At 42.5% G+C, this 288,358-nt stretch overlaps 5 protein-coding genes across 9 annotated transcripts; 1 reads left to right on the forward strand and 4 right to left on the reverse strand.

The window, feature by feature from the left end:
• Positions 1-55,886: 55,886 nt before the first annotated feature.
• Positions 55,887-90,088, reverse strand: RIBC2 (RIB43A domain with coiled-coils 2). 3 transcript variants are annotated; one of them, XM_030539629.1, is made up of 7 exons: positions 89,860-90,088; positions 85,196-85,277; positions 81,442-81,786; positions 78,463-78,581; positions 64,558-64,785; positions 61,585-61,751; positions 55,887-59,168 (listed from the first exon to the last, which is right to left on the reverse strand). In XM_030539629.1, exons 1-7 carry the CDS (start codon positions 89,974-89,976, stop codon positions 59,087-59,089), a joined length of 1,140 nt encoding a protein of 379 aa, XP_030395489.1. In that variant the 5' UTR covers positions 89,977-90,088; the 3' UTR covers positions 55,887-59,086. The 3 variants fall into 3 exon arrangements, with proteins under 3 accessions (XP_030395489.1, XP_030395502.1, XP_030395496.1); XM_030539642.1 differs by lacking the exon at positions 89,860-90,088 and adding an exon at positions 89,611-89,807; XM_030539636.1 differs by having other exon boundaries at positions 59,090-59,168; positions 61,581-61,751.
• A 122-nt stretch (positions 90,089-90,210) lies between these two features.
• Positions 90,211-155,507, forward strand: SMC1B (structural maintenance of chromosomes 1B). Of its 3 annotated transcripts, XM_030539650.1 has the most exons (24): positions 90,211-90,542; positions 92,470-92,658; positions 95,570-95,682; positions 100,863-101,101; positions 101,543-101,801; positions 103,536-103,676; positions 107,697-107,779; positions 109,059-109,266; positions 110,087-110,272; positions 113,281-113,460; positions 114,658-114,804; positions 115,712-115,849; positions 116,564-116,680; positions 118,518-118,624; positions 120,267-120,408; positions 126,712-126,857; positions 129,959-130,112; positions 131,886-131,984; positions 133,823-133,979; positions 134,839-134,993; positions 147,803-147,954; positions 148,208-148,277; positions 154,928-155,038; positions 155,386-155,507. In XM_030539650.1, exons 1-24 carry the CDS (start codon positions 90,434-90,436, stop codon positions 155,494-155,496), a joined length of 3,513 nt encoding a protein of 1,170 aa, XP_030395510.1. In that variant the 5' UTR covers positions 90,211-90,433; the 3' UTR covers positions 155,497-155,507. The 3 variants fall into 3 exon arrangements, with proteins under 3 accessions (XP_030395510.1, XP_030395515.1, XP_030395518.1); XM_030539655.1 differs by lacking the exon at positions 155,386-155,507 and having other exon boundaries at positions 153,942-155,020; XM_030539658.1 differs by lacking the exons at positions 126,712-126,857; positions 129,959-130,112; positions 131,886-131,984.
• Positions 155,508-158,528: 3,021 nt separating this feature from the next.
• On the reverse strand, positions 158,529-196,831 carry FAM118A (family with sequence similarity 118 member A). The gene is given in 18 exon segments (XM_030539669.1): positions 158,529-158,677; positions 158,954-159,037; positions 168,776-168,808; positions 171,991-172,029; positions 172,032-172,058; positions 172,061-172,081; positions 172,084-172,114; positions 172,116-172,166; positions 172,168-172,278; positions 172,423-172,486; positions 172,488-172,547; positions 173,247-173,330; positions 173,332-173,465; positions 174,800-174,903; positions 174,906-174,939; positions 174,941-175,052; positions 177,355-177,410; positions 196,531-196,831. Coding segments are annotated over 18 exon segments (1,254 nt in total). The 5' UTR covers positions 196,615-196,831; the 3' UTR covers positions 158,529-158,552.
• A 23,043-nt stretch (positions 196,832-219,874) lies between these two features.
• UPK2 (uroplakin 2) lies at positions 219,875-231,006 on the reverse strand. Its single transcript, XM_030553316.1, has 5 exons — positions 230,925-231,006; positions 226,804-226,959; positions 224,829-225,066; positions 221,917-221,996; positions 219,875-220,116 (listed from the first exon to the last, which is right to left on the reverse strand). Exons 1-5 carry the CDS (start codon positions 231,004-231,006, stop codon positions 219,974-219,976), a joined length of 699 nt encoding a protein of 232 aa, XP_030409176.1. The 3' UTR covers positions 219,875-219,973.
• Positions 231,007-250,257: 19,251 nt separating this feature from the next.
• UPK3A (uroplakin 3A) lies at positions 250,258-265,081 on the reverse strand. The gene is made up of 6 exons (XM_030553330.1): positions 265,027-265,081; positions 264,009-264,164; positions 255,712-255,991; positions 254,857-254,939; positions 253,216-253,348; positions 250,258-252,081 (listed from the first exon to the last, which is right to left on the reverse strand). Exons 1-6 carry the CDS (start codon positions 265,079-265,081, stop codon positions 251,979-251,981), a joined length of 810 nt encoding a protein of 269 aa, XP_030409190.1. The 3' UTR covers positions 250,258-251,978.
• Between the last annotated feature and the right edge of the window lie 23,277 nt (positions 265,082-288,358).

Below are 288,358 nucleotides of genomic sequence, written 5' to 3' on the forward strand. Positions count from 1 at the left end.
GGGAAGGGGTTGCCCTCCCACGCTCTTTGGCCCCATGCCTGCAAACACTTAAGCCTGCCCTAACTTTCCTTACATAAATTGTTGAAAGTCTGTGGTCCTGAGATTAGGCCCTGTGAGTGGACCTAGATTCACTCTCCTTATATCACAAAAGAGGTTGGGGGTACGAGTCATTTTATTCTATGTGATTAAAATACAGGTTGTGAACCCCATACGTACCCTAATGAGCACTTAGACAAATACCCACACTGAGTGGGACCATCTGCATTAGTAACTGCTGGCATTCACAATGTAGCCCTTTATTATCTCTCCTCAAAAATGTAGTGACCCTCATGTCCCTGTGGAGAAAGCATTTACGATACCAATGTTTACAAGTATCCAGGTTGTTTCTGCCCTTTTGTTTCTTCCTTCCCTCCTCCTCTTGTCATTGTCTCTCTACCCCTCCTTCTGTGGTTGTGTCTTACAAAAGCTTTGCATTTCTCTTATTTCCCTCATGCCCGTCATCTACCTTTTTATCGTCCCCCATCTTCTTTTTCCCCTGTCTTCCTTCTCTCTTTGTTTCTTCTTTTAGGTCCCAATCCAATTCCCACTGATTTTAATGGCAGTTGGATTGGAAACTTGAAGAGTAGACAAGCAGAAGCCCTTTACATGTTGGAAGGGCTTCAGGGGGCAACTGACTAGGATCATACAAAGCCTTGTCTACACCTTGCAGCAGTTGAATTCAAGCAGTGCAAACCTCCATGTCGGATCTTGTTTTGGTTAAATAGTGGCTTATTTTATTTTACCTTAAATCTTCTCCTAATTGACTTGAACTAAACTGAAATAAACTTGGTATAAATCAAAATAAGTGTGTCCACACAGCCATTTGCACTGGTTTGACTAAGGGCTTGTCTACATGGGACTTACTCCTGATTAACTCTGTGTGTAGATGCTTTTATTCTGGAATAAGAGTGCTGTATTCCAAATTAACTTTCCTGATTAACTTGGATTAAATTAATCTGCTCTAAATTTACACCCTACTTTATTCTAAATTAACTTTCATGTGTAGACAAGCCCTAAATCAGTTTAAAAACTACACATTAATGGCTTGTCTACACATAGAGATCTCTCTGTTTAACTCCATGTGTGGACACTTATTTCACTTCCTGGCTAAGCAGCAATTCTGCAGAAAAGGACCTGAGGATTACAGTGGATGAGAAACTGGATGAGAGTCAACAGTGTGCCCTTGTTGCCAAGAAGGCTAACAGCATATTGGGCTGCATTAATAGGAGCATAACTAGCAGATCGAGGGACATGATTATTCTCCTCTATTTGGCACTGATGAGGCCACATACGGAGTATTGTGTCTAGTTTTGGGCCCCCCACTATAGAAAGGATGTGGACAAATTGGAGACAGTCCAGCAGAGGGCAATGAAAATTATTAGAGGGCTAGGGAAGATGACTTATGAGGAGGGGCTGAGGGAACTGGGTTTATTTAGTCTGCAGAAGAGAAGAGTGAGGAGGGATTCGATAGCAGTTTGAACTACCTGAAGGGGTTCCAAAGAGAATGGAGCTAGGCTATTCTAAATGGTGGCAGATGACAGAACAAGGGCCAATGGTCTCAAGTTGCAGTGGGGGAGGTCTAGGTTGAATATTAGGACAAACTATTTTACTAGTAGGGTGGTGAAGCACTGGAATGGGTTACCAAGAAAGGTGGTGGAATCTCCATCCTTTGAGGTTTTAAAGGCCCGGCTTGACAAAGCCCTGGCTGGGATGATTTAATTGGGGTTGGTTCTACTTTGAGCAGGGGGCTGGAGTAGATGACCTCCTGAGGTCTCTTCCAACCCCAATCTTCTATGATTCTATAAACCTAAGGTAGATAGATACATGGCACTCTTATTCCAGAATAAAAGAGTGTTCACAGATAGTCTTGGTTAACCCTAACTCCATGTGTAGAGAAGCCCACATTTAAACCGGTGCAATTCTGCACATTCACAAGCTTCCAATCTCAGTAATTTCCCATTGTGACTACATGTAAAACATTTCTGCACTGGTGACCTTTGGCCACTGCAACTGGCCAGTTGTCCGCTGCCCAAAACAAGCCCAGGTGGCAAATATTGTGTTGCAGCCCCATCATGTATAAAAACTGGAAGGAACTTTTTGTATTGATAAGTGTGTTCACTTACCTAGTTACAAAATTATTTGACAAATCATTTGGGAAGAGTTCACTACAATACAAACTGGCAAGCGTGCTTTTTATATCTGGAATCTATTATCCTTTCTTCACTTTGTGATGAAGAGAAAAAAACTGTTTCATTAAATTGCAAAGTAATATATTCAATAGTTGCCTGCCCTTCTAAACATATGTGGAAAATATTTTGCTCCCTTCCACTACAATCTGTTTACCAGCAGTGAAGAGAATTAATGTAATAGTTTAAGTAATATTTCTTGAAAACATCGCATCAGGTATGGTCATTTGGAGATCAAAAATAGCTTTCTCCTTTTAGAATGCTCCTAATAATTTTCATAGACATTCCCAGCATAAATTGGCACAGTCACCTACAATCAGATTCAGTGGCCCAAGCACATATGCGTCTAATTATTGACCCCAAGTTTCTTAGTGAACCTGAACTGTGCACTTAGGGCCTGATCCATAGCCCATGGAAACCAATGGAAAGACTTCCATTGACTACAGTGAGCTCTGGATTAGGCTCGTACTAACTATAGGACATAAAGACCTATGAGAGAGAAATGTTTTGAATAACTGTAAAGATTCTTAGGCTCAAAATTTGATTTTTTTTTTGCCTCTGTTTGCAAAGTCCCTGTAATCCTTTGTGTATTTTTAAACTGTTTACAAACAAATGCTTTAATGAGGATATTTTTACTTTAGAACAAAAATAACTTACGGCAGCTCAGCATTACTGAGCAATGTCACTACAACAAGCCATTATACAATCTGATGGAAAAATCTTCCCCATTTTACATTCCCAAGAGACTTATTATGAAAAGATACATAATGATGTGTACTTGAATTACAAACATAAATAATTCAATACATGAAAAAATATCCTAACAAATTCATAGCCATCTAGCAGCATCACATTTGTCATTATCACCTGCACATCATGGCCACGCAGAATTTCATGGGGACAGTAGGGATAGAACTCAGAACATACCTGTTGCAAGGGAATAGGTCCTGACCACCTCAGGTAACACAGAATCTCAGTTTGTAGTATTAGACCTACAATACAAAGCTGAATAGTTCTGAATTTTTCCATCAGCAGCAACTGCATGTGTACACACACACTAGCCCAAATAACTGGGCTTTATGTGGATGAAATGAGAAAAGGTTACAGAGGTTACTCACAACTGCTAAAGGGCAGATCCCTGTGGCAGCTACTCCAGTTTATGAGGCTAGAATATTGGCTACACCCCTACCACACCATTTGCCACAGTGCGCTGTGTGCTAGAAGCACATAGAAGATGCCTTGCCTGCCTGGCCTGTCTGTCGTCCATGGAGCCCGTACTAAGACCCCATCTTACCAAGGGAAGAAAGCTTTAGTGCAGATGCTTCCCTGCTGTCCCTCCTCCCCATTCACACATTGCCTCAAAGTGGGGCTTAAGTGGTTCCGTGCGCGTTGCCTTCACCTTTTGCATCAGAATGAATTTCAGCACCCAAACCAACAGTTATCAAAGTAACGAGGAGTCCTTGTGGCACCTGAGAGACTAAAAAATTTATTTGGGCATAAACTTTCATGGGCTAAAACTCACTTCATCAGATGCATGGAGTGAAAAATACAGTAAGCAATATATATATTATAGCACATGAAAAGATGGGAGTTGCCTTACCAAGTGGTGGTGGGGGGGCAGTGCTAATGAGGCCAATTCAATCAAGGTGGAAGTGGCCAATTCCCAACAGTTGACAAGAAGGGGTGAGTATCAGAGGGAAAATTACTTTTTGTAGTGTTCCAGCCACGCCCAGTCTTTATTCAGGCCTAATTTGATGGTGTCCAGTTTGCAAATTAATTCCAGTTCTGCAGTTTCTCACTGAAGTCTGTTTTTGAATTTTTGAGTAAATTGTTGAAGAATGGCCACTTTAAAGTCTGTTCTTGAGTGTCCAGGGAGACTGAAGTGCTCTCCTACTGGTTTTTTAATATTACAATTCTTGATGTCTGATTTGTGTCCATTTATTCTTTTGGGTAGAGACTGTCTGGTTTGGCCAATGTACCTGGCAGAGGCGCATTGCTGGCATATGATAGCATATATCACATTGGTAGATGTGCAGCTGAATGAGCCCCTGATGGCATGGCTGATGTGTTTAGGTCCTATGATGGCGTCCCTTGAATAGATATGCAGACAGATTTGGTAAAGGGGTTTGTTGTAGGGATTGGTTCCTGGGTTGGTGTTCTTGTTGTGTGGTGTGTAGTTGCCAGTCCTTGCTTACAGCCAGCCAGTCAGTTTGTAAGCCAGTCCTCACTTACAGATAGCCCTCCAACCTGAAGCAAATACTCACCAGCAACTATATTTGATTGTTTTCCTTTCCCCACACCCTTTATATACCAGTTATTTCCATAGATTGTAAGATCTTGGGAGCAGGACCATGCCTTCCTGTATTGCCCCAATTCTACAAACATTATACACAAAAGGGGCTTGTGTTTATACACAAAAGGGGCTTGTGTTTGTGCAACTCCTAGCACAATCCTGACTGGGGCTTCCAGGTACCTCTATAATGCAAATAAATAATAACAATAGATTAATGAGATTTTTAAAATGGAAAATCCAAAAATTAACATACATTCTAGCATAGTTTTACTCAAAATGTCTGTCCTCTGAGATGTACCAGCTGCCAAAGTCTGGTGGCTCTTTGAAAAGCCAGGATGTTCAGAAATACATTTGGGCTGAGGCAGAAGTAAGCAAAAGGAAAAAGATATCAGCCCTGTTTGGTGAACTCATGGAAATTGTTCCTTACCAGCTGCTCCCAGTTCATGGGCATTACAACAGCTGTGTATAGCAAGTTGGGCAGCCATAAGTAAGGAAACTGGTTCACGGTATTTCGGAAAGAACCGTAATAGTTTTGTTTTACAAAAGAAAATTCCTGGGAGTTCTGCATGTGACAGGATGAATGAGCTTAAACACCTTCTCCTCCCATGATCACTGGAAACTGCTAGAGGGCAGGACTCCCGAGCCTTATTGACATTTGACTGTAGGATCAGCATCATCTTCCCTACCCCTCAAAATGGTAAGGATGTTTTTTTAGAGAGAAGAGTGAGTTTTCAACCCAGTGGGGGTCCTGTCTCCTTTTTCCTACTTGATCTCCAGAATCAGGGTCAGCCTTTGGGGTAGGCTTTAAAAAAAAACACCTTTACTCTCTCTTAGCTGACTTCTTTCCACCATGATCATCTAACTATCATTCTTAGGATACTGGATGATTCCAGATGGAAGGCCAAGTCTTTGCCTATGCCAACATTTAATTGATTCATTTTTATATTAAAGAGGGGACGATCAGCAGCGGCTCCAGGCACCAGTGCTTCAAACATGTGCCTGGGGCGGCAAGCCGAGGGCGGCACCCTGCCGGTCCCTGCGAGGGCAGCAGTCAGATAGCCTTCGGCAGCGTGCCTGCGGGAGGTCCACCAGTGCTGCGGATTTGGCGGCAATTAGGCAGCAGGTATAATGAAGCTGCAGGACCGGCGGACCTCCTGCAGGCAAGTCACCGAATCCGCTGGACCAGGGACCTCCCGCAGGCAAGCCACCAAAGGTAGCCTCCCTGCCGTGCTTGGGGCAGCAAAAAAGAGCCTCCCCTGGGGATGATATACAGGCAACCAGCAGCCTCTTCTACTGCAGAAAAAGTGGAACCTAACTCCTTGTGCTCACGTCAGGCATAGTTCCCAATATGTGTAAAAAAGGAATGTTCATATAATTCCTCAGAACCAGTTGCTTAGGGGATAGAGAACTTGACTGAGCCTCAAGAAAGAGGAGTTCTATTCCCAGCTTTGCTATAGGCCTAATGTGTGACTATGGGTAAGTCATATGACTTCTATGCCTCAGTTTCCCCATCTGTTAAATGATATCTCCTTTGCAAAGAACTATGAAATAAAAGGGCCACATTGGAGCTAGTTATAATAAACCAGGTTTCTGGGGCTATTAAGCTCCTCTCTGCCGGGTTGAGAGAAATGTATGCATTTAGGTCTGTTTTGGCTTAATTTCTGTCTTTTTTCTTCAGTTTAAAAATAGAATCCTAGTCATCACCCAAAACAGCAAAATGTAAGTGCTTAAAATAGCCCTCTCATCCCTTTCTCCCAAACTTACAAATATACAGAACATTTGCCAGTGAAACTACATTAAAGCTCCAGCTAAATAGCAGATAAATATATTTGTCTTGATGGCTATTCCATGGTTCATATTTTACTTTTGAAATGTTTTTCCACTTATGCATGGGCCAGTTATAATTAAAATCTAGCTGTTGTGGCTCCAAGCAATAGCTTGAGTGAAAGGTAGAAAATAGGATTCATGCAAGATCTCTGCTTTTAGACTTCTCATTAAATAGACGTCCCTCTCCATCTATTCAGAAACGAAAACAAACTGTGCCTAAACCTTATGAAGCAGACTACACCCTACCAAGCAATAAACTGCATTGAGTTCATTGACTAATGCATTCTGCATATGCTTTCAACAGGGTGGTTAAAGTGACACCAGAAAAAGGAGTTTCTCTATGCACAGCTTTTGCTTTTCTTCCCAATTTTCAGTTTGTGCAATATACTGAATTTAATAGTTCTGCTAATGACAAGTGATATCCTGGCCTCACTGAAGTCATTGGCAAAACTTCCATTGTCTTAAATGGGGCCAGGATTTCACTCAATAGTACCATTAATTCTTCTGTTCACTGATGTACCCGCACTAGTGCTGTTATTCCTGAGATTTGTCAACAACTCTTTAAAACAGAAGTGGAAATAATAAACTGGCCCTAAAATTTTGCTTTGAAATAAAACATGGTTTCTCCACCTGACAGCATTTTATTTACAGTTGTAGCATCCTCAGTTGTGCAGTTGTGCGGACTTAGTAAATATCCCACTGACTTGAATTAGATTCCTGGGTGTATACAGGCCGCAGGATCAGACACTTGGTTTTTTAAAAAACAATAATTTGTCATGCTTCAGGGGTAGAAAAATTACAAACTTATAAGCTTAAGACTCTAGAATGCACTTTAAAGAGTCCACAGCTGGGCTGAAGGTAGATTGTAGGGGCATTTTTATATTTTGATTTGGTGTTCGTTGATTATCATTAACAAAATGTTTCCTTTGATATTGAGAGATTGTTTTTGTTATCTTTGCACTGAGACAAGGTGGGTGAGGTAATATCTTGTTCTGGACCAACTTCTGTTGGTGAGAGAGACAAGCCTTCAGGCTACACAGACCTCTTCTTCAGGTATGGGAAAGGTAGTCCAATGGGGGGAGGAATAGCTCAGGAATTTGAGCATTGGCTTGCTAAACCCAGGGTTGTAAGTTCAATCCTTGAGGGGGCCACTTAGGGTTCTGGGGAAGTCCTACTAGTGAAGGCAGGGGGCTGGACTTGATGACCTTCAAGGTCCCTTCCAGTTGTGGGAGATTAGTATATCTCCAATTATTATTATTTTTTATTTTATTTTTTACTCAGAGAGAATGTCTACACAGCAATTAGACACTCACGGCTGGCCCATGCCAGCTGACTTGAGCTTGCAGGGTTTGGGCTGTGGGGCTGTTCCATTGTAGTGTAGACTTCCAGGCTCAGGCTGGAGACCAGTCTTTAGGACCCTGTGAGTTGGGAAAGTCCCCGAACTTTGGCTGCAGCCCAAACCTGGAAGTCTACACTGAAATTAAACAGTCTTGCAGCCCAAGCCCCGCACGTGCAAATCAACTGGCACAGGCCAGACATAGGCCATGGCTACACTGGAGAGTTGCAGCACTGGTGATGGGCTTACAGTGCTGCAACTCGCTCTGTGTCCACACTTGCAAAGCACAGCCAGCGGTGCAACTCCCTGGCTGCAGCGCTGGCTGTACACCTGGTCTGCCTGGGGTGTAGCGATTCCAGCACTGGTGATGCAGCGCTGGTCATCAAGTGTGGACACCAACAGCGCTTTTATTGGCCTCTGGGGTATTAGGAGGTATCCCAGCATACCTTTTCAGCCACTCTGCTCATCGTTTCACACTCCACTGCCCTGGGCTCAGGTGACCCGCCCTTTAAATGCCCCGGGGAATTTTAAAAATCCCCTTCCTGTTTGCTCAGCCAGGTGTGGAGTGCAATCAATCAATCAATCAATCAATCAGTGACCATGCCTCCACGCCCCAAACGAGCCCCAGCATGGAACACTTCCGAGCTGCAGGATCTCATCAGTGTTTGGGGTGAGGAAGCTGTGCAAGCACAGCTGCGCTCCAGCTGTAGAAATTATGATACCTATGGGCAGATATCAAAGGCCTTGCTGCTAATGGGCCATGAACGGGACGCGTTGCAGTGCAGGGTAAAAGTAAAGGAGCTGCGCAGTGCCTATTGCAAAGCCCATGAGGGAAACCGCCTCTCAGGAGCTGCCGCACGACCTGCAAGGAGCTGGATGCCATACTTGGGTGCGACCCCACTGCCAATCCGAGAAGCATGATGGAGAGTTCAGAGCAGGGAGAAGTGGGGGAGGGTGTAGAGGAAGCCGAGAATGAGGCTACTAGGGTGGAGGGAGACACCCCGGAGTTCCAGGAGGTATGCAGCCAGGAGCTCTTCTCAAGCCAGGAGGAAGCTAGCCAGTCTCAGCAGCTGGAACTTGTTGGTGAAGAGGAAGCAGAGGAGCGTGTTCCCGGTAAGCAGATTTTATTTTTAGGACGGCAATGTTTTGTGAGAGGAGGGTGGGGGTTATGGCTGCCTGCATGCATGCCTAAATGTGGAATAGCCCATTGATTTGGTCTATCACGTCTCTGTAATTGGCCTCGGTAATCTCTTCAAAAGTTGCAGGCAGAGCGTGGGCAATGTGCTTGCGCAAGTTTATAGGGAGAGCCACCGTGGTCCTTGTCCCGGTCAGGCTAACTTGTCCGCGCTACTGTGCCGCGAGGGGTGGGGGGGACCATTGCTGCACACAGGCAAGCTGCATAGGGACCAGGGCAGAATCCACATTGCTGTAGAAGACCCTCCCTCTCTTCCCAGGTAACACGCAGCAGTGATATATCTGGCAATAGAAAATCCTGTTGAAAATGTAGTGATGATTGTTCAGTGCAGGTCCCCAACTGTCTGCCCTCTGCTTTCCCCACTGCTAGTCCCCAGCTGTCTGCCCTCTGCTTTCCCCAATGCACAGAAACCCCAGCCTTCTGGAAGTTCTCCTTCCCAGGTGAAGTCGCAGCAGAAACACTCACCCCATTGCTCGATATGCCTATGCCTTCGCTGCCGTGGCCTCTCTGTGCTATGTTAGGTATGTGGGAATGATGCTACAAAAAGTCTACAAACTCCTTCACTGTGATAATAAACAATGTAGCCTCTGTATTAAATGTTTCTATTTATGTTTTTTTAAGTGACCTTGAATAATCCAGCCCTATCACCGCCTGCACGAAGGTTACAGAACTTGAGGAAAAATCCTAGAAAATCAAAAGAAGATTTGATCAAAGCAGTTATGAATCAGTACACCAGAGACAGTAAGAGGCTGCAGGACTGGAGAGAGAAAATGCATGAGTGGAGACAAACACAGAGCAGGAGAAAGGAATTGGCTACCAAGAAAAGCACAAAGCAGCTGATAAGCCTCCTGGCTCGCCAAACTGACTGTATGCAGTCTCTCGTAGCCATGCAGGCAGATAAGTACCGTGGTAACCCCCACTCCTCCCAAAGCTCTCTCCCTTGTTCCCAAGTGTTTGCACAAAACACCTTTCTCCAGCAGCCTGGTTCTTACCACCACCAGCTGCCCCCAACACCTGTACGTTCAGCTACCAGCCCTGAGAACTACAACCCTTACCCTATGCACTCAACCCTCATCACCATGCAGCATATTAATCCTGAAGTGCAGCAGGCATTGCACAGCAATCCAAGCAGGACATATTCAAACCTCTGAATGTACAGTCCACTACCCTACCCCCCTGCCCTTTTATGTACTGTATTTTGAATAAATGATTTCTTGGCTTATAAAACATTTTTTATTATTGAAGAAAGTGATAAATACTGTACCCCAAGGGAAAAAAGGGCACAGCAAAGGCATCAAACATTACTGTTGGCTTTCAGCCTCAAATTGCTCCCTTAAGGCATCCCTAATCCTTGAAGCCCTTTGCTGGGCCTCTCTAGTAGCCCTGCTCTCTGGCTGTGCAAATTCAGCCTCCAGGCGTCGAACCTCGGAGGTCCATTCCTCACTGAATCTTTCACCCTTCCCTTCACAAATATTATGGAGGGTACAGCACGCGGATATAACAGCGGAGATCCTGCTTTCCCCCAAATCTAGCTTCCCGTAGAGACACCTCCAGCGCACCTTTAAATGGCCAAAAGCACATTCCACAGTCATTCTGCACCGGCTCTGCCTGTAGTTGAACCAGTCCTTGCTCCTGTCAAGCTTCCCTGTATATGGTTTCATGAGCCATGGCATTAAGGGGTAAGCAGGGTCTCCAAGGATCACAATGGGCATTTCAACGTCACCTACTGTGATCTTGCAGTCTGGGGAAAAAGTCCCGGCCATCAGCTTCCTGAACAGGGCACTGTTCCGAAAGATGCGTGCATCATGCATCTTTCCAGGCCATCCTGAGTAAATGTCAGTGAAACGCCCACGGTGATCCACAAGTGCTTGGAGAACCACAGAGAAATACCCCTTGCGATTAATGGACTCTGATACCAGGTGGGGTGGTGCCAGAATGGGAATATGCGTCCAATCTATTGCCCCTCCACAGTTAGGGAAACCCATTTGTGCAAAGCCATCCACAATGTCCTGCACGTTCCCCAGAGTCACGGTTCTTCTTAGCAGGGTGCGATTAATGGCCATGCAAACTTGCATCAACACTATTCCAACGGTCGACTTTCCCACTCCAAACTGGTTCACCACCGATCGGTAGCTGTCTGGAGTTGCCAGCTTCCAGATTGCAATAGCCACCCGCTTCTCCACTGGCAGGGCAGCTCTCAATCTCGTGTCCCTGCACCGCAGGGTAAGGGCGAGCTCAGCACACAGTCCCATGAAAGTGGCTTTTCTCATCCGAAAGTTCTGCAGCCACTGCTCGTCATCCCAGACTTGCAGGACGATGTGATCCCACCACTCAGTGCTCGTTTCCCGAGCCCAAAGGCAGCGTTCCACGGTGCTGAGCATATCCGTTACTACCACAAGCAATTTATTGTCTTGCGCGTCAGACGAATCAATATCATCGTCTGACTCCTCACTGTCACTTTGGAGCTGAAGGAATAGCTCCACTGCCATGCGTGATGTGCTGGCAACATTCATCAGCAAGGTCCTCAGCAGCTCGGGCTCCATTTGTAACAGGAATCGTGCTGCAGACTCACAATGGCGCCAAACTGCTTGGAATGTGTAGCAAAGCACCACGGGGCGTTGGAACAGGAAGCGGAAAGACCCGCACCCTTCTGTCCCCTTCCCACAAGCCACAGTGCCAAAATGGGACGAGGTGCTCTGTGGGATAGCTGCCCACAATGCACCACTCCCAACAGCGCTGCAAATGCGGCCACACTGCAGCGCTGGTAGCTGTCAGTGTGGCCACACTGCAGCGCTAACCCTACACAGCTGTACGAACACAGCTGTAACTCCCAGCGCTGCACAAATGTAAGTGTAGCCATACCCATAGGTGTCCAATTGCAGTATAGATATACCCAGAGTGTCTCAGCGAAACACAAGATCAAACAGATAGTTCAGCATAAGTAGTTAGCACATATTCTAAAGGACTCTTCAAAGTGAAGTGGCCTGTTAATGTCCCTGTAGTCATAGGACAAAAAAGGGGGGTTAGTGGGTTATAGATTGTTCTAATAAGCCATAAATCCAGTGTCTTTATTAAGATCATGCTTTTTAGTGTCTAGCAAAGTTATGAATTTAAGTTCCCAGGCTTATCCTTTGGAAGTGTTGTGCCAGCCTCCTTCGAGGATGAGATCTGATAGGTTAGATATAGAGTGATCACTTTGTGAAAAGTGTTCATCCACAGGTGATATGGCGTTTATGTCACTTGTCTGGTCTTGAACATGTGCTACTGACATCATACAAGGAGAATTCATAACTTTACATATAATGTTGCTACATACATTTCACCACAATATTACTGACCAACAGGTTACTAGTTTTCACATGATACCTCATAAGGCACATTTTGTATTAAGATTATTACAGTAGTGTGTAGAATGAGAATACAAGTGTGCTTAGGGTCACAAAGGCTATAAAGTGTAATTTTATTTCATTAACTTGCTGCAGAACATAGATGGCAGACCTCTCGTTTAGAACCTGACCTTTGTATTGTGCCTGCCACTGTTCAACTGTACATTGCAATCATGATTGATTTTGTGTGATTGTTTCATGGGGATGCACCAACTATTGTCCTGTTTTTAATCTATCGCCAATAGAATCAATAATTACACAGTGTGTTAGCAAACAAAACAAAAACACTCACACTGAAGATACAGTAAGTATCAGGAAACTGAATAACATTTTCATATTGCTACATAGGCCCTAAAAATTCTATACATAATATTATATAATATTATGTATTGAATATTATGTATGGAATTTTTAGGGCCTATGTAGCAATATGAAAAAGTTATTCAGTTTCCTGATACTTACTGTATCTTCAGTGTGAGTGTTTTTGTTTTGTTTGCTAACACACTGTGTAATTATTGATTCTATTGGAGATAGATTAAAAACAGGACAATATTATATAATATTATGTACGGAATTTTTAGGGCCTATGTAGCAATATGAAAAAGGTATTCAGTTTCCTGATTATCTATATAATATATATAATAAGAAACATAAGCCCAAGATCTTTGGTAAGGAAAACTCTGACACCAAATCATTACTATGAGACTATGGAGAAAGAAGAATATGACCACACATAAAAATGTCCCCCACTTCAGTCAACAGTAAAGCACCATCTTGCAGCATCCTTCTGTACTCCTTATTTATATATTAAAATGTGTAATCCATGAGAGACTTTAGCAATTCTGCACTAAAAAGCAAAGGAAGGAGCCACCCACATTTATCACATAATTCAGAATAGAAGAAAGATTATATAGAAAATAGCTAACAAGAATAATAGACTTATGGGCAAATGGCCACTGCTGAGTTATGCTAATAATATCTGTATTAAACCTTACCTGCCCACTTTTTTTTTCCTGTCTCCTTTAAGCCAATTGCCAAGAATCAAAAGCAAATGTATTCTGCAGAAAAAGCAATACTAAGTTCAAGCCTGATCCTCAACTCCCGTTCAATGGAAGTCATTCCTTTGAACTCAATAGAAGTTGGATTGACCCCTAAGCGAACTGCATGGACTAACACAGAGTTTTACTTTGGTTTTTAGATGCAGCAATCTTCAGCCTGATTTATTACTGGAGAAAAATACTCAGAGCTGACCAATGGCTATATAGTGTGCATACCATATAATACCTCTGTAGAAAATGCTTACACTACTTCTCAAAAGCAATCTTCAAAACAGTCTCTCAGTTCCTCCTGCATGGCTGCCAAAAGACTTACATACCCTGCTTAGATGAGAAATGTGCAGAACTTCTGAAGCTGTATAAAGAATCTGGTGATACAATGGTAGCAAACCACCTTCTTTGCAATCTCAGTGCCTATTGCAGGGAATGTTGGGAAGAAGTTGCATCAAAATATGGACACAACAAGGTCTAGCAGAATTTCTGAAGCTGTATAAAGAATCTGGTGATACAATGGTAGCAAACCACCTTCTTTGCAATCTCAGTGCCTATTGCAGGGAATGTTGGGAAGAAGTTGCATCAAAATATGGACACAACAAGGTCTAGCAGAAAAGCGTGGTCACTCAGAAGGAATCTTGGAGCAGCACGGAAACCACCCCTCAAACGTCAGTGTAAAACGTTACTGAACAATAATTGCTATACATCTACCTAATATGGCAAAGCCAAGAGGGACAAGCCTTTGAAGAGTCAGTAAAGAAGGCTGATACAGACTGGCTGCACCTTGGCACAAGGAAGATGTCTTCCAGCCTTCCTCCACTGTGGCAGGGGAGAGAGCACTGAGCTGCAGGAAAGCAGGAAAAACATGTGACCTTCACAAGACTGCTCTGTGTATGTGTGGGTGAGGCTAAATATGAATCCCAAACATGGCAAATAAGAACGTAAGAATGGACGTACCGGGTCAGACCAAAGGTCCATCTAGCCCAGTATCTATCTACTGACAGTGGCCAATGTCAGGTGCCCCAGAGGGAGTGAAGCTAACAGGCAATGATCAAGTGATCTCTCTCCTGCCATCCGTCTCCATCCTCTGATGAACAGAGGTTAGGGACACCATTCTTTACCCTTCCTGGCTAATAGCCATTAATGGACTTAACCTCTGTGAATTTATCCAGTTCCCTTTTAAACAATGATAGTCCCAGCCTTCACAACCTCTTCAGGTAAGGTGTTCCACAAGTCGACTGTGCGCTGTGTGAAGAACTTCCTTTTATTTGTTTTAAACCTGCTACCTATTAATTGCATTTGTTGACCCCTAGTTCTTGTATTATGGGAATAAGAAAAGAACTTTTCCTTATCCACTTTCTCCACATCACTCATGCTTTTATATACCTCTATCATATCCCTCTTTAGTCTCCTCTTTTCCAAGCTGAAGAGGCCAAGCCTCTTTAATCTTTCCTCGTACGGGACCCTCTCCAAACCCCTAATCATTTTAATTGCCCTTTTCTGAACCTTTTCTAGTGCTAGAATATCTTTTTTGAGGTGAGGAGACCACATCTGTACACAGTATTCGAAATGTGGGCGTACCATGGATTTATATAAGGGCAATAATATATTCTCAGTCTTATTCTCTATCCCCTTTTTAATGATTCCTAACATCCTGTTTGCTTTTTTGACCACCTCTGCACACTGCGTGGACATCTTCAGAGAACTATCCATGATGACGCCAAGATCTTTTTCCTGACTCGTTGTAGCTAAATTAGCCCCCATCATTTTGTATGTATAGTTGGGGTTATTTTTTCCAATGTGTATTACTTTACATTTATCCATGTCATGGTATAATTCCCCACTCTGAACCTTAGCATCCAAAAGATGGGGTACCAGCATCAATTCTTCTAAGCTCAATTACCAGCTTAGTACTTGTAGCGCTGCCACCCACCAGGAATTCCAGTGCCTGGTACACTCTGGTCCCCCCAAAACCTTGCCCGGGGACCCCCAAGACCCAGTCCCTCTGGATCTTAACACAAGGAAAGTAAACCCTTTCCTTCACCGTTGCCTCTCCCAGGCTTCCCCTTCCTGGGTTACCCTGGAAGATTACTGGGATTCAAACTCCTTGAATCTTAAAACAGACAGGAAAATTCACCTTCCCCCCTCCTTCTCTCTCCCCCTCCCAGACTCTCCCTGAGAGAGAAAGTAATCCTAACACAGAGAGAAAATTAACCTCTCTCTCCCCCTTCCCTCCTTTCTCCCCACCAATTCCCTGGTGGATCCAGATCCAGTTCCCTGGGATCTCACCAGAATTAAAAAAAAATCAGATTCTTAAACAAGAAAAAGAAAAAAAATTAAATTTAATTAGAGAAAGAAAAACAATAAAAAATTATCTTTGTAAATTTAAGATGGAATATGTTACAGGGTCTTTTAGCTATAGACACTGGGAATACCCTCCCAGCCTAAGTATTCAAGTACAAATTAAAATCCTTTCAGCAAAATACAAATTTGAACTCCTTCCAGCCAAATACACATTTGCAAATAAAGAAAACAAACATAAGCCTAACTCTCCTTATCACCTAGTACTTACTATTTTGAATCTATAAGAACCTGTATCAGGGAGATTGGAGAGAAACCTGGTTACACGTCTGGTCACTCTCAGAACCCAGAGAGAACAACAACCAAACACTAACAGCACACACAAAAACTTCCCTCCCTCAAGATTTGAAAGTATCCTGTCCCCTGATTGGTCCTCTGGTCAGGTGACAGCCAGGCTCACTGATCTTGTTAACCCTTTACAGGCAAAAGAGATATGAAGTACTTCTGTTCTATTAACTCTTACTTATCTGTTTATGACAATCCACATTAAATTTCATTTGCCATTTTGTTGCCCAGTCACTTAGTTTTGTGAGATCTTTTTGAAGTTCTTCACAATCTGCTTTGGTCTTAACTATCTTGAGTAGTTTAGTATCATCTGCAAACTCTGCCACCTCACTGTTTACCCCTTTCTCCAGATCATTTATGAATAAATTGAATAGGATTGGTCCTAGGACTGACCCTTGGGGAACACCACTAGTTACCCCTCTCCATTCTGAGAATTTACCATTAATTCCTACTCTTTGTTCCCTGTCTTTTAGCCAGTTCTCAATCCATGAAAGGACCTTCCCTTTTATCCCATGACAGCTTAATTTACTTAAGAGCTTAATTAATATCTAGCAGGCTGCTATAGATTTGATGCATTTGGCATTCATATGCCTCAGGGTGTTCTTTTCAATCACCTCATGGCACATGCACAAGACTGTGCTGATAGGAGGCACGCCGTGGTGATTTTGAGTGGGGTGTGGGGTGCTGGATTCACCACCCAAGCCAGAGACTGCAGTTACCACACAGAGCTCTAGCTGCCCTGTCCCAAGTGGGCCAGCAGGGTCTCCACGGGGCAGTTAGAGTGCTGTATATTCACCCAGCCTGTGGCGTGGGCAGTGACTTCAGCACCCCAAACCTATTCATGGCTGATGCTGATAATCTGTACCAGAAGCAGCAGCATAAGCAGTTGCAAAAGCAGCCTAGAGAAGGAGGAGCAGCTGTTCTTCACTGGCTGCACTTCCTTCTCAGGAGGCAAAGTCAGGGCTGACCCTGCAAATAAGCACACTATCCCTAGGGCAGGGCAGCTCTGTCCTGCCCAGGAACCCATGTGTCTTTCCTTCCCAGCCACACCTGCAGCATGCAGTGCTAGACTGGCACTGCTGCTGGCAAAATCTGTACCAGCCTAATATACTCAGGCTGGGCCTGACGACCTGCTTCTGAGGGTGCAATGAGGGACAGCTGGTCAGCATCTCTCCAGTGGGAGGAGAGGAGAGGCAGAGGTCCTGGTTTCTCCAATGGAAGGGGAGAAGGAGGGGTCATGTCAACATGAAGGGGGGAACCCTATACTCGTGCCCCATTTGCCCCAAAGTTCACCAGCTGCCACTGAATTTAGGACTCATTCATGTGAGGTGCCAAACATTGTGACCCCCACCCTCCAATACAGCAAAAAAATTAATCATGTGCTTAATTTTAATAGTTCTATTAACTTCAGGGGGATTATTCACAGACCTAACATTATGCATGTGCTTGGATGCTTGCTGGATTGGGGTTTTAAAGAGTAAAGTGTCCTCAAGAGGATCTCTCACTGGTGCTTTTTGTTTTCTGAGGGATTCTTTGTACGAGGCTCTTAGTCCCGTCACTGTTATTCCTGGATGCATGTTTGAATCTTGTTTTGGAGCTAGTATTATCTCCATTTCAAAACTGCTAGCATCTGCCAGACTCCATAACAGCACAAAAGAATGTTTTCACAAAACCTTTGCCTACTTCTGTGCTATCATGCAGCCCAAACACTTTGAGGTCTTTTTGTCTTCATCTGTTTTTGTAGTCATCTGTTTTGTCTTTCAGAAAAGTCATTAAAAATTTGCTTAAAAGAATCTTACTTCCTGTTTTGCTTAAAAGTGTCCTGCAGTAACAAAAGTCTTGCTTCACCTTGTGTTGTTTTCACTGATACCTTCTCACTGATTCTCTTCAACTCAATACTGGAGATGACTAATAATTTCAGTATTTTGTTATTTTGCTTAAAACCCATGATAAATTTTGAAAAGGTGCCAGCTAAAGTGTCTGCTCCTCCAATCCACTGAGCTTAATGCCACTGGGGAGGAATCAGACAACATTCTCTTTTTTTCAAAGAGCTATTTGAGCCTTTTTTTTTGAACTATTTCACAGAAGAATTTTGGAGCAGAGTCTGTGTTTTGATAGATGGATATAGGTCCAGCTTCCAACACAGCAGTGGGGCCCTGCTCCTAATAGGATATTGCTGTGATATAAATATTAAATGAAAACTATCATGCTGTTTTTACTTGCAGCAGGTGTGAAGAAAAAGTATTTTTTGATCACGTCACAGAACTTTCTCTCCATGTAACTGCTCCCTCTGCAAGCATCATGTGGCTCCTCACTATATATTAAATGTAATGTTTTCCTGGGTGCTGGTTAAATTACTGAATCTTTATTTATTTCAACAGCTGTTAACAGCCTCAGATTATGCTGAGCTGTCTTTGTAGAGATAGTTTATTAGTGGTGAGATCTTGCTTGCTGGAAGCTGGGACAGTTCTAATGAGCTGCATGTGTAGTCCTTAGAAGATGGGGCTTGTCTACTGTGTGAGCCTCCACCATTTGTGCTAGCAAGCAACTGGGCCAGAACTGTGTTGATCATAGGGGGATTTTAATGCCCTGTATGCTGTTCTCAGTGCTGCCCATGCTTTCATTCTTGCAATTTTATCTCAAGTCTTGCAAAATCTAGTGTTATTCTGACAGCCCCAGCACCTGGATTCATGTGATTACCTGAGAACCTCAGCTTTGGTGTGTTTTTTTTTTAAATGAGCAAGTTTCCAGCCCTTGTGGTTATGGAGAAAAGCTTGAAAACATGACTCCTAAAGATTCAGAAAAGAACCCAGCATTTTAAAATATCATGACTTTAGGGACTGACTCATGATTTTTGAACATCTGGGGTTAGCAGTACTGTGTTCTGTATACCTGGATGGTCATAGCTATAGACAGCCATCTACAGAACTTTGTTTTAAGTGCAGCACTGAAGAATGACAACTTGCACAATGTGTTGAGTTTGTACTTTTTCCTGGTACTCAAACATGCTTTCTTGAAGGTGTGTGTCCTATTAACCCTATATGTGCCTTCCTCTGTGGTCCCTGATCCCTGTTGTTGTCATCACAATTTACAATATGTTCCCGTGATCACTATCTGCTTCTGTGACACAGTGACTGATTTTGAACACCTGGTGCCTGATTCATTCACTTTATGGTTCCATGACATGATCACAGGTATATAAAGGGGCCTTGATGTAAATGAGAATCAGGTCCCTGACCTCTGCTATAATATCAGCCTGGCTAAGAAACACACTACAGTGGCCCACAGGCAGTTTTAAGTTACACATCTCTGTGGCCCAACCCCTGCTCAGATTGGGAGCTACAAGATATCTGCAGTAATAAGTTGTGCTCATCGGCTTGTGCGCCCCATAGAACGTTGTTCAGAGTTTATCCCGCGTTGCCCCTACTCCATTTCCAGCGTGACTTTCCCTGGCCTATCACATCTGCAATCTCTACTGCTTCTGGTTTTGGCAGTCCCATTTACCACCAAAGCTGTCTTGCAGTCATAGGCATTTCTATGGTGCTCATCAGCATCGTGGCAGAGGGCCTAAATGTGCTTAAAATGAGTGGCTGCTTTTTCTTTTTCACAGCACAAGGGATTGAAATCTCCTTAGCAATGTGTTGGCTCTGCTGAAGTCACTAAAGCATAGAAAACTTCATTTATGCAGCTTATTAGTTAAGCGCCCTCAGTTATTTTTTTAATAATTGTGTTTATCATAGTAATGTTAAAGGGCTGATAAAAAATGGGGCCCTTCTGTGCATGCCCTGTGCAAAAAAGAAAGCATTGGACAGTCCTTGTGTACACAGACAAGATAGATGCACGATAAGGGAGGGGTAGAACACTCAAGCAGAGAGACCAGTGAGATGGTAGGAAGTATATTCTTTCCTTTTTTGTGGGGGTGATGGGTTTATTTACAAAGAGATCAGTTAAATGGAAATTAAAGAGAATGGGGCAAGGGGCACAGATCAAAGGAGAAGAGAGTAAAAGGAGCATATGTGCAGTGAAACCAAGATGAAGAGACTATAGGGGAGGGCAGGACAGAGTTGAAGCAAACAGCCAATCAGCACATGGCAGAGAAAGACCAGTGAGAACAGGGAACTTTCTACTGTTTGTTCAAAGGTCCCCTTTGCTTTGGCTGCTTCTGTTCCTACCAGCTGGCAATTATCTTTGACTGACTCCTTGCTGCAGCTTTACCCAAAGGACCACAAGGTGGGGTGGGGAAGGGGAGAGAGACATCAGCTATGTTTTAATGGCCCCCAGAATAGGGAGGGGTCTTCGGTCTCACCAGCTGGACCCCATTTTACCCTCTCCCACAAGTGTAGCAGACCCTGCTTTAGCTGTTTCTGCTCCTATCACTTGAGTCTCCAGTTGACTCCTCTCCACCATTAGCGGTAACTCTTTCAAGGATGTGTCGCACATGCCTTCTGAAAAGCATTAACAATTTACCATGTAAATTGCACTACTCTTGTGTCCCACATGTATATGCAAAGTGAGCAGGTGATATTCCTCATGGTTTTTTTTGGTTAGAGGAATTATTTTGCCAGTTACAGAACGCAGTTCATTTCTGGTGAATTAATGTTAGACTTCCTCGTTGTTTTTATCAAACTAGTCTTGGTGCCTATGAGTGGAATAGCCTATAGTTTCAGCACATGCAATATGAATGGTATTTTTAAGTTGATCCCAGTGCTCTTGAATGTCAATGATGTTATCAGGCAAGTTAGAGAGTTTCTCAGTCAGTTGCTGGAATGTCTCGCAGCTGGCTTGGTCTTGAAGTGCTTTGACTTTGTTCCACTATTGCTTAGTCTTTGGGTATGTGATGTTCTGGAGTGAGCTGCAAGTACAGCACATGATTGATCTTACTAACTGATGATCTGTCCAACAGTGATCAGTACCTCTCATAGTTCATGTTATACAGGTGTCAGTACAGTCTCAGCCTCTGGCTATAACATAGTCAAGGAGGTGCCAGTGTTTGGACCAAGGATGTTTCCAGGTAGTCTTAAATGTGTTACTGTCTTTAGACAGAGTATTTCTGATGGAATATCTGGTCACTCTACAAGTAGACAGATGAGCAGGTCATGCTCCACACATTTGCTGAGGAGGAGAATACCATTGGGATTTACATTTCCCACCCCTTCTTTGCCTATTGTGCCATTCCAGAGTTGAGAGTCCTCTCCAACTCTTGTATTGAAATCTGCCAGGAGGATGAGTTTGTCTGCCTTAGGTGTGACTGTGAGGAGTTCTATAAAATTGCTCCTTACTGTCTTCCTCATCGAGTGCGCTTATGACCATGGCATATTGGTTGTAGCTAGGCTTGAGCCAAAGAGTCATGAGATGCTCGTTGATCCCCTCGGGAAGCTCCAAAAGCTGACTGGTGATCTTATTTTTGATGGCAAAGCCAATCCCGTGAATGCATCTCTCTTCAGGTGGCTTTCCTTTCCCAAAGAAAGTGTAGTCACCTCCATCCTCTCTTAATTGGCCCTCATCGGCCCAGTGGATCTCACTAAGAGGTGCAATGTCAATCCTGAGTCTTGCCAGTTCTCTGGTAATTATGACAGTTCTTTCTGGGCATTCACTGTGCTGAGAGTTCATAAGGGTGCAAACATTCCAGGTGGCGAAATTCATTGTCTTTTTGCTCTATGGGTGTGAAATCTGGGTAACCTATATATGACATCTCAAGCAGCTGGAGTAGTTCCAGCAGTGCTGCCTCAGGAGGATTCTCAGGATCAGCTGGGAAGACGGACACATACTAACATCAGCATTCTCTCTGCAGCCAACATCAGCAGTATAGAAGTGCAGGTCATGAAACACCAACTAAGCTGGGCTGATCACTATGCATGTATGCCTGATACTCATCTCCCAAAGCAAGTACTCTTCTCTCAGTTAAGTCAGGGAAGAAGGGCTTACAGAGGGCAGTGGAAGAGCTTCAAAGACATACTGAAAGTACATCTTTAAAAGGGAGGCATTAACCCAACAAACTGGGAGGACTTGGCACGGAACAGAACACAGTGGCACCACACCAAACACCAAGCCACTGCTCACTTTGAGGAGAACAGATTTGCTCATGAAATAGAGAAGCAAAAAGAAGGAAAGAAAGGGCACAACTGTTCAACCAACAACTATGTCTCCTCCAAGATTACACCTGTCACTTCTGTGGGAAAATCTGCAGGACACGAATTGGGTTCCTCAGCCACTTAAAACCCCACCAATCAGGCAGACGACATCCTCACGGAGGGATAGCTGAAGATATGAAAAGTACTTCCAGCTATATATGTAACACACAAAAAGCCTACATTTGGCCAAAATATACTGTTTTTAAAAAAACTGTGAGCTGATTTTCAAAAGCTCTGAGCATCCACAATTCTAGCTGAATTTAATGGGAGCTGGGTGTGCCCAGTGCGTCTCAAAATGAAGCCATTCATGTATGAAATATCATTCCTAAATCTCAACATCTTGGCTATTGTCATCCCCTGGCTTTGGCATGTCAGTAGTTATTTTAAGAGCCAAGTAAATAGGGTGACCAGATAGCAACTGTGAAAAAATGGGACAGGAGTTGGGGGTAATAGGCACCTATATAAGAAAAAGTCCCAAAAAATTGGACTGTCCCTTTAAAAATGGGACATCTGGTCACCCTACAAGTAAACAGATAAATAATCTAAAAAGACCTCCAGGAGAATGCAGGAAAAAAAGAAAAAACAGAGGTGATGTCATTACCAAAAATGCAAACCCAAGGTAATGTATGTCAAGATTCTCAGCAGGTGTAAATTAAAATTGCTCCATTGATATCAACTAAGCTACTCTGATTTGCAAGAGCTGAGAATTTGGCCCATTTTTCCCCTTTGGAAATATAAGATGTAATATTCAGGACAGGAAACAAAAAAATGTTTCTTCATAGATCTTCCAGTTCATCCCTTAAAAAAATTAAACTTAGTTAGTAATCTTAGCCATACTTTGGAAACTTGAATTGGAAAGATACCAACCTCCTTAAAACTGGACTTTTAGCATGTCATGGTACAAAGCAACTACACTTAGCTGGCACACTTTAAAATATTCTAACATTGCTAGTAAAATCAAATATAGCAGTTGGATTTAAAGTTCTTTCTGTCATTACATTTCCAGTCTCTCTCACTCTCTTTTTGAATATCTCTGACAGTTAAAGCTTTTTAAAGCTCTGCTTTAAGTAAAAGAAAAGTTGGTCCCAGATGTCACTAATTGGGAACAGGTTAGAGGAGATGTTTAAAAAGAGATGCCTGAAGTTACAATTCATCATGTGGGATCTGACAACAGCCTATTTCATTAGAATCTTTCATTTCGTTTTCACCATAACAACCTTTAACCAGTACCATGCAGAACATGTTAGAGGATACTTTTAAGAAAGAAAATTATGCAAATGTAGGTCTTTTTAAAAGCTGATAGTGTTTGAAATGTACTATATATAAATTTAATATCTTCTTTTCTATATATAAGATTGGCATGTACTTGCACTGAAACATATTAATCAAGGTCTTTTGTTTCCTGATTTCAATTACTCTGTGGCTTAACTTTTGATGTTTTACTAAACTTTTAAGACTTCGAAGGAGTTAAAAATCTTTCAGTAGATCATCAGTAAAACATTTTAATGCAAAACAATTTTTTAAAAAACAAGATTTGTAGTCATTTAGCCTATGATTTAGGCCGGTTTTCGCTGCTGCTGAAGGCAGCAGGAATTTTGCCATTAAATTCAGTGGAGAAAGGATCATACCTACAATATTACAGCTGCATTAAATGGATCAGCACAAACACTTACTGTCCTCTTGTTATAATGTGTTTACCTAGCAAGGTTAAAATATGGCACACTCAATTCTGATTTTAGACCACTCTTATTTCTGTTAAAACAGCAAAAATCTATATTCAGATAATTAGAGCAGGGGCCAAATCCTTCCTGATTTATTCATGCAGGCCTGCTCCAAAGTCCACTGAAGTCAATGGAAAACTTTCATGGAGGTCAGTGGGTACATCAACACTGCGCGTGCGCACACACACACACACACACACACACACACACACACACACACACCACTCTACCTGTAGCAGCAAATCTCAGACCTTGGGTCAACTTACTTAGGTTCACACTATGGGGTTAAAAATTGCATTGTTGATGTTCCTGGAGCAATGGATCTCAGAGCCTGGGGTTCCAGCCCAAGCAAGAAGATCTACACTGCTATTTTTAGCCCTGTAGCACAAGCCCAGGCTCTGAGACTCACTGTTGTGGGGTTGTTTGTTTTTGTTTTGTTTGTTTTTTGCAGTGTAGACATACCTAGTGAAGTTTGGATCAAGCCCATGAACTGTTTACTATTTGACTGAATAAAGTGATCTGGATTTGTGTCCTGATAAAAATTTTAAGTGAATGTTAACATGGAACGTGTTACTTCTCTACAATGTGATGTAACAACGTTAGTGAATACATAAGCTTTGACATACTTCAGATTGCAGTAGTTCAATGGCCTGGTTCTTCGTTGCCTTGCATCTCATGTAGTGACACCAGAGCAAAGCAAAGAAAATAAATCATTAACAAATCAGAACAGCAGTGTTTTATATTTACTTTGCACTGATGCAAAAATGACTACACAAGGTTCAGGGCAATGGACAATCAGGTCCAGTGACTCCTTTACGCTGCAGATCAGAGTAGGAGGGCAAAGCCAGTGAAATCTGTGGCAAATCTCTTCTGGACTCCAACAAGAGCAGGATCCAGCCCAAGCTGCATGAAACATTTTACATATCTTGGGATGGCCTTAGCCGTATTTTGTCCTCCAAGGGAAACAAAAGTTGTCACCAGTTGGAATGCACCCAGGAATTACTCATCAGCAGTGTGTTTGTTATACTTGGCTGCCATTTAAATGTGTGAAAACTCCTCACTGCTATGAGTATGAACACTTCTATGGTAACATACTGAATACTTCATTTAAGAGGTACAGATTTTAGGAGTATTTTAAATAATAAATCTAATTTTATTCCTTGGAGATTAAGTCCTATGGGCTAGATTCTCTGCTGGTGTTGATTTCAGTACAACTATGCTGATTTACACCAGTGGAGGATCTGACCCTATATTTATAAATACAGCAGATTGGCACAGCAATTAAAATATTTCAAAAAATACCCATAGGGAAGGATTATTTGGGCAAAGGTTCTAAACATCTGCATCATAAACCTAGTACAAAAAGAAACTGGCTGGTTTAAAAATCCTAAAACTATTTCCTTACTTAAATTTCTGATAACATCATAAGTTATATCAAAAGTGAAAGAATTTTCAAAATCTAGTCCACATAAAAATCAAGTGAATTTGTTGCAGGGGGAGGGAGAGAGTTGCCATATTGACAGGCTTGGAGATTGGAGTCCACGACATATCCAACAACTACTGTACGGTCATTTCCCATAGAAAATTCCAACTTTTTGGCAGAAAACTGAAAATTGGAAAATGATTTGGAAATGCCATCATTATGCCTCATGGGGATTCTAGTTAGGGTGCTATTCCAATTCTTCTCTAGGGGCTGGTCTACATGGCCAGACTACCTCTTCTGTGACACACCATGGTCTCCCTTTTCCATCATGGGAGTCACACAGCTATGGTGCATCAAGGAAGATATAGTTCTTGGGAAGCCTGGCCCACAGAGTAGAAGGGGGGCATGGAGCACCCAAACTACAACTCAGATGAGACACCATAGCAGCATTTCTAAATCAAAATTTGGGAGGGGAGGTTACCAGAAGTTTGAGATTCACTTTTCAGGTGTTTGATTTTTTGATAAAAATGATATTTAAATTTTCAGTGGAAAGTATATACTTCATGGAAAATTTCATTTGGATGAAAACTCAATTTTTGATCAAAGAACAATTTTGAAAGACACTTCTGAACCAGCCCTAATGGGAAGTGATAATACGATCTTCCCAATCTGCCCTGCTAACATGCCTAAATCTTGACATGGAGACACCCCTTCTAGTAGAGAGAGGATAACTTTCTATGCCCATTTAATCCTTGGCTTCTTTGCATAGTGTAAATAAGTATGTCAAATGGTGCCCACTCTGGTAGTGTTTTCTGTGATGTAGACAATAGTCCAACAGGAACTGGACTAAGATTATCAACTCAATTGTCGTAGGTTATGAAACAGGCTTGAGAGAGTGGGTGGTTTTAAAGTTGATGTAATTGTTGCCATTTATTTTATTTAGATGAGAGGCTGAGTGCTGTTTTCAAAAGCGCCTGTCTAAGTGACATTTTGGATAGAGACTTAGAAGCCTAAGTCCCTGTGACTTGTAATGAGATAATTTTACACTAAAAGTTGATTGGTTGGCTTCTAGTCAGTTTTATTTTGTAGGTCTCAAGCTCTAGTACAATGCAAGTGAGTTCACAAAGTTGATGGGGAATGTTTAAACCTAAGGGAGCGTGAAAAGAAACTCAACAGCACTCTTTATTTAGGTTGGGTGAAACTGACAAAAATGGCACGAGAAAGTTTTCACCAATTCATTTCATGTGACATTTCATGTCCTCACAATTTCACTTTGGGACATTTCAAGGCCTCAGAATAGCTCTGTGATTGGCTTGCAAAGTTAGCTTTTACTCAGAATTGCATCTCTACAAAAATTTGTGAGGAAAAACAATAGCATCCATCTCTGACAATGGTGGCTTGTAGAGAGAAGATGGAGAAGGAGAAAGGAGCACACGCACATCTATAATATCCTGTACTACTTATACACACAAACACCCAGGTCAGGCTGGGACAAAAGTACCCAGGAACATATGCATTCTGATTCCACCTCATTAAATGGCATGGAGGCCTGTGATTAGCCTTGCTTGCATCCAGGATTCCCTGCCCCATGAAGCCCCAAGACTTCAGTACCACAAAGAGGGGGAAGACTTAGTCAGATTTTTTCTGCTATATTGAAGCAGGCAGTGGCCCAGAATAGGCCAGTCTCCTGTCAGTTTGCAGCTATTTACACCCAATATAACCAAGCACTGGAGGAAAATGAGTGGCTGCTGGATAACTGGGAGATGTGGCTATTTGAAAGGAGGCCCAGGACCAGACCCATCCAGTGGCCAGTGTCCTGCATCTGGTGATGCAGGTAGCTAGGGGCTTCATGAGGACAAAAGCAGATGCTCTAAGTACTTCCTCTACTCTACTACTAGTAGTAAATTTCTATTCTGGATCTACCACTGTTCCTGGCACTTTATGCTCCTCTTCTCCTCCTCCCCCACTAAAGTCCTTAGGGATGCAGCATGTCCCCTAATGAGGAGCCAGATGAAGGAACATGTGACTTTATACTGGAATTTTGGGTAGGTAGAGTGACAGAAGGAGTTTGAGGCTGAGGGCATAATGCTTATTTCTGTAAGAACAGATATAATATTGTTACTATGGTGTGGCAGCAGACCAGCTGATCTGCGTTCTACAGGTTCCCACACTATTCTATCCATTACTTGTGATATGCATTTTATGCTTACTAGGGAAATAAAATCCAAACACTGGCATCACTATGATGATGAGAATCTTTCTTACTTGGTTTTGAAGAGAAAAATCGTAGAAGCCAGAACGAGAAGACCTTCACTCTGGCCTCTCCACTGAGGCTACTGTGGTTTAAATGCCAATAGTGGCAGGAGATTTTGCCCCACTAGCAACAGGACTGAGCTTCTTAGTTCAGTTCTATGGGCTCCACCTCACAGCTTTCTGATCAGTTGGAAGAGTGTTTGCCAGGATCTGTCCAGTCCATGATGGAGCAATGCACAGCAAGAGTTGTGGTGGATTATCCATCACTGGCCATTTTTTAAATCAAGCGTATACGTATTTTTCTAAAGAGACATGTTCTAGTTCAAACAGGAATTAATTCAGGACAGTTCTGTGGCCTGTGCTATGCAGGAGGTCAGACTAAGTCAGGGCTAGGCAACCTATGGCACATGTGCCGAAGGCAGCACATGAGCTGATTTGCAGTGGCACTCACACTGCCCAGGTCCTGGCCACCAGTCCAGGGGGCTCTTCATTTTAATTTAATTTTAAGTGAAGCTTCTTAAACATTTAAAAAACCTTATTTACTTTAATATAAGAATAGTTTAGTTATATATTATAGATTTATAGAAAAAGACTTTCTAAAAACTTTAAAATGTATTACTGGTACGCAAAACCTTAAATTAGAGCTAATAAATGAAGACTCGGCACACCACTTCTGAAAGGTTGCCGACCCCTGGACTAAGTCATCACAGTGGTTCCTTCTGGCCTTTAATTGATGAAAGAGAAGGCAAGAAAACAGAAGTGGTGCAACATCCTGAAGTAATTTAAATGCATCTTCTACATTTGTTTCTCAGTCAAGCTTTCCAAGGAGAGAAGGACACACCCTACTATGCTGGTCGTAAGTGCAATTTCCAGTCATTTCCACAGACTACATTTGGTTCTTATCAAAAGCTATGCACACAGACACAGCATTCAAATTTGCCATAAAAGGATAAAAATAATACCAAGTTAATCCAAAATTGCTGCAACTTTTAAACATGCGCTGCTCCAAAAACATCCATTTGTTCATGGTCTTAAAATATGAATTTCAGATAGATTTCCTAGCCTGTGCCTGCCACTTTATTAATAGCAATTTTACTTAAAATTCTACTAAGCTGACAGAAAGATAAATATAATTGAAAATTTTAGGGTCTCTCTTGCCTTTCATCCATGCACATATCCATCAACAACAAAGAGAATTGTGTGTGCACATTAAGGCAGTGTGTATTCCTTTAAGAAATAAATCCCCCATTCCACAAGGTACTTAAGCAGATGTGTAACTTTAAGCATGTGATTAGTTCCATTAACTTCAGTGAGGCTGTACACATTTAAGTACCTTGCCAAATCAGCACCAAAGTGTACAGAAATTATGTCCCCCTCTTCTTACTTGAGCAAGATGTTTACTCTATGCTGCATTTGTGCAGACTGGACAGTTTTCATAGATTAGAGAACTGGGGGAAAATGGGAAGACCTAAAAGATATTCTTAACCCTTTGTGCTGATCTGGTTGAAATTCTGGCCCCAACACAATAGCAAAATTCTCATTGACTTCAGTAAGGCCCGGATTTCACCTGCTATGTTCTATTTTGTCAAATTTTGACATATTTCAAAACTGCGGAAAAACCTCAACTTGAGGCTTTCACACTTCATTTTGAATTTTTGCTCATTATTATTATTAATCGGATGTGCTGACTAGGAAACAATGTTCCCTGTTATCTGCCTTACCCTTAATCTGCAAAGGCAGGTATGTCTACACTGCAGATGGGAGGGTGCTTCCCAGAACGGATAGACAAACACGTGCTAACACTGCTCATGCTAGCACGCTAAAAATAATGTGGCCATGGTGGCACAGGTGGTAGCTTAATCTAGTCACTTGAATACAATCCCACCTGACTCACTAGGAATGTATTCAGGCCTCAAGCCCAAATCCTTGCCCCTTCCACTACCCCCATCGTAGTTTGAACAGAGTTAGCAAATCTGTCTACTTGTGCTGGGAAACACCCTCCCAACTTCAGTGTACACATGCTTTGTCTGCTTATGTCGAGTGTTTTTTCTTATTAATATAATTCGTGATATGGCACACTGTATGTGATTGTTTTGCAGTGTAGTCTATGAAATGTGCCCCTGAGTAATAAGGAACAAAATGATGTGTCATAGTCATGTCAATAGTTTTAACACCTACTTCATTGTTAGAAGCAAAAACTAGACACCACAGACATACACAGCCCAGGTGTAGGATGGGCAGTGTGTTCTATAGCTCGCAACATTTTCTTCATTCTTTTATGCTTTTGTGTTTTCAGTATCACGATACAGGAGATTTTTATTGACAGACTGTCTAATAAGAACATTATTAAAACCTTACATAGAATATTACTTATCGGCAAACCTGTACCGTACCTACATTTTCTTATCAACTAGCAGCAGTCTTCTTTAGGTGGGACTCAGAGATTAAGGCTACTAAATATAAGTCAAATTCAGGTTTGACCTTACTCAGCAGCCTACGTATGCCAGCTCAGAAACCTGGTGATGGACATTACGTGAAAACCTAGAGGAGACTCCCTGCCCTGTCCCCATCCCCCAGCTTCCCTTCCCTGTCAACTTATCCCCTCCTAAGTAAACTTCCAAAAAGTAAAACTAACATGATATTTGCTGCCATCATATTGTTCATTCTGCTGGTGTATTCTCCTCTTCCTGCACTCTGTCTGTTTATGTAGTACTGACGCATTGTTTCCTTGTACTCCCCTGTCTGTCTCCGTCGGTTGTCTCTTTGCTTATACTTAGACTGTAAGCTCTTTGGGGCAGGGACTGTCTTTTTCTTCTGTGTTTGTACAGCACCTAACACAATGAGGTCCTGGTCCATGACTGCAGACACTAGGCGCTATGATAATACAAATAATAAAACAACAGAACTGGGATAGTGAAAATTCACTAGCCTTCTTTGTTGTACAGTATACTTAATGGCTTGATGTATTGCTCATCAATGTGTTACTCTAGTTTTACACTAATGTAATGACATTGTTTTCAAAGATGCTACACAATCATGAAGCTGAACTCATGAAGTTGAGCAAACAAATGATTAAATTGTTAACATGGCCTACATCTGAAACTCAGACTAAAAAAAACTTTAGAATTCACCATCCTTAAAGCAAGAATTAAAAAAAATGTTATGTGCTTGATCTATGGTGCATGAAATGTTAATCTAATGCATATGTTTAGGGAATGTCCATTTGATCAAAAATTCTGAGATGAAATACATGTATATACTAATATGAGTCTGGACAACAGTATTTCTCTTAGATCTTAAATTGTTTAGAGGATTTTAATAAATGTATGTATTTGAAAGCCATATGAACAATTTCTGTTGAATCTTAGTTGAACAAAACAAAACAAAACAAAAAAACCCCACAACCCTCAATTGATTCCTCCAAAAAACACATTCTAAAGGGTTACACGATAAGAACTGGTACATGGGCCTAAGTGAATTAGCAAATGTAGAGCGTATCATTCCACCTAAGTAAACAGGATACATCTATGTAAACAATCATGTTTCTTGGAAATTTATGATTGTATCAACTTGTTTTTGAAATCTTCATGTTTTATGGTTTTATTCTTACAGAATGAAAGCTTAAACAGAAAAATGATTTTATGCCATATTGAAAGCAGGTACTATATTTGAATAGAATACTCTTCATATATAACAAAGAGGTTGAATCCCTGCTTTAAGTGCAAAGTCCAACTCAACCTTAACTATGGTGCCATGATCACTGCCTCCATAATATTGCTTAAAGAGCTCCCTCATTTCCCTAGGACAGAGGTCATAAGAAGGGGTGGTATTGTAGCAGTATTCCACAATTCCTTCCCTGCAGCCACTTATCTCCAGGAGCAAGTAACTTACTTCTGCATTATACTAGAAATTACTACCCAATGTATGCCACCTCAGCTCTGCTGGCCTGTGCATTCAGAATGCAGGGCCAAAGCCCCATTCTCTACCCAGCTGCTACAATAGGGGAAGAAATAGGCACGCAACGCCCTTTACTCCTGACGAGTCAGGAGCCAAAGTCTGGATAGCCTGCCAGGGGTATAAACATAGAGGGGACTTACTCTCCCTTGTATAGGTGTGCAGCCCAGGTCAGAACCTAGTCCTAAATGTTCACATATGTTTGAGTGAATGGGAAGAGACTTTGTACAGCCATAGCTAATATCCCAAACTGAAGAATTCAGCCTTACTGTTCAGTGAGTGGATTTCTCAAAACAGAAACTTCCATCTTGGTAGTAGCAAAATGCATGGGGCAGCTTGAACTAAAGATGCTAAACTCTTTTCGAGTGGGAGGAATGGGTAAGTCAATATCAATACACTTGACTTAAACCTTAGACTGACAGTGGCATGCTCATTAACACTTAACAGGGAAGAACTGGAATCATTTGGAGCTAATGGAGCCATACTGTTTTACACTAGTGGAAGATCTGCCCTGTTATTACATCCATCTGTGAACAATTGCCCTCTGTCCTTGAGCACCCCCTTGTGGCTGCCCTAACATATGGGTTGCCATCCCCCATATCCTCTCAGGCCCCTAAGGTCTCCATAACAGGCTCTCTGGCCTCAGCTATACCCTTCCTTGGGGCCAATTCATTACAGAAACATAACAAGCCATAGTCCATGTATCATCCCCAGTGTATGTGGTCCTTAAAATCCCAGAATATCTAGTCCATTGATTTAGCACATACCACTGTCACAGAGTCACTGGGTGATGCTCTGGAACTACTCCATACAAAGTCAGTCAGGACTCTGTGGGAGCATGCCTCCTCTCTCTGAGCATATTGTCACCAGGGCAAGAAGCTTACACAGCTTCAACTTTTCTGGATCTGACCTCGGAGCATTCAGCATCTCCTTCCACACCGTGCACTTCCTGCAGTGAGTGTGCCCGGGTGGGGCTCCTGGGGAAGCCAGAGGTCCCTGCACCCCAACTCTGCAATCAGATGCAACTTTCAGCCAGCCAGTATAACTGAAGGTTTATTATTCAACAGGAAGACAGTGTAGAACAAAACTTGCTAGCATAGAAATTAGTGACTTTCAGTCAAGTCCATCTTGGGAAGTCCTGGGCCAGAAGCAGACTGCCCAGCTACTGGCGACCCAACCTCAGTTGCTCCTTCTCTGTGTCTCGCTTCCCAGGCAAAGTGTCACTGGGTTGCATCCCCCTCCTGGGTCTCAGGTTACGAAGGGCACGGGTCATAGCATAAGTGCAGGCAGCTGCCCCAGAGGTCTCAGCCAAAGTCACATACCCCTATTCCCATCACTGAGGTATTGGTGCACCACACGGGGAAAGTGAGCCACACATAGTATTCATGCAAAACAATAAAACTCACATGCAACATAGCAAGGGAAAATCCCCCACTTTGTCATCACCGCACACTGGCATTTTCCGCCACAGCCAGGCTCATCTTCATTCAGTCCTCTCCTGTCCTTCTGCCAGGACAGCCACCTCAGCCCTTCCAGCTGGAATGCAACCTCACTCTTCCCGGAGGGCAATCGCCACAGTGGAGTGACCAGATAGCAAGTGTGAATAATCAGGATAGGGATGGGGGGGGTAATAGGCACCTATATAAGAAAAAAAAAGTCCTGACTATCGGGACATCTGGTCACCCTACCCCACAGCCTCTCTGCTGGGAACTCACCCTTACCAGGGGAGCATTCCTCACAATCCTTTTTCCATTATCATCTCCTCAGACAGGCACTTTCACAGTTGCCTTGGCCCTCAGCCCTTTCTGGCTCCAGCTCGCCAGTATGGAGATGTCAGTGGATAAGCCCATCCTCGGATCCCCTCCCTTCAGCCTTCTCTGGCCCTCAGCTCTCACTGTCTGGCTTGGATGTCAGAAGGCAACTCCCTCTGCTACTATCCTAGCCCTCAGCCCTTTTCAGCCTCCCAGCACTAACTCTCTGCTCAGGAAGGTCAGCAGGCTGGCCCCTTTCCAGCTCTCACCTTACCCCTTTCCTTGCTCTTTTAGTCTGTGCTCTCAGGCAGCTCTTACCTGACCCTTCCTTTTATATGCCTTCCCTTTATATGGCCCAGATGCCTTTTTCCTAACTCGAGCTGGAAGACAGCTAATCAGTCCCATGTGCACTGGACCCTTAACAAAGCCAGTCACTCTGTGACACCATCGTTGTAAAGATTCTGTGGGGTTTTTTCTTCATTGAAGAGTATCATATAGTCAACCCAAAAATCCAGAATGATTTCCCCAGGCTCTGTCATTATGCAGAAGTCAGCTAATTTATTCAGTTCTTCCTTTTTTCTTTCCTTTCTTTTTTTGGTAGCAGGGAGGAGACAGACAGAGGAAACAATAGTGAGACCTTGAAAAACTGCCTGGAGAGCGATATTCAGTGTGTGTGTGTGTGTGCGCGCGCGCACGCGTTTTTAATCAAACCACTCACCCAAAGAAATGTTGAATTAAAATCAATAGGATAATCAAAGGGGGGGAGTGTATTTAAATTTATGTTCATTCTTTCTCTGATGGATTTTAGTCACAAAGAGTTTTTTTTAAATGCCCCTCTTTCCCCCCACCTACCCACTGTATTGTGTGGGCTCAATCCCCAGCACTCCTTCTAATTAAAGGAAAGTACCACAGGTGCCAGGGAGAAGTCTAATCTTCCTGGATCTATCTGTGAAAACTGTACAATCACAAGGAAATATTAAAAGCTGATTGAAAAAACTGATGTCTGTGTTAGAATAACAGTAAGGTAGGGCTGGAAGGGATCTTGAGAGATCATCTAATCCAGCCTCCTGAGCTGATGCAGTTCCAAGGATACCTAGACCATTCTTGACAAGTATTTGTCTAACCTCTTCTTATACCCCTCCTACGATGGGTACTACACAACCTCCCTTGGTAACCTATTCCAGCACTTAATTATTCCTAGAAAGTCTTCTCTAATACAGGGAGTCAGATGCCACTGACAACACTTCTCAATTGACTGCCTGTTTCGCCCCACAATGCTTGTTTCACCCTTACGATGCTCGATTTGCATAAAGTTCACTTGAAATCACTTCCTGGTTACATTATACTGGTTGCACTATACTGGTGTGGAGCTGGAAGGGATCGCTTCTGATTACCTTGCTGCCTCAAAGCCAGCTTGTTGCCAGGTAGGGTTGCTGCTTGGTTTTGATTGTAAATATATTGATATTGCAACAGTCATCTATAATTCATTTACTACAAAAATGTGGGTTATTGTGGTCAGGGCCATCCCTACCTATGGTGGTGCCCTTGCATCCCTACCTATGGTGGTGCCCTGAGCACCTGTATGCCCCACCCCATGGGGGGAGCAGCTGCTCCGCTGGGAGGCCAACCCCTTCGTGGGAGGGGAGTTGCGCTCAAGGGCTGCAGGGTTATGGGGGCAGGAGCTATGGTGGGGTAGCAGCTGGGCAGTGAGGCCCAGGGCAGCGCGGCCCAGGGCAGCACAGGGGATTAGCGGAGGGCCAGCAGCAGAAGTTGGGCTGGCCTCCCCACACTCATCAGTGGCAGCCGGAAGCACAGTGGCGCAGCCCCAGCCCACTCCGCTCCTCCAGCTCCCAGCACTGTCGCTTGGGGAAGAGGTCTTGGAGAAAGGGGTCAGGCCCACCCTTGCACTCACCAGCAGCAGTGGCAGGAAGCAGAGCAATGTGGCTGGGAGCTGGTGGAGTGGAGTGGGCTGGAGCCAGGTCACTCTACTTCCTGCCGCTGGTGAGTGCGGGAGTGGGCCCAACCCCTTTTGCCAGTTCCTGTACCCTGCTAATCCCACAGGCCTTGTCACTTGGTGGAGAGGGCTTGGGGGAAGGGGTCGAATAGGAGTGGAGCAAGGGAGTGGCTGCTGGGGTTAGCGCCGCATATACAGCATGCAGCAGCGTAGGGCACCACAAAATTTAGTGCTCTACACAGCTGCATAGTCTGTGTATGCCTAAGGACAGCCCTGATTGTGGTGAAAATAGTGTATCAAGCCTTGGTTCAGGAACCGATCCCCCCTTCATACTATTGATTTCTATGGGAAAGTGGTTTCGACTTGCAACATTTCGACTTACATGCAATTCTGAGGAACAAACTGTGTTGTAAGTCCGAGGACTCCCTGTATTAATGTAAAACTCCCTTACTGCAGTTTAAGAGGACTACTTCTTGTCTTATCTTCAGTGGATGTGGAGAACAATGGATCACTATCCTCTGTAACAGCCTGTTATCAGATTTTCCCCTCAGTCTTCTTTTCTCATGATGAAACTTGCCCAGTTTTCTTTTTTTTAACCTTTCCTCATAGGTCAGGTTTTCTAAGCCATTTATCATTTGTGTTGCTCTCCTTGGGACTCCCTCCAGTTTGTTCATATCTTTCTTAAAATGTGGCACCCAAAATTAGACACAGTAGTCCACCTGAGGCCTCATCAATGCTGAGAAGCCTGGAACAATTACCTCCTGTGTGTTACATACGATACTCCTGTTAATACACACCAGAATAATATTAGCCTTTGTCACAACTGCACCACCTATTACTGGCTCATGTTCAATTTGTGATCTACTATAGCCCCAGGCCCTTTTGTGCATACTATTGCTTAGCCAGTTATTCCACATTTTGTGATTGTGCATTTGATTTTTCCTTCGTAAGTGTAGTACTTTATTGAATTTCATCTTGTTGATTTTAGACCAAATTCTCCAATTCACCAAGGTAATTTTGAATTCTAACTCTGTTCTCCAAACTGTTTTTATGCCCGCCGCCACACCCCCAGCTTAGCGTCATCTGGAAATTTTATAAGCACACTCTTCACTCCATTATCCAAGTCATTAATGAAAACATTGATGAGTACCATATCCATGATGATCCCCTGTGGGATCCCACTAGAAAAGTTCTCCCAGTTTGACAGCAAGCCATTGATAACTATTCTTTCAGTATTGTTTTTCAACCTTTTGTGCACCCACCTTACAGTAATTTCATCTAGGCCACTTTTCCTTAGTTTGCTTATGAGAATGCCACGTGGGACCCAGTCAAAAACAAACATCACAGTATGTTACATCTACTGCTTCCTCCCATCCACTAGACCAGTAACCCTGTCAAAGAAAGAAATTAGGTTGGTTTGGCATGCGGGCTATTGCTTATCACCTGGTGCTTATATATTGATTTGATAATTTGTTTCAGTATCTTTCCAGTTATAGAAGTTATCCTGACTAGTCTGCAATTCCCTGGGTCCTGTTTATTCCCCCTTTAAAGACAGGTACTATGTTTGCCCTTCTCAGGTCCTCTGGGACTTCACCCATCCTGCATGACATTATGGCATCCCAATGCAGACAATGCATTTTTAATTGTAGTTTGTTTTCACTAAGATAGTGCCTAGAAGCCCGAGTCAGGATTCAGGGCCCCATTACATTTTAGACATTGTAAACCCAAGTGAAACAAAGACAGTCAATGCCCCCTAGAGCTCACAATCCTGAACTATGACAAGATGTCACAGGGGGATAAAACAGACAATAGAGAGAGACAGGGTAACAGTAAACACAACTGTATTTGCATAAATTAGTTGTCTCCTTGGTCACAGTTGGTCAACCAAATAAGATCTTGACGTTTTGACTATAACCAGTGATATGTCATTTAACAAAATCTGCCAAGTAACGATAAAGTGTATTTAACAGACTGTAAGTAAGTCACTGGGTTTTGGGACAATATTGCTGTCTTGGATGTTAGAGGCAGTTTTCCCACTATCACAAAGCAATCAGTTTCAATCTATTTTGCCTGCATGTAGTCTAGTTTATTACATACCCTTAAAAAAAAATGAGCTGATGCAATAGAAAAGGAGTAAAGAATGTGAACTTCTGATGTGTGTTGCTCATGTCTGTGGGATAATAGACAGAGTTCAGGCAGCACAGAAGTGTGGAAACCATATGGTACACGTCACAAACACTCTGAAAATGCTGCTGTGAAAACTACTTGAGACAGCAGGGAGTGTGTGTTACAGTTACAGCATTTTCACCATATGCTTCATCTATAGGGATGGGGGTTGGGGAGAAAGACATGGTAACAAGCTGGAAATCATAATGCTAGGGACTCACACAGAGCCTTGTGAGATGCTGTGGATTTTCAAATTTCTGCCCTTTAATGGGTAGAACAGTAGATGTTAATATTAAATAGAATTATATAAAAAAATAATTACTATGAAAACACAGCATAATGTTACAATTTTAAGACAAGCCAATTAGGGGCTAGATTGGGTACCATGGCACAATGTCTCTATGGTGCCCCAGGATCAGACCAGGGAAGGAACTGTGGTTCAAAGGGCCACAAATGTCATCATTGACCTTGCTCTCATCTATACCAGCAACAAATTATAACTGTCATGCCAGTGCCAGTCCATTCAGAGAGTGTGGGACCAACACTATTTACCACCAGCCAGCTCTGGGAGAAGAGTAAGTGGGTGTACATCATCCCTTACCACTGCACATCTGGACCTAAGCTCTGGGCAGCCTATGCAGGACATAAAATGTGGAAAAGGAAATGGGGGGAAGGGATTACTACCTCTTACACCACTATATGAACACATACTCCAGGCTACATTCTAGCCCTCTGTTAGCAGTTTCAACCAGGCTTTTAACCCCACCCTGTTTGTATTTAAATCAATCCATATGTAGCTATAACTCAGCTGCCCATGTCCTCCTAATTGCGGGATAGTGACCTGTAATTTGGGGAGGAGGGGTGATTTTAAGGCAGTTAAGGTCTTTCCCTCAAGATGGAAGAATCTGCAGTAAGGGATGTTTAAAATCTCCCTTCTGGGTAAGGTTTTTCCACTTATCTTTCCCCAGCCCTCCCTCACTAAAATTTGGGTAACCATATTTGCTGAACATGGGACACCTGGTAAAATTACTCATATTCAAGCAAGTTCAATGGCAATCAGAATTATGCAGCACAAACTTCCAAATTAATCTCAAGTTGAATGAGCCCCTCTTAAAAAGAAATACTGAATAGTTGGATTCTTTTTATTTACCTTCTTATCTTTAAGACTTTAGGGTTCACACAGGGAGAGGTGACACACACATTTCTGTACACATCTCTCACATGGGAGGGGATGACTGGCTGATCCAACCCTCCCTGCCAGGTGCTCTCCACCCTCCACACCTGGATAGGCCCCCAGAACAGACCTGCCTCTCCTGATACCTGGCGCCTCATCTTCTTGAGGCAATACATGGGGGTGGGAGGAAGACACAGGGTCACATGCCCCTTCTCCTCAGATTTCTGCCAGGGTTCACACCAGAATATGGCCAGCAGCAGCCTTTCAGTGCTGTGAGAGAGAAGGGATGGGAGCTGCTTCCAGCTCTGGCAGCGTGGGGGGGGGGGTGAAGGAGGGATGACCTGGCCCTGGAATATTCATCTTCCCCTCCTCTGCCCTACTCCCCTGTGGCTGCCTGCACAGTGTAGAAAGGCAACTAACACCTCCAGACTGCTGCTGGCCATGGACATAACCTAGCTGCCTCCTGTACCCTGGCTACAGGGCAGGCAGAAAGGGGTTAAGCCCTAAGGATGCATTGTGCACCAGGGCCAAGGGAACCTGACTGCAGGGGCTTCAGCAAATGAGCCAGAGAGGTGGCTCAGCAAGGGAGGGTGCCTAGGGGACAGAGCATCCCCGCACTCCCTGGGAGCAGGACCCAGGGCTGGTGTGTGTGAATAGGGTGCTAAGCCCCTGCCTGTGGGGCTGCTGAGGAGCCTGCAGGTTTGAGGTGTGAACAGGCTGGAAATTGCTTCCCCCCCACCACTCCAGAGCTCAGCTGAGGGGAGGAGAGGTTTCCCTGTGACAGTGCTGTGCAGGGCTTTGGCACATGCAGGGTTTGGCTCCTCCTGGCCAGCACCCTGGGCTGCTGGTCAGGCCGTTGGTGAGCTGAGCACTCCAACCAGGGGCTGGTTCTCTGAACAGCACTGGGCATAGGACACACTCCACCGGTGGGAATATGGAGGAGCAAGAGGGCTAGGCTGGTGGGAGAGGGGGGAGGGGCAAAGCAGGGAGAAGACAACGAGAGGGGAAACATGTAAAGGATCGATGGGTGGGCAGCAGAAGTGACATGTAACTGACTGCCACCTGCCCGCACTCACCAACCACCACAACTCACAGCCAGTACCAGTCAGAAACGGGACAGCGGGCAGGGCCCTGCTGGCTGAGACCAGGCACACAGCAGGTGCTATGCTGATAAACCAGCAAAGGGAGCTGCCGGCCCCGCACACTGCATCTTCACTCTGCCACCCCTTGCACACCCACTCCCATTGTCAGCTACTGGACCCCCCCACACACACACTCAACTCTGGTGGGTGTGCGGCAGGTGAGCAGGGATCTGGCCAGCAGCAGAACCCACCAGTACTGATGTGGGGAGGAGAGACAGAAAATACAGGACAATTTGCCTGTTTTTAAGAAAAAGTCAGGACACCTGCTGGAGGGCTTAAATATGGGACTGTCCCTTTAAAAACAGGAAGTTTGGTCACCCTAACTAAAATGATTCCAGCAGCTGGAGAGGAGGAGCCTGTGTGATGGACAAGGCCTAGCACAAGGGAGAGCAGAAATGAGTCATACTGGGGTGGCAGTATTTGCATCCTGACAGACAGTACTAAGGTGGTGTGGGGCGGGAGGAAGAGGAGGCATAGATCAATCTCCTCCTTAAGTCATGCAGATATGTCTGAAGGGCAATTTCTTTGCCTTTGCAGTGTATTACATAGCATGAATGTGTGGATTTCCAAAATAGTTTCCCAAAGAAGAAGAACTCCCCCTGAAATGGTTTTATCCCCCGTCCACCCAGCCCCTGGAACAGTATTTAAGTCAAACACTGTAGCTAACATCATTAGAAAAAAGTCCTTGTACTACTCTAGAGAATATTTTAAAAACTGAACCCATATGTAAGCAATCATGAGTAGCTAACTAAATAATGACAAATGCTTTCTATCTTGAACTGCTGGTCACCCGAACACACTTGGGTCCTGCTACAACTTACAAAGCTGTAGAAAGGTAACAGTAGAAAATAGAATAGGTTTGATGTATTCACTATTTCAACAAATTTGCAGAACATTTTTACCATTGTGTGCACTGCACTCTTTTATTCAGTTTCTCTCCCTTTCACTCCATGTGTCTCTTCAGAGATTACTTACACCAACCACTTCACAGTGGTTGTCATTTGCAGTCAACCTTCCTAATGATTTCCAGTTAGACTAGTCAGACCTTATAATCCAAGCAAAAACATCTCCTTAAAAGGCAAACACCAAAAATCCACTTCCCACTCTTCTCCACAGAAAGAGGGACAGATTGAGACAAAAAAAAATAGAAAAGTGGGAGGGGGGAGAAAGAGAGAGAGGTAATGACATTTGCAACTGAACACGAGACTTGTCCCTTTATCTAAAAGATAGATTCTAAATTAAAGAAAACCCTCAAAACCTCATTGTTAAGAAATTCTTTGACATTCTCCTTCATTTTTCAGATAACTTCACATGTTCCAGTGCTAGAGTGCAAGCCAATAGAAAGGGCTGGTAGAGGGGCATAGCCAAACCTACTTCTAAGATTTTCAGAAATACAGCGCTACACATTTGGGGCTGTTTTACCCCAGACAGAATGCACCATTTCACTTGTCTAATGAATTCTGTCAACTGCATAGATCAGAATGTTCTAAAGTCTTCTAATGAGAGTCAGTTTGGGAATAAATGATTACTGGTAAGAGGTGGTGAATGAGAATGTGCCACTGGTAGATATTCATTATAATAGTGCCCATTATACAAGGTACTTACTACCACTACTGCTAAAAGTAAACACTCAAAACTGGACTCTGCCATGAAGCCTGAGTCAACAAGCTGTGTGCAAAGAACCTACCACAGGCCAAGGAGGAATGGAATCCTCCCCCGCTACCCGGCACCAGGCTCCATGCCCACTTCTACAGTTGTGGGCAAGATTGTGGTCCGAGCACTCTTCCTATGAATGGAATTTGGTCAGAGGAGCCACATAATAGTAGATTCATTCCCCATATCTCCACCCAGCCTACAATATCCCAGACAAACCACTATGGAGAAAGCACTTCTCCACAGTGGCTGAGGGCATGGAATCCCCCCTCTATGACCTTTCCACAACCTGCCTTGCCCACCCAGCAGAACTGCCTCAGTTTCAGTGTATCTGGGGCCTTCTAGAAAGATATTGGTTATGTTGCTCCTGCGAGCAGCAAAAAACTGACATTGTTGTGAGGCTATGGGAAAACCTAACTTCACATACTCACAATGTGCCTTAAGATTGATCCATTACAGAAATGGAATGGTAACTATGCCCACAAACAAAATTGGACAAGTTCCTTAGTCTTTGGAACCCTATTATCTCTGTTATCTGAAGAAATGTCTAATATCAAATTAAGATAAAGCAAAATGTTACTCTATCCAGGTTCTTCCCTCTCTGGTAGAAATTACTTCATCATTGTATGGGTTTTCACTTTACAGTATTCATTTAGCCTGATTTTATTTCATTCATTCTGCTCGAGCTCTTTCCTTTCACTCTTTTTCTCATTTACTTTCTCCTGTCCCCTTCCATCTTCTGAGCTCTGTGTAGCTCAAAAGCTTGTCTCTTTCATCAACACAAGTTGGTCCAATAAAAGATATTTCCTCCCCTTCCCCCCCCCAATATCCTGCTGCCAACATGGCTACAGCAACTCTAAACAAAAGGTCATTTAAGTGTGTCACAGTTCCCGAGGTAACTGCATCTCTGACTCCTTTGTTGCCTCCTTGAGGGCACCCCCAGTCAGATTTCAAGGCTCAATCAATTACCTTACTTGGTGCAGGAACTCATGGTCCTCTCCCACTAGATTGAGAGATTAAGCTGCCACTCCTCCTGCCCTTCGCTGTGGTCATGTTAGCAAGTCTGAAATTACTTCAGCACTTGCGGTCTTGTTATCTCCCAGGACCTATGAAAAGGGTTTATCAGTAACCAGTCAGCTTTTACACAACAAAGCAATTATGTAGAACAAAAGCACTACAGAAAGAATGGCTTGAACACAAATATATGCCTGTTTTACAAGGTGTCAATCATCTTCCATAGAGACCCTGATAGGTGTCAAAGTCCTTCAAACCAAGGGTTTGTCCCATTTGGTTACAATTTCAGGACAGTTCTTGGATCCAGTGAGTGGGACCCCACCTCCATATTACACAGGCCACTTTATATACCCTCAGTTCCTTGTCTGCAGCCCCTTCCCATGAACCTGGTCAAGACCAGAATGCAATTCCCCTCAAGGTGGTACTTCCTTCTGCAAATTTGTTCATCTGTCTAGAGATTTGCAGTAATTACCTCCTTATGATATTAGTTCCTGGTAGTTCATCCTTGCTTTGTGACTTCCCCTTAGTCACTGCATTTCTAGTCTTATTTTAAGAATGGAATTAACGCCTTTCACAACTGGTGAGTAACAATACAAAGTGGAAGGGGAAACTGATTCACACATTCTTTCATAAAAATAAATCAGACATTTCCCAGTTCTCCACAAATTGTTTCCTCATTTAGCCTGAATAGAAAGTGGCTTTTATGCTCACCAGCTTCAACAAGTTGTCTCCCATCCCCAGCATAACAATAACTTTCACAACAGCATTAAAACAGTTACCTAGAGCCTCATCTGCTGAGACACCTTATGTTTGTCATTCTCTAGCAGAGGAGGCAGCCAAAATGTGTGTGTGTCATGCAGTTAATTTTTGAAGCATCTTATTCTCTTGATTTCAATTGTGAATTAGCAAATGTGGAGAAAAAGGCTCAGTCCACTCCAAATGTGTGTTAGATTACACCTTTTGCCCATTCCAAGTGGGTCCTGGCTATGTTACAGGCCATTTCTTTCTCTGTGCATTGTCTTCACAACTGAAATCATACTTGCACCTAGTTTAGTCATTTATACTTGTGCAATATAGGAGTAAAATACTTCTAAATCACAATGGTAGCATTTTACATTCAGTTTGCACAAGTATAAATGACTACACAGTGAACAAGAAAGTGGAAAACAAAGGGTGCTGGGGGAGGGAGGTGTTAACCTCTAGAATTCACTTGTCCTATTGGTCTGATGTAGCATGAATGTGCTAAGCTTAAGGACCTCATCTCCTCATTCAGACTTTTGCTTGAGGGAGATAAACGAGTAGGATGGGGAAAGGGCATGACTGTAGGTGAGTAATATGTAGATGTTTGACATACATCAACTAGTTTCTTAGAACATTTTTGCTTGTATATTGGATGACCTCTGAGAAGTCTGGCAATAGAAACTTTTTATATATAAAAAATACATAGTATGTGATTAATAGGTGAAATGGACTGAGGCATTCCATTAATTGTTAAAGTGTTCTTTAGAAAAAATAAACTTCAAACATTATGTTTAACTTTTCCTCGTTGGAAGGTTACAATGTTATTGATTCAGCCATGTTTAATATCTTCATAAAGATATCTTTTGTATAGTACTGTTCAAAGGTCTTGAGGTTTACACACTGTACAAAGGGAGTAACCATCTTAAGACAGGAAATCTTTGTAGGAATATATAATATGAAAGGAAATTTTTCTTAGTTATGTCCTGCAAAGCCCCATGTAATCTACTGCACTATAGAAATATTTTATAATCAAATTGTATTAACATGTTTATGTCAAAAAAAAAAAGCTGTAACGGTGTGTCCATTTGTGCAAGCAGTAGAAGGTCATGTAAGGTATCCTGATAACGTGTTGCTCATTAATGAAGAAAAGCCTCAGAATTTCAGCTAAGGAATTTCCTCCATCCTTTGGAATCCGCTCTTTCCTTAGTTGTAGAATGAATGCGAGGGATCATTAAAATCTTGTGCGTGTGTATACACACAGCGAGAGAGCAAATACTGACTACTCACTAAGAGAAATATAGATCTTGATCCAATTCCAATGGATTCAATGAAGATACTCTCATTGAATATAATAGGAGTTGGATTGGGCATTTAATCATTTAAATCCAATACTATAAATATTATCTGTGTTCAGATCTCAACTATTTAAGGATTCCAGAAAAGACAGACAGAGGTTTAATTTGATAATTAGATATCTATGTTGTATACAAATATGCAATTAATATATATTTCTTTCTCAGCAGGTTATTGGAGAGTATAGCTTTAATTTAGAAACACAGCCATGCTTAGAGATTGATAGGGATAAAAAAAAAACCTGCCAATGGTATCTAATTTGAGCACAACATATTCAATGCCTTGGGCTTCAGTGTTCAAATTTCTCTCCCCCACACACAATATTAATTCAGCGTACAGCTTGACATTCCCATCAAGCGAGACAATCAGAATTTGGATTTGATTCAGTGCCCTAAAACCTGACATCCTAACATATTAATACTATTATCATGGCTCCATTTTAATGATAAATAACAGTTTCTAGAAACAACACTAGCATTTTGTTTGCATGAACTCCCTTTCTCCTGAATCTGAGCAACATTATAAGACCATACATTCTCTGTTTAATGTGACTTGCCAAGAATGTGAACACCATTTGGGCTACAAGCTTAGTTACATCAGCACTGAGGCATAAAGTGATTTTCCCATTTATTTTAAAAATTTGGAAGTTATATAAGGCTTTAGATTAACTTTAATTGACTGTTTCTAGTTAGTAGGTTTGAGTCTCAATAACTTATATTTCATAATGGATAAATTGGGAAGTCTTCTGCCCCTGGAGATACCAAACTAATTCATATGGAAGATAGTCGCTGACCATACAACAATTTTCCTGTGTGTCCTGGAGAAAGACACTGAAATGTAATGAGGCTAGTGTTGCTGGCCTTTAGAAATGATAGAAACATAGGATCTGCATACTGGATCAACTAATAGTCCATCTACTCTAGTATCCTGTCTCTGACAGTGACATGTGCCAGATGTTTCAGAGGAAGGTACAAGAAACTGCATAGTAGACACTTACGGAATAACTTGCCCATAGTGGAAATTTATTTAATCCCTCAGCCTGTTAGGCCCTGATCCAGCAATGTAGTTAAGCACATGCTGAACTTCACGCTGGAGTGGTTCCATTGTCTTTCTATGAATGACACATTCTGACTTGCTTAAGGGGACTTAGTGATTGACTCGTGCCCTTAAACATGGCTGGTTATATACTTTCTAGTTTTTTAATCCTATCAAATATAACCTTCTCATTAATCATATAAACAGATAACAGGGTAAAAACAAGCTTAAGCTCCTGACCTCATTGCTACAAGGTAGCAATGAGTTCCACAGCTAATTAAATATTGTGTAAAAAAAAAAGCATTTTTAAAAGATGTTTTCCTTAATCATAGCATTAAATCTTGACCCCAACAGATCTCATTAGCCAGCCAATTACATGAAACCAGAAGAGATTTTTACTCCAGTCAGATCTTTACCTAGAAAGTTTCAGTTACAGTTGCTAAAATATTTTGTTGTGACAATTACGTCTAGTGGAGGTAAAATCAGCAATCCAAACATCAAATCCTCCAGAGCAGCTGAAATCTAAACAATCAAACATATTGAATCATATGAATTAACAGTACTCTTGCTGCAATTAAATAAATAGCCAGAGAGGTCTGCTGCACTTTTACATGTTCACTTGAAATTCAGGAACAGACAGTGACCAGTACACAAATAACAATATCAATTGTGATTAATAACCAGCTGCATCAAATGGTAAAATAATAAAAAACAGAAGAACTGGAAATAAGTTATTTGTTATTAGAGAGACAAGGTGGGTGTAGTAATAGCTTTTACTAGACCAACTGCTATTAGTGAAAGAGACAAGCTTTTGAGCTACACAGAGCTCTTCAGGTCATGTTACTCAAGCCTGGTAAATTGCAGGGCCACCCAGAGGATTCCGGGGGACTGGGGAAAAGCAATTTCGGGGGCTCCTTCCATAAGAAAAAGTTGCAATACTATAGAATACTATATTCTCATGGGGGCCCTTGCAGGACCTGGAGCAAATTGCGCCCCCTGGGCAGCCCTGGTAAATTGTCACCCATCTCTAATTTAATTCTAATATATAAAATAAAAGTTTTCACCAAAGTCCATCTTTTATATGATATAGGGAAAAGAAACGGTCTCACTGTGCTTAAAGGACAGATTAAAAGGCCCCATGCTATCTTCTTCTAAAGCCCTGCTGTATTGAGCTTTAGATTAGTAACTACAGGGTATATCTCCACTGTTTGTTTTATTTGACAGAAATAGAAAGAATATTACTTTTGCATAAGTCTTGTTCCCAGAAGGCTTAAAACTGTACTATTTATGAACATTTTTAATTCCTTCTTTATTTCCAATTGAGGTTTTTCCTCATTCACTTGGATTTATTTCCTCGTAAACCTGCTTTATATCATAGCACCGAAGCACAGGCCTAGAGAAATCAAATTAAAAACCAACTTTCTCTTCCAGATTTAATGTAACACATTGCTTTTTTTAATCCCCTATGAGGATGCAGAACCCATTCTTCCTCATGATGCACAAAAATTGCATTTTTAAAATCAAATCAACAACTGTAGGTGGGGGAAAGCAAAACTGTGCATAATGCAAAAAGCTGCTCTGTTCATATGCGTGAAAGGGCCTGATGAGAGTGAGATGAATTATTTGTAATGCATAATTTATTCAAGGCTGAAAGTAAGTTGGAATATATGCCCATGCACGGGGGCATAAACTTCCCCTTACATCCCTAACCAGATTAGCTGGGCTGGACGTTGTGGGTGGTGTCGATAGCAGCCTTGGGGAAGACGAACACCTCAGCATGAGTCTTGACTTGTTCGTGGTCTCCCATGTTTGCAGGGGGAGCTACTCTTGACTAGCCTGGGCAAGGGGCAATTGGTGCCGGGAGGGTCCATTGCCAGCAAGCACTGTGCACGAAGGCTGATGTGCTGGGTGCCAAGTAGGAATGTGGCTCTGATGCAGGGCACAGGGCAGCCTCCGTCAACAGGGCTTTCAATCATATATCCTGGTCTTTGGGAGTGTGTGGTCTGAATCTCTTACAAATCCGGTACCTGTCTTTAACATGCGCCTCTTCCAGACACTTAAGACAGCTCGTGTGTTGGTCACTACCCAGCATGGGTTTTTGGCAGGCAGCACACAGCTTAAACCCCTGGGACTGGGACATGCCGCGTCCCTGGGATTAAGTTCCCAATGAGACCTCAACTAACATTAGAACTAAACACTAGACTAATTGACTATAACTATTTACAGGTAGAACTGTGAGAGTCCAGAACAGAGAACCAAGGGGAGATTGCAAGAGCAAGGATTGTTCAGCAGCCATCACGGGTGATAAGGAGGAACTGAGAGGGTGCAGGGCCAGCAGTGCCTCATATACCAGCTCATGAGCATGGGACTCCAGAGGGTACCAGAGCCAGCCTTACAGATATCGCTAAGGGAAAAATCTCTAGCAGCCATGCATATGACACGGAACCAACATGAGTAAGCACTCGCAAAAGAATCTCCATTCTATAAAAACATGAATTGTCACATTTTTGCTGACACGTTGCAGTTTGTTGGTTATTTGGATCTGTCTTTATATTTTATCTGACAAAAACATGCTAGTCATTTGTATAAAAGAAAATTTAGAAAGGGATAAAGATTTCATATTATTTCTATTATAAACACCTATTTTATCTATCAGTTATTATTTTATAGGACTTAGAGTATGCTACGGCTTTCACAGGAAACAAAGAAAGGCATTGTGTCCGCAATCCTGCAATGGTATTTGTGCCAAAGGATACCGACATTCATAAATATTATCATTCTCCCATTGATGCTGTAATTCTAATTTTATGTCCTAGGTCATAGAACTTCTAGTTTTGAGATCTGGAAAGAATAGGAGTTTAGATCCTATTCTCTGTTTTGTTTTGAAATTTTTTTGCCTACAATGTTTTGTCTAAACCACCTGATTTGGACAATTTTTTCTTCTCACCCTTTACTTTATATAAAGTATACACACTGAAGCCCATATATAAAATATAGGGAGAAACAAAAACAAAACACAAAACAATAGACTGCGTAAAATTCGGGCTCCACTGAAGGCAATGGCAAAACTCCCATTAACATCAATGGGGTCCCACTAGTAGCTGAAATCCCGTGCTGTTGCATGGATTTGGCAGTTGGGCCAAGTAATACACCACCTGTGCAGATTCTCTCATACAAAAAGTGAAACTATTGCATGCAAATTCACTACAGAGTGAAGGTGGGGATTGGCTGTGTTACCTCTGATATCACAATGGTTTTGGACTCTTGGCATGACATAGATACATGCCTTACTGTAGCTGTACACTGCATGGATATAATTCTTAAAAACTTGAACAGTAACAGACCACGAAACCCAGTGATGGTTGAACCTGCTGATATTCTAAACAAAAATTCTCTACAATGCTTGTAGCTGTTTCCATTGCATCACACTAACTCAGACATTCTAGGCTTCAGAGTAACAAATTTGGAACCTTATTACTTAGATTATACACACACACACAGAGCTGGACCTCATTTATTATTAACTATTATTATTTGTATTATCATAGCGCTATGGAGCCTCAGTCACAGATGAGGACCCATTTGTGCTAGGTGCTGTACAAACAGAAAAAGACAATCCATGCGCCAAAGAGCTTACAACCTAAGACAAGAGACAGCAGGTGTGTACAGATAGCCCAACAGGGAGTCCAAGGAAATGATGAGTCAGTATTGGTTAGCAGGATAGGCAGTGGTCTCACCACACCAGCAGCATAGCTACTGGCATAGTTTTTGTAGGAGTCATGGCAAAGGAGAGTTTTAAATCTAAGGACTGGTATGTTCCTAACTAAGATTTGGTTGTTAAGGAGATCTGTGGAACTCTGCATACAAGGGGTTTCATAGCAGAAAGGAGCACTTCTACAACTATACACTAGAGTCTTCCAAGAGCTATTTCTACTTCAGACCTCAAATCTGCCACTGCTTCAGGACTGAATACTAATCACTCTGCAGCAGTGTAGATTTGGGAGGTGGCAGTGGGTGTAGTTCCTTTTACATATAGGAGAAAGAACAGAACACTTCGCTGGAAGATTGGTTTTAAAAGAAAATGGTGTCTGTCTGAAGATGATCAGAAGCTTGGAATGGTGGAACTAGTTCCACTGGAGATTACTTTGCTCAATGGACAAAAAGCAGGTAATCAAAAGTAAATGGCAATTTTCATATGGCTGTGCAGTTTTTCAAATGCATAGCATCACCATCATACAATAACCTGTGATGTCAAATTGTCCACAAATTTGAGGATATTTTCACCCTTCTTTCTTGTTAGGATGGTCATAATCCTGATGCTACAGCAGTGTTGTTGGTTTTTCAGGCATTCTAAACTATCTTTCAGTTGCTGCATAACGTTAAAGTTCTTGAATACCTTATTATTTTAGTTCATACTTTGCCATTTAACCAAATGATATGAAGTAACCTCTAAATCACGTTGATGGAAAATGGTCATAGGAAATTTAATAAAGCACAAACTTTATTAGATTATATCTTTTAAGGCTGGAATATTAATGGATCACACATAACTAGTAATAAATGTCTTCCTTTTCTAACACAGATTTCAGGCACTGCCATAGTTCTTAATAGCTTGTCAGGCAAAACCAGAGCACATATTAGAATAAGTGCTGTTTTGTTGCAAGTATTAACAGAGCAGAACTATCTGGAACCTTGCTAATCTTTTCATCCTTTTGTATCATTGCATAATCACACTAGATCATATATTATTACAACAGAATTATTTAAAAGCAAACCTTATCCATCATTTGTAAGGATAAAAGGCAGATAAAATTTTATGTTGTGTTAAGTAAATTGTGTAATTTTTACTATGACGTCTACCGACTTTTGTTTATTTTTTGTGGTTTCTTCTGCAGACAGGATTTTTGTGGTTTTGTCTATGAAGAATTAGGATTGCTAATAAGAAGCCACAGGAATTAGATTTCTCAAAGTAAGAGTTCATTATAATTTCTACCAAGCAGCATCTTGTTTTGTGATCTAGAGCAGATATGGCAAAGACAGTTCTAACTGTGGCCCCCCTGGTTCCACATGTGAGTTAAGTAACACATGTGCATAAATGACTGTAGGATCAGGGCCAATACTTTTTAGTATGTGTGACAGGGTGCTCTACTTACCGCAGGATAGCACTTCCCCCTGGTGGTTCTGGGAATTAGCTCTGCAAGGCAGGCACCCCTTCCTGCAGTTGCATTCCATCTCTCTGTAGCCCCTTTCTTGCTTCAGGAGCTGCTGTGGCCTCTTCATGACACAGCCCTCTTTCCAGGTCACTCAGCCGTGTCCCCTTCCAGGGTAGTCTTTTAAAGTCTCTTGTCACAAAAAGCATCAGGCAGTGGTTGGTAGGGGAACCCACACTCACCTCTATTCCGAGTTCCAGTTCAGGCCCTGTTGTGAACAGTTAAGGTCTGCATCAACACCACTTTACTACTCTCACACCAGACTCCTTCTGACCGTGTTCTTTTTCCCCTTCCTTTCTCCCGTATCTCAGGGAGGGGGACTACTAGCTTCCTCCTTGCTGTCTTCCTACAGTATGTCCAGACTTCTAGCTTTATAGAAGCTCTGCCTGTTCCCTCACAGGTGAGCTTCCTTTTAATTAGCTTCCTCCAGTCTAGATCTCCCCTCTTTACAGCATAACTGGTTGATTGGGACCACTTGGCCTAATTGAGCTTTTGCAGTGTAGAGAGTATGCCAGTTAATTTTCAGGACTGAACTATTTCTTCCTATGTATAAATCTTTGTGGCTGTATTCAGATTGATTGGCTTTAGGTGGTTATGACTGAGCACAACTTATTACGGCTGTTCTTTGAGAAAAGGAAAAAGAAAACGAGAAAAAGTTGTGGTTACCCTATTTTTTGTGTGCAGGATGAGAAATTCTATTATTTTGTCCAATCAACTCTCTAGTTCAATCAATGATCTATATAGACAATTCTGGAGTTAACTGCATACACTGCATACAACTATTGTGTTTTGGGTAACCAACAGGATACATCTGTTAAGTGCTTGGAAACAGACTCTGCACACTTTTCCTTTTTTTAATTAAGGCAAAAAGATAGTAGTCACTAAAGCTAGACTTTTTTCTATTAGAAAAATAAGACTATGAATCTGCATCAAAAAAGCATGAAAGAACATAAGTAAAGATCAAAGACATCTGCCAATACAGTGCAGTTCCATCTGATATGTCTAGTGATAATCTTAGAAGAGGTGATTGCATCTGTAGGTAAATTTTTGAATTAAGAAAAATTCTCTATGTAAATTCTTTAAAAATTATTAAAGGACTGACATGTCAAACATATACAGAAGAGTTGGTGCCAGCTACAAAAACGTGAGAACAACAAACTGTAAGTGATAATAATGCAGCTAACAAACTTATCTTAATGCATAAACAATAATGGCAACTTAAAAGCTGAATAAAATTAAGCCTACACTAAGGCCTGAACATCCAATAGGCAACCTCCTATTGTAAGTGACCACATAAAGCATTCTTAGGGCTTCCATTATATTTTTCAGTCTTTAACTGAAAAACAACACTACCAGGTAGTCAATTTTTGCTAGTACTTTGTGTTGACACTCTATTTCACTCTATTAATACTTGTATTGTGCCACTGTTGCCGGAAGATTTTAATCCAATTATGCTATACCAATGATGTCATTTTTAATTAAAAACCTTAATTGTTAATTTAGCTAAATCAGTAACTGAGGTTGTGGTCCGACCCTAAAGGAATTGCCAGGGAAGCAAGCTAGCCTTGCTGACCCTTGAAAGGACATGGATACAGCCCGCCAACCAAGAATAGATGAACAAGCAATAAGTCTTCAAAAACAAAAACAGTATTTTATTTAGAAGTGAGTAGTTACAATAAAAGAACAGAAATAGATAACAGAATGGTTACAGTTAAGAAGGGAATGAAGTGGTGCAACAAATGAAAAACACACTAATACAATAACAATATTTGCTAATTCTATAGCATATATCAATATAACAATATCTCAATTAAACATTCAATACTAAATATTTAATACTAAAAAGTAAGTGCTGGCCAGATGGTTACTAGCTGGGTAAGCTCATTCAGACCACAGACACCCAGACAGACACCCAGACAGACACCACAGACACCCAGCTTTATTTACAAACAAAAACACTCCTGGATAGTAAATACAAAGCCTTTCTTAAAATCCCTCTGAAACCGTCTTTAGTCCTTCTGATCTGTCAAAATTAGAGAGTGTTGTCCGCTGTTGCTGATGAAGAGCCGCTGATTGCTGTAGTAGTTACTGCTGGTCACTCCTGAGGTGAGGCAGTCCTTAGGTAGGAGAGACGGAAGCCCATTTAGATACTGTGGTGGCCCCCTTCTGGCTGGGTAGCACAAACAGCTATTGCTCAGGGCAATCCTAAAATCCTTGGGCTGCTGCTGATCAAGCAGCTGTTTTTCAGGCAGCTTCTTCTTTGCAGGGTTCTGCTAATGCTGCTGCTGCTACTTCTTCAGCATCTTCTCATTCTCAGGTGTCTTGCAGATTCTTCCGTCTTCCAGGTCGCCAATCCCACTACAGGGTTTCACCTGTTGGCTGTCGCTCTTATACAGGGATGAAAGTAATTAAAGACTTACCGGTACTGGTGCCTGGCTCTAGGCCTTGGGGGGGAAGGGAGGGGTCTTCGGGGGGAGTGGAGGGGTTAGGGGTCAGCCTCTCCAAACCAGCCCTTCCAAGCTGCCTGGCCTTTGCCGCCTGGGGCTCCAGCCACTGCCACCATAGATCTTTCAGAGATTAGCATATGCTAAATTGGCCCCACCCACTCACGTGTACCTACATGTGACAAGAAGTTCCATATATTCCTATGGGCTACAGTGTAGATCTATGGGATTTTGCTGAGTCATTCCCCACAGGAAGTGGTGCAATACTATGTCTCTATTGCATCACCCGGAAATGATGCAATACTGTCTCCAGATTGCATCATTCCTATGGGTTCCTATGTATTGCTATGGGGTTTTTCAGCTGACCTGTGTGTGATCCTTAGAGCTATCAATCAAAATTCCCTATTGGAAGTGGAATTTTACCACTGCATCATGGGAAGTGTAATTATTACATCATAGGTAATGAACCCCTTTTTTCCTTAAAATGGACTCTTCCCCTGGAAATGGAACTTTCCATTATATTACCAGTAATGGAGTCTTTCATTACATCACCCTATAGCTGTCATTAATGGATTTTCTAATTTAATTTCTATCTAATTAAAGCCTTATTTTTAAAACTAATCACTAGTCTAAGCATCCTAATGGGTTCTGACACTACTACCACGCTTCTTATACCCAATTACACAAACCATAATTTTTCTGATTCTTAAACCCCTCTCCCAAGTTTTTCTGCAAACCTTCATTTAAGGTAGATTTGAAACACTGAGGCAAAATCTCTCACTATACCACAAAGGACATAGAAAATAACAGAAATTAGTTAAATACCATTATGTTGTATATTAATTAAATTGTTACCTAGGGAGTAAATGTTGATGCATACATGGCGAGCTAGAGAAGTGAAGAATGAGCATGGAATGAGAAACAAGATGGCTACTGTTGTTTCTATCACGTTTTCAACTGTTTACCAGAATCTCAGTGAACATTATTATCTTAGCATTAGATACACCGATTAGCTATCATGTTTAAAACATTTTAATAAAAGCTATGGAAAAATGTAATTTTGATCTAACATATCAAAACTAAGAAAATAGATAGATAGATAGATAGATAGATAGATAGATAGATAGATAGATAGATAGGTTGTCCATTCCCGAACTGATTTTTTTCTGATTATACAGAAATCTATATGCATCTCTACCTATAAACAATTTCTTTGTCTTGTTGAATATCATCAACCATATTTCTGGATATTCAGCCTGGCTGTAGAGTGTATCATAAAAAGTTTTGAGGTTAAATATGGTCTATGAATTTAAATACATATTATATACTAATTAGATCAATCTTTTTCTCTACATTACAAATAACATTTAGGGGCTAAAACATCCATAACTGTATTGTACTCATGGTTTGCTTTATCTTTTCTGATTTTAAAATAAGTAATAGAGAACTGGGGCCAAATTGAAGAAGTATTCTAAAAGGATAAATATAAAAAGAGAGTCACTGCTGAGAACGTGACAAGATCTTCATAGGAAAAATGATACATAAAATAGAAATAACTATACATAAAGAGTAGCATTTTTTCCTTCACCCTATAATTAATTTCCACCATATGAACTCACTTATTTCCCTTGTTGTTTATAATAGCAGACATCAGATATCCCTTCAATATTAGTAACAACAGATGGGTCTCTAGTGCTTGCTTATGCTTAACAAAGCCAAATAATTATAGCAGTGGTCCCTAAACTGAGAGGTGCAGTCCCCGAGGGGACACAGAGGAGCATTCCGGGGTGCGGCGGGGCATGGACCAGTCCCCCTAGGGGGAGAAGGAATGCCACCCACCCACAAGCCCAGCTCCATCCCCAGTCACAGCTCTGCTCCACCTCCTGCTCTGTCCCCAGCCCAGCTCTGTCCCGCCCGCATTCCCTCTCTCCCCCAGGTCAGCTCTGTCTTTAGCCTCAGCTCCACCCCAACCCCCAGTTCATCCCCCAACTCCGCCTTCAGTCCAAGCTCCTCTGCTGAGCCAACTGTGCAGTAATGGAGGAGAGGTGCAGACAGATTCCATTACTGTTAAGGGGGAGTGTCAAGGTTCCTCCCCCACTCTGAACTTTAGGGTACAGATATGGGGACCTGCATGGACATTTCTAACCTTAATTACTAGCTTAGATCTGGTAACACTGCCACCATCCAGAAATTTCAGTGTCTGGAACACTTCCTGTCCCCCCAAAACCTTCCCCTCCCTGGGCAGCCTTGAGAGGCTTTTTCACCAAGTTCCTGGTGAACACCGACCCAACCCCTTGGATCTTAACACAAGGAGAATTTAACCATCCCCCCCCTCATTTCCCCCACCAATTCCTGGTCCAAATCCAATCCCCTTGGATCTTAAAACAAAGAAAAATCAATCAGGTTCTTAAAAAGAAAGCCTTTAATTAAAGAAAGAAAGGTAAAAATCATTTCTGTAAAATCAGGATGGAAAATACTTTACAAGGTAATCAGATTCATATAGCCCAGAGGAACCCCCTCTAGCCTTAGGTTCAAAGTTACAGCAAACAGAGGTAAAATCCTCTCAGCAAAAAGGAACATTTACAAGTTGAGAAAACAAAAATAAGACTAACACGCCTTGCCTGGCTGTTACTTACAAGTTTGAAACATGAGAGACTGATTCAGAAAGATTTGGAGAGCCTGGATTGACGTCTGGTCCCTCTTAGTCCCAAGAGCGAACAACCCCCAAAACAAAGAACACAAACAAAAGACTTCCCTCCACCAAGATTTGAAAGTATCTTGCCCCCCTATTGGTCCTCTGGTCAGGTGTCAACCAGGTTTACTGAGCTTCTTAACCCTTTAAAGGTATAAGAGACATTAACCCTTAACTATCTGTTTATGACTGGGGACATAACAGGAAAAGTGTGGGCACCACTGAAATACAGTAATATTTAAGCACTAATTTGGAGAGCTAATCATGAATAACCACAATTGAATTTTTGTTACTTATCTAGAAGTATCTCCTGTACCACACATCAATTTATTAATTTAGTACATTCAAATCTGCTGAATTTACCAGAGAATGGGTTTTGGCATTATCAATCAGACTTTTGTGTTTCACCAGGCAGTTCTCTATTTGCACAGCATCTAACTACTGATGACATAATAAAATGATCTGGTGGTCCCTTCTGGCCTTAAACTCTATGACCCAATCGAATATTGGATTTATTGATGCACAGACATAATGGACCATATTCTGATCAGTTCAAATCAAGGGTCATTCCACTTTAGTCAGTGGAGTTGCACCACCGTAAAATTGGTGAGATCAAAATCAGGCCCCATAATTCTATGACAATGTTATGTTAGGCCCATTTGTTCCCATTGGACTCACATGGTATTTTCAGTGATAATTTGCCATGCTTCTCAGTTCATATTTTCATTTGGTTGGAGCTACACTTTAAACCTCCTTCTGGTATTCACATGAGTACTACTGATGTTAATGGAACTACTCACATGATTAATGTGAGCAAAATCTTTTATAATATATTTTCAAGTTATATTTGGTTGCAGTTCCATTTCAAAGTATTATGGTGAATGAGACTATATGGTGAACATTGCCTACTATGGTTTGGATCAGGTTCTATATGTTTAAAATTTAGCATTACACATTCAGAACTTAATGACTCAGTTACATGTCCCTTTAAAGGAACAAACCAACAGCAGGCTTTTATTTCCTTGAAGTTACAATTAGTTCTGATGAAATTGAGACACTAAACAACTCCTTTAAATTTTGTAACTTTCAAGGATAAAATGATATCATTACAGGTATCTCTTCTCACTTCACATTTTGACCCTTTCATCTAACTAGTGAAATGGCAATTGCAGAAATATGCTTAATTTCATGATCTTTTTGGATTCCCATGCCTAATGCTAATCACTGAAGTGCCAAACATCTTCTAAAAAGCATCTCAGGCTAAAATGCTTGTTATGAAAACAAGAAAATATGACCCCTACTGTTCTGAGAGTGGACAAGCAGGGAAGGAGCTCAAATATATGTGATTTTCAAGACATCATTAGATGCTCAGAGGTCCATGGAATGGAAATACAGAGATGAAGCACATAAGTACTTAGACATATAGAGCAACAGATCACACCTTTGTATATATTTTCATATATGTTGTTAGCCAACTCATATTCACATGAAAGGGAACGTAATTTATACCTCGCCAATTTGCAGAAGGTATTATAGAGGACAAGCTGGTAATTGAAAAGGGTGGTCTATATACAATTTTTGTACCACTTAATTGGCTTGAAACTGGCGTAGTTAAAACAGTACAACTGCCTAATGTGGATACCAATTCAGCTTAAATCTTGTACATTAAAGGAAATAAACTATGCTGGTATCAGGAATCTTTATACTGGTATTACTACATTCATAGTAAAGATTGTACCGATTTAACTATTTTGGTAAAAAAAAAAAACCCCAAAAACAGAAACAACTAGTCAGTACAAAAACTGTATGTAGAGATTAAAGGTCTAAGGTCTGATCCAAAACCCATTGAATTTAGTGAGAATTTTTGTATTGACTAATTAACAATTGCATTGTTTTTTTCTTTTTGTGTTAGAGTGAAGGTATTTCTCTCATTTCCACATTACCTCCATAATAAGCACTAACACCATCATGAGACAGTATTGTCTTAATTTGCATGTACACTTCTACCCTGCTCTAATGCGGTCGTGGGGAGCCAAAAATCCCTACCGTGTTATAGCTGAAACCCCATTATATCGGGGTAGGGGCGGCAGGGCTCCGGCGGTGATTTAAAGAGTTCCGGGCTCCAGCTGCTGAGGGCTCCAGCGGGATTTAACGGGTCTGGGGGCTCCCCGCAGCAGCCGGAGCCCCGGACCCTTTAAAGCACCACCAGAGCCACGCTGCTACCGCGTTATATGTGAACCCGTGTTATATCAGGTCACGTTATAGCAGAGTAGAGGTGTATATTCTATTGGGCACATTCATGCTCTTCTTCACCATCTTTACTCGCCTATCTGTATTCATCTATGGATCTAAACTCCTCTTTGGTTACAAGAATCTTGGCTGAAGGGACATTAAAGACACTAATGTGAGTGAAATTATAATAAAGTACAACTTTTTGAAGGTGATTTGTAGTGTTTGTTATGAACATTAAAAATGTTTGCAAGGTTGAAAATAATAGACAGCTCTCCTCACTATTGGCCTGTCACCTCAATGGCTGAGCAGTGTTTTATTGTTGAAAAACTAACAATGGATATAGTGACTGCACATAACTTTAACTGGGAGTACTAATAAAATTAATTCAATTCTATTTATTTATATATATATAAATTATGGATAAATATTCGGAAATATTTCATTTTCTTCGCTCTCACCAATAGCAGTTACTCTTCCCATACTTTTTCCTGCACTTTAAAATAGAGTATGGTCTCTGAAAAGCATATGAAGATCAGGTTTTGTTATACTTTAAGTTATCTGATAATCATGCTGTAATCTCAATATTTCTGTAACCTGTAAAAGGAAGGTTTCAGTCAAAATATGAACTTCAATGCAGTAAAAATGAGTAGTGAAAGAATCTGAAATACAAATTAAAAAAAATATATCCCACAATGGGCCTAATTCTTCATTGGGATGGAATCATACCAGGAATTGATTTGGTCCAATAACTTCGCTAAATTAGCACTCAAACAATCATTTTCAGTGTTATTTGCGGTTATTTTCCTTTTCCTTCTGAGAAATGTTAATTATAAAATATCCCCCAAACCAAAAACGTAAATCAGCAGCAATCTCTATATTTATCATTAATTACAAGGAATACCAATCATCAGGCTTATGACTTACAAGTATATGCCATAAGGAAAATATGGATTTGTTTTAATGCACAACTATCTTAATTGGAAATCTGGGGAAAAACATAGAGAAGCAGTGAAACTTCATTAAACTTTAATATTTCTATAAACCTTACATACATTTATATTTCAGAGAGTGGATATGCCTCATATGTCACCGGCTAGTTGTATTAAACTGTGTGAAATATTGGCCTGTTGGAAAATTTGAATACACTTCCTCCTGAAGATAAATTTTTCTAGAAATAAATCAAATAGACTCAATTAGTAAATGTTTTAAATTTCTGAACATTTTTAAAATAAAAAAAAAGTGAAATACACAATCCTGTACAAATGTTTTGCACTATATACATTACTATATATTTTAGTTGTATACTAAATCAAAATAAAGAAAGCTCAATTTTCTGAAGTTGACATAAAAATTCTTTCCCCTCCCCCCCCCCAAATCATGTTCCCAAAATGTCACTATGCCGGTGTTGAGAAAACAGTATTAATGTAGCCTCAGAATTCTTTCATATTGTTTTAAGACCAGGAAATTGTCAGATACAGGAAGTTCTTGCACAAAATCTAGGCATGCACTGAAAAATCAAATAGTTAAATACTGGGGTTTTGACACTGGTTTGCAGTGATTTTTTTTAAACATGCTATTTTTAGTTTTTCTTTATCCTCACAGCAAGCATCAGGGGCGACTCTAGGGTTTTTGCTGCCTCAAGCAGGCTGACTTCGGCAGTTTGCCTGTGGAGGGAAGCCTGCCTGCCGCCCTCGCTACGCCAGCAGAGCGCCTCCCCGCGGCTTACCACCCCAAGCACGCACTTGGTGTGCTGGGGCCTGGAGCCGCCCCAGGTAAGCATACATATCTGTCCACTGTTAAGCTAGTTTATGACAATACTTGATGATTTATGACAATACTTAAGCTGAACTCTGCCATTGGGCCTTAGCCTGAGCTGTTGTTGGCATAGCTCTACTGAACTCAATGGAGTCCCATCCTTTTTGATTCCAAGAGAGTGAGCTGAATCATGTAGACATATATAGTATTAAGAATACTTGCATTGTATTTATTACCCTTTTCTGACTATTACAAAAGAGAAGGTTAAGGGGTGACTTGATTACTATGTGAAAGTATTTACATGGGGAAGAAATGTCTAATAATGGGCTCTTCAATCTAGCAGAGAAAGGTTTAACACAGTGGTCTCCAACCTTTTTCGTTTTGCGGGTGCCAGACGATGAGCCACGGGGGACCATGGCAGCGGACGAGCATCTGCCAAAATGACACCGACAAGCAGCGTCACTCAGAGGCATCTCCGCTGAAATATCGCAGAAAATCACGGTATTTCGGTGGTGGCACCTCTGGATGTCGGTGGATGCTTGTCTGCTGGCCACTGCGCGGGCGCACACAGACTACCCGGCGGGCGCCACGGTGCCTGCGGGCACCACGTTCGGGACCCCTGGTTTAACATGATCCAGTGCATAGGTGCTGACTTCTAGTTTTCCCTGGGAGTGTTCCACCCCGAGAGCCAACCTCCACTTAGCCTCTTCTTCCAATGCCCCACCTTCACTTTGTCTTTTCCTGCCCCTGCTCCACCCCCTCCCCGAGGCCGCTACAGCTCGCTGCTTCCACCTTTCTCCAAGCCTCTTCCTGAGCTGCCAAACAGCTGTTTGGCTGCAGCCGTTGATCAACTGTTTGGGAGTGCCCCAGATTAGTTCATTGGAGCATCCACGGGGTTGGCACCTATTATCCAATGGCTGTAACTGAAGCTACACAAATTCAGACTGGAAATAAGGTGTAAATTTTTAATGGTGAGAGCAAATAACCATTGGAACAATTTACCAAGGTTTATGGAGGATTCTCCATCACTGACAATTTTAAAATCAAGATTGTATGCTTTTCTAAAACATATGCTCTAAGACAGGGGTTGGCAATCTTTCAGAAGTGGTGTGCCGAGTCTTCATTTAGTCACTCTAATTTGAGGTTTCGCGTGCCAGTAATACATTTTAACATTTTTAGAATGTCTCTTTCTATAAGTCTATAATATATAATTAAACTGTTGTTATATGTAAAGTAAATAAGTTTTTTTTAAATTTTAAGAAGCTTCATTCAAAATTAAATTAAAATGCAGAGCCCCCCAGACCGGTGGCTAGGACCCGGGCAGTGTGAATGCCAGTGAAAATCAGCTCGCGTGCCACCTTCAGCATGCGTGCCATAGGTTGCCTACGCCTGCTCTAGGAATTATTTTTGGGAAATTCTATGGCTTGTGTTATACAGGAGGTCAGACCAGATGGTCATAATGGTCCCTTCTGGCTTTGGAATCTGAATCTTTTCCCCACTTTTCTATCTTTATTCTGCCATCTATGTACAATGAACATAACGTGACACTTACACAATGACCTCAGCAGAAATTGTCAGTATTTGAGCCATTATTCCAAACGTATAACTTAGGAACAGTAACAGGATATTCTCTTGAGAACAGTTTTAGTTTTTCCTCATACTACAAAATTCAGAAACTCGCTCTAAACTTACAATTTTTTAAAATGCAATCCATGTCAAAACATCTTATGACAAGTACAGCAGGCTTGCTAAGCAATTTTATAAAGCCAAGCTGTTGTGTCAATGGGAAAGAGTTTATCTGATATAGATTAACCCCTCTGTGCACTTACTTTGATTTCTGCTCCTGGGAGAGTTGTGCATTAGTATTATCCAGAGTTCTGCGAAGTTCTCGATTTAGTCGCTGTTGATGCCGCTCAAAAAGAAGTTGTGCTCTGGCAGCCTGTATATGTTGCCTGTCCCACTCTGCATTTCTTTGCCGTTCTTCCTCCTGCAGCCTCTGGAGGAATAAAAGAAATGTTTGCTCTCTCTTCACAGTCACAGATAAAACAATATTTAAATAGCCTTATTAGCAAATTCACTCACGTGATGAACCCATTTGTCTTTAACAGGCTTGATTCATCCCTGCTATGGCAGAAGGATGAACATTGCACCCTCCTCCACCAGCAGTAGCTGATGTGTCCTGGAGGAAATTCAACCCCAGGGGAAGGCAGGCAGTTGTTTCATTATGCCTTCCCCTAGGGGGTTATACTGTAATGCAGTCAGAGCTCTCTATGGGAGACCCACTAAAGGATGGTATCTGAGAAGATTCACTAAACTGGTGCAAATCTGGTCAGACTGGCCATGTTCTCTTCATGGCCAGTGCTATCTACATTTGAGGTCGTGCTGGAAGCTCAGTGTCTCTTTGTAGAAAGGGGGTTGCAGTGTAGTTGTAGTACTGTGCACTTCCTCCTCCAGAAGGATTTCAGAGTAAATCAAGCCCATTATCTGTTGTCTTGGCGTAATTTTTGACTCAGAAACTTCCTTCTCCTCCAATACATCCTATATTTACAGATTTGTCTATCACTACCTCCAATCATATTCCCTTGTGCATCACAGCCTTGATACCACCTTTTAGACCAGTGGTCCCCAACCTTTTTGTGGCCAGTAGCACATTCATGTTTTCAGAAGAGTGTGGCGGGTGCCAAAAATTTTTCAAGGCTTATTTTGTATTTGTACATTAAATAATATGAAAATCATCATATTCAATATTACATAATATATTAATCCAGAGAGAGGAGAGAAGCCGGAGAGAAGCCGCAAGGACAGAGAACACTGGCGCCCATAGCCTGCAACCCCGGAGTTCTCTGTCCCCAGCAGGCGTGGGGCCGCAGCTTGTCTCCCCTGCTGGGCACTAGGCAGGCCCCACGCCTGCTGGGAACAGAGAACACCGTGCCTGCAGTCTGAGTTCTCTGTCCCTGTCAGGCACGGGGCCACGGCCTCTCTCCCCTGCTGGGCACTAGGCAAGCGCACATAAATGCCCTGGCGGGCATTATGGCGCCCACAGGCACCACATTGGGGACCACTGTTTTAGACAGATTCAGAAGAGGCAGCTCTACACTGTGTACATCTGTCAATCAAAATTAAACTGCTTTTGGTGTCTGTGAAAAGACATAACACAGTTGTTCAGGACCAGTGAAACTTAAAAAATTAAGTTAAATTAAAGATGGACAACTTCTTGTCATATCAACTAGCTCCTTTATGATGAACATTAACATGCTGGTATGAAACACAGCTCTTGGAATTTAAAATAATTTATCTATTGACAGATCAGTCTCTAAAAAATTACATGAAGAACTCTATATTAAAAGAACATTATTCAGGTTGCAATGTCAAGCACTCAAAAGTTATGATATGCCAGAACTAAGATTGCTTTTGAACCTTAACTTGCCCCCTTATGTATATGAATTAGGATAGTATGTGATTATGTAATTAAAGATGATTTTTTTTCTGAAGGACCCCTTTTTCATTCAGTGCACAAAATGGATAGTGATCACTTAGTTAGCAGCAATTTCAATATTTTCTCCTCTTTTGTTCACTGTATGCCCACATGCCCCATTTACTGCAAGCTATTTAAACCCTTCTCTGAAAAGAGAATTATTCATTTTCTCATGGGCTTTCCGCTGGCATTCTGGCTTTCCTCTCTACCCTGCCCACAATCCCCATCCGTTTACTGTCCCAGCCTCCTTGTCCAAAATTCCTAGTTTCTCTATATCCCTTCAGCTTCTTATCAGATCCAGTGTTTCCATCCCCTCACCTGGCTATCAGTCCTCTCCACCATTTCCTTCACCAACAACCAATTCCAGCCTCCTCTCCTGCCCCCACTTGTAGTGTCCTTCCTGAGTCTCCCCCGGTTCTCAGTCCCAGCCTCAATTGTCTTGCCCAGATTGTCCCAGTCTTCCACCCTCAGCTCCCAGCCCCTTTTCCAGCCCCCAGTCACAGGTTTACTCTCTCTCACTCTCCAGTCCCAATCTCACCAGGTTTCTTGTTCCAATGTACTAATTTCTCTCCCCTCCAGTCTGGCTCTTGTCCTTTTGCATTCTAATTAGACAGCTTACTACGCCATGCTTCCTTGATGCCAGCAGGACAGTTATTAAAAGCACAGGAGAGTCAGACTCCTTGAATTCAATCTAGTACATGGCCCTACTCTAGCCCAGAACATCTGGGAACAGCAATTCCAAGGAGAGGCCAGCCCCTAGAGCCCTCGGCTGAAACCTGCTCAGTCACAATGTGGCGCTGGTGCATATGCAGTCTGATCAGCACTAGGAGTTGTGAGGGGAGAAAGCATGTTCAGAAAGAATGGAATCTTCACAGATTTTAACTGTTAAAGATTTTTCAAAGGCTTATAACTCGGCCAAATGTGGGTGGATTTTTCACAGGAACAGCAAAAGGAACATCCCTGACACAAAAAATATCCCTGCCAAATTTCAAGTCCCCGCTACACAGCATGGGAGCACTAGAGCTTCTCAAAGAAAATGTTGCCAGAATTTAACATGGCAAAACGTACTTTTCTCTAGCCTTGTTCTCGAAAATGTCTGAACCATTTTGGCTGAACTTTTCCAGACAAATTCATCCTTAAGAAGACGTGTTGCATGGAAAAATTCAGCCCAATCAGTTGAAGTCTGGCTGTTATAAAGCTGTAAGCTACTGAAAACAGGATCTTATAATGGGAAGCGTCAAGCCACTTTAATAATTGGTGGTGCTATCAGCCCTGCCTATAATACTACTCCAGCTAATAATACAGATAAGCAAATGGGTTTGAATACCAGTTTCTCCAGAACTTGTTGCTGTTGAGTGTAACGTATTGCCATCAGCTGATCCTGGTTCATTCCTTTCCATCGATCAGTAATCACACGATGTCGCCCAAAAGAACTGGCTGCTTGTTCTGGGTTTTCAGAAAGCAAGTCTCCTCGAAGGATGTTAGAAATTTCAGCCACATTATCTTCTTCTTCCTGACGCTTTTCTAGCATTTTTCTTTCTGTAAATTCTGCAGCCTTAAAAAAAAGTGGATATGGGACGAGAAAGCTGAGACTATTTTCTTTAAAATGAAAATTTTGATTTAATACTGTGAGAAAGTTAGTGAATCAATCATCCTATCATTGAATTTTCTTTCCAAACTGCATGTGATTGTCAATAACATCGTATAAGTGCACTATGTTCATGTGGATTAAGAATGCTGAAAATCTGAAGGGATGTCCCCTTATTGCTTTCATAGCTTGGACTAAAAGCAGTTTGGAGAACTAGCTGTATGTTGTAAAACAAAAACCAGAATTACGTCAAAATTTATTCTACATTTATTCACAGATAGAACAAACAGTCAAGCATACTAACATGGACTTGTTAGTCAGATGTCAGACATCACATGGAAGAAAACAGACTAAAATTCACAATTCTCAGTTACTAGTTCAAACATCCTAAATACATATTCCAAACAAAAATTATACAGATTTCATGATTAAGCACTCAAAAAAATCAGGAAATGCCAACATTACGTTTGCTGTGCTCCCTGGTGTAAATGCATTACAATACAGTCTTCAAGTACATGAACACATGCTAATACTACAAATATATTCAAATTATATGTCCTATGCAAATCACTCAACTCTGGCTTGGCTACTATCACACTCCTATCACTATTGCTCCTCAAAACTCCTTAGCCACATGCTGACTACAAACATGCTACTCTCAAAATTTGTTTCCTCACTACCGTATCAGCCCACATAATTTCAGACATTAAATATGACTTAATTTTGAAGGAACCGCTCTTAATTGGGGAAGAAAGTAGGATAAGATTTTTTTATGGGAAGGAGATAGCAGGAAGACTAAAGTTAAATGGAGTGACACAGTGGACAGCGTTCGAAGCTCAGTTGGACTTCTTTGTTCTAGGCAGTTCTCTCAGAGGATAAAGGCAAAAAGAAGAAAGGGCAATATAGTAACTTGAGAGAGCTTCCTGTTAATTCAATAATTACCACATCCTAGGCTAATAAAGTCTGAGACTGAACAGAAACAGTTTAGTGATAGGCCTTGAAGTACATATAGGATTGTTATTACCTCAAACAGCAAACAACCTCAAATGATCACTGACATTAAAGCCCATATAGCTCAATGCAGAAGAAATATTTGAAAAGGAAAGCACTGAAAGTGAAATAACAGGAGAATGTGCTCATTCTGTTTTCATAAAATATATAGCTTGTACTTACTTAATTTTTCTTTCCCAGAATATTAATAACAAATAGTTTACATGTACTGTGCAAAGTATACAATATGAAATATCACACAGAATATTTGTAAATGAAGTAATAAAAAAGTATCTGACTCACTCTTATTTTAGAATTAGAATTATAAAACTATTTAACAAATTATACTTTTAACTTAGGTCTGTAAAAACATATTTTTAATCTAAAAATGTAAACTCCTTTGTGATGGGGTGTTTATCCCACACAGGTTGTAAAAGGATTAATATAGGCCTCATAGACCAATTAACCAGCCTGTGTGCACCTGGAGGGTGAGCCAGGACTAATTGGAAATAAAACCCAACTGGGGTAGAGAAGAGTTTTGGACCTATAAAGAACTGGGTGGGCCCTGCTGGGGGAGAACCAGAAAAGAAAAGATAGGAGATGCCCTTGCTCTGGGAAGCAGCCTGCAAAGAAGACTGAGATGGAGAAAGAGCAGATACTCTTCTCCAGGGATGAACTGGAAGCCTGAGTAAGATTGAGACCCTGATGAACTGGAGCCTGTGGGAAACCCTGAGTAAGGAGAGGAGTGTGCCTTGGATTAGGAGACTGACTGAACCATGGAGAAGCAGCAGCAGAGGGACTTCTTCACCAAGGTGATTGCCTGCTGAGTTGGTTATATATATATACAACAACTTTTGCTTCAATTTCCCTCATCTTTCAGAGCCACAATGTCCTTTATCAAAATCCAACTCTCTCTCTCTCTTTATATATATATATATATATAACCAACTCAGCAGGTGATATATATAGATATATATATATATCTATCTCACCTGCTGAGTTGGTTATATATATATATATATATATATATATATATATATATATATATATATATATATATATATATAAAGAGAGAGAGAGAGAGAGTTGGATTTTGATAAAGGACATTGTGGCTCTGAAAGATGAGGGAAATTGAAGCAAAAGTTGTTGTAGTGCCACAGCCAGCCAGGAGGGGACATCATGGTGCAGCAATTTCGCCACATCCGGATAAGACACTATACTCTATTTTAGCTCAAGAAAAGAATTTCCACTTTTAGAGATTAAAATAAATCAAGCAAATCAAATTCAAAATGGCAGCAGAGTTGAACTTTAGACACATCAGCCACTAGCTCTGCCATCTCTATGTGCAGGGATTAAGGGCCAACTCCTAGTCCCGCTGAAGTCAATAGCAATGGAAATTTTGCCACAGGCTTCATTGTGACCAGGATTTTGCCCAAAATCTACTCCCTTGAAGAGTTTTCCCAGAAGTCAGTAGCTTTTTATTTCAGGAATAAAGGATTATACATTTCCAAGAAAACAGAAAAACAAAAAAATTTTCAACCTAATGACCTGTATGAACAATTATCTAAAATATGATTTGTGTACCTGATGGGCATAAGTTCTTTTTAACTAAATAAATAATAGCCTCACTTTAGTGAGCACTTAAAATAAATAATATTTTATAGAAGGGATACTTTGGATGGAGTCTACTTATCACCTGTGATGTCCTGACCCTTTAAATATTTGAGCACTCTCCTCTCCCCATTGCAAAAGCATGTTATTGTTAGTTTCCATTTTGCAGCTAGAACAGTAAAGGGAGCACAGCTTGACAGTTGTGTGTTCATCAGCTTCCTCTATGTCTGTATCTAACTCCTTTGCTGGGTCCAAAAATACAACATTGGCAGCAAGGACCTTCTATCCCAACAAGTGTCCAGTGCTTCCATTGCCTGAATAAAACAACAAGAAGAAAAAGTAAGCAAAGAATAAGAGTTTGAAAAAGGGGACAACATTCACCTAGAGGCACAGGGTGACAGCTTGCTGTTTTTGCTTCTGGGACAGTGTGAATCAGCCAGCTAGAGAGGAGGAATTAGGCAAATAAAGATACAACCCTAGATAAGAGTACTGCAATTACTGCTGGAACTGTTTAGAGCAGTGATAGGGAAGCAGCTATCTTTGTTGATCAGGTGCAAGCAGGCAGAGAGAAATTGCTGAGCCTGCACTGAGAGTCTACAGCCAGCAGCAGAGGGAGCCCAGTCCAGCCAAAGGAAGAATTCTGCATTTTGCAGTATAAGCATACAGCCAACAGAGGGTGATCCAGTGAGGATAGTGCACAGTTAAAAAAAGAGAGAATTTCCCTGTGGAAGAGACTTCCAGGCAGGGCTGGCTCTAGAAATTTCGCTGCCCCAAGCATGGCGGCACGCCACGGGGGGCACTCTGCCGCTCACCGGTCCCGTGGCTCCGGTGGACCTCCCGCAGGCATTCCTGCGGAGGGTCCAATGGTCCCGCGGCTCCGGTGGAGCTGTCGCAAGCGTGTCTGCGGGAGGTCCACCGGAGCTGCGGGACCAGCGGACCATCCGCAGGCACGCCTGCGGCAGGTCCACCAGAGCTGCCTGCCGCCCTCCCAGCAACCGGCAGAGTGCCCCCCGCGGCGTGCCGCCCCAAGCATGTGCTTGGCGCGCTGGGGCCTGGAGCCGGCCCTGCTTCCAGGAGCCATAAAATTCAAAATGAGAGCAGTGAAATGGCACCTTTTGTGGGCAATGTTGATGAATTTGACAACATCCGTGACTCATGGGTCGTGTACCTCGATGTTTTGAGTAATTTGTAACCTGCAGCACCATTCCTGATGGACAGAGAGTTTCAACCTTGCTGACAATAATGGGTACAAAGGCATATGAACTGCTGCATAACCTATTATCTCCAACTGTTCCCAGAACTTCCACATACACTGCAATTACAGCAGCAATGCATAAATATTTTTCTCCTATCCCATCGATTGCAGAACAATATCGATTTCATCAATGAAATCAGAGAAGTGGAGAGTTTGTAGCACACAGTTTACTGTTGCTCTAAGGAACTTGTCAGAGTATTGTCAGTTTGGACAAACATTAAGTGATGCCCTGCGTGACCTTTCGATTATGCAATGACCAGATCCAGGAGAAGTACCGACTGTGTTGTGCTTACATTCAAGAAGGCTGTTGAAGTAGCAGTTGCCACAGAGACCTTAAGGAAGAATTCTTTGGAATTTAGTGTGAACTGGAAAATTACCTCCTACATCAGCAAGACAGAGGATCATGGGAATGTAAGGATTTTCCACGTGCCCATGGTGCATGAACTACTCATGCTGAACAGGATTGCTGGGCACGCCAGGTTATTTGCAGAAAATGCCAGAAGAAAGGACACATTACTGTGACCTACTGCACAGTTCAGCAACAAAGGATAACTGTACATCCAAGAAGATACCTCTGAAGGATGAACCTAAAAAAGGATGGAAGCTGGGAATTCATAATATGGAAAAAGGTACGAGCGCTAATGGCACCGATCAAGAACCAACACTACATGTGTTATTGCAAGCTGGAGTCAGACATGACCTCTGGATCACACTCTCGATTGAAGAAATTCCTACAAGAATGGAGTTTGATACTGGAGCTGCCATCTTACTGATTTCTGCCTCTGTCTTTCACTGGACATTGCTACAAGTTCCTCTGGAAGAAATCTCCAAGGTTCTGAAGACCTATATCAGCAAAAAGTTAGTCCCAAAAGGGGTACTTCAGGTGAAAGTTCGACTGATTGTCTATCTAGCTGTTTTATCCTTGTATGTGATTGAAAGAAAGTATCCACCAATTATTTGGCAGACCTTGGCTTGAGAAGCTCAAGGTGAATTGGACAGAAATTAAGGCAATCACAAAATCACCCCAAAATCGTCAAGAAATACAAGTTTTTATTCAAACAAAATAATAAGTGCTTAGTACCAGATATTATTGCGCTGAGGGTGCTGCCTTATGAATTTGTTGAGAACTTTAACTGCTTCCAACAAAGGGCTAAAAGGAATGCATCAGAGATGTTACTGAAGGCCTTGTGACAGTCTTGCAAAGGACCTAGAGTGACTTGGATAGATTGCTGAGGATATACCAGAATCCAGAATTACTGTTTCCATCTCTGTCACAAATGCAGGTGGGGAAAATCACAAGCCTTGCTTGGAGTCAGTGGCTTTGATAACAGCTATCTGGAGAGCTACTGGTTCCCTCTCAACAACACCTAGCTTGGCTTCTGCAGAGGATATGCGTCATCCAATAAGTCAAAGCTCAGTACTCCTGACTTCAAGCATCAAGCAGCCTTAGGCAAATGTTACAGGAGGCCTGGTCTACACTACGATTTTAGGTCGAATTTAGCAGAGTTACCTTGATTTAAGCCTGGACCCGTCCACACGACAAAGCCCTTTTTTTCAACTTAAAGGGCTCTTTAAATCGATTTCTTTACTCCACCTCTGACGAGGGGATTAGTGCTGAAATCGGCCTTGCCGGGTTGAGTTTGGGGTAGTGTGGATGCAATTTGATGGTAATGGCCTCTGGGAGCTATCCCAGAGTGCTCCATTGTGTCCGCTATGGACAGCGCTCTCAACTCAGATGCATTGGCCAGGTAGACAGGAAAATGCTCGCAAACTTTTGAATTTCATTTCCTGTTTGGACAGCGTGGTGAGCTGATCAGCACAGGTGGCCATGCAAAACTCATGCAGATCTCATCATCATGATGGGCACACTGCCGGTACATTTCTTGTTTTGATCCACTCCATCCATCTTTTACATCTTTGGCTGGCAGCAGACAGTGCAGTATGACTGCTAGCCACCGTCAGCTCCTGGGTGCTTGGCAGAAGATGGGAATGACGTGGCTGAGTCACTCCCATGTCTGCCCAGGTGCCCCTGACCATTCTCACTGAAGAAGGTTAAAAGAGTACCCAGGAATATGACAACGACGGCTACCAATCGTAATGCAACGTCTGCAGCCAAAAGGCAATGAGCTGCTGCTGTGTAGAAATGCGGTCCAACGTCTGCCAGAACCCAGGAGATGTACAGTGACAATGAGCTGAGTGGGCTCCATGTTTGCCGTGGTATGGCATCTGCTCAGGTAACCCAGGAAAAAATGCGCAAAATGATTGTCTGCCATTGCTTTCACAGAGGGAGCGGGGGTGGGGGGGCTGACAACATGTACCCAGAACTACCCACGACACTTTTTGTGCCCCATCAGGCATTGGGATCTCATCAGGTATTGGGATCTCAATCCAGAATCCCTATGGGTGGCAGAGACTGCAGGAACTGTGGGATAGCTACTCACAGCTACCCAGAGTACAACGCTCCGGAAGTTGACGCTAGCCTCGGTACTGTGGAGGCAGTCCGCCGGCTTGATGCACTTAGAGCATTTTCTGTGGGGACACACATAATCGACTGTATAAAAACGATTTCTAAAAAAACACCTTCTATAAATTTGACCTAATTTTGTAGTGTAGACATACCCGGAGTCTCCTTGGAGTGCCTTGAGCAGGACTTAGGCCTTGTCTACATACCAACTTGCACCAGTTTAGTTAAACCAATGCAATCCCCTATGTGGACATTTTATTTTGGTCTATGAGTGATTTATTTTGGTTTAGCTAAAACGTGTTTGTACTAAATACACTAAACCAAAATAAATCTGGCTTAACCAAAATTAGCATGTCCACATAGCATTTTTAACTAAATCAGTTTAAAATAACACCATTAGATAAACTGGTGTAACTCTGTATCTTGACAAGCCGATAGAAGCATTCTCCACTCTTTCTTAGATCCCAGGGTGACATATCGTCCTTAACTTCCCAGTTAACTCCAAAGCAGACAATGCAATGGATTGGTTGTCCATCACAGACCTAGTCTTGCTGGGAGGACATGGTTAGAAGCCACTGAGTGGTTTCCTTCTTCCTTAGGTCCACAAGAGATTGATGTTTTGCAAAGAACATAGCGCAAAACAAAAAAGAAAAGCTGTGAGGTTGAGTTGAAAAGATGGTATATCAGGGTACCAAAGTGAATTGCTGGAGCACCACACAGAGGCACTGAAGCAGGCATTGAAGAATGTATAAAAACTAACACCAAAAGTGCCAAGGTATGTTCCAGAAACATGCAAAACACAAGTACTGAAGTGCCACAAACAGAGGTTCTGGAACACTAAAACAGGCACCAAGTGCCAACAAACATTGGCACCAAAATGCAAGGCAAGCATCAAGCACCCGCAAACTGGCACTGAGCAGACATGAAAGTGTTGCAGACAGAGGCAACAAAGTGCCAAGACAGGTGGTGAAGTACCACAAAGGAGCGTAAGAGCCAAAGTGCTGCAGCTGAGCACTGACCAAAGAGCCTCAGGCAAATGATCTCACAAAACTAAGGTAAAAGACATTTGGACCTGCCTGAAAGACCTGGATGCGGAAAGGATATCTGATGCATTATGAGCATGTCGCTGAGACTGGTAGGAGCTGAAACTGGAGAGATGCAGCTCCTGCATGGAGTTTCTTTGCTGACTGAAATCAAGAAGGAACCGACTGGAAAGTACCAAAGATAATGGCTAAGTTCAGCAGTGGCCTACCCTACTACTGCTGCCTGAGGAACCAAAACTCTTCAAGAGTTTGGGAAGTTCCAAGTGCCTCATGATAACAAGATAAAATCTAGGAGTGAGAATCTTGACAGAGGAGATATCTATATCTGTACAGGCTATTATTTTAAGAAAAGTTTCTCTTATCTTTATTAGCTACCTAACCTGGAGTAGAGAGCTATTATCTGATTATACAGCAATGCAGGTGAGACCAACTTCTTAATAAGGGCAAAGAATAATGAAACAAAGATCATTATTAATTGGGTAAAGAGATTTGCCTGTACAATTATTTAATAACGGTCATTTTTTTAAATTCAGCCCCAGTTTGGGGCTCTTTTAAAGTAAGATCATAAACTAATGATCATAATTATTCCCTTTTAGGGGAAAAAAAGATGGCAGCAGAGAAATAAAGAGAAAGAAGTGTGTTGACAGTGAAAAGAGAACCAAAGGAAAGCCAGACAGCTGCATAAGAGGCTAAGAAAGGAATAAAAGGCTAGAGAAGGAAGAGAGATGAGTTGAGAAAATGGGAGAGGTCTAGGGTTTTGGAAGGGCACCACAAAAAAGATTACCCCAGAGGAAATTTTGATTATTATTCTGATTCTTCCAAAAATGATGACCATATAACCATATCTTGGTTGTTTTGAGTGCAAATTGTTATTTGTTCCATTGCTACCAGGCTCACCAAATCAGAGTACAGTTCTTGGAAGCTGGATGTATTTGGAATGTCCCCTGTTGTAGAATTTAGATGTCTGACCACGAGCAGAGCTCTACGCAACCAAAAATTCAGAGGATTTCCGTTTCCATGACAGATTGATTAGACCTAGCATGGCCTGGCCAGCCTGAAATTCACCTTGATGAGGAAAAAGATATTGGCTCAAATATTTATCTCTGTCCAGAAAAAAATAGATGAAAAGGCAAGTCCCACAGCATGTGGTACAAGTTAGTGCCTGCAGCATTGCAGTACCAGCATTTGTCAGATGGGGCTGCTCCAGACCTGAAAAGTCTGGATGGAATCCAGTGCATCCTCCAAAGGATTTTCTGCTAGATCAATCTTAACCTCAATTCTAGTCAGAAATGCTGCATATTGGAACAAATCTGATTCCACGGAATGTTGGTAATGGAAATTCACAGCATGTTCCCAGTCACTGCTGATTGCCAATTTGCCTGATAGGCAGAAGATATAACTTTTTCAGAAAGCTCCAGAAGCCAGGGAGGTCTGATGCTGCAGAGGCATCTGGCTCAAACTGGTGTTGCAGAGCATAGTTAAATTAAAGGTATTGACATTCCTTCTTTGGGTCCAGTTGAAATTTCCCCGTAAGGCGAGGAAAAAGCAGGAAGTAATTGCTTTCAGATAAGTAGTTTATGCTCATCCCTTTTTTAATCCAATCAGGCTATAGGACGGATTTATAGTCAATTAAAATTTTGGAGTTACCTGAATCTAAATGTGATGATGGATGACATTTAAACTTAGAAGCAACCAGATACCAGGCTTTCCTAATGGTCAAAATTGTGACCATCTTCTCCCTAAGGACACAGCAGAAGTCCAAGTTTAGGGATCACTGTAGTGGTGGGTTTCCTCCTCTGTATACAGCCAGGCTGGAGAAGCCTGGGTGTTGTATAGAGAGCTCGGGGAGGGCGCAGGTCAGCCATTGTGTCACTTGGCTCAAGATTAAGGATACACAGTAACATGTAAGGTTGGGAAGACCAAAGTCTCCTGATGGACAGGCAGCTGCATTTTTCAAAGGATAATTTGGCTTTTGTTCCCTATACCCCACAATAGAGTCTTAAAAATGTTATTAACTCCGGGGAAAAAAACACAGAAGGGGGAATATAAAGTGGCAAGGAGCTTAGATCAAATAGAAGTCTTGAGAGGACACTCATCTTTAATATTTTTAACTCTATCCCAAAGTGATAGAGGAAGGCTTGCCATCTATATAAGTCCAAAGCTATGTGTGTGATTAGACTGAAATTAATTTTGACTACTTATTTCATGTTCCTAGGAAAGAAGACTCCCAAGAACCCAATTTCTGGCTGCTGCCAGAGAAAAGTATTATCTAAAAGGGCAACATTATGCACCCCTCAAGAGGTAATGAGAGCCTGTGACTTGTGCTTGTTAACTTTGTACCCTGAGATTTTCCCAGACAATTCAAGAGTTTATAAATCATCATCATACAAGCATATTTTCATCCCCTTTGACCCTATTTTTATATTCCGGATACCTGGATGTGCTCTAATTTGTATTGCCATTTATAAGGCCACACAGTCCTTTACAATAAGGCTCCTTTACACCACTCTGGCAATGCAAAGGAGACTTAAAATTGTTTACACCTGTTTTATACTCCTGGGGGGTTCACTAAGAACAATGGGAACAATTCACTAAGCAGGCAGGCTGCTCCATTCTGCTTTGTCTAAGTGGACAGAACCTGTCCCATGCCTATCTTCCCAGAAATACCCCAAAGCCCTGCCCCTCTACTCTGAGTGTGCCGCAAAAGTGAGCGAGAGGGACAGAGTGTCTCACTCACATGCACGACTGCCCAGTCCTCCTGTTCCAGTGGTGATGTGTGTCTTTACTGGCTGCACCCAAACCAACCTGCCTGCACTGCTAGGGAGGGGTGTGTGACCGCTCTTGTGGTTTCCCTTTGCTTCCCTTTCAGAAGTCATTTTTTTGCAGGGAAGCCATGAATTCTGTGCATGTGCTGTGATGCAAAAATTCCTCCAGGAGTAATATATATATATTGTTAAAGGTTAATGTAATTGAGCATTTCCTGTCTTTGCGGTATTCTGTTAATTCAGAGATCAAAAGGAAATCTTAACATTTAAATGAACTGCAAATATAGTGATTTCACTATCTCGATTTCTCTTTGAAGTATATAATAAATCACCTTCAAATGGTGGAAAACAGGCAATTGCTTTATGTTAATCCTTGTAGCTAATTACTGGTGATGCTTCAGAAATAGGTCTCCTTCAGAGTCTCGATGATTGCCTATTGTTTGCCTAAGAACTCCAAGGTGTCAAGAGAAGACCTGGACTTGTATAAAAAACCCTTGGGTCATGATCCTTTTTCTCTCAGATCTGCTTGATACTTTATGCATAAAACTGAGATCTCCAGTCCCACCTGGATCACCCTGGAAATGAACATTCGACTGAATCTATGGACTAATTCTAAGAACTCTTTGCAACTCCAGAGCTCACCATCTCAACTATGAAACTAATCTCAGAACTGTACTTATGTCTGTATGTATACTGATCTTTTAATCAATATACTCTTTTCTTTTTAATAAATTTTAGTTCCGTTAATAAGAATCGGCTGTAAGCATCTATTTGGGTAAGATCTGAAATATTCATTAACTTGGGAGGTAATGTGTCCAAGCCTTTGGGATTGGTAGAACTTTTATATGATGAATAAGATTTTCCGTAATCCTCATCATATTTGATTTAAGTGTCTGGGTGGAAGTCCAAGGCTGGGTTACTATAAGGGGACTGTTTGGCTTCTGTGCAACCAGTAAGGTATTGTAGAAGCTGTTTTTTGCTGGCTTGATAGAATACTGAAATATCTACCAGCTTTGGGGATTGTCTGCCCCATTCTTTACAGTTTACCCTAATTGAATAACCTCAGTGTGCCCCCCCACCCCAGGACACTGGTCACAAAGACATTTAGATGGAGAAGAGAAGCTAGAGTGGCTAGAGGTTAAGTAGGTAAGAGAGTTAAGAGGAGGTAGGATGGGGAGTTGTAAAATAAGGCAAAGGTGTGAAAGACCAATGCTCTCAAGTCAGAGTGGGATAAAAGCTCAGGAAGTTAGAGGGGTAATCTGAATGAACACATCCTCTCTGTTCCACATCAAATGCAATATATATGAATATGCCCTGTCCTCCCCCTTGGTGCTTCCCCGCACAAAAGGCAGGAGATAAGGGGGGAAAAGAATGTACATTGCTGAATACATTTTAAATAAGGTTTCTGGGCTAAATGCACGTAACTATGCATCAGAGGCTAGAGTCCTACCAGACATATATCTGCTTATGGATCCACTGGAAAAATGAGGGATGAGAAACAAACTACTTTACCACTTCCTATATACAGGTAGGTCCAAAATCCCAGTGCCTGGCTCTCCAATGGCCAGCTCTTTAAAAACACATAGGAAGTGAAATAATGCCCTCATCCCTGTGCATGTTACCCAATATCAACATCTGCAATTTAAATTGAAAACTTTACCAATATGCTGTTCTTAAAATCATTAAGTAAGGCAACCCTTCCCACACCCCATTCTTCTGCCTTCTGGAAGCACAAAACCAATGGAGAAAAAAGCCCATAACCATTATTACAAATAGAGTCAGGAGATCTGGACTGACAGATGAGCAACTGCAATTCGTATAGTTTGTTAAGCAAAGCAATCAACCTGGTATTTCAAAGAGTGAATATGATATAGTTACTGTCTCCACTGGAGCCAGGTTGGTCTGGATTCTTGCTCAGTGGGATGTGTTGTGCTGATTTGAGTCTATGAATGTCTGATTGTTCCGCCTGGCTTTAAATATGGGTATGATGGAGAATATGAGAGGTACAGAAGTGGGCACTCCTCTGGATCCCTTCACTTCTGACAATAACCACCACCCAGCATCACAAGTGTTGAATAGCAAATCCCATGGCAATGTATTTTTGGTCTATAGAAAAACCATATAATGTAGTTCTCTGCTTCTCCCAGTTTAGAGAAACTAAGTCCCTGGCTATCCACCTTGATCTTAAAAAGAGCTTGGATGGCTATAAAATAGGTCAGTCCTTTCTCCTTGGCCTGCTTCCTTGACGTATTTAATAGGGCTCTTTTTTCAATTACCTCCTAGCCGAAGTAGGGAAATATCACTATTCTATGCCTTTTCCAGCTCATGTTTCCTTTTTCACAGTTTTTTTTTTTTTTTTTTTTTTTTTTTAAGAATGGATTCTTTCACATTGTGTTTTTAGAAAATTTAGTATAAAATGCTTGGGCTTGGAATTAGTCAAGGGTTTGGGGTTTAGGAGAGGTGGGCCCTTTCTATATTCAGCTGTGTCTGGGTATAAGGAAAGAATTTCAAGTAGTGTCTTACACAAAAGTTCTACAGATCTTTTTCCATATCCTCAGCGTATCGAACCACCTTCAAATTATTTCTTCTGGACTGGCCTTACAGGTCAATTCTATCTTTCAGCTTTTGGATCAGACACAGTTGGTCTGCACTGATCATAACAGAGTTCATATTGTCTTCTAAGGTAGACATTCTAATTTCTGCCTCCCTGATCCTCGAGATTATCCCCTGCAAACTGACCTGGTGTGCTGCAGTTATGATTTTAATTTCAGAGATATTCTCTGATACAGTGGTTCTCAAACTTTTGTATTGGTGACCCCTTTCACAGAGCACACGTCTGAGTGTGATCCCCCTTAGAAATTAAAAACACTTTTAAAATATATTTAACACCATTATAAATGCTGGAGGAAAAGCGGGTTTTGGGGTGGAGGCTGACAGTTCATGACCCACTATGTAATAACCTCCCTACCCCCTGAGGGGTCCCAACCTTCAGTCTGAGAACCCCTGCCCTGATATTTTCATAAGCAGGATCTGTTCTTCAGCTATCTGCTTTATCATATTGCAGACTTGCTCCAGGCCGACTGTAGACTTGCTCCTTCTTGAATGGTGCTATGCTGCCCTGCACAGGGCTATCAGAAACACTCTGATTCTTCACAATTTCTGGTGGGTCTGGGGAGTTCAAAACCAGATCCATCTGCTACTATGATGTTAAAAAGCAGGATGAGCCATGCAGACAGACAAAAAACTGTGGTGTTAATACAGTGAATGTTGACAGATTTTAGTGAGACTGAGCAAAAACTCCAGATCTAGGCAGACATTTTCCCCTGGTGGCTCCTGGAAGCTGGCAGAGGATATCTTTAGAGAAGTGCATAAAACATATTTTCTGATTACTAAAATAACATTGGAACTCAATTGCTGACAAATCTTTGCAGCAACATCATTACTCATTGTATTTTGTTATATGTCTTAAAAAAATGTTGCTCAATTCCTTCCTCTTTATAACCAATAGTAATTTACCTGGGTTCTATTAAAATCCTTGGTAGCTGCACAAACAGCTTGTCTGGTTTCTACTTCTTTTCTTTGTAGTTCCATAGCCTTTTGATCTAGGTCTATCCTGTTCTTGTCATGGAGATCCTCTAAATTAGATTAAAACAGAATGTAGTTGATCATCCATGCATATGTAATTGTCATTTTAAAACAGTTGTTAGTTGATGAACTATTCACATAATATTAAACAGAAAGCTACCTCATGTATCCCTTTCCAAATTCCATGGCTAAGGTTTGTCATCACAGAAAGTTTGATGAGTCAGATTAACATATCAAGCAATCCAGGTTAGAAATGTAAAAAAGGAAGCAAACTTTATTTAATACTTGTTTGTTCAAAACTTGTTTGGACATTGTTTTTTAAAAATATTGTAACTATCCCCAGAAAACACTTTTTTTCAGGACAGAAACTAAAAAATAAATCAGAGCTTCATTTTATCTACTGTAACATTAGTATAAAAGCATAACAAGTACCTTGACTTCACTGAATCAAACATTCAAAATACACAAGCTTTTTTTAAACCACTCAGTCTCTCCATTTCAGGTGTATAGGGGAAAAGAAGATTAGAAATTCATGGGATCATCATAAGTTCTCAATACAGATACTTTGGGTAAGTCTACACTACAGGATAATTCCGATTTTACATAAACCGGTTTTATAAAACAGATTGTATAAAGTCGAGTGCACGCACCCACACTAAGCACATTAATTCGGTGGTGTGCGTCCATGGTCCGAGGCTAGCGTCGATTTCCGGAGCGTTGCACTGTGGGTAACTATTCTGTAGATATCCCATAGTTCCCGCAGTCTCCCCCGACCCTTAGAATTCTCGGTTGAGAGCCCAGTGGCTGATGGGGCAAAAATCATTGTCGTGGGTGGTTCTGGGTAAATGTCGTCAGCCATTCCTTCCTCCGGGAAAGCAACAGAAGAGAATCATTTCACGCCCTTTTTCCCTGGATTGTCCTGGCAGACGCCATAGCATGGCAACTATGGAGCCCGTTCAGCTTTGTATTTAAAAAAAAAAAAAGTCACCGTATGTGTACTGGATGCCCGGACACAGCGCTACACAGCAGCATTCATTTGCTTTTGCATGATAGCAGGGATGGTTACCTGTCATTCTGTACTGTCTGCTGCCAGGGTAATTTGGCAATGAGATGATGGTTATCTGTCCTTTTGTGCTGTCTGCTGCTATCATGGGTGCCCTGGCTGAGGTCAGCCGGGGGCGCAAAAGAAAAACTGGGAATGATTCCCCAAGTCAATCCCTCCTTTATGGTTTCTAAAAATAGAGCCAGTCCTGCCTAGAATTTGGGGCAAGTGTACTAGAGAAGCAGTGTATCAGAGAGTACAGCTGCTCCGTGTCAGATCCTGCAGCAATGATGAGCTGCATGCTATTCACGGAGGGTGCCCCTGCAACAACCCCACCCGTTGCTTCCCTCCTCCCCCAAAATTCCTGGGCTACCATGGCAGTGTCCCCCCCATTTGTGTCATGAAGTTATAAAGAATGCAGGAATAAGAAACAGTGACTTGTTAGTGAAATAAAATGAGGGGGAGGCAGCCTCCCAGTGCTATGACAGTCCAGGCAGGACATTAAGCAGTGCGGAGGAGAGGAGCCCAGCATCCCGCTGCTATGATAGTCCAGGCAGTACAGAATCATTTATTTACACAGGAAAGGGAAGGGGCTGATGGGCTCAGCCCCCAGTTGCTATGATGAGGATGGTTACCAGCCATTCTGTCCCATCTACCGGGAATGACCAGGAATCATTCCTATTTTTACACAGGCGCCCCGAGCCGACCTCACCTGAGGCAAGCCAGGAGCACTCACGGGCTGATACTGACAACAGATATCAGTCATATTGTACCGTCTGCCACCAGGGAGGGGAGAGGAGCGGATACTACTCTTCACTGCTGCAGCATCGCATCTACCAGCAGCATTCAGTTGATGTAGGGTGACGTTGAAAGAAGTCAAGAAACGATTTCTTTCCCTTTTCTTTCACGTGGGGGGGAGGGGAGTAAATTCCCTGAACCACGCCAGATAATGTGTTTGAACATACAGGCATTGGGAGCTCAGCCAAGAATGCAAATACTTTTCGGAGACTGCTGTGGACTGTGGGATAGCTGGAGTCCTCAGTACCCCTTCCCTCCCTCCATGAGCGTCCATTTGAGTCTCTGGCTTCCCGTTTGCTTGTCACGCAGCACTGTGTAGCCTGTAGATTTTTTTTCCAAACGCTTTGGCATTTCGTTTTCTGTAACGGAGCTCTGATGGAACAGATTTGTCTCCCCATACAGCGGTCAGATCCAGTATCTCCCGTACGGTCCATGCTGGAGCTCTTTTTGGATTTGGGACTGCATTACCACCCATGCTGATCAGAGCTCCACGCTGGGCAAACAGGAAATGAAAATCAAAATTTCGCGGGGCTTTTCCTGTTTACTTGGCCACTGCATCTGAGCTGAGACTGCTGTCCAGAGTGGTCACAGTGGTGCACTGTGGGATAGCGCCCGGAGGCCAATACCGTCGATTTGCGGCCACACTAACCCTAATCCGATATGGTAATACCGATTTTAGCGATACTCCTCTCATTGGGGAAGAGTACAGAAACCGATATAAAGAGCTCTTTATATCAATATAAAGGGCCTCGTAGTGTGGACGGGTACAGCGTTAAATCGGTTTAACACTGCTAAAATCAGTTTAAACGTGTAGTGTAGACTAGGCCTTTAACTGAAACATTAAAACAAGTTCATTTTTGTCATTCTTTCAGAGGATGTCTATATGAAATTGAAATTTCAACAGCATTTTATGAAATGAGTATTGAATACAAAGAAATTTTCCTATATCACAGACCATCCTAATGCGCTATTCTACAGTTTTGCAAATTATTCAGTTTTGCAAATTGTAAAAAAACAAAACAAAACAAAATAAAAAGCATGAAAATCAAACTTCTACCTTCGTTTGTTACCTGCAAATTTCTGGTCTGCTAATGCATTCTTCCAGTCTCTCTGTTGCTGTAGAGACCATTCTCTTGACTGCTCCTTTTGAAATTTCACCCTCTGATCATGGTTTAAATCTTCTCCTAGAAGCTTCTGCAAGCCAGATACAGTACATCGAGGGTCACTGTCAGAGAGGCGAGCAGGAGTATCCTTCTTCAGGGACTGCGGGTCAGACAAATCAAACTCACGCCGAGTTTCTGGCTTCTGAAAATTCTGTTGAAACTCAGTGAGAGCTTTGTTTAGGTTTTTGATGTCCTGTTTCTGCCGTTCTTCTAACATACAGATGATCTTGTCATTTTGCTTCATTTCACCAGCTACAAAAAGATTATAAAGAAGGTGAAACTGCGAGATTCAAAATGTACAGGGAGTTGTAAAAAATGAAGAATGTGATCTTGAAAAAAGACTAGAAAATAAATTTTTAAACTACTAGACAAGTCATTTAGAAGGTCAAAGCTGGCAAATGATTTTTCTAAACTGATAGTGCTATTCAATTATAAAACTTCTCAATTTTTAAGAATCACCTTTGGCACCAAAAACTTGCTGGAAAATATAATAAAAAAAATACAAAAAATAAAGACAGAAGGTAAGACTACTAATAAAATTAGATAGGTTTATTTTTTCACATTTTGTGTAGCATATCAATACTAGGTACTGTAGAGCAATTCCTCAGCATCTACTACTAATTTGCAGTAGTGACTGAAATACAGTTATTTGCTAGGAACACAAGAAACTATAAAAAAATAACAAACCAAGAGCTCTAAAATGATGTACCACCAATGATATAGCTTGCAAAAATACTAGCAAACATCATAGAGGGGCATTCCAACCATGGTGAGCCACGGTGCAGCCTAGAGATCAGGGGATGTGATAAGCATAATTATATGTGTATGGCCTGACTCAGCAATGGCTCCTACTCACAACTTTGGCTTAGATTATTCATGTTTCTATCAAAAAATAATCTATATACAGATGGCTGTCCATAATGAGCACCTCTAGGAGTAAAGAGTTATTGCACTAATGCGCTTAAGTGGCACAGGTTCTATTAATATTAGCAAAACTGTACAGCCTTCCCCAAGTAAATTGATAAGTACTTTACACCACACCCCCAAATCAGATTAATTAAAATACACTTTCCTAATGGCATGTACATATACGTGATGTAATATAAAAAAAAATCCAAACATAAAGAGTGGGCTAAACCCTGAAGACTTTATTAATAGAAAAACTCCCATGGACTTTAGCGGAAGTTTCACCTAAGTAAGTTCGGCAATATTTACCCAGTGTAGACAAAAAAAAACTTTTCCCCCTCAAGTGAAGACAGATATTGTTTCAAGGGTGATATACAAAAATAAATAGGATAAACTTTCTATGTCTGAATTAAGAGGGAAAAACATAATCAGTAATGTGTTCACATATGGACAAGATTTATGAAATTAATTTATATTTAGAAACTAAATGTGGGATGAAGGAAATACAAATTTGCTCAGATAACTATCATCATTTTAGTGCATATGTCTCTTTATTTGCTAATACAGCGGTAGGCGATTCCTACAGCATAGGTTTTCAAAATGAGTGCCTAACATGAGGATCCTAAGTCTGATCCTTTAAAGAATTATGCATAATTAAGGCTAAAATTTTGTTACACATATTTTTAGTAGAAATCATGGACAGGTCACGGGCAATAAAGAATAATTCACGGACGTCCGTGACCTATCTGTGACTTTTACGAAAAATATGCATGACAAAATGGGAAGCTGCGAGGTCCCCACACTACCCCAGGGGCCTGGCTGGGAGCTGCAGGGCCCCCCTCTACCCTTGACTCTGAGCTGCTGGGCACCCATTGCCCACAGCAACCAGGAACTATGGGGCACACCTGCCGCCCACAGCAGCTGGGAGCTACCGAACACTCCCTTCCATGCCCCCAGTGGCTAGGAGCTCGGGGCCTCGCAGTTCCCAGCCACCAAGGGAAATGGGGGGACCCTGGAGCTCCCAGGCGCTGTGGGCTCAAGTCACGGAGATCTTTAGAAGTCACAGATTCCGTGACTTCCATGACAAAATTGTAGCCCTATGCATAAGCTTAGCTTTACGCACAGGGTTCATTGGGACTACTGATATGTTTTAAGTTAAACTGATTTTCAAAAGGGCTGAAAAGACAACAGTTACCATTGCCTTCTACTCCTGGGGAAATTCTGCATCAAAAAATTAAAAATTCTAAACATAACATTTTAAAATCCTGCAAAATTCTACATATTTTATTTGTCAAAATAACAAAATACAATCACACCAGTTTCAATTATTCTGGTAACTTTTTTCAAAATACCTGTCAGCAAGTATGTCTGTAATAATACCGACAATGAAAAAGATTCACAAAATGTTTTTTGTCAAATAGATTCCTTACTAGGCATATAAATACAAAATGTTGTGTAATTCATTTAAACTACAATACAGAATTGTGCCGCCTTCCCCTTCCCCCCCAAAAAACAAACAGTGCAAAGGCTTGGGGGCGTCAGGGGTAATGGAGGCGCTGAGGGAAAGGGAAGGAGCCTGTGAGTGAACCTGGAGGGTTGCTGGGTGTGGGTGGGATATGGAACAGGTTTTTGGAGGGGGCAGGGAAGAATTGTTAGGGAGCCTCCCCAATTCAGACTCTGGCTGACCCCTGGCCTCTCCCATTCAGTCAGGCACATTTTCCCCTGTCCCCATGTGTCCCTGCACCCTCTCCTCCAACCCCCATGTGCCCCTGCATCCCCTTGTCCCGTGTCTCTGTGTCCCCACTTAGGCACACCCCTTCCCCCATGTGGCCCTGCACTTCTTCCCCCTGTGGCCCCACTCAGCCACCCTCTTCCCCATGTATTCCTGCATTCCCTCCCCCTGTCCCCATGTGGCCCCGCACCCCCTCCCCCATCCCCATGTGGCCCCGTACCCCCACTAAGCCATCCCCATCCCATCTCTATGTGGCACTTCACCCCTTCCCCCTTTCCCTATGTGGCCCTATGCTCTCACTCAGCCACTCCCCTTCCCCCATGTGTTCCTGAATTTCCTTCCCCTGTCCCCATGTGGCCCTGCATCACTTCTGCCCTGTTCCCATGTCTCTGTGCCCCCACTCAGCCACTCTCCTTCTCCCATGTATCCCTGCACCCCTCCCCAGTCCCTATGTAGCTCTGCATCTCCATTCCCATTCAGCCCCTGCCCCAGTGTGTCCTCCCCAAATAGCCCTTATGAACCCCAGTTTGTGACCCTCACAGCAGCCCCATGTGCCCTACGCTGTCTGCCCCCTCAAATCCCCTGTCTCCTGACCTGGCCTCACTGGCACTGTGAAGAAGGCATCTTCTTCCCTTCCCTATCACAGCTAGGGGTTGCTTGGGAGTGGCTGCTCTGTTCTAGTGCCACAGTGGCCCCTGGTAGGCAAAAGGCATAACTGCAGCAACTTTCTGGCAGAAGGAATTGTCTGTGGGGAAAAATGTTATTCGCAGCACATGAATGATGGGCGTGCAGAGCTGCACAGAATTCCCCCAGGAGTAGTCTTCAGGCCACTTACAGAGGTGCCTAACTTTTGGTACCAATTTTTAACATCTTGGCCTACATTTCCATGGCAGCAAATACTCAGGAAAAGACTGGTGGAAACATTTAAAAGGGAGAAAATGGTGAGAAAAGATTGCAAAACAGAGTACAAATGTTTACATATACTAATATAAAATTGTATTATTTATATAGGAATAAATATACCAATTGTATCATGTCGTGCTTTCTCATTTGCCTCTCGAATCTTCTTATCATTGATTTGAGTATCCAAAGCATCCTTATCAACCTATTATAATGAAAAAAAATTAAGCTCTGTAAAAAATTATTTATTCTATTGAAAATATTTACCAGCGTTAGTCCAACCTTGTATATTAAAATGTACACTCGAGCCAGAAATGAATGTATTTGCCTTGCAAAATTATAATTCTAGACAGCTGTGAATTATGTTATTGCCAGTTAAATGGCTTTAATGGTAAATTACAGGCACTTTACTATTTAAAGTATGTGGCTGGAAAAAGAAAATCCAACAATAATATTCCTGTTTGTTCATTTCATTCTAATAGCAACAAGTATATTCTTATTCCAAAACAAAATAACATTACAAGGTTAGGTTGAGCTCCAATACATTAGATGAAATGTTCCTTCCACTGTAGATGGCATTCCTACTTAATTTACTTATCTTTCATCCATTTACATGTATTAAATAGTCGTAAAGGTTTTTGACACTCATATAAGAGTTATAATAGTTTTCAGTTGTAAAACGTTTGTGCACTTCTGTAAAATGTACCAGTTAGCCCAAACATCTGTTGGAGGCGGAGATGTCAGTAAAAGGGAATTTTCAACCTTCACAGTGTGAAGCATGGTGTCTGGTGTTTTCATCATGCAACTGGGGTTCTGTCCCTGACTCTTCCACAGATTTTCTGTGTGACGTTGGCCAAGTGACTTAATCTCTTTTTGTATCTATAAAGGTGGGATAATAATCCTTAATTGTCTTGGTAAAGCACTTTTAGATCCTTGAATGAAAAATGCAAAGTATTAATTACTCTGTATTTGGATTAAGCAAGTGCTCTCAAAACAGATCACAGTAGAAAAGACATATGGTGCCATGCTGCCTAGGATTGATGACTATGCTGATTAGGCGAAGAAACAAAGTCTGATCTTATGATGTATGAAAGCAGCAGCACATAAATAAAGTTCAAAACCATGCAGTACTGGATTCTAAACATAAACTAAGTTATGAGGAAATATTTGGTTAATAAAGTTCTTCACAATGTCAGTAACAAGTTAAAGAAAAATTAAACATGCTTCCTTTGGTAGATTCTACGCATAAAATGGACAGATAAAAGACTAGACAGATTATACAAATCTTGAACTACTGTACAGCTCATCCTGACTCTGCTTACATCTGGAGGTGAATTATGGCAAGTGTGCAAAAGAATTTCAGAGGCGGATTGTGTTTGGGCTAAAATGGCTACTTTCACAGCTGTGGGATCCCCAATTTCTTTGTTATTGGGGCAGGAGGAATAAAGTGGTGTCACCCTGATTAAGTAAATGAGGAACTACAAAACTGTTTTATGATAAAGGGTTTCACTATCAACTAAATAGCACTTGCTAGACAAGGGACATGGATTCCAAAACCCTGCAAATTGAGAGAGGCTGGGAACAAGTATCTGTACCTGGTGGTGCAGGTGCCTTGTGTGAGCCAGAAACACCAGTTCCACCTACTCCTCTCTCCACTGTGGAATATCAGATTTGATTTTTGATTCCCTTAAGAATCTAGATTCAGGTTACTGAGCTGAACTCACTTTGGGCTAATGGTACACTAGCACTGGGGCTCCCCTACTGTGAGCTGAAATCACTAAAGAGCTGGAATTGCTGAGCTGAGATCACTGAGTACTGTGCTAACTGGTGGGGGAGCCTGAAGCTATACTGCGGAGCAGAGCAGCTGGCAGAGTGCAGTGGAGCAGTTTGTGGAGCCATGGAGTGAGTGGAGCCGAGTAGTTTGTGGGGGCAGCTGGAATGGATCATGGGACAGCTGGTGGAGCGGAGCAGCTGGCAGAGCGGAGCAGCTGTGGGACGGGTGGAGCAGACCACGGAGCGAGCGGAGCCGAGCAGTTTGCGGGGACGGCTGGAGCGGATCACGGTACAGCTGGTGGAGCAGAGCAGCTGGTGAAGCAGAGCTGAGCGGAGCAGTTTGTAAGGATGGCTGGAGGAGCAGAGTGGAGTGTCTGGTAGAGCGGAGCAGTTCGTGGAGAAGATGGAAGCAGAACCCCACGGAGAGGGAGGGCAGTTGGCCCCGGACCACGTAAGGTGCCCCTTTCTACCCAGGCTGGGGGGTGACCTCTGCAGATAGACTCTTGAACTCTGGGGCTGCACTGACCCAGGACAGAGACTTTTTGATTGTGGGACTGTGGGTGATCTTTGGGTTGCTGGACTCTAGGGACATTTGGGGTATTGGACTTTGGAGTCTTGGGGTGATTTGGGGGTTGCTGGACTCAAGAGCCCAGGGAAAAGGACACGGCCCAATTTCCTGGGGTGGGTCTTTGCTCACGGTTTGGTCTATGAACTCTAGTTGAGGTGTTTTCCCAATTTAATGCTTGTTGTTTATCTCATGTAATTAAACCTTTTCTGCTACACTGAGACTCTCTGCTTGCGAGAGGGGAAGTATTGCCTCTTCGAGGTGCCCAGGGGTGTGTGTATGATTTTCCCAGGTCACTGGGTGGGGGCTTGAGCTGGTTTTGCATTACATTGTAGAGAAGGGACCCCTATGTATTGAACCCAGCCCTTGCTGCTATCAATTCAGTCTGGCAGAAGGGTTACATATAGAGAGAGAGAGACAAATACTTACCTCACAGAGCTGGAAGGTCATCAAGTCCAGTCCCCTGCCTTCACTAGCAGGACTAAGTGCTGATTTTTGCCCCAGATCCCTAAGGGACCCCCTCAAGGATTGAAATCACAACACTAGGTTTAGCAGGCCAATGCTCAAACCACTGAACTATCCCTCCCAGCTGGGGAGGTACAGGACCATCCCCTGCACAGCTGCTCTGGGGAGGAGGGAGACCAGACCCACCTCCAGGTGCCTCTCCCTGCTGCAGGATACTCTGGGATTGGGTAGCAGCCCCAGAGGTTCCTGCAGCTGGAGGAGACTTGTGGAGTTGGGCCCAATCTTCCCTGTGCTGCTGGGAGTGCCCCAGCAAATGGGGCTCCTGTCTCCAGCTGGGCTGGGGAGAGACAGGACTTGTCTATCGCCTGCACAGCTGTTGAGGCTGAGGTGGGGTGAGGAGGGAGATCAGACCCACCTCCCCCTGTGGGAGCCTACTGCAGCTGCAGGAAGCTCTGTGGGTAGCACAGAAGTGAGGGCATCCCATAGCCCCCTACTACAGCTTTGTAACACCTCCTCGCCTTTTGGGTTAGGATCCTCAGGGTTACAACATTGTGAATTACCAATTTTCAAATCCTGCAGCTGCGAAATTGATCATAATGAACCGTGAATTTGGTAGGAACCTACCTATAGTATATCTGAGGCTCTCAAGGGACTACAAACATAATTTAGCCTCATTGCACCTCTGTAAGTTAGTGAAGTCCCCTCAACAAAAAACAAACTGGAAGATCCACATAATGGGTCTGATTTTCAGTTGTTGATACTGTGTGCAGTTATTTACAGCAGTGCTGCTACTATTCTGATTTTGTAGTGTCTTATACCCACCTTCCAGTTGCTCTGCACTAGTGTAAATGACTACTTAAGGCAGGGGTGGTCAGCCTATCGCTCTTCAGAAGTTAATATGTGGCTCCTTGTATAGACATTGACTCTGGCGCTGGAGTTACAGGCACCAACTTTCCAATGCACCGGAAGGTGAGGGGGGCGCTCGCTGCTCAAGCCCTGGCTCTGCCACAGGCCCTGCCCCCACTCCACCCCCTTCCCTTGGGCCTGCCATGCCCTTGCTCTTCTCTCCCCTCCCAAACCTCCTGCATGCCACAAAACAGCTGATTGGGAGGTGCTGAGAGGGAGTGGGAGGTGCTGATTGGCAAGGCTGCCAGTGGGTGAGAGGTGCTGGGGGGGAGCTGATGGGGGGCTGCTGATGTATTACTATGGCTCCTTGGTAATGTACATTGGTAAATTTTGGTTCCTTCTCAGGCTCAGGTTGGCCACCCCTGATTTATGGTGCAGGGCAATGGGCAATCAAGCCCTATAGACACAAAGGTATGTTCGCAATAGGGAAAGGCTCCAGCAGCTCCTGACTACCTCACTCCTGATGTACAGCCTTTCGCTGATCTGAATAGCTATGCAGCTACACACCGCAGTGCAGACACTACCTGCTTGTCACTGTGGCCTGGAGCTACCTACCCCCTACAAGCCTCCGCAAGTGGTGTGAGTAGTGTAAATGCAACCTAAATATATACCCACACATGGGCCTGATCCGGTTTCCACCAAAGAAAGCTGAAGTTTTGTCCTTGGTTTCAATGGAAGCAGGATGGGCTACACATGTAAGAACTGCAGAGATAATCTTCCAACACTGGAAATACTGAGAGGCTGTCTAAATCGGAGTGCCTTCTAAATATGAGGCCACCCAGCATGCCTCGGTGCTTCCCCGTCTATTAATGGGGGCAAAGGCACTCACCTTTGTAAAGTGCTTTCAGCCCCTAGGACAAGAACCGCACCACTGTCACTCCTGCACTTGTAGCCCCGCCTTTGAGTCCCGATGCACGATCATTAATTTAATCGATCCCCATAGAAGTCGGCACCCAACAGTCTCGTGAGTGGGCGCGGGGGGGGTTTGAGCCAGTCCACCTGCCCCCCCCAGACTGCGCCACGAGGCGGCACCTCCCTGGAAGGCGCATCCAGCTGGCCGTCCCCGCCGCCCGCTTACCCCGATGGTCCTGACTCGGGCGTTGAAGATGCGGCTCTGCCTGTGCAGCTCGTGCTGCCGCCTCTGCTCCAGCGCAGCCGCCTCGGCCAGGTCCCGCTGCAGGCCCAGCTTGCGCATGGTGCCCGCGGGGGGCGAGCTCCCACCAAGGCAGAACCACGAACGATGCTCTCCCGGGGCCCTTATTCGCCGCCCCGGGCTGGCGCCGGGAGATGTCAACACAGCGGGTTGCTAAGGGAACGAGCCCCCTGATTTCCGCGTCGGGTCCCTCCTCGCTTGGCTCCGCCTCCCTGGTCCAGCTCCCCTCAGAAATCTCGCGAGATAAGCCGCCCTTTCCCGCGGGAACTAGCATGAGGCAGCGTCGCCTTGGTGTCTCGCGCTGTGTTCCAGCTTGTGTGAAGCCGCTGGTTGCGTGTGGGAGGCGCGCGGCGCGGAAACTGCGCGTGACACCCGCTCATCCCCTGCGCGCGCACCCCCACAAGCGCACTCACATAACCCAACTGCTAAGGGGAGGGGAGTTTCAGACGTTAGAGGCCGCTGCCCGCTCTGGAGTCCTGGCTCGCCCCTCCCCGCGGGGATGGGTTACCTGAAACTGCTGCTGCTGGAGAACTTCAAGTCATGGCGGGGGCGGCAGAGCATCGGCCCCTTCATGAGATTCAACTGCATTATTGGGCCCAACGGATCAGGTAGGTCAGGGCAGGCCACACCTGAGGGGGTGGTGGCTGCAGCTGCCCTGATCCCACTGGCAAAATGCCAACTGTCCTGCTGGCCCTGGTGTAACCGCAGTGTCGCAAACTCCAGTGTGGACATAGCACTTGGGGTCTGAAGTCAGGGGGGCACTAAAGAGGCCCAGCCCCACTGTCTACCCAGCTGGTTTTAGCGACTGTAGCCTGAGCACCGCAAGCTGAAGTTCATCACACTGGGTTCACGCTTCCTGCCACTTGCTATGTAGACATACGGAAAGCAGGTCTGGTCTGGCTGTGTGGTGGTACCAGGCAGCCCAGGGTGTCTCCCCCTAGCAGAAAGGGCCAAATCAGGGCCTCATCTTCATTGCTGACAGGAGCGTGTTTATCTTGGGGTGACTAATGTGCAAGCTCTCCTGCTGTCAAATCCTAGTGCAGGCAAGGCTTTACCAGCCCCTAGACTAAGTGATGAGGTCAATCTGCTTTTGGGGTGCTGCTCTTGCCCTGATACCTCAGGGCAAACACAACAAGGGTCTTGTCTTCCCTGGGTCTTTTACCACAAGATAATGATTGTGCTTGGTCATCTCTCTGGGGGGAAACAAAACAAAACCTTTCAAAGCAGTGAAGACAAAGCCTAAGGTAGTTATTACTGAACCCAGCTTGAACTCGCCTACTTTTTCTACTCAAAACAAAAAAACGTGCTTACAGTGGTGTAAATTTCCCTATGAATAATAGTAATAACTAATAATAGTGTAGACAGTGCAGTGTAGACACAGCCTTATAAACCCTCTCCAGTTGGCACCGTTGGGAATCACAGCATGGACCAAGCCCTGATGGCTGCATCTGTTCTTGTTTTGGTCACATTTGGAGCAAGTTTTTCTAAAATGACAGTAAAAACGTGTCCAGGCATTATTTTGCATCCCCTACCAAAACTCAACAATGGGAGATTTTTTTTCATAAACTTGTCTAGAAAAAGCAGTAGCTGCTGTAACAAAGCTTATCCAAGAAGGAAGAGAGTTGTCCAGTGGTTACTGCAGGGGCCTAGGATTTTATATTTTTCATTGCTTTAATTTAACTTAATTTTTGACTGTTAGTGGATCACTCCTACCCTGTCTCCCACTGGTTCTAATTTCAAAATATTGAATGAAGTTTTTCAGAAACTCATCCAGTTAAATCAGCATAAGTTACATGAATCAGTAGCCAGAAGAAACTCTGATGCTGTGTAATCCCCAACATTCAGTTTAAGAATGTTCTTATTTTTTTCCCTCTTCTGATATTTTGGGGGTGGGGAGGAGGGCAAGAGAGAGGAAGATACAGTGTAATGTTGAAGTAGTGATTCTGGGAGACCAGAAAAATGAGAGTGCTATCAGGAATGACAGATAAGAGAGGATGAGTGGAGAAAAGTTTTGGTGGAAAGATAATGTACTAATTATTAGAAATATTAGCAGAAAAATTTATTCATAATAGTGTAAGGAAATAAGAAAAAGGTATTCTTTGGAATTCAAGAATCTGTAAGAAAGAGTTCTAAATGCATTATGGAATATTTCAGTACCACTGTCAATGACTAGTATGTAGGAAGCAACTGATATTGTCAAGCAAACTGAAGTAAAGAGGGGAAAATTAGACATGTTTAGATAAAGGGTGTATAGACCTGGATATATCATAAACTAATTATGGAATTCAGTGGTGAAACACTTTTATTATAATTAATCTGTTGCAGGCATTGATACCATCTGTTGGTTGTAAATTACTTTCAAACATATAAACCTCTTCTACAATTTTATTTTAAATAAATGTTTCTTAAATGCATGCATAGGTTCTGGAAGACAACAAAACTGAGACTGAAATAAAAGATTAGAAATAAGTAGTCAGCTAAGTATGTTCATACCTATACAACTCTAAAAAATTAATGTTTTTGCTCATTTTAAAGGAAAATCAAACATAATGGATGCCGTTAGTTTTGTAATGGGTGAAAGAACAGCAAATTTACGAGTGAAAAGTGTTCAAGAACTTATTCATGGAGCACACGTTGGAAAGCCATTTTCCTCTACTGCAAGTGTGAAAATAGTGTATTGTGAAGAGAATGGAGAAGAGAAAACATTTTCAAGAATTATTCGAGGTAAGTAGTAGGTTCCCCCGCCACCCAAATATTTTCTGTGCTTGATATAGAAAACTTCCAGTGGACTATATTTATTTTTAAATCTTAAATATATAATAATCTGATGGTACAACATGGACTAGTGAATCCTTTGGAATTAAGCCAATTTTTATAGTACTGGTCATCATAGCCAGGTGCTGTAATTATAAGGATGAAAACAGTAATAAAGTAGAAGAGTTAATCAGATGCTAAACGAAATACATGTTATGCTCCCCGCCGTAATGATTGCCCAACTGTGGCTCTTGAGAGTTTATCAAAGGAAGTGAGTTCCATGGGGCAGTTCACTGTGAAAGCCATGTGATGGACACGAGCCCAGATTCTCTATGCTATTTAGGCTCTTGACTTCCATTGACATCGATGGGAGTTAGATGCCTAGATACCTTTGCGGATTTGAGCCACGGTTTACAACATTGGAAGCACTCCCAAGGCTAATCCTAATTACTTTTAGGTGAGGTATCGGATTGGTAGCTGTATCTAATGGTCACTGATCATTCCAGTCTTTGAAAGTTAACACCTTGAATTCCACATGGAAAAGAAAAGGAAGCCAGTGCAGAGACCTGAGCAAAGGAGATGCAACTGCCCCACACCACTCAGGAGGAGAGCAGCTGCATTCTGCTCTAGCTCCAATGCCCGGGTGGACTTCAGGGGTAGTCCTGAGTATGTTATGGTAGTCAAGATTGGTATTAACAGGTGTGGCTAATGCTGTAATGTCCACATTAGAGAATAATGGTTGCATTCTGGATATCATAGAATCACAGAAATGTAGGGGTAGAAGGGACCTTGAGAGGTCATCTAGTCCACCCTCCGTTTTGAAGCAGGGTTACCTAGACCATGTCTAAGCTGTTCTTAAAAGCCTTCAATGATGGGGATTCCACAACTTCTCTTGGTAACCTGTTCCAATACTTTGTTAGCCAGATAAGTCTTTCATAATATCTAATGTAAACTTCTTTGCTATAGCTTAAGATAACTACTAGTTGTTCTCCCTTCAATGGGGAGGGATAGCTCAGTGGCTTGAGCATTGGCCTGCTAAACCCAGGATTGTAAGTTCAATCCTTGAGGGGGCTGTTTAGGGATTTGGAGCAAAAATCTGTCTGGGGACTTCACATTGGCTCATATTTACTGTGGCCAACTATAACCCCCTTTCAGTAGTAGTACTACCTAGCCAGTTATTCCCCATTTTGTAAGGTCCATTTAATTTTTTCCTTCCTAAATTAAGTACTTTGCATTTGTCTTTATTGAATTTTATCTTGTTGGTTTCAGACTAATACTCTGATTTGTCATAGTCACTTTAAATTCTTATCCTGTCCTCCAAAGTGCTTTCAATCCTTCCCAACTTGGTGTCATCAGCAAATTTTATAAGCATACTCTTCACACCATTAATCCAAGTAATGAATAAAAATATTGAATATTACCAGAACAGACCCCTGCAGGACTCCATTAGATCCAACCTCCCAGTTTGACAGTGAACCATTGATACTCTTTGAATATGGTTTTACAACCAGTTGTGCATCCATTTTATAGCAATTTCATATAGACCACTTTCTCCTAGTTTGCTTATGAGACTGTCAAGTGGGACAGTGTCAAAAATCAAGATGTATCATGTTTACTGCTTCCTCCCCTCCTATCCACTTGGCTAGTAACTCAAAGATAATCTCTAATGGTTCTGCGATTGCTTCAGCTGGTTCTTCAGGTACCCTAGAGTGAACTTTGTCAGGTCCTAACAACTTGAATACATCTAATTTAGCTAAATCTGTTTTTTTCCCTGTTCTGGCTGGCATTCCTTCCATTTTGTTATTTAATCATATTAAGCATCCAATGACAATTAACCTTCTTAGTGTAGACTGAAGTAAAACAGGCATTAACTACCTGTGTCATGGGGTAGTCAGTCAGTAGCTCTCCTTCCCTGCTGTATCTGTTTACAACTTCTTACTGCCTTTTTATGTGCTTTGCTAGGTGTAAGTCACTTTGTGTTGTAGCCTTTCTAATTTTGTACCTACATGCTGGTACTAGTCTTCTGTACTCATCCATAGCAATTTGTTCATGTTTCCTCCTTTTGGTAGGATTCCTTTTTGATTTTCCAGGTCATTTAAGAGCTCCTGATGCAGCCCATTTGGCCTCTTGTTATTCTTCCTGTCTTTCTTTCCCATTGGGATAGTTTGCTGTTGTGCCTTTAATATTTCTCAAGAAACTGCCAACTCTCCTGAACTCCTCTTCCTCTTATCATTTCTTCCCATGGAACCTTACCTACCAGTTTTCCAAGTTTAACATCTGTTGTTGTTTTTTTTCAGTCTCTTTTCCTTATTTTGCTGCCCTCACTTTTTCCTTTCTTTCAAATCTTGAAATGTATCATTTTATGATTACTGTCAGTCCTCTTCCACTTGTTAGTCAATATCAAGCCTAAAATGGCTGCTGTTCTCCTCTACCCCGGGAAACAAAAGGTTCTACCCCAACACATTCCAAGAACATATTGGACGTTTTGTGTTTTTGTCATATTACTTTTCCACCAGATATCTGGATAGTTAAAATCCACCACTACTAACAGGTCTTATGTTTTGGATATTTCTGTTCTAGAAATATTTATCATAGAAATGCCTCATCCGCCACTCCTCCTGTTTTGGTTGTCAATCGCAGACCCTTACCCTGATATCAACTTTGTTTTTTCCCCTGCCCCTGTCTTTTATCTTCACCCAGAGGCTTTCACATGGTTTGTCACTCACCTCATTCTGGATCTCAGAAGAAGTGTAGACATTCTTGATGCACAAAAGGGGAACAGGTGAACTGATTAGATCAAGTGTCACATGCACAACATAAATTAATAGTTCAAATATTTGGTTACATGATACTTTAATTTTATTGTTTCTTCCTTTATTAGGTAGTTGCTCTGAGTTTCTTTTCAATGATAAAACTGTTAGCCGATCGGTTTACACAGCAGAGCTTGAAAAAATAGGCATAATTGTCAAAGCAAGGAACTGCATGGTTTTTCAGGTAAGCATTTAAGGTACTTGGTAACCTCCCAAAGCTTGAGTGCAGATTGGGAGTGCTGTAAAGGTAACATGCTTGATCCATGGGACTAGACGGTTATTGCTGCTCCCTAGTCAGCCAAACAGGTAATTGGTCCTGCATGAATAATAGCAGTCTTGTCCTAGCCTAAGAAGTTTAGGCCATAAAATGGGAATTGCAAGGTTTCTCTGTGTGTTGGGCAATAGAGGGTGTGGGCAATAGAGGGTGTGGAAGGGAGGTAGGGGGAAGCATTATTCATCATGGGAAACCCAGTAATTTCTGTGCTTCAGTTTATAAGTTGAAAAAGGTCTTCACGTTTTGGATTTAAAAACAAATGAACCTAAAATTGGCTAACCACCTTATTTCTGGAGCCAAAATCATTTTTGTCTCAACTTATAATAAATAATGTGGATGGAAAATCTTGTTAGGACATCTAGTTTCTCTTTGACAAGCATGGTTTTTCCTTAAATGTATTTTCCAAAGTTCTTTGTTTTGCCTAATGTGTATTAATCTTCTTAAAGTGTGAACTTTACTGCTTTTGAAAGGTGCCATTGTGATGCCTTCTGGTTTATTGTCAGGCATCTGGCTACCACCTGTCCTTAAGCAGGAGGAAGCCTTGTCTGTGCCTGCTAGAAGTCAGCGGCCCAACTCTACCAGCCATGAACAATGCAAGCATTCCCCTCTAGGGCTTGCAAGCCCTATTGTTTCTCTGCAGGCTGGCAATAGGCATGATCCAATTCTCAAGCCCTCTGAGCATCTCCCTAGAGTGTCCAGGCCCAGTCCACTGGGCGCTCACACTGTTCACAGGTTTGCTGCTTCTGAAGAAACGGCACTCTCGCTTACCAGTTCTACCTCAGATTTCCACTCCTCTTAACAGACGGCACTTATACTTGACTTCACTATAAATAAATTTAACAAAGCATAGAGATTCCAATAATAACCAGTAGAGATATTGGAAACAAATCATTACATTTATCAACAAAATCAAAACACACTTTCTAGAGCAGTGGTCTTGATCGCGCACCCCATTAGTAAAAATTCTTGAGCACGCACCCCCTGCTGCGCCATTTTTGTCAAAGCACCCAAAAAAAAAATAATAATAATAAAAAAAAAGCCGCTCAGACTCCTGGCTGAACTGCTGAAGCACCAAAATCAAGTGTTCCTCCTGCTGTGCACCCCCAAGGATCCTCTAGCGCACCCCACTTTGGAGACCACTGTTCTAGAGTATAGGCTTAATTATAAGACATGAGAGTTGAGAGTTTCTTCTTAGAGTATTGCTCATGCAAAATCCTTGCAGGGTTTTACAACCAGGGTTAGCTGTGACCCTCCTTTCAAGAGACAGCTGTGCTGTCAGCTTGCCTCCTGGGTAAAGGATCCTATGTGTTTCCTTATATCCCCAGCTATACCCTAACGGTCCTTTGTCTTTAGTAGTAATCAGGCCATCATCATCCTGTGAATTTCCTTTCTGTAGATTTCACAATCACGTCTTTTGCCTGTGGTTCAGTATGCAAAAAGGCATACATTATGAGGCATACAATATAAAAATGGCCAGACTAGAAGACAGGTGTCTGCTGCCTTTTGTCCAGAAGGAACACTTCTGAGGTACATCACCTTCTGATGACTTGCCTTAACTCCAAGACCGTAAGAACATACCGTATATACTTATTCATAAGCCAGTTCATTTATAAGCCTACTCCCCCTCCCCCCCAAGATGGATAAGTAAAAATGGAAAAAATTTTGACCCATTCATAAGCCGGCCCCATAATTCAGGGGTCAGCAAACTTTGGCTCCTGGGCCATCAGAATAAGCCGCTAGTGGACCGAGATGACTTGTTTACCTTGAGCGTCTGCAGGCATGGAGGTAAACCTAAGTAAACAAAGTGTCCCGGTGCGCCAGCTGCTTATCCTGATGGGCCGGGACAGCAATTGGTGGGGATATGTTTTTGGGAGAGGGGAGTTGGGGGGGGGGAGAGGGAAGCTGGGGGGTCAGGGGAGTAACCCCTGTGACCACCCCCAGCATGACCCTGGATCCTCTCCCCATCCCATCCCATCCCTTCCTACCTTATCTGGGGAGGGCCAGGGGAGGATGTCTCTGGCCTGGCTGGAGCTGCTTCGACCCACTGGGCAGCGTGACTGCAGCCTGCACTGGCAGGCCATACCGGGTGGCATGGCTGCAGCATGTTCTAGCAGGCTGGACTAGGTGGTGTGGCCACAGCGTGCTCTGGAGGCCGGGCAGCATGGCCACAGCCTGCTCTGGGGGGCGGGGCCAAGTGGCACGGCAGCAGCCTGCCAGCCCCAGAGCTGCAGCTTCTTTGGAGGCTGGGGGGAGAGCAGCCTGGCCAGAAATGGAGAGAGACTGGCCCCACCTCTTCCCTTCTGGCTCTGCTGGCTGTGCTGCCTCTCCTGGCTCCCTCTGTTGGGGGAGGAGCTATGTCCCACTTCTCCCTCTCTATACCCATTCATAAGCTGACCACCTTCTCTGGTGCTTCCCTTTTTTACTAAAAAAAAAAAAAAATTTGGCTTGTGAATGAGTGTATATTATTTTTAGTATAAAAGCATAACTCCTTAAATATTATCTGTACATACATTTTGCAGTGAGTGTGATAACCAGTGGGCTTCTGGCTCTTGGTAGAGACTCACATGCCATGCTTCAGTGAACTATTATGCATATATCCAACCCAGGGGATCCCTGTAAAACCCTGTGCACTCTGCCAGTTGTCACCAAGAGGTCCCTGGGTCACAGCCACTTATTTGACATCACTAGAGACCAAAATCTTTTATTTATGAAGAAGGTGCCTCACAATGTCACCTTTGCCACACAGTATTTGGGCTCACATCAATGAGCCCAAATACTCCTCTGAAGAACCACTTCCGAGGTCAACATTCATTTTTCTTATCTGTTCAGTTATTGGGCTATCTATTGAGACTACCAGTAAGGATGCTAATGGTGATAGTGTGTTTTTGTGAGTTGGAGGTGTGTATCCGCTGGGAAATAGAGTAAAATCATATAGACTATGGAACCATCTGTGAGTAACCACTCTTGGTAAATAGGGAGCTATGGTGGATTTGAATTAGTGACATGCAGACAAAAGACTATATCCCATTTGTTAATAGTCTGTTATTGAGTCCTCCAATCCATTTAATTTAACCAGATGTTAAATTAACCCCTAAACAATTTTAGAAAAGCATATTATCTTAAAACAACTGAAACTTACTTTGGGATTTGAATTCTTAGTCCTAATCTGCCTCACAAATCTGTTAAAATACTAGCTTCCTGTTTAATTTTTTTGCAAACTGTATTTGGCAGTTAAGTATTTTTAGTTTTATTACTTCTAATTAGATGTCGGGATTAAAAATCTCTTCTAATTTAGCATTCCTTTAAATATCGATAATACATATCAAAAACAGTAATATCACAGTTACAGAATAAATATATACAGTACTTAATTTTCAAGCTTCACTAACTTGTCTGCTTTAAAAAAATTATCAAAATAGGGAAGGAACTGAATCTACATTTCATAAACTCTCATAGAAAATTTTCATTTGAAAAGCTTCCTCCAGTCCCATAACATAATGGGTGTTGGGATAAATATAACACTGTACTTTGTATTAGTGATAACACTTCATGACTGGAGTCTTGGTTTCCCACATTTTAATCTTTAGTATGGAAAAAATTTTGGATGAATTATGTAAATTGTATGTTCTTAATTCATGAGGTTTGTTTTGTAATTTCTGATTGACTTTTTGCTGCCAGTACTACATGATTCCACAACTTTCGCTTTTTCATACATGTTGTCTCAGTGTCCAGTTTAGGTTCAGTGGACTTTCAAGTCTCTGTAATTGGGAGGCTATTGAATCTAGTGAAATATCATTTAAGTGATATCTTGATTTTAAGAAACTGAATAGCACAATATTGCTGGCAATTTCAGATTCACTTTTTGTACAGTACAGTGATCTGCAGTGCTATGATTCTCAGTACTACATCTTTGAAACTCTATTCTAGGGAGCAGTAGAGTCAATTGCAATGAAGAAGCCCAAGGAAAGAACCCAGCTTTTTGAACAGATTAGTAATTCATGGGAGTTTGCTGAGGAATATGAGAAAAAGAAGAAGAAAATGCAACAGGCAGAGGGGGATGCACAGTTTAATTATAACAAGAAAAAACATGTGGCAGTAGAACGCAAGCATGCAAAGTTAGAGAAAGAGGAGGTAATTCCAAAAATAACATAAAGGAGGTTTTCATATTTAAGAAAGCATACAGCATAGTGGTTGATCCTGCAAACTCTATTAATGTAGTGTGAGTTTATAGGATCAGAACCTTAGTAAAAGTACATAGAGCTTGGGTCAAACACTTCTAATACATTTAAAATAAATACATTTTCCTCGTTTTCTGTGGAAAGTGATGGTTCTTCAAAAGTGTTTTTTGGTAAATGCTTTTCCACATAATCTGATTAATTTGTATAATCTGAAATATATAACCAAAAACAAAAATCAACAAGGAAGATACTATGTTTTCCTGTGGAACAGGATTAATAGTTAAGTGTCTTCTGCCAATATACATCAGTAGTATGTCATTTCTGTATTTCTGCCCTTTTTGTACAGTCACTATGTGATGCAGTAATGGTACTTACTGGGCAGAATGTTTAAAAATGGAAGCATAAACTTTGCATCCAAAAATACTTTCTCAGAAGTTCAGTCCTGCAATTTACCAAACAATCATAGTGAGCTTTGTTCCGGAGGTGTGAAACTTATTGAAACGAAGCTAAATCTCTACATTCTTCTATTCTCTGGAGAGTTCAGTGACCCTGTCTTGCGAAGTTTGTTGCCTGAGTGCATACCAGAGAGGGAAAAAAAGCAGTTATGATTTACTATTTGGTGGCATTCGTAATAATCAACAGGAAATGGAGTTGAATATAATAGTTTCTAAGTATACTAGGTTCAGTAGTCATAAATATGTTTTAATGAAATAAATGACAATGTATTCTGCATGAGTTGCAATTCTTACAGTAACTACTGCATTATATGGCTGAGGTTTTTTTTGTGATTGGCACACTTTGCTGGAATCATAGTCACCAGTACATTAGCTCATTTTACTCTGGACCTGAGATTAGACTGCTAGTGATGAAAAATTATTTTTAAAGCCGCAAATAAAAAATTGCTGTTTTTAGGCAGAGCGTTACCAGATGCTGCTTAAAGAGTTGAAAGAAAACAAGATACAGATGCAACTTTTCCGACTTTATCACAATGAGAAAAAAATTGACTTTTTGAACAACAAATTGGATGAAAAGAACATGGATGTGAATACCAAGAAAGACTCTCTTTCTTCTGCTGAAGACACATTTAAAGCTAAGAAAAAAGTGCTTGGAATATTAAATAGAGACCAACAACAAATGGAAAAAGAAATGAAGTAAGTTTTCCTGTGATGAGACTGAACTGAGATTTTGAGAGTTAGTCTGCATTCTAAGTTACTCTTCAAAGTGTATTTCCTGATCAAGAGAGTGGGTGAAATTCTGACCCCATTGAAGTCAGTGGGAGATTTCTAAAATAATAATCACTGTTACAGAATAAATATATAATGCTTAATTTTTCAGCCACTTTATTTGTCACTGTTCTCAGTAAAACATTTTACCTGTTCACTACAACATTGTAGGTGTGGTATAGCATTGTACTTCATGTTTAAACGACTATTTTCAGTTATCAAAATATGACTTTTGGACTGAAGCATCTCATACTTGGTCCCCACCTAAAATGTGATAGTTTTTTTTTTAATCAATCTTGTTCCAGGCTGCATTTCTTGTTTCCCTGAAACATAAAGTTGACAAAAATGCATCTTTTTTTCCCCCTAAAGAACCCTGGAAGCATCATTGAATCAGAAAAGGCCCCAATATATTAAAGCAAAGGAGAACACTTCTCACCAAATCAAGAAAGTAGATATGGCTAAGAAATCCTTAAAAGATAATGAGAAACACCTTGCTAAACAAGAGCAAAACATAAAAGAATTGGACACTGAGCTGACTGATGTTGAGAGAAGTTGGAGAGCATTTGAAAAGAAGGTTGAAGAGGAGATGTTACAGAGAAGAGCAGATGTTGAGTTGGAAGCAAGTCAAGTGAGTTGTGGAGGGGAAGTACTAGACTGAGTGAAATCCTGGCTCTGTTAAAGCTAATGGGAGTTTGCCATTGACTTCAGTGGGGCCATGATTTCACCCATTGTTTTCAAAGAGTGCTTACAAATCCAATTTGACTTAGACTAAATTGCAAGGAAAAGGAGCTATTTGTCCAGTAGGATGAGGCAAAATGGTGATCTTGCCTTTTATTTTTCATCTCTTACAGGTTTATCCTGGAAGCCAACAGACATAAAATCTATGTCAATTTGCACATAAAAATATGTGATACCTGTATTTCTTCTATATGGAGAAATAAATTGTAACGTCCCCCTCGGTTTATTTTTAGCTTACAGTGTGAACTGTTGGAGTTTGCTAAGTGGTCACAGTTAGCCCAGAATATGATTAGCAACACCATGATTGGGCCTCTCCTAGAAGGACAAAATGAGGCTCTACTGACAAGATTTTTCTTTAATGTTCTTGAGACTCCTTGGGCTGCAAGTAAAATAGCTCTGCCAACATGTGCCTGAGCTTAATATAGTTTTTTAACCAGCAAACAGCTGGAATGAATTAAACATTTTTTATTGCACTGATTAAATGATTTAAGGAGGACAGTTCAAGCCTCCCAGAAGTTCTAGAGAGAGAACAGTTTTGAGGAGTAAACTTAAGACAGAGGGGTTTCAAATTTAACCTTTTAAGATGGTTGGAGGTGGTGTATTACTTCTCTCTAATGTGTGAATCATATCCTTTCCAAAGCAATAATCAAAGCCTCTCTTCTAGGCAAGTGAGTGAAGTTCCAGTGCACAATAGTGAGAGGAGGAGTTAGGGGAGCCTAGTCAAGGCATGTGCAGCACCTGTCTGTTTTAAACCCAATCTCCATGGGGTTCCTTGTGACCTAGGTTTTTACTGGGAGCACAAACAGTACATGTGAGGATAGGTTAGTAACAATGGAGCAGCTCTTTTGCTGTCAAGGGGCTATGAGGTGGTGTGAGGAAGGAGATCTTTACCAAAACAACTTCCCAACTGCTACAGATAAGACCAGTTCACAGTTCTGATATAAAGCTCTTTCAGGAAGACATCCCTGCATAATTTTCCAGTTAGTTCACGTCGAGACAACTATTTCTGCAACCATTAGACCTAGAAACTTTTTTTCATTATTTTTTTTATTATGCATTAAATTCTGCATAACCTGATGGGTAAGTTTCCTTCCTATTATCCCTGTAGTTTGAGGTAACCCTGTAAAGTATGCCCCAGAGAAGTGAGTGGAGGAGTTCCAACTCCTCATTACTGTAGACATTTGTCAACCTTAGGCATAATTTAAAGGGTTGCCCCAAACCTAAACCCTTTTGTATACCTCTACAAATTTTCTCCTTGGAGGCTTCCCACATATCAAAATAACTGTTGTTTTTAAGAATAATTCCTTTACTTTTGGGCCACTCAGCATCTGGATGAAGTCTTGATCCTCTCCTTTTTTCAGAAATGTTTATGAAAGCTTTAGTTTGCCTAATTACTTATTTAAAACAAAAGTCTAAACTAGACTGTAGGCAAAAAAACAGGAGAATAAAGTTTGAAGTTGTATCTTTCATGGCATCTGATTGCCAATACTTGACTCCATAACGGGATAGTAATTTACAATCTGTAGTTTGGTAAGGTTGTTAATTTGCTAGTAAAGCACATAATGCAGTGAAAATTTCCCTTTATGTTTAAGGGCAGGAGTAATATTTGAATCTGTTTGTACAGCTGGATCGGTATAAAGAGCTGAAAGAACTAGCGAGAAAGAAAGTAGCTACATTGACCCAGCAACTAGAAAAACTGCAGTGGGAGCAAAAAGCAGATCTAGAAAGGATGACATTTGATGAGAGGAAGCAAAAAGAAATTGAGGTACTGAGATGGAATTTAATTTTATTGGGGAATAGAAACCCTGTCTCTCGTTGTCTGTCTAATACATGTTCTTCTCTGTCATTATAATTTTTTGTATAATTGTACTGAATACGTTCTTTACCGAAAAACACTTCAACAACCTTGATGCAATGCATGTGTTTGAGCTTCTCTTCTGACAGACCTACTGCCACATGTCTGGCTCTTTATCCTTCAAAAATTACTTTACATATCTCTTCTAGGATGTGGCTTAGTGAAAGCCTGCTTACAGTATAAACATCCAGATCTGCAATTATAAGGGTATGTCTGCACTACAAAATTAGGTCGATTTTTATAGAAGTTGATTTTTAGAAATCCATTTTATACAGTCAGTTGCATATGTCCCCTCTAAGTGCCTTCAGTCGGCGGAGTGTGTCCTCACTACTGTGGCTAGCATTGACTTATGGAGCGGTGCGCTGTGGATAGCTATCCCACAGTTCCCACAGTCTCCGCTGCCCATTGGAATTCTGGATTAAGCTCCCAGTGCCTGATGGGGCAAAAACATTGTCATGGGTGGTTTTGGGTACATGTCATCAGTCGCCCCTCCTTCCGTGAAAGCAATGGCAGACAATCATTTCATACCTTTTTTCAGTGCAGACGCCATACCGCGGCAAGCATGGAGCCCACTCAGCTCACTGTCACTGCTGCTGATGTGTCCTGAGTGCTGCTGTCAGCAGATGGTGCACAAGGACTGTTAAGTCATCACCCACTGCAACTCTGTTCTCCTGGTGCTATGAATCCACCTCGCAGGTCCTCTCGTCGTTCTGTATAAATATCTATTCTCATGGTATCCATCATCATCCACCACTTCCGCTGCAACTCTGCTGTCCTGCAGATGCCATACCACGGCAAGCATGGAGCCCACTCAGCTCGCCGCTGCTGTTGTGAGCATTGTAAACACCTTGCGCATTATCCTGCAGAAGCAGGCGAGGAGGTGACGACAGCGTGATCACAATAGCGATACATGGACACAGACTTCTCTCAAAGCATGGGCCCTGGCAATTCGGACATCATGGTGGTAATGGGACAGGTTCCTGCCATGGAACGCTGATCCTGGGCCCGGGAAACAAGCACAGACTGGTGGGATTGCATAGTGTTGTAGGTCTGGGATGATTCCCAGTGTCCAACTTTTGTATGCTTGAGGGCACTTTCATGGAACTTTGTGACTTGCTTTCCCCTGCCCTGGAGCGCAAGAATACCGAGATAAGACTAGCTCTCACAGTTGAGAAGCAAGTGGCGATAGCCCTGTGGAAGCTTGCAGTGCCAGACAGCTGCTGGTCATTCGGGAATCAATTTGGAGTGGGTAAATCTACTGTGTGTGGGGGGTCTGCCGTGATCCAAGTAGCCAGCGCTATCACTGAGCTACTGCTGTCAAGGGTAGTGACTCTGGGAAATGTGCAGGTCATAGTGGATGGCTTTGCTGCAATGGGATTCCCTAACTGGTGGGGCGATAGATGGAACGCATATCCATATCTTGGGACTGGACCACCTTGGCAGCCAGTAAGTAAACCGCAAGGGGTACTTTTCAGTGGTGCTGCAAGCAATGGTGGATCACAAGGGACCAACATCAATGTAGGATGGCCAGGAAAGGTGCATGATGCTCGCATCTTCAGGAACTCTGGTCTGCTTGAAAAGGTGCAGGAAGGAACTTACTTCCCAGACCAGAAAATTACCGTTCGGGATGTTGAAATGCCTAGAGTTATCCTTGGGGACCCAGCCTACCCCTTGCTTCCATGGCTCATTCAGCCATACACAGGCACCCTGGACAGTAGTAAGGAGCAGTTCAACTATAGTCTGAGCAAGTGCAGAATGATGGTAGAATGTGCATTTGGATGTTTAAAAGCTTGCTAGTGCAGTTTACTGACTAGGTTAGACCTCAGTGAAACCAGTATTCCCACTGTTATTGCTGCTTGCTGTGTGCCCCACAAAATCTGTGAGAGTAAAGGGGAGACATTTATGGGGTGGGAGGTTAAGGCAAATCATCTGGTGGCTGATTACGTGCAGCCAGACATCAGGGCAATTAGAGCATAGATGGCCATCCTGTGCATCAGAGAAGCTTTGAAAACCAGTTTCACAACTGGCTAGGCTACGGTGTGACAGTTCTGTTTTTCTCCTTGATGAAAACCCGCCCCCTTGGTTGACTCTGCTTCCCTGTAAACCAACAGACCTCCCCCCTTTAACCACTGCTTTCAGAGGCAATAAAGTCATTGTTTCCAAATCATGCATTCTTTATTAATTCAACACAAAAATAGCCTGGGAGGGGTGGGTCAGGAGGGAAGCATCAAGTGGGGAGGTGGATGAGGGGAGGAGGGAAGGATAAAGCCACACTACAGTTCAAAACTTATTGAATGCATGGCTAGTATCCAGGAAGATCCCTGTCAGCCAAATACAAACAGCTCAGCGTGAACAGGCCTCCCCTAATCGCGTGGCTAACAGTGAGGATGATTTCTTTTCAGCCAAAGGCAAACAGCCCGGCAGGAACGGGCACCTCTGAATGTCCCCTTAAACAAATTTCCCATATTTCAACCAGGTGACCATGAATGATATCACTCTCCTGAGGCTAACACAGAGATAAAGAACAGATGTTGCTTGAATGCCACCAAGGCCCGGGCCCATTTGCTGCAATGTTTTGTTCTGCAATGATTCCAGACTACTTGCTACTGGCTTGGCATGGTAAAGCATCCTACCATGGAGGATGGAATAAGGCTGCCCTCCCCAGAAACATTCTGCAAAGGCTTTTAGAGTATCTCCAGGAGAGCTCTATGAAGATGTCCCTGGAGGTTTTCTGCTCCATCCTCAGACATGTTAACAGACTTTTCCAGTACTTATACTGGCCATGAATGCATCCCAAGTCTTCGGGGCAAATTTAATCATTAAACACGATTGCTTTTAAACCTTGTATTTTATTTACAAAGGTACACTCACCAGAGGTGCCTTCTCCAGCTGCATGGTCCAGGAGCCCACCTTGGGAGGGTATTGACTCCAAGGTGATGAACAGTTCCTGGCTGCCGGGGAGAAGGGATTCCCTGCTTGCCTGCTGTGCGCTATCCTCAACCTTCTCCTCATCTTCCTTATCCACAAAATCCTCATCTTTGTTATGTGAGACTCCCTCCTTGCAGGTGTCCACAGATAGTGGTGGGGTAGTAGTAGCCCCCTCGCCCCCCCGAATTGCATGCAGCTCATCATAGAAGCAGCATGTATGGGCTCTGACCTGGAGCGACCGTTTGCTTGCTTTGTTTTTTGATAGGCTTGCCTGAGCTCCTTAATTTTCATGCGGCACTGGCTGTGTGTCCCTGTTGTAGCCTCTGTCCATCATGCCCTTGGAGATTTTGGCATATATATTGGCATTTCATCTTTTGGAATGGAGTTCTGCCTGCAGTCAGATCCAAAACCTCCCATTTGGTCCATGCTGAAGCTCTTTTGCAATTCTGGGACTGCATGGTCACCTGTGCTGATCAGCTCGCCAAGCTGGCCAAACAGTTTGGACAGTGAAATAAGACTAGTAATTTCATTTGCTGGTTCATATTCACTAGTGTAATGCTGTGATGTTGGTTTTCAGATTCTGCAGAGGGACACTTGATTTTAAAATTTGAAGTATTTATAAAACAAGTCTATTATCAGATTTTATAAAGCCTTTACATTTGTTTTAAATCGTAAACTTTGGTATTTAACTAAATGTTAAAAAGGTATTACCAAGTAGTATTTATGGACGTGTCAAGATCCATTCACATAAAAGAATCTCTCTACTAATTGGCTTGAAAACAATAGTGTAGTTTTAGTATATATAGTATATTCACAGGGAATTATCTATACACTAAATATGCAAAGTCATATGCTGTGACTTGATTTCAATGGATATTTCATGGTGAAGGTTAATTACATAGCTAAATATCAGTGCCTCACTCTGAAAATTTAGTGGTATTAGCAAATTGGCTTTAGAATTTATTAAATTTTGTAAATTGCATCCTATTTATGGTTGTTTAGGAAAATATAAAGCAAGTTGTGGAACAGATAGAAGACCACAAAAAACGAATTGAGAAGTTGGAGGAGTATACCAAGTCATGCATGTATGTTTGTTTTTTAAATAAAATAAATTGCAGTTCAGACACTGTGCATATTGTAAAAAAATTTGTTGAAAACCTGCCTTTCCTAAGGTGTATTTTTAAATGTAAGGGTAGTATTTGTCTTGCACTAAATCCTTTTATTTGTCCTTAGTTGTAATTTTTCAATAATTTTGGGTGTTGAAATTGGAATTGGAGGGGAGAGTCATCCAAGACAGATTCTACTGTCCTCCCAGACGTTACTTCACGTTTGTTTGTTTTTTGTGATTATGAGGGAGAGGAAACAAGTATATGAGGATTGTATCTTTCATTATGGACTTGATTGTGGATTTACCACAAGGCTTGAATAGGAGGGCAGAAAGCAGCTTAGTAGTTTTGCTGCCCTGGAAGCAGAATAGAGGCCAGATTGTGAATTAGTCACCGTTTGTTTCCTGGTCCATATCTTCCTCCTGCTCCTATTTTGAGTATGCAGAGTAACTGCACCACCCTTTTTCCTGTCACACATTACTTCCCCCTTCACACTGGTTCAGCAGTGCTGGCTTGTACATGGATGGATCAGAGGTCTGCCATGGAGGGGGAGCTACAGCCCAGTGGAGGGATGTTGTGACCCACAATGCGCAGGTGAGCAGGGGAGTACCTTATGCCCTGTTCATGTGTGTAAAGTGGGATGTGATTTTGTCATAGACTTTTCAGATTATTTTTGCAAAACTGTACATTGTATTGATTCACGGTCACGTTATGCCCTCTATGTGTATTTGTATCTGAGAGCAGATTTTGGACTCAATTTAGAAGCATTTAAAATATATTACTGCTTCCAACCATGAGAGTTGTGTGGCTAAATCCCTATGTAACTTGCTGAAAAAAACCTGTGAGTAACCAAGAAAATAGGTTGTTTTTTTTTAATTTGAAAAACATGCTTATAAAGAAACTAAATACTTTTTGGCTTTCGACTTCTATAACATAGTGGTCACTTATGCCAAGTGTCTTGTCTTGTTAGAACAGCTGAACAAATATTCTGTTAACCACTTAATTTTAGCAAAAGATGACATTGTGTAGCTTTCAAATCTTCTAAATGGCAGCAGTTCAACTTGTTTGTTAGTAAAGTCTGTTATCTCATAATTTGACTTTCACGGATCAAAATCTTATTTCCATATAAAGATTTTGAGTTCAGCCCAGAGGCTCACACCCGTGGAATAAAATCACTCTACTCATAAAATTAATGTAAAGTTAAGACAATATAATTGGGATACATTTTCCTCACATCTTCCCTTATTTTGGTTTAAAGTGAATTGTTAGCAGAGAAAAAACAACAGGAGAAAGTCCTAACTGATGAAATGGAGAATTCAAGGGTACAGATAGCCCAAGTAAATGAAGAACTAAACAAAATAGTTGGTGAGCTGCAGAATGCTAGAATTGACTACCATGAAGGAAGACGCCAGCAAATGAGAGCAGAGATGCTGGAGAGTCTCAAAAGACTTTATCCTGATTCTGTGGTAATTGGATTGATTTATTTGCATTTTTGTGGTTATAATTAGATTTGAGATTTGCCTTTGCAGTTGTTGTATATATGGCAGCATGGGGTTTTCTGTGACCATCTTGAATATATTTTAACTTTCAATCTATTTATGTATTCTAGGGACACTTGTAAATGGGAATGACAATGCAAATTTTGTACTACAAAAGAACAGTATGTTTGTTAAATTCAATCTTTGTGAATTTAGAGAATTAAGTGATTGAACTAACACCAACCTTGAGATTATGAAAGTGGTTTTTTTCGTGCAATTGATAAGCATGCTATTCATTCATGAATTTATTTTTACAAATTTCAAATGGGAGTATCAATGTAAAGATTAGAATGATTAAAATTAAGAGCAGCACTGGCATTTCTTGGCTGAACTAGAGTTTTATAGTGTGGTAGGATGGCAGAACTGCAGAGCATTTTACTCTAAGGTTGTGCTACTGTATATGTATGTGTATATTAATAGAAGTGGAAATGCAATTTTTTTTAACTGTGAAGAACTTCAGTTTCAGATTATCCATTATGGTAAATGGTTAAACAGTACGTGTACTTCACTGATTAGTAAAAATAATTGATAATATTTAGGCTTGTGTATAACATTTGGTATACATGGGTTGTATTCTTATTTTAGAGGATATAGTAACATTCAGAGCTGTTATTCAAGATCCAGATTGCTTAAGCTTCTCTCATTTTTGCTACCAGAAAGCTATACTTTGGCCTGAAATGTATATGGATTTATTAATTGCTTCCTCACCTGTGAAAGGTTTATCATTTCTCAATTTTGTTATCTTAAGTTTGGAAGACTGCTTGACTTGTGTCATCCTATCCATAAAAAATATCAGCTGGCTGTTACTAAAGTCTTCGGCAAGTACATGAGTGCCATTGTTGTGGCTACTGAAAAAATAGCAAGGGATTGCATTCGATTTCTAAAAGAGGAAAGAGCTGAGCCTGAAACATTTCTTGCTTTGGATTACCTTGATGTAAGTTTTTTTTCTTTTCATCAGCAAATTAGTTTAGTTTTAAGATTGCTTAAGGTAGAATTTAAGTTCTAAAAGGATATATAAATTATAAGTATTTAAGCGTAAATAAAACTATTGTAGAGACATTATGTCTCAAAAGGTTCTTGACTGCTATAAAAGCTCAAACCCTTCCCCTTTCTGCACTGTGTAGTTAAGACCTTTTATTGCAACTCTATCCCTTGGTTGCTCCTCCTCATGTAACTGGTTTTACTGTCTTCAGTGTATATGCTTTTATAAATTAGTTCCTTAAGCCATATAGTGAAACAGATCTGTCCCTAAACTTGTAGCATTTCAGAGAAAACTACTGTAGAGGCCTGCAATTCAGACTTGTGCCCCAGGCCATCCATAGTTTAGTGTTCTGTCCCAATATGAAATTTTGTTTGTGTTGTAGTTTGGCTCCTGAAAGAGCTGAGATACAAAGGTCTGCTATATCTTGAGAAAACTTTTCTTTTTGTATTTATTATTAACATTTAAACATAAATTCAGCCTATTGGAAACCGATTTATTCTATAGATAGAATACTTCTGAAAATACTGTTTTCATAGATAAAATTTTGATATGTTTCAGACTAACAAAAAAAACCTTGTTTTATAATCAAATTGGAATCAGCTATTCATTAATGGTGCATTGTAAAATGCACAGGACTCAGGGTGTGTTTTTAATGGGTAACTAAATTCCAGCTTGAGCTGTTGTGGAACAACAGCTGCATGACTTCATGCTACTTAGCCTTAGCTGCCTCCTATCCTTTTGTAAAGTAAATTCACATATCTCACTGAGGTCATCAGTACTGTTTTTTTGAGCCAAATTTTAAAAATTACTTCAACCCAACATCTAATTTTGAGAGCCCTACTGCTTTGCCTCTCCTCTTACTCAAAAAATTAGGCCACTCTTCTAATCAGGATTTTGTGCCCCCTGCAGTAACTAGTGCCATAGATGCCAGTATTTCTTTAATATCATAAAAGAATTCGGCCACAGCCAGATAATAGGCAAGTGCTCTCCAAAACTATCTGAAAACCTTTTAGGCTGTCAAAGCAATCTTCTAAGTCTTTGGCTGAGGTACCCCAGATAGACTTTGCTGTGACCTCTTTTAAAATGTAACCCTCACAAATTCAAAGGCAGGGGGTCTTTGCCTGGACTAGCAAGAAAAAAGGATAGTGGCTCTTTTAAGGACTTTCCCCTCAGGGATTGAGGTGGAGGCATCATCTGAGCAGGTGGGTGGGCTGGTAGGGATCAGGTAAGCTATTGGCCCCTGTGCACTTGGGTGAGTCCCTTGTCACATCAGGATTATCAGCTCCTACCCTGGGGATTAGTGTAGGACTGGGTTTTTGGTCTGCCGTGGGCATTGCATTAGTTACCCCTTTTGTGTTAGGGAAAGAATTTTTCTCTTGCTGCCACGTTGGCCGGGGCAGTGTGGTTTCTTCCACCTTTGCCACAGCACCTCAGGCATCTGATGGGGTCGGGGAGGAGATAAGGTTCAAGTTGTTGGCCTTTTAAGAGATGGAAGTCCATTTCCTGATATTCCAAAATTGGAAGTGGACTTAAAGGAAAGTATCCCCTAAGGAGGGGAATGGGCTTCCTACATGAGTGGAGGGCAGTGGGTTTCCAGCAACGTTCTGGGGACCAGCTATGTAGGAGTCGGGGACTGAAACAGCTCTCCACCATGTGAAAATAATAAAGGTAAGGGAATCATAACCAGGAGTCATTGCTTGATAGTTCCCAGGTGAGGTAAGTTAATAAAACTTGAGCCTAATTAAACCACATCCCCTGTGGTTGGTCTTCCCATGTGTCCAGGACAATAATGTCTCTTCTATGGAGACTTTAAAGGATCTTTGTGTCAGGAAACTGCAGTCTGGCTTCACCTATTTTTCTTGAAGTGGTCATTGAAGCAATCCTGCCTCTGCAAGCATGGGAGAATCACTCAGCAGTGGAAACAGTACGATTCCTTTGCATAGGAAAGAGAGAGAGATGGGAGGCTGCACAAGTGGATGCATGCCAGGGGAGTGTTTTGTGGCAAACAGTGGAGCTCTGTTAAGCATATCCTTCCACTATAAGGAGACATGGTATTGCAGGAAGGGCTGTTGCAGCCTTCAGGTCTCTCAGTGGCATGACAAACTGGACTGGGGATGATTAATGTCACACTGGTAGCTGTGGGTGCTCAGCATATCTGAAAATCATACCATACTTATTTAGATGTCTGTGTGTGATTTTTTTTTTTTGATGCCCAAGTTTTGGCACCCAAGTTTGTGTGTTGATTCTTACATGAGAGGATGCTAGTGATTGATTGCAGTATGTTAAATTGTTTCCATCAGTAATTGAGGTTTTAATTGAAATAAAATCACTGTAATAGAACTATGACAGAATCATTGTTCCCATGTTAAAATTGAAAACTTGTTATTTTGCCTTTTAAAATTTGATATAGGCAATCACTATTCTAGGCACTGATTCAGGAAAGCAATTGCACCTCTACCCTGATATAGCACTGTCCTTGGGAGCCAAAAAATCTTACTGTGTTATAAGTGAAACTGTGTTATATCGAACTTGCTTTGATCTACTCCCCCCCCTCCCACCCCGGAGCGCTGCTTTACCATGTTATATCTGAATTTGTGTTATATCAGGTGGCATTATATCGGGGTAGAGGTGTTCGTGTTTTGCTCAATAGAGATGGATTTAAGCACATGCTTAAGTGCTGTCCTGATTATGAATGTTTTCTTGAATCAAAGTCCTAATGTTTTTACATAAATCCTAGCAACTTTGATTGTGGGCAGATTTTTAATATTACTTTACTGCATGATTTGTCCATTTTTTATTTACTTCAATAAATGTAAATTTTGTTTTGTCAGAAGGCACAAGTATGACTGAAAATATGGATGTTTATTGTTAATTTTATTCATGCAGTATACTATCCCACCGAAGTACTTGTATCACATTATTTCAGCTACTTCTCCAGAAGATTGTTTTTTGCTTTTTAGATTAAGCCCATCAATGAAAAATTAAGGGAGATAAAAGGATCTAAAATGATGATTGATGTTGTACAGACTCCATTTACGCCCCTGAAAAAAGTGATACAGTTTGTATGTGGGAATGGTCTGGTCTGTGAAACTGTTAAAGAAGCAAGACAGATAGCATTTGATGGACCAGTGAGGTTGAAAGTAAGAAACTGAATTTTGTTTCATATGTTTTTTTTCATCAGATGGATTCCAATGATATGTTTAATACCATTTGAAATAACTTGTTCTATAAATATCCTACAAAATATGACTTAACTGAAAACTGTCGTTGTATTGCTCTCGCCAGTTTACACAGAAAGAAACTTAATCCCCTAAAGTTTCACATAACCCATCTCTTTCCAGTGTGGAATTTTTCTGGAAAGCTCAGAGGGAAAAAGTTAGAAAAGGAGTTTTAAATTATGGTGCTGAAATATTTCCCTGCAGCTGACTCTTTTTTGCAAATGATCCTTTCTTTCCTTTTGCTTGTTACATTTAAAATGTTTGGCTGAGAAACATAAAATCTGTTTTATTGGCTTTCCTGCAGAGAAGTGCTTTCATATGTTCTTGTGGGTTTCCTGTGTGGGAGGTGCAGGCAAAAGTTTGCACTATGGTTGAAAATCTCCCTACTTCATTCTGCAGTGCCTCTCCGCTGATGATTAAACACTACGATGGTACATGGTGGTAGCTCCCTGTCATGTACCTTCTGAAGACCCGTTAAAAGTCTACAGAATGGGCGCCCTGCTTTGATAGTCCATGTTAAATCTTTTGAAACAACACTTTCTTCCAGTGGACCTTCTATACCAGTCTGATTTAAATTTTTGTTGCTCGTTCAAAAACAAGAATAATCCTAAACAAAAAAATCTTTAAGTAGTTTTGAGTTGAAAAATGAAGATTGAAAGTATATTTCACTTGTTATCAAGCTGACACCCAAAAATAAGTATACTTTTTTTTTTAAACAAAATTTTTACACTTTTTAAAGACCCAACCTTCGGAATATCTGGAAATGAATAGTTAAGGGTTCCAACTGTGTAAATATAAAATATATAAAAATCCCATTTCCAGTTCATGGGATTAATTTCCAATAGGCTATAATACTAATTTATATTAAAAGATTACTCACTGCAAAGTAACACTACTTGTGTCAGTTACATACTTCTGTAGCTTGCTCAGTATACCTCTGTGTAAGCAAGGGTTTTGGGACATGATCCAGCTAAGTATGGAGGTTACTTATATATAGTTACATGCACTTGTTTGCTAAGATCTTGGTCCATTAGCTGCTAGAGTATTGCAGATGCACAGTTCCTAACCCAACTTTGTCGTATTGCTCATTAAAGAAAATAAAATATCTTTAATTTTCAGACAGTCTCTCTTGATGGAACTTTATTTTTGAAATCTGGAGTTATCTCTGGAGGGTCAAGTGACTTGAAATTTAAAGCTAGATATTGGGATGAAAAAGAGATGAAAGAAATGAAAGAAAGAAGGGATAGCTTGGTTAATGAACTAAAGGTAAGTCCATTAAATAGACAATTCTATCTTAACACTAAAGGCAAAATGGAATAGAAATCATGAATGGGAAGACAGTCCGAGGAACTGTTCAGTTTTTGTCAACTTTTAATTTCAAGTTAATTTATTTTATTCCTGATTTATTTTATCAATGCAGGATGGGGTGGCAGAACTAGTAGTGGCTTGTTGGTCAGAAGTACTGCCTGTCTGATACCTTTGTTCCCAGAGGTAATGCAGTGTGACTGCATGCATTTGGGCCATTCATTTATCTGTAATCCACACTAGCAGCGTAGTTTTGTGTCATGTGAGCGCGAAAGTTGCAGCGCTGTAAAGCACCAGTGTAGCCATGGCTGAAGAAGCTACTCTCTGTGTGGATTACATAGATGGAGAACTGCCTAACTGTTAAGAGCTAGTTTTGCTATAGGAAGTGTTGTGGTATCATTGGAGCACTTCATGTCTTTCATCAGAGAAGCTGTTTGAGGCATTGCTATAGTCAAGTGACTAGTGAGAATAAAATTATTAACATGCAACAGAGAACAATCTTTCATGAATTGTGACTGTAAAACTTGGTTTCATAGCTTCCCTATAGATTTGTTGAGAGGACCAGAACAGTAATTTATGCCCTTTTACACTAGAAAGTGAACCAGTGTTTGAAAGGCATTTTCGAATATGCGCCACACCATCAAAACTTACCTTGATTGTGGTCAGCTGGCCCACATAAATGGGGCTTAACTGTGCTAAATTTGTCTAATTAGACACCCTGTTAAATGGAAGTCAGATTATGATCATAAAGATTTTTTTCTCTCGCCTGTGAATAGAGCAATTTACTTTTGAGTATGAAGTTGATTTCTGTTTTTAAAATTTACTTTTTATTTATATTGTCTCATACAATTTTTGAAATCTGTTTTAGGAATTAATGAAGATCAAACGTAAGGAGACTGACTTGAAACAGTTACAGGCACAGTCCCAGGGAACTCAGACTCGGCTCAAATATTCGCAGAGCGAATTAGAGAATATTAAAAAGAAACACCTGGCTAATTTCTACAAGGTAGTACAGAATAATGAAGCTCCTATTTTTTCCTCTGGTTTTGGTGATCTTAGGTTATAATTTTTATGCTTAATAAACATTGTAGCTAATACTCAATACAACATCCAGAAGCTTAGTAGATCTTCTATTAATCATCTTTGTGTAGTTGTTGGAATTATGTTTAGCAAATAGTGGTTATGATTAGAGAACAAGATTAAGTACTATATTAAAGCAATGAGGCTTTCCTTTAGGAGGTGTTGCTGGTTTAAAAAAAAATTTACTTGACACTCAGATAAACTTGATCTATAGTAGCCCCCCCACACCAAAAAAAAGATGCATGAATCAGTAAGTCTTAGCTGGTACATTTATTTGTAATATGTAATTTGCTTTCTGTTCTATAGAATTATAGCCATTACACTTAAATCAACAATAGTGATTTCAGAAAAAAAGTTTCAGCATAAGCTTTTGTGGGCTGCAGCTCACTTCTGTAGCCCATGAAAGCTTATGCTGAAATAAATTTGTTAGTCTCTAAAGTGCCACAAGTACTCCTGTTCTTTTTGCAGATACAGACTAAGATGCTGCTACTCTGAAACCAGAAAAAAAGTTGTACTTCTTAACTCAACACAAGATATATAGCCGTAGTATCAGAAGCATCTATTAATATTTGGACTATCATTCATTTTGTTTCAAGAAACCAATAAAAAAACTTATTTCCTTCTTCCTCTTTGTAATTAGGAAAAATCTAAGCTTGAAAGTGAGTTAGTAAATATTAAATCACAGTGTGCTATGCTGAACGAAGGACTTCTACAAAGAGCAGAGAAAATTGAAGAGTTTCAAAAGAAAATGAATGAGGTAACACATTCTATAATGTTCATGACAAATTATGGAGTTATAAATGGCTTACAGCAACTTCTCTGTAGAGTTGAGAGTGAACTCATGCAATTATTAAACCATTAGTGTCTGAACAGTAGCTATGGTCTATAGATGTGCTAAAGCACTCCAGGGAACATGCAGCATGCTATACTATTCTACCAGTGACAGTATCCTAAACATTAAAATATTTTAATATGCATGGTCCAATATCCTAATTTTATCAGTTTGTAACCTTAAAATACTGAATCATTTTTATTCAAACCAGAATTTTGTGCTTCCTAAGTGAGTAATGTAGAACAAAACTAATTTGAAGTTTCAGATGGCCTTTTTTCATTTAGATAAACGTTACAATTGTATTTGGAATAAGGAGGGAAACATTTCCTCTGCTCAAGTACCTTTAAAAATATTCTGAAGCAATTTTGCTGGGACTCAAGAAAATATTCACTTTGGAACTGAGACAAAATGTAGAAGGTTTCAATCCAAAGGGAATTATTTTATTAAAGGAATATTAAAACAGAAACTGGAATTCAACCTTAACTGTAGTGTTTTCCACCAGGAAGAAAATACTCTCTCTATATCAACATTCATGGTGGTATAACATAAAGGTTTTATTTGCATCAATTTGAGATTATTGCAATACTCACACATGTATCTGTGGATCATCTCAACCCTTTGTCACACCATAAAATTAAGCATTTTTATATGCTACATGAAAAAAATTCTAAAATAATTTCTAATTTTAAAATTTTAATTGACTTTTTTTGTATCTCACTACCTATAAAAACAGGTTTCTTAGTTACTATGAGTCAACTATACAGGGCTTGATAGTTGAAATACAGTTCTTACCAAAAGCACATTTTCCAAGCATGTTGTCATTTCCTGTGTAAATAATGTAGAGCTGGATTTTATAGCAAAAGAATATGTAGATTAAGAATTTCCTAAGAATAGTGTATCGATGATGCTTAAATAAGACTGGATATCGATGTGTTTATAAATGATGTAGTTTTTGGCATTATGTTTAACTCTCAGCAGTTTGTAAGAGCTTTTATTTTTCTTAAAGATCCATATTAGCTTGTGCTGCATGTCTTTTAAATTTTGTTCCTCTGATAGGTACAAAATGGAGTACTCACTATATTTGTTTTTGTGTCCCATTGTCCCTTGAACTTCTGTAAGCATAATTTTCCAAATCTAAAACTCTTTATCTGTTTGTTAAGTTTAGGTCATATGTGTGGGTTTGTAGATGTCCATTTTCTAGTCTGGGGAAAGTTTTGCTCTTTTCTTTGTCAGTAAGAGTAACCTGTTGTACTGGTGTGATTCCACTGTATAAATGTGGAAAAGGGAGTAGGATTTCTAACAAGGAATAAGCACTCTCCTCTGTAGCACAGAGCTTAGCTTTGCAGAAGAATTTAGTGGCAGGAATGGGCCTGGAGGATCAGCAGCTCTGCAGACCTTGTAGCCTTCTCCTTCCCCATAGAGAGTGGGAGCCATGGGTAGGAGTGTGAGGCTAACATTCCAGTATGATACCTTGAATTGTCTCTGGAGTAACACTGCTCCTGCTCTGGCACAAATGGCTAACGTAGGGATTCCTCTCCTCATCCTGTGAAGGTCACCTGCACTATCTGGTTATTTGGACTTCACACCCACTTTGAAAATTCCTAATGCAACTAAATTCCCAGCAGTTTTAAAATGCATTGTGTTTCTAAAATGTCTTTTAAAATTTTGCCCAATATATAAAAAATAAACCTTTTTTATAAAATGATGCTTCTCTGATGTGAATTAAAGTTTTAAGTGGTTTGTTTGGATCATTTGTTCAAAGGCTGAAGACGCTGTATTCCAGGACTTCTGTGAAGAAATTGGGGTAGAGAATATTCGTGTATTTGAGCAAGAACGTGTGAAACAGCAGGAAGAAACTGACAGAAAAAGGTGTTTTTCAAACAAATGAAAATTGCTGTATGCATTATCAAAACAAATACACCGGTAATTTAGTAATTGCATAGTTACTTAGGAAGGATTGCCAAAGCCCAAGAGGTTTACTGCAAGATGTCAGGTTTTCTCCATCATTACATATCTAGCAATCCTAACAATATGGTAATGTACTTATTACTTGGAGTTAGTTTGGTATACTGTCTGTCTGTGGCTACTACACCAACTGCAATATTAGTCCACAGTGGCATTTCACAACAAACTGGTTAGATAAGAATATATTAATAATACTGTACATTTGACATTATTACAATACGACATATATAATATAGCAACAAGCAAGAATAATAGCCTAAAAATGCCCAGAGAAATGGCTTTATCATTACATTTGTGAAAACATTAACACTATTAATCAAGGTGTAGTGGAGGCCACTCTGCCTCACTACACAAGGTCACACATTTCAAAGGAGAACTAACTGTAAGGATGTAACGTTTCTATATGGGAAGCACCCAGTGATGAAATTAGAACTTCATACAAGATATTTTCAAATTGGTAACATCAACAGTAGGGATTTCATTCACATACTTAGGTGACAAAGGACAAGTTTCTTTCTCAAAGAGGAGAGTCAGAAGCACTGGAGACTGGTATCCTGTTCCAGGATTGGATATGAAGTCTTCCCTTTATAATCATATAGACTAAAAGCTTGAAATGAAGATTACTGTTCATTTTTATATCATCTCATCAGTCAAGCAAACTGATTCATGGACCTTAGAGTTGTTAACAGCAAATCATCTTTGCCTGTATTCCAATACAGATTCCCAGTAACAGAGTCCAATTCCTTTTCTCCACCCAGGTTATCTGTTGAGTTGGACATTCTGATGTGTTGTCATCTAGAAACTTAGAGGACAAAACACTTTCCTTGCATGTGGTTCAGATTCAAATACTTGTACAGATTGATAGTTGTACAGGATTTTAAACTTCAGAATGGTGGACATGCTCCATTATAAATCCATGTTTTAGATCTTGGAGAATTGGGGGTTCAGAGGAGAGCGGTTTTAAAAAGCTAATAACAGAACAATAAAAGGAGAAGTTTTCTGTATTGGTCATGAGTACATACCTTGTACTGAGAAGCGAGAAGGACTAAACTTTGTGTCACTTCTGTTTCTGAAGAAACAAAATGTTTGCGAAAGTAGTCATCAGTATACTCTGGACTAGTGTGGGTTTTTTGTTACTATTTGCAGTATATCTGCTCGATACTTCATTTGTGGATTGCATACTTATCTTGCAATGGTCATGAGTATCATAGATTATTAGTGTTGGAAGGGACCTCAGGAGATCATCTAGTCCAACCCCCTGCTCAAAGCAGGGCCAATCCCCAAATGGCTCCCTCAGGGATTGAACTCACAACCCTGGGTTTAGCAGGCCCATGCTCAAACCACTGAGCTATCCCTCCCCCATCCTATGTCTAAATTATACTGTTAAATTTAGTGTGCTTTTTGCATTTATATTCAGTTATTCTGAAGTAAAAATGAATGGGATACATTTGCTTTACAGTCTTTTTTTATGGATGCTTTTAAATCAGTGCTGAACTGATTTCTAACTGTTGGCCAAAAATAATGTTGTTACATTATGTTTGGCCAGACTGGAGTTTGAAAACCAGAAGACACGACTGAGCATTCAGCTTGAATACAGTCGTGGTGAGCTACAAAAATTGGTGAACAAGATCCAAATGTTGAAGGAGACGGTTCGTAAGGATGAGTCTGAGATTGTCAGGCTAAAGAAGGTAACTGTTACAATACAATGTCCTATTGCAGGAGAGAAGGAAAATATAGAGAATCATAATTTTAAGTGAACCTGGTACTTACACCTCTACCTCGATTATAACACTGTCCTTGAGAGCCAAAAAATCTTACTGCATTATAGGTGAAACCACGTTATATTGAACTTGCTTTGATCTGCCAGATCGCGCAGCTCCCTCCCTCCCCCCGGAGCACTGCTTTACCGCATTATATCCAAATTCGTGTTCTATTGGGTCGCATTATATTGAGGTAGAGGTGTATTTATAAATGTCAGAATATTCAGTTGTATACATTTTAACTTGAAACAAATACATTAAAATAACATATGTGAACTGGAAAAAGTCAGAAAATATTAGAGCAACCTTAACTCTGTCTACTTGTACATGTTGCATGTTCATGTCATTAAAGACATTCCTGTAAAGCACATGTATGCATCAATGGCTATAGATAAACATGCAGTTAAAATATTAATAACACAGGGTTGAGGTTCTTTAGCAAGTTTTACTAGTGACAGCTAAACTAACAAGCATTTATATCACACTTTTCATCTTCAAAATACTTTACACATAGTAAATATAGTCAGCTTAAAATAATGTCAGCATAACTGAGCATACAGAATGGCCTCATATTTTTGTATGAAGTAGTTTTTAAAGTTGACTGTACATATGGATACTTTCTTTGTAGTTGGCTTTTCTTAAAATTCACTTTTAAAAAATCGTGAGCATATGTAGTAATATAAAGTTGCACATTCATATGCCATTAGCATTATTTTTTCCCTTTATACTGATTGATTTTCTGTCCATGTGAAGCAGTGAAAAGGAGAGTGATAGATGTTTATACCACATAAACCTGCCCCATTGTGAGAATGCCAGGTACAGCTCTATTTTCCACATCTCTCCATTAACATAAATCAAATCATAATTAAAATGCAGAGGAAAGGATGTATTTCTGGAGATGGGAAGGGGGGATAAAATTTCTTTGAAGAATTGAAAGCATATATTCAGTGATGAGCTGCCAAAATATTAACAACCGGTTCCGTCTTCCTCACCCCACGAGGGGGTCATGCCTAACCCCACGAGGGGTCATGCCCCATCCACCCGCCTTCCCTGTCCCCTGACTGCCCCCTGCTACCCCATCCAACCCCTTCTCTCATTCCTGATGACACCCAGGGACTCTTGCCCCCATCCAACCACCCCTTCTCTCTGTCTCTGGAATCCCTATCCCGACTGCCCCCCACCACCCCGTCCAACCCCTGCTCCTTCCTGACTTCCCCCCCAGGACCCTTGCCCCCATTCAATCCCCCTGTTCCCTGCCCTCTGACCGCCACGACACTAATCCACCCCCCCCAACCCCCTCCCTACTCCCTGTCCCCTTTAACGCGCTGCCTGGAGGTGGGGGCCGGGCCAGGGCTGGGACCGGAGCCACTCGGCTGGAGCCAGGGCGCTCAGCTGGGACTGGGAGCTGGGCAGGAGCCACGCTGCCCGGCCGAGGTTGGGGCCGGACCCCGGGAGCTGGGCAGGAGCCGCGCTGCTTGGTTGGGGTTGGGGGCCAGGCTGGAGCCCTGTGGCATCTGGAGCCCTCCTCCCGCTCGCTCCCCCACCCCAGCTCACCTGAGGGAAGCCGCTGCTTCCTTCTCAGCCCTTCCAGGCTTCCCGCGTGAACAGCTGATTCGCGGGAAGCTGGGGAGGCGAAGGAGAAGCTGGAGGAGCATTCAGAAGAGGAGGCAGAGGCGGAGTGAGGTGAGCTGGGGCTAGGGGAAGGGCAGGGAGCTGCTAGAGCTTTTGTTAAATTTAAAGCTCTTTTCAAACCAGTTGTCCCTGGCAGGACAACCAGTTCTAAACGGGCTTCTAAATTTAACAACTGGTTCCTGCGAACTGGTGGGAACCGGCTCCAGCTCACCACTGCATATATTCCTCTTTTGTGATAAAAATCTTTCCTCTAAAACCTGATTGCATGGGCTGTGAGTAAATAGGAGTTTGTGTGAGGTGTGAGAAGGATGGAATCCTCTCTCCAATGCTGAGGGAACTTTGGAAGAGGATTACAATAGCCCATGGACTGTAATAGAGAGTCCACAGCATCTGTGCCCCCGCACTCTGTTTTGGTGGTTTTGAATAGTGGACCCATCTAGTCATGAAGCTGCTGGCCATGCCCCCACCTGCACAACACCCCAGTGTCTCGTGTGGATAGGGTTGTCTGTGCAGGCTTTCCATGAATGCCGCCTTCCCAGTGCCTTTTAGGTTTCATCCGCTCTTATTGAAATCAAAGGCAACATTCCTATTTACTTCCTTATTGTAGGATCAGGGCCTTTGTAATCAGAGAATGGGATGCTGTTTTACTTTTTCTTTGCTTTGATACAATTATTTGAAAGGTAGGGGTGTGTGTGTGCTGGTGTGGATCCTGCTATATATTCTTTTTGCTAGCGATGGGGCCACTCATGCATCCTTAGCCTCTTCATGCTCCCATACAAGGACATAAAGGTGTGGCAAGTTTGACCATCTCTCAATTCTCTCCTACTGCCTGTGGCAGTAGTATGGAACCTAATGTGTGTCTGGCTTGCTGGTGCTTTAATATTGGCTATTCTCATCCAAACTTCATAAATCTTGTGAAGATTCTTTAGAACAGCCTTCATTCTCCTTATTTTAATGTATTAGAACAGAATAAAACCCAAGCTGATTGATTTTTCTCTTACACAAGCTCCCCCTCTACAGACTGTTTTGTACAAGGACTTGAAGGTGGTAGGCTTAAAACCCACAGTCCTTATGCCTCACTTATCTTATGACACAGATTCCATTTGCATATGGGCATATCGGGCACCTGATCTGATTAAGCAAATGCCTCATCCCAAGCAGGTGGTCTGCACCTCATTCTCCACTTGGAATCAAGTGACACAAAAGACTGAACTTCCATTTCCTGGAGCAGTCAATGAAGGCAGCACCAGAATCCCCATGGGTTCGAGGACCCCAATGCCAGTGAAGCCTGCACTGCACCACTGACCAGGTGGGTGATGCCTAAGAACTCAACAGAGAATTCTGGGTTGAGCAAAGAACCAACACAGCATCCATGGCACTTGATTCACCTAGACCTTCAGATCATGCGTCAGACATTGAAACAGGGCACCATTTGGGGCCACATAGAGTAATGGGGCAGAAGCGCATGGAAATGCTCAGTGTCATCTTATGTAGAGAGACACAGTAAAACATTGAGAGATAACCCCCCTCCTCCTTCCCAAGCCTCACCCATCACTTAAAATGAGTGGAAAAAAATAACAGAATGACACCATTGGTACTAGGCTGGATACCAAAAGCATCTCTACATATGCACTGGCACTGGAGGAACAACTGCAACCTATGCCAGATCCATACCTGGCACTGGAGACATCCCTTGGTACCAGCACAAGCCTGATACTGCTGACGCCTTACCTATTGATGGCATCTATAGAGGAGAAACAGCCATCTGTCTTCTATGATTTGAGCAGAGAACTGTCCCGCATAAGATCCATCAGCGGATCTAAGGACTTAGCCTCCACCACATCAGGATTGGCACTGGTATAGCCCCAATAACCTGCCAGCTGCCCATATGTTTACAGGATGCTGTCCTGACTGTTCTGGAAATACTGAGGCCTGTCGTTCCAGGTGTTGAGAAACCACTTGCCTCTAATGAAAAAAGGAAAAGGTCCTCCTCCCTAGTGATATCTTGACTCCAATAATACCCAAGTACCAGGAAGAGTGGAACCTGGAGGTATGAATGCAGGAGCAGCAGTCTTCCTCCACACCCTTGCCCTGCAGAAAACCTGTCTTTGTCAACTCCAGATGAAACAGTCATTTCAGCACCGATGCTGATCCCAGATGATTTTAGGCATTTCAGGAGCTCCTGATACAGGTTACAGACACCTTGGAGATCAAGAAATCTAAAAAATTATTTGCTATCCATCCCTGGGACCGGCCAGAATATCTCTTCCTATAAATGAGAAATCTTTAGATTCAGAAAGTGCACTGTGGTAAATACTAGTCACCTACTGACGATGAAATGCATAGAAAAATGGTATCTAGTACAGAAGGAATTGGGTATTTCTGCTAGCATCCCAACCCCAATTCCTTAGTAGTCCTGGCTGTCCACACTCACCAGGAACCCAACAAAAGAAAAGGATTCCAAAAGACTTAACCTGTTTGGGTGAAAGTCCTCCTGTGCTTCATTCAAGCTGAAAGTGTCAAATTTGCCAGGTTGTCCTAACAGAGTACAGTTTCTTAATATGGGATGCCATTCAGCAGACCCTGCTCCCCTCCCCTACCTCCCACCCCCTGGAGAAGAGAGAATAGCTTAATGACCTTATTACAGAGGGCCAGCTGGTAAGAGTCAGCTCTTCAGGCTGCATTGGATGTGGCAGATACCACAGTCTGGTCCATGGCCACCTCTGTTACCATGTAAGTAGCATTCTGACTTTAGGCATTCTTCATGAAGTGCAAGCCATAAATGAGGATTTACCATGTGAAGAATCAGAATTATTTAGTGAGAAAACAGCACCCTGTACTCGCTAAAGGACTCCAAAAGAGATGTGGAGGTCCCCAGGAATCTGTATGCTTCCAGTGTACCATCCATCAATCACACCACCAGGATAGGCAACAAACAGTTCTGTATCTCAATCAGTCTACAAATCTATAAAAGTACAGGAGTACAGTACACTAACCACACAGAGCGTTGCATTCATGCATTGCTAAACTTGATAGTTTGGTTGAAAGCTGCACCGACACCAATTAACTGAGCAATCTCTTGAGCACAGGCCTCATCTCGTCCCACCAGGCATGGTTGGACATCACCACTAACATATGGGTGCTAGATGTTGTCACGTGCCTGTACCATCCAATTCTTCTCCTTACCCTCTTCTTGTCTTCTTCCTCATCCCTCTTCAGGAACCCTTCTCATGAGAGCCTTTCACAAACAGAATGGGCCTTGTTACTCTGGCTAGTAGCAATAGAAGAGTTGCCTCAGGAATACAGGGGAAGAAAGTCTATTCTCTGTATTTTCCTAGTCCAAAAAAGAGAGTTTTTTTGGTCCTATCCTACACCCAAGGAGGCTCAGTAGATACATATGCTGTCTCAGATTCAGGATGATAATGCTTGCATGCATCACTTTGAGGTTAAGACTGGCTAGTGACTTTCAACTTGCAATATCCATACTTCCCTATTGCCAGCTACCTGGCTCGTAGAAAGTCCCTCAGATTTATAGAGGGACCCAAGCATTATCTATACAGAATCCCATTCTTTGGACTGTCCATGGCAATGGGTGTATTCACAGGTTATCTGGCAGTGGTGGTGAGAGATCTAAGGAAATAGGGACTTCATGTCTACGCATATCTAGATGATAGGCTGGTCAGGATCAAGTCCCAGGATTTGAGACCAAGACAGCCCTACACAGAATCATTTCCTTGCTCTCCTGATTAGAGCTCCTAGTGAATTATGAAAAATAGTCTCTCACACTGTCGAAGTGAATAGAATTCATACTCAACTCATGTCAGAGTGAGCATACCTGCCAGAAGACAGATGCAGAGCCCTTCAGTAATTTGTGCATAATTCACACATGCCTGGGACCAAAAGGACACACGTAGGTGTGTCCCTACATGATGCTGCTTGCCAGATTCCTTCTGTGGCCATTACAGTGGTGTACTGCCCAGCAAACCATCATTTGAGCACATTGGTCATGGTACCACCCCAAATCTTGGGAGCACTTATCTGGTGGCTGGATGTCTCGAATGCGAGAATAGAGGTGTCCTTCTTGACTTCTTCCTCCCTGACTTAGACAAATATATAGATATGTTTAACCTTTATCTATTTATTATTATTTTATACAATTATTATAGATGTTGTAACTTTTATACATTTTAATTTCTTTAAATTTTAATTTGCTATACACAATAAGTAGAAATGCTTTTAAGACGTGGTTTCAATCTGTACAAAACTATTGGATGATAATTTATTGGTCTTTACTATGTATTAAAATAATCCTTGGAGATTAAGACTACATATGCTCTCAATAAAATTATTTTGGGTCTATGTTTAAGAAGGTACCATGAATAGCTCACTGGATATATAGGAATCTATGTAGTTGAGTATTTTCAAGTGCAATAGTTTCACAGCATGAATAGCTTTATAAAGAAACTGACAGCTAGTTTGTTTTATCAATGTAATATGGTATAAAGGTTTTAAACCTCAATTCCCTCTTGCCATATAATGATATATTGGGCTTTTAAAATAAAAGATAACATTAAAAATATGGAATTATTTTTTATGCAGACTGAGGAAGAATTTCTACTAATGGTGAATGAAATAATGGAGGAACAACAGCATCTTAAGGATAGATTAATAACTCTCAAAACTGAGGTTACAAAAGCCCAAAATGAAGTTGAGGAATCAAGGAAGAAATTATTAACCCTTAATAGGTAACTACTAACTGTACTTGGGTATAATAATTAGTTTAGTAATTTCAAAAGAGGTCAGCACTTTAGATGCTTGAACCTTTTGTGGGAAGTCAGTTGTCATATTGGATCAGACCTGAGGTCAGTGTTGTCATAAACAGATAGTTAAGGGTTAATGTTTCTTTTACCTGTAAAGGGTTAACAAACAGGGAACCAACCACCTGACCAGGGGACCAATCAGGAGACAGGATACTTTCAAATCTCAGTGGAGGGAAGCCTTTGTTTGTGTTTTTTGGGTTTTGCTTTGTTCTCTCTGGGCTCTGAGAGTGACCACATGTACCTACAGGCTCTCTAATCTTCTATTCCAATTTAGTAAGTACAAAATGTAGAAAGGCTGTTTAGTCTTTTTGATTGTTTTGCTTTATTTGCAAATGTGTGTCTGGCTGGTAGGGGTCTAATGTGTATTTGGCTGGAAGTATTTTAAATTGTATTTCTGCTGGAGGAGGCTTTTTTCTCCAGTTTCTATAAGCTGACAGACCCTGTAATATTCCATCTTGAATTTACAGTGATTTTCTTTATTCTTTTTTTCTTTTATTAAAAGTTTTGCTTTTAAGACCTGTCTGATTTTTCCCCTTGTTGAGGCTCAAGGGAATTGAGCCTGTACTTCACAGGGAAGGAGAAGGGAGGGGGAAGGGGGGGAACCCACCTGATATCTCTGTGTTGTGATTCAAGGAGTTTGAATCATGGTGATCTCCTAGTTTACCCAGGGCAGGAAAGGTCTGGGAGGAGGAAAGGAGAAGGGGGAATCCCTTTGTTTAGATTCACAGAGTTTGAATCTGTATAGCTCTCCAGGAGCCCAGGGAGGGAACACCTGGAGGGGAGGAGGGGGAAGGGAAATGGTTTATTCCCCTTTGTTGTAAGACTCAAGGAATTTGGGTCTTGGGGGTCCCCAGGGAAGGTTTTGGGGAAGACCAGAGTTTATCAGGCACTCTACCCTAAGTTCTGATTGGTGGCAGCACTACAGGATCTAAGATGGTAATTAAGCTTAGGGGAATTCATACTATTACCCATATTTTGGACGCTAAGGTTCAGAATTGGGAATTATACTATGACAAGTGTAGTCCAGTGATCCAGTCTCCAGAAGTGGCCAGCATGCTACAAAGGAAGGTGTAAGAACCTGTAGTGGGTAGATGTGGGATAATATGCCCACACACCCCCATCCCCAATTAGGTCTCATCCTGGTCTCTCATAGTTAGAAATAGTTAAACCTTGAATTTTTGATTAACTTTTTAGGGTGATTTTTCTAGTTTTTTCTGTGTGCACAGTGCTACACTCAGTGCCTGTCAGGTATTTGCATATCTTGAGGGAAATACTAATTTGAGACTGCTTTCTTGTCCTGCTTCCGCTGCTAAATCCTCTTCTGTGGGAATGCTTCCTCCATTAGTTTAGTCTAGTCTATCTTGTCTTCCCCAGTCCTGCTTAATCTGTGCATATATTCTCTTTTAGTACCTCCAACTGAATAAATATATGGTCATTATTAGCCATATATTGATTATCAGCCATTGTTCAATCCAGTGAGTCATTGCCCTTTTGGGGGATAAACATGTATGTGTTAGCTAAGAAAATTTGTGAAATATTTCTCATAGTATGCTTTATTCATAAAAAAGTTAAAAGAATTCATAAGTTTGATACTCATCTAACAGAATGTATTATATAACAATAATTATGATAAATAGTTTTTAATTGCTAACTACACCTCTACCTCGATATAACGCTGTCCTCAGGGGCCAAAAAATCTTACCGCGTTATAGGTGAAACCGTGTTTGTAGTGGGGTGGCTACCTGCTCCTACCCTTCGGGGCTTAAAACAGCCCAGGAGAGGGCTGTAGCTGGGACAAGAAGCCTGGGCTGATCGGGAGAAAGCAGGCTCAGCTGTGGCCAGGTCCCAGTCAGGCCCAGCTGGCCCCTATAAGAGGCAGTGAGCCAGGAGCCCAAACAGTCTCCCTCTGCTTGTAGAGGGAGAAAGGCCTAGCTTCAGAGAGGGAGACAAGGTATCTAGGGTGGAGCAGGGCTGGGGAAAGGCAGAGGAACTGGGGAGCTCCTGCCTTTTAAAGCCCCAGGCTGCAGCCTAGCATTAGGCCAAGAGGTACTGGGGGTTGCAGGGGGCAGCCCAAGGGGTAGGCAAAGGCAGCAGGTCCAAACCCCTTTGCCTATGATGAGTGGCTGATACTGCAGTCTGTCCCAGTGAACTGGAGCTAGATGGAGACTGGGCAGTAGCCAATACTGAGGCAAAGTGGGGATAGTGGGGTGGGGGTTCCCCTGGGAGATGGGAGACCCAGTTAAAAGGGCACCAGGGTCCTGGGAGGGACATGGGGGCCAGCAGAGGACAGGTGGATCACTGGCCTGCAGAGGGCGCTCCTGGCTGGAAGTGGGCTAATTCCCAGGACAACCAGCAGGAGGCACCGCAGAGGTGAGTCTGCACATCTATAGCGTTATACTGAACTTGCTTTGATCCACCGTAGTGTGCAGCCCCCCCCACCAAGTCCTGCCTTACCGCATTATATTCAAATTTGTGTTTTATCGGGTCGCGTTATATTAAGGTAGAGGTGTATTAGGATTAATATTTTATCTGTCTTACTATTTAGCCACTTACATTTTTACAGTAAATTGATTAGGTGACCCTGAATTGTGTTTCAAGTAGAATACATGTTAGGAGAAGATACTCTGTCTGTTCGTGGTTTGAAGGGAAGAAATCTTCATGAGCAGAAGTATGGGCTGGTAGGATAGAGTTTGTAGTTGATGTAGTAAGTGTGCTAAATTCTGAAAGCTTGAAACTGTTGAACTGTGATGATATATCAAGACTGTTATTTTCCACCCCTCTGGTATTGGTAAAAGAATCCATGTTTGAAAAATGGCTTTACTGGTCTGCTTAACTTTAATTCCTTCTTGGTGCTAATGCATTATATAGTACTTCAGGTCATTACTGGGACTAAGTACTTACCTTTTAATATATAATGTAGACTACAGTAGAAAAATCCTTCTTGTTTCTATTAATGCTTGCCTGATAGTTACATAATTTTTAATAATGCCAGTGTTTAACAGATTCATACCTTTTTATGGTTTCAGGGAAATGGGTAAGTTACAAAAGGAAGCTATATCTATTGAAACCTCTCTGGAACAAAAAAGATTAGAGAGACATAATATGCTTCTTGAATGCAAGGTCCAAGATTTGAGAATTTCTCTCTTATTGGGATCTCTGGATGAAATCAGTGAAGTAGAGGTACTGTAGAAAATACTTATGAAAGATGTACTATAGCAGAAAACATATATTCCTGAAATAAATTTTTTTTCCTAATGGCTGACTGCCCTGGTTATATAATAATGTAAAATAATAATATAGGCACTTGCCAAATCCATCATTATGCAGCCAGTAGAAGGAGCTATCACCCATTTTTACACCCAGCCACATTGGCAACATCTTAGTGAAAATAAATATATAAAAACTTCATAATACAAAGGCATTGCCACTATCAGCATTGCAAATAAACTTTTAAGAGGATCCATAAAGACAAAACTATTAATGCAAAAATGTAAAACCTAGTAGATTAGATAGGATGAAATTCAGATTTGGATGATTTTCTATTGAGGAGGACTCCTTATATGATATGATATATGAGGCGGGGGAGAAATGTCAGAATATTATCTAAATCTGAGCCTCCTTCCTCCAACAGCTATAGAAATAAAGAAGTCAAATAAATTAGAGATGGAATATACTCTTAGGAATAATATACTCTTGGGAATACTTATGACAGTTTCAAGTCCTCCCTCCTGATTTTCACAGTGGACAGGACCACTCAGAGGTTTTTGGGAGTCTAGAGCACAATCTGAAACTCAGGGTCCTCCTCCTTTCCAAAAAAAAAAATTACCACTGAGGGGAGGCTGGGTCAGGGTGTTGGAGGGCAAGCTTACCCTGCAGTGGCAGCTCCTGCTCTGTTTGAGAGGGCTTTGAAACCAAATGATGGTGAGACTCCATGCCAGTTTGCAAAGCTGCTTGGTTTGCCACCTCCCTCCCCCTGAAATGGGTGGCCCAGGGCAAACTGTCCCTCTCCCTCGCCAGGTGGCCATGTCAGCAGGATTGCCTCTGCTCCCACCCCATCCCCCGACTGCTGTGAAGAGTAAAAACTCTTTGCCTTTATCCTTTGTCTCAGTGGAGAGGGTGTGAGAGGGAGAAAGGAAGTTAGTAAGGATACTCCTGAATCCAGTCTTGGGAAAGCTGCTCCAGGTGAGGATAGGAGGAAGGAAGAACAAGGGGACAGGGGCATTCAGTGGAGAGAAAGGGGATTGGACGGTACTCATGGAGTGTCTAGATCGGCAGAAAGGAGATGACATATGGTAAAAGGGGGCTGTAGCTGTTGTGGAATAAGAACAAGGTGGAGAACTTGGAGGGGAAGTAGGAATGTGTCACTGATGTGTGGAATATGGGAGGGAAAGTGGTTCTGGGGTACTGACACTGAGGAGGATGGAAGCAGCATGTGAGGGACTGGGACAGAACTGGAGTAGGTAATCGTTGATCCAGGCTTGCAGTGATTAGGAGGCAGTCTGCTTGTCATTGCCAGCAGCCTAAAAGGAAAGGGAGAATTGTTTATTTTTTCTAAGAACAATTGGCTGGAAGGGGTGTGTTCTATTGACTAATATCCCTAGGAGCCTTTTTTGAAAGGGGGATTTGAAAACACCCTGGAAAGCCCATTCTGACAGACCAGAAATGGAGTTAGCCCATTCTAAGTGCCGTCTGGACAAATGCACTTCTGCTTTCATGTTAACACCACAACTGCAATTGTTCAAAGTTCATAGACAGCATTTTCAACTATGAATGCTTCCTGCTATTCAACTAGTAAATCATAACGTTTGATTACAGAAGTGTATTAAATACATTAGAAAAGGAAAAGTTGCTCCATTTTTCTCCCTCATTCCATGTGATGTAGACTTTGTTCTTTTTAACAGCTAAAAAGATCACTATATTTCTGAACTGAAAAGCCCTTCATCTCTGTTACAGCTGGGAACCGAAGCAGAAAGCACTGAGGCTACTGCAGATATTTATGAAAGAGAGCGAGCAATTCAGATAGACTATAGCAGTCTAACAGATGATCTAACAGTGAGACCCTTTATTTTATTTATTTTATAGTACTATAGAATGAAGCTTTCATGCATTCTTCAGCATAATCTTAACCAAATGTTTTGACTGAAAGCTAGTAGGCTTGAGATTTGACAGCAGCCATTTCCTGTTAGACATCCTGACTTTTTAGCATTAGTATATATGCATTTTATCGATCAGAATATTCCACTTTACAAAACCTTTAAATTATAGAATGTAGTTAAGTGCAAATTTAATGGAGGAAGAACAGAAATTCCAATTTTCCTTCATACTACTGCATTCATGGGGCCCTGCAATAAAAGTTGCATACCTGGTCACAGAACTTTCGAGAGTAGTGTTGGACAGATAAGGGCCTTGTGTCAGTTCCCCGAAGCCTTGCATTCCATAGACCAGTTGCTCTCAACTGGAGTACACGTACCCCTGACAGGGTGCAGAGGTCTTTCAGGGGGTACCTTAACTTATCTAGATATTTGCCTAGATTTACAACAGGCTACATAAAAAGCTCTAGTGAAGTCCGTACAAACTATAATTTCATACAGACAATGATTTGTTCATACTGCTCTATATATTATACACTGAAATGTAAGTACAATATCCAAATTGATTTATTTTATAATTATGATAAAATGAGAAAGTAAGCAATTTTTCAGTAATAGCATACTGTCACACTTTTATATCTGATTTTGTAAGCCAAGTAGGTTGAACTTGGGGGGTATGCAAGACAAAGCAGACTCCTGAAAGGGGTATAGTAGTCTGGAATGGTTGAGAGCCAAAGCTGTAGCCCAAGGGTATAAATACCCTGTCTTCTGTAACAATCCTTTGGATCATATGTTCACCTGCTGGAGAGGTTGCAGAACCAGCCTTTACCTTTCATGAAAACTAACACGATGGAGAAAGAGTTGTAAATAGTTAAGTGGAGTGGCTTAAATTATTGAGTGTAATACGTACTCAATCTTTTTTAAGTTCTTGTTCAAGATGACCAATCTGTTAAGAGTTAAGATACTTTCGTGTCCCACTACTGTATATTAGCACAAAAAGGGTGTTTTATGTCTCAGGGAAATGTGCCCGGGTAAAGCTGCAATACTTGCAAGGCCCTGCCCCAAAAGACTGAAAACATTTTCCCACAACTTGCTACTGCAAGAATCTGTAGTAGTGAGTCAAGAAGAGCTTCTCCTAAAAAATTCTCCCTAGGCACAAGCAATGTGGCTGCTAATCCTTACCTCCGTCTACTTCAAAATATCAGGCTCAAAGGAGTTGGTCATCGTTTTGTAAAGGTCTTTTATAAAGATGCTCAGGAACAATCAAAATTGGTTCTGAGGGCTAAAGATCCTATCTAGCTCTTCAAATAGAGCAAAGGAAAGGACTTCTATGGTGTCAGAAATTCTTTTCCGGCAGAATGGCAGGGTAGATCACCCAAACTGAAGCTGCTTCACATAACAGAACGGTTTGGCTTAAGCCGTATATGATGGGACGTCTTGGCTTGTCTAAGGAAGTCAAGGCAGAATATTAAGAGAACAGACCTCTCTCCTAGGAGGTGTCCTGCTGCCAGATGGAATTGATTTAAAAGGTTTTCTGAAGACAGAGGCCTTTGACCATGCTTCTTGTCCATTTTATTTTATTTAAATTATCTTGGGCTTTTTTTTTTTTTATGTTAAGATTATTCCTGACTATTGCCAAGGTCTGTTAGCTGCTGTTTCGGCTTACTATGTCCTGATGTAAGGGACTGTGGTATATTTCCATCTGTGGTGAACCAGTTTGTATAGGGTCCTCTTGTTCTGGGAGCCTGATGATTCTATTGGCAAATAATCCCCTTTCATGACTTTTTGTCTTCTGCTTAGGACCTACAGTCTAATAAAGAGATTGAGGCTCAGCTGACACGACTGCAGCAGCAAATAGTATCCAAAGAAAATGTTTTATTCAAAACAGCTGCACCAAACCTAAGAGCACTGGAGAAATTGCAGACTGCTAAGGACAAGTTCCAAGAATCAGTAGATGGTACTGAATCTTCCTCCTTGTTAACCATTTCTGTGAAAGTTTTCCATCCAGCATAATCCTTATGCTGAAACTGGTCCTATTTTTTTTTCCTCCTTTCCTGTATGAGTATTTCAGAGACTTACTACTAGAGGCCCTGTGTTTTTCCTTAGTTACATTTTTATACTGCTATTTCATATTAATAATCTTATTTATAAAATGTTGCCTCTTATTCCAAATTATTTCTTTAAAACTTTGTGTTCCATCATTAATTCTGTTTGCATCTTCACCAGAAATATCTTTGTAAGCAAGATATAGTATGTTCCTTGATAAAAGGTTTATTACATTTCAGAGATGGCTGATTTGCTAAGAATTTTCTGCTAATTTCCTTAGAAGAAGCAATCCATGTATCAGTTACCATATCTTTTCTGGAGCTCAAACACCAACATTACTGCAAAATTAGTGGCGTGCTGTAAGTAGCACACTACTGAGAGTGCAAGGAATTCCACTGCCACACCTAAATCTAGCCTTAAAAACTGCTATAGAATTTACCCAATCTAAATATACAACTGTCAACGATCCGTGTTCAGGCAGAGCTCCTTCTCTTCACACATCAGTCTGGTCTTGTGTAGGGAAAACTGGAAACATCCCAACAATTTTCTAGGTTTTCAGTCTCAGTACCTGAGCTCTGGGAACAAACTTAGGACATTGCCATGTTGCTCATATATGCACTGAAGCTGTTTTCCATTTATGTTGCAAAACAGATTTCTCTAGTAAAATGCTTATTAGCTAAGATATGGATTACTATGAGAATTAAACTAAGTTGAAGCTTATTATTGAGCACTTTCTGCAAAGCTAAGTTAGTTCAATTATTCTTTTGTAGCTTTTGAGGCCAGCAGAAGGGAAGCCAGAATATGTAGGCAAGAATTTGAACAGATAAAAAAAAGAAGATACGAGCGTTTCAGCCAGTGTTTTGAGCATGTCTCGGTAGCTATCGATCAGATCTACAAGAAACTCTGCAGAAACAGTTGTGCTCAGGTGTGTAAAGTTTTTTTTAAAGTACTTGGTTTAAAAAAAGTTTACTAGCTTGCTTTAGCTCAATTAGTAATTGGAATCATAATGGTGAAAGTTTCATTAACTGGGACAGTAGAATTCACTTTTTTTACTCTCCAAAGATATGTTATGGTTTCAGTCTTGGACATGAAGTTTATGCAAACTGACTAGAAGACAAAGATCATTAGGAGAATCACAATTACATGAAGAAAAGATAGCATCTAGTCTACTCTTACCTGCAGCTTTCTTTTGTGCAAGAGAGGGATGGACTAATATGTTCGCTCTTTTGGGAGTTTGTTTGATTTTAGACTTCTGGAATATCCGTGAAGGATGCATAAAGTATATTCACTATTTTTGGTTTTGAAAGGAAATATTTGGTTCACAGATCCTAGTGGTGGGTATAGCAAGTATCCATATAACCAGTTAACAAGACTATTTTTCAAGTATCTCGACCCTAGCATTTTTGTTTTAGCACTCTGTACGCTTCTCTAAATGGGGAAAAAAAAACTCTTACACATACCCAGTTCATATTAGTATATTTATTTATAAAGAACTATAAACAATTACTTCACTGTATTTACTCCTCATCAGTCATTCAGCATGTACTTCTGAAACTTTGAAAGACTGGTAATATTTTTCTTTTTAAGTAGTTTATAGGAAATCTCCCACACAATTTATGCACATCAAATTAAGCAAATTTTTAAGTGTTTCTGCAAATGAGTTCAAGTTTTGCTCTGTACCACAGACACATTTTCCACACTTTTTCTCCCTCAGAGAGAACATGAGAGTTGAATTATATACAGGAGATTTAACAACATAGATCTTCACAGCAATAACTGATATCTTCCTGTGCCCAACATATAAGTTATATTTTCTGGCCTCATAAAGCCCAAGTTTATACCCCTTCTTATTGAAGGAGGCCAGGGAGTTAAAGTTGAGATCACTCAACAGTATTAAGAGTGGGAGATCTGGAATAACTACACTTCAACAGTTAGTTATAAAATAACGTGTGGAGAAAGCCTCTATGCAAACTGATACCAGCAGCATAGCAGTTAGCAATCCCTTACTTGTATTTTAAACATAGTGGTCTAGACCCAGCAACAGATTACTACAGAGAGTGAGTTGGAATGATATAGAATATCAGGGTCGGAAGGGACCTCAGGAGGTCATCTAGTCCAACCCCCTGCTATGTAGCCTCTGACTTAATTTATACAGTCTTTTGTATGGCTGTTTTTTTGTTTGTTTTGGTTTTGGTTTTTAAGAAATGTCACAGCCATTTAACAAGATTTTACTCTGTTTAAAAAAAATTTAGTGCAAGACAGATTAGAGATATGGCAGAGGTTGGTGGATGAACTAAAACATAAGGAATGTATTTAATTCCTGCATATCTTCATAATTTAGCTGGGCCGGCCAAGTTTAGGGGAAGCATAATTATTATAAACAAGTAACACTAGTGAGAGAGCTACTTTACCTGGAAAGTTACTTAAGGTTCTCCAATCCATATAGGGGCTCTTACTAAAGGATTTAAGTTCAAAAAAGGGAATTAAACAATTGGGTCTGGAAAAGTAAACCTCTCTTTACTACATAGAAAAGTATAAATTTCCTTCTCTCCCAGTCAGTTTTATAAAACAGAGCTGACACATGTATAATCAGACAGAGAAATACAAGGCATCTCTCCATTTTAGACTGTTTTGAAGTCTGTTAAAACACACATGGATATATGTCATGGCGGATGACAGCTATGTTCTCTGTCTTCAAGTCAAAGATCTCATTCCAGTTAGAAAAAATGCACTATTTACTGTAAACTCTCTATATCTAGGGAATATTGTAATTTTCACTCAGAGGGAAGAGGGAACTATCTTAATAGGTCATTTTTTAATTTTATTAAACACTAAACAAAGGTGCAAGAGCATAGAATGGAAAACCTACTTGAAGTGGAGACATCTAGATAGAGGGAGCCATTTTACTTGCACTAAAAAAGGAGAAAATGCTTGCCAGGATAGAGGATCAGGTTTATATAGATAATGCTTCTAATTTAAGAAAATGAATTTTGAAAGCTGAAAATTGACCTAATTGGTTAGTTTGTCTTAAATTTGAAGTGGATATTTCAAGAGATGACATCTGTCATGTCATCAGCAGCCGCATACAAGGCTGACTTCTGAGTGAGTCTGCCTGAAAACTCACAAAGGACTGAAAAGTAAGCGACTCAAGTAAATTGCTTAGCAATGTCAGAGTAAGGGAGAAAGCAGGCATCTCTGTCTTGTCTCCCTTACAAATAAAATAATCAAAGGAAAAAACTTACTGGTCATCACAGCAGCTCTAGGAGAAGCATACAAAATCTGAATTCCTCTCTTGGGGTCTGATCCACAGATCCTCATTGCGAGTCATCACCTATCTGTAGCTGTAGGGGGAAAATCAAAGCTGATTTGGACAGCTGAGAGTCTAGCTCCCACCTTCTAGAGTTCCCCTCGTGTTTTTTTGCCTCCTGTAGTTATGGGCAGGTCTGTGGTATCAGTATTGCTTGTAAGAGACAGAATTAAGAAAAATCTGAAGACACAAGTTGTCTCCTGTCTGGAATTGTCACAGTTGTTGCCTCTTATCCCCTGACTATTCAGGTTGCAGGCTAGGAGGATGGACAAGGTAGGTCCAAACAAGAAACTGAGCAAGGCTGTGTTCCTCCTGTTCTGTATTCCTGCCAGATGATGCAGAAGGAGAAATTTGTGCCTAGTGCACTCCAGCTGCCTCATTCACTGGGTTGGAAAGGTTTTTGCTTTGTCTGCCTTATCCTGATCCAGGAGCTGGTTCCCCAGGAGTTCGCCACCAGCAGGCAGTCTGATCGCCAGGCTGCAAATGTCTTCAAGGATGGCACAAAAATTGAGAGCCCTTCAGCAACCAGAGGCAGTTACATCAGGGCAGCAGCCTGGCACAGGGAAACCATAAGCGGGACCAGCTGAATCTGCCATGGGAAGAGCATGGAGTGGCTGAAATGGCCATTTGTATGTATGCCCTTCCACAGGTCTCATCAGTCCCACCCACTCCCGTCAGGCTATTCGGTCTCCTTTCCTTAGCCCTAGAGGAAGTCCAGAATTCTGCATGGAGAGGAAAAGAAAGGAATCTCCCTCAGGAAGAAATTCCCTCTTAGGCTAGGGAACTCTTGGATTTGGCATGAAAAATACCTTTACCGGAGAGGCTGCTATGTTGTGAGCCCCAGGAAACAGCTGCAGTGTCCTTTACGGGGATTCGGTCCACACTCAAAAGGGCAAAGATACAGAGATGCCTGTTAACGGAAGAGTTTTGCAGGGCTCTTCATCTGACTCAAGTTCCTAGTCTCCCCTCCCCTAAGGAGTGAAAATTAAAGAGGTTCAAGAAATTACCTCAAACGTAAGAGAAAACTGGCCTGTTTTTTCTATGAACAGCAGTTCCTCTGACTCATCACCAGAGAGTGCCAAAGCTAATGGCTCTCTTCACAAGATGTTATGCATGGAAAGAAAAAGCATAGTAAAAGAAATATAAATTGTTTACATCTGGTTCTTTTTCATCTTCCTCCTCCAATTCGTTTTCATTCTGAGCATTGTCCGAAAAAAAAAAAAAAAAAGCTAGAAAATCTGTTCAACCTAAGTCCAAGAGAGAGGAAAGTCAGGATCATCTTCGCAGGAGGAAGATTAATGCAGTCTCGGAGTCTGAGCTGCAGGATGAAGTGAAGCAAGAGGCTCTCTTGCCAACTGAATTATTTGAGATGAAGTTACAAAAGCTGATTAGATACTTGGTCATTCAGTCGGATGAGCTAGTGAGGAAAAAAAATTGTGGTGGAAGAAGAGAGGACTAGTATAGAAAGTGGTTTTTTTTTAATTTGGTTTTTTTTGCCCCCAACTTGTTAAAAATCTGAACTACATGTTCCCCCTCGTGTCTTTTGGAGGAAAGTAATTAAGATTGAGTGGAAAGCACCAACAAAGTCTGAGATTGTCCAGACATGCCAAAAAAAATTCTACAGCATGCACCATAGCAAAAAGCAGATTGTCTCTCTTCCCACAGTGGATAGAGCAGTTTATTGGAACTAGTCAAAGTCATTGCTGTCCCAAAGGAGAGGGACTCTTTTCCCCAAAAGAACCCAATGATTGCAGACTTGGAAATGTCACTGTCCCATAATGAGGCTGCATCTTCCTCTCTGAAGGCTTCTGCTGCAGCACCATGTTTTGCCAGAGTACTCCTCACCTAGACAGACAGTTTGGGAGTCAGACTGCCAAAAACTGCTAAGAAATCACTTCAGTTAGGTTCAGAGTTAATGAACATCTTAGTGCCTTTAGCATTCATAGCTGATGCAACCAGGGGTGCTTCCATGTTTTCAGCACATGCTATGGCCTCCAATGTGGTGACTTGATGGCACCTCCTAGAAAGGCGACAGACAAGTCAGAATCATGTTAGCAGCTTCAAAATATTCAGAAGAGTGGTTATTTGGGGAATGATTAAACAAAGTGATACTGTAGTCTTCAGATAAATCAAGAAATGTTACAAACTCTCAACTCCAAATCTGGGAAAAGGGATAGCTGGCTTTATTTCAGGTCTAAATATCCTTTCTCTGGCTGTTTCTCTAAGTATGGAAAGCAAGACTACAACCAAGGCAAATAGAACAAGTCTGAGCCTGGAAAGGAGAGAGACCAGTCTTCCTGCAGTGTAAATTCCAACACTAGAAACAATCCATGACTACAGTCAGGAGAGTTCCAACAAGCAACACCTAAGGGGAGAACTGTTTAAAATTCAAGGACCAATGGCCTATCTCCACATTGGACAGATGGGTGCTGAATGTGATTTGACAGGAGTACATCATAGAATTTTTAAATCATTTTTCTCTCTTCTCCGGTATCTTCAAATCTGCAAAATAGGTGTGATCTGTAGTCTTTAGTAAATTATCTTTCAGGAATTGGTGTAATAGAGAGAGTTCCTGAGGCAGAGATGTTCTCTGGCCACTACTCAGTTTTGTTTCTGGTACCCAAGAGGTCTGGGGAGGGCAGAGAAGTATTGGAGACCAGATTCAGTCTGGAGATTTTTAAGTCCGTAGTTGTGGCCATCTGCCAGAAGGATTACTTCACATCGGTAGATTTGAAGGAGACCTATCTGCATATGCGAGTTCACCAGGTGCATGGCATGGATAATTTTCAATACAAAGTGCTCCCTTTTGTACTGTTATCTGCACCTCAAGCATTCATGAAAGTCCTCACTGTTCTGGTTGCTATTCTCAGGCAAATAGGGATACAAATGTACTCTTTCCTAGACAACATTCTAATCAGAATCCTGTACAAAGAGAGAGCCACTCAAGCAACAATCCAAATGTTGCAACAGCATGGATTATAGTAAATTTTGGAAAGAGTCATCTTGAGCCATCTCAGTGCCTCATTCATCTTGGAGTGCTGATAGACTCCTGAGGCCCATAAAATCTTTGTCAGCCAAAATACAGGGCAAGATCAGATCAGCAGTTACCCCTTTGAAGGCATCCTAGGCACCCTAATAAGTGTTTTAGGGATGATCATGTCATAATGAGTTTTATAGGAATAGTGCTAGGGGCAAGAATGAATGAGGACATTCCAGAGTTTCTTGCTGTCCCTCCCTGCTGTTTTCTGACTTTTCCATCTGAGAAAGTGAGCATTCTGTCACTCATATTGAAATCCTGGGATTGATGGATGAGCCCAGATTGATTTCAGAAAAGATGGGGCCATGGCAGAGCCAGAGAGATCTGTCATAACAATAGATGCCAGTCTGGAAGGATGGGAAGCATTCTCTGAGAAATCGATGGCTGTAGGGACATGGTTCTTCTTGAAACTAAAGAAGAGCATACAATAAAATATAACTGGCCCCAGCATTACTGAATGGTGGTCTTCTGGTAATGGCGGACAATGTCAGCGATGGCACACATAAACCATTGAGTGGAAGGGGAGAGGACTCAGGTTAAGGGATCTACTAAAGGAATAGTATCATTATAGATGAGCCTTTGCTCACTGCAGCAGTCTATCAGGGCCTTGCATATCAAGGGCACCAATCCAGCAGTGGGCACCAGAGCTCACTCAGGACACAGGCAGAGAAGGGGCATTGAAATTTGTAAAGCTGCAACTTGGTCATCTGTGTAAAGATTGACTGACTGAATTTTACAAGATAGATATTCATCTTCGGATGATGCAGCCTTTGACAGATTGGTCCTGCATGCTGTGGTGATTCCTTTCTCTGTGATATTATTTTGTTCTCTCCCTAGGAATTTTGTCACTGCAGAGAATATCCCACACTGAGGATCTGTGGACCTAGCCCTGAGAGAGAGTGGGAAATTTTGTGGCAGTTTACCTGAAAATTTTCCCTTCTTCAAACAGATCTGGCCATCCCTGAAAAAGGCAGATATGTTTAACTCATGCTTGCAGTTCTCTGCAGTAGTTAAAATTTTCTTGTTTATAATGTTCTCTTGGTGAATATTTTTCGCAAGATGAGAGGTTTGGGTTTTTTTAGTTTCGTAGTCCACGGGAGTTAGCTATGGAAGCATCTTGAAACTGAGCTGGTCTCCTGAAGGTGGGGACTAGTCTCTCATCAGCTGTCCACCTAGCTTTGTTTCTGCCTCCTGCAGGTACAGGCAATGATCACTTGTCAGTCTTTGGATCTTTCCCTTCAAAGAAGGGAAAGTTTTTCTCATATAAGCAACTATGAATTCTCCCAATTTGAAGAAGTTACTGCTAAAGTGAAATTTGTGAAGAACCTCTGGAAAATATCTGTATTCAGTTCTTTCAAAAGCCTGGTCCATCTCCAAGGAAGTCAGCTAAGCTTGGGGACCTCTAAAATGCCTAAAACAGGGATGTGAGGCAAGTATCTGGTGTTGAGCAGTGAGGAGCGGCTGAAGATAAGACAGTCTGATCCCCTGAGAAGAAGAGTTTCGGGCAAGAGAAAATGTTTAGACAGAATTCTAACATTTATGTTCAATAGGAGAATGGAGCAGTGAGAGCCAGAGATTTCATGGTTTCAGTATAAAAACTTCTTTGCCCTCTCAGTTCCTTCTTACTATCCGTGGTGGTTGGCTGGAATGCCTTCCCTTTACCTTGCAAGTGGATAGCATTTTTTCTCTGTCTCATCCTTGTTCACCCGAGGTGAAATCCTCTGGGAGGAGACAGGTAGGTCCTTCATTCCATCTGCTACCGCGACGAAGAGTTGGGGTGTTTTACAAAAGGGCTTTGTTCACTCGATATAAAATGCGAGAGCCCTACGGACGTCTAGGGAGTACAGTTGCTAATCTCGGCGTGATGAGTGTGGCTTCAGGAAGAAGACTGGAAGGAAGATATCTTGATTGATATGGAAGGCCAATACCACTTTAGGGAGGAAGGCCGGATGTGGTTGCAGCTGTACCTTGTCCTTATGAAACACTGTATACGGGGGGTCAACCATGAGAACCTGAAGTTCGGAGGCTCGTCTTGCCGCTGTAATGGCTACAAGGAATGCTGTCTTCCAGGACAGGTACAGCAGCGAGCAGGTTGCCAGCTGCTCAAAGGGAGCAGCCATAAGTTTGGCTAGAACTAGGTTGAGGTCCCAGGTTGGGGCGGTGGACCTGTGGGTATAAACGTTCCAAGCCCTTGAGGAACCTTGAAACCATGGGGTGAGAGAAGACCGAGCTGCCGTTCTCCCCTGGGTGGAAGGCAGAGATGGCTAGGCCAGGTTGTTTTAGGGACCAGAGGTAGTCCAAGATGGTAGGAACCGGTGCCTCGGTAGGAACAACATTATGCTGCTCATACCAGCAGGAGAAACGCCTCCACTTGGCCAGATACGTTAACCTAGTGGAAGGTTTCCTACTACCCAGGAGTACTTGTACCGAGGCAGAGCAGCGTAACTCGGACTGGCTTAACCATGCAGCAACCACGCTGTAAGGTGGAGAAACTGCAGATCTGGGTGGTGAAGTCTGCCATGGTCCTGAGTTATGAGATCCGGCCAAAGAGAGAGGGGGATTGGGTTGGCCAGCGAGAGGTTGAGCAATATGGTGTACCAGTGTTGTCTCGGCCACGCTGGAGTGATCAAGATCAGGTGGGCTCTGTCTCTATGGAGCTTGAGCAGGACCCTGTGGACCAGCGGGAATGGTGGAAAGGCATAAAGGAGATGGCTCATCCACAGTATCAGGAATGCGTCTGATAGGGAGCCCGGGGAGTGACCCTGGAAGGAGCAGAACACATGGCATTTCCTGTTCTCGCGGGAGGCAAAGAGGTCTATGCGGGGAGAACCCCACTTCCGGAAAACAGAATGGATAATGTCTGGACGAATTGACCGCTCATGAGACAGGAAGGATCTGCTGAGGTGATCCGCCAGAGTGTTCTGAACCCCTCTGAGAAAAGACGCTACCAGGTCGATCGAGTGGGCTATGCAAAAGTCCCAGAGCTGGATGGCTTCCTGACAAAGGGTGGAGGAACGTGCGCCGCCCTGCTTGTTTATGTAAAACATGGCCGTTGTGTTGTCTGTGAACACTGAGACACAATGGCCTTGTATATGCTCTTGAAACGCCCAGCACGCAAGGCGGACTGCCCTCAACTCCCGTACATTGATGTTCAAGGTCAGTTCTTGAACTGACCAAAGGCCTTGAGTGCGGAGATCCTCGAGGTGGGCTCCCCAACCCAGAGATGATGCGTCTGTGGTCAGGGCCATTGAAGTTTGAGGCGGGTGGAAAGGCATCCTTGTGCAGACCAGGGTGGGCGACAGCCACCAGTTCAGGGAGTTTGATTTTCCGGGGGGGTCGTGAGGATCATGTCTATGTTGTCTCTGCCCGGGTGGTATACCGAGTTGAGCCAAGTTTGACGGGGACGGAGGCATAGTCTGGCGTGTTTGGTCACAACTGTGCAGGCCGCCATGTGACCTAGGAGGCCGAGACAAGTGCGAGCCGAAGTTGTCGGGAAGTTTTGCAGGCCTTGGATAATTGATACCATCGCCTGAAACCGGGGCTGTGGTAAACAGGCTCTGGCTAGAGTGGGGTCCAGGATGGCCCCAAGGAAGTCTATTCTCTGAGTGGGAACCAGAGTGGATTTTTCTATATTGATCATCAGGCCTAGTGTGTCTTGTGACCTTGTGTCTCGGAAGTCCCTCGAATGAGTCAATCGTCGAGATACGGGAAGACGTGTACTCGATGACGACAGAGGGAGGCGGCAACTACAGCCATGCATTTTGTGAATACTCGTGGGGCTGTAGAAAGGCCAAACGGAAGGACTATAAATTGAAAATGTTGATGATTGACCACAAAACGGAGGTACCGTCTGTATGGTGGGTAAATAGCGATTTGAAAATACGCATCCTTCGTATTGAGGGTTGCATACCAGTCTCCGGGATCCAAGGACAGGATGATGGTTCCCAGGGATACCATGCGAAACTTCAACTTTGTCATGAATTTGTTGAGTCCTCGCAGGTCTAGGATAGGTCTCTGACCTCCCTTTGCTTTGGGGATTAGGAAATAGCGGGAATAAAACCCCTTGCCCCTCAAGTCTTTCGGTTCCTGCTCTATAGCTCCCATGGTTAGGAGCGTCCCTACCTCTTGCAAGAGGAATTGCTCATGAGAGGGGTCCCTGAAGAGGGACGGGGGGGGAATAAATTGGAGATGGTATCCCAATTCTACCATGCGTAGGACCCAACGATCCGATGTGAGTTGGGCCCACGCAGGGAGGTAATGGGAGAGGCAGTTGTAAAAAGGCGGAAAAGGATCCTGGGAAAGAACTGGTACGCCGTCCTCGGGTGTCCCTTCAAAACTTCGGTTTGGGTCCCGTGGGTGGTTTGAGGGGGGCCCTGATTTTGACCCCCTTGGGGTCCAGACTGCCATCTGCGATTCCCCCGGCCGCGTCTTCTGCCGAATTCCTGTCGTGGCCTAGGCGAATGGTAAGCGTGCTGAGGCTAAGGACGGAAGGACCTGTGCTGAGTCACCGGGGTGTGCATTCCCAGCGAGCGCATGATCACCCTGTTGTGCTTTAGGCTCTGCAGCCTAGGGTTAGCCTTTTCAGAAAATAGGCCTTGGCCCTCAAAGGGCAAGTCTTGTATAGTCTGTTGTAACTCAGGTGGGAGGCCTGACACCTGAAGGCATGATATTCTCCTCCTGGCCACTCCTGAGGCCAGAGTTCTGGCTTCTGAGTCGGCTGCGTCCAGTGAGGCTTGGAGAGAGGATCTTGCCACCTTCTTTCCTTCCTCCAAGAGGGCTGCAAACTCCTGGCAGGAGTCTTGAGGAACTAACTCTGTGAATTTGCCCACCGCCGTCCAGGTGTTGTAGTTGTATCGGCTAAGTAGGGCTTGCCGGTTCACCACCCTGAGTTGGAGGCCTCCCGCAGAGTATACCTTGCGGCCCAACGAGTCCATGCGCCTAACCTCCTTGGATTTTGGAGCAGGAGCTTGCTGGCCATGGCGCTCCCTCTCGTTAACCGATTGCACAACCAGGGAGCAGGGAGGAGGGTGCACGTACAGATACTCGTGTCCTTTCGAGGTACCATGTACTTCTGCTCAACGCCCCTGGCCGTGGGCAGAATAGAGGCTGGAGATTGCCAGATGATATCGGCGTTTTGCCTGAATCGTATGCATAAAGGGCAAGGCTACCCTTGTGGGGGTGTCAGCTGATAGAAGACCCTGTGGTGGATATTTTATCTCCAGGACCACCTCCACCTGAAGATTCATATTCTGGGCCACCTGCCTCAGAAGATCCTGATGGGCCCTCAGGTCAATTGGGGGAGGGCTGGAGGAGGATGTCCCCGCCACCGTCTCTTCTGGAGAGGAGGAAGAGGAGATGCCAGGTACAAGAGAGTCCTGTGTGGGCTCTTGTTCTTGGGTGGTGTCAGGTTTAAGTGGATTCCTGAACCTGAGAGTGTGTTGGTGGAACGGATGCTTCATCCATACTCGCAGGACGTGGGGCAGCTTACAGTTGCCTCTAGCATCCGGTGTTCAGATGGCATAGAGCATGGCGCTTTGGGTGCGCACCTTGGGCTTGGTGATACATTCAAGGTGTCCAGAACGACCACTGATGAGGCCCTTGTTCTTGACCTTGGGTCTCTTGGAAGACTCGGCTGGGCACATCTGAGTCACGGTCCTGTGCATAGGAAGCACTGTCTGTGTGAGATGACACTGAGGTGTGTTTAGACGGCCAAGGAGGAGCTGAGAAACCCTGAGAAGGGGCCACGTTTCTAGACGATCTCTCGGTGCTGCACCGGGGAGCAGTATGGGGCACCATAACGGTACCATGAACGAGACCGGGACCTGCGACCGTAACGATGCTGGGAGGTCAACTGGGATCTCGAAGCTTGTCACTTGAAGCAACTGCGAGAGCCGCAGTGCCGGGAATGGTGCCAGGAGCTGGATCGGTACCAGGAGTGCCGGACCGGCAAACGGGATGCTGAGCGGTGCTGCGAGTGCGACCGGTACCATGATGGAGAGCGGTGCCGGGACTGCGAACGGCACCGGGACTGAGATCTTGATCAGTGCCTCTCTAGAGGTGCCGACGGAGGGTGGCTTCAGCAGGGCAGGATTGCCAATAGACTGAATGACCCGCACCGGCGGTGCTTGGGGTTGACGCAGTGCAGATTCCGTCAGTGCAAATCAAATCCCTCGCTGTGGAAAAGGTCTGAGACGTGGATAGGATAGTGAGCTCGACCACAGCATGCGCCAGGGAGCTTCAAGCACTGGACTCGAAGGTCCTTGTGGGACCGGAATCGATGGTGCCGAAGCTGGGCGGTGCCAGCGGCAGATGTCGGGTGCCAGGCAGTCTGACTTGGGTGCTCCGACTGTGGTGCAGGTGACACTGAAGCAGCAGAGTCTTATGATGCTTCTTGACTCGTGGTGACAGGGACCGGTGCCGAGCCGACATCTGTGCCGGCGACAGTCAGTGCTGAGGGGCCTTAGCGGTACCAGGGCGATCTGGAACCGAAAGAGCGCTTCTCCCTGATACAGATTGTTCAGCGCTCAGTGCCGAGGGCGTTGGACTAAGAGCTGCCTCCATCAGGAGCTGTTTGAGGCGGAAGTCCCGCTCTTTCTTCGTCCTCGGCTTAAAGGCCTTACATATCCACTTATCTGAGAGATGAGATTCCCCAAGGCACTTAAGGCAGGAGTTGTGGGGATCTCCCGCTGGCACTGGCTTATGGCAGGCCGAGCCCGATTTGAAGCCCGGTGACACGGGCATGAGCCTTGGTACCGGGGGGGGTGGGAAGGGGCTAATCCCCGATCCCCTTGCAACTATATACACTAAATATAGAAACGACTAAAACTAACTACAACTGTAGAGATTATAACTACATACACAACTATTAATAAGGAACTACAAGTTGCTAGGGAAGTGGAGATCAGCTAAGCCTTGCTCCACTGTTCCAACGACCGACACAGGTGATAAGAAGGAACTGAAGGTCGGCAGGGGTATATATTCACCGCCATAGCAGCACCACTCCAGGGGGCGACCCAGCTGACCCACCGAGTGTTGCTAAGGTAAAAATCTTCCGGCGAACTTGCACGCGGCACACCCACACCTAATTGGAATTGATATGAGCAAGCACTCGAAGAAGAAGGAAAAGTGTTGAAAATATGACTAAGATGTCAGTCTGCCTTAAATGGTGATTCTTTGATTATGATGTCTGTCATATCCAAAAGGTTTCACAAGATAGGTTTTTCTAGAACCACATTTTAGCAATGTCTCTCTTAAATACAAATACACAGTTATTCACTACAGATCGGCCAAAATGTCAAATTTAAACTTTAAAATACAAACAATAGCAAGCATAAGCTAAACATTTCATATGTTTCAGTATTAACTAAATATTGAGGCATGTGTGTTTCAGGCATTTCTCAGCCCCGAGAACCCTGAGGAACCATATCTAGAAGGCATTAGCTATAACTGTGTGGCTCCTGGAAAACGCTTTATGCCGATGGACAACTTGTCAGGAGGTGAAAAATCTGTGGCAGCACTGGCTCTTGTGTTTGCAATACACAGGTAATATGGTGACATAAATTTTACAGTACCATCTTTTTACTAATCTTTGAGCATCAGTGATGTGGAAACAAATGTAGCATAGTATTTTCAGAAGGCATTTTGAACATTTGTCATGTCCAAGATTGTGTGTTACGTTCCTATTCTGTTCTTGACATTACTATTTCTTGGTCAAAATTTTATGGGACAATCTAAACCCCCAAAATATTAGTATATCTATGTAAAAGTAATTGACTCTCTCTGTTTTATTTTTAAGTTTCCGCCCTGCCCCTTTCTTTGTTTTGGATGAAGTGGATGCTGCACTGGATAACACAAACATTGGCAAAGTAAGTTATTCCTTCTGTTATCTAAAATTAATGTACAGATAATATAATGACATAGTGATATTATTTTGCAGAAGGATGGTTGTTTAATTTAGGGAGGCTGGGACAAAGAGAAGTTCAGTTAATCTCTACTGGCATAAATCAAAACAGACTGCATGAGGGACAAATTTAAGAATTTGAGTGATGGTTCCTGTGTGTATTCCATACATGGGTACACGTGAACTGTGGGACTGTCTGGAAACTTTTAGTAAGCAGTGCCCATTGATCCAGACATGCACACAAGTATGTTAGAGTTAAGGTTGTTGTCATGTAGTGCTCCGCTTACCACTGGTCTGGCGCCTCCTCCTTGTTCTCGGGATTAGATCGAAACTGACAGCCTCATCCATGGCTTGCATGAAATCGCTCTGTCTCTGGTCTGCAGCTCTTTTTCCTCCAAAACCCTCAGTGTCTCCTTTGTGACTTAGCCGTCTGGCTAGGTCACTCAGTGAGTCCCCTTCTGGGGTAAAAGGTCCAACAGGGCCTATTTGCAGCCCTGTCTTTGGGCTCAGTTCCCACAGTCCTTAAACAGTCCAACAAGGCCTATCCCAGCAGCCTGGCTGGTCTCTCTCTCTCTGCAGCCCTCCCTGGGCTTGCTCTGGCATCTGTCCCTTTAGTCCTGACCCCAGCTTTCCAGCTGGGTCAGTCTCAGTTCAGCCCCCTTCTTTGGTAATATAATTTCCAGTATAGCCCCATACTTGGGCCTGTTTAAACTCCCTTATGTTAGGGCACTGCCACTTTCCCAGTGGCTGTTAGGGGGAACCCACATCCACCCACTACTCCAGGTCCTGACCTAGGGGTGCTACAAACAGCAGCCCCATGCTGCTTCCTTTTGCCCTGTTGCTATTCCCTGGGCCACGTCCCACATGTCTGTCTTCCTCCCTCTCTGGGTTTGCCAGCCTGCCAACTCCTTCCACTCAGGGAGTGAATACAGCCTGTTTGTAGTCCTTTTTAGCTGCCCCTCCATTGCCAGCTACCTACTTATACAAACTCTGCCTCTTCCTGCCCAGCTGAGCCTGCTTTCACTCATTCCTTACTCCCCAGCTCCACCTCCAGGTGCACCCTTCTGGAATTAATTAACCTGTCTAGCTGACTTAACCCCTTTCATTCTTCTGTGGTGTGGACACCTCATCACCACTGTATTTCATTAAAAAAGAAATTCCAAATACTTCTTTTTTTTTAATCTACCCTTAACTCTACCAGGGGTCTGAGATGTGTAGTATGAAATATAATATTATGTTGAATATAAAACCACAACTGTAATTTTTAATGTTATACAAATAATTACTTGAAGATCTTAATGGAAGTGTATGACATGAGATTAATCTGTGAATTGACGACATCATGATCTGTTAAGCAAGCCTCCAGTTTAGGGTCTCTAACCATCAGGCCCTACTTGGCAGATAGTTTCAACCTGTGGGACTCCATTGACAAGTTCAAAGAGAGCCTATCACAGGATTGGGCGGAGAAGTTCGCTACTCTAATAGACGAAGGCAAGGCGGTAGCCAGGGGTGTCCTCCAGATGGCCTGGGATGCTATGGACTTGGCATCCAGGGTGGTCATCTCTGCAATAGCCATGAGGCATAGCTCCTGGTTACAGACCTCCAGGCTGTCCCAGGAGATGCAGTCCACCCTCCGGGACCTCCCTTTCAAGGGAACAGGGCTCATCTCGGAGTTAACTGATGCTAGGCTCGACAGTCTTAAAGAAGCCCGGGCCACCCTCTGCTACATACTCCCCAGCAGGCTAAAAAGCCATTTTGCCCCCTGCTACCTCTGCAGTCGTTGAGGTCTTGTGGTTCCCCTGGATCTGGCGCCTACAAAAAGAAGGGCAAAGATGGGTTTTAAGCGATGCCACCAGTTGTTGCCTTGTCAACCTACGCAGCCTGGTTCTTCTAGGGACCAAGGCAGCCAAAAGCAGTCATTTTGAGGATGTGCCTGAGGACAATGTCCCAGTCATTGCACTGGATCCATTGCCCATGCCCCTCCGCCCTTTTCAGTCAGCCTGGTTCCATATCACCTTGGTCTGCTGGGTGCTTGATACTGTCTCATCGGGTTGTACCCTGCCGTTTGTAGCCAATCAACCCTTCCATCCCCCCTTCCCCATCCCTCTTCATGGATCCTTCTCATGAGCAACTCTTCATTCAGGAAGTCGAAAACCTCCTGCACCTAGGGGCATGGAAGGAAGAGGATTTTACTCTTGCTTGGGCTTTGGCTTCTGGCTCCAGCAAATCTAACCCAGCCCTCTTGACCCCATTAAAATGAGGTTGTGACCCACTTCAGGTCCTGACCCACAGTTTGAGAGCCACTGTGACTAGTGCAAACAGCTGTTGCTGCAGCTTCTCTAGGCAGAGCTGTTCTGCAGTCTGTGTCATAGGACTCCAGGCATACACTTCCTTTTAAAGTGACACTGCTTGTGAATCAGCTGAAGTGCTTTATACTTAGGGACAATTGCTCAAAGAAAGGGGTTACTCACCTTGTAGTCACTTGAGTTCTTCAAGATGTGTTGTCCCTATGTGTAGTATACTACCCATCCTCCTTCCCTGCTGCCTGGTTTCCCCCTACTGGGAACTGGTGGTAGAGAAGGAACAATGATGGCAACAGCCCCCTTTCTCCATTCAGTATGGAACATGAGGAGAGCTGGAGAGCATGCGCAACCACACAGACACTGCTAGGGAAAAATCTCTGATCCTGAGGCCTGGTCTACACTGGGGCGGGTGTCGATGTAAGATACGCAACTTCAGCTACAGGAATACCGTAGCTGAAGTCGAAGTATCTTATTCCGACTTACCTCCCGTCCTCACTGCGCAGGATCGATGTCCACGGCTTCTCGTGTCGACTCCAGTACCGCCACTTGCTCCAGTGGAGTTCCGGAGTCGACGGGAGCACGTTCGGGGATTGATTATCGGCGGGTAGTCTGGACATACCCTGAGTATTTGGAGCACATGCACAACCTGAAGTGCACTACACACAGGGACAACATGTCTTGAACTCAAGCGACTAAAGATGTAGCCTTATTAATTTCTGGATTCATATATTGATTGGTTTTTATATTAATCAGTGACCTGGGTGAAGAGTTCAGCCTCCTAAGTGACTACTGTATCAGGATTAGCAGGGTAAGATTCATCATTAGGAATATCATTAGCCTTGGAGACTCTAGGAACACATGGGAAACAATGACCACAACTGATGTACTTACAAATTCTCAACTATCCTTCTGTTAAAATCTTAGTAACCCAATATCAAAAACTATAACAGGAAAGAAAGGGATAACACAGCATGTCTAGTCCTAATACTGGTATCACTTACATTTCCTGGTAGGGATGGTGAAGTGTGAACCATTATTCTCTTCATTGTCATAATCACCAGTGATTATCATCCTGGCATCTCCCTCCCCCAAGGCACTAAGGCTAGGATACAGCCTTTATAATGTGTTATGCTGATGCCCTCTGTTCCATGTATAATGGTTTCAGCCCCTTTTTCCTTATGTGGGTTTCCACACCCCACCAATATCAGGGTGTCTTGTTTTTCATAGGCTAACACCTTAGTTCTCTTTATTCTCATTAACATCTATGTCCATGAGTTACCATAGCAACTTGAGGTTATTAAAGAATCCCCTGAAATGTTACTCTCTGGCATCTTGTGATATAACTGGCACATTGCAGCATATTTTCCAGTCTGTTGCTGCATAGTTTCTAGAATGTCAGCACTTAACACATCATTTTATTGTAATCTTACTTAACTGGTATAGGGGTATCTTTCAATTAACTAGTCATGCCAACCTGCTTCAGGCCTGAGACCTTGTGTGGCTAAGCTGAATACATTACAGGCCTGGGCCTGTAGCCTGTGTGTTTACAACTTTAATTAATATTTATATTTCACCTCTATTTCCTAAATATACCTAAGATCTTTTGTTTTTGGCTACAAAGATGAGTTACTCTTTCATATTTTATGAAGGTTTGCAGTTAGATACAAAATATTTACAAATACAAGTCTCAAAAGAAGCTAATGTTTTAGGCATTTGAGACAAAAATGTTTTTCAGACGAGAGGAGTTAGAAGTAATCAATATCTTCTGTAAAATACATCTCAATCATAAATGTTCTCCTCTTGAAGAATAAAGACTTCAGCTTGTTTATAAAAGAAATCTGTGTCAATAAGGATAATTTTAAGAATTCTTTGAGAGTTTAAAATGAAAAAGGAGGGGTAAATAGATCTACTTTATTGCTTTGTTTATAGCTGTAATACCACATCCTAAGCATCACTCCTCTTTGGAATACCCTGAATAGAAAACATCCTCACATTCTCTTGCATAACCACATCTCTTTCTAAAATTTTACAAAGTTTGTTTTCTTGTGATTAAAGATCATGTCTATACCAGAGCAGTGCCCTGTTCTTTGAGAAAATGCTCGTTGGTTGTTTGCCTTTTGATCAAATAGTTCCTAGATATACAACCTGTCATTTGTAGTACATTTTACAGCTTTCAGTTAAATATTATCAAATATTCTCTGCAGAGCAGCAGTCACAATAACACTTCTGTACATGTTTGAAAATGTAGCATAAAAGAAAATAATGTAGAATATTACAGCAAAACAGAAGTTAAATTGCATTCCAGTCAGTGTAAACTTACTGGGAGATAAATATGGAATTATGGCTAATGAAGTGTCATCCTCTTTGACACTTGGTGCCTGTTACTGTTTGGCAAAAAGCAGACTTCCTAGGAATTTCTTTAATAATAGGGCCCTACGAAGTTCACTGCCAAGAAAAACGTGTCACAGACCTTGCAATCTGGTCCCCACCCCCCGGGAAGTGTGGTCTTTCGTGTGCTTTTACCCTATGCTATACAGATTTCATGGGGGGGGAGACTGGCATTTCTCAAATTGGGGGTCCTGACCCAAAAGGAAGTTGCGGGGGGGGGTCACAAAGTTATTTTTATGGGGGGTTGCAGTATTACCACCCTTAAGTCTGCACTGCCTTCAGAGCTGGGCAGCTGGAGAGCAGCGGCTGTTGGCCAAGCACCTAGTTCTGAAGTCAGTGCCCCACCAGCAGCAGTGCAGAAGACAGGGTGGCAATACCATACCATGCCATACCTTCTGCATTGCTGTTGGCAGCAGCTCTGCCTTCAGAGTTGGGTCCAGGCCAGCAGCCAGTGCTTTCCAGTTGTCTAGTTCTGAAGGCAGCGCGGCCACCAGCAGTAGCACAGAAGTAAGGGTAGCAGTACTGCAGCTCCTCCTACAATAACCTTGTGACCGTCCCACAACTTCTTTTTGCATCAGGTCCCCTACAATTACAACACCATGAAATTTCAGATTTAAAAAGTCGAAATCATGAAATTTGCTATTTTAAAAATCCTGTGACCATGAAATTGCCCAAAGTGGACAGTGAATTTGGTAGTGTAATAATTTCATACAATAAGCAACTAACGATAGTGTAATAATTTCATACAATAAGGTAAGCAACCAAAAAAGCCATCAAAACCTAAGCGTGTGAGCTGTCATTCTCTAAACAAGTGTATGAAAATAATTCCCACAAAATTCAGTAAGAGTAAAGTCAAGATTGTAATTATGTAAAATAATTTATTAATAACTATTTTATATCAATATTGAGGTCTACTCCAACTCTTCTCATTGCTTCAGTTTCCTCAGCTGTAAATGGTGATCTTACCTGCCATGAGAAAGACCTGAGACACCTTCAAATGAAGGGACCTTTATATATTTGCCAGTGTTTTGTTACAGAAAATGTTGTTTGGAAATAGAAAAAATATGCTTAATAAATACTGCATGTACTTTTTGCATATGAACAGGTTAGTATATATACAGTACTTATTGGGATCCACAGAGTTTTAGAAAGGCCTGGTTAGTGAAAACTTGTTGGAGATCTTCTGCTGTAATATGGCTAGAGGGCTTTAAACTGAAAATTGAAAGAAAAAACTTCCCTAAACTTTTTAATTGTGTATAATACTAACTCAGTTTCAGAATGGATTATGGTCAGTCATCTTGAAAACTAGTCAGGTTTTAAAATCTTCAGAATAATTTCAACAACTATGCCTACTTACGACATAGCAGATAAAAATGTACACACAGAAGTGAGATTTTAAAAAATGTTGCTTCTAATTTTCATTTAGAATTTTATCTTCTGTTGTGGTATGATGTCTTCTTTATTCACCTCAAATTATAAATGTAACTCTATGCAGTAACACTTTACAGCTAGTGAAAAACATTTTCTGCCACATAAAACAGCACAGTAATACATATTTGTAATCTGCAAAACATTATGTAAGTGGTAACAAGCTGTAAAATTTATGGCTTATGCATGGAAATCTACCTAACTTAACAGCATTGTCAAGTAAAATGCCTTACGTTAACTTTAGAAATGTCACATTTCTAAAGTGGACTGTTTTCATATACGTTTTTAACAGGGCCAAACCTATGGGGTCAGACTGTGAACCTACATCATGTACAGTCTTTCTTGGCCAGTTATATTCCCCCTTTTACCCTGCCCATTTCATAAATGAATTCTGTCTGCTGAGTAATTCATTCCTTTTCCCATTGTTCCCTAATCAATTTGTGATTTAAATCTGACAGAACCCACTTATCCTAAAATTTGTGGCTTTTCTCCAAAGGTATCAAGCTTCATCAAAGAGCAGGCAGAGGAACAGTGTCAGATGATAGTTATTTCTCTAAAGGAGGAGTTTTATTCCAGAGCAGATGCATTAATTGGCGTCTGTCCAGAGGTACAAATAATCTTATTATTTTTCTGTCTTGATTTCAATCAAATTAACTTCATGTGGCAATTAATCTACTATTAAAAAAAATTCCAGCTACAGCCAATTATTTCTTAAGAAATGACCCCCCCAACTTAATGTTCATTTTAAAAAAATTCTCTAACAAGTGTATCAAGAGCTGGGTGGTTCAAATGCATTGTTTGCCATTCAGGAACAGTCATTGGTAAGTGTTTAATAGTGTTCCAGAACAAGCTACGTATAGCTAAGTGGTCCTTCTGATAACTGCATCATCTTATAGATTATGCTTATTTTTAATATATATGCTTGTAAACTGATTTGATTCTTCCTCCTTTCAGCAAGATGATTACATGTTTAGTCAGGTACTGACTCTGGATCTCACTGTGTATCCAGACATTGATGACAGTGAACGAAAAGAGAAGCACAGATACAGTTCCCCACGAGAATAAAACATGAAAGTTTCAGGGCCATCTGTGAATAACAAAATTGATTTCTACAGCCACCTTTATGACAAGTTGTGTAAACTTTTTGAATATTGCTTTTAAATATTCTTACACAGAAGTCAAATAATTTAGCTTCATAACCCACAAAGCCATTTCTTAGAATTTGGAGAAGAATAAATGATTGTATTAATTGATCTAGTTTTGTTTAGGGTTTTATGGAGTACATGTTCTTGTTGTGTTACAAATTCAAAATATGGTTTTGAAAGACATTACTGAAATTGCTAAATTCTAGTGACTAGTGCCTAATCTCGTTAAGTATGTGCTTGTTGGTTAGCATTATTAGGTCCTATTAATATAAAAGGTGATGAATGATGAGTATCTTTTTGAATATGGATGCTATGTTAAATTCATATGATGGCTGTCAAAAACCGCAAACTTCATCTGTTAAAGGTAACTTTTCAATGTTAAAATATTGAGAATTAAAATGTTGGAAAAAATCTTGAAATGTCTAGCATTTTTTCTTATCAGGAAGATTCTCACTACAGGGTTTCAGATGTGGTTAGGTTAAATATAAAGATAAAAGTTCTAGTAGCATATTTTTTTTAAACTATATATTAGAAGAGCTACTCTTAGAGAGGGAGACATTATTTTCTGTTTTCAACACTTATAAAAGACCAACCTTACATTTTCTCCTGAAATTGAATCCAGAGCTTCCTGTTGCCATGTTCTGTGAGGCCCAGAAACTGATGAAAGCTAGCTCGCTCCATATTACATGGCCATGTTTGCTGTTCATTGCCAAGCCACAAAGAGGTATACAGCTTCCCCCTCTCCGCCAATCAAAACTGTTCCTTAGTGGGTTTTCTCCTCTGCCTTTTAGCAAACAGCCAGTCAGCATAGATGGCAGACAATGTAGATTAATCATAACACTTTATGGCCAGATGTGATACCCTTACTCATGATGTCCAATAAACTACAGTAGCATTAGTAGAGCCAGATGCATCATTTAATGAACGTCTAGGTTTATGGCCTATTTCCTCTGCTTGAGAATCCAGACTCATAGTCGTCTTCAAAACAGGATTTCAAAGCAAGTTACTTTTTGATTAACTGAATGCATCACACTGAACAGTCACGTTCTAGGTATATCCCTTTCAACTATGTTTTCCTGAGCTAGTTGCAAGTCAGTCCTCCTTGCAAGATAACTAAAACATGGATATTCTACTCCCAGTAGCTTCCTGCCAGTGGAATGCATGTTGAAGAAATCCTACAGACAACCCATGATGGGTCACACAGCAACTCTGCTTTTAATGTGCATACATTGAATTGTAAGAGGTCCCATCACTACTGCGATGTGTGTTTTTCACAGTGCAATTGTATGGCACTACAGGCAAGAATGGCTGTTTTACAAGTTGCACTTTTCAGTGGTGTTTAGACTTGAAGAGTCTCCAGTGCTACCTGTTTTTTTAAAAAAGCAAAATTAAATTTACTTGTGATTTAAAAACACTTCAAATCAAATCAATCCTAAGTTTAAATGTGCATGTGCAGGCGGAAGGCAGTTATGTAGTGTTGCTCATGGAAAAACTAAAAGACAAGTTAAATATTTGAGCAACCAACTGAATATGAGATGCTCAGATACTATGGTGATAGGGGCCATAAAAGTGCCGTAGAATAGAGTTAAATAAAAGTGTACTGCAGTAATTTTAACCTATGACTGCTGTGTTGAAACAACCTCAAAACTATTGAGTGCTCGCAGCAGCCTCAGGAAAATAGATGTAAAAATGACAGCCTAATCCAGCCACTTAATCAGCCGTCAGTATCTGATTGATGCTGATTAAAGAAATATTCATTTTTGGAACACTTCAGAATTTCATTTAAATACATTTGTTTGCTCCAGGGCAACCCACAATTTTGGGGAAACTAACAAGTTTTACAGGACACCTCATAAAAATGTGAAATCCAAGATCTCAGAACTTACATTTGGTAGTCTAAGGACAGGATTCAGCAAGGGTCTTAAGCATATGGAGTAGTCACATTGACTGCAGCTGAAGTGGTTAAAAGCTTGGTGAGCTGGGGTTCGTAGCAGTTCTCTACTGCATGTAATTAGATAGTGGCCTGCTTTAACTGTGCAGCAATGGAAACATCCCCGTAATCACTACTTGAAATACCAAAATCATGTCCTGTCCTTCAGACCAACAAATATTTTCATTCCAGTGTATAGTAAGTAGTGAAGTGAATCCCAGTCAATAAATAACAGCCTGCATGCTGTTGGCAATTTTCATGTATATCCTAATTTCCCCCAATGTTAATTGATACTAAAATGTACAGATGACAAGTGAAAACTGAAATATTCATAGTACAATTGTATAGGTCAGGTATTTGTGCTGTATATGAAGATGGTGCATGCTCCAAGGAGCTTACAGTTTTAAGGTTCAGATCCTGTGAGCAGCTTTGTGCTGAGAGCCTTCTGGGCATATGGAGCTTAATTGACTCAGTCAGAGGTGCAGGGGCATGCCCATATAGAGCAGCTTGGAAGAGGAACCAAGAATAAGAAAGTAGATGAAAGGGGATGGTTGGGGAAAAAATAAAATACACAAGCAAGTTGTCCGAATGATGACAGACACACAGTGTGCTACCCTTGTTTGCAGGTCTTAAGGTTAAAATTAATTTATTTTTAATTTCTACTTAAAATGTCTCTTTATAGGCTGTGCCAGTTTCCCTTTTATGTGTTTGAACCCCAGCCTTCTCTAACTTTTTAGTTTAGGTAACTTAACGCTGCCTTTTTGTGGTGGTGTGGAAATGAATCCTCGTCTATTTTTAAAACTTTTACTTTAATCTTAGGGTACAGTCACAATGTTAGTTTCTAACAGCTTTTAGCTCACTTTCTACCCCCAGTTACCTCCTGCTCTTGACTGGGACTAATGATAGTGAGAATAATTCACTTAGGGAGAGAAAAAATTGCTAAGAGCAGCAGGCTACTATGGTATGTGAAGGTAAACTCTTAATGCCATTCCAAGTTGTTCTTGCCAGGAAGCAGGCTTGTTATAGTCAATGCCAAGTAGAGAAAGTCACAGAATCTCTGGAATAGTGAGAGCCCAGCTCTCTGCTTCCCCCTCTGGCGCTCCTGTGCAGTTGCCTTGCACTTGGGTTTCGAACTTCTTTACAATGCCCAGGTCAACAGCAGAGGTATCAACTGATGAGAACAAAAAAAAATAATAATTGTAAATCAGTCAGTCATAGATTTGTAATAAATTGACTGTATGAGAAGTAGCAGCCATCTGCCAATTATCTAATTCAGTTAGTATTTCAACTGCCCTGCAACCACTTAAACCCCCTAGAAATGTACTGAGAGATTTTGAACTTTTTAATCCACTTCAGTCCTGGAAATAATTAGCTCTGAAAACTTTTCAGAGATTATTTTTACACATCTTGGAGTTTTAAGATTTTATTTATTAGGAGGTGAGAATACCATTATCTGATTGTTTCACCCTCTTGGAAAGATCCAAGTCATTTTCTCCTAACTTTCTCTTTGCACAGTCCACACATGAAGTCTCTGAAAAACAGAAAACTTGAATTAAAAAATTACACACAGCTATATTAAAATCTTTCTTATATTATTGTTAAACACATTATTTCAAGCATCACATATTAAGCTACACGTAAGTAGTACTGGTCCAGCTGGAAGCTCTTATATTTGGGTCTTATAACCAAAGATCCTGACTTCTGTTGTGCAGAGAGTGACACTGTACTCCTTCGGCTTGTGGACAATTGGTGCTCCTTCATCCCCTACAGCTAGGTTATTCTCATCCTCCAAGCAAGGTTTTAAAAATAGCTGTTACATTACAATGTACTGCTAGCAGGTGGAGTTGTTCAGAGACCTGATTACCTCCAACTCCCCCCTATTTCATCTCCACTTTAGCAGGTAGTTCCTCTAGGCAAGTGTTTTTCAAACTGTGGGTCACAGCCCAGTACTGGGTCGCAGAATGTAGGGCACTGGGTCGTGGTGACTCTGCTCAGCACAGCTGATTGGGCCATTAAAAGTCCTATCACGCTGCACCCTGGAAGTGGCCAGCAGCAGGTCCAGCTCGGGGGGGGGGGTGCCCCAGGGCTCTGAGGACTACCACCCACCCCAAGCACTAGCTCTGCACTGGCATGGGCTAGTTCCCAGCCAATGGGAGTTGGGGGCGGTGCCTGCAGGAAAGAGCCATGTGGAGTTGCTTCTGCACCTCTGCTAGGAGCTGGACCTGCTGCTGGCTGCTTCTGGGGTGCTCTGCAGTTCCAGAACAGGTAGGAAGCCTGCCTTAGCACCCCTGCTGCACTGCTGAGTGGGAGCTGCCCAACATAAGCATGCACCCCAATCCCCTGCCCTGAGCCCCTTCCTGCAGCCCAGAGCCTGCATCCTGAGCCCCTTCCTGCACCCCAACCCCATGTCCTAGCTCCCCACCCCTCATCTCTAGAGCCTGCACCCCAGAGCCCTGATGCCTCCCACAACCCAACTCTCCACCCCAGTCCTGAGCCACTCCCACAGCCCAAACCCCTCATTCCCAGCTTTGTTGATGCCCGTGACCCAACAATTTTCTTTAACTGGGTTGCCAGAAAAAAAGTTTGAAAACCACTGCTCTAGGCCTTCTCTCTGGTGATAAGCAGAATCTTTTCCATTATACTTTTTATTTGTCTCTACTAGGAGGCACCACGTAGAGAGGAAGAGAATTTTTGAGAACAGGAGTTTCCAGGAAACCAGTCTAGGATGAGAAAACAGCAGTGTAGCAAGACCAGTTAGGATCGAACAGCTCCTGCTCACAGCCCAGCTGTGCAATAATATGCCACCTCCCCCACCCCACTATACGGCAAGAAAGCCTTAAGCTGTTTAGGGCAGAAATTCATCAGGAGCATCTTGCTTTAGTCTCTAAGAAAATTGTTTTGCTGGCTACTTGGTGTTTTAGCCCAAAATGAAACAGCAATGAGGGTTGACTCCAGCAGGAGCTACTTGGGAGCAGAAATTTAGCAGCAAGATCTGGCCTTTAGGAAGCAACAAGCCAGAGGTCTTTGGCTATTTTTTTCCTTCTTCCTGGGGTGAAATATGGTACCCAAGAATGTCTCCAAGAGGCTGGTTTGTCAAAGGGGTAGGAAGTACACAAAGGACTGAATGCCCTACTCCTTTCAGCCTGCCACAGCAACCAGGTGTTTTGCCCCAGTTGTTCTAGAAAGGGCATTAGCTAATCCTAGTTGTGGTGCTACCTAGTCTACACTCCACTCTCCTCTCTGCCAACAACTCAGACACTGACGCCACTGTTAAAAAAACAAAACAAAACAAACCCTAAATACATCAGGGCAACCTGAGGGTTTTGTCCAGAGGGGGGAACAGAATCACTACTCCTTCAGACACCTGACATTTTCCCACTCCTTTCACTGTGTTTCTCAGTTAGTAGCATGTCTGGCCCATAATGTAGGCATATTCATGTCAGTTAACCCTCTTTTCTGTGCTCCCTTAAGTGTGGCCTAGTCCACATCAAAGAAGCTTATTGGAACAGGTAAGATTTGCCTGCATTTAATTTCCTACTGTATTAGGCTTAGACTTGTATGTTTTATTTTGTTTGGTAGTTTACTTTGTTCTGTCTGTTATTACTTGGAGCCACTTAAATTCTACTTTTTGCATTTAATAAAATCATTTTACTTATTAATCCAAAGTAAGTATTAATACCTGGGGAGGAGTGGGGGGGGGCAAACAGCTGTGCATATCTATCAGTGTTCTAAAAGGTGATGCGTTTACTCTGTATAAGCTTAAATCGATTTATTTGGGGTTTGAACCCCATTGAGAGCTGGGTATCTGAGTGCTGGAGACAGGAGCACTTCTTAAGCTGTTTTCAGTTAAGCCTACAGCTTGTGGGGGACATGGTTCAGACTTGGATCTGTGTTTGCAACAGGCAACTATGTCTGGCTCAAACAAGGCAAGATACTGAAGGCCCAAGCTGGCAGGGAGAATGAACTCAGAGGTAGACTAGGCACATCAGGTGGCCAGGGCCGGCTCTGACTTTTTTGCCGCCCCTAGCGCAAACAAAAAAAAAAAAACAGGGTACAGGGCGGCTGGATCTGGAGGCAAAGCAAAAAAGAAAAGAAAAAATAGGGCAGCCATGCCGCCCTACAATTGGCCGGAATGCTGTCCCTTAGAATCTGCTGCCCCAAGCACAAGCTTGCTCGGCTGGAGCCGGCCCTGCAGGTTGCAGTCCCAAAAGGGTTTCATATGCCAGATCAGCTGAGCTGGCTATTTTATTGAACCCAGTAGTAACTTTCATCAAAGTGACACTGATGGCAGTTTCTACTTCATACTATTGGCCTGTCCTCTCCAACAACAAGACTATGGCACTAATAGCTATGTGCACTAAAACGTTAGCAGTAGGGAGGAGTGCGCACCATGATGTTGCACGGGTGTAAAACCACTTCAGCAAGGCTTTAAAGCTTAGAGGATTACTGTATGAGCAAGTATCAGAAGGGTAACCCTGTTAGTCTAGATCTGTAAAAGCAGCAGAGAGTCATGTGGCACCTTGTAGACTAACAGACGTTTTGGAGCATGAGCTTTCGTGGGTGAATACCCACTTTGTCAAATGCATGTAGTGGAAATTTCCAGGGGCAGGTATATATATATATGCAAGCAAGCTAGAGATGAGGTTAGTTCAATCAGGGAGGATGAGGCCCTGTTCTAGCAGTTGAGGTGTGAAAACCAAGGGAGGAGAAACTGGTTCTGTAGTTGGCAAGCCATTCAGTCTTCATTTAATCCTGAGCTGATGGTGTCAAATTGTAGTGTACCCAGAAGCCTCCTACTGCAAGACAAACCCAAGAAAGAAACCAACAGGACTCCACTGGCCATCACATACAGTCCCCAGCTAAAACCCTTCCAACGCATCATCAGGGATCTACAACCCATCTTGGACAATGATCCCACACTTTCACGGGCCTTGGGTGGCAGGTCAGTCTGTGAATGGCTTGCCAACTACAGAACCAGTTTCTCCTCTCTTGGTTTTCACACCTCAACTGCTAGGACAGGGCCTCATCCTCCCTGATTGAACTAACCTCATTATCTCTAGCTTGCTTACACACACACACACACACACACACACACACTTGCCCCTGGAAATTTCCACTACATGCATCTGACGAGGTGGGTATTCACCCACGAAAGCTCATGCTCCACAACGTCTGTTAGTCTATAAGATGCCACAGGATTCTTTGCTGCTATAATGAGGTTAGTTCAATCAGGGAGGATGAGGCCCTCTTCTAGCAGATGAAGTGTGAACACCAAGGGAGGAGAAACTGCTTTTGTAGTTGGCAAGCCATTCACAGTCTTTGTTTAATCCTCAGAGCTGATGGTGTCAAATTTGCAGATGAACTGAGGCTCAGCAGTTTCTCTTTGAAGTCTGGTCCTGAAGTTTTTTTTGCTGCAGGATGGCTACCTTTACATCTGCTATTGTGTGTCCAGAGATTGAAGTGTTCTCTTACAGGTTTTTGTGTATTGCTATTCCTAATATCTGATCTGTGTCCATTAATCCTTTTCCATAGGGACTGTCCAGTTTGGCCAATGTACATAGCAGAGGGGCATTGCTGGCATATGATGGTGTATATTACATTGATGGACGTGCAGGTGAATGAACCGGTGATGGTGTGGCCAATCTGGTTAGGTCCTGTGATGGTGTCGCTGGTGTAGATATGTGGGTAGAGTTGGAATCGAGGTTTGTTGCATGGATTGGTTCCTGAGTTAAGAGTTACTATGGTGCGGTGTGTAGTTACTGGGGAGAATATGCTTCAGGTTGTCTGTGGGCGGGGACTGGCCTGCCACCTAAGGTCTGTGAAAGTGAGGGATCATTGTACGAGCATGGGACTTCAAGCATGATTGCTCACATCCAGCTCTGCTCTTCTCCGGCTCCTTAGCCTCTAATTTTTTTTTAAAATGGCATTCCCACTTTTAAGAGGCAAATCACATACTGGAGCAGCTGCAAAAGCATCAGAATCTGTACAACAGAGAAGGGTAGTCCAGTGGATTGATGGTTTCTCTACTATTTCTGACATGGTTAGTTCAACCCTTCAATAAGATGCCTTTGTGTACTGTGACCAAAAAAGGTAAGAAGAAAAAAACCTCTCAAACCAACCTGAGATTTCTACCCTATTTTCCCCATAAAAATAGAACTTTTTCCAGTTTTTCAAGCCTTCCAAATCAAATTTTAAGAAGTCTATATTTGATAGGCTCAAAACAGTCTTCCCCCATTGATTTTCAAGTTCTCCTGATGCATCCATCTTATCTTCCCACTTTCCCCTGAACTAGAAAGCAGTCAGTAAAGGCCAGCTTTACTTTTTCCTGAGGAATTTTTTGGGGTGTTCTTCCTAGTAAGAAAGAGACTTGACAAGTTTCACCCAGTGTTGCTTTTGTACAGGCTGCTGTGGTCGCAGACGTGTATTCCATACACAGTGCATACATTTAGCACCCCCATGTCAGCATTACCTAGTACTACCTATAGGAGCAATGCTTACATGCTGTAGCCCACAGCCCTTACCATGGCTGTTTAAGAACAGTAGTGCCATCATTTCCACCACCACCCCGGTGCTGTCTCGCCTCCTGCAGCCGAGGGTTTTGTGCAGAGGGGGAACAAAGCAAATCAGAGCCATTCCACAGCTCAGAGAAATTCTTACCCTTTTTCTACACACCGTGGAGAATGTCACCATACTTCTCCTAGTGGCAGATAGAGCAGGGCTGTGTACTTGCTCTCCGGTCTCAATGAAATAGCAGACTGACACCTAAACTGAAGTTATTTACCTACCTGTATTCTTTCCCAAGCCATATTCCAATCCTAAGGAACGATGGCTTCATACCCTAGATGTGAAATGGTGGCTGCCTTTTTATCTGGCAAGGACTAAGCTTTTTTCAATCACCATCAGCTTTTCATTTCTTTTGCAAATACGATGAAAGCAAATCAGCCAGCAGCAGTACAGCAGCTTTCCAGGTGGATAACCACCTGCATTAATTAATACAGCTCAGGCCACACCCTGCAAACTCTGCAGGCTCATTCAACAAGAGTTCAAGTGATTTCAGTGGCATTTCTTAATGACATTTCAAATTTGGGTATTTGCAAGGCTGCTACGTGGTCCTACATACACATTTACCAAACATTATGCTATAACAGTAGCTTCCAGGTCGGATGAAAACTTTGGAAGATGCTATTTCGGTAGACTCTGAGCCCACCTCCTACAAGTATTACTTGCTAGTCACCTGAAAGAAATCCATGTCTCCAGCCAGTGGTGAGCTGGAGCTGGTTCGCACAAACGGGTTGTTAAATTCTGAAGCAGTTTTAGAACCGGTTGTTAACCTGCTTCCCTGCGAGGAGGGTGCTGCAGTTTCAATGGGCTCCAGAGGGGATGTGATGTAATTCCTCCTCCGGCCACCAGGGGCGCTGTGCTGCAGCAGCTATGTGGGCTGCCAACTGGCCCTGAACATGGGCCCTGTTGCTGCTGCTCCCCCAACCCCTGGCCCTGGGGCTCGCACTGCTGTCTGGTAGGTCCCTGGATGCTTTGCTGGGCCTGGGCTGCATGCTGCCGCTCGGGCTGCTCCAAGCTGCTCTCCCAGTGAGTACCCACCACCCTGCAGCCAGCCCTACCCCCCCCCCCCGTCTCCAGCCAGCTGCACACCCCCTGCCCGGTGTGCAGCTAGCCCTGCCCCATGCCCCAGTCTGCAGCCAGCCCCACATCCATTGGTGCCCTGCAGTTCCCAAGGCAGTAACCCTGCACACTTGCTTCAATGAGGGGAGCAGGGAGTAGCTGGCACCCACACGTGTGCACGCTCGGGTGACCAGACAGCAAGTGTGAAAAACTGGGATGGGTGGGTGGTAATAGGCGCCTATATAAGAAAAAGACCCCAAAATCAGGACTGTCCCAATAAAATCAGGATATCTGGTCACCCTAGCACACCTTCAGGGAGTGGCAGGGACCCATACATGTGAAACAGAGCTCATTTCTAGTTCAGCCCCCTCTTTTTTAAAAAGAACTTTAGGTAGGGTTAACATACAGCCATATTTTCCCAGACATGTCAGGCTTTTTGGTTCTTAAATAGCCGTCTGGAAATAATTTTTAATTTTTTTAAATTTAAAAATTCCTCCTGGGAAAATACGGAGGTATGGTAACCCTATTGGTATAAAAAAAAAATACTGTGGCAAATCTCTTAAATCAGAACTTTTTACAGAGAACCGGTTGTTAAGATTTTAGCAGCTCATCACTGTCTGCAGCTACTCAAACAAAAAATGGTTACCTTTCTGTACTGCAGCTCTTCTTCCAGATGTGGGTGCAGATGTATAGACCATGACCCAACTTTGTCCCCTCTGCATTGGGGTCTCTATTCTTCACATTTAGTGCAAAGGAAATGAAGGGATTTGAGACTGTACTACCCTTATATAGCCATGGGGGGGCAGGGCAAAGGCCAGAGGGCACAAGTGCCACCTCTACAGGTACTGCTATGTAAAGTTACCTGGCTTTGTTGAGCTAGGTGCACACACCTCTCAGTGGAATACCTGTCTGCACCCACACCACATATTGAACAATTATAGTAAAAGTAATCATTTTACAGTATACAAGGTCCACTACTACATGGAGTTCAGGCCTTACTGAAGATTTTTTTTTGTATTTTCATTGTCATACAATGAAACCTGTCCCCGTGTGCCAACTTGCTACCTGCACTTTGCTGACATATTTCCAATTCCTGGCAGTGTGCTTTGGCTTCCCTTCCATTCCTTATTTTCTCTCCAGTTTGATGGTAACTCTGATGGCCAATCTACAACATAGATGAATTGCTGATAACCCACCTCTAGGAGATAACAGCTGTATGCTGACCAGACCTTTCAGCTGCTCCAGTCCCCCTACTTAAGTTTTCAGAGGAATGCCTCAGTTCCCTCTCAGGATCTGGCCTACCTCTAGGCATTTTATCAGGGATTGGTTGTAGTCTAGTTGCCCAAGGAAAGATGTCACAATCTGCATTTCTTCTGGGAACTACAAGTATTTGCTTTCCAGGAATTCGTATTATATAATATAACAGTAGCTGAATGTGGAAACTGGTCCATGGTGGGGATGCACCTCTGTACTATACACATTTTCCTCATTTGTAAATGGAATTTCCAAAATGGGAAACGAGATTACCTGCTATATCATTGAGAGAGCTCAGATAGGCCCCATTCAATTCAAGGCAACTGGCTAACCCAAAAAGCTCATCAGAACTACTTCCTAGAATTCCAAGCAGTTAAGAAGGTGGATCTCTATTCTTAAGATTCCCTCTGAAATTGGTTACAATTCACATGAAAAGCAAACAATAGGACCTTTGTGGCACACTGGTACTTCCAGTATGTTCAGTTTACTTGATGTTTTAAGTTTCCCTCTAATTTGTGGAGATGTGTTTTACTTCTGGCTATTTCCCAGTTGTAATGGATCACAGAGTACCAGGTGCCCACTCAGGAGAAAGGTAGTTTACTTACCTACCCATAACTTTTCCTCTGTGAAATGGCCACCTGATGCTCTGTGAGACCACCACTCAGGGCATCACCTAATTTGCATTCAATTCCAGTTGAAGGAGAAATCTCTCAATCCTTCCTGCAGAGAGAGAGAGGGAAAAAATCTTGGGATTCCCTCATATTATGATCCTGCTTTGCTGTAAGTCTTCATTTCCATTTGTATAATAAATGATTAAGTAGACTAGCTGTCTCTAAGCAGGATCGTTTTTCATAGTGTTTGTCTTCTCAGTTTGAGCAGTTGGCTGGGGAATTAGAGAGGCAATCAGTTCTCTAAACAGCTCTAGCTGCTAACAATACATTGTGAAACCAGAGAGGCTTTAAAAATAAAATAAAATAAATAAAATAAAAAAAAAAAGGACCCCTAGGTTTAGACAAGAAGGAATAACCCTTGTAATGGGTCACAGAGCACCAGGTGCCCACAAGGGAGAAGGAAAAGTTATGAGTAGGTAAATAAATGTTACCTTTATTGGACATAATGCTGACCAATAATATATGTTTGCACCATTGGCCACAGGATGTCAAATATTCCCTCCACAGCCGCCTCAGAATGAGGGATTCCTCTGGAGCTGAGCCACCTGAGGACATTTCCATCATTACACTGGGCATCAGCACCTAAAGTAGGCCCCCACTGTTTGGGCTAAGAAAAGCAGAAGGAATACAATTTTTGCTTTTGCAGTGATAATTTATGACAAGTCCCATTCCTGCAGTGAGCACACCACCCTTTAAAACCATTCTTACCTCTATGTTTGCTGGTGGGAGAGAGTTGGTGGTTAAGTTATTACAAGGAAATAAGTGAATGTGCAATATGGAGCAGGGGTCAGATTTGTTTTCCTATTTTCAGTTTCTCACTGCCCTTTGTTTGCTCTCTTCTGAAAGATAGATTTAGTGACTAATCTGAAAGGAACACGAGCATGAAATCTAGTTAGTTTAGTGAGTTAAACACAGTTTTAGATCCTACACTTGTCTCTAAGCCTTCCTGCCAATGTCTGGTTTTATAATTCAAAATGTTCTCTCTCGGCTTGCAGCATGAAAGACCCACACAGATAATGGGACATGAGCAATTAGACACTAAGTACTTTAAAATGTCCAAAGTAAACCAACAGGAGAATTTTACTGTAATCTTTCAGTTAATTTTAGATGTTATTTGTAGCAATAGCAATTAAAATTGGACATCTGAGAATTCTTTAAGGTCGACAGTGTTTTTTAATATTAACTCCCTTATACCATATGTTTAAATGTATTAGTCCTTTCTCTAATAAGGAGGGAGTACACCCATGAATGAGCAAATTCTGAACAGATATTTACCATCCTTGACTTGCCTGACAAACAGGAGGTCTAGGGAAGATCAAAGTAAGCAATGATAGGATTAAAGATAAATAGTGAATCTGAAAAGGTAGAAAACATTAAATCCTTGTACTGCTCAGCATTTGTTTGGGGGCAAGAAAACAGCAGCAGTATTCAGTCCCAGCTCTATGATTGAAAGCGTTCAGAAGTTCAGAAGGTGGTTGGCAAGTTAAAGGGACAACTTTTAAAGCAAACTAAGACTGCACAAAGGTAAATCAGTCTGATTAGCATGAACTGTTTGCCTTTTATGATGAACTGAAAACAACTGTCATCTACCACTAAGGCAACTTAGTGAGATTTTCATAGCCACTGCAGTGATCGTGTCATCTTATCTCTTACTTAATTTACTGTCTAAATTATATTTCACCTCTTGTTACTTATGAAAATTGTATTATAAAAATATTCTTTACCCAACAGTGTTGTACTATTCACTCGATCAGCATCTAGAAAGAGAGAACAATTCAACTGTGAACAACTAGTCTGGATATTCTTTGCTTTATATAGTAAACTAAAGCAACAAAAAAACTACTAGCTTTTGAATAAAATTCTGACACTCCAAACCAAATAGTTGCTAGAAAGATGTTTGTATCTTTTATATAATACATGCTGCCTACTAAGCGTCAAGCCCTTTTATTTTAGAAATAAAGCACGCTTAATGCAAGTACCTTCCAACACTTCATTATACAATATCTAACATTGACTTGGCTTTTAAAGGCAGACAGGAAACTACTCCAGTATTACACCTAGACAGAGTTCTATAAAATGAGCAGCACAGTAATCAAGAGAACTACCAAATGACAGAATCTGAACATACTGAATTTTCAAACAGATTATCAGAGGACATGACATTTAAAAGTAGTCTCAAAATGCTAATACCAATGAGAGAATTTCATCAGTTTGTAACAAAATTTTGGCACTGGCACAGCTTGTTCAAAATATATTTGTAATGCAACTACAGTCGTGATCCATCTGCAACGGACCTACCTCATAATTTTGTAAAGCTAGCACATGATTCTGTTCTCTTTCAATCTTGATAAAGAAATAGATGACTGAAGAAAGTTTAGTGACAATTAACTATTGATAATTTGTGAGAAAAACAAAACAAAAATGAGGTGGTGACACACACCCACCCCGGAGATGGGCTATCACACAAAATAAGTGAAGTCAATTTCTCACTGCCACCTGTATAACCTGAAAAGCTGCTTTCCAGATCTGTAACCAATTTAGTTTGGGTTCCTTCTTAACTTTTTTTTATTAAAATCAAAATGAAGACCCTTTAACTCAAACTAAATCCTGAAAGACACATATGCATGTGAGAAGTCCCACTGAATTTAACAAGATTACTTGTGTGCGTGTTTGCAAGGTTGTAGTCTAAGCTTGCAGTCATTGCCAGTAGTGATTTGATGTGGACACAGCAGCGAAATGAGGAATTAAGTGGCAGAATGCAACTTTTATTAAAAACTTTAACACAGGGGAGAGGTACTACTCACCCATGCTCTCCTATAACAGACATTTAATTGGTTCTAGTAGGGGGATTACAGGGCTCGTTACCATATAATCCATAATTGGTGCCAGAGTTACAGGGTTCTTTACCATATAACCTATAACATGGGGTGGCTCTCCTCAGCCTACCCCCCAGGACTCAGCTCTGAGTCCTAGCACCCCATAAGGGGAACAGAGCATGCAGCAGGGTGGGGTCCTCAGCCCATAAGGTCTGACTTCAGCCCACAAAGTCTGAACCTACCATGAGTCCAAAGCCCATTACCAAAATCCAGTCTTTTACCTCTGGGAACCATTCATTTTATTCTCTTAACCACCCTGGAAACCAGACGCAAGTTGTGACAAATAACAACCTCACCCCAGTACCTTAGTTAGGTATTAAGCACATTCCTACTCAACCCACTGTGGCTTGAAGGTGCCATGAAGGCAGCAAAATACTCCCTGGTCCTCTGGCAATTGGCCATGGGAAAAAAGTTCCTTCCTGACCTCTTAAACTCGTAATTGGCTAGACCCACAGAATCCATCAGGTAGCATTCTCATTCCTGTTTGGGTGAGTAGTGTGGCCTGCTGGAATGGAGCTGAAAGAGGCTAAATCCTGGGAGCTGGAGAATGCTGGCCAGTCAGCACCTTTCTCCCCTAGCTGGCCAGTGGGTTCCAGAGACTCCCAAGGGGAAGAGCTTCCTATTGTTCCTTGGTGAGTGTCTTCCTCCCTTGCTACTGGGACTGTTCCCCTTTCACCACTACCCTCATCAAGTTCCCCCACCCACTGATGTGGGTGCATGGCATTTTTCCTTTTAATTCAGATTTTAATCAGCATGTTACACTGGCTGTCATCAGATCAATTTTTGGTTTGCACCTGACTGACTAGCTATCAGTTGCTGTTCAGACCTTTTAAAAAAAGTGTGTGTATAGGACTAACCAGTAGAAGTACGTCTAAAGGACAGACTCAAGTCCACAGCCAGTATCTGCAAAGATCTGCTTTTCAATGTGTGTCCCAGTAGGAAGTGATCAAACACATCCAGACTTTTCTTAAATGTCCTACATACCCAACCTCCTGAAGACCTAGAGGTTTCAGTGGCCTTCTTGGAGAAATCCACCACTCACCTAATCTCTATTCTGGAATCTGGATAAGACTATATGTTAAAGAAATCAATACCCCAGTAAGGCATCCGCCTTCACTTCAAATTTTTTGACTATACTGTTTATAATCACGTTGACAGAGTTCTAGTCACAACAGTTTAGCAGACATAACTGAGAACAGCTGAGAAATTATATTACTAGCTTTTACGCCAAAGTTAGTTTCCCTGTTGCATATTTCTCCAGTGTCCTGATGAAGGGCCACAGTAGAATAAACCTCACTCTAGTGCACTAACCTTGAAGAAAGGAAGATTGCTGGGAAAGCATGTCCAAAGTATTTTGTCATCCTTTTTCTCTCTTCATCTCCCTTTTGACTTTTTGTATTTTAAAAAAAAAAAGACATTCGATAAGTTTATCTTTATGTGTACACTAATCACTTGTAATTTTATATATCAGAGGGGTAGCGTGTTAATCTGGATCTGTAAAAGCAGCAAAGAGTCCTGTGGCCCTTATAGACTAACAGATGTATTGGAGCATGAGCTTGTGTTGGGTTACATACCCACTTTGTCAGATGCATTGTAATTTTATGTTCCAACTTCATGCTTAGCCAAACTATAGTATCTGTTAGCTTTCCTCTTGAGTCAATCCGTACAGCCTTTTAAGCATTTTTTGTTATCTTCTCTGAACTCTCATAATGCCTACAACCAATATTTTAGCTGGGGAACTGCACTTAATGAAAGTGAGTTTAAGGGATAAATACCTTACAAGAACACTATAGTTGACAAATACACTAAGCAAGCAGGAATTCAGAGCACAAAGGTAAATTTACAAGAAATCCAAACATTTGAAAGTATAAAAATTCAGTTACAATTTGTTATTATATGCTCCTATTCAGTAGGTCAATCAGAAGCAGAGATTTTCATGCATGCACTTGTAACTACCCACTGGATAACATCTCAAATCACGTGCCACTTGCACAAAGAATATACTAAGAAGAATTCAGTTGCACACACAGAATTTCATTATAAAATAACAAAACAAAAAATACCTGGACTCCTCTGCTTGCAGATTTGAGCAGTTAGATCTGGACATACTCCGGGAAATATTCAAAGCATCACCATAGGATACTACTTTTATTCATGCAGAAGCATATCTGCCTGGAGTTTAAAAAAGCTGGTCTTCATTTTCTTTAACCACCAACATATAATGTTCTAAATCTACTTTAGTTCTTTACAGTATACAGAAAAAGAGCCTGGAACTATTTGATCATGACTAGAGTCTCTCCACAGCCCACAAACAAGAAGGATTTGGTCAGATACAAGTTCTGCAGAACCTCCTGTTAAGAATATTAACATCCAAAAGAAAAAATGTTATCTATATGGCAAAGACCCATGAGTCAAAGTTTCACACACATAAAAATAGAAATGAAACACTCAGTTTGGCAAAACACAGTATATTCTTGAATTAAAGTCACACGTACCATTACTTCAGGGTCTTGAGTAAATCTTTAATCCTGAAGGACCAACACCATTCCACAGGGCTCGTATACAGCCATGAATATGAAGAACTCCATACTTTATATGACCTCTTGCCCAGCTGAAGAACCTAAAGCAAATCATGAATGTAATATTTACTTTGATTATATTATACTACTGAAAAAGGGGAACTATATTCTTTTACAAGTGCCCAAACATGTAAAGCAGTTGATATTTTTGTCCTTGTATACTAAGATCACAGTATCAGCCATCACTTGCATAAGTTACAGAAAAACAGTTAACTACTAAAATTTTGAAACAGAAGTGCCTAACGTAGATTGTAAAATGTTCAGAATATAATATAAACAAAACCTTTTAAAGGCTTTTTGCTCTTTTGACCAAAAGCAACGTATTTTAATTTGACGAAGAGCATTCTAGCTTTTTACAAAACAGAAGACATCAAGAGTAAAGCAGAAAGAAAATCTTCACACCCGTCAGACATCTTTGCGTCTTCCTTTCCAGTGTCGTGGTGATGGAGTTAATCACTTCACTACTTTAAGATACATTTGTGATTGTTACAGTTACGTCATGCACATGAACTGTTTCTGTAATAAGAAATCTACCATTGGTATTTTCTGGCAAATTGTATCACATTATTCAAAACGGACAAGGAAAACTGTCCATGTCTATTATTTTACTTCACTGTAAAGCTTTACAGAAAACTAAGTAGTAAGATTTGCAATGAGTTAACTAGTGAAAAAACCTGCAAAAGTACAAGACAACTCCTTCCCCTATAAGAGTCCTGACATTTTCATTGCCTTACCATAACTTATCCTTATCTTTCAGGTCTAAAGACTCCATGGGTTTACCCTGTTGCTGACCAAAAATCTCAAGTAAATTGTCATAGTTGTTGTAAGGACCATAGTGCTCTCTCCATTAGCCTGAGGACTGACTGTAGAACAACAGGATTCTGAATATGTTGTTCCAAGTTATCAAACACCTCCATTAAGCAATCCTGGAAAAAGTTGGGCTTGGTATCACCTGTGCGCTGAAGAAAAAGATAAAATAGGGTGTATAGTTAAAAATAATTACTGTAACCGCCTTCAGCAGGACAGCAACGATTCTTAACCATTTGTCCAATACTTTCTTTAAAAGGAATTTACTAAAATAATGAGATTTAGACAGCTCCTATAGTACATAAATATTAGGGTTTGAAATATCAAAGATAAATTTGAATGGCTTCACACATCGCTGTATTATTTACATAGCTCATATAGTAAGGTCATCCACTTTTCTAAAGCTTTTTGACAGGAATCAACTTGTGTGACATATAGGCCTGGGGGGGGGGGGAATCTCTTCTGTAGTTTGCCACAGTTAAACCTGTCACTTCCAAACTGAAATATTAAAATATGCTCCACTCATCTTTTAGCTGGATGCCCAAACTCCATGACGGGTAGACCAGAGGGCGTTCACAACACATCAGAGTTCCACAGACTGCACTGGCTTCCTGATCACTTCCAGGTGCAATTCAATGTGCTGATGTTCATGTTTAGAAGCTGTATAGAGTTAGGGTCCTAGCTTCATGGGAAATCACAAGTGCTGTCATTACCTTTGAGATCAAAAGTTACTATTCCCTAGATTTAAAGTCTGGGGTGCTTGTCTCAGGAAATCACTTTTGCTCAACCAAGCCAGAGATTCTTAATCTTCAGGATGAGCTGCAAAGCCCATCTGTATATGCAGGATTTTCCTTGAGGGGATGGGAGTATTATGGTGTGTGCGCGCGCCTCTCTCAATATAGATGACAAATTTTATCTATATTCTCCTCTGTATTCTCCACTGGAATCATTTCTGCTGGAAGACTTCAGGCTGTTTTTAATAGATTTCCCGAAGAAAACTTCTCAATCTCAAAATCAGTGGCATAGATGCACATTGGACATGTGTGGACTTTCCTTATTTGAAATAAATGGAGCTGGAACAACTTAAGCCTATCAATAGTGTCAAGGTCTGTCAACATTTCTGCTGCAATCTCTGGTTCAGTCAGCAAAGCTATAATTCCTATTTGAGTCAAAATAACACTGACAGACTCTGCCTTATCATAACACAAGCAAGTGTCTTGGCAATTAGAATAATCTGTTTCCACAGTTTTCAATGAGTTTGAAATAAAACATTCAAATTAATGCAAGTAAAATAATACACACACACACACACACACACACACACACACAGAGAGCAGTAACCCCCTACAAGTCCCTATTAGAAATCAAGACCCAATGTGCTAAGTACTGTATAGTAAAACAGACTCTTTCTGCCCCAAAGGGCTCAAAACCTAGATACTGCTATAATAATAATGTCTTTAAATATAAGTACTATTTACGCACTCACTGGGGACATCTTTCTTATGAGATCATGTGCAACTACAAGCAAGTCTCTGTCTTTGATCACTTTTTTGCGGAATTCAGCAACGTCTCCTGGATGAAGCACCTCAGCTGTTCAGCTGCTTCAATCACAGCTTCAATACAGCTTCCTCCATGAGCCAAGTGCTGGTATTTCTGGTGCTACAGCAGCACTCACTCCGGTTCCAATTACCAAAAGAAGGTCCCAAGGCTGCTTCCTTATTAGACTTCTTAAAATCTTCCTAAAATAAAACCAGAAGACCTACATTTTCTACACATTGTTTATCTTGTCAATGTTTCTTAGGATTTGACCGAAGAGCAATTAGTGTGTCCATGTGAACTGTTAGCGCTTGTAAAAAGTAAAAGTGCCAATTGACAGCCCTAGAGTAGAAATGCTCTGTTTCTCAACAGATCAGCTTTCTCAGAATGAGAGATCAACGTACCTCAACCCTAAGGAAGAGAACCACCTTTAGGATGAGAGAATGGGTATGAGACCTCCTACTACTTGTCTTGGCCCTGTATGCTGTGACTGCAACTAATATGACAATTATTGCAAAACCGGGCTGATGTGATCAAGAATTGTTTTCAAACCAAATTAATTTCACATAGTTTACTTTCACTTAACAGCCAAAAAACAGCAATAGCTTCCACTCACTAATATACTTAGCTTGGATTTAAACTGGCAATCTAGAATGAAACTATCGCCAATTTTCAATCCTTTGGGCCACCCAGTCATCCTTCAGCAGTTCTTTTAAGAGGGCTGTACTTCATAGTACCATTGAAAGATTTACTAATAAATATAGAGACATTAATGGCAAAGTTGAAATATTTTAAAAAGACAAAAGGAATAAGGTTCTAGTTCATCTGCATGTTAATCAAATGTACATAAATCAAATTTATGTACAGTTGTGGTCTGAAGATAGTCACATACATGCTCCCCTTCACCTAAACAATTCCCTCGGCTGTTTTCTGTTTATGATCATTAATTATCTTCTCTAGGCTACAGAAAGCTTCAGCCTTAAACACAGATTCACCCCAAAAATGTTGCCTGCATGAGCTGCCCCTAGGTATTAGCTGTACAACAGCAAGCACAAGGAATTCTCAGGCAAGTCTCATGGGGAGGCTTTCTGCAAAACTAAAGTAAATTGTCTTTGTAAAGCAACATCTCCATTAGTCCAAAATCATCCTTGAATGCAGAAAGCTTGGTAAAATGGATAGAATTACTGAGGGAGGGAAGCCTCATTTTCAATTATTTCAGGCAATTAAAGAAAGAAATTCAGAAAAGAAGATTTTTTTTTCATTTATTTTTGAAGTTTTGTAGCTTCTCATTAATCTTGGCTTCAGCAGACAATCTTGAAAACCCTTTTTTTCTGCTAAAACTGTGCATAGTTATAGAATATAAAGTTACACAGGCATAATCTACAAAGCTCTGGTTATTTACATCATATGCACATTACAAATTTGTGAAAAAAACTGGTATGATTATCTAATAGAGATGTGAAATATATTTCAATAATGTGGAAGAACTCAAACAATAATCTGACAAATATTCAACATTAATTTTGGTCTACAATATTTAACTCTTAAAACAGCCCTTATATCATTGCTGGAGGTGGGTAAGCAATTGGGATTTCTACGTCACATTACCTGAATCTATAAGCAACAAGTTAAAGATCCCTGTTGAAATTGCCTCAGGCACAGCAACAACTAAAGTGGCTAAGGAGCTGGTTTATACAAATAAAATACTGCTTTTATGCTCACATTTCTTTCTGCTACAGCACACACAAATTGATTGTTTCCTTCAGGCTTACATGCTACCTATTTCTCACTAACAGCTTAACCAAGTATTAAATATACTGGCAATGGAAAAGTTATGTTCTCAGGCAAAAGTTAACAGACTTTTGAGCATATGTGGTGCCATTTTTAAACCTTATTTAAAATATTAAAGTTGGGCATTTTGGATAATTTATAAAGCATTCTTTTTTTCCTTCACCCAGTTGTCATAGCCTGTACTGAAACTATTTTCATGCTGCTCTTAAGCCAATAAAGGGAGACCATCATGTCCAGTAATAACTCAAGAGGCCTTGTCATTGATGGCCTTGAATCTTTTGCACATTTGTTAACTTATTGAGTTTTCATACGATATTTAAAAACAAACAACAAAACAAAAAACTCCCACACTTTCCATGTTGCTTTGTCAGAAAATTTCAGACATTAAGGCCCAATCCTCAAAGGAATCCAAATGGGAGGACCCTTATGCTCTCAGAGTTCCACTGAATCTACAGAACTCAGAGGGAGTCTGCCTGTATGAATCTTTTGAGGATTAGAGTCTAAACAAGTAGGAAGGGAAGCAAAACAGCATACGAAACATTTTGGAAGGCTAAAGCAGCAACTATGATCGATAACTTTTCATAACGGTGCATCTGAAATCTTTAAACTTCATGCTCACTCCCACAGTTACCTTGACTCAAGAGTCTCAGTGGGTGATCTGCAAGGAACAAATTCCTACCCTCTCTCTCACACACTAGTTACCATTATATTTACCTTGATTTTTGTTCACTTCTGTTGGTTGTACTTTCTTCTGAGTCCATCTCTGAACCCTATTTTTAAAAAAAAAAAAAAAAAAAAAGTTTAGCAACTCATAATACCTCAGGGTATGTCTATACTACGAAATTAGGTCGAATTTATAGAAGGTAATTTTTTAGAAATCGATCTTATACAGTCGGAGTTGTGTGTCCCCCACTTAAGATCATTAACTCGGTGAAGTGCATCCACAGTACCAAGGCTAGCATCGACTTTGGAGCATTGCACTGTGGGAAGCTACCCCACGGTTCCCGGCAGTCTCCGCTGCCTATTGGAATTCTGGGTTGATGGGTCAAAAACATTGTTGCAGGTGGTTCTGGGTACACATCATCAGGCCCCCCTCCCTCCGTGAAAGAAACGGCAGACAATCGTTTTGACCCTTTTTTCCTGGGTTACCCATGCAGACGCCATACCATGGCAAGCATGGAGCCTGCTCAGCTCACCGTCACCATACATCTCCTGGGTGCTGGCAGACGTGGTACTGCAGCTACAAAGCAGCAGCTCATTGCCTTTTGGCAGCAGATCGTGCATTACGAGTGGTAGCCGTCATCATCTCCTGCGTGCTCTTTTAGCCAACCTTGGTGAGGTCGTTTGGGGCGCCCTGGGCAGACATGGGTGCTTCCTGGCAGCCTCAGTGAGGTTTGTCAAGGGTGCCTGGACATAAATGAGTGACTCCAGGTCATTCTCTTTTTAAGTTTCATCTCATGGAGATTCAGTCCTGCCTGCAGTCATACTGCACCCGTCTGCTACCAGCCTAAGATGTATAAGAGAGATGGACTGGACTGAAACAAGAAATCACTAGATTTGGTTTGTATATTTTCTCCTCCCTCCCTCCATGAATAGTGGAAGTAGGGATAGCTCAGTGGTTTGAGCACTGGCCTGCTAAACCCAGGGTTTTGAGTTCGGTCCTTGAGGTGGCTGTTGTGTGTGTTTCTCCTTGATGCAAACCCACCCCCTTTGTTGATTTTAGTTCCTGGTATGCCAGCTCTGTAAGCCATGTCATCAATCGTCCCTCCTCCACCAGAGCAACGGCAGACAATCATTTCATGCCTTTTTTCAGCGCAGACGCCATGGCATGGCAAGCATGGAGCCCACTCAGATCATCCCATGGCAATTATGAGCACTGTAAACACCACACACATTATCCTGTAGTATATGCAGAACCAGACCCTGCAAAAGCAAACCAGGCAAGGAGCCGACAGCGCACAGTGATAAGAGTGATGAAGACATAGACACAGACTCCTCTTGAAGTATGGGGCCCAGCAATGTGGACATCATGGTGTTAATGGGGCAGTTCATGCCATGAAATGCTGATTCTGGGCCCAGGAAACATGCACAGACTGGTGGGACGCAGCATTAGTGTTGCAGGTCTGGGATGATTCCCAATGGCTGCAAACTTTCACATGCTTAAGGGCACTTTCATGGAACTTTGTGACTTGCTTTCCCTGCCCTGAAATGCCAGAATAGCAAGATCAGAGCAGCCCTCACAGTTCACAAGCGAGTGGCAATAGCCCTCTGGAAGCTTGCAATGCCAGACAGCTACCGGTCAGTCAGGTATCAATTTGGAGTGAGCAAACTGATTGTGGGGGCTGCTGCAATCCAAGCAGCCAACACAATCACTGAGCTGCTGATATCAAGGGTAGTGACTCTGGGAAATGTGCAGGTCATAGATGGCTTTACTGCAATGGGATTCCCTAAATGTGGTGGGGCAACAGACGGAACCCATATCCCTATCTTGGGGCCGGACCACCTTGGCAGCCAGTACATAAACTGCAAGGAGTATTTTTCAATGGTGCTGCAAGCACTGGTGGATCACAAGAGATGTTTCACCAACATCAATGTGGGATAGCCGGGAAAGGTACATGATGCTCACATCTTCAGGAACTCTGGTCTGCTTCAAAAGCTGCAGCTAGGGACTTTCTTCCCAGATCAGAAAATAACAGTTGGGAATGTTGAAATGCCAATAGTTATCCTTGAGGACCCAGCCTACCCCTTAGCGCCATGGCTCATGAAGCCATACACACAAGTACGGCTTTAGGATGATTCACCAATTCCCCGGAATCGGGTCCGCACCTTAGGCACCTTCTTAATTTTTTTTTAACTCACCCCGACAGCAGTCGGCTCCGCTGGGGTCTTTGGTGGCCCCGCTCCCTGGCCAGAGGGCTGGCCAGAGCACAGCAAGCCCCGTGGCCCTGCTCTCCCAGCCAGCAAGCCAAAGTGCTGCCAAAGACTGGGAGCGCCACCCGGTGAGTACAAGCCCTGCACCCGACACTTGCTAAAGCCGGCCCTGCATACACAGACAGCCTGGACAGTAGTTAGGGGCTGTTCAGCTATAGGCTCAGCAAGTGCAGAGTGGTGGTAGAATGTGCATTTGGACGTTTAAAAGCTTGTTGGCACAGTTTACTGACTCAGATAGACCTCAGCGAAACCAATATTCCCAATTATTACTGCTTGCTGTGCGCTCCACAATATCTGTAAGAGTAAGGGGGAGACGTTTATGGCGGGGTGGGAGGTTGGGGCAAATCACTTGGCCGCTGATTACATGCAACCAGATGCCAGGGCTGTTAGCTGAGTACAGGAGGGCGCAGTGCGCATCAAAGAAGCTTTGAAAAACAGTTTCATGACTGGCCAGGCTACGGTGTGAAAGTTCTGTTTGTTTCTCCTTGATGAACCCCCACCCACCCTTGGTTCACTCTACTTCCCTGTAAGCTAACCACCCTCTCCTCCTCCCTTCAGTCACCACTTGCAGAGGCAATGAAGTCGCTGCTTCACATTCATACATTCTTTATTAATTCATCACACAAATAGGAAAACAACTGCCAAGGTAGCCTGGGAGTAGTGGGGGAGGAGGGAAGCACCGGGTGGGGTGAGGGAACGACAAGGCCACACTGCACTTTAAAATTTATTGAATGCCAGCTTTGTTGCTTGGGCAGTCCTCTGGGGTGGAGTAGTTGGGTGCCTGGAGGCGCCCCCCCCCACATTCTTGGGCATCTGGCTGAGGAGGCTATGGAACTTGGGGAGGAGGGCAGTTGGTTATACAGGGCCTGTAGTGGCAGTCTGTGCTCATGCTGCCTTTCCTGAACCTCAACCATACGCCGGAGCATATCAGTTTGTTCCTCCAGTAGCCTCACCATTGCCTCTTGCCTTCGGTCAGCAAGCTGATGCCACCTACCACCTTCAGCCTGCCACTTATTATCTTCAGCCCGCCACCTGTCCTCGCATTCATATTGTGCTTTCCTGGACTCTGACATTGTCATAAACAGATAGCTAAGGGTTAATGTCTCTTTCACCTGAAACACCTGACCAGAGAACCAATCAGGAAACTGGATTTTTTCAACTTGGGGTGGAGGGAATTGTGTCTCTGAGTCTTTTGTCTGTCTGCCTGCTTCCTCTGAGCTTTGGAGAAGTAGTTCTATTTTCTAGTCTTCTGTTTCTAAGTGTAAGGACAAAGAGATCAGATAGTAAGTTCTATGGTTTCTTTTCTTTGGTATTTGCATGAATGTAAGTGCTGGGTGCTTTGATTTGTATTCTTTTGAATAAGGCTGTTTATTCAATATTCTTTTAAGCAATTGACCCTGTGTTGTATCATCTTAATACAGAGAGAGCATTTGTATTTTTTCTTTCTTTTTTATATAAAGCTTTCTTTTAAGACCTGTTGGAGTTTTTCTTTACTTCAGGGAAATTAAGTCTGTACTCACCAGGGAATTGGTGGGAGGAAGAAATCAGGGGAAAGCTGTGTGTTGGATTGCTAGCCTGATTTTGCATTTCCTCTGGGTGAAGAGGAAAGTGCTTTTGTTCCAGGATTGGGAACGGAGAGGGGGACTCACTCTGCGTAGTTTCACAGAGCTTGTGTCTGTGTATCTCTCCAGGAGCACCTGGAGGGGGGAAGGGAATCAGGATTATTTCCCTTTGTTGTGAGACTCAAGGGATTTGGGTCTTGTGGTCCCCAGGGAAGGTTTTTCAGGGGGACCAGAGTGCCCCAAAACACTCTAATTTTTGGGTGGTGGCAGCAGTACCAGGTCCAAGCTGGTAACTAAGCTTGGAGGTTTTCATGCTAACCCCCAAATTTTGGACGCTAAGGTCCAGAATCTGGGAATAAGGTTATGTCATGGTGGCAGTGGCGGGAGATAGACAGAATCCAGAAGCCAGTAGGAATATTATATTTTTCTTTTCTCTGCTAAGGGCTTTTTAGCAGAGAGAAACAGTTTGGTTTTAAAAGGGAACCAGAGAGAATTTTTTTTTCTGCTCTCTCTAGCAGTTTGTGGTTTGCATGTTAAGCGAGAAGACTGTTAAGGGTCTTTTGTCATGCAATAGCACTCCCATTGAGAGTCATACAGCACTCTATATGCATGCAAATAAAGTGGTTTTTCTGGTTTCCCTTCATTGAACATTAGCTAGAGAGAGAAAGGGAAAAAAGCACTGTTGCTAGGCAGACTTCAGGAGGCAACAGAGCCTGCAGTTCAAAAGAGAAACACCGGAGGGCACCCCAACACAAGAAAACAGGAACCATGTCTACCAGGACAAAATGGAGGCCGAAGACCAATTAAAGAAGCTGAACACAGGCGACAACTGGAAATAAAACAAAAAGAGATGGAGATAAAAGAAAAGGAAGAAAGCATCAAACTGGCAGCCTTCCAAAGAGAACAGGCAGCCCAAGAGGCAGCACACAAAAGAAAACTAGAAGAAGATGAGTTGGCCCACAGAAGGAAGCAAGAAGAAGAAGAGTTGGCCCACCGCCGAGAAATGGAAAAGCACCAAAAGAAATGGAAAAACAACAAAAAGAAATGGAAAAACAACAAAAAGAGAATGAAGAGAAGGAAAAACAGAGAAAACATGAACTGGAGATGGCAAAAGCTGGGCTGCATGTGCCAGCCAACCCTAACAACCCGGCGCCAATTATTGCTCCACAGCACAGGAAATTTCCCACCTACAAGGCAGGTGATGACACCGAGGCCTTCTTGGAAAATTTTGAAAGAGCCTGTCTTGGGTACAGCATCCCCGAAGACCAGTACATGGTAGAATTAAGGCCACACCTCAGTGGACCTTTAGCAGAGGTGGCAGCTGAAATGCCCAAGCCGCAAATGAATGACTATAAACTTTTTCAAACCAAGGCCAGATACAGGATGGGGATAACCCCAGATCATGCCCGTCGGCGCTTCAGAACCCAAAAATGGAAACCAGAGGTGTCATTTCCCAAACACGCCTACTACATTGCAAAAAACTATGAGGCCTGGTTAACAGGAAACAACATTCAAACATTGGAAGAAGTGAACCTCCTCATACAAATGGAGCAGTTCTTGGATGGTGTTCCTGAAGACATCACACGGTACATACAAGATAGAAATCCCAAAACTATCGCTGAGGCGGGGGAGATTGGAGCCAAATGGATGGAACTGGCAGAAAGCAAAAAAGCTACTGTCAAGGGGAACGATTACCCCAGGGGGCACACAGACCATAAACCTACAACCGAGGACAGCCAAAGACCCTCCATACCACCCAAGTAAAGCCACAGATACCCTACTCTTCAATCTCACCAGTCTCCAGTAACTCACCTCGGCCCAGTGACCCATCAGATGGAAGATGCTTTAAGTGTAATGAACCGGGACATATCAAGGCCAACTGTCCCAAGAACACCATGCGAGTGCAATTCATTACACCACCATCACCCCAAAGATCCCCAGGCCCAGATGCCTCTCAAATACCCTTGGAGCGAAGGGAAAATTTGAGAGTGGGCGGAAAGAAGGTTACTGCGTGGAGAGACACGGGGGCACAAGTGTCAGCTATCCACCAATCCTTTGTTGACCCCAAATTCATCAACCCAAAGGCCAAAGTTACAATTTACCCCTTCATGTCACAAGCTGTAGACTTGCCTACAGCTCAACTGCCTGTCCAGTACAAAGGCTGGTCAGGAATGTGGACTTTTGCAGTCTATGACAATTATCCTATCCCCATGCTACTGGGGGAAGACTTGGCCAACCAGGTGAGGCGGGCCAAGAGAGTGGGAATGGTTACCCGTAGCCAAACCAGGCAAGCTTCCAAACCCATTCCTGTTCCTGAGCCGTCCACAGAAGCCCCGTCTGTGTTACCTGAGACCCAGACAGAGGCAGTGGACCCGGATTCCATGCCTACCACTGAAACAGCCACAGCATCTCCAGTCCCAGGCCCGGAACTGGAACAACAACCAGCACCAGCAAGTGCAACCACATCTTCAAACTCAACGCCAGAGGGCGCCAGCAAGCCAGAACTGGCAGAAGCAAAAGACAGCCATACCCAAAAGGCTCAGCCAGAGCCTGAAATACCCTCAGGTGCACCAGCGGAGAGCGGTTCACCAGCAACGGAAACAACCCCATCACCTACATCGCTTCCAGAGGGACCAAGCCCAAGTCCACAGTCTGAGGAAGAACTGGTGTCCCCAGACTCAAGGGAACAGTTCCAGGCTGAGCAGGAAGCAGATGACAGCCTTCAGAAAGCGTGGGCGGCGGCACGGAGCACCCCACCGCCTCTCAGCTCTTCAAATCGATCCCGGTTTGTTATAGACCAAGGACTTTTATACAAGGAAATTCTTTCTGGTGGACACCGGGAAGAATGGCAGCCGCAAAAACAGTTGGTGGTCCCAACTAAGTACCGGGAGAAGCTCTTAAGCTTAGCCCATGATCATCCCAGTGGCCATGCTGGGGTGAACCGAACCAAGGACCGGTTGGGGAAGTCCTTCCACTGGGAGGGGATGGGCAAGGATGTTGCCAAGTATGTCCGGTCTTGTGAGGTATGCCAAAGAGTGGGTAAGCCTCAAGACCAGGTCAAGGCCCCTCTCCAGCCACTCCCCATAATTGAGGTCCCATTTCAGCGAGTAGCTGTGGATATTCTGGGCCCTTTCCCAAAAAAGACGCCCAGAGGAAAGCAGTACGTACTGACTTTAGTGGACTTTGCTACCCGATGGCCAGAAGCAGTAGCTCTAGGCAACACCAGGGCTAACACTGTGTGCCTGGCCCTAACAGACATCTTTGCCAGGGTAGGTTGGCCCTCTGACATCCTTACAGATTCAGGGTCTAATTTCCTGGCAGGGACCATGGAAAAACTGTGGGAAACTCATGGGGTGAATCACTTGGTTGCCACCCCGTACCACCATCAAACCAATGGCCTGGTGGAAAGGTTCAATGGAACTTTGGGGGCCATGATAAGAAAATTCATCAACGAATTCTCCAATAATTGGGACCTAGTGTTGCAGCAGTTGCTGTTTGCCTACAGGGCTGTACCACATCCCAGTTTAGGGTTTTCACCATTTGAACTTGTGTATGGTCACGAGGTTAAGGGGCCATTACAGTTGGTGAAGCAGCAATGGGAGGGGTTTACGCCTTCTCCAGGAACTAACATTCTGGACTTTGTAAGCAACCTACAAAGCACCCTCCGACACTCTTTAGCCCTTGCTAAAGAGAACCTAAAGGATGCTCAAGAAGAGCAAAAGGCCTGGTATGACAGACATGCCAGAGAACGTTCCTTCAAGGTAGGAGACCAGGTTATGGTCTTGAAGGCGCAACAGGCCCATAAGATGGAAGCATCATGGGAAGGGCCATTCACGGTCCAAGAGCGCCTGGGAGCTGTAAACTACCTCATAGCATTTCCCAATTCCTCACTAAAGCCTAAAGTGTACCATGTTAATTCTCTCAAGCCTTTCTATTCCAGAGACTTACAGGTTTGTCAGTTTACAGTCCAGGGAGATGATGCTGAGTGGCCTGACGGTGTCTACTACGACGGGAAAAAAGACGGTGGCGTGGAAGAGGTGAACCTCTCAACCACCCTGGAACGTCTGCAGCGGCAACAAATCAAGGAGCTGTGCACTAGCTTCGCCCCATTGTTCTCAGCCACCCCAGGACGGACTGAACGGGCATACCACTCCATTGATACAGGTAATGCTCACCCAATCAGAACCCCACCCTACCGGGTGTCTCCTCATGCCCAAGCTGCTATAGAACGGGAGATCCAGAACATGCTACAAATGGGTATAATCCGCCCATCTACCAGTGCATGGGCATCTCCAGTGGTTCTGGTACCCAAACCAGATGGGGAAATACGCTTCTGCGTGGACTACCGTAAGCTAAATGCTGTAACTCGTCCGGACAACTATCCAATGCCACGTACTGATGAGCTATTGGAAAAGTTGGGACGTGCCCAGTTCATCTCTACCATAGACTTAACCAAGGGGTACTGGCAAGTACCGCTAGATGAACTTGCCAAGGAGAGGTCAGCATTCGTCACCCATACGGGGGTGTATGAATTCAATGTCCTTCCTTTCGGCCTTCGAAATGCACCCGCCACCTTCCAGAGGCTGGTAGACGGTCTACTAGCTGGACTGGGAGAATTTGCAGTTGCCTACCTCGATGATGTGGCCATTTTTTCAGACTCCTGGCCCGAACACCTACTCCACCTGGAAAAGGTCTTTGAGCGCATCAGGCAGGCAGGACTAACTGTTAAGGCCAAAAAGTGTCAAATAGGCCAAAACAGAGTGACTTACCTGGGGCACCAGGTGGGTCGAGGAACCATAAACCCCCTACAGGCCAAGGTGGATGCTATCCAAAAGTGGCCTGTCCCAAGGTCAAAGAAACAGGTCCAATCCTTCTTAGGCTTGGCCGGATACTACAGGCGATTTGTACCACACTACAGCCAAATCGCTGCCCCATTGACCGACCTAACCAAAAAGACCCAGCCAAATGCCATTAAGTGGACTAATGAGTGTCAAGAGGCCTTTACCCAGCTTAAGGCGATGCTCATGTCTGACCCTGTGCTCAGGGCCCCGGACTTTAACAAGCCATTCCTAGTAACCACAGATGCATCTGAGCGTGGTATAGGAGCAGTGCTCATGCAGGAAGCAACAGATCACAACTTCCATCCTGTCGTGTTTCTCAGCAAGAAACTGTCTGAGAGGGAAAGTCACTGGTCAGTCAGTGAAAAGGAATGCTATGCCATTGTGTACGCCCTGGAAAAGCTACGCCCATATGTTTGGGGACGGCGGTTCCAACTACAAACTGACCATGCTGCACTAAAGTGGCTTCATACTGCCAAGGGAAACAACAAGAAACTTCTTCGTTGGAGTTTAGCTCTCCAAGATTTTGATTTTGAAATTCAACACATCACAGGAGCTTCTAACAAAGTTGCTGATGCACTCTCCCGTGAGAGTTTCCCAGAATCCAGTAGTTAAAAAGTGTTCTTAAAATGTAAAAGTCTGTTAGTTATATACTTAGTAGTATATGTAAAGGTGCATGTGTTGTATTAATCTGTTTATTTCAAGTTCTAGAAGGAAATTGCCGCCAGTGAGCTTCCCCACTGTCTGCAATTTGGGGGGCGTGTCATAAACAGATAGCTAAGGGTTAATGTCTCTTTCACCTGAAACACCTGACCAGAGAACCAATCAGGAAACTGGATTTTTTCAACTTGGGGTGGAGGGAATTGTGTCTCTGAGTCTTTTGTCTGTCTGCCTGCTTCCTCTGAGCTTTGGAGAAGTAGTTCTATTTTCTAGTCTTCTGTTTCTAAGTGTAAGGACAAAGAGATCAGATAGTAAGTTCTATGGTTTCTTTTCTTTGGTATTTGCATGAATGTAAGTGCTGGGTGCTTTGATTTGTATTCTTTTTGAATAAGGCTGTTTATTCAATATTCTTTTAAGCAATTGACCCTGTGTTGTATCATCTTAATACAGAGAGAGCATTTGTATTTTTTCTTTCTTTTTTATATAAAGCTTTCTTTTAAGACCTGTTGGAGTTTTTCTTTACTTCAGGGAAATTAAGTCTGTACTCACCAGGGAATTGGTGGGAGGAAGAAATCAGGGGAAAGCTGTGTGTTGGATTGCTAGCCTGATTTTGCATTTCCTCTGGGTGAAGAGGAAAGTGCTTTTGTTCCAGGATTGGGAACGGAGAGGGGGACTCACTCTGCGTAGTTTCACAGAGCTTGTGTCTGTGTATCTCTCCAGGAGCACCTGGAGGGGGGAAGGGAATCAGGATTATTTCCCTTTGTTGTGAGACTCAAGGGATTTGGGTCTTGTGGTCCCCAGGGAAGGTTTTTCAGGGGGACCAGAGTGCCCCAAAACACTCTAATTTTTTGGGTGGTGGCAGCAGTACCAGGTCCAAGCTGGTAACTAAGCTTGGAGGTTTTCATGCTAACCCCCAAATTTTGGACGCTAAGGTCCAGAATCTGGGAATAAGGTTATAACAGACATGGTCTGCCTCCATGCATTCTGCTGTGCTCTTTCAGTGTGGGAGGACTGCATGAGCTCAGAGAACATTTCATCATGAGTGCATTATTTTTGCCTTCTAATCTCCTTCCCAGAGGCTAGCGAAGAAGATAGTGTGAGCATTGAAACATTTGCAGCTGGTGGAAGGGAGCACGGGGGAAAAGGAAAGTGGTAGTTAAAAAGACACATTTTAGAGAACAATGGATAGACTCACGGTAAACCTTGCTGTTAACATTACATAGCACATGTGCTTTCGGTACAAGGTTGCATTTTGCCTCCTATTGAGGGTAGGCCAGGTTGGTGTGAGAGATCACTCACACAGGGCCAGGCAACAGAACTTGGCTTGCAGGCAGCCATGGTAAGACACAGTCTTTTGGCTTCTTTAACCTTCAGAACGTGGGAATGGTTTCAAACAGCAACGCTCTCATTTCCCATACTAAGCAGCCATTGGGTTGGCCATTTAAAATGAGGGGCTGTGGTTTTCAGGTTAACACCCCCCCACCCCATATACACACCCAATTCTCTGGGATGATCGCTTCACTCCTCCCCCCACCACATGGCTAACAGTGGGTAATATTTCTGTTCAGCCACAGGCGAACAGACCAGCAGGAACGGGCACCTCTGAATGTCCCTTTAATAAAAATCAACCTATTTCACCAAGTGACCATGAATGATATCACTCTCCTCAGGATAACAGAGAGATAAAGAACAGATGTTGTTTGAATGCCAGCAAACACTGGGACCATACGCTGTGTTATGCAATGATTCCAGACTACGTGCTACTGGCCTGGCATGGTAAAGTGTCCTACCATGGAGGATGGAATAAGGCTGCCCTTCCCAGAAACCTTTTGCAAAGGCTTTGGGAGTACATCCAGGAGAGCTTTATGAAGATGTCCCTGGACGATTTCCGCTCCACCCCAGACACATTATCAGACTCTTCCAGTAGCTGTACTGGCCACAAATGCCAGGGCAAATTAATCATTAAACATGCTTGCTTTTAAACCATGTATATTATTAACAAAGGTACACTCACCAGAGGTCCCTTCTCCACCTGGCAAGTTCCGGGAGGCAGCCTTGGGTGGGTTCAGGGGATACTGGCTCCAGGTCGAGAAACAGTTCCTGGCTGTTGGGGAAAACGGTTTCTCCGCTTGCTTGCTGTGAGCATCTTCCTCATCACCAAAACCCACATCCCTGTTGCATGCTACTCCACTGATGGAGTTGGGGTAGTGGTGGCTGCACCTCTTAGAATGGCATGCAACTCATCATAGAAGTGGCATGTCTGGGGCTCTGACCCGGAGCAGCCATTTGCCTCTCTGGTTTTTTCGTAGGCTTGCCTCAGCTACTTAAGTTTCACATGGTACTGCTGTGGGTCCCTGTTATAGCCTCTGTCCTTCATGCCGTTGGAGATTTTTTCAAATGTTTAGGCATTTCGTCTTTTGGAATGGAGTTCTGATAGCACGGATTCGTCTCCCCATACAGCGATCAGATCCCGTACCTCCTGTTTGGTCCATGCTGGAACTCTTTTGCTATTCTGGGACTCCATCATGGTCACCTCTGCTGATGAGATCTGCATTGACCTGCAGATTGCCATGCTGGCCAAACAGGAAATTAGATTCAAAAGTTCACAAGCCTTTTTTGTCTACCTGGCCAGTGCATCTGAGTTGAGAGCACTGTCCAGAGAGGTCACAATGGAACATTCTGGGATAGCTCCTGGAGGCCAATACCGTCGAATTGCAACCACGCTACCCCAAAGTCGACCTGGCAAGGTTAATTTCAGCGCTAATCCCCTCGTGGGAGGAGTACAGAAATTGATTTTAATAGCCCTTTAAGTCCGAAAAAACAGCTTCGTTGTGTGGATGGGTGCAGGGTTAAAATCGATGCAATGCTGCTAAATTCAACCTAAACTTGTAGTGTAGACCAGGGCTCAGTTTATATATGCAATACCTAAAAAACGCCCAACGATTACTGCCAAAATTAAATATTGATGTATTTGACAGTTTAACTGAAAATGCAAAATCAACAATTTATGTGTGACTTCTCACAGACAGTAAAACTAACAGAAGAAGGACTTTGATTTCAAAGTTGTCAATTGATTTAAGTGGAGATATGACAATTTACACCAACTGAGGATCTGCCCTACATCTAGATTCAAGAAGAGAGAAAGCAATTTTTTTAAAGTTATGTTTGTGCTTTCCTTAACCCCAAATCTGAGTGGCAAGTGGAGGAAAGGCAGTTCATCTAAGCATACATTCCTTTTGCTTTCCAAAATATATAAATATCACATACTTACACTCCTCATTTAGGGCAACTGTAAAAGATTCATATGAAAATATTTTAACTGCTTAAAAAGTGTTTCAGCTCTTACAAAACAATCCCATTAGCAAATGCATACTACTGAATTTATAAGTCATAAAACACAAACATGATACAGAAAAAGAAAAGAAAATCTCTTCCAGGTTATTTCCTTAAGTTATATTTAAACACGATGTGTCTGGCTAAATAGGCAAACTTTGTTCTCAATACTATCCCGTCCCACATGGTTACATTTATTGTTATAAATTCACTGATGTCACCAGTCACCACTAGCAGTCCAGTGAACTTTAGTGTATAATGCATTATTCCTCCAAGAAGTCCAAATGATTTCACTTCAGTTAAATTAATCTGCTTTATGAAAATCCATAAGAAGATGAAAGGGTCAGAAATCAGCCATGCTCCCCAAAAGGCTGTTGGTCCAGTAATCCTGTTTACATACTGAAACAGTCATTATGGTACTCCACATCCTACCACAGAGTGTTGGGACTACTGGATCCATGTAACTGCAAGACTTGCCCAGGACTCATGGAGACTTGATTTCTGCAGTGCACACAGGGTGGAAGAGGCCTCCTACATAACTGACCTCATAGGTTATTAGGGACCTCAGGAGATCATCTAATTCAACTCCCTGCTCAAAGCAGGACCAATCCCCATTTCCCTAAATAGCCCACTCAAGGATTGAACTCACAACCCTGGGTTTAGCATGCCAATTCTCAAACCACTGAGCTATCCCTCCCTCCTTACAGTCTCCTACACAACTCCTTTGCTAGGGTCAGTGGCTCAGAGGTTCTTACATCAGCCCTCTGCTTCATGAGTAAATCAGATGACCACATCACATGAAGAACTGAATGGACCCCATTAACAACTTATTTTAAATGAAGTGGTATCTACAAGCATTTGTAAGTCACTTATTGGCAGAGCATCTAGAAACACCTATCCCAGCTGAGCCCTTTCTGCTCTAGAAATATCATAGGCACTTTTTCTGGATTTGTGTAAAATATGTACATATCATTACTATTTCCATAGCATTATGAACCTCCCAACTTGAATGAACTGTCAATATTTTCTGTTTTATCTTTCTTGCAGTAAGTAGATTCTCAAGTGCAAAGTATAGTACTGTTCTGCTTATACAGAGTTAGCTAAAGAAAGTGCACAGATCTAACTTTAGGAAGCAAAACAGAGCAAAATGGAGAACTCAAGTAAAGCTGTTATGATGTCACATTTTTTAACCATGACCCTGCATGCCTCAGAATTGGATGAACATTTACCATTTCAAGGTAACCTATGAAAGAATGCTGCTGCCAGAGCTCTCCACACCAGCAGTAATCATAGTTCTCCACCTGCCACTATTAAGGAAGATCAAAAGTATTTATATACCTATTAGAGATTGTGGAGGTTAACCGCTTCCCCCAAAATAGGCTCATAGTTAGTGTAGCTCACACTGAAGAATACATTAGAGAAAATGCAATTTATAAACATAATTTTGCACACAAGTCCAATAAGATACCTCTGCTCTTTCAAACATTTGACATCATTTTAGAAAGTTACTATATCAGGAAGGTTTATAGAATATTTCAGGTTCTAAAGAATTACAATAACGCCTCACTTAACGTTGTAGTTATGTTCCTGAAAAATGGGCCTTTAAGTGAAATGATGTTAAACAAATCCAATTTCCCCATAAGAATTAATGTAAATAGGAGGGTTAGGTTCCAGGGGATTTTATTTATTTTTTTTTTTGCCAGATGAAAGGCATTATATACATTTTAAACAAGCAATTTAATACTACACAGGAGGGGAAGGGAATTAATGTGCACATGCTGTGTGTTTACAAACATACTGTACTATAGTTGGGAGGCACCCCTGCCTTACCCTACACAGGCACAGCCCACTGGTACTAGAGATTAGGCAGGCAAGGAGGCTGAAGGTGCTGTAGGCTAGGAGAAGCCTCAACCCTCAACCTGCCCACTCCCTCCCTTTCCCAAGCCCCATCCTTGACCTGCCTCTTTTCCCACCCCATTTCCTCCCCCTTTACTTCCCATACTACATCCTCACTCCTCCCCCCTCCCTCTCCTCCCTTCTAAACGTCACAAGCCAGCTGATTACTGCTAGCAGGAGGCAGGGGAGGTGCTCCAAATCCTCACTCCTACCCCCTCCCTCCTGCTGGGGCAATCAGCTGGCTTGCTGTGTTTAGGGGGCAGGAGGGAGGAGCAAGGACTTGGCACGCAGGCTCCCCTTCCCTCCCCCCGCCTCCTGCTCGCGGCAGTCAGTTGGCTTGCGGCGTTGGGGAGGCAGGGGGTGCCTGCGCGCCCAGTCCTCACTCTTCCCCCCTCCCTCCTGCCCCCAAAACACTGCAAGGCAGCTGACTTCTACAGGCAGGAGGAGGCGCTTATCCGCGGGGTCCGCCAGAGGGCGGGAGGCCAGCTGTGGAGATAGCAGGCAGCCAAACAAGGTAAGAATGGAGAATTGGACAGCTTTAAATGAGTATGTTCCCTAATTGATCAGCAACGTGACAACGAAACAACATTAACCAGGGCAACATAAAGTGAGAAGTTACTGTACTTAGCCCAGCTCCCTCTATGATAAACAATTACTAATATTATGGTTTTGCTACAATAAAAATAAAACAGTCCAAAACATATCAAGATTGCAAACATGACTAACTCATTCCCTGAAGACAAATTTATGATTTTTAAGTTATGCAGGAGGCCAATTAAAGCTGTAAAACAAATTAAGAACGTTACCTTTCTGGTATGCTATGTTTCCTAGTACAAACACTGAAGTACTTTGCATGTCTCAAACTAACGAAAATTAGAGTAAGAAAACATTAAAAAGAAAAGTGTCCAAGATGTCTGCCCTGGAGCAATTTTCTTTGTTACATCTCTTAAATTAACATTCCTAACATTTCAGGTTGTCATGCAAACTTTGCTCATGAGAGTAGTTGCATTTGGAGACTCAAAGATTTGCCGGATAGGTCCTTTGTAGATCACAGAAGATGGAAAGATAATGACATTTCCTTTTACACAATTCACTGAAATACAACATGACTGGAGGGCAGAACCAGTTTAAGCTACTTATTCACTTAAATACAAAGGTAAACTACAGTGAACAGGTCAACCTCTTCCCTCAGTTACACCAATGTAAATCCAGAATTAACCCACTGACCTTCATGGAGGCCATGTCTACATCTAAAATTTTGCAGCGCTGGTTGTTACAGCTGTATTAGTACAGCTGTATAGGGCCAGCGCTGCAGAGTGGCCACACTTACAGCAACCAGCGCTGCAAGTGGTGTTAGATGTGGCCACACTGCAGCGCTGTTGGGCGGCTTCAAGGGGGGTTCCGGGACGAGAGAGCAAACCGGGAAAGGAAACCAGCTTCCCCGCGGTTTGCTCTCTCGGTCCCGGAGCCAGCCAGCAAACCGCAGGGAAGGAGACCTGCTTGCTCGGGGTTCCGGGACCGAGAGAGCAAACCGGGAACGCCGCGGTTTGCTCTCTCGGTCCCGGAGCCAGCCAGCAAACCGCAGGGAAGGAGACCTGCTTGCTCGGGGTTCCGGGACCGAGAGAGCAAACCGGGAACGCCGCGGTTTGCTCTCTCGGTCCCGGAGCCAGCCAGCAAACCGCAGGGAAGGAGACCTGCTTGCTCAGGGTTCCGGGACCGAGAGAGCAAACCGCGGCGAAGCTGGTCTCCTTTCCCGGTTTGCTCTCTCGGTCCCGGAACCCCGAGCAAGCAGGTCTCCTTCCCTGCGGTTTGCTGGGTGGCTCCGGGACCGAGAGAGCAAACCGGGAAAGGAAACCAGCTTGATTACCAGAGGCTTCCTCCTTCCACGGAGGTCAAGAAAAGCGCTGGTAACTGTCTACATTGGATTACCAGCGCTGGATCACCAGCGCTGGATCCTCTACACCCGAGACAAAACGGGAGTACGGCCAGCGCTGCAAACAGGGAGTTGCAGCGCTGGTGGTGCCCTGCAGATGTGTACACCTTCAAAGTTGCAGCGCTGTAACTCCCTCACCAGCGCTGCAACTTTCTGATGTAGACAAGCCCGGAGTTACTCTAGATTTATACTGGTGCAACCAAGATAATGAATTAGTCTGAATTCATTTCTATACTATAAAAAGACTATGGAACCAAGAAAACTTTTTAAAACTGAGGGCACTATACTCAGAATAAGGAAGAATATAGATATGAAATATCAAGTATATGAAAACACAAAGTATGTAAATAACCAGTTCTGGTCTCATTTGGTTCCACTCAATCAAATAATCTGCTCCTTCCAACCCTTCCCCTCCTGAAAGCTATTCCCTTGTTGATCTTTTATTTGGGAAAATATCCCCTTTCTGTGTCTCTGCTGGAATAGTGAACTGATAGAATGCTCTCCTTCCAAGAAGTTTTCTTACCAAGAGTAAGGTCCAAAGTACTGCAACAACCTCAAAATGTATGCTGAAAAGTAACCTTTGCAAAGCTATGTCTCCCTCCAACAGCCTTCTCTAGACAATTTAAACTCCAAATAATCCCAGAACTGCATTTTGACAGGTTAATTTAACTACTTCATAATCCCTTAGAAAGTTCCAAGGCTTCATGAAATTAATTCTATTGGATAGGTTTGCTTTGGTTTTATAAAATGGGGAAGAAGAAATTTTAGTTTGGCTGGAAAAGTTCATGGTTGTGGTGCTGAAGGCCCACACTGTGCAACCAGTTGCATACGCCCAAACACATAGCCCCTGGAGCTCCTGGCAGGCTCTCAGGTCCATCTTCATGGAGCTTATTAAGGGTTCCATGGCTTAATTTGTTGTTGAGACATATTATGGGACCGGTGGACAAAAATGAATAAAAATGAAAAAAAAAAAGTGTCTGCTAGAAGCATAGGAGGACTTTTTTTGATGGGGCAGCAGTAGGGGATCTGATCTTAGATGTCACTTCTGGCTCTAAAATATTTTTAGAGTGAAAACATTTTTGCTGCTACATTTAATAACTCAATGTTTCCTTTCACAAATCCCATGGCAAACTACTACCCAGTATGTGTATCATCTTATCACTTGGGGAATTACAGCACATTCAAAATCTAAAATAAATAATTTAGAACAAACCAGATAAAAATCTAGAAAGCAAGATTAGTTTAACAGACAGAGGTTAAGAGGTGACTTGACTACAGTTTATAAGTACCTAAATGGTGAATATTTAATAATAATATCTTCAGTTTAGCAGAGAAAGCTATAACACAATCCAATGGCTGGAAGTTGAAGCTAGACAAATTCAAACCGAAAACAAGTAATTTATTTTTTTAAACAGTGAGAATAATTAACCACTGGAACAATTTACCAAGGGCCATGGTCAATTCTCCATCATTGACCATTTTTAAATCATGATTGGATGTTTTCCTAAAAGATAGGCTTTATGAATTATTTTGGGGAAGTTCTATGGCTTGTGTTACACAGGAAATCAGATTGGATCAGGATGGTCCCTTCTGGCCTTGCAATCTATGAATCAACAGCTTCTCTAGACACATGGGGTCTGAAGCAGCAACATAAAAGGTAATAAGTCTAAAATATCTGAATAAGTATAACTTCTTCACTCTGAAAAATACCATACCATAACTCTCTCCATGCAATTTTTGGGGGACCAGTCCCTAAGAATACTGATAACTGTAACTGTTAATATATCAGTAACTTTCCAAAGTGATTAAATGCAAAATGTTACAACACAATCACACTATGCACTACAATACTAGCTGTCAATGTTACCATCACAGTTCCTGCCATATCTTTCTGTTTCTGCCATACCATAGCAACTTTCTGCTTCTCAAAAGCTGTGTGCATAAGAGCAAGTAATCTCTATCAGAGTTTAACAGCCATAAGGAGGTAATTCATCACTGCTACTAGATGAATCTCTGTGCCTTTGCCTGGTCTAGCTCCTGACTTTGAAGGATCCAACATACTAACAGAGGTGATGCTGTCAAGACTTCTTAAGTGACAATGCCTAGAAAAGGGGAGGCTAGAGCTAGAATAGGAGTTAGTATTCAGTGTTGGTTTCCTGAGAATCAGCTGGCCTATCATATGGCTTCTTCAGGAGAGGCTGTCTTCTCTAAGGGGAATCATCAATTATTTTGATCAGTAGTTGGATCAGCTCTTCCCTCCCGCCCCACTACTCACCCTGGACTGGGTCTCTGCTGGGTGACTCATATCCCTGATGTCCCAGACCCTCAAAGTTTCCAGTGCCTCTACTTGTGTAACTGATTCAAACTCAGTGAGGGTTAATTGGTCCTTAGTATTTATTCCAGCTTAGCATCCTCTCTCCTAAAGAAACTGTCCTCTATTTAGTGGATCTCCTTGCAAGCAGGCACTTAGGCTTGTAAGTTGGTTAATGCAATCTGGTTTATCAGACAGTGTGCTAGCTGCCTGCTTGAAAGAGCTCTGCAGAGAATACTTGGTAGAGTTTACAGCAGAGAAGAAAATGCATTTAAGGTGTGCCTCCTTCCCCAGCCCCCTTCTCCAAAAGGGACACTAATTTGCTTGGAACAAGAATAGGTCAGTATCAGACTAGATAGGCCAATCTCCTGTACGCAACAGTTCCTATACAGTATTCCCCTTTAGAGATAAATTTCTCAGTCTTACCAGCAGTGCAGTAACCAAGTCCGAAACATTCCAAAAAGGCTTGGAACTCTGCTTCTGAATTATTTTCCTGTTTGATGCCTGCATAAAATGTCAGTCACTCATCTTCCTCCCAAAGGTATCTGCAGCCACGAGTTCAATGGATGCAGGTTACAGTTATTTATTGAAACCAAAGGAAACCCTGCCGAGAAGCTCAGCCAGCACGTTACCTGCTCGGGAAGGACGCTTGGAACAGGAATTCAGTAATGACTCTGTCCAGCCACGTGGTCTAAAAGTAGAAGTCGTGGGGATGGGGAACGCTGCTATTTTGACTCATGACAGCTTAACCCCCCCCCCCCCCCACTAGGCTTGTGACAGCCGCGCGCCCGCAGCCTCGCGCCCCCACGGCGCGGGGACGGGGACGGGCTCGCGCTGCAGGGAGGCCCCCGCAGGGCCAGGAGCTGCGCGCGGAGCCCCCACGCGGCGGAGCCGTTCCCAGCAGCGCCAAGGGGCAGTAACGGCCCCTGCTCAGGGTGAGGGGCAGAGAAGGAGCCCAGCCCCCTCCCGCAGGGCTCCGCCGCGCGGGCCAAGCAGTCAGCGCCTGACAGGGGGTGGGGGGAGGGGTATGCCCGGCAACGTCTCCCCGCCCACCACCCACAAAGCTGCCAGGCTCTTCTGCCGTTATCCGAGCGCGCGGCCGCCTCCCTCCCGGCTTCACCCCTAAAGGCGCCGGCCGGCAGGAGGGGGCAGGGCCAGCAATTCAGCCCTCGCGGCAGCGGCGGCTTCTTCCCCCGCCCGCCTGTGTCCTCCCAAACACAGACCCCCGCCCATGGCTCGGCCCCGCCTCCGTGGGGGGATTCGCCCCCTGCTCCGGCTCTAAATACCCCTCAGCCCCCTCCCCGGGTGCGAGTCTCCCCGCCGTGCGCTGTCAGCCAACACCGGGACCCCGCCCAGGGCGCCTGCGCGCTCCACGGCTGAGCCTTGGCGGGCTGTGGGAGGCCTGGGACACCCCTTCTGGGGCAATTCTGCACCACTGCGGAATCACTGTCACTTGTATGGGAGAGCGGAAGGGAAGCTGCAATTACACCTGTTCCCCGAGAGGCGGTGCCAGGAGAGAGGGAGGGCGGGAGCTGCCAGCCGCGGTGAGGGAGAGGGAGGCTCGGGGCAGGTGAGGCGGCTCGGGGTGTGGACAGTGGGGCAGACAGGGCTGCTGGGGGGGGGGGGTCACACAGACGGGTTCAGAAGGGCTAGTGAGGGGAGGAGAATGAGCAGGGGCACAGGAACTGGTGGGGTGGTAACACTGAGGCAGAGACGGGTGGGGGTGGCTGAGTGGGGGTGCAAGGGCAGCTATGCCTGGCTGAATGGAGAGTGGGGATGCAGGGGCAGATAGAGAGAGGGGTAGATGTGCCTGACTTAATGGGAGAGGTTTGGGGTCAGCTAAGGTCTCTATGGGGGAGGATCCCTAACAAACCCCCGCCGCCCCAAAAAGCCCACTTGTTCCATTCTTCTCCCACTAACTCCAAACAACGCTCCAGGTTCACTCCCAGGCTCCTTCCCAGCAATTACTTCCCTCTCTCTCAGCTCCTCTGTTACCCCTGACTGCCCCAAGCCTCTGCATTGCTTCTGAGCAGTGCAGGAAATATGTTTCTGTATTGTTGTAATCAGGGCCGGCTTTAGGCCGATTCGCCCGATTCCCAGGAATCGGGCCCTGCACCTTAGACACTTTTTTTTTTACACTTATCCCGGGTCCCTGGCTGCGATCTGCTCCGGGGTCTTCCGGGTGGTCCTGCTCCCTTGAGCGAAGCGCAGGCTGGAGCGCGACAAGCCCCGCGGCCCTGCTCTCCCGGCTGGAGCTCCAGGCCTTTAAATAGCCTCCAGGGCCCGAGGGGTTCCGGGGGCTATTTAAAGGGCTGGGGCTCCAGCTGCCTCTGCCACCCCGGTCCTTTAAATAGCAGCCAGAGCCTCGCCACCCCCATGCATTCCCCAGGGCTCCTGCAGCTATTTAAAAGGTCCAGGGTGGGGGAGAAGCTGGGGAGCCCCGGGCCCTTAAATAGCCCCCAAAGCCCTGGGATAGCAGGGAGCTTGGGGGCTATTTAAAGGGCTGGGGCTCCAACTGCCTCTGCTGCACCACCCTGCCCTGCTCACATCATCCCCACTCACCCTGCCTGCAGCCAGCTCTGCACCCTGTGCCCACAGCCAGTCCCTGTCAAACCCCCTGCCATGTCTCCAGTCAACCCTTGCCACACACCGCTGTGGCCCTGCCCAAAGCCAGCCAGCCCCACACACACTGCTGCCCGCACCAGCCCTGCACACCCTGCCCTGTCTCCAGCCAACCCCTGCTGCACCCCACTGCCTGAAGCCAGCCAATCTCACACTCCTCTGTCTCCAGCCCTGCCAACCCCTGCTGCATCCCCCTGCGGCCCTGCCTGAAGCCAGCCTGCCCCACATACCCCCTATCTCCAACCAGCCCCACACCCATTGCCCTGCCTGCAGCCAGACCCTACCTCCAGCCAGCCCCTGCCCTGCCTCCAGCCTGCCCCATGTCCACTTGTGCCCTGCAGTTCCCAGGGCAGTAACCCTGCACACCTGCCTCATTGAGGGGGGCAGGGAGCAGCTGGGATCCACACATGTGAAACAGCAGTCATTAATAACCAATCAACAGCATATATGATGCAATGTACATAATATATAATTTTATTATTTATATAGTTATGGAAAGTAAATAACACATGAAAGAAATGAAAGGCTTTTTTTTCCACTTTTTTTTTAAGTCATCCCTGCCAGGGCCTTGCCGAAAATGTTCGAATTGGGCCCCGCACTTCCTAAAGCCGGCCCTGGTTGTAATAATTGATCCCTCTCTGCTATTTAAATGTGTGGAAGGAATTGAAAACTATATGGTAGTTTTAGATGTCTGATAGAAGTACACTCACAGCAAAAATATTTCATTTTGCTGAAGGAAGGGAAGTGTAAACACATTTAGAGGGGGTCTGTAAAGCTAGAAAGTACACAGCTGGAGGGGAACTGTGATTTTGTAACCTCTGCTTTTTATTGAAAAAAATCATTCACAAGTCTGCTGGCCACTTCACTGAGTATTATTTCTGAAAGTTGTTTGGAAGGCTAAAATAGAAATTGTTGTGCAATTATGGAATTGCTATTACAACTCTGTAACATTTGGAGATACTATTGTCTTATAAACATCTAAGCCCCGTGAACTGTCCCTTTCTTATCACTGAATTGGATCTGAGTTGGGACTTTTCAAAGTCTCCTATATATTAGGAAAGATAGATTTAAAAATCCTCTTCTTCACTGCCTCATTTCATTATCTCCTTCTTTCCCCTTCATCCTTCCCACAAATGAATTTTTGAGTTAAGAAGGCAATATGGTTTCATGGAAGAGTCTCAGATTGGATTCAGCAGATCTAACTCTATTGCCATCTCTGCTACTGAGTTGCTGTGGGAGCTTTGGCAAGCCATTTAAGCATTCTGTGCCTCAGTTTCTCTATGAAAGGTGGATGACAATGTTATCCACATGTGAAAAATAAATTAAGACCTATTGATGAAAAGTGCTAACTATTATTATTAAAGAATGTTAAAAAGGATAAACTGACAGTCTGTGTTAAATAGCAGACATTTAAATAGCAGAGAGGGATCAATTATTATAACAACTAGTCAACAAAGAAGAAACAAGAACTAATTACCTTAAGCTAGGCAAAGAGATATTTGAGGCTAGCATTAGGAAAAACATTAGAACTATAAGAAAGCAGGATAGCAATGGAACTAACTGCAAAGGGAAACTGTGAAATTGTTTTCACTAGAGATATTCAAGGTTAGGCTTGACTGTCTGTAGGTTTAGGGATAATTAAGATTGTGAACTGAGAGTATTAACAGTAGGTGGCATATGTTGTCTGTAATGATAAAGAAACCCTAGCAGGTTGTTGTATTTGGAAGGTCACTTTTGAGAGACAATAGTTACAGAACTTCTTATCAGGAGGCTCACTGATAGTGTTGAAACTTTTAGAACTGCTGCATTAAAGTTCAGAATTCTGAGGTGATTTATATCATGGACAGTCTCATTGGTTAGTATAGTATTTGGCTCATACCATTTAGATCATTTCAGCCAGATTTTCTGGTAACGCTGGTCTCCAATTTTGTGCTTACAATATTCAGGATTAATTTAGGCCACTTCACATAAGTACAAGATTGTGCCTGAAAATCAGGAAGTTAGAGGTCTAAGTGGCACAAATTATGCCTGCAAATAATTACCAGTGCAAAATTGTACCTAGAAATTTCAGGTACAAAGCTAGGTTGAAAATGTGTTACTTTCCTAAATGGCAGTAGTTTTTCAAAAACATTGTCGTTTTAAAAACTGCTTTTGATGCCGCTCTTATTTTTACAATACTTTTAAAGACAGACTTTTCAAAGCTAATTGTATTTACTGACATAAAACTCCTGTACTACATGATTGCATATTTTTCCTGTCTCTTGTGGTCAGTTATGAATCACTATTCCATCCTAAAATTTTGGGATATGACCATAGAGATCAAGAGAGAGACCTGCGGATTCATAGATGATGGGGTTTGAACATCCTCTCTGCCCCCTTCCTACCTATAAGAAGGGTAAGGAAGTGGAAACGATAGAGAAGGGTAGTTAGTATTGAACCAGAGTCTCAGTATGGTGTTAGGAGAATTGTATTGATAAAGGAGCTGTCTTAAAGATAAAATAAAAAAAAGTGTTCTAACCTCTTGGGGTTCTTGCAAGAGTAATAGTATTAACTCTAATCAAATTCCAGTTTGCATGATTACATTTTGCCTCTCTAAAACTGTCCAAGTAATTTATATTGGACATTTTTCTTTACTTCATCTATAAAATTAGTGTATTGTTGATGGTGCAAAAATCAAGGGCCCTGCAATGAAGTTTGACATCACTATATCTACAAAGATAGAGCTGCCTGAAAATAAGGTCATGGAGAAAACCCAAGGTCTATTGGGAAGAGATAGACAAGAATGTAACCAAATCTATCGTCACTTGAAAAAATGTATTTGGTTCAATTTGGGGATTTGCAAAAATTCAGGGTGGTGATTATTTGCCTGGAGCACTTCTCCACTCTCTAGTGTCAGCTCACTCAGAAAAGTATTTGTAGCATATTAATATGCCTGAGTAAACCTCAAGTTCAACAATCTATGTCACCTCCCATGGAACCTGGTGATAACTCACACTATAACTTATGTTGCTTGGAACCCAGTGTCACTGTGAATGAAACTCCATTTGACATTGCATTGTTAGAAAACTAGAACTTTACCAGCTTTAAATAATATGCTGACTGTCTAATAATATTTTGCTAACAGTAGAGAAGAGTCATAGTTGCTTACTAAATATTTTCCAGTGCTGAAGAAGTCAGGTCACCCTCTCCTAGTTTACAATACTTCCTTTTCTTCTTTGTTTTACATTAATTTAAAAAAGAATAAGCAGAGTACTGTATTATATAGGCACTGTACTTTCTTGGCATAGGACTAGAAAGTTAGCCAAGGAAAAAAGCTATTAGCTTTTGAGATATGCCTCTACCCATATCTATATGGTAGTGATTTAGAAGGAGCTTTAGAGTAGCTTACAGAATCTTGCAATTTGTTCCTGCATTTATTCAAAAGTTTATGCATGTCAGAGACAGAAACAACAGTAAGAAATGTAGTGTAAAGTTCATTAACAGGAGGCACAGTAAGCGAGAGGTATACTGTGTTGAATGCTGGGGATACTGAACTGAGAAGAGTTCTCTCTTAAGTACCAGGCAATGAAGGCTGAGAACTTTTGTTATAACTGAGGAATTCAGTGAGAGATAGAGTCCTTAAGAATCAGGGAAAGCCATACATAACTGTAAAAGGGCAGTAAAATGGAGGTGTTCACCAGTTAGTTACCTCTGACCAGACCCAAGAAGGAAGCAAGGTGAGGAAGAGGAGGAGGGGAGAAGAGAAGTATGGTGGCTCAACTGACCACCCATGGCTCTCTACCACACAGTGTGCTCAAGAGCCACACTCCAACAGGGTATATGTAGGTGGAACTCCATTAAGATCTTAATACACCTCTACCTCAATATAACATGACCCGATATAACAGGAATTCGGATATAATGCGGTAAAGCAGTGCTCGGGGGGGGGGGGGGGCTGGGTACTCCGGTGGATCAAAGCAAGTTCGATATAATGCGGTTTCACCTATAACACAGTAAGATTTTTTGGCTCCCAAGGACAGCGTTATGTTGGGGTAGAGGTGTGTGTCTCAAAAACTTTTACAGACAGATTAAGCATAGATTTTTTTTTTCCAAAACACACAAATGCAGATGTTCTAACTTTCCAGGCTATTATGCTCCTTTTAGGAGTCTGATTGATCTTGTTCCAAAGTTTACCTCACTTAAAAACTACTTGCTTGCAAAATCAGACATAAAAATATAAAAGTGTCACAGCACGCTGTTACTGAAAAATTGCTTATGTACTCATTCTTATCATATAATTATAAAAAGTCAATTAGAATATAAATATTGTACTTATATTTCAGTGTATATAGGATATAGAGTAAAATAAACAAGTCATTGTCAGTATAAATTTTATTTTGTACTGACTTTGCTAGTGCTTTTTATGTAGCCTGTTGTAAAACTAGGCAAATATCTAGATGAGTTGATGTATCCCCTGGAAGACCTGCACACTCCCAAGAGTACGTGTACCCCTGGTGGAGAACCACTGAATAAAGGCTCAGCTAAGCTTTTTAATACTACAGTAGCAGTGAAGCTGCTGAACCTTATCTTAGTTCGTGAGGGTGGTTTTTCCTATAAATAAGGTATACTAAACAGGCATAGAAGGTAATTACCTCATGCAGATTAAACTAAGATTCATGCATTTACTGGTATATGTAGGATCCTACCAATTTCACGGTTATAGGATTTTAAAAATCATAAATGTTATTATTTCAGATATTTAAATCTGAAATGTCACACTGTTGTAACTGTAGAGGTCCTGACTCAAAAAGGAGTTGAGGGGGGTTGCAGTACTACTACTGTTATTTCTGCCCTGCCCCAATTTGAGAAACTCTAGTCTCCCCCTGTGAAATCTGTATAATATAGTGTAAATGCATAAAAAAGACCAGATTTCATGGTCCATGACACATTTTTCATGGGCGTTAATTTGGTAGGGCCCTAGGTATTTGGTGTAGTTGTTAGTTTCTGTCAGGCTATTCAACAGTGCCCTTATCTGATTGCCCATGCTAGGCCTTTTTCAGAGATCTTAGAAATGTTGCTTGTGGTGACAATCCAGGATAAGCATTGTGGCTGGTTACCTTTGGCTAGAACAAGCATTGTGGCTTATTTTTCAGTTGTTTTGTTATTAACTAAGATTTAATGTTGATTTACTTTTGACTTCTGTTTAATCTGCAGTAATAAGATAGATCCTAGTATACCAGATGAATAAAATTGAGTCCTCTAGCAAGGAAAACTGAGTTCTTCTTGGTAATAAAGCACGCTTGCTGAAAAATACCTTTAAGAAATTAATTAATTTGTATTTCATATTCTTTCATGTTTCATAACAGTAGGCAGTTCCCCCAGTCGCTTTAGCTAGAATTTCTCCTGCACCCACAGCTATTCAGCAAGCTCTGTGCTAGTAGTTTGACTGGAGGTTGACTGGATTTCAGTGGTGTGGCACATTTTTATGCAGTATAGACTGTAAAGTGCTTGGGGAAGAAAGGTGCTATCAAAATATAAAACATTGTTATTATACAGGAGCATTGTTTGTTTCTAGAAACCAAAATCTTTGTATGGAACCCACTCTTAGTTATCACTGAGTATGGGGACAAATTTTCCAAAATGGCCTCTGACTTTGCATTTGTAATGTTGCATGTACACATAACAACTTGATTTGCACAGGTAAAATAATTCACTGCAGGTGAAAATTTGGAGGCTGGATTAGGATTGCTTTAAAAATCACTGAGTTCTAAACACATTTTCAGTCCTCTGTGATCTCCCCAAATCACCTGTCACAGAACACAATGTAACTAGACAGTGAGCTCAGTATCATCTTGTACCTCCTATCCTGGAGTTGCCAGAGCCCAGATTTGTTGCCTTCCAAGGCACACCATAAGTATTACTTGTTTTCCCATTACATTCCTTGGGGTGGGATTGAGTAGATTCACAGGAAGGGGGAGGATGGGATATAGCTTGTTGTGATAATGAGAAGGTTTTAGGAAGTTTTATTTAATTTTTTAAAGTTGCAAATAAACACCACCATATGTTCTAAATAAACAACAACCTAGGTAGTCATAGGATAAGAGAGAAGGTCCTCTTATGGGTCAGTAACTGGTTAAAAGATAGGAAACAAAGGGTAGGAATAAATGGTCAGTTTTCACAATGGAGAGAGGTAAATAGTGGGGTCCCCCAAAGATCTGTAGTTGGAACAGTGCTGTTGAACATATTCATAGATGATCTGGAAAAAGGTATAAAGAGTAATTAGTTTGCAGATGACACAAAATTACTCAAGATAGTTAAATCCGAAGATGACTGTGAAGAGTTACAAAGGGATCTCGAAAAATGGCTGGGCAATAAAATGGCAGATGAAATTCTATGTGGATAAATGAAAAGTAATGCACATTGGGAAACAATCCATACCTTCAAAACGATAGGGTCTAAATTAGTTGTTATTCAAGAGAAAGATCGTGAAGTCACAATGAATAGTTCTCTCTAAAAATCTGGTCAATGTCCAGTGGCAGTTAAAAAAGCTAACAGAATGTTAAGAACCATTATGAAAGGGACAGTTAAGGTGATATATCATAATGCCATTATATACACTTCTACCCCAATATAACGCTGTCCTTGGGAGCCAAAAAATCTTACCGCATTATAGGTGAAACCGTGTTATATCAAACTTGCTTCGATCCACTGGAGCACGCAGCTCTGCCCCCCAGAGCACTGCTTTACCACATTATATCTGAATTTGAGTTATATCGGGTCACGTTATATCAGGATAGAGGTGTAAATCCTTGGTATGCCTACACCTTAAATATCACATGTAGTTCTGGTTGCCCCATCTCAAAAAAGATACATTAGAATTGGAAAAAATACAGAAAAGGGCAAAAAAATGATTAGGGATATGAAACAGCTTCCATATGAGGTGAGATTAAGAAGACCAGGATTGTCCAGTTTAGAAAAGCAGTTACTAAGGGGGCATATGATAGAGGTCTATCAAATCATGAATGATTTGGAGAAAAAGTGTTATTTACCCCTTCTCATAACACGAGAACCAGAGGCCACCCAGTGAAATTAATATCAGGTTTAAAACAAACATAAGGAAGTACTTCTTCATATCACACATGGTCAACCTGTGGAACTCATTGCTAGGGGATGTTGTGAAGGCCAAAAGTATAACTGAGTTCAAAAGAGAATTAGACAAGTTTATAGAGGATAGGTCCATCAGTGGTTATTAGCCAAGATGGTCAGGGACTGAACCCCATGCTCTGGGTGTCTCTAAACCTCTGACTGCCAAAAGCTGAGACTGGATGACAGGGATGGATCACTCCATAAATTGCCGTGTTCAGTTCATTTCCTCTGAAGCATCTGGTGATGGCCTGTCATAAACAGATAGCTAAGGGTTAATGTTCTTTTACCTGGAAAGGAGTAACCTGAAACACCTGACCAGAGGACCAATCAGGAAACAAGACTTTTTCAAATCTGGGTGGAGGGAAGTTTGTGTGTGAGTCTTTTGTTCCTTGTCTTCTGCCTGTACTCTCTCGGCTATGAGAGGATTTTTCCTCCTGCTTTTCTAATCTTCTGTTTCCCAGTTGTAAGTACAAAAGATAAGATAGTGATTTATATGGTTTTTTTATTTTGTATTTACATGGTGTAGTTGCTGGAGTGTTTTGAATTGTGTTCTTTTGAATAAGGCTGTTTATTCATATTTCTTTTAAGCAATTGACCCTGTATTTGTCACCTTAATACAGAGAGACCATTTTTATGTATTTTTTCTTTCTTTTTACATAAAGCTTTCTTTTTAAGAGCTGTTGGAGTTTTTCTTTAGTGGGGAACTCCAGGGAATTAAGTCTGTAGCTCACCAGGGAATTGGTGGGAGGAAGAAGTCAGGGGGAATCTGTGTGTGTTAGATTTACTAGCCTGACTTTGCATTCCCTCTGGGTGAAGGAGGGGGGTGGGGGGGAGCTTGGCTCTCTCTCTCAGTACCTATTTCCAGGACTGGAAATAGGGAGGGTGGAATCTCTCCATTTAGATTCACGGAGCTTGCTTCTGTGTATCTCTCCAGGAACCCAGGGAGGGAACACCTGGAAGGAGAAGGGGGAAGGGAAATGGTTTATTCCCCTTTGTTGTGAGACTCAAGGAATTTGGGTCTTGGGGTCCCCAGGGAAGGTTTTTGGGGGGACCAGAGTGCCCCAAAACACTCTAATTGTTTGGGTGGTGGCAGCTTTACCAGGTCCAAGCTGGTAACTAAGCTTGGAGGTTTTCATACTAACACCCATATTTTGGACGCTAAGGTCCAAATCTGGGAATTATGTTATGTCATGGCCACAGTCAGAAGACAGGATACTGGGCTAGGTGGACCATTGGTTTGACCTGTATAGCCATTCCTGTGGCTGTACATTGAACACCGTGACAATATGCTAGGATTGTAAGGATTGGTACAGCATATCTATACTTGTTTTGAGGTACCAGTGTGACCCATTCATCTCCGCTCACCAGTAAGTTTAGCACAGCATCTGAAACACACATGCTCTGAAATCCAGTTGCACTGGCACCAAGAGGGGCTTATTAATGTTGTTGTAGTCTTTTGAATAACACTAGTAAAAAAGGTTAAAAGTAAGGAAATGAGTTAAATATGATTGGAGCTATATAAGCTGAAATTAGTTTGATCCTGAGTTTAGTTTGACCTTTTAGTAAACAAAGAGAGTCTGAGCTTATCCTGCAAAAAAATGGAGTATAACTGACCTGACCTTATATTATAAAAAGGACATTTGCACCTTTCTCACAAAGAGCTTATTTAAAAGATCCCTATAAATTATTTTGTGAGAAAGTATGAAAGAGAAAAGAGCTCTTTCTACAAGGAGGGAAGCAGAAAACTAATGGAAAGAGACAGAGAAAGACTCTTAGAAGATGACAGAGAAAAAAATGAAGGGAAATAAAATGTGAGTGAGGTTGAAAGTAACAAATGTAAGTCAGTCTAGCTACTGGACTAGTCAGTAGGTAGCTACAAAGAATATTGAGGGAGAAAACTAGACCGGAACTTAACTTCTCAGACCTTGCTCAGTTGACAAGTCAGTACTTAAGTGAGACACAGAATTATCCCTAGATCAGAGAAAGGCATTTCTCAACTTTTAAGTATATTATTTAGACAGCTGAAGTTGTCCAGCACTTCCTGCAAAGTCTAGGAATGAATCCATATGGGGAAAGCCATGAACCTAGTACTTGAGACCAGTCAAGGGAAGAGAAACTAAGAAGCAGAGGATCCTGTCCTGTGTTCTCCAGCCAGCTGCCTCACCTTGTACCTGGGATTACACCTGGGCAGAAATGAATGGTACATCTCCATTACAAGCAAAAAAACCAAAAAACAAAAAAACTAACAACCACCACCTAAAGCCCCGGAGCAGTGAGTCTCGGACCCTGCATCGCGGACTTGGGCAGCATAGATATGCTCACTGAGGTTAGAGCGTAGGCTCTGAAAATGGATGGGGGGGAGTGGCTCCAGCCAAAGTAGGAACCTCTACTATTTTTAGCTCTATAGCATGAGTCCCAAGAGCCTTAGTCAATTGAGCCAGATTCTGAGACTCACTGCTGCATTGTTTCCCTCCCCACCCAGTGTAGACATACCCTCAGTATTACCCTACACTTCAAGTATTAAAAGCCTTGCTGGAGTAACATCCATGATTGATGAGAACCATGTGTGATTCTCACAAGATAGCTCAGTTCAAAATCTCATATGAGCTCTTCCCAAGACAGGGAATATCACCATACCACATGCTATAGCTCAAACTAAGTTACGGGCTTGATGCAGAAATTACTGGGTTTTATACAGGAAATCAAACTCGATCATAATGGTGCTTGTGGCTTTTCATTTTAACACTCAGTTAAGAATCCTTGAAAATATCCAAATTCCACAATTGTAATCAGAAGGTTCCTGCAGTCTGCTAGGAGAAATAGGCTTTTAAGTATTAACATCTTACCTGAGATTCACTGCGAAACTTTTGCCAAGGTTGAGCCTGTTTCTGTAAGTGGCAATGAACACACTAAACTGAATGAAATGTAAAGAGCTCCATAATATATAGTTTTGTAGTGTAGTCTGTGAACTGTGCAGAATTGCATTATGTTGCAATATGACCCATTTTTCTGGATTCTTGTTTTTAACAGATGGCAAAAATAGAATTTAGTTTACTACATAGACCGAGTCCTGAATTGCTATCTTGGAGTATACTGCATACTAATTAATTTGGGCTCCCTCCCCCCCAGAAAAAGTCAGCCTTCTAATAAAACTTTTCCAAAGTTTAAGATTTTGTTAAACTTGTGCTTCAAGGGATTTGTAGCCCTTCCAACCCTTTCCCACACTCTTACCTGCCCCTCCCCATCCAGTGGATGTTAATGATGCAGATGGAAAAATAAAGAACAATCCTCTCATGTAATCAATGGGGGCTGAACATACTCCATGATGAGAAACTACAAATGCCTCAGGTAGTTTCACTTAGGTGTTATTCCTGTTTTTGCAGAAAGATAAGAGTAAAAAAGCCAGACTAACAGGAATTTCTCACAATCATTTTCAGGCTCATTTGGTCAGTTTCACTCACTACCTCTCCCTCCGCTTGCTAAAGCAAATACTTGTACAGCACATACTGAGATAGGAGGACACAGCAAAACTCCTGTACAATTGCTTTCTATTATCACTGAATTAAAGACTCTAAAATTGACCTGGTGTCTCAGAGGGAACTAGTATTGGGATTCAGGGCTTTCCTCACACTTTAGTAGTTCAATCAATTGCTCTTTGCACCTCAGTCCTGAACATTTCAGCAAACCTAGGATTCTGTCTTTTGATTTTTCTATTACAAGAGAATTGTAGAAACAAAGAAAATCACCCCCACCTGAAAAGACTGCACAGTGATGTACATACCACAAGTATTTGGCTGGGTAATATTACAAGAAGGCTTTCTGGCAGCGTGACTTCTGGGAAGGAACTCAATATGCAGTGGTAGTACATGGCTCTCTGTGGTTGTGGGTACTCTTGAATTTGTGTAGTTTACAGCTGTTCTACTTGGTGTTGTGTTTTTCTCTCACTCACAAGCTAAACAGATCAGTACCTGGCAGGAAGATTTCCAAGGAACATTTAAGGTTATACAGGATCTGGTACTGGTGAGTTAGTAGGTAGGACTATTCCTTTTAAATCTGTACTGCGCTAAAGCCCTAGCCTAGCAACAGCAGAGGACTGTGTTGCTGGAAGTTTGTGGTTTTGATGAGATATAGAACTGAGCTGACAACTTGCAACAAGTTTCATATGAGTAGCAGAGACAACTCCAGGCTCCCTAGTCAAACACCACCTTGGGTAATTAAATGCAGCCTACCTAGTTTCCTCCTGCATTTTTAATTGGTTGTAGGGTGACCAGACATTCCAATATCAGTGGGACCTTTTGATATTAGGGGCTTTGTTTTATACATATAACTATACTCCTAGCACCCCAAAAAGTGTCCCAACTTTTCACACTTGCTATCTAGTCACCCTAATAGATTGCTTCTTCACTTCCTGTGTTAGACAGTTGCATAGCATTGCTCTCTATGTTAAATGGCCACTATATTCCACCTACAGGTGGCTGCATTTCATAGGTGGGTGTAGAGAAGATGATCTAGAAGAGCATGTTAAATTCATTTAGGATCCTTTGAAATGAGAGACACTATATACATGCAAGGACTATTATGACACTGTAAAATCTGTTTTAAGTGACTGAAAGTGACCAGAATAAATGGCGTAAGATTAACAAAATTGCACACTCAAAAAAAAAAAACTCAGATGCCTTTAAGTGGTCTCTTAAGATTGGGAGATAGTCTGTATTGCAGGTTTTACTGTAAGAGATACATATATAATTACACACACAAAAGTACCTTAAAAGAACATTAAAGTTGCAAAGTCAAGAACTCAAAAGTTAGGAAATGCCCTAATTAAGGGAGCCTGTTACCTCCTGCTCCAACTGCTTGCCCCAGGTCTCCTTGCCCAGCCAGTCCTACTCCCGTGGGATACTTTGTATTCTAGTCAGGTCCCTTTGGAATCTCACCCCTTCCAGGACATCACTGTCCTTCAACAGTATTAAGACCCAGGTAGTGAAACAAAAAGTCTTTTGCCCTCCCAGGGTCTTCAATTCCAGTCTCTTCACCAAGTGACTGGAAGAGACAATAACTCATTCTACCCCTATGGGTTTGAGATTTCAGTCTCTCTTCCAGTTGTCCTTTCGTCTATTGTCAGGGCACCATCCCCCCAGTCATTTCCCTCAAGTTCTGTCAAGGACTGGGTCTAAGGGTGGACAAGCAGGGTGCTCACACCTAATTTTTTTTCCCCCCCCTGGGGGCTTAGCCACTTCAGGAGGACAGCTGAAAATGTGTTTCACCCTAGCTAACAAATGGCTAGGGTTGCTCCTACTCTACCTCTTTATGCACCCACCACCAAAGTTATTGCCAACTCCTGCAGCTTAGTCCTCTCTTGAGCAGCTCCACCCAGAAGAATTATTCTACCCAGCCTCTCCCCTAGCTTTTCTCCTCAGAAAAGAACAGATAGTCTTAGCCTCCCAGTGTGCTGAATTCCTTCTTTTATGGGAACCACCCAGCTCGTACCAGCTGGTTTTGAGTCTGACTCACCCTTTAGGTGCAACAAGGTGAGCTAATTGGGCTCCCAGGCTCCTGTTAACTCTTTATTGGGTTATATGGTGTTTGTGTTTCTCAGCCAAGATAGAGTCATAGATCATTAGGGTTGGAAGGGACCTCAAGAGATCATCTAATTGTACACCCTATCATACCCTGACACAAAGACCATCCCCCTGCCAAATATCAAGTCCCTGCTCCAAAATATGGGGACCCTTGAACTGTTCAAACTAAAGGTTGCCATTTTTTTTACATGGACAAAACAATGTATTTTTCCTAGACTTGTTCTCAGAAACAGCCAAACAGTCTTGCCTGAAATTAAGAAAAAAAAAAATCAACCTGGGACAGACACCTACCATGGAAAATTTCAGCCCAAATGGTTAAAGTTTGACAAAGTTATAAACAACTGAAAACAGGATCTGATAATGGGAAATATTTAAATGGATCCTATAATGGAAAACATAATAATAAGTGGCACTATCCGTCCCATCTATACTCAGTTTTTTTAAAAAGCAGCTCACGGAATGCAGACACAATAGAAATTCCAAGACTTGCTGCATGCTACTAGCTGAAATATTGTGTTGAAGTATGTCACCCAAGGCACAATTTCAGTGGAGCCAAAGTAAAGAATGCACAGTGTAAAATCAATCTCAGAATGGGCAGTTCATAGTAAACTTGAATTACATTAAGCTTTGTGCATATCCATTCAGAATGCTGCTGCAGAGATCACTTTCCTAGTCTGGTGGTTTGAGCATATCACCTTTCACGGGTTCCCCCTTCTCCGTTGCGTAAAACATAAGCTATTTGTCTTCACTTTCAAGGTCCTTCACATCCTATCTGTACGCTATCTATCAACTCTCTTTCACTACTGGGAGGTTGATTCCTTTCTCAAGTGAGTCTCCATGGCCCACTTGTTGAATTTTCAAATAAGCACGTTCATGCTGTCTCCCATGCTGCTCCTCATGCTTGGGAGGAGCTCCCCAAGCTGCTTCATTTTTCTCCTTTGAATGCCTCCATAAAACTCTCCTTTGCCATGATGCCTACAAAAAGCTTTACAATGGTTAGGCCGCTGGTGTGTAAAGACCTATTGTGCTGACCGCTATTGTCTCATTGTTTCCTTTTGCTCCTGGATCAGTCTGTCTATATCTATCTGTTGTCTCTTATCTTATATAAAGATTGTAAACTCTTTGGGGCAGGGACTGTCTTTTTGTTCTGTGTTGTACAGCACCTAGCACAGCAGAGTCCTGGTCCACAATTGAGTCTATTAGATCCTCTGATGATAACAGTAATAATAATAGTAATAATCATCATCATAATGTGGGGGTTCAAGCTCAGTATGGTAGTGCATGGTGAATCTGAACCAGGATAACTTACCAAATTAAGCTGAAATGTTATCAGTCAATTGTAAACTGATTTAAGTGGATCTGGGAGTTTGCTCTGATTTAACTAAACATGTTTAAAAATTATTTTAGTTTAACTGGTGTTGGTTCTCCCACTAGTGTTCTACAGTGCCCTGGCAGCCTTACAAAATCTCCTAGAATGCACTGCTTCTGGAACCTGAGCCAGGAATTGTGGGCTAGATGCCCAGAAAGCATTGTAACTGAAGTTATGTAGTACAGTTCTACTGTGAATGTGAAGCAAAACTTGAACTGGTTCAGCACAGCGGGTGTAGATGCACTGAAATATTTTTTCTTAAACTGGTTGTTACAAATGGTTCAATTCTGTGGCATAGATAATGTCTTGGAAATAGTGATTTTAATATTCCACTTCCTGGGGCATGATCCACAGCTTAGGGAATGAGCTAGGCATGGATAATGCACCTATAGCAAAAGGCAGTAGCAATGTTATAAAAAGGGAAATAAATGACTTGAATGAACAACTGTCAGAGACAAGAATCTGGTTGCTTTCAGCAAGTCATATTTTTCAATGTGCTATTCTTCCACAAGTGTAGTTAGTTTGAATAATACAAAAAGAATCTCATCTATGTTTGTTCCCTCTGTTCTATAATGCAAGTAACAGATGTTTTCTGAATGAGTTCCCTTCAAGATTTCAGTGCAACTGGCTATTGCTCTTTTCCAACAGCAATCCTCTATATGAGAGTATGTCAGGTAGTGAGATTGGGATTGAGCAGGACTGAGAATGACTGTCTTCATCTTCACATATGGAGTCCAGAGTGTTCCTCAGCAGCATGGGAGCAGATTTTCTGACATCAGGAAAGGCAACATCAGGAGACTGTAAGCTCTTTGGGATTTTGTTCTGTGTTTGTAGAGCACCTAGCACAATGGGTTCCTGGTCCATGGCTAGGGTTCCTAGGAGCTACCACAATATACATAAATAAATAATAATAATAGTACATGCATAAGTTGGCTGTGTTGGTTCAGTCATCTATGCCCTCTGTGTTGTGCACTGTAACTAAGTGGAGAATTTCTCTTCGTAGTAGAAGTCTGTGAAAAGTTCTTTATAATTCTGAAAGCATTTTACACATTGTTGGGCACTGTACCAGGCACCTCATGCACCAGTCTGTCCAGGGAGAAGATCCACGGGGAACAGTATCATATGTAATAATAGTAATCAGACAAAGACCTTTTGCATGATAATGTGTCATGTATATTACAATATGTTAATGTGTGTGGCAACTCTCCTTATTGTATTTATTGGCACGTCTACTCTGTACTGCATTTAGTTCTATTCCAGCGATACTGAGACCTCAATGGTTCAAGAGCCAAATTAGAGATCAACGTTACCCACAAGAGCTACAGTAGTGTGAATTTATTGTTTCATTTACTATAGGACTGTTCATATTTAAACAGTATGATGGGAAATATTTAGTTTGTTTTTTATATTATATGTATATATATTCTAACAGCAAATAAGTTAATAATTTAGTGTAAGTTGATAAGTTAATTGGTTAATAACATAGTAAAAGCATCCTGACTGGTTAATAATTAAACCACACAGTGTTTTAATATTGTGCTGCAAAGAGCTGCAGGAGACACATTAAAGAGTCACTTGTGGCTCATGAGCAACAGTCTGAGTATCACTGTTCTGTACTATAGTATTAATGTGGACTGGTGAATGCAAGGTTTATTTTTGTGTTAAAACAAGATGAGTGCTTGGTTTCTGCTATATATAGGATGTATAAACAGTATAACACTCAGGACTAGATTCTGTTCCTTTATATACAGCTCAGTAGCATTTACTCTGCTAGCAGCCCCATTCAAATGAATGGGGCTAGTTGTGGAAAGAGATACTACTCATTAAGAGTAAGGGTGGTAGAATGCATCTCTCAGCTTGCATAACATATAACATACAGATGCTTTATTTAATTATTCACTTTGATAAAATCTGCCATGGTTTATGCACAAATTTATTTAAATTTGGAGAAAAAAGCAAAACACCAAGGTCTCCACTGAAGTCCGTGGGAGTTTTATCATTGACTTCACTGGAGCTAGGATTTCAGTCACAATACTTTAAACCATTGAAAAGGAAACTCCAGAAACTCGCATTAAAAATACTCTTGTTTACAATTCAAGTTCAAATAATTTGATCTTTTTACTTTTTCTTTCTGTGCATTGCTCAGAGTTCTCTACACCAGGGGTCGGCAAAATCTGGCACGTGGCTTGTCAAGGTAAGCACCCTGGCGGGCTGGGCCAATTTGTTTACTTGCCATATTGGCATGTTCAGTCGACCGCGGCTCCCACTGGCCTCGGTTCGCCATCCCAGGCCAATGGGGGTGGCAGGAAGCCACGGCCAGCACATCCCTCGCCCGCACCACTTCCTGCAGCCCCCATTGGCCTGGGACAGCGAACTGCAGCCAGTGGAAGCCACAGTTGCCCGAACTTGCCAATGCAGCAGGTAAACAAACTGGCCCAGCCCACCAGTGTGCTTACCCTTGTGAGCCGCATGCCAGAGGTTGCCGACCCTTGCTCTACACCATCCAATCCTGCAGAATGTATCTTGAGAGGTGCTAAGCACCAGCACCACCCAATGACTTCATTAGCAACTGAAAGTGTTCTACACTTCTCTGGAGGAACTCATCATCACACTGGATCAGTCCCTTAATTAACAATACATGTACAGAATTAATGTGTGATTTATTTAAAAATACCCATAGTAAATAGTAAGTAGCTCAAGGCTGGAAATTAACAAGAAAGTAGGTCTCAACTGACAAAGCATTGTTTGGAGAAAGGCATGCAAATACCACTGTTTATTGACACCTGGGAAGTGCTACCAAGCTTTCTCAATCATCTATCCTGAAGTTAGAATCAGCAGGACTGCTGTTCCCCTGGTTAAAACAAAGGGCATGATTCTTTGTTGCACTGCATCTAGAGCCAACATTTATATCCGTGCAAAATTTGTGTAAAAAAACTCTACCATTTTGCTTTGGTAGCATTTTACTCTCACTTTGAACAGGTGGAAGTGACTACACAACATGCAGCACAAAGGAGAATAAGCTCTGCACTAGACAGCTGTACTGCTTTGACCATACAGGTATACTTAAAGGGGTACTACCTCCCCTCCGCACCCTCCATTGTGGATGCAATTATACCAGTCTAAAGGTGGTTTTTTACAAGTATAATGAATCCCATACAGGAAAGGGAATAATCTACATCTTTATAAGGCTCTTCTATACTCCTATAAGTGCATCCTCACTAGATATTGTATTGGTAAAAAAATAAAATAAAATCACATCCCTAGCCAATGTAGTTATACAAGTATTTTTCTAAAAGTGTTTGTCTAAATGATCACAGTGATCCCTTCTGCCTTGGAATCTTCAGGTGTAGACCAGGCCTAAGGCCCAAATGCATTTCAGTGAAATTTGCTGAATGGTCTAAAATAGTGTTTCCCAAACTTGGGACGCCGCTTGTGTAGGGAAAGCCCCTGGCGGGCCGGGCCAGTGTGTTTACCTGCCCCGTCCACAGGTCCAACCGATCGTGGCTCCCACTGTCTGTGATTCGCTTCTGCATGCCAATGGGGGCTGCAGGAAGCGGCGGCCAGTACGTCCCTCAGCCTGCCTGGAGCAGCGAACCACAGCCAGTGGGAGCCGCGATCGGCTGGACCTGCAGACGCGGCAGGTAAACAAACCGGCCCGGCCCGGCAGGGGCTTTCCCTAAACAACCAGCGTCCCGTGTTTGGGAAACACTGGTCTAAAGGGATAACAAATCACTCTTGTCAAAATGTTTAACTATTTGATCTCTGCTTTCGTATCAGGTCACCCTTCTAGGAAAATAATCCAACTCTTAATTTTTTTATTCAGGCTGGCGTTTTTTCGTTTCTACTCAGATTCAGTTGCATTGCAAAAACATCAGAACATATTCATGGAGGTCATTATTTTATAATACAGCATTCATATTTTTATTTGAAAGTCAAAGTAGTTCACATGTTCAAAACTCCTCTGGAAAAAAAAAAGCAAAGTGTTCAGAAGAGAGGAAGCAACCCCAAACCCTTTTTATTACATGAGATAGGTGGGAGGGGAGCTCAAATGTGTAATGAGTTTGAACATATAACAATTTAGCAGGACAGTACAATGTAGATTATGTGCATTCCATTAAACCAAGGACTTGAATGCAATTTATGAAAATATGGTAAAGGATTGTAAACTATAACATAAATGCCACTGGACACCATTGTTAACTGATCATTGGTAGGAATTATTCCCCTAACGAATAACTGCATCAGAGCAGTTGTTGAACTCCCTCTGTTGATATATCACACTCTTGCTATTATGGATTTCATGAAATTCAGCAGCATCATGAAACTGCAGCTGAATTTCCACTGTTTTTATTGCTTTTAAATCCTCATCACAGATTGTCATTTATTTCATTTTGACACAGTTATTATTTCATAAAAGTAATCACTGACAGTTACATTTATACTTAGTTGTAAGGCTTGAAGACTTGGTACCCAATGATACCAAACATAAAGGGCCTGATCCAGAACTCACTGAAGTTATATGGAAAGCTTCCTGTTGACTTCAGTGGGCTTTGGATTCAGCCAAATTCTGCTCACACTTACTCCTGTGCATTTCCATTGAAGTCAATGGGTTTGCATGGGTTTGACCGAGAGAAGAATTTGGCCCAATGTATTTCTATCATTTCCCACTCTCTCTCTTAGTTATAGGTTGTACTTTTATATAATTATGTAGGGGTCTGCCATATTCGCATCTCCATTAAACTCAGACTCCATGTTCTCAATCTATTTTTTTTTCAGTATTTTTTTCCTTTTGCCACATGATGATGATTGGGAACCTGTCCTCTGTAGCCTATAAAAGTGATGTTTGTTTATATTACATAAAAATGTAATAGATATGTACTAAAATGTAAGTGGAGAATACATTTTGGGTCCAAAGTTTAGATTTGACAATAGCGAGGGCGTGGTAAATTGTGGGTGAAGTGAAGAAAGAGAACTCATAGCCAAGTTAGCGATAATTTAGGACATAACCCAGGCCATGTTGTAAACGTGTTTGGTTCTAGCAAGAGTTTTGGACGTAATGTAAATGTTCTGGAAGGATGCTATCTATACTGACAGTTATTGGAATGGCATTTACACAGTTGTTAAAGATAATGTTAGATGTTTAATATTAAATAGCCAATGAGGAAGTAGAAGGTATTTTAATTAAAGTAGCGGAAATATAGATATGGTAAAAGATAGGCTTAATGCTAATTAATCAAGAGTGTTGTTGTAAATTATTTTTTAAAGAATAGCACATTAATTTTAGATTAGCATGCTCATCCACCATCAAGATACCATTAGAAAAAGGATTATTTACCCATTCTCCTCATTCAGGGAATGGTCACCCTTGGCTGCACCATTTCATTTTGGAATGTGAGTATAAAAATGCAGTGTATGGTTATATCATACTTCCTGTTTGCTTTAACCATCTATTTTATTTTAAATTTCTATTTTAAAAGAAATCTTTAATTCCATCACCTTATGATGTCATTCACAGTCTTTGACTAAACTAAATTTATCTTTAACCACTCCAGAGCCTCAATCCTAAAGAATTTGATTTGGTTATTGGTATTATTATTTATACTGAAAATACTAATTGAAAATATTTACACCTCCGAGAGCTCACAGCTTGACCACTTCAGAGGTCTGAGTGCAGTTGCCAAAACATCAAAGCAAATTCTGTCAGCTGAGATGAGGCCTCTCAGCTCAAAGCAATAAAAGCTCTTTCAGCTCAATTTTAGTGGTTACTTGACAAGTCTCATTAGCATAAATGAAAATTTTCAGAGTGGCCCTGGGCACAGACCCTTCGGGAGAATAACTGTCACTATGGATCAATACGCAAACCATGTAAACTCATCAGGACATCTACAATGCCATGGTAGGGCCTGATCCTGAGAGGTATTGGGTGTCACAACCAGGTCAAACCTAGCAGTTGGAGCCGGAGTCCAGTCACAAGACAGGAGTCAAGAGTCAGCTGGGTCAGGATACCAGAAGGTCAGAAGCAGAAGACAGACTGGGGCTCAGAACCACAAGTCAGGAACCAGAGTCAAGATGGGTCAAGATACCAGGAGGTCAGAGGCAGGAAACAAACTCCAGAACCACAAGGTCCAGAACCACAAGTCAGATGCCAAGAAATCAAGGACATGGAGCCACGAGGCACACAGTCCCAAGCAGAGTGAAGCCCAGTTGTTCAGACAACTTACTGTTCCTGCTGCCAGCTTAAGTAGGGCCAGTGGGCCAGTCAGCTGCTTCAGGGCTCTACCAAATGGACCTCAGGGCTGAGCCTAACTCTGGGGCTGGGCTTCATGGGTCCCAGGTAAGCCATTGTCAGCAGACTGCCAGGTGGCAGGTTGGCGTGTGGTTGTTCCCATGGCCTCTGAAGACCTAGGTTTGAACCCTATAGGTCATGACACCAGGGACCTGCAGCTCTCATTGATGTCAATTAGAAGCTTGTGGATTTGGGTTAATGGAAGTTATAGCCGCTCAAAATCTCTAAGGATCAGGCATCTAAAATCAACTCCTATACCAGTTAGCACAATGCACCATACATCCTCTCTAACCAACATGAAATGTCAGACTCAAAGATGGTGGCCTCTGATTCCCGGGTGTAAATAGAAATTCACTATACACAATGAGCCATAGCCCTCAGTGCACCCATAATCAACCAATTCACACCATACAACCATTAACACAGCAGATGTGTTAAGACACTGAGATATAAAGCCTGCCCAAGCACCCTGAGAAATGTTGCTCTTAGAATTAAAACTCATGCACTGTGGCACATGATATACAACTCCCTAGCTGCATGTCTCAGGTTAATGACGATGGATTTTTGTTTATGGCACCAAACTATCTTAGCTAGGCACAAGCCAACTTACAACCAAACATCAGGGTTTTTTAGACCTAGAGTTTCGGTTTGGGCCCGACTCTAATGTTAACTCTTGATATAAAAATTGCCACACATTGTAAATCAGGCTATATACAGTTTTCATTTGATACATTAAAAATCTTCAATTCTGATTTATACTATTTCTAATTCTTCATGTTTCCTCTTTAATGCAGCACTCATTATTGTAGATATTCTTGATTCCCAGAAAACAGTTCATTCAGGTCGGTAGTCATTTTTGTTCTGGAAGGCAATCTTGGCTTGCCTGATTTATGATTTTTTTCCTCCAAGAGCTGCTGCCACAATTAAGCCAACCACCAGCACGAACATACCAACAGAAAGCAGTACCGTGATCACTATCATTCCTCCGGCCCGCCCTAAGAATGATCCATCATATGCTGTGAAGGTTGTCACTAAAATGTAAAGACAAAATATTTAGGGAGTTAAAGCCATCGGGGTAGATTTTCAAACTGATGTTTCCCTTTTACACCCTGATGTGAGGGTGTACGTAGTATTATTTAGTAGGGCTGTCATCGCAGTTAACAAAATAAGGTAAAACTTTAGAGCCTACAAGTTCACTCAGTCCTACTTCTTGTTCAGCCAGTTGCTAAGACAAACATGTTTGTTTACATTTACAGGAGATAATGCTGCCTGCTTCTTAGTTACATCACCTGAAACTGAGAACAAGTATTCTCATGTCACTCTTGTAGCCAGTGTTGCAAGATATTTACATGCCAGATACTTTCAACCACACTTCTCTAGTTACATACTAAACATTTGTATGACCCTTCATGCTTTGATTTGTAGGCTCTAAAGATTTACATTGTTTTGTTTTTGAGGGCAGTTACATAAAAAAAGAAGTCTACATTTGTAAGTTGAACTTTCATGATAAAGAGATTGCACTACAGTACTAGTATGAGGTGAATTGAAAAATGCTATTTCTTTTCTTTATCTTTTTTACAGTGTAAATATTTGTAATAAAAATAATATAAAGTGAGCACTGTACACGTGGTATTGTGTTGTAACTGATATCAGTATATTTGAAAATGTTGGAAAACATCCAAAAATATTTATAATACATTTAAATTGATATTCTATTATCATTTAACAGTGCAATTAAAAGTGCAATTAATCACAACTTTTTTTGAAATCTTGTGATTAATTGCAATTTTTTTAATCGTTTGATATCCCTACTATTTAGACATCTAAGCATGTGGTTTATAGGTGCATTCAGGTACTTAGGCCTTGTTTACACACAAACTAGCAGTTTGTCTAAAGGTATATGTACACTTTAATCATAGTTGTGGTTGCAGGACAGTCTGACATACCGACATTAGCTTTAATCTAGATAGTGCAGCTAAAATAGCAGTGAAGACATGAAGATACAGAGTTCAGCAAAGGCTGGCAATGCAAGTATGTGCCCAGGGTCCCTGGCATGCCCATACTGCCATGCTGCCACTTATTCCCTGCTATTTTTAGCTGTACTAGCTCCATCAAAGCTAGCACAGATATCCCAGCCCATGCTGCAATTGCACCTCTCATTTCAGTGTAGTGGTATCCTAAACATTTGTATTTTTAAGATCCATAATTAAACTGGTGCAGTCTCCAGGTGGAATCTCTCAAATAAATTTTAAAATGGCTTATGTCAATTCAGCTTAATTCAGCAATGAATCCATTTATGCTAATTCAACAGAAGTCAGGTATAAATCAATTTAAGAGTGCCGTCACCAAGCTTTTGCACTAGTTTAATTTAATCAGTTTTTAAACCAGATTAGTTAAATCCATGCAGTTTTATGTGAAGACAAGGCATTAGATGTCTAACCTAGTGCAGGAAGTTGTTGGTTACTTATTTTTAAATCTCAAACAGATTAATTATTAGTTGTTATTATTATTTAACCCTTATACTGTAGGGATGAATCAGGCTAAATGAAACCACAGGCCTGCTTCTCACATGCCTTCCACCTTTTTGTAGCCTTTTACACCTGCGTAAATTAACTGATTAACTGCAAAGTGGATACAAAATACGTCTGGCATAAATGATAATCCAGTCCCAAGTTTCTGCACAGTGCTATGAACTGGACAGAGAAAGGCTAGTGTTAAAATACCTTTAGCAGAGCAGCTTATTATCCTGTAATGGTGATTTTATGATGCAGAATAACAGGAGCTTCATGAGAATAAACTTAAGTGACTTTTTCACTATGTTAGGGACTCACCATTGTTTGTTTGTATGGCATCTGACCAGCCTGTGTGAGCTCTTATTACCGCATTTTCATCCAAAATAAAGAAATTTACCCTTAAATAAGCAGAGAGGGGCAAAAAAGTTAGACATTCTCTTAAGCAGGATCATAACAAAATACCACTGTATGTCTAGTTCAGTTGTTAGCTCTGGATTGTTTTTAACCTAGGATAATATTGTCCATCATAAACAATAGCAAACTTTTTTTATGATGGAAAATTGCTGTCACAGCCTGTTCTCTGTCTTCATAAAGAAGGACCTTCTGACTCCCATCCCCCCATTACTTGAAATGGTTCCTTACTAAGATGGGCCCATGTCTAAAATGTTGAATTGGCATTCAGCTCTAAAGCTCACCTATATTTGGTGGGAGTGTTTTTGGACCTAGTGTTTTGGTTTGGGTCTGTCACTGTTTCTTACTCACCTAAGAAACTATCCACATGTTTCCAAACTGCATGGATTCGCTCCTCCCTTCCTCTTTGACTTCATATCCACCCATACTCTTCTTTCTCCACATTTCATTCTTAATTCATCCATGTAAGTGGAATTCTTTCTTTAATCTCTCTTTGAGTCACTTTATGGGCCTGATTCAAAGCCCATTGAAATCACTGGAAAGACGTCATTTGAACCTGGTGAGCTTTAGACCAGGCCCTCATTCTCCACCTATAACTTTTCTTTTTGTCTGAGTTTACAGTTATGAACTATCACTTATGGTATTTGGTAATAAGGAAGCTTTCTAAAGATAATGCATTGCATTACTTAGAGCATGTTGATTTTCAGAAGAAGGTGCAATGAGAAAAATAGAAAAACAGTGCATGCATCCATTGCATCTACACAGGCTGGCATTGTACACTCAGATGCTCATATGTGCTTGCAAAATGGGATTCTGCCTCCTCAATTCTTAAGGCTATGTCTACATGGCACTTTTGTTGGTAAAACTTTTTGTCAGTCAGGAATGTGGAAAAAACGCACCTCTGACCGACAAAAGTTTTACCAAGAAAAGTGCCAGTATGGACTGCGCTTTGTCGGCAGCAGATGCTCTCCCGTCGACAGTTAACACCCCTCATTGGAGGTGGTTTTATTTTGTTTTATTTCTCCTGCCAACAAAGAGTGGCATACCTTATAGTAGAGATAGTCTTAGCAGGAGCGGCACTAGGGTTTCTGGCGTCCTAGGCAGAATTCGGGGTGTGTGGCATTTTGTGCGCTCCCCACGGGGTGCGCGGGAGCTTCTGGTTCCGCTCCCATCGCGCTGCCGAAGAAGGACCCTCCGCCGAAATGCCACAGGCGACAGCGGCAGCCATTGAGCTGCTCAACTGCCTGCCGCTGTTTTCCACGGCACATTGGCAGAAGGTCCTTCTTCGGTGGCGCAACAGCAGCAGAACAGGAAGCTCCTGTGGGGAGCGCAAAAAATGCAGCCCCCCCAAATCCTAGCACCCTAGGCGACCGCCTAGGGTCGCCTAATGGAAGCACCGGCCCTGAGCCTTAGTTGTCCTAGCCTCAGCATAAGTTAGAATAGGTATGGGGCTGCTGTAACTTGTAACAGTTGGCTATGAACTCTAAGGCTTACTATAGAGTGTGGCAATGAGAACTAGAGGGGTGTGATTTCTGAAGTGCACCAATGTGTTGTGCACTAACTGGCCTGTGTAGACCATGCTGTTGTGCAGTAAATGCTCCTCAGTTCACATTATTGTAAATCTGCTTTAAACAGCACTCAATTAATGTGCACAAGGGAACTTAGTTAACACCAGCAAGGTCTACATGAGCCAATTAGAACACAACACCCTGATGCATGTTAGAAATCACACCCCTCTACCATGCATTGCTGCACTGTGTAGACAAGTTGTAAGGAACCATACCCACCTGTGAATTGGAAGAGCCCATTCAATTCCTAGCACAACTTCTAGTCTGTAGTGGGGATTGGTTGGCATGGGAGCCAGGTCTGCCAGCCTTATGCCAGCTCTGAACCCATACCCCACTACCTACCGGTGGAATTCTCAACTAGAGCTGGATAAAAAATGGTTTTCCCGTCCTCCAAAAAATGTTGAGATTTTGAAAAATGTGCCCATCCCAAATTAGGGCAAAAAGTCAAAATCTCAAAATTTTAATATTTTTAAATGTACTATGATTAGCTTAAATTTAGAAACAAAATGTGGCTTCAAACCAGAAAACTGAGTTTTTTGCTTAGAAAATCTCAACCAGGACATTTTAACAATTTCAAAACTTTTTTCAACTTTTTTTTGAGTTCAGAAATTTGTCAAAACTGGTTCTTCCCCATGAAAAGTTTCAGTTTTGACAAGTCAACAGTTTTCAATGAAAAAACATTTTGTCAACAAATTCCTAACCAGCTCTAGTTTCAACCCGGCAGCTCTCGCCAGATTCTGAATACTTTGCAAAGGGGCTGGAACCAGAGGGGAGAATTTGTCCTGTGTACATAAGAGCTCATTTTTGAATGCATATGTATGTTTTTTAAGAGAGCCCTCATTTTGACTTCCCCGGACTATCTGAGTCCTAAGGTAGTTGTGGAGCCTGAAAGGTTCATCTTTAAAACCTTTGTGTTTAGTTTCAGTGGGTGTCTAAACGAAATATATTAAACACTAGGGACCATGAATCAGAAGTGAATAAGTTGCATTTTTTTAGAGTGCGCCTCTCCTGAATTATAGTGGAAATGACTGAACCACACAGGACAGGAAACAATTCCTAAACAACTCTGAGCCTAGCATGTTTTAAAAAACAAAAACAAAATATTTAACCCTTTTTATATTTGCTAGAGAAAGGAAACCCTCTCATGCTTTCATGTTGCCAGCATCACCTTGTGTAAGAGCACTGACTTACCAAAGTCTAATATTTTAGCCCTACTGAATGCACTTTCATTTCAGTTGGCCCATATGGTACCTGTAAATCGACGATGGCTGAAGGGCTCGATTGCAGAAGGGGCCTTTAGCTTTTTCACAGACTTCTACCCCAACCTGGTAGCCTACGACTGTGGTCAGCTTGTAGTTCCCATCATCAACGTCCATGATCACAAGATCCCTGGCTATTCTACATGAGACACTCTTGAATTCTCCCGCAAAGTAAACTTGGGCAGTAGAGGAAGAGTGGAGAGATTTGATCTGATTGGTGTCTGTCACAGCTTGAAAAAGGACAGCATAAAAACTTCACATTAATCATATGAACAATCAATGCAGCAAGACCATAACCTATTACCGACACTGTGGTTTGAAGATGTTATCTAAGGGCTCAAGCATCCCATACAGGGGAGTAAGGAACCATAAGGTGCCCCTTTCTCCCCCGTATATGGGCAACATGGGTTGTAATGTGTGGGAGAAGTAGCCGCCCTGGGGATGTTAGTCCCTAGCCAGTGCAGATAGGCGAGGAGTGGATAGAGCATTGACACAGGATGAGCTGACACAGAGGAGGGGAAGTAGGTTGCAGGAAAAGGTTGGCACAGCTTACATCCTTCATGCAGCAAGTGGGAAACAGGATCTGAACTGGGACTGAGTCATAATTCAGTCCCTGTTCTTTACTCCTCGGCTAAAACAAATATGTCCTGCCCCTTTCTCAGGGACAGATTGCAAGGTGCCAACGTAGTCCTCGTTGTCTGTATTAATGAGGGAAGAAAGGATAGTGTGAAAATAGAATTGAACTTTGAAAATGATTTTCTCTCCCAAATTTATAGTGTGCACATAACTCATAGGCCACAACCATGGTGCCTCAACTAAGCAACATTGTGACTAGCCAGAGGCCACAGAAGTATATGGACTGAGCAGTGTGGGTATCTGTAGGGCATGGATTGGATAACATGTCTACTTGCCGGCAGAACTGGTTGAAAAACAGAAAATACTTTACTGGAAATTCTCTTTGAAAAATGTTTCCACCTTTCTTACAGGTAAAAGCTTTAAACAAAAAATCTCTGACTAGCTGTCCCTGAAGGCCACAGCCATGTTGCAGGGAATGAGAAGCCTCCAGGATAATTATAGGGCGCAGATGTGATGCCTGTGTCCTGGCCTTACAGAGCCACTAATGATGCCCACAACCCATGCAGCATGAGTGAGAATATGAATAGGGAAGCAAGAAAAGCCCCCAAAAAGGAGCAAAAATTTATTTTTAAAAAATAGAAAAAAGCAGATGAAAAGGAGAAGAAAGAATGGAGACAGAAGAGAGGATATGTCAGAGAGGGAGAACAGCCAGAAAAAAAGATGCTGCACATGTGTCAGAGCATGGCACAAGGATACAGGTGGAGGCGACTATTGGCCAGTGCAACACAAAGGAGGGTGGTGGACTCAAAAATAACGGAACCACTGCTTTAGGGCCTCAGCACCATTAAGTGACTAGCATTGTCTACTGCATGATGCCACAAACTTACTACACAATGATCACACACTATGGTGACCCTGGCACTGAACATTATATAGCCTGGATTTCACTCATCAATTCAATAGTGAAATCCAGTCAGGATTACTACTAGTAGTGACTTGAAGTCATTGCTAGAAGGCAGTGGACTGTGTGACATGACCTGCTGGTATCAGTTAAGTTGCTGCTGGACAAGTGGCTATATAAAAAAAGCTTTCTAACCATAGTTGTCCACCTTTTTGACAGTCCCATTAAAGGGCAAGCATTGATGGGCATGGAGATCAACCTGCCCTATCTCACATAGAAATGATCCTTCTAAGTCATGGTTGAGTCACATCAGTGAGGGATTGTGAGGAAGCTTGCACTGGTATTTCTCATACTCTGCCTGATCTTCTGTGGCTATCTGGAGGACTTTGGCCTTTGAGGGTGTCAATCTCTCATGGTTTATAACCAATAAAATAATTACAAGTTAAAAGAATCGACACATCAAAAGAGAAAAATCAAGAATACACCATACCTGGCATAGCAACTTTATCACCAACAGCTGCTACTGCTGGTCTAATCGTGGTGGGTGTGAATTGAGAGGAAGAAATACACTTAGGAATATTAACAATGAAAGATGAACTCATTCTTGCTGCTAAAATCACACTCGCATTTGGAAAGAAATCTAGTGCTGAAAATGGAAAAAAACATAATGTTAGAGCAAATTTGTCTCTATGTAAATATATGATGACCAGGACATTTAGCTAATGGATATTGATATATTTATTAGAGCTGATGGGGAAATAAGTTTTTCCCATCATGAAAAATTTCTGAAGACACAAAATTTTTTTTTTCATTTTCATTGACATTTTTCATGATTTGGGGGTTTTTTCGATGAAAACCAAAATTGTTCAACAAAATGGAAACATTTTCACAAGAAATTTCTTTTACTTAAAAAGCCATTTTCCACTATAAAAATGTTCTGATAGACAATTTTGCCTTTTTTTTTTTAATGCTATATAGACACCCAAGGAACAGATCAAATGTTTAGGAGATAATCTTAGTTATCTTTATTAGGTGAATGTACCTATGAAGAGCTTGGGAGACAGGAGATGCGCTGGAGCGTCACAGCTGCATCATTGCAGCTGCACCACTATATGTGTAGACATGCCCTGAATCTAAAACTTAACTTTTTTTTAAATAGCCTGATATGTAAATTCTTTAAGTAAATCTTTTAATTAAAATGGGTTTTGCCCAGATTGTAGTAATTTCCTACAACGCTAGTGCAAACCAGAAAGTGAAACTGACTAGAAAGGGACTACAAAGAAAAATGAATGATCTAGTCTAATTTCACTCTCCAAGATGTGTGAAATGCAAAGTATAAACAGACAGACTAACTAACGGAAAGTAAATTAGATTTTTTTAGACTTAGATTTTCTGCTGATCACTTCAGTGATGCCACTGGAGCTATCTGATATGAGATGAGTCTCCAGTTCAGCAAGAATGTGTATAAGGATGTGCTAAGCATAGATCTCTAAGAGAAGGAAGGGCCCCGTTGGGGGGAGGTGTCTGTATGCATATGATGGGGAGCTCTGTATTCTCTTGGCAGACATTAGAGGGGATGGGAATGGTTGCTGGGGTCCTCGGCACTGCACCGCCCCACCAGCCTTTTGACTGGGGTGATGGGGAGATTTGAAGGGGAGGGATAGCTCAGTCATTTGCGCATTGGCCTGCTAAATCCAGGGTTGTGAGTTCAATCCTTGAGGAGGCCATTATAGGGATCTGGGGAAAAAATCTGTCTGGAGATTGGCCCTGCTTTGAGTAGGGAGTTGGACTAGATGATCGCCTGAGGTCCCTTCCAACCCTGATATTCTGTGTTTATAACTTTAAGCATGAGAACTCCCATTGACTTCAGTGAGACTATTCATATGCTTAAAGCTAGACACATGCTTAAGTACATTACTGAACTGAGGCCTAAAACTAATGTAACAGAGTGGTGAATCAGGCCCTTTAACATTCTCTAATGCAAGGGTTCTCAACCCTTTTCTCTCTGAAGCCCCCCACAACTTGCTATAAAAACTCCAAGGCCCACCTGTGCCACAATAACTGCTTTTCTGCATATAAATGTCAGGGCTGGCATTAGGGGGTAGCAAGCAGGGCAATCACCTGAGGTCCCACACCACAGGGGCCCCTGCAAAGCTAAGTTGCTCAGGCTTCAGCTCTGGGTGGTGGGGCTCAGGGCCCCACACTTCAGCCCCATGCAATGGGGCTTCAGCTTTCTGCTCTGGGACTCAGCAAATCTAATGTCGGCCATGCTTGCCGGCCCCCTTGAAATCTTCTTGCAGCCCCCAAGGGGGCCTCAGACCGCTAGCTGAGAATGCTCTAATGTACTGTTAGTAATGACTGGGGGGTTTTTTACATGTGACTTTTAACCTGACAGTATTCCCCTTAGTCACCTCTGAGATAAAGCCCTTGGGCTCTCTTGTGATTGCTGGAAGACCAGGTACAGCATTTTAGTCAGCCTGAATACCAATGTAATGTGAGCTAGTTCATTGTGCTCTCTACATGGCCTCTGGCTATTTGTCCTAATGCTAATTCTTTTTCTTTTTGCATTCTCATGTACTGATTTCAGTTGTATGCAGTGTAGCTCTAGCCCTGTGGGTCCCAGGATATTAGGGAGACAAGGTGAGTGAGGTAATATCTTTTATTGGCCCACTTTCTGTTGGTGAGAGAGACTTGCTTCTGAGCTGCACAGAGCTCTTCTTCAGGTCCAGGAAAGGAACTCTCAGAGTCTGTTCCACCTTGCATTTTGTTACGACCCTGAGAGTCCCCTTCCCCAGACCTGAAGAAGAGCTCTGTGTAGCTGGACAGCCTCTCTCTCTCACCAACAGAAGTTGGTCCAATAAAAGCAATTACCTCACCCATCTGACCTTGCCTCTCTGATTTCAATTTTGTTTATTTTGTTATGCTGAAGACCCTGATCTTTCAGTCCTTAGGGGAAACGCCCATGGAATTTTTCTTGTTTGAGGACGGTGGAGCTGGAGCCAAAGGGCCAGACTCAGCTCTGAATAGAAACCCAGAGCAACTTGATTGGCTTGAACAGTCTTACTTTGGGTTTACACTGGTATCACAGAGAGCAGAATCTTTCCCAAAATGTAAAAATAAATAGTGCCATTAATGAATTACTAACAGTAGATTATATTCTAATACCTCCTTTCATTCAGAAAGAATCAACAGAGTTTTAAAGAATGTACCTATCACTCAAAGACCTGATCCAACTCCTGTTAAAATCAATGGAAAGACTCTCATTGTCTTCAGGCAATATTGGTTTGGGCACTAAATGAACACATTATTATACACATAATGAAATATGCTGTGAGCTTCATTTTCAGAGGCACTGAGCACCTGTACCTCCAATGACTGCTGAAAATCAGCCTCTATATGAATACTGAATTCGGGGTGAAGAAAAGGGTCAAGAATAGGTGTGTTTGACCTTAAAAATGTCACACTCCTATAAAGACTAATAGGATCTCTATCTGCACTACTTGTACTCTAAATTAGGGTGACCAGCTGCCCTGTTCTTAAAGGGACACTCCCATTTTTGGGACTTTTTCTTATATAGGAGCTTATTACCTCCCATCCCCTGTCCTGTTTGTTCACAGTTGCTATCTAGTAATCCTAACTCTCATGATAACTAAAATGCACATATAGATAAATGAAGTGACCTTACACATTTATCCTATGCATGTGCACTATTTATCGTCCTTTGACTAACACAGTGCAGAACATTACCAACAACTTTCCTGCCTTTAGTATTCTATCACCATTTGGAAACTGGTTTGGGAGCATTCTGATCAGTGTGACAGATACTGCTGAATTACAAGATTGTTGCAATGTATATGTTTGTTGCAGTATCTCAGGCACATTTTTCTTTCTTCTTCTTAAAAACTATACCAGGAGAAAGGAGATCATACATTCTGATACTTTTCTAATAACATTTTTTATTTTGGCTTCAATCTAGATAGTTTATTTTTGCCTATTCATGTAGCATGGAGTTTTAATTTTTTTCTTTGTTCTGTACACATATAAATATCAGATTTAAAGGACAAAATTCTTTTCTCAGTTACACCTGTGTAAATCTAGAGTAATTTGATTTATTATTAATTTTATTATTATTACCTATTCGTATTGTTTTATATAGTGCCATGTGCATGCATGGAGCTGTACATATCAGTAATTTTTTTTAAGGAAAATGTATAATTTCTTGCCCACAGTATGTCAGTGGAAGATGAAGTCCATGGAGATACTTCAGACCTACACTGGTATAAATGATGGCAGAATTTGGCCTGAAATGGTTTAAAATTCTATATCAAATAGAATTAGGTTTTACAATCAAGGATTCATGTGGGAAATACGTATATTCTAATAAATAATTTATTTGCCTGTAAGACTCCTTATATGTTTGGCTCTACATAAATAATAATACCAACATCTGAAATAATACTAAATATTGCTATTTTGTTTCCTGTTCAGCTAAACCTGGGTTGTGCTGTTACAGCATCAATTCAGCTGAGCATTACTAAACATAAATACATTAACTCAAAGCATAAAATCCAATGTAGCTTGCTACTACTGAAACAGAAAAGTGGTACTTACAGATTTTGTCTAAACTGGACAGTTGAACAGCCCACCCTATTCCAAGGCAGCCAGCAAAGCAAATCAGTTGAATTAGCTTCATTGCTGTAAGTCTAGCTTGGTGGACAATGGAGAAGTAAGTTTCTTGGTCTGTAGATTTTCTGCCTTGGAAAAGTGGGAGGGATCTGCATTCATTAAACAGGTGCATAGAAACGTGATGGGAGAAAAGGAAGAGAAGAGACAAGGGAGATGCATGTACTAGATAAGACTGCAATTCTTGTCACATAGTGAGGCAGCAACATGGGTGTAAAGGTAATGGGAACTTTAAGGACTTGATCCAGTAAAGGGCTTAGAAATAGAGGCGTAAGTCCTTTCCTGGATCTGGGCTTAAATGCTCAAGAGAGCAGTGAGAGGACTTCTGCCCATTGGCGATGACCAACCTGCTCAGAGAGCTTTGCATGAGAAATAATTTCTAAATGACATTCAGCTAACAGATCCATTTCATAGAGAAAATCACAACCTAATTTCTTCTTTAAATGAACTAGAGAGAAGATACTTTTGTTAAAGATGATGCACACAATTGATATAAAACACATACTGATGAAATAATAACCTAACCAAAACTCTCAGTGCTACCATATCTTTCCATAAGGCACCCAAGGAGAAAAGGATAGGTAAGTGGAAGGTAAAAGAGAACCTATAATCTCTAGGAGTCAGCATTCTAATAGTGGGGAGCTTTGGTTTAGTTAATTTCAGTCAATTTGAGAGGACGAGCTATATCCTTTACTATAAATACTGTATCTTTTTTTGGAGGGGGAGGTGGGGAGGGCACAAGATTAGTCATTTTGATAATGCAGGGCTCCTTTAAGTCCACCCTCAAAAGTTTAACATAACGGGATCTTTATACAGTAGATGTGAATAAGTGATAAATTATCCATTACATAGAAATGTATTCCTACAACTTTCAAACAAAGGGTGGGACAAAATCCATCTGGTAAGCAAGAAGTTTTTTCTCAATATATTATACTGTTGTCTGTAAGAGTAGCTTCTATATGTACTTTATGCTAAGAGTGTGGTGAACCCTAGGTACATCAACTTTATTTTTGGAGGAAATAATATACCCATTTTCTTGAATCCCTGAATATTGCTATAAACTTGGAGGACTGAGGAAGCCTGGATGACATATACTCCAATCCTCCAGGGAAAACTGAGGCCTTGGAGGCAATTGCTTAGAATTTCCTACTAGATTTTTGATGAAGCTAAACATAGAATAAAAGTCAAATGTTCCTGTCCACATTTGGATCGAGAATACTAATGGAAGTCTGCCCTCTGAGTCTGTAATGAATTGTTGCCCGATATGTCTTTCAGTTAAGAGTAAAAAACAATAAATCCATTTCTGGTCAGTTAGGATCACATAACACAAAATGGAAGTGTTAATCCCAGTGCACTAGCCAAATTCAAGTGTAGATAATGTCATTTTGTTCATGTAAATTCTGTTGAGAGTATCAATTAGCGAAATGGTTATTAATAGTTATTTGTATTGTGATAGTGCCTTTGGGGCCTCACTCAGGAATCAGGGGCCTATTGTGCTACGCAAACAGATGGGGGCAGGTGAAAGCACCATGTAACAGGAAGACGATAAGTGTAATAAGCATCAGTCACAGTACACCAGCTACCTCCCCATTGTCACAGTTTTATCTGTCTTTTCCTGCATAGGTCTTTTCCTCTTAAAAAACTGTAGTGTGGTGTAATGTAGTGCTGCTAGCAAAGAATGTCTGCCACATTCCACTCCAGAGCTGGCTGCATTCCAGTAGTGGGTGGGTGGGGTATGAGGTCTATAAAGCCTTTTTGAGATGCCTCTGGAAGAAAAGTGTGTAGTTTTAATATTGTTTTCCCAAAACCATCAGCTGTGGGTAGCTCTCCCTATATAAACACAATGAGCTGTTCTAACTGGCAGTTCCAGTCATAGTTTGTTCAGATTGGTTGCTCTTGCAGATTAATTACCTTCCCAACTAAATGTGAGACTTTTTTTTTTTTTTTTTTTTTTTAGGGACATGGTTCATGTTAACTCTTAACAGGAGAGCAGCAATGTGTGGATCAGATCATAGAACTTTGTTAATATTTTAACCTTATGACTTAGAAGTTGGGCTAATGGTGCCTCTGTGGCATCAGAATGTGGATTGCTCAGTCAAATTCCTGATGATGCTACTGCAGTTCCCTTTCCCATCCATAAATCTTAACTGGAAAGAACTGCAGGCAGTTCCAGACATTCCTTTAAAACTGATTTCCTGGAGAATGAAAATAGCTAAAGTTTGGTCTTTCAAATGGAAAACCCTTAATTTACATAGTAAATTGGGAGGGAAACCTCTGCCTTCCCATTCAGCATACAACAGACTACTACTCCCTGGTGTGTACTATAATACCACATAATCTTTGGTGTATAATTCCTGTAATTTAAAACATGAATCCACGGCATTCAGGGAGTTCCTTTTTTCATAGCCCAGATAAAAGCATGAGACATAATTACTACTCAATGATTTTATTATGCTCCCTTACGCATTCAGCCCTTGCAAGTAAATACATTGAACATCAGAGCATGTCTTCAAGGAGCAACATCAGCACTTAGCCCTCATCCAGACTAACCCGCGGCATCGGCGGGTTAAAATTGATTGCTCGGGGATCGATATATCGCGTCTAGTCTGGACGCGGTGTATCGATCCCCGAGCGCGCTTACATCGATTCCGGAACTCCATCAATCCGAACGGAGTTCCGGAATCGACACGGAGAGCCGCGGACATCGATGCGGCGCCGTCCAGACTGGTGAGTACCTCGATTTTAGAAATTCGACTTCAGCTACGTTATTCTCGTAGCTGAAGTTGCGTATCTAAAATCGATTTTAATTCCTAGTCTGGACGTGGCCTCAGATTGAATGTGGACAGACATGAATGTTGTTTTCTTTCTAAGGGGCCAAGGAGTACACCTTGCAATAACTCACAAATTGAGAACAGTATGGTTTCTGCAAGGACAGTTGAAGAAGGATAAAAAATAATCTCCAGACCTACTCCATCCTTGGTTTGTTGGCTGAGATTGGTGACAAAATGTGAAATGGTGCTAATTTTGGTGTGAATGGACTGAGACTAGCAAGCTCATCTCACAACCACATGACTGACAGGGTCTAGTAACAACTTTCAGTCACAGCCAGCTGGGCTGGATAAGAACTGGTGGTTTGTGGGAGAGATGAGAGACTAATTATCCCATTATCATTTCACATAGCCATATAGTATCCCAGCAGGATACTCTCTGGAGCAGGGCCAAGAGAGTCTAATTCTACCAGAAAATGTTGCAAGGAAGGATAAGATTCAAGAAGGAAGAGTGGGGGTGGGGGGAAAGCTGCCGCTATCTGACCAGGATCCCAGATCTGAAATTGTTTACCTACTAGGTTCTATGCTGGTGCCTATTGTCATATTATCTGAGTGTCTCTGTAGTTTCTGAATGTTTACCACCTGACCCTGCACCCAACTGGGACTCAACACAGAATGTGTAAACACTATACAGTGACAGCTGACTGGAAAACAAATGCCTGTAGCTCAATAGAAGATGATTTATGTTTTGTATTGCAATAGGTCTCATAGATCCCCGATCAGGATCAGGGCCCAGTATTAGGTGCTGTGCAATCACATAAAGATTCCTCTGCAAAGCAAACAAGTGACAAATTCAGTTATATTAAATTCCAAAATAATCCCTAAAATACGAAAAAGGGAAACAGGATGGAAGAAAATTAAAATCAACAAAACTAGCCAAAAGGCTCTAGTAACAAGGCTATATGCAGTAATGATAGCAGCATCTTCCTTCTAAACCTTTTTCTCTAAAAATCAAATGTAGCCAGTGACTCAAGTAGATCAGAATAAGAGGGGAGCTCACCAGTTTGGATGGTTGATGTTGGCATAGTCCTTGGTGTCATGAAGTAATGATATTGCATCATCTTGTGTGGTGGAAGATGGTATGGGAAAGACAATGGGGCAAGGGAATACATGTATCTGAAAGGAGTCCAAGCAGGCCTACAGACATCTAAACAAAATTGTGTGTGTGATTATGCAAGTGCAGTGTGAAGCTGTGTAAAGGAACAACTGTGCTCCCAGCAGTCTCCCTTCTGTGGAGAGCCAGTAGGTGTCTGAAGTAGCTGTTGTTTCCTCTGGATTCATAGGTAATTGTTATAGAAGGTGGATGTAGCCACTCCTGAGGTGTTGCTATTAATTATTATTAATTATGACATTACTTTGAGTGTCTTGAACTGTGTGTGCCATCATTTCCACCACCAAGGTCAGAAATTCAGTCAAAGCCCCACACTTTCTGTGGCCTTGGCAACACTAAAGGGGAGAAGTTGATTTAAGCTACGCAATTTGAGTTATATGAATAGTGTAACTCAAATCGACATAGCTTAGGTCTACTTACCGCAGGGTCCACACTATGCAATGTCGACAGGAAATGCTGTCTCATCGACTCCCCTTGCTCTTCTCGATCTGGTGGAGAACAGGAGTCGACAGGAGAGCGATCAATGGTCAATTTAGCAGGTCTTCACTAGACCCTCTAAATCAACCGCGGATATATCTATCACTGCAACATCAATCCTCTGGTAAGTGTAGATAAGCCCTGTGACAATGCATGACTACTTTCTCCTGATTTATTTAATTTTTTCTCGCTGAGGCTGTTAAAGTTATATTTAGGAGGATTATTTGTGGATGTGTGCAGTTTTCCTAGCCTATTCAGGAAGATTTCTTCGACACCTACTGCTTTTTAAGGGATTCTTTCTGCTTAAAATTCTGAGATGAAGTTTTACACTGCAACAATTTTGCAATAATTCTTTCTTTTTTGGAAATGGTGCTAGTTTTTGTTCAAACCTTCAAGTAGTCTTTGCAGTATTGTCCTTAAGTCTGTGTGACGCCTGCAGTCATAGTGGGCCTTGCTCTACAGAGACACCTGTGAGCTGGCAGCCTGATCACCAGCCTCAGATTTTCTGTCCATGACAACACTGGCTGGTTCCAGTGGCAGTGGACTGTAACATAGAAGAAATTCCCTTACAAAGTATATACATTAGTTGTCTATGTATTTTTTTAATGTAAAAGATCATGTCTGTATTAACTTCATTTTGATTCTTATGGCAACAAACACCATCCTGCTGCAGTTGCACCAGTTGTGGTTTTTACAACTTAAAAACAGAAGGAACCTAATATGAATTCTTTCCTTTCTTTATTTCTTTGGGAAACCAGTCCCGTTGCTAGTTTAGAGGTGTTTCTCTGCCAGTAGAGCGTGGACTAGTGTCCCTTATGGCCAGATCCATGTGTTTCAGTGGGAACCATCTAGATTTTAGCAGGCAGTGAAGAGGCTATTTAATTTCCAAATTTGTTCATCTGCTGAAAAAAACATGTGGGCCAAGATTTTAAAACAATGGGTGCTTAAGTCAGGGGTTAAGTTTGTAAATCAATAAGAGCTTCTGGGTGCTCAACACTATTGAAAATCAGGCCACTCTGTTAGGCACAAGATTCCTAAACCCTCCTTTAGCTCATGTGGTCAAACTGTGTTCTGTTCTGTTCTGTGTCTGATCTATTTTGTCAGTGCCTGACCCAGAGTGTAATCTTCTCAAGGGGAAGGAATGATGTCTTCTTGTTCATGTGTAGAGCACCAAGCACTCTGCTGGTGCTCAGTAACCAATGAGCAATAACAAAACTGGTTGTTTTCAGCCTAATACTGACAGTGATCACCTGATTTTGGGGTAGACTTGCTAAGTTACAATGAAGAGGCCAGCTTCAAATATAGACAAAAGGAAACATGCTTCCTCCTCAGAGTAGATTCCTCAATCAACCTTCTCCTTATTGTAGATCCCCTCCAATGCCTACTCCACCTATGTCTAGTGAATGGTCTGTATTTTTGCCTATGCTAAACAAAAGTACAACTAATTTACTACACAGGCTGTGATACTTTCTGCATCCTAACTATTGTGGGCTCATCCATCCCCTGATCCAATTAAAAAGTAATATCCATGTTGCATCAGTGATATGGGACCCTAAATTCACTTCTTGTCCTTGATAAATGTATAATACACAGTGCCTCACCATTTACCTCTGAGAAGGTACAATGTATGCACTTGGCCTCAGGGAAATATCCAGCACAATCCAGCAACTAATTTATCCAAGAGTGGCTATAAATAAAAATCTGTTCCCAATATCTCTTATAAATGGTGAGTTAAGTAAGCTGTAAAATGAGTCAACTAAACTGAAGGTATGTAGGCTGACACACACTGACCTTGCTTTCCCATTTGCACACTTCAGATACAATTATGTACTTTCCCAGTGAAATACTGGAGTTAGTTGTCTGTTTGGAGAGGTAGAGTGCATCTGTATTATCTTTACAGATAGAGCACGATCAAAGAATGCAAAAACTTTCTCTGCCTGTCCAGTCACCATTATGTGTACCTCTCTTGTCAAAAAGTAATTTAGATTTGATACTCTTCCAAGATTTCACTTCCTACAAAGCTAGGTAATAGTTCACAGTGGTCTCACAGTACCAACTTATTATTAGCACAATCCAATAGCCAACTCAGTGCTCATCTGATGAACTGTCTTTGTAGCCCACATTTTAGCAGCTGACAAACCTGATGCAAACCAAGCGACATAATAATCCATTGTCTAACTGTGAAAATGTTTGAAACCACAAGTAAATCCTGTCTAGCCATCCCACCCATTCCTTCTCATTCCCCTGCCTCCACACCCGAACTTTACAACCTTCACAGACAAGTTTGGTCACATATCTGCTGGCTAATAGCTGTGGCTGTAATTTTTAACCATAGCGAGTCATAGGACAGAGAGTCTGTTACACAGGTTTAGGGCAACATTCCACAACATTCCAACTAGAGCCTGAACTGAGGGGACTTTAAGAACATAAGAATGGCTGTATTGGGTTAGACCAAAGGTCCATCCAGCCGAGTATCCTGGCTACTGACAGTGATCAATGCCAAGTGTGCCAGAGGGAGTGAACCTAACAGGTAATGATCAAGTGATCTCTCTCCTGCCATCCATCTCCACCCTCTGACAAACAGAGGCTAGGGACACCATTCCTTACCAACAGCCATTAATGGACTTAACCTCTGTGAATTTATCTTGTTCTCTTTTAAACCCAGTTATAGTCCTAGCCTTCACAACCTCCTCAGGTGAGGAGTTCCACAGATTGACTGTGCACTGTGTGAAGAACTTCCTTTTATTTGTTTCAAACCTGCTGCCCATTAATTTCATTTGAATTAGCTACATGAGGTGAATTTAATGTGCTTGACTTTCACCCTCAGAGATCAGAATATGAATCTTGATTTTGGTTCCAGCCAAAAATATACTTTGTGGTCTCATCATAGCACCCATTTCTTTTATGTCTCAGTTTGCAATGGTTAGCTTGTCTTGCAGTCTCTGCACAGTAGAGCACCAGGATTAGAATAGGAGGGGAACTGAAAATCAGGACAGAAATGTCCTTATAGAACTGTGTTGGAAAACATAAGCAGCACATATCTGTACTATGCTTAGCACAAAGTTAATACAGTTAGGGTTATATTGACCCCTGTGCAGAGAAGTCCACAGAAGAAGGGATTATTCTCATTCCAGCACAATGGGGTTTCTATTACCATCATATAAATATTTGTTGATAAAATGTGAGCACCACTTAAATCCTCCAAGTAAGACTTAAGCAGTGCAGCATTTTGTAGCCCTTGTGTGGGCTCTTAACACTGATTTAATTTTGACCCTTAGCCCCAAACTTTCATAAACACTAAATTAATTCACAAATATATTATTCAAAAGTTAAACAAATGTGAGGAGAGAACAGAAAAGAAGAATTTAATTGAATCATGTTTACCATTGGAGTCCTTACCCCTACTGTCTTATTGGTGCTTTGGATATATCCTAGAAGATAGACAACTGAATAGCTCCTTTCCCTAAATTGTCTCACAGAGCCCTATCTGCACTGGGTAAAGGGACTGTTGCAATTTTATTGAACCAGTACCAGCTGTGACTCTGCTCAGTGCAGCCATGCTAATTATCCTGTTTTGCAGCACTATCTATATGCATTGCAGGGCCAGTGAGGTAGATGAGACAAACACAAAATTCACAAAACAAATCAGGAGCAGATGCATAATGCCTTTGGTCTATATTGTATATTTGCATCTGGTTGCAGTATTAATTTGTTCCAATGGATTCTGTCCAGGGCAAAGATTTGCACATGCACCATGAGGGGCAGGGACTGTACTCTGCTCTATCACCCCACTTGGAATTGCCATGGAGAAGTATCACCTCCTCCCTCATCACAAGCTGCAGCCAACTGACTGACTGTGGGGGCTGGCCAATATTGGGAGCACAAGCAGGTTTGGGTCAGAATCCCTGAAGAGGTAAGGAGCTTAACTTTGTTCCTTATGCTCTATTTGGTTTTTTTAAAACCTTAGTTAGTATTGAAATCTTGAGATGTGTCATACAGTGTATATAAACAAAGCTAGGGGGAGTTTATTCTGGTAGCAAACTGAACTCAGGGCTTGTCTACACTTACAGTTTTGCAGCGCTGGTAGTTACAGCTGTGTTCGTACAGCTGTGTAGGGCCAGCGCTGCAGTGTGGCCACACTGACAGCTACCAGCGCTGCAGTGTGGCCACATTTACAGCTCTTGCAGCGCTGTTGGGAGTGGTGCATTGTGGGCAGCTATCCCACAGAGCACCTCGTCCCATTTTGACGCTGTGGCTTGTGGGAAGGGGAAGGAAGTGTGCGGGTCTTTCCGCTTCCTGTTCCAACGCCCCGTGGTGCTTTGCAACACATTCCGAGCAGTTTGGCAGCATTGTGAGTCCGCAGCGCGATTTATGAGATTTCTGTTACAAATGGAGCCTGAGCTGCTGAGGACCTTGCTGATGAATGTTGCCAGCACATCACGCATGGCAGTGGAGCTATTCCTTCAGCTGCAAAGTGACAGTGAGGAGTCAGACGATGATATTGAAACGCCTGACGCTGAAGACACTCAATTGCTTGTGGCAGTAACAGATGTGCTCAGCACCGTGGAACGGCGCTTTTGGGCTCAGGAAACCAGCACTCAGTGGTGGGATCACATCGTCCTGCAAGCCTGGGATGACGAGCAGTGGCTGCAGAACTTTCAGATGAGAAAAGCCACTTTCATGGCACTGTGTGCTGAGCTCGCCCCTACCCTGCGGCGCAGGGACACGAGATTGAGAGCTGCCCTGCCAGTGGAGAAGCGGGTGGCTATTGCAATCTGGAAGCTGGCAACTCCAGATAGCTACTGATCGGTGGCGAACCAGTTTGGAGTGGGAAAGTCCACTGTTGGAATGGTGCTGATGCAAGTTTGCACAGCCATTAATCGCACCCTGCTAAGAAGAACTGTGACTCTGGGAAACGTGCAGGACATTGTGGATGGCTTTGCAGAAATGGGTTTCCCTAACTGTGGAGGGGCAGTAGATGGGACGCATATTCCTATTCTGTCACCACCCCACCTGGCATCAGAGTACGTTAATCGCAAGGGGTATTTCTCCGTGGTTCTGCAAGCACTTGTGGATCACCGTGGGCGTTTCACTGACATTTACTCAGGATGGCCTGGAAAGGTGCACAATGCACGCATCTTTCGTAACAGTTCCCTGTTCAGGAGGCTGATGGCCGGGACTTTTTTCCCAGACCGCAAGATCACAGTAGGTGACATCGAAATGCTCACTGTGATCCTTGGAGACCCCGCTTACCCCTTAATGCCATGGCTCATGAAACCGTATACAGGGAAGCTTGACAGGAGCAAGGAACGGTTCAACTACAGGCTGAGCCGGTGCAGAATGACTGTGGAGTGTGTGTTTGGCCGTTTGAAAGCCCGCTGGAGGTGTCTTTATGGGAAGCTAGATTTGGGGGAAAGCAGCATCTCCGCTGTTATATCCGTGTGTTGTACCCTCCATAATATTTGTGAAGGGAAGAGTGAAAGATTCAGTGAGGAATGGACCTCCGAGGTTCGACGCCTAGAGGTTGAATTTGCACAGCCAGAGAGCAGGGCTAATAGGGAGGCCCAGGAAAGGGCTTCAAGGATTAGGGATGCTTTAAGGGAGCAATTTGATGCTGAGAGCCAACAGTAATGTTTGGTGCCATTGCTGTGCTATGTTCTACCTTGGGGTACAATATTTACCACTTCCTGCAATAATAAAACGTATTGTAAAAGCCATAAAATCCTTTATTCAAAGTACAGTACTTAAAAGGCAAGGTGGGTTAGGGTGGTGGACTGTACATTCAGAGGTTTGAATAAGTCCTGTTTTGATTACTGTTCAATGTCTGCTGCACTTCAGGATTACTATGCTGCAGGGTAATGGGGGTGGAGTGCACAGGGTAAGAATTATAGTTTTCAGGGCTGGTAGGTGATCGTACAGGTGTTGGGGGGCAGCTGGGTGTAATAAGGAACTGGCTGCTGGAGAAAGGTGTTTGGTGCAAACACTGGGGAACAAGAAAGAGAGCTTTGGGAGGGGTGTGGGTTACCACGGTACAGATCTGCCTGCATGGCTACCATAGACTCGAAAGACTCAGTTTGGTGAGCCAGGAGGCTTATCATCTGCTTTGTTGTTTTTTTGAGAGTCAATTCCTTTTTCCTGCTTTCTGTTTTCCTCCACTCATTCATTTTCTCTCTGGATTCATACATTTTCTCTCTCCATTCCTGCGTCTTCCTACTTTCTCTGTTGTAGTGATTCATAACTGATTTTATCAATTCTTCTTTTGATTTTCGGGGTTTTTCTCTCAAGTTCTGCAAACGACGTGAGACCGGTGATCCGGCTGCATTACTCAAGGTCACTGAAAAAAACATAGATAGAAACATGTAATACACAGAGGCTACATTGTTTATTATCACACAGTGAAGGAGTTTTTAGACTTTTTGTAGCATCCTTCCCACATACCTCACATAACACAGAGAGGCCAGGGAAGCTAAGGCATGGCGAGCAATGGGGTGAGTGTTTCTGCCCCGACTGCACCTGGGAGGGGGAATTGACCGATGGGTCACTGGGGTTTATCAGCACTGGGTACAGGAGGTAGCTGGTGTACTGCACAGGGGACAGTAATGAACAGGAAGGTGGTGAGCTGCTGGCGGGGGGTGGGGGGTGGTCCGCTTAACTGCCAGCCTGCTGGTGCGGGGGGTGGAAGACAGCTGTGCTGGCTGCCTGCTGGGAAGGGGTTGGGGAGACAGGAGGGCTCCGCAGGGCTGGCTGGCTGCTGGGATGGGGGGGAGGAGGAGCGGAAGGCTCCGCGGGGCTGGCTGCCTGCTGGGAAGGGGTTGGGGAGACCGGAGGGCTCCACGGGGCTGGCTGCCTGCTGGGGGGGTGGGGAGAAGACCGGAGCGCACCACGTGGCTGGGGGGGGAACGCGAACCTGGCGCCCTGCACTCAAGTATCCCTAAATTCTCAACAGGGTTTCCTACTGCCAGATATATCACTGCTGCGTGTTACCTGGGAAGAGAGGGAGGGTCTTCTACAGCAATGTGGATTCCGCCCTGGCCCCTATGCAGCTTGCCTCTGTGCAGCCATGGTCCCCCCACCCCTCGCTGCACAGTGGATCGGACGAGTTAGTCTGACCGGGACAAGGAACACTGTGGCTCTCCCGATAAACTTGAAAAAGCACATTGCCCACGCTCTGGCTACAACTTTTCAAGAGATTACCGAGGCAGATTACAGAGACGTGATAGAGCAAATCAATGGGCTATTCCACGTTTAGGCATGCATGCAGGCAGCCATAACCCAAACCCTCCTCTCCCAAAACATAAAAATCTGCTTACCCCGAGCACGCTTCTCAGTTTCTTCCTCACCAGTAACTTCCAGCTGCTGCGACTGGCTAGCCTCCTCCTGGCTTGAGAAGAGCTCCTGGCTGCATGCCTCCTGGGACTCCAGGGTGTCTCCCTCCACCACAGTAGCCTCACTGTCGGCTTCCTCTACACCCTCCCCCACTTCTCCCTGCTCTGAACTCTCCATCGTGGTCCTCGGATTGGCAGTGGGGTCACACCCAAGTATGGCATCCAGCTCCTTGTAAAAACGGCAGGTTGTGGGGGCAGCTCCTGAGCGGCGATTTCCCTCACGGGCTTTGCAGTAAGCACTTCTCAGCTCTTTTATTTTGACCCTGCACTGCAACGCGTCCCGTTCATGGCCCCTTTTCAGCAAGGACTCTGATATCTGCCCATAGGTATCATAATTTCTCCTTCTGGAGCGCAGCTGTGCTTGCACTGCTTCCTCACCCCAAACACTGATGAGGTCCTGCAGCTCGGAATTGTTCCATGCTGGGGCTCGTCTGGGGCGTGGAGGCATGGTCGCTGATTGTTTGAATGATTGATTGCACTCCACACCTGGCTGAGCAAACAGGAAGGGGATTTTTAAAATTCCCGGGGCATTTAAAGGAGGGGTCAGCTGAGCCCAGGGCAGTGGAGTGTGCATGATTACCAGAGAGGCTTCTAAGGTATGCTGGGATACCTCCTTATACCCCGGAGGTCAATAAAAGCGCTGGTGGGCGTCCACACTTGATGACCAGCGCTGGATGACCAGCGCTGCAATCGCTACACCCGAGGCTCGACCGGGTGTACGACCAGCGCTGCAACCATGGAGTTGCAGCGCTGGTCGTGCTTTGCAAGTGTGGCAGCATCCTAAGTTGCAGCGCTGTAACCCTCTCACCAGCGCTGCAACTCTCTAGTGTAGACAAGGCCTCAGAATGATGGAAATGACATTAATTTATTGAACTTAATACTTGCTACTTACAGTGCACATGAAGCACTCAACTGTCCCTCAGTGCTGTAATTTGAGAGTACCTATTATCCTAGTGGATGTTAGGTGTGAAGCCAGGCAAAAACTTTCAGCTGAAAAATGTAGCTTTGGGCTGACTGAAACATTTTGCAAATTTGTGCCAATTTAGAAAAATTGAGATGGGGGGCCGGGGGGAATGGAAGTGTCAAAGTCAATCATTTCAACATTTCCAAAACAAACATTTTAATTTTTTGGACTAGATTAACAAGGGGATTCAGGGGCCATACACAAAAAACAACATAGGGTTGCTATGCCTCCCTAATAGGCTAGCGCTCAGGTCTCTCACCTAGGATGTAGGACAACTTGGTTCAAACTCTTTCTTCTTCTTCTTGTTTTTGAACTTCCAGGAAATTGAAAAATCAGTGATTCATGCAACTTGAATTAGATGGCACCTGCCCTTTGCTGTTAGGGACAATGCAGCACTGCTCTGTGTTTATAGACAGTGACCAAGAAGTCTGTATGCACACATCTTGTTTTCCATCTTGCTAAACACAAAATTAACCAGTAAGAGCAGAAGTAGCCAAAACAGGGACCAATGCACTAGGGGGGAGGGGTAAAATGCAGCCCAGATGGGGCTACCCCTCCCCCCAACAACCCTGTGCATCGAGAACTGTGCAAGGGAGACCCTGCCTCAGGAGGGTCACTAGGATCCCAGCAGTGCCTTCCACCCCCACCGTGTGGCTTGTAGGAGAACTACAGAGAGGAGCAAGCTAGAGGAGACTCCAGCTCCTAGGAACAGAAGCAGTCCAAGCAGGGATCTCTGGACACTGCAGTCAGACCTGTGCCCTGTGCTGACAGACTGTTCGCTCCAACCCTACCCCTCCCTCCTCATAGTCTCTTCACTTCAACTTCACTCCACACCTGCCCATTTCAGCCTGGCCTCCTCACTGCACACCTTACCATCTTACCCTGGCCTCCTCTCCTTTGCCTTCCCTTTAGCTGATCCCCCTAAATTCTCCTCCCCCCCCAAAATATTGTTCACTCTGCTTGTGTGTTCTCAGCGCCATAACAAGGGTGAGGCGAGTGAGGCACTTGCCTCAGGCGCGCAAAGCGGAGGGGTGCAGCTCTACCGCAATCGGCGGTGCTTTGGCGGCAGCTCTACTGCTGCCGCTTCTTTGGTGGCAATTCAGCGGCGGGTTCCTGAGTCCCTGTTGGAGGGAAGGACCTGCCACCGAATTGCCGCCACTGCTTCATTCATTCTTCGGCGGCGGGTCCTTCTCTCTGAAAGGGACTCAGGGACCCGCTGCCGAATTTGCCGCCGAAGAGCCTGGAGCCGGCCCTTGCCTTGGGTGCAAAAATTCCTTGTTGCAGCTTGTCAAGGTTCCTCCCCCACTCTGAACTTTAGGGCACAGATGTGGGGACCTGCATGGACACTTCTAAGCTTAATTACTAGCTTAGATCTGGTAACACTGCCACCATCCAGAAATTTCAGTGTCTGGAACACTTTCTGTCCCCGCAAAACCTTCTTCTCCCTGGGCAGCCTTGAGAGGCTTTTTCACCAAGTTCCTGGTGAACACTGACCCAACCCCTTGGATCTTAACACAAGGAGAATTTAACCATCCCCCCCGCTTTCCCCCACCAATTCCTGGTGAATCCAGATCCAATCCCCTTGGATCTTAAAACAAGGAAAGATCAATCAGGTTCTTAAAAAGAAAGCTTTTAATTAAAGAAAGAAAGGTAAAAATCAACTCTGTAAAATCAGGATGGAAAATACTTTACATACAGGGTAATCAGATTCATATAGCCCAGAGGAACCCCCTCTAGCCTTAGGTTCAAAGTTACAGCAAGCAGATGTAAAATCCTCTCAGCAAAAAGGAACATTTACAAGTTGAGAAAACAAAAATAAAACTAACACACCTTGCCTGGCTGTTACTTACAAGTTTGAAACATGAGAGACTGATTCAGAAAGACTTGGAGAGCCTGGATTGATGTCTGGTCCCTCTTAGTCCCAAGAGCGAAAAACCCCCAAAACAAAGAGCACAAACAAAAGACTTCCCCCCACCAAGATTTGAAAGTATCTTGTCCCCTTATTGGTCCTCTGGTCAGGTGTCAGCCAGGTTTACTGAGCTTCTTAACCCTTTGCAGGTAAAAGAGGCATTAACCCTTAACTATCTGTTTATGACACAGCTCTGTGTTTTCTACACCTTCCTCCACCCTGTGACTGTCTGGTACATGCAGAAAAGGTTGTCTCATTGCTTCCTTGTACGGCCCCGTATGCACCCGTCTGTTGTTGCCTCTTGTCTTGTACTTGGATTATCCACCCTTTAAGTCAAGGTCCATCTTTTTGTTCTGTGTTTGTACAATCCTAGCACAATGAGGTCCTGGTCCATGACTGGGGCTCCAAGGTGTTACAATAATACAGAAATAGATTATTTCTAGGGCTGTCAAGCAATTAAAAAAATTAATGGCAATTAATCATGCAATTAAAATAATTGTGATTAATTGTGCTATTAATAATAGAATACCATTTATTTAAATTTTTTAGATGTTTTCCACATTTTCAAATGTATTAATTTCAATTACAACACAGAATACAAAGTGTACAGTGCTCACTTTATTTTTATTACAAATATTTGCACTATAAAAAAGAAACAAAAGAAACAGTATTTCAATTCACCTAGTACAAGTACTGTAGTGCAATCTCTTTATCATGCAACTTGAACTTTGACATTGTAAATAAGAATCCGACAGCATTATCTCCTGTAAATATAAGCAAACTTGTTTGTCTTAGCGATTGGCTAAACAAGAAATAGGACTGAGTTGACTTGTAGGCTTAAAGTTTTACATTGTTTTGGGTTTGAGTGCAGTTATGTAACAAAAACTAATTTACATTTGTGTATTGTACTTTCACAATAAAGAGATTGCACTACAGTACTTTTATGAGGTGAACTGAAAAATACTCTCTCTTTTGTTTATCATTTTTACAGTGCAACTATTTGTAATAAAAAATAATATAGAGTGAGCAATGTACACTTTGTATTCTGTGTTGTAATTGAAATCAATATATTTGAAAATGTAGAAAAACATCCAAAAAATTTACAAAATTTCAATTGGTAGTCTATTGTTTAACAGTGTGATTAAAACTGTGATTAATCTTAATTAATTGTTTTGAATTAATCATGTAGATTAACTGCGATTAATTGACAGCCCTTAATATTTCTTCTTCTACTCCTGACTGGATTACAGTATTCACCTTTTATCCCATGTTTAGGGCTCTACCTAATTCGTGGCCGTGAAAAATGCATCACGGACCACGAAATCTGGTCTCCCCCATGAAACTCGTCTTTTGTATACTTTTACCCTATACTTTACAGATTTTATGGGGGAGACCAGCATTTCCCAAACTGGGACCCAACCCAAAAGGGAGCCACAGTGGGAGTTGCAAGGTTATTGGGGGTGGAGTGTCACAGTATGGCCTCCCTTACTGCTGCACTACCTTCAGAGCTGGGTGGCTGGACAGCAGCAGCTGATGGCCAGGTACCAGCTCTGAAAGCAGCACCCCCAACAACAATGCAGAAGTAAGGGTGGCAAGACCATAGCATGCCACCCTTACTTCTGTGCTGCTGCCTGCAGAGCAGGGCGGATGGACAGTGTCGACTGCTGGCCGAGAGCCCAGCTCTGCAGGCAGCAGTGCAGAAATAAGGGTGGAAATATCATACCATGCCATCCTTACTTCTGCACTGCTGCTGGTGGTCGTGCTGCTTTCAGAGCTGGACTCCCAGCCAGCAGCTGCCACTCAACTCTAAAGGCAACGCCGCCACCAGCTGCAGTGCTGAAATAAGGGTGGCAATACTATGACCCCCTACAATAACCTTGCAACCCCCCTACCCCCGCCTGCCCTCCACACACATCCCTTTTTTGGGTCAGGACTACTACAGCTACAACACTCTGAAATTTTAGATTTAAATATCTGATATGTTGAAATTTACTATATTAAAAATCCTGTGATCGTGAATTGACCAAAATGGACTGTGAATTTGGTAGGGCCCCACCCATGTTATATTGCAAAAGGACATGAATCCTTTAACATAGGTCTAAGTTTCTCTACTAATACAGACAATGCTTGTTTACAGTATACCTAAAGAAGCTTGGACATAGTGAGATTCTCTGTGTTAAGTGCTGTTCGTAGTGGTGGTGGTATTATATTGTTAGCCTTTTATTTTAATTGCTGTTATGGAATATTATTATTGCCTAGATTTCTCTACCCTCTCCCTCCCCACAGGCTAAAAAAGATCTAAAAATGAGAGTACCCCAAGTGTTGGTCCAGGGTCTAGATAGACAAGGTGGGAGAGGGATTATCTTGTATTGGACCAGCTTCTGTGGTGAAAGAGACCAGCTTTCGAGCTTACATAGAGCTCTTCTTCATGTGTTGGAAATGTACTTGGAGTGTACTCATAGCCTCATACAAGGTGGAATAGATTGTTTAGAATAAGAAAGGTGGGGAAAAAGCTGGAGGGAGGAGTTAGTGGGTTATAGCTTATTGTAATAAGCCATAAATCCAGTGTCTCTACTCAGTCCATGATTTTTTGTGTCTAACAGTTATGAATTTAAGCTTCCAGGCTCATCTATTGAAAGGATTGTGCAGTTTTTCCTCCTTTTTTCTCTATGATTGGAGAGGCTAACCCTAACCCTCCAGTTTTTCCTCCTTTCTCCCATGACTGGAGAGGTATTAAGCCACTTGACCTTGAATGGCCCTTTGAAATAGGTTGTATGCTGTGTTATTGTAGCCATGTTGGTCCCAGGAATTAGAGGCACAAGGAAATATTGAATTGTATGGTAACTACTTATGCTAAACAATCTGTTCCACCTTGTACTTAGCTGTGACAATGAGCATGTATCCCAGACATGAAGAAGGGCTTGTCTTCATTACTGGGGTAAATCGACCTACGTGAATAACATAGCTGGAATTGATGTAGCTTAGGTCGACTTACCCCAGTGTCTTCACTGCACTGCATCAACAGGAGACACTCTCCAGTCAACGTATCTCAGGCTATGTCTACACTACAGTAGTAAGCCAACCTACGCTGTGCAATTCCAGCTACATGAATAATGTAGCTAGAGTGGACATACCTTAGGTCGAGTTACCACATGGTCTGCACCCCGGGGGGACTTATCTCACTCTTCTCCTCAGGGGTACAATACAGGGATCAACTGGAGAGCGATCTGCAGTCAATTTGGCAGGTCTTTATTAGACCTGCTAAATTGACTGCTGGTGGATCAATCTGAGCATCTATCCCTACTGTAGTGTAGACCTGCCCTTACTCTTCTCGGGGAACTGGAGTACCAGAGATGACTAGAAAGTATTCTGCCATTGATTTAGGGGGCCTTCACTAGATCTGCTATATTGACACCCACTGCATCGATTTCAGCAGCATTGATCTCTCCAGTAGTGAAGACAAGCCCAAAGAGCTCTGTGTAAGCTTGAAAGCTTGTCTCTCTCACCAACAGAAGTTGGTCCAATAGAAGATATTACCTCACCCACCTTTTCTCTCCCACCTTTAAAGTGACAGTTGAGGTGTTTTATTACTTCTTCAGTTCTTTGATTAGGGAGAAAGTCACCTCAGCCCTTTGGGTGCAATAATAGGCAAGCTAATGCTACACTATCTCCTGGATCTCTTTCATAGGTCTCTCTAGTTCAGAGGTGGGCAAACTTTTTGGCCTAAAGGCCACATCTGGGTATGGAAATTGTATGGTGGGCCATGAATGCTCACGAAATTGGGGGTTGAGGTGTGGGAGGGAATGACAGCTATGACTGGGCTTGCGGGCTCTGGGGTGGGGCCAGAAATGAGTTCAGGGTGTGGGAGTGGGCTCTAGGCTGGGGCAGGGGTGCAGATGGGTGAGTGAGGGCTCCAGCTTGAGGTGCAGGCCCTGCAGTGCAGCAGGGTGGGACTGAGAGGTTTGGAGTTCAGGAGGTGGATCAGGGCTGGAATAGGGGGTTGGGGCACTGGAGGGGTCAGGGTGCAGGCTCTGGGCAGCACTTATCTCAAGCAGCTCCTGGAAGCAGCAGCATGTCCTCCCTCCAGCTCCTATGTGGAGGCATGGCTAGGCAGCTCTGCGCACTGCCAGTGGGAGCTGCAGGGGCAGCACTTTGGACAGAGGCAGTGTGCAGAGCCCCCTGGCTGCCCCTATGTATAGGAGCCATATAGGGTGACCAGATGTCCTGATTTTATAGGGACAGTCCCAATTTTGGGGTCTTTTTCTCATATAGGCTCCTATTACCCCCCCATCTCCATCTTTCATGTTTGCTGTCTGGTCACCCTGGAGCCAAAGGAGGGACATGCTGCTGCTTCTGGGACCTACGTGGAGCCATGGCACATGTGGAGTGGGGCAAGCCCCAGATCCCGCTCCCCAGCAGGAGCTCAAGGGTCCAATTAAAATGGCTGGAAGGCCAGATGTGCCCCCCAACCCATAGTTTGCCCACCCCTGCTCTAATTGCAGTAGACCACATCCATCTTTAACTGGATTATTCTATCCTACAGACAAGAATTACGCACATAGTAACCAGTAGGATGTCTGGGAAGAAACATTTTATTATGGTGAAGTTTTACATTAAAAGAATGCCCTTTGTACACTTTTCTAAAGGAGTTTAAACAGTTAAAAGCCAGGAAAAAGCTGCTGTTTTCTTTCAGTATGTGTTAATGAAGATTAACAAAGACTTGAGTAACTGTGCCAGTGATGTGTTTATTAGCCACCCATTTTACTGGTGGCTGCATAAAAGACTGATATTTGCTAAACTGAGACAGGCTTAAACTGACTTCAGCACTAGTGTATGACAAATGTATTATGTTAGTGACAACTATGTACATGTTAAGAATACTTAGTTGGGTACAGCAGGAGTTGCTCATATACACAGTTTATGAGAAGGCTTCAAGCTGGACCCATTCAGTGCAACTTGGGAAGGCTAGGGAGAGGAGAAACTCAGTGTTAGTATAATTTTTCCACTTATACTGGTCAGTGGGACAGAATGGTAGTGAAGGAAAGAAATACATGACAAGTTCACTTCCAGCAGTACAAGTTGAGGATGCACTGTTTGAACATTTCATGTTACCATAGTAGGATTAGCAGCTGATGGAACCAGCCAATCCTCACCCCCCTCCACTGTCATGGTGTATGAAGTGTCAAAGATATCCCTGCTCTAAATAGTAGAGACTAGACATTCTATCACCCAGTTTTCATTAAAAGTGACTGTTTCTCAGGCAATGTAACTTCCAGCCAATATTTTAGTTGAAAACACTAGCCTTATATAGAGATAGAAGCTCTCTGAATATTTACAGCCCAGATTTTCTAGGGAGCTGGACACTAACAACTTCCATAAGAAGTAGGGTTGCCTAGTTCTAAGAGAGATGCTTTAGTGTTGCATACCAATACTAGTCCAGAAGTATTTAGAACTAGAGACCTGAAGTCTGGTCTCTGCAGGGAAGTTACATATTTTTAAACAATGAGGTGTGGGGGCTGTGCAGAACTGTGAAAGTTGCTGATGCCACAGGCATCCATATCCCTCATTTGTAGTTTCTAACAGTTGGTTAGTTTGCCTCTACCCTTCTTTCAATGAAAGTTTGGTACTAAGTTTGTTCTTCCTAAGGCGCTAACTGAAGAGCTAGCTGCTATCAAGCCTTGATTAGGCTGCATGCACTGTTAAGTACTGTTCTCCATATGAAGCCTCTCTTTACCTACATCACATTCTCAATTATATAAAAAGAAGCTAAAATAAAAGTCAAAGGTTGAGCTCAGCTTTAGAACCTATTTAGCTTCTAACCTATAAACAAGGATAATTATGTACTAAACCCTAGCCCAGGCTAGCAAACTTGAAAGTTTTCAGTATGTTACTCTAGCCCACACTAATACACTTGGTCATTTTCTCTCTCCTCCCACTAAACCAGGCAGTCACTGACTATGAACTGCTCTCTAGAATCAGAACTCTCTACCACGCCTCAGTTTTGGAAATATGCAGCCGCACATGAGTTAACTGAAGGATAGAAGTACCATGAGCCCAATGACAAGATTACTTGCTGCCACAACTTGTAGCAGCAACCTAATGAAGATAGTGTGCTGCTCTGTAGGAGTTGATGGAACATGATATGTATAGAACACCTGTGCCATTCAGCTTCACTTACTGAACTTGAGTATCTAATCAATGTGACCTATTCAAAGTTCAGTAGGAAAGGGCAATTCTTTAATATCAGTACATTTGTAGCCGTTCAGTTGAAGTTCAGCCAGGGTGTGGACTCTTCTTTCTCTCAGGGCTCACTGGTTCACTCCCTCAGAGCTATCCTGAGATCTTGGTACAGCCTGCTGGGTAGTCTGAGACGCATGTGTGGTCTCTGTGGATGTCTCTCCTGATGCCCTGCTTGAAGAGAAAGAGCTTTTAATTCTGATGGGGGTTTCTTAAGCTATAGGCCAGTCATACGACTCATTTGGAAAAATTAAAGCGTCACTTATCACCAAGCTTGATAAAAACCTGCCCATCTTTAGATGCTTGTTTGCTCTTCTGTTATTGCATCTAGGACTTAATCCTATACTGTTTACTCCAAAAGTCAGGCAGGATTCATGGCATGCAAGACAAGGCCTTTAAGCTTTAAGGCAACAGTTCTAAGAAAGATTCCCCTCCCACCCTATTAGACAAACAGGGAGTGTCAAGGTTTTTATGCTACCCCTATGTAAGTTAGGGGAATGAACTCTAAGTAACTTTAAGCCTCACAGGGCCTAAGTTTGATCCTTGATTACTTGGTTTCTCCCCCCCCCCCCCATAAGTCAAGAGGCTAGTCACAGAAGCTGAGTCTGACAGGAATCTACTCAAATTGTTATTCATTGCAGTGACAGTTGTCATTATCAGAGTGGTGGCCATGTTAGTCTGGATCTGTAAAAGCAGAGTCCTGTGGCACCTTATATAGACTAACAGACGTATTGGAGCATGAGCTTTCGTGGGTGAATACCCACTTCGTTGGATGCATGGGTTGTCATTAGCATCTCTTGGGATCCAAGAAGATCCAATGCCCAAGTAACCATCCCTACCAGGTGCAGCATTTGGTCTATATTCCAGGTCAGTAAGTGAACTCCCCAGCCTCCCTTTAGAACCTTGTACCCAGTTCAAGAGACTGGAAGTTATTCCCATTTTCTCATAGCAAGACCACATTCAGACTGTAAGCAAGTGCAACTCCATGACTTACTGCGCTGCACACATTTAAGTCAGGTGAACACTAAGGCCAAGGTTCTAGTTTAAAAGTGATTTTAAGTGTAGGAGTTTCTTGGTCTGTTGTCATGACCCTCCCTCTCAGGGGAAGATGCTGCTTTTAGGTGTGGACCAGAAGGTTGAGACACCTGTGTTCTTGATTTTAGTCTCCAACACCACTTGTTTATTGAGAAGCTAGAATTCCCAGCTTGAGACAGTCATAGTGAGGGGTCAAGACCAATCATTTGATGGGTTAGACACTTGGTGGTAGTTAGTTCTGTTCTCACACTGTGAAGCTTAATGGTAACTTACATGACAAAGAAGAATATGGAGGCAAGAAATCCAACAACTAGAAGGAATATAAGCGTGCTTAAGATGGATGTGATGACAATCATTCCTCCACTCCTTCGCCCAGGCCAGGTATCAATTGTTGAAGTCTGTTTTACTAGAAGAGGTGGGATGAAGAGAAAAGTATTACTGTACATATTCAGAGGTTCCAGAAAGAGTTACGATAGACAGCATAAACTAGGGAAGTTAATGGCTCAAGCCTTCCCCACCCCACAGTATCTGGTGTTACTTTTGAAGTCTATATACCGCTTGCCTTGGCATTTCAACATCCTTCATTTGAAATCTTGAAGTCCTTTACAGAATTAGTTTAAGCCTCAAAAATCCTCTATAATATAGGGAAATATACCCACTTTAAATAGATAAATCACCTGATCTATGTGACATGGCCACAAAAAAAAAGCTAATGCGGTCTTGGGATGCATCAGGTGAGGTATTTCCAGTAGAGATAAGGAGGTGTTAGTACCATTATACAAGGCACTAGTGAGACCTTATCTGGAATACCGTGTGCAGTTCTGGTCTCATGTTTAAAAAGGATGAATTCAATCTTGAACAAGTACAGAGAAGGGCTACTAGGATGATCCGAGTAATGGAAAACCTGTCTTATGAAAGGAGATTCAAAGAGCTTGGTTTGTTTAGCCTAACCAAAAGAAGACCGAGAGGAGATATGCTTGCACTCTATAAATATATCAGAGGGATAAATACCAGTGAGGGAGAGGAATTATTTAAGTTCAGTACCAATGTGGACACAAGAACAAATGGATATAAACTGGCCATCAGGAAGTTTAGACTTGAAATTAGACGAAGGTTTCTAACCATCAGAGGAGTGAAGTTATGGGGGCAAAAAGACACTTGGCTTCAAGACTGTGCTTGATAAGTTTGAGGGGATGGTGTAATGGATACCAATTAATTGCCAAAATTAGGTTGTTTGACTATTAGCAGTAAACATGCCCAATGGCCTGTGATCTGAGTTACTACAGAGTATTCTTTCCTGGGTGTCTGGCTGGTGAGTCTTGCCTACATGCTCAGGGTTTAGCTGATCACCATATTTGGGGTCAGGAAGGAATTTTCCTCCAGGCAAGACTGGCAGAGGCCCTGGGGGTTTTTCACCTTCCTCTGCAGCGTGGGGCACTGGTCACTTGCGGGAAAATTCTCTGCACCTTGAAGTCTTTAAACCATGATTTGAGGACTTCATTGGCTCAGACATTGATTCGATACAGGAGTGGATGGGTGAGATTCTGTGGCCTGCATTATGCAAGAGGTCAGACTCGATGATCATAATGGTCCCTTCTGATCTTAAAGTCTATGATTCTATCTAGTGACTGCAGCAGAGGCAGAAATAGAATCCAGACCTAAGCTCAAACCACTGCACACACAAAAAATCCATCTGTCACGTTTGATCTTTTTGTCCTGAGGGCATCAGGGGAGGAGTAGTATTCCAGAGTTACCTCCACCGCTTAGCTTTAATGATACATAAAGCTTTTTGGGTCAGAAAGGACTGGAATTTGTTTCTTTAGCCAGCATCTTGGCAGGAAGTGACTAAATGTCCTAAAGCATATTTATTTCTTTCCCAAGAGGGACCAGTTGACCTTGGTTTTTGGTACTTACCCCTACGAGTTTTCATTGGATCAGACCAGAGCGTTTGGTCTTTCACAACACCTGCAACCAGATCTACTAGAAGGTACTTAAACCTGGAAGCAGAGACAGGCAGGTTAATCATTCTAGCGGAGGCTTTGACAATCTGGCATATAAACCAATCCAACAGCTGCCAAAAAATGAAGACTAGGTAACATCTTGTCTTAGAGAGATACATATAAAAGGGGTGGCTAGCTATTCCAGAGGTTTCAGAGGGGAACAGAGGAGTTAGTACAAAATCCTCTCCCACCTGTCACATTAGATTTTTCAGTTTGTTCTTGAGTGTGCTTGTTAACTGTGCCAGTTGACAACAACCTTCCAACAGTAGTGTCCCCTAGTTAAATTCAGTATGACCTACAGTAAATGTCTGGGATGGTGCCCAAAGATTGAGTCCTGCAGGGCTCCCTTGCTACAGGAAAGCATGGGAGAGACAGTCAAATGACCAGCTGGTGGATTATACTTGAGCAGATGAATAAGAGCTCTGCAGGCACTGAGTCAGACATTTCAATGGCTTCTACAAGATCCAGTTAAGACAAGTTTTAAAAATCTCACTAACTTTAAGATAGCCATTTAATTGGGTTTCAGCCCAACTGACATACACTACCACTGAAGGACTTAAGATGCATGGGTGGGGCAGTGAAGGTTATCTTGGCGTTTGGCTCTACTCAGAGCCACCCTTAATGGAGCATTGAGGGCTCTGTTCTTGCTGTTGAAAGGAACAGTTTCACTATGTTCAATTAGTGCAGCTTGCAAGTAAGTTTTATACTAAGTTAACCTTCATGCCAACTGCAAGGACACCCCTGTCCAAAAGAGAATTGTGAGCTATACCTGTATGTTGTATCCTCAGCAAGAGGTGGGTTACAGGCACCAGGGAAGTTTGGGTCATATAAACAAGTCACATCATCTCCCACTCTGAAGAGGTATTGTTTCAAGACATCTGAAACTTTTTTCACATTTACAACATCAGCCAGCAGAGGGGGTGATACACAATTGGGCACATTAAACAATGCAGCCCTGTAAGGTCCAAGTTGTCCTCCGTTGGTGTCTTGGAAAGTGGTGTTGAGAGGTTTGCTGCTGTTGTCAGTCACAGCTGAGCTTACAGTGCTTGCTGCAAGAGAGATTGGATACTTCAGTATAATGTTCGTTACGAGCCCTTCCCATCCACCCACCAACATTGAACCCTCAGCTTTGTCAAAAGGAGTACCCACATAAACCCACTATGTTCAATTTTAACTTTTAGGGGCCCAACAGACCCTTTCCTTTGCCCCATCCCCCAACTACATCACAACCAATAGCCACAGCAGAGGCCAGAAGAGGTATAGACCCAAGACCAGCACTGGTGGTAGTAGGGGAGCACTTTCTGTAGCACCTGTTCTGTCCTGCCAAGCCATGAATCACTTTACTCTTAGAGGCCTCGTTTGCCTCCATCACAAGGCATGTAACTAGTACCTGTGCTCTTATCTCCCCTATGCCTGTAGCTGTCTGACAAGACAGCCTGGGGAAAGGAGTGCCTCTATGGGCTGCTCCCATTCAGAGTGGAGTAAGTTGTCAGGCTGTATTGCCCCCAAACAGCCTGAAAAGGGACATCAGCGGAAAGCTGAGGGAGCTTGGGAGGCTGGTTAATTAAACCAGGTCCTCCCTCAAGTGACAGGCCAACAGTGGATCCTGTAGGCTTCCTTCCCAGTGGGTGTTTGGGTCTGTTTGGCTACCCCACCCCTCTCTACTCCACTTCTGGGTGGGATGGGTGAATCCTTTGCTCCGAGAGGTCTCTAGGTATTCTCACTCACACACAAAGACAGGCTCCGTATGTCCTTCCTAGCATTAGATCAAGAGATGGAGGAGGCCCACAGAGGGACAGCTATCAACACTACTGTGATCAGGAAGGAGCTTGTGGGGGAGGGGTGGGGACCAGCCCAGCAAGCTCTGCCACCACCCACAAACACTCTTGTACTTGAGCCTCTGCCACTTTTAGTGGGTACAAATGCTCTCATTCCTGCCTCTGTAGGTGTCCCCCACCACAAGAACTGAGCAGCAGCCTCTCAGCCCCTTCGGATAGCTCAGTATGCGAGGATGGAACAGAATCCCTCCCCACCCTAGGGCCTTCTCCTTACCAGTCAGTCAATCTTTGGGAATCCCCCCGCCTCATCCTCTCCCCTCATAGTGCTGAGGCTCTGACACAGAATGGAACCACTCCTCTTCCCAGGTCATGCAGCTCCTCTTTGTAACTAGCCCCACCCCACCCCCACCAGTGAATGTACCAAGGAGCAGGGGCAGGACTTATCCCTGCAGGAAGGAGAGGGAGCTGAACCAAACCCACCCCCACCCAAATATTGTAAGGCAAAAGTCTGGCCTTTATTCACCCCTGCCCTCTCCTGCCCACCAGGGAGAGTCAGTACTGACAGTGCAGCCACACTAAGGCCCAGCTTTAAGTATTTGATATGTGGTAATGCATTTAAATTTGCCAACCCAGTCCCCACCCCACAAGTCACTATGAAGTAACAGTATGGTAGTTCATGGGAAAGTTTCATCTACCCCATAATGTAATCCCAGAAAAAAAAAATCTGTCAGACATTAGTAACAACGTGGCACTGATCAAGTTAGCCTAAAGCCTCACACCTAGTGGTGTTACTGTCTCAAACATTCAGTAGAGGATCTCTGCACATTATAGAGGCAGAGCTTGTTCCTTTGATAGCAGGTATTAAGCCAAGTACTCCCAGGCTAGATAATATACACAAGGTCCTGAGGAAGTTAAATCCATGTCAGTAATGCCTCCCCTCACCCTGTGGGGTATCTTAGCATGATGAAACATGTTACTTTCTAAGGTAGATACAAACTTTAAAGAAATTGTCCCAGTTCAAACAATAGTCAGGGAATGCTTCCTCATTTCAATGGGTTACTGCAATTCCTCCGAGCACAAGTTCTTCCTTTGTAGCTGTGCATGTGTTTTATTTATGGAGTGCATGCTATGGAATTTACTGTATGTAGAACGGATAGAGTAGTTTGAGAGGAGTTTTATAACAGATGTCTCAAAATATTCCACCTTGAATGCTAAGCCAGACATCAGGAAAGTCTTGATAAAAACTTCTACAGATAATGGCTCCAGGAAGTGCCCTTAGTACTAAAACACAGCTGTTTCACATAGTGCATGTCTTCACTAGCCCTGTCAAAGCACTGCCGCGGCATCGCTTTAATGTGACAGTGTGGTTGCGGCATAGCGCTGGGAGAGAGGGCAGCGCTATTAAAAAAAACCCAGAACACAAACACACAGACACACCCACACAACCCTCCACAAGGGGAATAGCTACCAGCACCGGGAGCACAGCGCTCGTGCACTGTCTACACTGGCACTTTACAGTGCTGAAACTTTATCACTCAGGGATGTGGAAAAAAAAAAACAACACACCACCCCCCCCGAGCACTGCAAGTTTCAGCACTGTAAAGTGCCAGTGTAGACAAGCCCCAAGACATCCCATGATACCAGCACATTCACAGGTACTCAGGACAGTTGAGTCTTTTGCAGGAGTTACCCTAAATAAATATTCAGTCAGAGTTGAGGTCCTTTCGTACTAAGGAAGCATCTCCACATCCATCCTTCCAGAAGTGAAATAAGCCATAAGAACTAGGGATGTGCCTGTCAGCTAACAATTTCCTATGCTATTAGTTTGTTACCGCCAGACTTACACAAGGTCTCATTTCCTGTCTGACTTGAGGAGAGAAAGAATCTTGTGGCAACTAAGTTGTTACATGGCTTACTTGAGCCTATTATTTGAACCCAAAACACACTTTTTGAAAGCTCATCCTTCTTTGCCTAGACTCGAGCCTCCTGATATTAGTTTGGCTCTGCTGAAGTCCACATAGCACTCAAGTGTTGCTAAATTGACTGCCCATACAGTTTGCATCCTTTAACAGCAAAGCTGGAAGAAGCAGGAATCTAAGCTTCCTTTTTACTATCCTCACCAGGAAGTCGCCTCATCTTTTTCTTCATTAGAAAGTGTACTCATGTTTGAGCATTCCAGTTAACTCACCTGATGCTAAGTTGATCAGAATCCTCAAGGATCAGTCATGTGCAACATTAGAACAGTTAGAGCACCCATGACTAGCTGACAATAGTCAACATGCTTGGTTCTTGTCTATGCGGACCAGTCAGCCATAGTCAATATAACGTCAGCCAACTTCATTGTGATCATGCTGAGGTGCTAGGTCTAAAAGTTTTTGTTAAGATCAGTCCTAGCAGAGAACAGGGAACAGACCATCAACTTGTATCGATCAGCAAGGCTCTGTTAAAGCTAGTAGAGATGTACCATTTTACATCCTCTTAGGATCTGGCTTTTATTCTATATGTACTTTCAGGGCCGTCCTTAGGCATAGGCAGAATAGGCAGCGGCGTAGGGCCTCATTCTCCCTGGGGGCATCACGCTGCAGGCAGCCCAGACAGTGTAGAAGCAGGGCTGCTGGGTCCTAGAGAGAGCCCAATGCAGCACAGTCTGAGGAATGGGATTGACTGCTGGGGTCTCTGGGAAGGGGCAGGGGGTGGGGGTTGGGAAAGGAGCTCACCTGTGAGTGTGACTCTTTCCCCCCGGCTGAGGTGAGGTGAGGCGAGGCAGGCTCTGTGGCTCTGGAACCAGTATCCTTTGTTGCCCCCATAACATCCATTCTTCTCCCCCCTGCCCCATGGAGCACCCCCTCCTTTCTCCCTCCTCCCCAGGAGCACCCCTCTCTCTCTCCTCCCTCCCCTCCGTCAGGGCTGGGTTGGGTGAGGTGCTGCAGGGGAGGGGAGAGGAGGCAGCTGGCTGCTTGCTGAGGAATGAAAGTGAAAGTAACTCACTTCCTGGGCAGCGAGCCAGGATTGGAATGTCACACAGGGCTTGGCTGGGGTTAGCCAGATGTGTGAAAAATCAGGACTTGGGGTGGGGTGAGCAGATATCCCTATTTTATAGGGACAGTCCCAATTTTGGGGTCTTTTTCTTATATAGGCTCCTTTTACCTCCTCTCCCCCACTGCGTGTCCTGATTTTTCACACTTGCTGTCTGGTCACTCTAGGTGGAGGTAATTGGTGCCTATATAAGATAAAGCCCCAAATATCAGGACTCGCCCTATAAAGTCAGGACATCTGGATCTGGCCACCCTAGCTGGGAAGAGCCTCTCCCCGGGCTGGCAGCTGCCAGCGATCCATCTCATCCGGGGGGAGCTGCACAGGGCAAGATGAGCTGCTGTGGCTCCATGGGTGACCTGTCTGAGATCAGATGCTGTGCTAACTTCACCATGGTCCGTAAGGCTGGTGGTGGTGCCCATTGGCGTGTGATTGCACCTGAGGGTTTGCTGCTTCTGTTGCCACTCTGCACCTCAAGAGGTGGATTTTGGGGTCTATTGCAGCTGTTGGACCAGCAGGCTGGGGGGTGAGCCAAGCATGAAAGCAGTACTGTGTTGCCATTTAGATTGTCATTTAACAACTTTGTTTGCCAAAAATTCTTGCTAACAATCCTGAAACCAATTTCAATATTTTTTTTTAAAATCAATATCTTAGCCAAAAACAGAAAATTAAGTTGTTGACAATTATTAATGACAGGTTTGGTTAAAGGCAGGGAGTGGGCCAGTTTTCATCAGAGAAATAAAAAATGTTGACTGACTTTCATATAGCCTGTTACTCCTGATAAGAACCCTCCAACAACTGTAATATGCTCATCTTCTTACTAGTGTATAAAGCAGGGGTCGGCAACCTACGGCACACCTGTCAAAGGTGGCAAGTGAGCTGATTTTTGATGGTATGCAGCAGCAGGCTGAGTGGCTCAGCCCATCTCTGCTCTGGGGTTCCGGCTGCTGCCCTATTGCCAGCTGGGATACCAGCCATCGGCCCCATTCAGCACCTGCTGCTGGCCTGGGGACCCTCAAGGAACCCCAGGCTGGCAGTGGACTGAGCAGGCCAGCTGAACCACTCAACCTGCTGTCAGCCTGGGATTCCATTCACTCAGCCGTCAGTGGCCTGGTGGCGGGCTGAGCAGGGCCGATGGGGGGTTGAGTGGCTCAGTCTGCTGCCAGTCTGGGGTGCCAGCAGCACTCAGTCTACTGCTACTCCAGGGTTCCGGCTGCCGGCCCCTTGCCAGTCAGGAGCTCAGCCGCCAGCCCCACTCTGCCTCCTGCCAGCCTGGGTGAGCAGAATCCCAGGTTGGTAGCAGGCTGAGGGGGGGTTGGCGGCCGGGATCCTGGCTGGCAGGAGTTGGTGGTCAGAACCCCAGACCAGCAGCGGGCTGAGCAGGGCCTGGGATCCTTGTCTAGGGTTCCAGCCACCAGCCCGCTGCCAGTTTGGGGTTTCATTTACACAGCTGGCAGTGGCCTGAGCAGGACCGGTGGCCAAGACCTCAGATAATAACAATAGTTTATTTATATAATATAGACATAGAGAGAAACCTTCTTGTGACTAACTGGGAATGTTCTTGATGTTTCCTCTGAATACTGTGTTGGTGCCTCAGTGTCCCCTATGCAGTTCTTAAGTATCTAGGTGGTGGGATAAGGGCATGTGATTGCTGAAGAGCAAAGGGACAGTGCACCTAAATGCCTGGCACTCTGTCTCCTAGCAACTGATGGCCTGGGCCCCTTCTCTGCAAAGGTGCCAGCTGAAGGTGTTGGAGACAAAGGGATCAGGTGACCTCCTGGCCCGGGAAAGGGGCTGAGGAGAGAGGAGGGGCTGGGAGGGGTTGTTAGTCTGGAGCTGGCTGGGGTCGAGGAGTGAAGTGCAGACGTGGGGGGTCTGGTTCACTGCCCCCCAGAATGGATCTGGCTGAGGGGTCTGGTTTGCTGTATCTACAAGCTCTGTTTTAGACCTGTTCCTGTCATCGAATAAACCTCTGTTTTACTGGCTGGCTAAGAGTCACATCTGGCTGCAAAGTGGGGGTGCAGGACCCAGTGGCTTCCCCACGACCCCACTGAGGCGGGCTCGCTGTGGGAAGCGCACGGAGGGGCAGAGGATGCTGAATGCTCCAAGGAGAGACCCAGGAGGTGAAGACGTGTGAGCTTCTTGCCCTGAAGAAGTCTGCTCCAAGGGACAGGAGGCTCCCCAAAGTCCTGACTGGCTTTGTGGGGAGCAGTTCCAGAGCATCGCCCGGTGACTCCGTGACACTTCTACAAACATTAAAAACTAATTACTGGCACGAGAAACCTTAAATTACAGTGAACTTGGCACACCACTTCTGAAAGGTTGCCCACCCCTGGTATAAAGTGACTATATGTTGTACTAAGATTCTCCTGCTTTTTTTTTTCCCTGTGAGTCAGTATAACTTTTGCCAGCCCAGAAGTTGGGCAGCCAATGTTTTACGTTTTCACAATGTTTTCTCTAACTTTCATGAAGTAAATAGATAGTTAATATGAGTTTAAAAGGCCAGGGACACTTCTTTGTGAAGAATCTGTACAGCAGATCATTCCCATAGACGATCCAGAAAATAAATTTGAGGTTGAATTTTTTAATGTTGTGATGGATAAAGCAGTATCTGCTGTTGATGAAAGGTTTAATACCTTGCAAGTACACCATGAACAGTTTGGATTTTTGTATGACATAACTAAATTCAATGAAATAGGAAAACAAGAGCAACTAATGACAAAGTGCAAGAACCTAGAGAGCCTCCTGAAGCACGGTGATAGTTTTGATTTAAATGGACTTGAACTGTATGAAGAATTGAGTACACTGTCATCAATGTTGCCACATGCAAAATCGGTGATGGACATTGTACAGTTTATTCATACCTGCAAACTTGTTGACATATCTTAATGTGTATATTGCCACTCGTATTCTACTGACAATTCCTGTAACAGTAGCATCAGGAGAACTGAGGTCATGTCTACATCTAAAATTTTGCAGCGCTGGTTGTTACAGCTGTATTAGTACAGCTGTATAGGGCCAGCGCTGCAGAGTGGCCACACTTACAGCAACCAGCGCTGCAAGTGGTGTTAGATGTGGCCACACTGCAGCGCTGTTGGGCGGCTTCAAGGGGGGTTCCGGGAACGCGAGAGCAAACCGCGGCGAAGCTGGTCTCCTTTCCCGGTTTGCTCTCTCGTTCCCCGAATCGCCGAGCAAGCGGTTCTCCTTCCCTGCGGTTTGCAGGGTGGCTCCGGGAACGAGAGAGCAAACCGCGGCAAAGCTGGTCTCCTTTCCCGGTTTGCTCTCTCGTTCCCCGAACCGCCGAGCAAGCGGTTCTCCTTACCTGCTTGCTCGGGGTTCCGGGAACGAGAGAGCAAACCGGGAAAGGAGATCAGCTTGATTACCAGAGGCTTCCTCCTTCCACGGAGGTCAAGAAAAGCGCTGGTAAGTGTTTACATTGGATTACCAGCGCTGGATCACCAGCGCTGGATCCTCTACACCCGAGACAAAACGGGAGTACGGCCAGCGCTGCAAACAGGGAGTTGCAGTGCTGGTGATGCCCTGCAGATGTGTACACCTTCAAAGTTGCAGCGCTGTAACTCCCTCACCAGCGCTGCAACTTTCTGATGTAGACAAGCCCTCAGTTTCTCAAAACTAAAGCTCATTAAAAACTATCTCCGCTCTACCATGAGTCAGGAACGCTTAATTGGTCTTGCTATTCTTGCAATCGAACAAGATACGACTTTGTCTTTGTCATACGATGACATTATTACTGATTTTGCAGCCAAAAAAGCCAGAAAGATTGCTTTTAATTAAAAACAAATCTTTGTTTCAATACCTTTTCATATAAATTTCCAATAAAATTTTGATAAATTAAAAAAATATTTGCATCATTCTGTCATATCAGAATTTTTTCTATAGTGCTGCTTCTTTAGTGCTAGTCCATCAGCATTACAGTGTGCTTCATTAAGTTAAACTGGTTTTAATAACATGAATGTGGCAAGTTCTCCAATACTGTAAGCTTATCTTTGTGTTGCTAAGAGCAGATCAGGCACAGGGGCACCAGTTTAATAATCTCGCCTAGGGCACCATAAATCCTAAGGCTGGCCCTGTGTACTTTGCCCTTGTTCTCTTTGCCCTGGCTTCCAATTACATGTGGACACTTGTCTCTCACACACACTGTCAGCAGAGGTGGAGGCCATGGAGCTTTACAGAATTACATTACGTAGCTTCAAAGAGGGTGAGGGAGAGAAAGGAAATCAAGCCAGATACTTACCAGAGTCAGCCATTGCATACAAGTAGACCACATAGGAGCTACCTGGAGACCGTGAATCATCAAACACACAGAAAGGTTTCTCTAGAACAATTGTAGTAAGGGTAGGATTGTTTGTAGCAAGTTTGGGGTTTGCAATCTGAGGCCTCAAATTCTGAGCTAGAAGAGACAGGGAATAGAAAAGTGTAATATTTAATCAGTTGCCCCCTCAGATATAGCCACAATGTTTAAATAATAAGACAAATTTCAAATGAAAGGTGGGTTTGGACCCTGTACTAGGAATACTTCTGAGCCATGCTCCATCCATCTCACACCCCACCCTCTTTTCTGGAAAGTGAGCAAAGCCACAAGCAATACGGTCACTTCTTGCAACCTCTGGGTACAGTTAGTGCTAGCAAGGAACTCAGGGGCAGATCTATTATAGCCTCCCAAGTGGACTAGAGATCAATTTCAACAAGTCCTGAGTAGAGGGACAGAGGAGGGTGTGTTAATTCTCTAGGTCTCCTGAACTAGAAGGAGGAGGAAAAAAAAAAAAAAAAGCAGTTTGTGAATAGAGCAATGCTGAAAATATGGTCTTAAAAAAGGTGGGGTGGGAGAGCATGAGCACATGCAAGTAGGGATTAGTACTAGACTCCCACACCTCACCCCATCTCCAAGTCTGTCAGGGCAGTATAAGCAACAACCCCTGCAAAAAGCTTTATGCCCAAGAGTCTGGTGACACTTCTCAGCCCCACCCCTCAGTTTCCCTACTTCAAACACCAGACCAACTCAGAACAAAGACAAGACTCAGTTTGCTTGGGACCACTTTATCCCCTGAAGCTAAGCCATTTAAATACAGATTTACAATCCCTAGTCATCCCCACTCTGCCCCCAAAACTCAGTGGGTACGGGGAAGATACCTAAAGCCTTTAAATTAAGAAAGGAAAAATAAAAATAGTTCATTGTTTAGGATTGCAGACTAGAAACTGAGAAGGACTTGAATCTCAGTGGGAGAGATCACAGGCGGATAGATACCACTTACCCACACACAGCTGCCCCAGCCAGCAAAGACCTAGCAGAACCCAATAGCCCTGCATGCTCAGGCACTATAGAAAATCCCCCACAAAAACTATACTAGAGAATAGCTGTTGACCAAAATCACTGCAAGAGCTTGCTGCTTTGTATCCTCTGTGCTTGAACTGAACACACCTGAATCTCCTCACCTGCCAATAAGTAATCTGCTGTGTTGTGCCCTAACTAACCGCACAGCCTCTCCCTCCAGCCAATCAGCAGCTGTCTTTGCACTCCCTTTCTCAGCCTATTTGCATGCCTTCTTCCCCACAGCACACACAGGTGTATCCAGGCTTCAGGTGAAGCAGGGGATAGAGTCCCTGTCCCTGCCCAACACCATCTCACAAGGCTTGGAGAGAGGCACAGTCCATCTCCCACAGGTGCAGCAGCAATGTGTTTTCATCATCCCTTTAAATGGCTTTGGTCCTGCCCCACTGTTTCCCTTTCACACCTGCTGGGAAAGGGGGCTGAGATCATTTATATGAGGGTGTGGGTTAGTGGTAAGCCTAAGCAAAAGCCCAAATAGGAGTGGGCAGGGACTGACTATTTGAATCCTGATTCTGATCTAATTTTTGAAATGGTCCCCTGTCTTAAGCCAAATTCTGAATTTATCCAGCCATGAATTTAGGGATCAAAACTGAGCTCTGAATTTTTCTTCTTGAGATTATATTGTATAAAAACACAATGGATCTGATTCCTGTTATACCAATGTGAATCAGAGGTAAATTCACTGAAGTCAATGGAATTGCACCAATGGCAAACCTGTGTGAGAGAATTGGACCTGTTTTATTGAATTATTGAAGTGGGAAGATCCTGTGCCTTCCTCATTATGTACTGCTGTCATTGATGATATAGCGGGTTCCAGCTCTGATCATGGAGCTGATAATCCCATACTTTAAAATACACAAAACAAAGCAAAAGAATCATCCCAGTTCCCTAAAAAAATGTACAGCATAAGTGGGCCAAATTATTCTTGAACCAATTGCAGTTACTACAGATTTATACCACTATCTTTATGATCCAACTTTATCTCCTTAACAGTACTTTTTTAGGATAAACCAATTGTCCCTGAAAACTCTGTGAAATTGTAATCAAATGGTTATAATGTAGCTTCCTCCTCCTATGTGTCTCATTCTGTATCACATTTTATACATCAGTTTAAATGTATTAGGTTTGAATTTCCTCTCACACCACTGTTACAAGGGTACAATGTAATTCCACTGACTACAGGGAGTTATTCCTAATTTACATTGGTGTCTGTGTGATCAGACTCAGTCCCACTGTTCCTTTCAATACAGTAATGTATTCTGGGCCAAATTCTGTGCTGGAACAACTCCGTTGAAGTCAATAGCGATAAACCAGAAAAGAATTCATCCCTCTTACTTCTATTTTCTGTGATGCTATTTGATAACATTTGCACTGGGACGTTTGTTTGCACAACCTTTTTACTGACCTGCTAAAGAGCATTTTTGTCCATTAATGCATAACGTAAGGCAATACATATGATGCATAGGGAAGGTCAAAAATGAAAAAAATTCTGAATATTCAGCAGAAACAGAGTTTATTGAACCTCAGGTTGCCTTCATCCTTTAGTCAAGCCAGTGCTTTCTTAAAAAATTAGCCCTGTCAGAGCTGATCTCAAATTCCTCACTCAGGTAAAACTCCCAGTCTGAGTTTTGATAAGCTCAGGAACATGGAGTCAGACACATTATTTGCACAATTTCCAAAAAATTAGGTGAGAGAATCAAGGAAAACAGATGAAAAATCCTCTATTTCATCTCATGCAATCCATTATTACTGCATGATTATTCCCCACAGTACATTTTCCTGCATTTTAACAAATAATCAGATAAGAATAAAAGTAAAACAAATATCAACAAATTAAGGCCCAGAAAAAGTCTTCATATTAATTTCAGTTTTAAAATAATAATAATTTGCTTTGATTTGTAATGATCAAACAGATGAATCTTGCAGTGAGAGTTCTGCCTGAGAGAGGATTGTGGTATCTGTTCCTCAGGCCCTGATCCTGCAAAGACTTATAGAGGTATTTAATTTTACTACCATGAGCAGTCCCATTGATTTCAATGGGACTGCTCACAGTAGTAAAGTTAAGCACCAATGTAAGTGTTTTCAGGATTGAGGCCTTATTCATTATTTTTCAGAAGGAGAAATACAGAGAGGTTTATTTATTCAGGTTTATTCAGGCTTAGTTTAGTATGAAGTCATCTTATCTTTCAGTGTAGCTGACCAGCCACTCACAATGAGAAGATTCTTGTGTATATTATATTATTTCAAAATTATTCCATGTTTAAATGTATCTGAAACAGAGGTAGAAAAATAGTACAATGAGCACTCTCAGCTACATCATAATTTTGAAACTTATTATCTATCTGTGCCAATAGAGGAGCCCTAAGTTAGGGCTAGATTTCATCCTTATTTACACTAACATAAGTCCATAATAACATCATAGAAGGCAGTTAGTATGGATTTATATATAACTGAGAATAGAATTTGACCCATATTTATTTTGACTAGGGCTGTCAATTAATCGCAGTTAACTCACACGATTTACTCAAAAATATTAATCGTGATTAAAAAAATTAATTGCGATTCATTGCAGTTTTAATCACTCTGTTAAACAATAGAATACCAATTGAAATTTATTAAATATCTTGGATGTTTTTCTACATTTTCATATAGTATTCTGTGTTATAATTGAAATAAAATTGTATATTGTTTATTAAAAATATTTGCATTGTAACAATGATAAACAAAAGAAATAGTATTTTTCAGTTTCCCTCCTCAAGTACAGTAGTGCAATCTCTTTGACTTGAAAGTGTAACTTACAAATGTAGATTTTTTTTGTTACATAACTTCACTCAAAAACAAAACAATGTAAAACTTCAGAGCCTACAAATCCGCTCAGTCCTACTTCTTGTTCAGCCAATCGCTAAGACAAACAAGTTTGTTTTCATTTACAGGAGATAATGCTGCCTGCTTCTTAGTTACAATGTCACCAGAAAGTGAGAACAGGCATTTGCATGGCACTTTTCAAGGTATTTACATGCCAGATATGCTAAACATTCGTAGGCCCCTTCATGCTTCAACCACCTTTCCAGAGGACATGCTTCCATGCTGATGATGCATGTTAAAAAAATAATGCGTTAATTAAATTTGTGACTGAACTCACTGGGGGGAGAATTGTATGTCCCCTGTTCTCCTTTACCTGCATTCTACCACATATTTCATGTTATAGCAGTCTTGAATGATGACCCAGCACATGTTCATTTTAAAAACACTTTCACTGCAGATTTGACAAAACGCAAAGAAAGTACCAATGTGAAATTTCTAAAGATAGATACAGCACTCAATCCAAGGTTTAAGAATCTGAAGTGCCTTCCAAAATCTGAGAGGGACGAGGTGTGGAGCATGCTTTCAGACATCTTAAAAGAGCAACACTCCGATGCAGAAACTACAGAACCACCAAAAAAGAAAATCAAGCTTCTGCTGGTGGCATCAGACTCAGATAATAAAAATGGACATGCATTAGTTCGCACTGCTTTGGATTGTTCTCAATCAGAACCCATCATCAGCGTTCACGCATGTAGCCTGGAATGGTGGTTGAAGCATGAAGGGACATATGAATCTTTAATGCATCTGGCATGTAAATATCTTGCAACGCCGGCTACAACAGTGCCATGAGAATGCCTGTTCTCACTTTCAAGTGATATTGTAAACAAGAAGCGGGCAACATGATCTACTGCAAATGTAAACAAACTTGTTTGTCTGAGCGATTGGCTGATCAAGAAGTAGGACTGAGTGGGCTTGCAGGCTCTAAGATTTTACAGTGTTTTATTTTTGAATGCAGTTTTTTTCTACATAATTCTATATTTGTAAGTTCAACTTTCATGATAAAGAGATTGTACTACAATACTTGTATTAGGTGAATTGAAAAATACTATTTCTTTTGTTTTATACAGTACAAATACTTGTAATAAAAATATGTATAAAATGAGCACTTTGTATTCTGTGTTGTAATTGAAATAAGTACATTTGAAAATATAGAAAACATCAAAAAATATTTAAATAAATGGTATTCATAGAAAAGTAGAACTGGAAGGGACCTCGAGAGGTCAGCTAGTCCAGTCCCCTGCACTCAAGGCAGGACAAAGTATTATGTAGATTCTAGACCATCTCTGATAGGTGTTTGTCCAACCTGCTCTTAAAAACCCAAACGCTATATTTTGGGTTGGTGGCAGCGTGATAAGATCTAAGCTAGGAATTAAGCTTAGAAGGGAACAGGCAGGTCCCTGGACGCTAAAGTTCAAAGTGGGAAATAAACCCTGACACCCTTAATAATGTCTCTTTGAAAAACTGCCAACTGTTTTTCCTCTTAGACTAGCTTCCCATTGGATTTTACCCACCAATTCCTAGAATTTGCTAAAGTCTGCCTTCTTGAAATCCATTGTCTTTATTGTACTGTTCTCCCTCCTACCATTCCTTAGAATTGTGAACTCTACCATTTCATGATCACTTTCACCCAAGCTGCCTTCCACTTTCAAATTCTGAACCACTTCCTCCCCATTTGTCAAAATCAAATCTAGAACAGCCTTCTGCCAGTAGCTTTCTTCGCCTTCTGAAATAAAAAATTGTCTCCAATACATTCCAAGAACTTGTTGGATAATCTGTGCCCTGCTGTGTTATTTTCCCAACAGATATCTGGGTAATTGAAGTGCTGGATCACCACCAAGTCCTGTGCTTTGGATGATTTTTTTAGTTGTTTAAAAAAAGCCTCATCCACCTCTTCTTCCTGGTTTGGTGGTGTGTAGTAGACCCTTACCATGACATCACCCTTGTTTTTTTACCGCTTTTATCCTTACCCAGATACTTTCAACAAGTCTGTCTCTTATTTCTATCTCAACCTCAGTCCAGGTGTATACATTTTTAATATATAAGGCAACACCGCCTCCCATTTTTTCCCTGCCTGTCCTTCCTGAGCAAGCTGTACCCTTCTGTACCAATATTCCAGTCATGCGTATTATCCCACCAAGTCTCAGTGATGCCAACTATTTCATAGTTGTGTTTATTTACTAGCATTTCAAGTTCTTCCTGCTTATTCCCCATGCTTCTCGCATTAGTATACAGACATCTAAGATACCGATTTGATCCCCCCGCCCAGTTCTGTCTTGTCTCTCCCTTATTTCTGCTGTAAGAGCCCCCCAGATTCCAACCTTTCTCCCAGGTCTCCATGTTTTTGACTTACCCATGGGCTTTGGTCACTTGGCCCTGTCGAGCCTAGTTTAAAGCCCTCCTCACTATGTTAGCCAGTCTGTAGTCTGTATTTTATTGTTGTTTAACAGTGCAATTAATAGTGATTACTTTTTTTAAGTGCATGATTAATCACGATTAATTTTTTTAATCATTTGACAGCCCAAATTTTGATCCATATGTTACCTTCCTGTGCCAAAGCGAGCATGGGGGAAGAAATCAATATAAATCTCTATGGAAATCCAGAATCCCCACGGGAGCAACAGGACCAAATTTCTGCTCTAATTTATACTAGTGCAATTCTGGAATAACTCCATTGCAGCCCATAGAGTTATTTTGGATGTACACTTTTGTCAAAGAGAGCAGAATTTTGCCTAAACTCTGAGCATTCCCACTTGCTCAATCTCATGTGCGTGGGGAGTAGATAGGAGGTGGGGCCGAAAAGAGATCCACGAGGATCTGGAGTCTAAACCTCAGAGAGTATATCTAGCTGCATACTGGGGATAACTGAATTACAGTGTCCAATCTGGAGATAACTGTGGTGACTTCCTATCATCCAAGCAGGTTTGTACCCATGTCAGTTCCAAGATATTAGAGAGACAAGGTGGGTGAGGTAATATCTTTTATGGAACAAACTTCTGTTGGTGAGAGAGACAAGCTTTCAAGCTACAAAAGAGCTCTTCTTCAAGTCTGGGAAAGGTATTAAGAGCATCACAGCTAAATACAAGATCGAACACGTAGTTGAGTATAAGTAGCACATTATTCTAAGAGATCATTCAAGGCACAGGGAAAAAAAGGAGGATGTATAGGTTACAGATTGATGTAATAAGCCATGAATCCAGTGTCTTTCTTAAGATCATGATTTTTGGTGCCTAGCAAAGTTATAAATTTAAGCTCCCAGGCTCAACTTTTGAAAGTGTTGTGCAGGTTTCTTTTGAGGATGAGGACTGATAGGTCCAATATTGAGTGATCGCTTTGTGAAAAGTATTCACCCACAAGTGATAGGGTGTTTTTTGTCTTTTATCATTTCCTGTGTGAATTAATTCAAGAGTGTAGTGATTGTCTGGTTTCACCCACATAATTGTTATTGGGGCATTTAGTCCACTAGATGAGGTACACCACATGTTGTGATAGGCATGTATAGGATCCAGGCAGGATGTGATTTCTCTCTGAGTTGGTGTGTCCTCATCTGTGCGGAGCTTTCTTCTGATGATAAGATTGGAGAGTCCTGGGGGTTGTTTGAAGGCCAGAAGAGGGGTTCAGGAAAGATTTCTTTCAGGATGGGATCCCCATTGAGTATGAGCCGTAGATATTTGATGATACCCCATATGGGTTCCAGCGTGGGGTTGTAAGTTATAACTAGGGCTGTGCGATTGGAAGAGGTTTTATTTCTGTATTAAAGCAGTTCTCTTGGGGTATTTGGGTGCCCTGTTCCATGAAGTGATCTACTTCTCTTGTGGAGTGTCCTCATTTGGTGAAGGCAGTTTTAAGGGTGTTAAGATTGTCATAACTTTAGTCCCAGATTTGGACCTTAGCGTCCAAAATATGGGGGTTAGCATGAAAACCTCCAAGCTTAGTTACCAGCTTGGACCTGGTACTTGCTGCCACCACCCAAAAAATTAGAGTGTTTTGGGGCACTCTGGTCCCCCTGAAAAACCTTCCCTGGGGACCCCAAGACCCAAATCCCTTGAGTCTCACAACAAAGGGAAATAATCCTTTTTCCCTTCCCCCCTCCAGGTGCTCCTGGAGAGTTACACAGACACAAGCTCTGTGAATCCAAACAGAGTGACTCCCCCTCTCCGTTTCCAGTCCTGGAAACAAAAGCACTTTCCTTTTCACCCAGAGGGAATGCAAAATCAGGCTAGCAAATCCAACACACACAGATCTCCCCCTGATTTCTTCCTCCCACCAATTCCCTGGTGAGTACAGACTCAATTTCCCTGAAATTTCCCAGAAAAGAAAACTCCAACAGGTCTCAAAAAGAAAGCTTTATATAAAAAGAAAGAAAATACATACAAATGGTCTCTCTGTATTAAGGTGACAAAATACAGGGTCAATTGCTTAGAAGAAATATTGAATAAACAGCCTTATTCAAAAAGAATACAAATCAAAGCACTCCAGCACTTATATTCATGCAAATACCAAAGAAAAGAAACCATATAACTTACTATCTGATCTCTTTGTCCTTACACTTAGAAACAGAAGACTAGAAAGCAGAAACTACTTCTCCAAAGCTCAGAGAAAGCAGGCAGACAGAAAACAAAGACCTCAGACACAAAATTCCCTCCACCCAAAGTTGAAAAAATCCGGTTTCCTGATTGGTCCTCTGGTCAGGTGCTTCAGGTGAAAGAGACATTAACCCGTAGCTATCTGTTTATGACAAAGATGTATATCCCAGACTTTCTTCTCAGAACATATTCTGTGGTATCTGAGTGCCTGGCTGCAGATAACAATTTTCTTGTATATTTGGGGTGGTTACTGGATCTGTGAAGGTAGGTGTGATCTGTGGATTTCTTGTATATAGTTATCTGTAGGGTTCCATTGTTGATGCTAATCATGATGTTTAGGAAGCTGATGCTAGTGTGTGAGTAGTCCAGAGAGAATTTAATGGATGAATTGTTGAAGTTGTGGTGGAAATCTTTGAAGGAGTTTAAGTTGTCTCTCCAGAGGATGAAAATATCATAGATATATCTCAGGTATCTCATTGGTTTTGTGGTGCATTTGTCCAGAAATTCTTCTTCAAGGTGGCCAATGACAAGGTTGGCATATTGGGGAGCCATCCTAGTAGCCATGGCTGTTCGCATGGCCCTCAGCCTTGATGATTATGTTAATGAGGCCACTTGACAACTCTCCAACACCACCTACTATAAAGAAAACAAAGACCCATACCCCAGTTTGCCCAGAAATATAAGGATATCATCAAATCCTTCCCCAAACAACTCCAAGAGAAACTCTACAAACTCATCTCTCATGAACTCATCCTAGGGATCTTCTACATGCTTCTCAAGATACACAAACAAGGAAACCCAGGTAGACCACTCATATCTGGCCTCAGCACTCTTACTGAAGGAATATCAGGACTCTTAAAAACCATCCTCCAATCACTCACCACAAAAAGGGCCAGCTTTCTCCAGGACACAACCGACTTCCTCCACAAATTCTGCAACATTAACTACCTCCCTCAAAACACCATGGATGTCACTGCCCTATACACCAACAACAATGGCATAGCTGCCTGCCTCAAATATTTACAAGACAATGGACAACCCTGAGATCTCCACCCCAAACACATCGCCAACCTCATCCATTTCATCCTCAACCATAACAATTTTATATTCAACAACAAACATTTGTCCAAACCATGGACATCATGGTAGCAGCTTTATTGATCAGTTCAGGAAAGGCATTTCATGACCAATGGGTAGCATAAATGAGAATGCAGAAACAGTTGTTGAGGAAATGGACACTTGAGTGATCAAGGTTGGGCAGGGAGTGACACTGATATAGGGTATGTCTACATTTGAGCTGGTAGGTGTGATTCCCAGCTTATGTAGACATACTCAATCTAACACCTAAAAAGAGCAGTGTGTCCACTGGTCGCATTTCAGGCTTGCCACCTGTGTCAATGCGGCCACACTGCTATTTTTAAGTGCTAGCTTGAGCACACATTGCACAGGCACATCTACATGAGTTGAGAATCACACCTGGCAGATCAAATGTAGATGTACCTATAGACAAAAATGGGTAAGCACAGAGGTGTAGAGCTGTGACGGGTCATGAATGTGAAGAGACGAAGTTGACATTTGATGCACTGGAAAATGAAGAGCTAGTGGAAGGATTTAAATGGGGCTGATGTAGTTGGAGAAACAGCTAAGGAAGATTATTTTATCAGCTATAGTTTATGGACTAGTGCAATGATGTGGGTGTAGGGAAGGCAGCAGCTGTCAAGATGTGAGAGAATGGATGGCTGAGATGGAGAAGGGATTTGCCTTTGTATCAGCTATAGAAGAACTGTATCAACTGCCTTAGCCACTGGGCTACAGGAATTGTGGTATGGATATTTCTCACTCTCTCCTGTTGAAACTATTCCACTGTGTATAAATAATTAAACAGTCATTGGAGCAGGGTCTTGGGTCCCCCATATCCTAGGGTACAGAGTCAGTCTCACACTCTCTTTCTCTCTTTTCCAATGATTATTCATTATCATTCATAATGACATTATGAATAGTCATTGGCCAGGAAAAGACCATAAGACTGATTCTACAGCTTGGTGGTTAGGTTAGTCACTTTGGCTGCAGGAAACACATGTTCAAATCTTTTCTCTACATCAAGCAGAGGGGGGAAATTAAACCTTAGTCTCCCGCAACCCAGACAAATGCCTTAACCACTAAGCTAAAGGTCACAGCTGACCTTCTCTTTGCCTGGTAACCCTACTTCTCTTTTCCCTTCCCTTAGTGTTTGGTGAATCCAATCCTTTGCTTTTGTCAAAATCAAAATCAAAATGTTCAGGTCAAATCAAAGTGAAATGTTTCATTTTAATGCAATTCAAAACATTTTCCACTTTTCAATTCCCCCAAAACATTTGAAAAATTTCAATTTTGGTTTGATGCAAAACAAACCTTTTTTTTAATTTATTTATTTTTCATAATTGCCAGTGAACCAAAAAATCCATTATTTGCCCAGCTCTAGTCTGCAGTCTCCTGCATATACTTTTGGCTTCCTGGGAACATGGCTTCTTGTTCATTGCTACCTCTGGGACCTCTCCATAAGGGGGAATTCTACAACACAGAGGAAGTGCCACTGTTACCTGGCTCATTACAGGAATTTCCAGGTAAAATTTTGTGGTCCATGTTAGAAGGAGATCAGACTAGCAGATCATAATGATCTCTTCTGGCCTTAATATCTAGGAATCTCGAAAAGTTAGTGCAGCCTCAGGATGCATTAATTTTTTCACAAGTTTCCTGCCTCCCCAGTTCTTTACTTTACTATGCATAAGTCCTGAGCCATAGCCATGGACTCTGGGGAAAAAGAAAATGTTGTTATGAATACAGCCAACTCCTTCCTTTCAGCACAGAAATAGAGAGTTCCATGCTGAGTGCATCCCATCTGAATGCAGATTTAGGCAGCATAACTCACTGAGCCATTGATCTCCCTAACTCAAAAATCTTTTATGTGTCCATGAGGAAATAGTAGACAGTTCTTAAGAGAGACTCTTGGTCTTTTTTTTTTTTTATCATCTAATGAAAACCATTTTGTGCAAATTAAAGATCAGACAACGAAGCATGAGGAAATGAAAGACAGACTGTTACATAAGAGGCCATACTTGCAGCTGATGTAAGCTAGTATAGCTCCACTGAAATCACTCTACACCAACTGAGGATCTGGCCCCAGGTATTTTTTGTATTCCTAACAGAACTCATGTAAGAGATCTTATTGCTGCAGTAAAATCTAACAATTTTGAAACATCTGTAACATGAAGCCGCTAGGAGTTAAAAATGAAAGTTCCCTTTGTTGTGCTTGGACTGAGTTGTTGTTATTTCCTGTGATGAGGTAATGGGTTAGAATCAGAGCCGTCCTTAGGATTTATGGGGCCCTACGCAGTATTATTAAACTGGTGCCCCTATGCCGGATGGCAGCTCAAGCTCACAGCCTGGTGGGGGAGGGGGAGGAGGGACTTGACAGCAAAGGATAATGAGATGCCCAGCCTGCCTCATGGTGGCGAAGAGTCACAGTTCCCCGCAGAGACTTCCATGCCCTCTCCCTCATGCAGAATGGACATGAAGAAAGTACCTAATTAAAAGCACTAAAATTTGGGAATAAAAAATGTCAGTCACAGGTTTTTTGATATGCCCTGAAGTTTGTCAGAGATTTATTTGCAAAAACTTCATAGTAAGGGTGAGTCAGCTGTCCTGCTGAATACAACATTACATATAATGGAATACATGATGCAGCTCTTCTCTGTTTTACATTTTCTTAATCAGTATTTCTAAACTGAATTTATATTTTAAATGTACTCAAATCTTAAACCAGCATTCCAGATTACTACATATTTAACTCACTGAAACAAAGACTTTCTTTTAAATTAATCAGAGAGGTTTAGTGTGTTCATAACAATGTTCATTGCTTTTAGAAAAAGGGAACAGTAATTTACTTTGTGTGATCTCCATAACAACAGACATGGTTATGAAATTTCACCAACTTTAAAAAAATATGTTTCCAAAGATTTTAGGTATAACAAGGATTTTGTCTTACTGGAGGGTTCTTTTAAAACTAGTTCATCAGATAGTCAGAAGTAAAGAAAGGGAAACTCTTTGTCCAGCTATCTGGAAGGGAAGGACTGTTGTCCCTTTAAGGGCTCTCTTCAGTGGGGAGTGGGGGGAGAGGTGGTGAAGGGATGGACAGAAAGGACACAGGAAGACTTGGAAGCACTTTTTTTTTAACTATAGTAATTAAAATGTGTATTTAAGATAAGGGAGGTCTTTTGAAGGATTTATTTAAAAAATTGTATGTCTGAAGATCCACACATTTAAGGCTAAAGATGATTGTGCATCTAAAACTCTATGCAAGCATTTTTTAGAAATGTGATTTTATAATCTTCACCAGCTCACTAATGAAATATTTTTAAAGCAAATTTTAAACTAAGGTCCTGTAGACTGACATGTTCTGTGTAAATATTACATTAATGCAAAACTGTTTTTGTCAGTAAAGTCAGAAACTGACAGTATAAAAATTTATTTGGGCATAAGCTTTTGTGGACATCTGATGAAATGGGTTCTAGTCCACAAAAGCTTATGCCCAAATAATTTGTTAGTCTTTGAGGTGACACAAGGACTCGTCCTTGTTTTTGCTGATACAGACTAACAGGACTACCACTCTGAAACCTGTCAGTATATACCTTGGGGTTGGCAAATGCCTGTTAAATGGCTTTATTACCCCTTCAATGTCTCTTTAACAGTTTCAATGTTGTGCTAATAGGTCTGGCAGGCTGGAGGTTTTTTCACTTTTAACTACTAGATTCCCTCCCAAGGAAGACTCACCAGGCTAGAGCAGCAATCTGTGGGAGCCTGCAGGAAGGGTCAGAACAGGGATAGGAAAACAAGCGGGTGGACACTAAGACCCAGTGGTGCCCCAAATTTTCAGGTGCCCTACACAGCTGCCTATGTTGCCTATGCCTAAGGACGGCCCTGGTTAGAATCTAATTTTGTGTTTTATGCACTTTGTGCTGTTAAAAGCCACTAAGAAAAAATCTCAAAATACTCTTCCTTTTGCTAAATTCCTGGGCCTATGTGACAGTATAGATAACCCCAGTAAACAGTAAGCCCCCTTTACAGGCTTAAGTCTGTTCAGGATTACTCTCTGTAAGAGACACTATACCTTAGGCAAGTTGTTTAAACTCTCTGCCTCAATTTCCTTATCTGGAAAATAGGGATAATGATAGTTACCTACCCCGGGGAGCTCATTATTGGTTAAAGGCCTGTTTCTACCATCAGTTACACTGGTGTGTAGGAGAAGTAAATTCTGATTGAAGCTAATTGAGTTACACAGGTGTAAAACTGTGTAAGAAGAGAACCAGGCCCAGTCAGGACCGACGCCAGGGTTTCTCGCTCCCTAAGCGCACGGCCATTTCGCTGCCCCTCGCGCTGATCCGGCGGCTTTGCTGGAGCTGCTGCAGGCATTCCTGCAGAGGGTCCGTTGGTCCGTGGCTCCAGTGGAGCTGCCGCAGTGGTGCCTGCGGGCGGTCCACCGGAGCCGCGTGAGCAGCTGACTGTCCGCAGGCATGCCTGTGGCAGCTCCACCGGAGCCATGGACCAACGGACCCTCCGCAGGCACCACTGCGGCAGGTCAACCAGAGCCGCCTGCCGCCCCCCCGGCAAAATGCCATCCCCTGAATAATCCTGGCACCCTAGGCGATTGCCTAGGCTGCCTAAATGCTAGCGCTGGCCCTGGGCCCAGTGGTTGCAAAGTTCTCTGATGATGAAATGCACTGTGCATAAAGTCCAAACAATCTGTCTTTTTATGAGGAACTAAGCAGGAGTGGGGTGGGATGGTATGGAATACACCCACCCAACCTGCAAATAGGCTATGATGATGCCCATGTAAGGGTTTTAGGTCCGTGGATTCATGAAGGAGTGGATCTTGGTGGCAATTCCTCTGGCCCACCCCCATGTACCTCCTCTATGATGGAATATTCTGAGTCAGTGCAATAACACGCTCCACAGCCCAGCATGCCTAAAATTGGGTTCTACAATAAGAAATTAACATGCACAAAGGTGATGGAGGAAGATAGCTGTCATGAAAGACAAGACCTGGGGTCAGATCCTCAGCTTCTATAAACTGGCACTGAAGCCAATCAGGCTATGCCAATTTATACCAGCTGAGGACCTCTTTGGTTCCCAATACAAAAAAGAAATTTGTCCAACACTTTCCTTTCCCATTAATCTCAACTCTATTAGGCCCTCCCCCCCTTCCCAAAGGCTTGGCTAAAAAGATAAGCTTTACAACATTACCTGAAGGACAACAAATAATGGACTATTTGTACCAAAGTCCTTGTGTGGTGTGATATAGCCATTTTGAAGCATTAAAGTAAATACTGTGGATATATTCTGATAGGATGCTGTTCAAAAGTACCAACCAGAAAAAAAAAGGGGTGAGATGGGGTGGGGAGAATATGATCAGATATAGTCTATTCAGACGTTGGCTCCTTTCAATGCCCACAGAGACACTCCCACACACACTTCAAAGGGTCTCCATGATAGGAGATGTAGAGAGGTGTTCTGAAGCAGTTCTAGTAGGTAGGGGCACGATCAGCATATTTATGTGTGTGCGCCCCTCAAGTAGATTATGCTGGAAGCAGGAGTAATCTACAGGGTTGGGGACTAAAAGTGTATCTGCTACTAATCAAGATTTAGGTGCAGTGTAATGTCAGTATTGCAAAATATGTGCAGTTATGTTTGGGGGAAATTTGCATGTTGTTTGAGAATTTGGTCCTCTATAAAAATGAGTTTCTGGTTGTTGTATACAAATTGGGAATGAGAATGTTGAAACATCAATGTACTTCAGTTTCATCTCGGTATTTTATTTCTGTCCAATGTTAAAAAGATTACCTGCTGCTAGTTATGCTCCTGTTCAGAGATTTCTTGCATAGCTTTTAACCTGAATAAAAACCCGGGTTACATGCAAGATTGGAATGCTTGCCAAACTTGTATTGAGTTGTTTGTAACTCTCTATGAGCAACGTCAAAAAACTGTTTTTTTCAGGAATGCATCCCCATGGCTTGGTATTAGTGCACTGCCCTTCTCACAGTACCCTCACATTAAAGAATGTCCTCATGTTATGACAGATGGGCCTTCAGGCCAAATTTCAGTTAGTGGCATTGCAAACCCTGTGAGCCAGGCACACCACCATTCTGTTTGGGGGCCCTCTCAAATGGGTGGCTCAGGACAAAATGCCCCTACTCCCCCTGTAGGAGACCCTGCAGTTGTGCTGGTGTAAATCTGGAGTATTTCCTTTGCAGTTAGTGGAGTTAGACCAGAGTTACACATGAGTGCAGAGTCCAGTCCATAATACTAATCATATTTATCCCGTTTATAGAGCTTTTCATCAGTAGATCACAAGAGGCTGTCCAAAAGAAGACAAGTATGGCTTTGTCCATTTCAGGGCTTAAATTCAGCTGGAGCCATCCAGAGCGGAGCTCCAGTAAATGTTTTCGAACCCACAGGAGCCCAGATGTCTCCCACGGGGCTGAAGCCCTGAGCCCCAGCGCACCCCACAGGGCTGAAGCCCTGAGCCCCAGCACCTCCCAGGCCCTGGAGCTCTGGGAAATACTCTGTGAGAATTTAAGCCCTGGCCCATTTTATAGATGGGGAAAATGAAGCACAGAGAAGAGAAGTGGCTTGCCCAAGGTTACATCATAGAAAACCAAGTGCAGGTCTCATGACTCCCAATCCAGTGTCCTATCCCCTGGACTACACTGCCTCACAGATGATACTTTTTTCGCTGATGTTAGTAAGAGGATAGTATTTCCCTTTTTCTCTACTCTTACTGGGTAAAAACCTGCTCTTCTTACATACTAACAAAACCTGTCTCCTCTCTCACCACTCCAATAATATTATTGTTTATTACTTACAAAGCATCAGAGGTGTGCAGGGTACTTTGTGGACAAATAAAGTTGACAGATGAAGAAATTGCAGATTCACCTCTATTTTGTATCTAAATAGTATGTCCTTCTTGCTTTGAATACTTTCTTTCTCATTGACTATAGCAGGCTTTGGGTCAGACCCTCTGTCACCCTCTCCCACTCTGGCTCCAGGTCTTGTTATTAACATTGTCCATTTGATTCAAACAGCTTCCTTCTACCAGCACCTCCTCCTCCAAGCATCCTCCTCCAAATCTCTCCTGAAAATCTATTCTATTCTATTCAGGGTCTTCTATCACCTTTCACCATTGTAGTATCTGAGTGCCTTCACGTCATGCACTGAGCAGTGTGAGTAATATCCCTCATGTGTGATTTCTTCTCTCTCATTCTCTCCCCAGGGGAGAATTGTGTTTTGGTAGGGTTTAGCTGTACACACTGTTAGGTGTTAATGTTAGAGAAGGTAATATTGAAGTGCACCCTGGCCTTGGAGCAGAAGGTGATGAAATCTGTGATGGTCATAGTTCCTGTGGAAGTTTGTTCCATACTCTTGAACCAGCCTCCGAGAAAGCTCTGTCTCCTGCACAGATAGACTCATAGACTCATAGACTTTAAGGTGAGAAAGGATCATTATGATCATCTAGTCGACCTCCTGCACAATGCAGGTCACAGAATCTCACCTCACTCACTCCTGTAGCAAACACCTAACCTATGTCTGAGTTATTGAAGTCCCCAAATTGTGGTTTGAAAACTGCAGGCTGCAGAGAATCCTCTGGATGATTTAACTCCTTTCACTGTGTACAGACTAGGGCTTTACCTTCCCCTTCCTTGTGCCTCACCCTTTCATTGCTTGCACTGAATTTGTCCAGTTTAGAGCAGATGCTTCTGGGGACCTGTCTAAAGATTTACGACCTGGTACAAATCCATGTAGCTTCATTTACTTCAGTTTGCTCTTTCTGCTCTGTAAAGTGCTACACTGTGATGCTACTTAAACAATAATTATATTGTTCTGCAGCAATATATATAGAATGGTTACTATGATATTATATAAAACTAGGCAGATGTATTTTGCCATTGTGATTATTACATTATTGCATATTTAATATGAAAGCTGTGCATATATAATGTTAAACCTATGTTACAAATGCTACTCAAATTCCTACTTGGTGTGCATGTAACAAGCCACCTTGTAGTAGATACACTGCAGTAATGAAGTGAGTCAACATGGCTATGCAGTTAGTCTAAAAGGCCAACCTTACCAATGCATTAGAAGAACTGCCAGGAGGTTCATATAAAAGAAGATCTATGCCCACTCTCATACATTAACTGCATTAAGGATTGTAAAGAAGAGTCCTTCCATTTGATCTATACCAACTCTACCTCCACTCATGAAAAAGTCTGATGTGTGAGAGTCTCTACCTGCAGAGGAAAGATCTGTTAGCTGCAATCTTTCATGAAATGTGGGCCCCTTCACAAATGTTGCCATTGTCAATGGAGAGGGGAGGAATAAATAACAGAAGCTATGGCTGAAATGCAGGCATGCAGAATATGAAAAAATACCCAAGATTGTTATTAGAGACTCATGCTTGAAGGCATAAACCAAGCTCTAACTAGTGAGATCTAGGAAGAAACTCTCTCTGGAGACAGGTTATTCTGCACCTGAAGCATCTTCTCTGGGGACTTGTTCCTCTGACAAATCTGGTGCTGGCCACTTCTGGGAGACAACATACTGAAATAGATGGACCTCGGGTCTGATCCAGTCTGGCAATTCCTATGTTTGAATTTGCCAGCATCTATTGGTTTGTGCTACAGTTGTAATCTTATGTGATGGACTCACTCTCCCTTTTAGAAATATCCCTTCCTGTATATTATTATTATTTTTTCTCTCTCTCTATTTCTCATTTTTTACAAAAAAATAAGGGACTAGAACCTTGGCCCTGCTAAATTCTCTTTGTGCCTCTCTGGCAGCATAAAGAGGACATAAAGCTGCCCTAAGTGGGCAGCTGGGTCCTTAAGTGGTGTAAAGATGTTATAGCAAGTTATGCCACTCCCTCCTGTTTCTCTTCTTCCTCCCACCCCGCCCCCCAGGAACTCGGGGTTATGGAATTGGGAGGAAGTGATCCCCATCATTGTAAAGGCACCTTGGGAGCTCCTAGAAGGGAGAGTCACTTAGAAGAATCCTGAGGTCTAAACTGAGCTCTAGCAACCCTGGGGGGTTGGGCAGGGTGTAGTGGAAACCTACCTAAGCCACTCCACCCCAGGTACTCTGAGTGCTATTCTAACCTAAAATACTTTTTACATTGGGGAAAAAAAAATACATGAATGGGGCCAACATCTTCTCTTGAAGTCAGGAGGCTTGTTCCAGTGTGACTGAGAGAAAGAATCTGTTCCTTAATGTTTATATTTACCAAAGGAGGCTAGAGAAGTTCCCAGATCTGTCCTGGAGGTATCACCACTAAAAACTTATTAACCCACAAATTGGGAGTGGCTTTTTGGAATTGTGTTGGTCTGCTGAGTAATTAAGAATTAAGATGGGGGTGAAAATATCTTAAAAATGCACAGTAGGAAACTTAGTAACAAATCATTCTGGTCTGTCTGGAATAACTAGAATCACACTCAAACCAAAAGAGGAAAGAAACATCTTATTGACTTGGCAGAACAGAATGTCTGTTTTGAGGATAAGATATGGTGTAGAGGGCAGGGCTGCTTGGGACTCTGGAACAGCAGGAGGTTCAAGCACGGCGCCTTCTAATAATTGTTCCCTACCAGCGTGCTCTTGGCCAGTGCCGTTCTTTCATGCGTAAAACACCTAGTGGTCAGGCAGTTTCCTGTAGCTTCAGAAAGAACTGGGGAAGCTGTGACTGAAACTCATCATGGTTAAATGAAAGGAGTTGGGCTTCTGTGGGCCAATAAGTGGCTCAGAGTGAAATGCAGAGGAGAGAGGAGCATCTCCTGATTCATAGACTCTAGGACTGGAAAGGACCTCGAGAGGTCATCGAGTCCAGTCCCCTGCCCTCATGGCAGGACCGAATACTGTCTAGACCATCCCTGATAGACATTTATCTAACCTACTCTTAAATATCTCCAGAGATGGAGATTCCACAACCTCCCTAGGCAGTTTATTCCAATGTTTAACCATCCTGACAGTTAGAAACTTTTTCCTAATGTCCATCCTAAACCTCCCTTGCTGCAGTTTAAGCCCATTGCTTCTTGTTCTATCCTTAGAGGCTAAGGTGAACAAGTTTTCTCTCACCTCCTTATGACACCCTTTTAGATACCTGATTGCACAATACATGCTCTCAACAGACTGCAATAGTAGGATGTTCTGAAAAGCGTCCCATGTGTAGGCTGCTTCTATGCCCCCATCTGCACGAGTACACAGTACCCCAAAAAAGGGGCATAAGAGGGCAAGAGACTCCGTATGGCTGCAGTAATAGTGCTGAGGCCTCAGCCATGCAATGGAAGTGAGGTACGTAGCAAGCACTTGTGTAAAAGCAATATTTCTGCAAGAATCATTAAATCATCATTGAGCTTCCAGCAGTATGACCAGAATCACCTTAAGTGAGTCACTTCCATCCCCAGCATCCTCGCCTGTGGCTCACCCAATATGGCTCTCTCCACCCTTTGCAGAATTGAGCTCCATATGAGCAGTAAACAGAAAGGGCTTTTAAAAAAATATTAAAAATTCAGTCAGGTGATGGATTAGGGAGACCTGCCTTTTGCAAATAAAAAGGGCAAGTTGCCAAGATAATTAGAGCCGCAAAGGTGAATTCTAAAACACTGAATTGCAGAGAATATTTCAAATAGCAACAAAAGTTCAGGGTTCAGATAAATTCATAATAAAAGACAAGTTAGAAAGAGCAGCCTAAGGCATTAAAGAACTAGTCTCAATCTTAATTCAGGGGTGGAGGGATAGCTCAGTGGTTTGAGCATTGGCCTGCTAAACAGAGGGTAGTGAGTTACAATCCTTGAGAGGGCCACCTAGGGATTCTGGGCAAAAATCAGTACTTGGTCCTGCTAGTAAAGGCAGGGGGCTGGACTTGATGACCTTTCAAGGTTCCCTTCTAGTTCTAGGAGACAGGTATATCTCCAATTATCATCTTTAACTAGAGTGGTGCTACCACTCCATAATATTCAAAAGGAACTGATGACAGAAGATAAGGAAAAAGATGATTGTATTAAAGATCTGTCTTCTCCAAGTATTACTCCACTAACCTCAATGAAGTTATGACAGCAGAGAATTTAACCCATTATTGTTAGCAGTAAAGGCTGAGTAAGAACTGAAACCCATATTGTTCCATCAGTCTTTAGCAGTGTTCCCTAATGTTCTGCTAAAATATAGTATCCTGGATAAAGCAATCAGGATTTGTTCTGCTGTTAATAAAACACCTATATTTTTAAAATCACTGTACAAAAATTAATACAAATGTACAAATAATTACATGAAATGATTAATTCTGTACTAATTATTAATGACATTAGCATCTCTATTAAATGCCAAGACAAAGATGCTAGCAATATTTTTCTAATGAGATGCTCTACCTTATCTGTAAATTCGATTATATTGGTTTCCTGAGTCCATTTATAAACTAAAATTCTCTTTTTTCTTTTTATGACTCCCTACTGGAATGCTGGGTTAGTTGCCTGCATTTAAAAAGGAGTATGAGTTCTCTGCGACGGGGCATTAGTTCATAGTTTTAAAAGGAAGCCAGATTAACTTTAGTGAGATTACTTCATTTATAGTACAAAGCAAAAGCAGAATTAGGCCCCTAAACTGCTGTCTCACTTTGCTTGTTTGTAAATTGGCAATAATACAATACTTGCCAATCTCACAAGAGTGTCGTAATGTTAAATTAAAGTGCTTGGGACTGTAACTTGCTATATGAAGTAATTGCGAAGTATTATCTTAACTACAAAGAAGTACTTTGAAGAAAGTCCCATATTTTTATTAAACGAACATTTTTGTTTGACTAGTTTAAGCAATGAGGGCCAGATACAATGCCTTTTGAAGTAAATTGAAAGAATCTCCTTTCCTCAGTGGGCTTTGAATCAGTCTCTCTGACATGCTTTCAGACAAGATACACATGCAGTATAATTATAGAGGGGGAGTTGTGAGTCATGAGGCGAAAGCATGAACAGCTTCCACCTGCTGGTGTTCTGAAATATCACCTTACGGCATCTTACTGACATTGTGAAATGGCTCATTTGAAGAGAAAAATGACTTTGCAGAGAAATAGAGAGCCCTTTTTTTGCTTTTAATATCTTATTGGCAGCACTGGCCCTTCTCCCTGAACAGTTCTTCATCCACTGAAATATTTATAACTCAAGTTAGGATCACCATCAACATTTAATGATCATCTTTCCTCCTTGCACCAAAATACTGTGTGATGGATGAACAGATAGCTGGAAGGGTAGAGTTTGGTAATAACAACAATCCCTCACGTTTAGATAGCACTCTTTCACCCAGATGAAACAGGATCCCAGCCAAGTTGTTTTATAGGCTATGAGCCAAATCTAAAGCTTGTGTAAGCAGGTGCAACTATACTGATTTAAGGGGAACTGCACCTGCTTCCAGCAGTTTTAACTTAAGGCTTATATGTGCATGATCATGTATACACATACATATAGGCCCTAATCCTGCAATCAGATCTATATGGGCAGACCCCTGCCAAGGGCTCCACAGGTATGCAAGGGTCTGCTCATACAGATATGACTGCAGGATCAGACCCCCTAATCACTGAAACCCACACTTCTATATCTATATGTATGATTTTTCTATTAGATGTAATATATTTGCAATGTTAGTATAACGTGCAAAGAGCAGAAACCCTGGTCACATGTATTATGCCTTGTGAATACTGGTTACCTGAACCTGGAGTGGTATTTTGATGCTAATTAATTTTGCTGGAAGTTTAATTTTTTAAGACTGAATTATACTTTAAAAAGATTTTCAAGAAAAATACAGCAATAGTTAAATGGGCCTTGAACTGCAGAATGAAAAGGCTTCACAAAATGACAGACAGCACAGAATGCACAAACTCCAAATAATATTGGAAAGAAGCAAAGTGCAATAAACAAAAAACAACTTTACTCATTGCTTTACATTAAGTGCAGCCTAAGTTGCTTTGCAATTATTTTATTTGTATTCGTAGTAGCTAGAAGTTCCATCAGCGATCAGGACCCCATTGTTGCAGGCACTGTACAAACAGAGTAGTAGACAAGTGCTGCCCTGAAGGACTTACAGTCCAAACAGACCAGAGCGGCAGGGGGAACAGAGGCGCAGAGAAGGTGGAACACCACCAACCGGAAAATTGTATTTTAAAATACCACTGTCGTTCTAGTTATGTGAAATATCTCAAAGTGAGATTTGTTTTCAAATTGGTTTTTTAATTCTTCCATGTTACAGCTTTTTTCCTCTACTAATTCCTTGGAAGAATGACCCAAACTCAACCCTGTGCTGGTGCACAGCCTGACATGGGGACTAAATGGGAAGATAGTGCTTCTCTCCTCTCTTACTGGCTGCCATGCCAGTCAGAATCCTCCTAGCACCATATACGGGGCAGTGAACTTCCCCTTCCCACTCTTGAACTGTTGCTTCAACTGAGGCTTACGAGGGTGAGGAAGCATAGAGCTGAGTCCTATGCTGAGAGAAGCCTCTCATGGTTCACTGCAACTTCAGCACAGGCTCTAGCTACCGCTGGAGCAATGCATACGTGCTGGAGTGGGAAGGGGCAGAAAATCTGTCCCTGGCTTTGTTTGGGACAATTCTTGCCTTCTCCCTCCATGCTATGGTAAAGGAGGGTTCCCATCAAGGGTTGGACAAATAATCAAATTTTCAGTCCAGGGGTTTAACTGAAAAATAAAATAATAAATAAAAGGGTAGGAGACACAGATTTCAGCCCCTGCTCTGACTGATTCAGAGCCATCTGGGATGAAAACTGCTCTTAATCAGGCAGAGCAAGGACTGAAACCTGGGTCTCCCGCATCTGAGGCCAATACCATAACCACACACTAATCTTTTTGTGAAAATGTTCAAAAGATTTTACTTCCATTCCAATGTATTTGAAACCTTGAAAGTTGCTGCACAACAGAATTGTTGTCCTTTGTTCAGCTCTGATTTAAACCAATATGCCCTGAGGATGTGCTCACAGCTAATGAAATGACTGCCTGTTAAGGTTGCACTCCTTGGACCAAAGGACTTGCAAGTTCTGTACACAAAACCAGGAAGCCTGTAACAGTAACAAGCTTAAGAGGTGGGGAGGAAGGAACTTCCAAGCTTCATAGGAAAATTACCTCCAGATAATTAATGCCTTGTTAAGAACTGAGATGAAGCACTCAAAATCAGGAGGTCGTAACAACTTAAGTTGTGAAACAATAGTTTCTCATTCACACTGCGGTATAAGTAGCTCCCATTACTTTTTCCCTTGTTAAATGTAAACACTAATACGTTACACCATATTATTAACATAAACTCTTATCTGGCCTGATCAAAGTCATTGTGAGTCTTTCCACTGATTTCAGTAACTCCTGGATTGGGCCCATATAGCACTATTCAGCTGCACATCTCAAAGCATTCTACATAGAAAAGTATCATTTTGCCCATTTTACAAGTGGAGGAAACTGAACGAGAGAGAAATGAAGCCCAGGGTCACACAGCAGGCCCCTGCCAGAGCTGGGAATAGAGCCCATTACAGAACTGAAAAACAAAACACCCATTCCACTGAAATTGCAGCCACCTTATAAATTGAATGCCCATAAAATTTACCAGTCCTGGCAAGTCTAGACAATTTAAGACATTCAGTGGAGAATAATTTATCTCAATGAAACTATAGAAGAAATGTAGGCAAATCAGAATGTAATTACCTGAGTATGAGTCCTGTTCTTCTCTCATTGACCTGGAGGA

This window comes from Gopherus evgoodei, chromosome 1, assembly GCF_007399415.2.
Source record: "Gopherus evgoodei ecotype Sinaloan lineage chromosome 1, rGopEvg1_v1.p, whole genome shotgun sequence".
Taxonomy (NCBI): Eukaryota; Metazoa; Chordata; order Testudines; family Testudinidae; genus Gopherus; species Gopherus evgoodei.

Bases quoted from the DNA above. Each gene is read 5' to 3' on its own strand.
- RIBC2 (XM_030539629.1), bottom strand. From the start codon at position 89,976: ATGCGCAAGCTGGGCCTGCAGCGGGACCTGGCCGAGGCGGCTGCGCTG. The intron at 64,786-78,462 runs GTAAATTACTAT...CTTTTTTTTAAG, and splicing joins AGGATTTTAATAGAACCCAG to GCTGCAGAATTTACAGAAAG. The intron at 61,752-64,557 runs GTATTCAAACCC...TTATTCCTCCAG, and splicing joins AACAAGTTCTGGAGAAACTG to AGGCTGCAGGAGGAAGAACG.
- SMC1B (XM_030539650.1), top strand. From the start codon at position 90,434: ATGGGTTACCTGAAACTGCTGCTGCTGGAGAACTTCAAGTCATGGCGG. The intron at 115,850-116,563 runs GTAGTACAGAAT...CTTTGTAATTAG, and splicing joins ACCTGGCTAATTTCTACAAG to GAAAAATCTAAGCTTGAAAG. The intron at 155,039-155,385 runs GTACAAATAATC...TCCTCCTTTCAG, and splicing joins TAATTGGCGTCTGTCCAGAG to CAAGATGATTACATGTTTAG.
- UPK2 (XM_030553316.1), bottom strand. From the start codon at position 231,006: ATGAAGCTAATTCAACTGATTTGCTTTGCTGGCTGCCTTGGAATAGGG. The intron at 221,997-224,828 runs GTACCATATGGG...TGCTTATTTAAG, and splicing joins CAGCCATCGTCGATTTACAG to GGTAAATTTCTTTATTTTGG. The intron at 220,117-221,916 runs GTGAGTCCCTAA...TTTACATTTTAG, and splicing joins TGCCATACAAACAAACAATG to TGACAACCTTCACAGCATAT.
- UPK3A (XM_030553330.1), bottom strand. From the start codon at position 265,081: ATGCAGGGCTATTGGGTTCTGCTAGGTCTTTGCTGGCTGGGGCAGCTG. The intron at 255,992-264,008 runs GTAAGTATCTGG...TCTCTCTTGCAG, and splicing joins GTATGCAATGGCTGACTCTG to CAAGCACTGTAAGCTCAGCT. The intron at 254,940-255,711 runs GTATAGCTCACA...CTCTGCTTCCAG, and splicing joins GCTGAGGATACAACATACAG to GTTTAAGTACCTTCTAGTAG.